General features: G+C 40.0%; 3 protein-coding genes across 4 annotated transcripts; 2 read left to right on the forward strand and 1 right to left on the reverse strand.

Moving 5' to 3' along the window:
* Window positions 1–84,174: 84,174 nt before the first annotated feature.
* GPR149 (G protein-coupled receptor 149) lies at window positions 84,175–112,497 on the forward strand. Its single transcript, XM_075098312.1, has 4 exons — window positions 84,175–85,143; window positions 86,162–86,354; window positions 89,194–89,651; window positions 111,924–112,497. The coding sequence occupies exons 1-4, from the start codon at window positions 84,175–84,177 to the stop codon at window positions 112,494–112,496; spliced, it is 2,193 nt and encodes a 730-aa protein (XP_074954413.1). The 3' UTR covers window position 112,497.
* A 6,471-nt stretch (window positions 112,498–118,968) lies between these two features.
* On the forward strand, window positions 118,969–140,111 carry DHX36 (DEAH-box helicase 36). The gene is made up of 25 exons (XM_075098641.1): window positions 118,969–119,217; window positions 119,641–119,762; window positions 120,561–120,762; window positions 121,459–121,497; window positions 122,732–122,902; window positions 123,828–123,907; window positions 124,890–124,964; window positions 125,112–125,278; window positions 125,847–125,928; window positions 126,417–126,557; window positions 127,900–128,002; window positions 129,548–129,635; window positions 130,517–130,572; window positions 130,674–130,738; window positions 131,217–131,360; window positions 132,023–132,140; window positions 132,806–132,904; window positions 133,594–133,767; window positions 134,069–134,155; window positions 134,820–134,903; window positions 135,006–135,105; window positions 135,192–135,282; window positions 137,299–137,419; window positions 138,031–138,183; window positions 139,181–140,111. The coding sequence occupies exons 1-25, from the start codon at window positions 118,978–118,980 to the stop codon at window positions 139,364–139,366; spliced, it is 2,988 nt and encodes a 995-aa protein (XP_074954742.1). The 5' UTR covers window positions 118,969–118,977; the 3' UTR covers window positions 139,367–140,111.
* A 5,338-nt stretch (window positions 140,112–145,449) lies between these two features.
* ARHGEF26 (Rho guanine nucleotide exchange factor 26) lies at window positions 145,450–211,363 on the reverse strand. 2 transcript variants are annotated; one of them, XM_075098642.1, is made up of 15 exons: window positions 211,289–211,363; window positions 209,887–211,036; window positions 208,321–208,360; window positions 206,190–206,335; window positions 195,540–195,596; window positions 190,960–191,120; window positions 174,584–174,736; window positions 173,960–174,089; window positions 171,887–171,961; window positions 170,000–170,089; window positions 162,578–162,732; window positions 154,793–155,002; window positions 149,222–149,289; window positions 148,633–148,737; window positions 145,450–147,716 (listed from the first exon to the last, which is right to left on the reverse strand). In XM_075098642.1, exons 1-15 carry the CDS (start codon window positions 211,291–211,293, stop codon window positions 147,574–147,576), a joined length of 2,688 nt encoding a protein of 895 aa, XP_074954743.1. In that variant the 5' UTR covers window positions 211,294–211,363; the 3' UTR covers window positions 145,450–147,573. The 2 variants fall into 2 exon arrangements, with proteins under 2 accessions (XP_074954743.1, XP_074954744.1); XM_075098643.1 differs by lacking the exons at window positions 145,450–147,716; window positions 148,633–148,737; window positions 149,222–149,289; window positions 154,793–155,002 and adding an exon at window positions 157,939–159,642.
* Between the last annotated feature and the right edge of the window lie 76,995 nt (window positions 211,364–288,358).

Genomic DNA, 288,358 nt, shown 5'->3' on the forward strand with positions numbered 1-288,358 from the left:
TCCCTTGCCTAGTGAAGTATCCTGTGTACATCCAAAGTAATTTAGGTACCATAAGAGACCTGTTCTTAAGAAGAAGAGACCTTACAGGCCCCACAACTCTGAAGTCTCCACAGAATGTGGGGATATGGTGGTTCTAAGTCATGACCATCTGTGGCATGAAGAAATGGGTGTAGAAAGATAACCTTTTATGCAAAAACAAAAGAAAGAAAAGAAGAAAAGAGAAGAAAATAGAAAAAATAAAATAAAATAAAATAAAATAAAAATAAAATAAAAAAGAAAAGAAAAGAAAAGAAAAGAAAAGAAAAGAAAAGAAAAGAAAAGAAAAGAAAAGAAAAGAAAAGAAAAGAAAAGAAAAGAAAAGAAAAGAAAAGAAAAGAAAAGAAAAGAAAAGAAAAGAAAAGAAAAGAAAAGAAAAGGAAAAGAAAAGAGAAAAGAAAAGAAAAGAAAAGAAAAGAAAAGAAAAGAAAAGAAAAGAAAAGAAAAGAAAAGAAAAGAAAAGAAAAGAAAAGAAAAGAAAAGAAAAGAAAAGAAAAGAAAAGAAAAGAAAAGAAAAGAGAAAAGAAAAGAAAAAAGAAAAGAAAAGAAAAGAAAAGAAAAGAAAAGAAAAGAAAAGAAAAGAAAAGAAAAAAGAAAAGAAAAGAAAAGAAAAGAAAAGAAAAGAAAAGAAAAGAAAAGAAAAGAAAAGAAAAGAAAAGAAAAGAAAAGAAAAGAAAAGAAAAGAAAAGAAAAGAAAAGAAAAGAAAAGAAAAGAAAAGAAAAGAAAAATGTTAAAGGATGCTGGAACAGTTTTTCTCACCTCTCAGCATTCATAGTACTACATAAGATGGTAACAGAAATGTCCAGCTGATAAAGTAATGGAGTAAGAGTAAGAGTAAGAGTAACTGGAAACTGTTTATGTGAGAACATTGTGGACATTGTTAGGTAAGCTTCCACATTATGACTGTTCAAATTCAGAAATTGAAAAGTTTTCTTCAAAGCTGAATGTAACGATTGTCATTTGAATTATGATGACACATGTTCTGGTACTACTAGAGCTGTAGTTTGCATTGGTTTTGTATGTCAGGAGGAGAACTATCAGTTTTATTACACTGTGTCATTCAGTTCCGAATATGAGTTTTAGCTGTGTACTGACTTTGTTGTTGTTGTTGTTGTTTGTGATATAAGTGTGTGTGTGTTTGTGTGTGTTCTAAGTGCGTGTGTGCAGGAAGGCAGGACTTGGCCAGAAATCCTCTGAAGGGATTTAAAATCTAGGCACTGCAGCCTCTGTCCTTGTGAGACGGGGGGAGTGACAGAGGAATTAAAGAACTTGGGGAAGGAGAAAATACAGCTAGTGTCTGATTGGAGGAGGGATGCTGACAGTGTTCTATGTGAGATTGGGTAGAAAAAGGAAAGTTAATTCACAGATTATCTGGAGAGGTTTGTGGGGAAAAGGAGGACCAAATGTTCTAACACTGTGAAGCTTAATTTATTAAGTGGACCAAGGAAGGTCTGAGCTGTGTTGGGATAAGCTTTGTGCTCACTCTTTCACACTCTTTCTTACACACATACATGCATGCACACACATGCACACACACGCATAGAGTTACCTGGGACCTGTCCCAGTTGCTGCTCCAATGAGTCACATATAGACACACAGTCCGGAGCGGTGCCTGTTTATCACTCTAACATCGTGGCCAGTACGTCATCTTTGTACTGGCAAAAGTGTTCCATTATTATGGAACATTATTATCCTAAACACTCAATTCCTGGTGAAGGTATGCAAATAAAACTTCCCACTTTTTTCTTTTAATCTCTGTCCTCTTTTTTTGTAGCTTGGTGAGGAGCTTGGAAGGTAGGTTAGTTTGAGTGGGAATTCAGAGAGTACTGATTAGTAATGGAAACAAAACCAAGCTAGACTAACGCAACAACTCAGGTAAAAGTGGTTGATGACAGGAACTTTGTTTTAGGGTGTTTCTGCTTGGAAATTTGGGGTTGTGGAGGCTACAAGCAGGAACACTGATATATTTTCTTTTTTACTATCGAGGGTCATAAATAGAGATGGACAATAATATCTTTCAGTTCTAATTTATTTATAATTTTGTCTTAAATAATGACCCCAAATAATAAATCCCTATGTTATGCAGTAAAGGAATCTGAAGTGCAATGAAGATTGTTTGAGCAAAGTCCTGCAATGTGGGCAAACACTTCTGAACTTTTTAATCGCAGGCTAATGCCTTAGGCCCAGGCCATTCTTCACCTTTCTCATTGTGAGGAGAAAGAGCTGGACTTAATAATGTCATACCTTCCTGGGCAAAAGAGTTGTTAGACCATATTAATGTCAGTCTTAGCATGAGAAATGCTTTCAGAGCAGCTTGCCAGGAGGCAAACTGAGTCTGATTAGAGTTGTCTTTGGACAAGGCAGCTGAGATCACCTTATTAGAGTAAGACATCTGAGACATACCAGGCTTAGGCAAAGACTAAAAGATGAACTAGAGCAGAAGGAGACAACACATCAAACCAGATGAGTACCGATGAGGTGGGGAAGCCTACATAGCTGTCCTAATGAACCAGTCAGGCCCTTTCTCTGCTATAGCGGAAGGAGAGTCTAAGTTTCATTTGGCAAACTCTGTGAGAAGGTGTTGTTGTAATTGGTACTGTCATTGATAAAAATAAATATTGTACTGTTTGTGGAGTATGAATGGGGGGCATGTCAGGCCTATTCGGGTTCTTTTTCTCTGCCTCTTCCCACTCCTCAAGAAATTGGCATGATTATAGAAAGATGCTGGAATTACACTGGGCTCCATCATATTTTGGCAATCCTTCTAGAACATGTGACTTTTTCCCTACATTTCTTTTTCCATAATCATTACACTCTGCCTGTGTATTCCTGACAGAGTTTTTGGGTAATGTTTGGTGTCATAGTTTAAAACCGCTGAAGTCACTGAAATGGTATTCTTCCTTATGCCCAGGTTCTGTGGTCAAACTCAAAATCCCTTTGCACATCCCTTAAATGCAATGCTGTTGGCAGACTAAGTTACAACACAGTTGCCTCCCAATTAATTCGAAATACAGTTGCAATTTGTAGTGAAGGAAAATAGGCAGACAGATCTGTATTGAAAGAGTGGGACATGAAACGTCATTTTGAGAAGTTTTTGGAAAGGAATGGGGGTCTTAGATGTCTGAAAATATTACATGATCCTTTAAACATGTTTTGACCTTAAGAAAACACTTCAGTGAGACTGGTAAAGCATTACTTTGTTATCTTTGTGTACCAGATACGAAATCCATGTGACCTTGTACTCTTAGGTGAAGACAGGCAATTTATCACTGAAGAAGATCACAATTTGAGTTTTTCTTCTAGGTTGTACTTCTCTGCTTGTCACTGGGGGCCTAAAAACACAGGGATTGAAAATGGTGCCACTGATTTTTATCATTGATGTAAACAAATACTCTGTCCAAACTGCTTTTCAAGGCGGTATTGATTTCTTTAACAAAACCTTGCTACATTATCTGCACTTCCGTATTGATTTCTTTAACAAAACCTTGCTACATTATCTGCACTTCCATGACTTCAGTCATTAGAAAGTGATGTTTCAAGAGCAAAGCCACCTCTAACAATATCTGCTTGCATATATTGACAATTGCATATTGAAATGAAAGGCCCTCTGAATAGGCTTACATCTATTCTGACACCCTGGATGGGATTCACAGTTTACTGTCTCAGTGATCCATAGTTAAAAATAAACTCAGAACTGGCTGACTAAAATTTAAATGAAAAGTTACTGCAACATAGCTAAATTAGTCCAATTCAGTTTAGCATAAGCTAAAAAGTTTAATATAAACTAAGAAGACAACAGCCCAGCTTGCCTTGGAGCAACTTGTGTTGCCATAGGCAGAGCGCCCCCCGTACCTCATTTCTTTAGTTTGTGGAGTTGCCCTGCCCTTGGTGAGACTGAGAGGGCACAGCCTGGCAAGAAATGTCCAAATATCATCAACTCTGACATAAGGCAAATGCAAATAAAAAGGTGGAAGAGTGTTGTGATTTTCATTATGCCATGGCATAATAAAGGCAGCAAAATAGTTTTCAGTTGCTCCTGTGAATCATTGGAAACTCTTCCTTTGCTGCTAATGGATCTGGGTAGGGTAGCTTCATCTTGAGGGCCACATATGCAACACGAATTCAGAAGTCTTGTGTTAGTGCCTGACAAGGCAATTATGTTGTCAGGGCATCAGGAAATACCACAGCAGAGTGCCAGATTCCTAGTAATGCTCATCTCCTATGCAGCACGTGGTTACCTCTGAGATGTCTTTTAGTTCAAGTTTATAGCTGGGTAGAAAGAGGCATAAACAGGTAGTGATTTAGATGTTGTAGGCTGGATCCTCAGTCAGGGTCCTTCTCTAATGCTTTCAGAAATCAGGAGGACAAAAAGTTATTTTTCCTATAGTCTTTCCTTGCACCCTACAATGAAAATAGGGAAAAAAGGAAAAAGATTGTGTACAAATTAAGTGTAAAGGAAGTGTGAAAATGAAACAAATGCATTTTCCATGGCTTCTCCAGTGTGATTTTGCAGGAAATGCAGAAATGTTTTCCCAGTTAATTAGCATTTTATGTACTTCATCTTTCTACATAACAAAATGTTAAAAAAATAGAAGCTTTAAATAATAAAAGAGAAAGACATTTCTACTGGGATGAGCAGAGTAGTCCCTGATTTAACTAATGTAACTGTACATTCATTCTGGACCTTTGTCAATGCATATTAAAAATACTTCATCAGTTTAACCCATTTACTTTTCTAAGAGACTCCTGGGAGATCATTGCTGCTAAATGAATTAAGAGACACAGTCAGTCTAGAAAAGGAACCTTTGAATGTTTAATTTTTCTGTTGCATAATGCACTATGTGACACACGTCTCTGAAGACATCTTACAAAGCAATAGCACACTGACGGTTGAAATGGAGTGTTTTGTATGCTTACGTCGTTTTTGTTGTGAACATATAGATTTGGACAGTGTCTTGCAAATGCTATTATTTGTACAGGGACTACTCCGTGCAGAAAGTATTTATAGCACCTGTGCATGCCTTATTCTTCTGCTGTTTGTTGTTTGGTTTATTTGTTTGTTGCAGGGTGTGGGGGTGGGATGGGGGGTGGCATCTGATCTGAACTCCATTAAAGTCTGGAAAGAGAGTTTCAGGCAGCTTTGAATCAGCCCTTTCATAAGGGCAGTGTGGATGAAGAGTCAAATTTTGTTCCTAATCCTCTGGTAGTTACACATATTATAGACTTAACAGCTTATGAAGGAACTGGACTTCAGCTCTTTTGTGTTGCAGACGGAAAGCTCTTACGAACTCCTGAAAACAAAATAAGGCAAAGACCATAATTTTGTTACCGACAGACTCTATTTTAAAATGCTTAAATAAATGTTTCATATACCAGTAAAGCAAAATTATTTTTATACCCAAGGACTTAAAGGGAATATATGCACTTCCATGAACTGGGCATTTAAGAATTTTCTTCATACATACTTGAAACTTGACAAACAGCAATGTTTCACTGTGGGTTTTAAGGATAATTTTACTAAAAAATCTTGCACCTAGAAAGGAAAGAAAAAAATTTGTCAGGCAATTTTTGCAGTTTATAGTTCTTGGCCATTTTCAAAGGGCAGAAGTGGTTAGCTGCATCACACTGCACTTAAAAACCATTGTAGAGGTGAACACAATTATCTTAAAATATTGTTTTCCTTGGTTTCTTCATTTGGATGTTGTTCTGTACAGAGCTGCACACTGTACAGGAAAAAGGTACGAGGTGTTCAGCTTAAGAAGGAACGGGAGATTTTCTGAGTAATAAACAGTGCCTTTGCCATTTCTGTCAGCTACTATGTAAGACCTACTTCAAAAACTTTCTGAGAGTGCTGCAGGCTGTTTTATTTTGACCAACAGTTTTCTGCACTTCTGTTAGTTCTGGTACAAAGAAATACCCTCTTGAGGCCATTTGGGGTGTGAAGGAGAAAAATTAAACTGCGGACTGATGGACGATCTACCCAGCTGTTTTGGGTAATTGTTGATGTCATTGGCAGGCAGTTCAGGAGGCATCACATTATGCTTGCTTCTACTTTATTTGAACTATAAATAGAGAACTTAAGCCCTTATGAGTGAAATACTCCCCTTCACTGCCATTAAATAACAGGTTTGCAGCTTCCCAGTGCCACACAGGTCTATCATAAGCAATGTGTTAGTTCTCATGGATGTCTGTACCTATTGCAGACCTTTTTCCAAAAGCTGAAGGAGATTGCTCAGCAGATATTACATTGTTGTTCTTCTTAAAGTTAATCCAATGCTTTCTTCTTTCTTTTGTTCCCCCTTTTTAAAAAATTCTAACTTTGAGCTACCACTAGCCCTCTTCTACTGAAATCAGTAGTAGTTTTGTATGCAGAAAAGGAGAAAGACCAGATCCTGAATTTTCTTGAGGAAAAAATCCCCAAATGAATTTGCCACAGAAGCCACAATATATGACATTCCTTCCTTTATTTTCCTGCAAAACATTTTTGAGTCTTATAGTCAGTACCCAGACACAGTGACCTAAGAAGACACTTTCAGTCATTCTTGATATTTTACTCCAGTTGACTGCTTAAGTAGAAAGGGGAGAGAAAATAGTTTTCTGTTTGATTCTTCAGCGCAATGCTGCTAAATTCACCACGGCATTTGAGGTTAGGATCAATAGATGTGGGAGGAACGTTCTTGGTCCTGTCCCTTACTTCCATCATAATGTTTTCTTGCACCTTCTATCTGTAGGTATAAAACTATCTTTTGATTCTTCCAAATAAAAACTGCACCATAAATATTTATTTTGCATTAGGATTATTTTTATAAGGTTTACCTTTTAGGTGTCAAAAAGGAACAGGTGACATGAATTCCCTGTATAGAATAACAGGGTGAGTTACAAGTGTGGGAGGGAAATGTCCCTTTATAGAGAGACTAATATGAAATGTCCTTAATTACTCTGGGCATTTGCGTTGTTTGGCCAATCGGTTCACATCCAAACTTCACTTGTGTTGGGAGTTCAGGGCCTAAAGCTGGGCCCTGCTTAGTGTTAAATCTTCTCCACGAATCCAATAAGAATTGAATGTTGAAGGATCCTTCCTACACCGTTATTAAAAATGAGAATAATTTAATAATGGTTTTCACTTTCACTTTTTATTGTTTTTTTTTTAACTGGATGTCCTTGGCTCCTAATAGAAATAGCTAATTGCAATATAGAGAGCTCTGTAAAAGCTTTCTCAGAAAATTCTGGTAATGCATTCAAATCCTGGAGATCTGAGTAGTGTCTGACTTTCTACATTCCATTATGTGAAATAATAGCTCAGACTTTCCAGAAAGCACACAATAGGACTTGAAGTCATATTCCACACACTTATTTTCAAACTTTATCAAAAACACAATATTTAGCTCACGCTCGATGAAAGTTTTGTGAAGCTTCATAAATCTTTTCTGTTCTTGAGCTCAACCTTAAGTGGGCTTCAGTGCAGGGTTTTATATATCAGTATTACTGTGCAACCAAATGGAGACCTTTCACAGAAGTGATGTGATTTTTAGATTGAGTAATTGACTGAATATAGCTGTCAGCATTTAGCTGAATTTGTATCTAAAGCTCAGAGTGAATGAAATAAGATGCATCTTTGCATTCCTCCACCAAAAAAAGCCTCTGAAGTGTTCTACAGACTAATGACAGAACACTCTTCTTGGTCCTGTAATGCAGTTACCCAGTTAGAAACATTTGGTTTAGAAATTTTGGGAGGTTTATATTTGCTGAATGAGAATCATTCATGTCAAAAAGCATTAAATCTCTATCAAAACCTAATAGATGTTGCATGACAACAAGAAATGTCTTTTTTTTTTTTTTACTTTGGTAGCAGTTTAGATTTCCCTCAAATGCCATCTCCAAATTTTATATCTACACCTGCATAAGCAGAAAGTATAGTTAAATCTGGGCAGGTTTTCTTTTTGGATTGTTTGCTAAATATATGATGGAATTCTTTCAGATTAAATTGTTCCCTGGCAGTGTGCTTTGGGAGGTTCCCCCTCCACTTCAGAAAAGTGATCTTTCTCTACTCCAAAATTGTATTTATTAAGCCAGATGTTTTATGTATATTAGAATGATGCACAGCATACAACATAGAAGTAGATTCTGGAATACGATCTCATGGCAATTGGATGACAATAAATGGTATATAAATTATTATTGCATACTTACGGAAGTCCAGACAGGACATTTGCTCCTCTGCCGTTGCCAAAAAAATTAATCTTGATTTGCATAATTCTTCCAACTTCCATTTTATTGAATTGTGGATGATGAAGCTGGTGCATTTGATGTTCCCCTAAACAAAGGAAAAATAAAACAAAAACAATTTTAAGAATATTTTTCTATCAGACCACGTTTCCACTATTTTATATCGCTGCAATGGGAAATTTTAAGGGAATAAATTGGTTTAATGGGCCTTAGTTATCTCATATATTTTTTATTATGAAGAATGGATTTTGATGAAATAATTTTTCATTTTTAGAAATCAAGCATTGTAGCAGTGGTCGTGTAATGCAACACTGTCCCATATACTTTTCTATAATTGAAAATATGAATTTAGATATGTTTTCATTGGTCTAAAATTAAGTTTGATTCCCTTGCTACCTTTATTTTACAGTTAGAAGGGTCCACTAAGGTGAATAGATTTTCTTCTTGTTTTAGGTCAAGGAGAGAGGTGTGCCCATCCACTGTGTATTGGGTAGTTTTGGAGTTGAAGCAAAGCTTTTCTTTTCTTTTTCTTTTCTTTTCTTTTCTTTTCTTTTCTTTTCTTTTCTTTTCTTTTCTTTTCTTTTCTTTTCTTTTCTTTTCTTTTCTTTTCTTTTCTTTTCTTTTCTTTTCTTTTCTTTTCTTTTCTTTTCTTTTCTTTTCTTTTCTTTTCTTTTCTTTTCTTTTCTTTTTTTTCTTTTCTTTTCTTTTTTTTCTTTTCTTTTCTTTTCTTTTATCTTATCTTATCTTATCTTATCTTATCTTATTTTATTTTATCTTATTTTATTTTATTTTATTTTATTTTATTTTATTTTATTTTATTTTATTTTATTTTATTTTATTTTATTTTATTTTATTTTATTTTATTTTTTCCAGGAAGGCTTGATTCTTAACTCACTGAAGTCTCAGAATGTCATGTCAGATGTAAACAAGTGAAGCCAGAAATCCTAGGAGAGTTGAGAATGGAACAAAGGGAAAAAGAATGGTGATTGTGGAAGCCCCAAAAGAAGCAGTTGAAAAGAAAGGTTGTGATTAATTTGAGGCACTGCTATTGTATCATGACTGACAGCCTGAAAGTACATAGGAATGATTTATTCACAGAGTTATGTATAAGATCAAGGAGAAACCTGTGCCTTCTCCCATTAATTTGGCCTCAGGTAACCTCATGTTTCTTTAAGATGTTCAGCACTTCACAGCCTGCATATTTCCTCCGCGGTGGGGTGACTGGCTGAGGTGTAGCAGCCTCAGTTGCCATGTGCCCGGTTATGCCTACCAGGGGTGGCTAGGGTGGAGTATTCTGTAAGGGCAACCTTCTGGCCAAACACCAACAGCCCTTTGCTTAGAGGTAATAAAGATCTGTTCATCGTAAACAAAGGGAATTACTTAGGGTGCCTTGAATAGTTAAGTGTGGGGAGCTTCAAATGCTTCCCACAAGGAACCAGCGAGCTAGTAGCTCTTCCCAGGAGGAAGTTCAGTCTTCTCCCAAGATAGGTAAGCTGCCCCAGACCAAATCCATGGATCCTTGGTGCAGAGGCTCCTGCTTGGAAGTGCCTCTACACAACAGTACTTTTTAAAATCAGAGATATGGTCACAAAACTGTGAAGGTGAGCTGTGTTCCTTGGAAGTGCCCACCAGCAATAGTCATGGTCGAAAGCAACACTTGTGAATGCTCCTTAATCAGAGAATTACTGGCCCTGCCAAGCACAGCAGATTCAACAAACAGCACAGTGGGCTCGAGGGTCTTGGCTGTGACACAACTGCCATGCCAGTTAGCCCATAATTGTGATTAACCACTGTCTGCATTCTTCTGCAGCACAGATGTTGCTTAAATCTTTTATTTGAGGTCTTAACTTATTTAGTGTTGGATTCCTGTGAGGCCTTGCACTTGCATTATCATGTTTTTAAGTACTGCTTTATGTAGAGGAGAGTCTGCATTTCTGCTTTCTAGACAAACAGCAACCTACACGCACACACTTAATTCTGACATTCCTTTCTCCTGATGGGTTTTCTTTGCTGCCTTCCTATTCTTGTAGTATATGTCGATAGCAGTCTTAAAGTACAAATAGTTTGGCAGAGAGATGCTAATTATGTATCACTGAAGTACAGGGATCAGTGTTACTATTTCACAATTTATTAACTGTTTTACAGACATACCCTGAAGAGAGGACTTCTTTCAGAGGGACACCAAAAAATGCAGGTGTGTCTAAAAGCAGTGGTTAAGGAGGAGAGTGAAAAAGGAAATTTTGGGGCAAGGTAAAAGATGTGAGTAAAACTGCAGGGCTATAACTCAGCTTGTATGAATGTAATTTCCCTAGTACACACATTTTTTTAGTGAGGTGTTGCACTCTTACTGAAAATAAAAAAAGATTGTGGGAAGTTTTAATTTCATGCTGCTTCTTTTAAAAGAATTTGAAACAGTGTGATTTCCATGAATTTTAGGGGAAGTTATGATACAGTTATGGTACTAACTGTTGAATTTGATAGATTGTCACACAAGGACCAAATCAAGCTTAAAGAAATTTAAGTTGTAGCTGCCATGGGGACTATGACAGCTATAACTGCAGAGAGGGATGTTCCAAATGGTTTGGTTCCGAATGCTTTTGTTTTCCTGCATACTTGAATCTGTTCAAACAATCTCAGATAATCTCTGCTTACCCTCCACAACTAGCTGTCACAGAAATTTTGGGGTGAATTTTACAGAGGTAGCAACATTCCCGCTGCCAGAATATTCCAGTGTTGTTCCAGATTATTGCAAAAGGGATGTGGAGGAATCACTGGAGAGAGTATCTATTGTCCCCTAAGTGTTTCTGTATGAAAAGTTTGAACTTGTTCATTTAAGAGATTTTAATGAAGATGTATATTTTTGCAGCATTCGTATCATAAATAAAGCAAGGATTTACACACAAAATGTCGTGATGCTGTTGTTGGTAACCATAAGGAGATGTAGTCGGTCCAATTTTGCAAAGATATTTATCTGTCTGCATAGCATTCTGCAAAATCTTTGAGGAAAAAAAAAAAAGTTTGATTTGGGTTTTAATATAATACAAATTCTTTCTAATTTTCTACAGAAAAATCTTTTGGGTAAGTAGATGCAAATATTGAAAACCTACTGTATATATGATTAAATGTTTAATATTGAGAAAAAATTCCTTGCATATATTCTCACAAAAAGCATTAAACAGGGAAGAAATCTTACTGTAACAGAAAATGTAATGAGCTGAGGTGTTGCACTGTAATTGGAACATTGTATGAAAAAAATCATTTATGAAGAGCCGAAATGCTGAAAGTTGATGATAACCATTTCGTCCAGAAGATACTACAAATCACAGAACAGACTGTAGGTCCTGTTTTAAGTGACGTACATATTTGTACACAAATTTTGTATGTGTACAATTATAGGCAAAATATCTACCAGTCTGTAATGAAAATAAACATGGCTAGCAGAAATTTGACAAAATAACTATACTATAGGTAAATTACATTTTTGCTAAATAGAAACAGATGATTCCAGAAAATAAAAATTCTGGGACATTATTTGGAAGCAATACAGATGTGAAAGGCATCAGTACTATTTCTGTGACTCAGTAACCCAATTAGGATTGATGTATATAAATGACCTATTTGTGCTGAGGGCTATTTTTCAGTTCCCTTTCTTTTGAATGCTGAATAACTGCATCCATAATATTCTATGTCTGTGGGCCCATATACAGAAGATTAACTAGAGAAGAAAACATACAGAACGTATACTGACATCCTTGTGAAATAATGATAGCAGAGATGCAGATTCTATCATCAAGCACGTAACTGAAATGGACATTTGTATGAACTTGAATCTTGAGATGCCTTGGAACAATCTTGGAAGATTTTGCTTTCTTCCAAAATCATTCAATTCTTTTGAAGGGGTCAGCTGAAGAGGACAGTGCTATGAAAGAGTGAAAAGAAGTTTTGCAGGAACCATGTACATATCTCTAATAACAGAAGAGATTGTCACAGAATGTTCAAAGGCAAATTTCTGCCTGAGTTTGATGTTATTAGTAAAACTAAAATAATTGTTCTGGTTATATTTTTAATAATCATCATAAAGAATGGGCCAGATTCCAGTTACCATGCTATTTTTATACCTCTCCAAATGGAGCTCTAAGTGGGTGCAAATTACCTCTGTAACATACATAAGTATATCCATCCCATTATTAGAAACATTTAAAAGAAGGGTTGACAGAGAAGTGCTTGCACTAGCAGAATTCATTGCAAATTTATTATTCCCAAACTTTTACTTCTTTTTTCTCCCTTCTAGAAAACAGTGGAGAGAATTTGATGCTAATGAAAGGCCGATTTCACAGCAACGGAGCCTAGAATTCTGTTTACACGGTGAACAGCTTTGGTGAGTATTTCTCTCACAATTCAGTCAAGATGCCTCTGTTTGAATTGTGAGTCTATGTGCAATCTCTGTTCACATCCCTTAAGTCCTTATTTAGCTTTTACTCAAAACTTCCTCAAATAGGCTAAGATCAAAATCAGCTGAAATTCATTTGTCTAATATTTGAGTGAAAAATTCAATAACCTCTACTTCCACACACAAGATTTTTGAGCATCCACTGCAACTGCCAGTGAGGGTCACGCCCATAACATTGGCAGTTAGAGTTGTCAGCATTGGCTAGCTTGAAATTGCCAGCTCTTTATCTGGGCTCTGAAACAGCTGTTAAGGGGCAGTGATTTCTGGCAAGTTGTGATGAACTGGAATTAAAACCAAAGTCAAGTCATCCTGTTTTCAAATCCGTGTACCTTCTCCTACACTCCAGCTCCCACATATTTGCACATTCTTGAAGAAATCTCTGTTTGAAGCAGAAATAGTTTTCAGCAGCATGGAATACTTAGTCAAAGTCTTAGTCACTTAGGCCACATATAAATGGGTCAAATTGCAGCTTGAGGTGCCTTCTCCTCACTCCGACCTTTGTGCAGAGACATTCATGGTATGGATAGCTGCTGCTAGAGCTGTCTGCACTTGTTCCTTGGCTCTCATTCCTGCAAAGCTGCCAGGTGCAGAAAGAAGTACATGGTGTAACTCTGACCTTGTCTATGTAATAGTGAGCCAGAGGGTTTCCTTTTAAGTCACTGTCTGCACAGAAAGGGAATCAGAAGGGTATGTTTGCATATATATGTAGGTGGGCTAGACCTTGGTGTACTTAGCTGGAATCCCACCAAAGAATAGCTGTGAGATCTGATCTCCCTGAAGTGTAGTCTAGGGTGCAGCTAAGGTCGTCTAGGCTCACGTCTGTCCCCATTTGAAGCTGATCAGAATATGAGAGAACAGAAAATAACACACAATTGTCATCAACATTTTCCTATCTTTGCAAACTGACAAGTCAAAATGCAGCAGCCTTGACTAGCACTGCTCTTATTCCCTATTGGAAAATTACCTTAAGTAGCCAAAACATTCATGGATGCGTAAAGATAAAAGAGGTTTCTAACAATTCTTTTTTGTCTTGCCTATCACCTGTATAGAAATGCACATTCAGCTATCCCAAATGGGACTACTCCCCCTTAGAAATTTTGGATGGTACTGGCAGTGGGGCATTACTAAATAATAGCTACAGTACTTTAGAAGTATTGCATCCAGTCCTTGCTTGTAAGCTTACAGCTTCTGTTTGCATTCTGCTGTGCTGACCTCATCATCATTCTGAGAAGCAGTTTCCCAATCTATTGATCAATATTATAAAGCTTTCTCCTTCTTACAGACAGGAATGAATTAATGTCTGGAAGTTTTGATATCCAGTAATGGGAAAGATACAGAACCACAGATCCTCATTAATGTTGTTGCAAATGGAAGTTGAATATTTGAACTTATAACATACTAATTGGTATGCCTGTAGAGTTACAGGCAAGTGGCAATCAGAGTCAATTATCTTCTATGAAAGATGACTAGAACCTGAGGACATTTTCTCAGATGAGCTGGTGTTACATATAGTCTTGAAAGACAGAGTTCTAGAAATCCAGAGATTCTCTGTAGCATGCTACCAGGGCTGCTGTTTTCAAACAGATTTTCCAAAGCTATCAAATATGAGATTAAAAGTTATGTAATTGAGAATATTCCTGTGATTCCAACTAATTTAAACATACGTGGATACAGTGTAGACCTTGGAATGGCTAGTAGAGATAATTGCAGTGAACTGGGCAGACTGTCTGGGGACTCAGGTGATTTTGCAATTCACACTGAATTTGAAGATGCTGTACTTAAAGGGCTAATAGTACTGTTTCAAAGTCAGGGGAACAGTGTCTATGTCGGCTGAAGTCACAACAGTTTTTCTAGTTTGGATACTGGAAGATGAGAAGACCTACTTGAGTGAGTCAGTCATGTGAACTTCCACTAAAAACATTAATGTTTAATTTTAGAGTTGTTTGAACTCCAGAAGTGAACTCAGGCATGCTACTTCTGCATTTTAAGCCTTCAGTGAACCGGGTCCTGAGATTTTGATTCAGTCCTTATTCATGTCTGATTCACCCAGACTCCCACAGAATTCAGTGAGAAAAAACGAGTAATAATCTGTCATAAAAATTACTCAGAATACAATATGTGCATGCACCAGAGTAAAAGATGTGGTCTGTTTAAACCAAACTACACAAGGCCATGTAACTCGAGACACTATGAAACAGTATGAAGATATTTCAGGGAATGCTGACCATTCACCTTACATTACTTTTATTCCTCACACACTAGAGCTTGAAACTCAGATGAAAGACAGGTAGAATCTGGCTTCAGAGAGATCAAAAAGAGAATTAAATCTTACTTCCTGGCTGGTACTGCAAATGTCTACAGAAAAGAGGGATTATAATTATGTCACCTAGTCATTAGGACCTCCTGCAAGTACCCATAATAGCTGTGGGAATTAATGCAACACAGTGAATTAAATGGTCCAGCTAGAGTATCAAAGAGCCCCCAGCAGCAACAGTTAACATGTTACCATCCAGTAGCAGAGGTGCATAGAACAGCAGCTGTCTCTGCTTCCTATCTCATCCCTCAACAATGGTAAAATTTCATCCTGGAGGGTACCGCAGTGTGCAACATAAGTTGTCTGTTATAACTCATGACATTTGGCAATGGGACGTTACTTTTGTTCCTTCATTCATTACATGTTGCAGCCACCTTTTACCTCCTCTCTTGCCATCCGTCTGTTAACTGGTTTTCTTCTCCTCTGTCTCCCATGATAGTCTCTCCAGCGGTGTCACTCATCTGTGTTCATCTTTCTCCCACCTCCTGACTCCCACAAGCTTGGTCCTTCTTACTCCATTCTCCATTCCATTTACATTTTGTCTTTACATGCCATTATAGATCTCTGTATAAATACAGAGGTAAATACACCTTCAATAACGTGTAACTCTGCTCTTTCTCTCTGCTTGTTTTATATCCTTTCACCTTTGGAATGTTCTAGACAATCTGAAGGGTGTGTTTGTGCAGTCCAGGAGTAACTGGGACTGTTGGAGAGAGTGAGAGGTTTGTCCTCACTCCTTTGACAGGCTAAGGGGTTTCTTCTTCTTTTTTGAGGCTGCTGGCAGCAATGATCCTTGTGTGGATGAAGTGCTGGAAAAGGTATAAGGGGTGACACTGTTCGAACTCTATTATAGTTAAAAGTCATTCTTACCAGGCTTGCTTTATGTTTAAATTTCACAGTAATGTAATTCAGATTAGCAGCTTTGAAAATTGCTTACACTTTTGCTTTCTGTTGTATTCAGCAGAGGTGAGCGTATGTATACCCGAGGAGCACCCAAGTGCACACTGAGGAAAGAGCAGGGATATATTTATTGTACACTGTGAAGTGAAGAAGGAATTAGGAAGCAGCCACTCTTCCAGACATGTCCACCTTATGTCTGAACTTATTTCCACATGGAAATTCAACCGAGATTTCTTTTTTTGCAAGAGTTCCCCTCTAGTGAAGATTCACCACAATGCTATGATCACGCTGATTATAAGCCATGTGCAACCTTTATACTATAGTCCCTCCCTAAGTGGCACTTTCCTGCTTTTTATCTTTACCCTTTTCTCGTGGCAATATGGTATTGAGTTGCAACGGGTCATGACCTTAAAGAGAAGGAGTAAAATAAGCTGGCTCCCGCCTGAAATTATGATCGTGCAGCATTCTCTCCCACACATTCTGTCTGTGCTATTTATTTCTTCCTTCGGGATCTATGCTTATTAACACTGAGTCCTCCTGTTGCTGTTTTCAGCTCCAGCTGCTCCCATCTGTACATAGTGATGCTGTTCTGTGCAATGCTACTTCTCCTGCAACAGCAAATTTTATTGTAATTAAGTTCCCAGGTAAGAAACACAAGAGAGAAGGGCTTGGAACAGACAAGCAGGGAGATCTTAAGTGTTCCAAAAGCTCCTGAAAGCTCTCAGAGATTGCATTTTTTACAGCAAACACTGACTAAAGACTGACAAATACTTGACAAGAACAACTCCACAGACCACTTGGAAGTGCCTATGAACCACTGATGGTCTGCAAAGAATTTAGATAACTTTACTGAGTTTGCAGTTGATTAGTGCCAATGAGGAAGAATTATTAAGTTAAAGTCTGGGTGAATTTTATTTATTTCTGATAGAATACAGAGTTTAAAAAAATGTTTTAGCACATTTTTAATGCGTATTATCCTTGATGCAATAAAAGCATTAGATATATTTGGCATTTAAATTAGACTAGCTTAATAACATGGTTTAGAATATCATTTGAGATCAAATATGCAGTCTTTGAAACTTTTATCATCCTTCTAAATCTCTTCAAGTCCTTGTCAGTGCTTTAGCATTCTTTTATGGCTAGTTTAAATCACATGCAGAAATTTCCAAGGTTTTATTAGAAACAATTGCTTGTTTCCATAACAAAGTGTAAAAAAAGTAACATGGTGGCCTAAAAGTAGATGAGAGACCATAAGATTCCTTGTTAAAACTAATAAACACACTGAACCATTAAGAAAGCCTATGTAAGCTCATAAAGCTGAGATTAGACAAGAAAAATGCTGACTGAATCACAGTGGCAAGTACTTCGTCTCTCCAGAGGACAGGGGATATTTTAAAAAGAAGAGTATTTTTTCCTCCTTATTAAGACCACTGTCTCTGCATTGTTGTTTTTGCTGAGTCCTTTCTGAAAGCATTCAGTTCCTTCCGTGCAATGAGAAAATGCTATATGTTATGGAACGTAAGGCCTCATAGAGGCTATCAGTCTTTACCTGCATGACTACTAAAGTGTAAGAATATCTTGATTTCCTCCCATATGAAAAAGTATTTAATTCATATTTACCCATGTCAAAAAACTTCTCTCAGTGTTGGTGGTCACATGGAAGTCTCCTCAGGTACAAAGACAACAGCCTGTTCAGACTTAGGTATGGTGTATAGCATTAACTGCAGCTGGTGTTCAGTAATGAATGTGAAGACACAAGCAGGATATCAGTAATTACCTGTGTAATTACAGAAGAGGCAGGGAAAGCTCTGCTATATTCAAGGTGGTGTGAGAGGCAAGATATTTGATCTGCCTTTAGCTTTCATGTTGCAGTTGTGTCTTTCAGCTTCTGCAATTTGCAACTGACGTTTTAGTTAGGAAGAATGTTAATGTGACAGCATATCCTCTTTTGATAAGGAAAAGGCTACATGAGGCAAACAACTGTTAAAAATACTTTGATAGAGATCATGTCAGTAGATTTAACCTGTCAGGCAAGACTTAATCTCTGAATGAAAGCTTGAGGGCATCCAAGCCAAAAACCTTCTGCTTTTAGGCAGCATTTTTCTTGCTGTTATGATTTTATGCTTAACACTTATTATCTGCTGCCATTAACAACTCGACAACCTAAAAAAAAATTAAGCTTCTAAGAGCAAGAACTGTAACCCCAGATCCAAACCAGATGCAAGCATTTTATATACCCCTGGTGTTAATCCCACCACTCAGAGAGGTTTCTTTATAGTACAGGAGGTGGGAGCAGGGATGTCCAGAGAGTTGTGTTTATTCCTCTTTGGGAGACCAAAGAGCAAAAAGGCAGCTAGAGGAAGCTCTGTGAGACATCTGAGAGCCCTAAGGCCAGGAGATATGCAAATCCAGGTTTAAAAGCTATCATTCTCTGGTCTTCCCAGTCTCACGAGAGGTTCAGCTCAGGCTTAAGGTTTATGCCTGTAGCATTTGAAGCTTCTCTAAAAAGATGAGAAAAAAACCATACTAGTGAATAGTGGATACTGTGCCAAAAGGTAGAAGAGCCTCCATCAGACAAAGATCAGTGTGCTGCTGAAAAAATGTCCCAGAAAATTACCTTTCCCATCTGCTTATTCAGAAGAATGAAAACACACCAAGAGAAATAAACAAAAAATACTGACTAAACAAAAAACTAAACTAAACAAAGAATGTTGATTTTAAACAAATTTATTGCACTGTCCAGGCTTATTTCAGTTCTTGTTTATATTTGATTTTGCCACAGAACACCCTCTGTTCTGGGTTCCCAAAAGGAGGCAGTCGATCTAGAAGTTCTGGCAGTTGTACTTTGCTTTAGGAACTGAAGACATAAGAGGTCCTGCAGACACCTCTGGCACACCTTTATTTGAGACATACATCCCCTGGGCATCTCTGATCTCCTGCTGAGCCCCAAAGGAGATGAGAAGCTGCTTTCCCTTGTCAGAGCCTTTGGGGATGGGGAGAGAAGAGAGATCCTTATTGACATTGTTCTCTTGAAACAAAGGGGAGTGCATTTAAGACAAATACTTTTTTATATTGCTAAACTCCCCCAACTGCCTTCAGAACTTGCACAATACAGGCATCTTTGATTTGGCAGAGATGATTTGTTAAGAACTGACTTCACAAATTGGTTTTGTTTTGCTCTTGCTATGGGGTGAGCAGTATGAATGCCACAATGAAACAAAAGAAAACATGCCTTCAGCCAAATACTTCTCTCACAGCCCTGTAAACCCACTCAAGCCAACACAGTAGCAACAGCAGAACTGAGAAAAAATGTTTTAACTCCACAGATCCCTGAAGTATATATATGTACCGCTGGCAGGATTAGGGAGACAGAAAGTGGTTCACAGATATAAGCACAGAGAGGCCAAGCACCAGTCTGAGTCTCGCTATGCTTCTAGAAGTTGTGTTGTGATGCAAACAAAACCTGAGTTAGTAGGTTCCCCAGTCATTTACCACCATGTCATGCAACCGCAGGCAGAGATAATCTGCTGGTCTGTGTCGTAAATAAGGTAAAAGAAAACATCATGAGACCCATTACTCAAGATAATCTGCAATCTAAGTTAATATGCCACAATAATATCACCTCTAAGATGTAGGGGACACGAAGTAACTCAGCCTCTCCTCTTGATTTCCTTGGGTGAGCTGGAACCTGAATAAATGATCTGCTTATCTGTGGATGCAGAAAACATGTTGAGTGTCAGATTTTTACTGATAAAGTAACTGAAAGGGAGGGTATAAGCACTGCATCTTCCAGTTATTCATCCTTCTTATAACAAGATGAAAAAATGGCTAGGTTTAGACTCTTCAGCATCCAAAAAAAGCATTATGTGTGGACCCTAATCTTCCCATTCCATGTTGAGTGATTTTCCCTGCTACTTAACTTTGTCTAATGAGGCTCCGAGCAATTACATCAGTTGTTCACTCTATACCAACTTTGTATAAGCTTGATTTTTGTTGCTTTGAAAATTCAAGTGCAGGAGTGAGAGTTCGGGGTAAAGTTCAGTGATAGTCTGAATGTCATCAACAAATCTGTGAAGATTCTGTATGCACACAATGTAGACTAAGCCCTATATGGTGATGACAAACGGGCTCTGACCTCAGGGGAAACCCACATCAGAAGAGCTGGAGCCAGGCCTTAGGCTACAGGTTGAGAAATAAGTATGGAAGTTCTTTCTTTTGCCACCCCTCTTAATTATGTGTTTGGAGGTCACAGAAGCATCTTACTACACCCAGTTAAAGCTTCTTTAATAAAGCAGCAGCTGACAGTCTTGCTGAATTTAACTCATGTATTTGTTTTGCTTCTTGTCCTGTGTACTTTGGTGGAAACCACCAATGTATTTCATTATTGCCTGTAGAAAAACAATGATTCACCCTTAGCTGCTTTGACTTCTTGCTGCAATAGAGATGGAGAGGGATCTGATTTTAAGCACGGGGTTTGTGTACAAGAGGGAAGAGAAAAATTTGACCCAAAAGTGCGAGCTACAGAAAATAAGGATAATTAGAAAGATGTAGTTTTATATGTTTAGCAATAAATAACTGGCCAATTCCTTTACATTTTATCATTATATGCTGTCCCCTGTGATGACTGGGCACAGCACACATAAGAGTAATCTGTAATATGTAAGGACAGACAGCCATGGTACATTGCTCACTGCTAAATTAAACAAAACAGGAAAGACATGAGAGACATGAAAAAAAACAACAAACCAAGACCAAGACCAAAAACAAAAGACCAAAAACAAAAAACCAAAAACAAACCTGCAGTTTTTACCTTCCTAAACCCTCTTTTCAAAGGCACTGAACAGAAACTTTATCCTTGGACCTGCAAGTTAACCCCAGTTCTGGTGGACAATGTGAACCAGTGTGACTTGACAGTGTGACAGTGATCTGTGCAAAGTTCAGCCAATTTTTTCTATCTTGGCTATTAGTGTATTAATATGGGAAAGTAGCTCCCTCTAGTGATAAGAAACATTCATTATTTCCATCTATCCAATGCAAATGCAGTTGAATAACAAAACGTTTGGAAGCTGTAACAATGATTCTACAAATGTACATATAGCTCATTCAAAGATACATTGACTTATGCAGGTTGCTTTCATGACGTTGCTTACATGACTTGCTGAACTGGAATCCGAGAGTTCACAGTCTTCATTATTAATTAGTACAGTACTACAATGCTTATGGAATTTTAAAAATAACTTAAAATGGAATTTTAACTGTATCAACTTCAGGACAAAAATCTTTAATGCTTTTTGTACTTTGTATTTTCTTATTTTTTTGTGAACTCGCTTCCCTAGTTTTACTCCCTTATACTCCAAAAGTAACCAGTAAAGTTTTGCTCATTTGCTCACTCAGTGTGTTGCTGAGGTTCAAATTACCTATAATTACCATTCCTCCTTTTCCACGGAGCACAGAGCCTAACCTATACTCTTAGAAGAACTGTAAAACCTCTGAGGGCTTCATGCTGAAAGGTGCTGGTTCCAACAAAGCAGCTAGATGCTGCTTGATTTTGTCGCGTGCTTGACTTTAAGCACATCAAGAATTTGGTTGTGATTAATAATAATAATTATAGTCATGGACACAGTTGGGATCTTTTTTCCAGGATCATTTTCCACTTATGTGAAAATTCTAGTTATTCTTAAAATGCCCCTTAATGTTGACATTTAGGGGCATTTATTTAAACCTTGCTGAGGCTTCAAAAATAATTTGCACAGTGAGTTTTACCCTATAACATTTTAAGCTCAAGTCAACACCACTTGTAAGGAATATGTAAGTTTATACATGAAAATTTTTGGTTTTACGGTAGCTTTTTTTTCTATTTCCTTGTGTTTTTCTGCTCTAAGTCATAGTATGAACTTTTTTTAATATAAATTATATTCACTCTACATTAAATGTTAATTTTTTTCTCTTTCACATGCATAGATTTAAATGATGGTATAATTTTGTGAGAAATACTTGTATATTCTTTCTCTGTTATGAAGATGATACTTTTTGCCTTGTTCTTATCACCAGCACAAGAAGAATTACGGCTGCTGGTGGTACATGAGAAAAAAATATTCTGCTGTCATGCCCTTTCTCTGTGTTCTGTCATGAATACTGGTGGCATTATATCTGAAAAAAATGGCTGCCTGAAACCCGCAGGAATTGATCACTACTTAGCCTAGTTTCTTCCAATTCAAAGCAGGTTTTTCATACTGTGGATATTTATTAGCAGTCCTTTAAAGCATCATTAGTCTTTGCTGTGATTGCTGATCTACTTTTGTGGCGTGCCAGTTGATTACGCACTGTTAAACAGCAGGAAAATCTGCAGTAAAAACATGATCAAACACCTGCTCTGGAAAATACACAGAGGAAATACTTAAATTGAGCGGACACTGAGAAAGCAGGCATTTTATCTCATGCTGTGCCAAAATACCTTTTTTTTTGGTTATATAAAGCCAAGCATAAGACAAGAATTATGTGGTGAAATCACTCAAACCACTTGACATTAGCCATACTGATAAACAGTACTAATTCCAGAGGAAGCACTGAAGTAGTTCCATTGAAATTAATAGGATAAAAATGAAGAGTGATTGTACTTTAGTCTGAAAATCAGGATAGCTGATTCATTAGAGTGATATTATTTGTTAAGCAATAAGAGGAGAATATAGTTGCTATATCAGTCTAATGAATTTATTTCTTAGTTACTTAGTTACTGAACTAAGATGGAAAGAGGGCATGCCTATGGTTCTACTGACATCACCTTCACCATTTCTCCAGCCCACTTTTACTAATCCATCACATGTGCTACTTTTTACACTGCTGCTGAGAGAGGGGGTTTCTATATTTTCCTGTCAACAACTTACACAGTGCAATGCAAAAGTCACTTTTATCCATATGTCTTTATTTGTTTGTGTGGAAATAGCAATGTGTTTAGGACAACCAGTTGAGCTGAGCAGCTTTTTTAGCTCGATTACTACTTGTCATTTTTCAAAGTTGTTCCTACCCTCCAGCCCTGTGAAGTAAAGTTTCTTTGTTGAGTATATGTCTAGGCTTTGTGGCATTCACATGACTTCACAGACAATTGTTCCATTTGTCTTGGCTGTGTCACATGAAACGACTTTTTAAATAGATTAAACTTCATTCAGGATGTCAGATGACCGTGGTCAACTGGAAGTCTGCACTCAGAAAATTAACATGTCTCAGTTAAGAACATTTTGTTAACATGACCATCAGCAGTGTGTGTTTTCCAGGGTAGTTACCAGCTTCAGTTCTCGTCATGACTGGAAGATTTAATTTAAGAAAAAGCTGTCTCTAACGAAGAAATGCACCTAACTCTCAGTCTTCCCTTAGTTACTCAGGCAGATCTGTTCAGCCCAGTTTTACCATTTAATCATGAAAATGAATGTGAATTCCATTATATCCAGTGGTGGTATAAGATCTTAGCTGGGTTTCTGTCACCCCTGCGAAGGGGTGACTAAGAACAGAACTTGGCTTTTTTAGCACTGGACATGTGAGCAAGATCTGTTTTGTTTTGTGAGTCACATCTATTTATTTTTCTATGTACATGCAGTTATCTAACATACTTCAGGTGCCAGGCTTCCTGCTGAAAGCAGCTAAGTTAGAACTCTGAGACATTTAGAGTGGAAACGTTGTATCAGCTGTATAAATTTATAGGTAATTAAGAGAGATTTAAAAAAAAACAGAAAAACAAGTTGGAAAATGAGCCCATATTCTGTGCCCGTAGTTCTGGTAATGTGTAAAGAAAAGGACAAATGTTGCAGTAACCTGATGCTCACCAGCTACCAAACTAGGAAAGAAACTGAAACAAATTGAAAAATGTCCTGATGTTCATCTTCTCACACCTCAGCTACTGTCCTGAATGTACACCATTCACCTGTATCCCTTCTCCCTGTGCTGGAAATGAAATAGCTCTGTAGTGCCAAAACTTGTAGCTATTACTTGTAGCAATAGCTTAATAGAAAATCCAGAGTAGTTCAAGGTTACATTTCATAAAGGAAAATCCTTCAGTATTTCAAATGATGACTTGCCAAATGCTTCTCTCCATCCTTAATTTTTGCCTCCTTTTTTTTTTTTTTATTTCCTAAGTAAATTCAGTTAATTTAAGGAGTAAGGATTTCCCTATTTTGAGAAATCGCATTGCCTCTTCTAAATTCTGCTATAATTAGTTCAAGACTATCTCAAACTGTTTCCTGAGAAGAAACCTTTCTTTGGCTTCAGGCATCTTGTCTCCACTTCTCTGAAATCTTTTAACAGCTTCATATCTCTTGACAGGATACAGGTTTCTAATTGATTGCTTCGTGCATTAGTATTGCAAGATAGCAAGTCTAAAAGCCATTTTCTGGCATTAGTGCATGTACTGAGGAGCTTTCTACAAAGATTGGGTTCCTTGATTCCAATGGCTGAACTTCGGCTACAAAAGTTGTTTTGATGTTCTCACTCTGTTTTTAGGGACATTATCATATGTTTGAGAAAACAGAAACAACAAAACTGCTTAGTATTGTCAAGAAAAACTAAACTCGATATATCATGACTGAACAAAGCAGAAGTAAAATATGCTTGTATCTCACTAACCCTCACATGATCTCCAGCTTTTTGGCAGAGAGGTAATTGTGTGTGATTAAGATTAATGTTTCTTTGATTGCTCTGTTTTAACCTTTGCTTAGAAATATACTGAGCTTTCTTTTCAGAATATGAAATCAACCTTGCTCTCTGAAGTCTGTGAAATTTTACACAAGTGAAAATTAGAAGAGAGCTATGGACTGTGCAACCCTGAACCAGTTATAATGAGCAACAAATAGGAGCATATGAGTAGAATGGAAGTCAAAATTCTTAAGCGGCATCATAAATTACATTGTAAAGCCTTGATTTTGTTCCTTTTATCATACCAGAACCTCCTCTCACACACAGTAAATTCTTCAATTCTGTCTGAAGAACCACATTTGAAATCCCAACAAAATACAGATGTTCAGACAGATTTAAGAATAAGAATGAGTAATGAAAGCTCATTCGTGTTGTCTTATTGTAGAACAGTCAGCTTATTCTGAGCACTAGTTCTGAGCTTCAGTCAGTTCTGAGGCTTTCTGAATGAGTTCTGTTATAGGAGAAGACCACAAATAGTCTTTTCATCTGCTATGTTCTTGTCATTAACAGGGGGAAGGTTTCATCCTTGTTAAGGTGCTGTGAGGTCTCTTTTGATTTCAGCAGAAAGGTGTGACTTGTCAGAGGTGAGAGAAAGTGTTTGACGTTTATCATTCAGTGAGCTGAGCCTGAAATGTTTACTTTTGATCACAGTTTCCTTTTATAAGGGATTCTTTTACAGAAACTGTGGCTTTAGTCACCCACTATTCATATGGTCTGTGTCTATGTTTTCCTTGGTAGTACTGCCTACATGTGCACATGACAGCTCTACTGTTTGTTGTCTTCATTCTGAGTGGCACTAGAACATGCCATGCACTGTCCTTGACATCCCAAGCCTTGTTTTCCCTCTGAAGCCAATGCTGTCCGTTACAAGACAGTAAGAATGGTGTACCCTCAGTTTGAGACGGCTGCTTGAGCTGCTGTGACTGTTCTGCACCCTGTTTTTGCATTCCTGAACACTGGGGGACACTGCTTGCTTGCCTCTTTCTAGCTGCACTATTGAACACACAAGGCACATTGTGTGTTCTTAAGGACCTGAATTCATGTTTTGTTCCTCCAGATGGTTCACAACTTCTAAAACTGATTTCAAGAGAGACAGAATTCTGCACAGTATGATCTTAGTTTATTCATATTAATAAGATTAATGAGTCAAAAATGGGATTAATGTTGCAGTGATGCTGATGAGAATCTAGCACTTAGTTGCCTGTAGGAAGCACTATTGGGATAACTGAATTTAGCAGCTGTATACGTAGACCAGGTACAGGGATGTGAAAGTAAGCTGCATTTGTCACCTGTTAACCAATTGTACCATACAACTTGTACCTAGTGCATAAGTCACAAGAGCTTTCTGCATATTAGAGCAGGAGACCTTGTACTTTCAGTCATTGTTGTTTCAAACCAGACCATGCAGCTGGAGATAGCATTCCTGTTTCTTTCAAAGGACGATAAGCTTCTACCTTGAAGTGCAGAGCACCTGTAAAATGCAAAGGAGAGGAAAAGACAAGGTCTTGTCATAGTCTTGAATATGTTTTGGTATGTTAATAGGATTTAGATTACTAATCAAATGCATTGGAACCAGCTGTGTCCAAAACATCAGATCTTTTGTGTGTAGATTTGACTTTTCTTTTCCCCTCTTCTCACTTAAACCATTTCTGTCACCATCAGCTTTTTACTATAGTTGAATTGTGTATCCACAATATACAAATAGGCAAAACCAAAGTTGCAGGGAAGGAGATTACATATGTGTTTATAAAATAGCATAAGTCTCACTGGCTGATGAATCTACCTAATTTGCATCAGGCTGTGGCTTGATTTTATAAGAAAAAGAAAGGACCCTTCTACTTACCCTCACATAGTCTGCATAAAAGCAATGCATGGCTGTCAGGAACAACAGGGATCTCACCCTGTGAGAAGTGGGCAGTGAATATACAGTCTCTCCCTTGTAAGACCTAACTAGGAGACAAAAGATACTCAAGAAACTGTGAGTTAAACTGAGAAATACACCTAGGACTGCAGCTAGTAATGTTGTGTTGCCAAGGCTGCAGACCTGTGTGTCCGGATGGTTACTGAAGGTCCAAGATTTAAGGGTTTGGGAAGGTTACTTTATTTCAGGTCCTACATAATTTTTTATTGTATCACTCCTGCCAGAATATCATTTTATTCAAACAGAAACTGAAAAATATGGGGTTGCATGTAAATAAGCAGCTGTATTCCTATGTTTTATTCAAGATAAAAGCTATTTTTTGATCAATGCTGAGTCATTACCCATGGCATTTGAGGGAAGCAAGGAAGTGGGTGATAGCATGGTATTGGTATTTTGTTGTATTGATACATGCTCTAATTGGTACTAAAGAGGAATGATTTCTCATTTGATCAGCAAACTGTGCAAAAACTGACAATGTATGCTTGCAGGCCGGAAAACCAGCAGTATCCTGGGCTGCATCAAAAGCAGCATGGCCACAAGGTCAAGGGAGGTGATTCTCCCCCTCTACTCCACTCTCATAAGACCCCACCCAGAGTACTGCATTCAGTTCTAGGGCCCTCAACATGCGAAGGACATGGAACTGTTTGAGTGAGTCCAGAGGAGGGCCATGAAGATGATCCGAGGGCTGGAGCACCTCTGCTATGAAGACAGGCTGAGAGAGTTGGGGATGTTCAGCCTGGAGAAGAGGAGGCTGCAGGGAGACCTTATTGTGGCCTTCCAGTACCTGAAGGGAGCCTGCAAGAAAGCTGAGAGGGACTTTTTACAAGGGCGTGTAGTGATAGGACAAGGGGTAATGGCTTTAATCTGAAAGAGGATAGATTTAGATTAGATATTAGGAAGAAATTCTTCACTGTGAGGGTGGTGAGGTGCTGGAACAGGTTGCCCAGAGAAGTTCTGGATGCCCCATCCCTGGAAGTGTTCAGGGCCGGATTGGATGGGGCTTTGAGCAGCCTGGTCTAGTGGAAGATGTCCCTGCCCATGGGAGGGGTGATGGAACTAGATGATCTTTAAGGTCCCTTTCAACCCAAACCATTCTAAGATTCTATAATATAAGTTATATTCCTTAGATTTCTTCTCTGGAATAAATGGTGGATTGTGGGAGAAATGTAAAAAATTAATACTTGGTAACTTTTATCTCTGTGGTATATATAGGTCCACATTGACTTCTATTTTCAAACATCATGGTGGGTAAAAACTCAAATTGGACAAAGGCATAAATAGGAAACCATGGGGGATGCTACTGACTATTCACCATAAAAAAACCAGACATCTCTCTTGTCAGTTGTTACCCTTGCTGACAACTCTCAGCCACTGAATAAAGCAAGCAGTAGATTTGTGGATTCTATAACCACTTTTTTTGGAAGCTTCTGAAATTGTTATGTTTCATTCCGGAATGAAGAAACTGAGACATAAAATTGACTAATAAGAATTCTGTAGAGGAGCAGCTGTTAATACTCAGCTGATGTAGGAAGTTGTATCTTTTGTCTCCTTGTCAAAAAATTAATACCAACTCTGCAACTGTGTTTTGCCCACCCTGCAGAAAAAGAGAACTGTGATGCTAACACAGACTGGCATCACTTGTGTTTTCTAGTAGGAGGTCATACTCCTGCAGCCTTAAGTGTAAATCCAGTTTAAGCCTTTGCAGCTGTGTTTTCCTAAATGAGGATAAGAATTGCCTGCTTTCAACAGATGTCTTTTGCGAATGACAAACTGGATTTTTCCTTAATTCTTTTAAAGATTATGTTCAGAATAAGCTGTTGAACTTCACATAATTTTATCAAACTCTGCCAGTTGAAAACTAAGTTATTATTAATAGATGGAGGCTGCTGAGCTTATTTTCGGTTGCAGATGATCTGAAGAGCATGCTTCTCAAAGAAAAGTGCTATGATTCTTTGAAGACTAGCCTCTCAGAACAGTTCTAAGGACCAGCTACTCACCACTGCAGTAAAACACCTTCTGGGAAGTACATTTCTGACTGAAGACATGATATTCTAAGTGCTCCCTACACTGAAAGCAGTGAAGATGTCTTACAGCATGTAGAGCAAAGCATAACTCAGGACTGCCTGCAGATAAGATGCAAGACATGAAGGAGTCTCTTAGCATTTCAGCCTCTCCCTGTCAGATGATCTGGAATATACATCACATTTAGCAGTAGTTAGAAGCTACCAGACTGGTCTTCTCTGCAGTTCTCTCTCCTCTCACACAGGTTATTTGCAGAAAAGTTCCAGGACAGGCGCCCTTTGGCAGAAAGGTGACAGTGTAAGTAGCCTTCTTACAGTAAAACCACAAAATACCTATAGTAGTTTTTTCTCCTAGCAATGCAAAGTCAAAACAGTGGTGTGGTGTTTTGTTGTTTTTTTTTTTGGGGGGGGTGGGGGTGTTGATTGTATTTTTTTTTTCTGCACATTAAGGAATTTAATTAAAATAAATGTTTATTAGTGTAAATAATGGTTAGTGTCAACCCGTAACCAGCACTATGCAAAGCCAGGCACTGCAAAATCCCAGAGACATCTTTCTAGTTGTACTTTTCTGAATGGAATTACTGTGTTAGTAAGTGGGAGTATTTGTGCTCAGGAGCGCACTAAAACAAATAAAGGAGATCAGGAGGCCTTATACCTGCTTTTCTCTTAGATACAAAAAGTGTATGTGTGTTGAGCTCCTTTTAAGAGTCATGCTTTACTAAGCATTATGATAATTTGACTTTTGCAAATATTTGTATTCCAAGTGGGTGGAAGCTGTCTGGAATTCAGGAATATCTTAGTGGCCTATTACTTACAAAAAGGTAAGCAAAAATGAGACTGTATGGGAAAATCAGTGGGGACAAAGTTAAGCAGAAGTGAAAATGTCCCCCCATATTATGCTTACACTAGTATAAGCACTACTTAGTGTGTGTGTGGTGATTTAGGGAGAGACTATGCAATTTGCTCCCATACAGCTTGTGAAGAGATGAGGAAAGGAAAAAACATCCATTATAGTTACTCCAGTGTTTTCTATCCACCATATAAGGATAGTAAGTTTATTCTTGCATTTGGAGAATGCCATTTTATAATGCAGTTGGGTTTTTTTTGTTGCTGTTTTGTTTGTTTTGTTTTTCTAGGAAGACAGTAAATAAGTGAAGCATCTTTCAATTTTTCTTAGTATGTTGGGGAAAATTTAATTCTCCTGATATACTTTTTCCTGAGTGGTGAGATGGAATGGTACAGGCTGTAAGGACAGGAAGCGTGACTGTGCAGCAGTTTCCTCACAATATGCAGATCTTAAGACAGCTGCTATCAAGGGAATAGTGTGAATTTCTCATTGATGTAATCCTTTATGTATGTACATCGTGCTGATGCATATGCCTTTCATTAAATAGACAAAATGAATCATTATTCTTCTAGCAGGCAAAGAGTTTTCTTTAAGCCTTGAGGTTCATTCATTTTGTTTGTTCATTTTCACTGTAGATGTTCCTTCTGTTGTTTTAACTGTAACTTGCTTTGCAAATTCCAGTTGCTTTGGGAAAACATCTGCCATTTTCTCTGACTTTGAAAGGACACTGGCTTTTATTCTTTCAGGTTATAATAGGTACTGGAATCTATCTTAGTTCTTTTGTTTCTTTTTTTGCTACTTGGATGTCTTGTTTCTCTTAAACATCTTTATAACATTTATATGGACCAATATTTACTCTCTGCTTGTGACTGTATTACTGCACTTGTATTAAATAGCTGACATACACCACAGTAAGCTGCTGCTCTGGTCATACAATTAAGCCAAATCGTTCACCAATACTGCAGTAAAACTTGCCCTTTTTTCATGTTGACAGACTTGGTTTAGGGTAGTACAAGCTTATTATCAAAGTTTTCTTTTACCCATAGAGCTTCTGAAATGACAACAGGTAAATCTGTTTGGCTATTTCTTCCCACTGTAGTCAGGGAAAGAAGGAGGGCATGGGATGATCTTACCCCAAAACTCCTAGCTGGGAAAAACTTGCAGTAATTGGACAACATAAAGGATCTCATCCCAACATATTTTTTTCTGACCTTCATATTCTTTCCTATTTTCTCTGCAAAACAATGACAAATAATTACTTTCAAGGAAAGTTTCTGGTTTTGGAGTTAATTTGCTGTCTTTGAAATACCAAAAATTCATTTGAATCAACCATTTTCAGTACATCTGCATAGAGCCAAATTTCAAGTCTTTTCACACTTTCTTGATGACACATTTTTGTTGCATGTAAAATGGGAGAATTTCCTTGTGTGTTTGGACAGAATCTCTGTACATGTAGATTGTATGAGAATGTACCTCTGAAACTGCCTCATCTTTCCTGGCACCCCATTCGTTTTAACTGCCTGTTAAATCTTACTCTTACTTTAGGCTGTCTTTCTCTGTCTGCACAGCATTTATTCCATACAAATGAAAATAATAATCTTCCCTATTATTATTATTCTCTTCTAGAAGGTTTATTACTGACTCAGATCTTCTCAAGAATGGTTTTTAAAGAAAAGCCACTTTGACCTGCTTAAAACTGTATAGTAATTCTGTTCGTACTATGTAAGACGATTAAGAACGATATAAATACAGAGTTACCATGGGACTGACTGCATGGCATCTGTACCTCAAAAAAAGAAGAGAACAACTTTGTAAATTATACCAGAAGAGTTTCAAATGTGCCTGTGGTTTCTTTAGGATTTATTTTGTGTATATGAAAAGAACAAATGAACTGGAACAGTATCTCCTCTGATGTGTTTTTCTCAGCAGATAACTTTGCAGCACAGTACACTTACCAAAAATATTGAAGAATTGCATTATTGACAGACTGCCTTATATGGTGACACAGAATGAGCCCTAATTATCTCTTGTTTCTCCTGTAGTAAGAGATACACTGTCTTACCCTAAGATCTTTGACCTGCTCATATACTTTTTCTATATATTTAGGCATCACATCACTTGTACCAATACTATGCGTGAATGGCCTATATTTTTGAAGGCTTTATTTCAGTGTTTAAATCCCTCACCTCTCACACAGCGCCACAGCCCATCTCCATTATTTCTTCACCAAGTTCACTGAAAGGATTAGGAAAATCTTTGAGCAGCTCTCAAGCATATAAAGCTGTTAGGTCATCTTATTGCCAAGTAACACTTGGCTTAGTGTTAGACCTGAAAGGTACTGAGGAGTATCTGTGAAGTGCTAAGTGTTCGGTGGGGATGAAGGGCAGAACATCTGGAGAGTACTCTCCAAAGGGGTTCTTAATACTTTCCTGATGCTGGCAAATCACACTTCAGGTACAGTATTGTATGTTGGTTTGTAGGAATGGAATGCAAGTAGCTAATTCCCAGGAATATTGCTACAGTTACTAATAACTAGTGATAAAGTATTTTCTATCAATGAACGTTGAAGCCCAAAATCCAGCCCAGCACTTTCACTTGACTGACTGTACTAATGCAGCACACAGCACAACTTTCTTTTGACCTGTTTGACCTTGAATTGCTACCTAAATGCAAGTATTAACTAATAAAAGTGGAGTACCTGTTAAAACAAAATGTATGATTTTGATACCAGGAATGTGTTTGATGACTCAGAATAATTTCAGGCAAACATGAGTGAGAAAATAATGCATGGATTGGCACTAAGCTGAGCCTTGCTCAGGCTTGAATAGTACACAGCTTCTCAGCACTAAGATCAAAAGGAAGTTACAGAAGAATGTCAATTAATTTAGATTGGGAAAAGCCCTTCATCACCCCATCAGATGCTATCAGCATCTACTTCAGGACTGCTTCACTCTTCTATGAATACATTTACTGTGAATTTTTACATCAGAAATGAAACTGTGATTCTTAGAGATATAATTAAATTGAGTAACCTTTGGGCAGCATAAACTCCAGTGGCCGGACTTGAGCAACCGTCATCCATTAATTTTGTACTTCATTAGATTGTTCTGCCAAGGAAGGAACCAGACATTTTACGTAGATGGCTGAATTTATACTCCAACGCACTGCAGATAGGCCAGAATGTAGCTGTATTTTGCCATGGTGTAATTCTGAAATAATTCCAACAGGTTCTCTGTAGTTACTCTGGGTATGTGCTTAAGGTAGAATCTAACCCTGTATTTCTGCTTGATTCTGAGAAGGCCTCTCAGAGGCTGTTCTCAGAAGGCTGTAGAAGTCATTGAGCCATTGCTGAAAATTTAATTTAATCCTGAGTTCTTTTGAGGTCTTCAGTCTGACTAAAGACCCCCGAATTAGTCCCAGCTTGCAGACTTGCAACACTGCACGAACTGTGTTCTCTCTCTGTTCTTTTATTAAAGAACTGTTTTTGTGGAAAAAAAAAAGGTAGTAGATGAAACAAAGCAGATACTTGTGGGTATTGTGTGATGTTATATCCTTCTTCTGTCCTGCAGCTTTCTTAGCTCATAGATTTGAAAATAATACTGGTACACCCTAAAAACAATTTTAACCACCATTCTGTGTTTCCACCTCTTCATCTTTCATATGGATGCCTTCCTTGCTAAAACACAGCTTGCTGTGCAATGAAGAGCATAAAATCTTTTTGGCAGGCATGTAAGCAAACATTCAAATGCCTGCACCAAACCACACATACACACTGGGACAGATCCTTTGCTGATTTTAATCACTGCAACTCTGCTGACTCCTGTGGATCTGTACAGATTGGTCAGACAGTTTCTTACTTCAGTTTAAATAAACATAGCACACTCTCTTTTAAGTAAAAATCTGTCACTTGGTATGTCTTTCTTATACTGGTGTAAGAGCTAAGTAGCATTATTCTAGTGTCTGTTCTATTCTTAGTTCAACACTTCTGTAAGATATTAAATTCCTTGGATTTTTTAATGCTAAATGGAACATAGTTCTTCCTTTTGATTGAAAATTTTTATGTTTCTGTAATAGAGCTCCTCCTGAAGTTCTGTTGAAAAGCTACTCAGCAATTTTTAAGTTGACTGAAAAAATTATATGGAAGATGTTCATAAAAAATGGAGAATATTTGTTTGGAAAGCCTGTTTCTAAAGTCCACTGTAATGATAGAAAAGATTTATGTTAGCTTTAAGAAGATTTATGTTGTAAGGTGAACTTACGATGTAGGGGAGTATGCATTTGAGAGAAGGCAGGAAATTCAGAATGAAAGTCACAGCCAGAGGGAATATTATCTTCAGCAGAGTTACCACAAGAGCCATGGTACACATTTGGTGTTGCCTGTAAAAGTTTCCAATATTGTCCACCTTTGAATAAATTCACTCCAAAATTAGCGTTGAAGTGTGATTTACTGGAATGTTCTTTGCATTTGTAGCCTTAGTCTGACACAGATCTAGGGGACTTATTGCCTGTTCTAAGGATGCATGGGGGGCCACCTTCTGTCGTCATTCCCAGCTGAGCTATTTTCACTGAAAATGTCACCATAATTGACTGGCATTTTCTTACTGGACACACTTAGTCCTATTGCTGATGTCAGTGAACAAATCTCTTCAATTCAGCTCAGCACTACCCTATCTTCCATTTTTCTCTACACTGTGAGAAGATTTGGTGATTAATTTCTCTTGACATTAATTGTGTTGGCCCCACCACCATTGCTTCCACGTGACTCATTTTTCCAGACATCTTTTTGCCTAGGAGGGCCAGGGAGACTGCATGTGTAACTGGACTTTCAAAATGCTGAGCACATAGTAATGCCCAGATATTGCACGTTCTTTTTTTCCTGTAAGTTACTGCTGGAGAAATAGAAAAGCTGAATTGAGCCAGGAATGTTTCAGGATTGCATTTACTTTCTCATTTTTATTTAATCATGATTTATGTTCCCAAATAATGGAGCTGTCTTGCTTTTTGCTTCAGCTGTTTTAATCTTTAAATTAAAAGTTCATGGCATCATTTTTCACAGTTAGGTTCCATCCAGGCTAGGTTGTATAAGAAAGGTCAGAAACAAGCTTGGTTTAGTAGACAGGTAAATAACTTCAAAAATTATGTCTGGTTGGAAATTGATTTGTAAGACTTCTTTTCTTGCTGGCACTGAATCTGGATCAGTGCTTTTCAGATAATAATCCATTTGACTCAAAAGTAATTTCCAAATTACATACCCTTTTTATTAAACAATGAGTTTCTAGAAAAGCTTTCTCTGGGGAAAAAGAGGGCCAAGCATATCTTTGTAATCAGATTATTTTTACAGTTTGCTTGTAAAATGAACATAAACCATTTCAAGCTATCAATATTTCCTTTGATTTTCCCCCAAAAACCCCCACACAGAAAATTTTCTGTCCTGTGTACATCAGAGTTGAAAGTCTAATGTTAGTTCTTCCAGTCTTCTATTAATCATTTATTTCTGATCATCTGATGAACTCACATGGGAGGCATCTTGAGCCTAACGATATTATTAATATCTCTGCTAGAATACTTCTTTTATGACTTCAGATGCTGTGGACTTTCATTGTGTTACTCCACCTCCTCCAACGTCACACATTAATGTAGTGTCTCCGGGGGCAGGAAGTAGAAGTTACTGTGACGGTGACCTATCAAGAAGGGCTGTTTGTCTTTCTTGATGACTATATTAGCTGTAGCAAATAGTCTTCTGTTTGCATGCTGTTAATACAGTGGGAAGTTTTGAATGTGCTTTTGCTTATTAGAATAAACATGGCTATAATTTGGAAATCACAACAGATCTAGTGTAATACTTGTTAAGTTCATAGTTCTAAGAGCATCCATTACAGCTAAAAATTGTTTTGTTTTGTTTTGCAATGCTCAGTGCTATGTATGCAAATACATGCAACTCCAGACCACATTTAATATGAGTTTTTAATGAATAAATATAATTAACCAGAATTGCTCAGTGAATAGGATTATATTATTAATAAACTCAGAAAATTATATCTGATATTGTCCTACTGGACCTGCTATTTGTATAAGCGTATCTGCTTTACCTACTGCCTCCTGAACTTTCAGGCAGATGTGCATTCTCTCTAAGCTGTTATGCACGATAAGGCAGAAGAATTAATAAGGTTTTCTGTCATTTGTTTTTCATTGTAATAAAATTCATGTTTTTTTAAAAGAAATAATTACATTTAATAGCAAAAGGAGAATAAAAACAAGATGAAAAACAACCACCTGGTTCTTCTGATACTGAAATCAGTGAGAAAAGGAACACTGAATATTGTGGTAGTTAAGTAGTAGGCTTTCAAAATTATCTGATTTGTGATCAGACAGAAGAAAAGTAACTTTTCCCACATGAAATCAGGATTTTTCCATCAAGGCTTTTTTTTAAGATATCGGAAAGCTAACTGAGGACTTGGTATTCTGCCAGGTAAGAGAACTGGAACTGCCTTGAAGCCCCTTAGATGAATAAAAGATGCAAGATCAGGCCAGCTGATGGCTTTAGCATACAAAGCACAGTCCTGCTTTTCCACTGTCTGCTCACATGCATAGTATGATGTTTTCTTAATGCCTTTTTCATAGGGTTCTGATGGAATTAAGAGAGCAGTGCCACCTAGTCCTTGCAGTTCATGGGTATTGTAATGAATTGAGAACATGCAGTGTCTACAGGTTACGTGGCAATGCCTCACAGGAGCTCAGATGTGGGTCAGTACTCTGCTTTTACAGGCACCCTGTCATATCTTTCACAAACGTACCCAGCCTTGTCTCAAAATCTGCAAAGCTTTTTTGATTCCTGTATTTGCTCACAGTGAATGGAGGACTGTTGTAGAGCTTTCAAGAACCAAAGGCTGTCCAGTTGCTGTAATAGTTACAGCCCTTCTTCTAACTTCTGACATAAATTTATACAGTTCAATTCACTCTGTGTGCTTCCATCTTTTTTATCTTATGTAGAAGTATTCAGCACCATGTTCCTCTAACGTACATTTTAGCAACCATACCACCTTTCAGCCTTAATCTTGGTAGGCTTAGTAAGCAAGCTTCTCTAGTTGTCATTCATAAAGTAGGCTTCCCATGCACCTGACCAACCTATTGGCCCTTCGGCGTGTTTTTCCATGGGAGTTAATCATTATTGAATGTGGGTGATCAGAGCACTGCAGAGACACAATTGCCGTATTGCAGAAAAACCTCTTTTCCTGTCCATCCTCCAAGTTACTTTGATTTAACCTGACTCTGGTGATCATTTGTCATTTCCTGACAGTATATCATGTCGTTAATGTGGAGAGTAGCTCTATCACCTCTCACCTGTCTTTGTCTCTTCTGAAGGATCCATATCCCTCTGTGTCTTTGCTGAATTACCACTGTAGTTCATGTTCTTTCTATTACCCCTGCAGTGCTCGTTTCAGAACTTAACACAAATCCAATTTTTATTTGTTCAGTTCTTAGCATTCCCTGTATCATTGCTGATGCTCTATGGATATTGAATACCTGGCTAGATATGTTTTTGCATTCTCTGACAGAGGAATTCAGTCAACTTTTTTGCACATTCTCAGAGCTGAATCATAGATTTGTTATTTGCTCAGAGTTCTCATTAGTCTCAAAGTGACATTTGTTCAGGATGGAGTCTTTAGAGCAAGGTGTTGCTAAATTTCTCATATGCGGTGTCTGCATCAGTGTCTGAAGTACATGCTCAACTGTAGTACCCCAGTCAGCGAGTGGGACAGTTCCCCATGAAGAGTCAGCACTCAAAATTTTTTAAACACTGGAGCCTAAATGTGTTCTGTTTTTGGAAACTCAATCAATGACAGCTGGACAAAAAGACCCTTTTTCCTTGGTTTTTTTTGTCTCAAGATGATCTCTGCTCATCTGATGAAATATGTTTTATTTATGAAGCATTAATTAGGCTCTCTTCCTAATGAGACTCAAATATGCTGACAAATAAGACATGTTAATGTGCATATACAGTGTCACAGTGCAAGAATTACAAAATTAGTAGCTTTCCATTTTTGTCACTAATAACCCTATTATTATACATAACTCAGCCTGATTAAAAGGATACCTTGCTGCTCATTCTAGACAATAAACTGTTGTTCATTTATTTTTAATATCAAATTAATAGTAAATTTGAATAAAGTTAAAACAGTTTTTCTAAATAGTTTCTCTGCAATACCCAAAATATTGACAGGGTGATATTTTCCTGAACAATTCAGGTCACTTGCAAGATCCTAGAATACTCTTGAAAACTACAGAAAACCCTATATAAATCAAAGTGGTCTTTCCTAATTTCCATTTACAAAGGAAAGCTTGTTCTGAGCTGTCAAGTAATCAGTTGATGATTTCAGGTGTTTGCAGGGTACCAAAGTACTTCTTACTGATAAATTACCTCATTGGTAAGGGATGATACTTCTGTATCATTCTGCTTCTTTCTGGTTTTTAAATCAAATGTTGATGGATATAAGTTTACTTATGTTGTACTGTAAACACTTTGGGGAATTATGTTTACATTAGGTTAAAGGATTTGTAGTTTCTTTGTACAAAGCCGAGGAGCAGGATGGGGCAGAATTACCAGCTTTCGATGAGCAGCTGCATTCAATTATGGGCTCAGTTATCAGCTCAAGTTGCGTTACCTGCATGTGCAACATTCGGTTCACAGGTAAGTGCCTGCATGGTTGCAGTGCTTAGAGGTGTACTTTTGCTGACCTCCCCCTACCAAATAGGAGTGTTAAATAGTTCTTGCTGCTTTTTTGCTCCCAAAAGACTGATATCTAAAGGTTTGTTTAGGGTATTTTACAGAGATCGTGACTAATGTTTTTAATTGTGCACACATCATGCTTTAGCATAGATGAAGTACATTTGCTGATGGCATCTCACACAAGCTATCAGTGTGAACTGGATTATTGTTGTAGCTGAAGCTTGTCCACACTTACGTTTGAAAATCTCCCAACAGCACTAATACTATTAACTACAGAACATGAGGAGGCTGCAAATTTTCTTGTAGATGTGCTCTGGTTTTGGCCGGTGTCAGCTGATGGTGTTGTAGGGGGAGGTGGCTTTAGTCCCTCGTCCTTTTGAATCTTTAGTGACTTTACAGCATGCTCAAAAGAATAACTTGGAGGCAGTTGTGCAAATTCTGCTTGGCATCTGCTATGTGGAGGAAACTGGCTGCATTCCTTGCCTACTCTTGCCTATTGCAGTACTTCATGTGGCACTTTGCCAGCTGGATTGGCTATCTGAAGAGACCTTTTATGTAGAAAGAACAGCCAAAATTTGCATTACTTTATATTTATGTGTATATATGTGTATGCCCCCTTCTCTCCATCTCATTTATAGACTTTTCAAGCCCATGTGCACTGCATACAAACCCAAGAATAAGCAGTTCAGTTGTATTAGCTGTTTGGAAAAACTTCAGTAAAATTTTTTTATAATTGCAAGTTTTCATTTCATTGACATTTAAACATTTCATGGAACTGTACAAATTCTGGTGAAAGATCACTCAGATGCAAAAAGATTTCACTGAAATCCTGTGTTCCAGGCACACTTCCATTGAAACTTGTTTCCTGGTATGTATCCCATCTGTTAGTGTCCTGTCTGGACTGCTGATAAAGAACCAAAATTTAGGAGATCTGGCAGCAGCATTTCCTCAGCGCTTGAGTCTTGCTGATACTGAGCAGACCAGCGAAGTTTCCCTGACTAGAGAACAGGCACTCTGTTTTGTGAAGAATTTCAAAATACTTTTATCCTATATGAATTAAATACACACACACACTCTGGAAATTTTAAAACCCTCTATGAAATCCTCTTCCCATTTTAACACAGCTGTAATCAAACATATTGTGCACACAAGACCCTTCCATAAGAGATTTCTCTTGCTCAGGGCTTGATGGTAGACTTCATAGCCATTAACAAAGCCTTTACTTTGAGGGGTCTTAGACCTTAAAATAGGAACCTCTCCCATTTTGCTATCAATTAAAATAGCTCAGTGTTGGCTGTATTATACAAGGTGATAGATAAGGATTTATAGTGATGGAGACCATTACAAATTTTTTAGTTTTGTTATTAAATGTAAAATTCAAGTGTCCTGAAAATACCCCACAAAATCTCCCTTTTCTTCTGATGCATGATTAGCAGAGTAAGTGTCCCTTAGACAGCCTAATGGTTATCATTGTATTCCGTTTTTTAAAACAATTTTTCAAAAAAGTTTCAAATTATAAATAATAAAATTTATGTCCTGTTTTTTTCATACCTATCTTTTTTTTTAACTCTCTCCAAATATGGGATTGTCTTTCTTAGCCCAGATACCTCAGTATGCTCTGTGTTGTTGACCACAGCCAGAGGATTATTTTTTTCACAGAAGTTTCAAGATATAGGTAGCAAACAATGGACTGAATAATTCTCTACTACTGTGAGCAGACATCTGATCTTCCTAAAATACTTTCTGAATATTTTTGCTAATCTTGAAAAGAAAAGATTGAATTTCATGTGCATACACAGTTCTGATTAAACTATTGTCAAAATTCCTAACTTTCCTAGTCGGTAGTCTTTGAAAGGTGGGGAGCTAGGCATGGTTCCCCAACACAGATCGGTGTTGGCATGCAGCAAACCGACCTACACATTTCATTGAATAAACCGGACATGTGTTTCATCTGTACTCCCAAGCTGGCTTTGCTGTGATGGAAGGGCTTTGTATTTTATATTATGGTATAAAAATCTAGACATTTCATTAAAAATCTGCATGATAGGCATGCTAAATGTCCATGAGGCAATTTTATAGCTGTTCTACTGCAGACTCACCAGCATTTTTACATTTTGCTTGTCAAATTGCCTCATTGTGTGGAGTATGCACCCAGTCACCAGGATTGGGTTCTACACTCTTAACGATATGAAACAGGAAAATATTTCCAGTGTAAGCTGTTTTTCTGTGTAAAATTGTTGTTAAGTAAGTGCTTGGGAAGTACCTGATTTCCATTATGAGAATCAACGTTGCTTTTAAGGAACACAAGGTTGGTAAATCCCAAAAGTGTAAGCTGTAATACTACTGTGTTCCTCATGGGTGTTGCACATTGACGTGTCCTGTTGTTACTGTCTTCTGTAAGTGGAACTCCTCAGACAGACTGTATCACACATGAGGTGTTAAGATCTTAGGAACCCTATTTTTGACTGATTTTGCCAATAAGATGATTTGGGGATTTAGATGCCATAAGCTTTTTGTTTCTTTAAATTTTCTTGTGAAAAGTCAGTAACTGACTTTTCAGTTTTAATAAAATGGTTTTCATTGATAAAATATTTATATAGTAGAGTTGCCTTGGGTACATGTCCATGTGTTTTTAAATAACAGTACTGTAGTAGGTACCTAAAGTGCTTTTCACAAAGCCATTTTGGTTCTTACAGAGGAAGGCTCAAATTCGTATGTACTAAAACATTGCTTTACCCAGCTATTCACCTGCTAATGCCTCTATCACAGTTCTGTACCTGCTAACCAGTCTCCTGGAAACCCAAAGGCTTGTATCCCATATTTTCCTCTTTTTTCTCCTCTCCTCTCCCTCTCCCTCTCCTACCCTCTCCCTCTCTTATCCTCCTCTCCTCTCCTCTCAAGGGTTACAGTGCAGACAGAAGCAAACTCTTCATGCAGGATGATTTGTGTAGTTAATGTAATAATAAGACATTTTCTTAGGACCTTTGATTCCAGAGAACTTCTTTTCTCCTTCATCCTTAAACCTGCCTCTATAAGAGTGATAACAAACTCACCTTTTTGCAGAGAGTAGTGTGGAAATCTACTGTATAACCTTGTTTTCCTGCTTCTATAACAGTGATGTAAAACTCATTTTTCTGTAGGGAGTAGCATGGAAAACTACTGTGTAACCTTCAGAACATGTTATTATTTCCAAGTGACTCACTTTTCTGTGCCCTTCCTTTGTTATGTTTTCCTAATGCTTCCCTTAATCCACACCTGTCCTAAAAACTTCTGTGGTAATTTCAGTAGGTTGGAGACATAGTAAATTTTCTGTGACTGTTAGCTTTGTGTAACGATCTGTATAGTGAAGATCTGTTATATTTTACCCCCTCTACAAGTTCCCGTACTTTTTTCTGTAGAACCCATACATTATTGTTCCAGATCTCATCCATAGGCCTGGATTCAGCCCACTTAACTCTAGGTACCTAATTAAGTGCCTAAATTAAGACTTGGGATCGCCTCGTATTTTGAGTGGAAAGAGACAGGAGCAGAATGGAAAACAAGTTATTTGGATAAATGCATTCTGACCTCTGAAGTTACATAGGATTAATTTTAGTCCTTTATTTGAGGATTTTCATGGTTTAAAATTTTGTTGAAAAAATAAAGTGAAAATAATTTGCCATTTTCAGATTATTATTGTGCTGTTCATGTTTTCCAGTTACTGATAATTTTGAACTGCAGTGGGGCTATGTTATATCATTTAGAACTTTGGTGTTACTCATTCAGAGTATTGCATTATTGCTTTTTTCTCCAAGCTGGACACTGACAGATCTCTCAGACCCTCCTGCCATGTGAGATGCTCCAGTCTTTTAATTGTGTTTGCGGCTCTGGGCTGCACCTACTCCAGTAAATCCATAACTCTTTTGCACTGGGGAGCCCAGCACTGGACCCAGAACTCCAGACATGTCTCACTAGTGCTGGAGTAGAGGGGAAGGATCACCTCCCTTGACCTGCTGGCAATGCTTTTCATAATGCAGCCCAGGACACTGTTGGCTGCATTTACCATGAAGGGTACATTGCTGGCTCATGGTCAGCTTGTCCTCCACCAGAACCCCAACATCCTCTGCAGAACTGCTTTCCAGCTGGTTAGCTGCCGGTGTGGCCCTGTTCCTGGGCTTATTCCTTCCCAGATGCAGGACTTTGCATTTTCCTGTGTTGAACTTCATGAGGTTGCTCTCTGCCCAGCACCTCAGCCTGTCAAGGTCTGTCTGAATGGTGGGACAACCAGCTGGTTTATCAAGCACTCATCCCAGTTTTGTGTCAGCTGTGAACTTGCTGAGGGTGCAGTCTGTCCCAGGGTCTAGGCCATTAATGAAGATATTAAACAGAATTTGCCCCAGTATTGACAGCTGGAGTATGTCACTAATGATGTACTTCTGACTGGACTTCGTGCCACTGATCACGACCCTCTTGGTCCAGCCGTTCAGCCAGTTTTCAATCCACCTTGCTGGTCACATATCTAACGTACTTTGTCAGGTTGCTTATGAGGATGTTATGGGAGACAGTGTCAAGAGCCTCATGGAAGCTGAGGTAAGCAATATCCATGGCTCTCCCCTCATCCTCCAAGCCAGCCACCTCATTGTAGAAGTCTATGGTTTGTCAGACATGATTTCCTCTCTGAAAATCCATGCTGCCTGCTCCCAGTCACCTTCTCGTCCTTCACATGGCTCAAAATGGGTTTTAGGAAGATTTTATCTGTCACCTTCCAAGGGGTTGAGGCGAGGGACTAGACTCAATATTGCCTTCTCTGAAGATAAAGAAAATTTTGTTTACTGCACAGCAACAAAAATTCCTAATGGACATATTTCCTGTTTATAGATTTCAGAATGGTTGTTTTGTTGTTTGGTTTTCTTTTCCTTCCATAAAAATAATTAGGTATAAATGATCTAAAATATTTTAAAGCAGCAATTTGCAAGGAAGACTAATTGCTAAATGTTGAATTTTAACATTTTCTTTCTGCATTTTCAAGTGGTTTGGAAAGATTAAGAATTCATGAAGTGAAACCAAAAAGAGTGAAAATGTAGTATGATATATTGCTTTGAATAGCAGAGCTCTAAGAAAGCTGTGTTATTAATACAGCTATTCTGTCTTCACTCCGTGAAATCCTAATGAAGCTTGAATGATGTGATTGAGTGTTATTAGTTACTTATAGAAGCAACATTTCATTCAGATCAATAAGCTTAGACTATTCTCCAGTATGACAGAAACAAAAGCAATCATTGCTCATATTCACTTTCATGTTCAAATTAATGAATGTCCAGGATGCTGTTCACAACATCTTAGCTTTTTGCAAACTGTAACAAATGTTTAGAAATTCAATGCATGCACCTACTGTTAGAATTAGATAGTGAGATGGTATCGAAACATCCAGCTGGACTCTCAAAACTGGCTTAGATTACTGTAAATCTTGCTTTAATGTGTCTCATTTTCTATTTTTATAAAGATAGTCTTTGTTTATTCAGAGTTATTTTCTTACAGACATTTATTTGCAGAAAATGCATGTCATAAAAATAAGTAGTTTATAAATCCATCTCTCTTGCCAAAAATGTGTTTTGGAACATTTTAAAAAGGAAAGTTCTTAAAACCCACTATGTAAGGGCTCTCCTGCTCTCCTGGTTAGTGTCCACAATTTGCTTTTCCTAAGAACTTTCCTTTATATAAAAAAAAGGTTAAAAAGGGAATTTCCGTCACTTCCCTCACCTGACCTTTCATCCATGTCTTTTCGTTTGCTTTTTCAAGAAAAGAATAAAAGAGATCCAAGATACTGGTTTCTTGCTTAACCCATACAATTCAGTTCTCCTTCTCTAGCTGTGATTTTTATGCTGGAATAGGATTCTGTGCACTGCAGTGCTTTACTGCTTTGTTCAAGATGGCCACCAGCTACTGCTGGAGTAGTACCCTCCCAATATAAAAGGAACAATTGGAAAACAACATTTTTCTTGCACGAGCACTGCAACATCTCATATTTTTGTGTAAGTCTCTAGCAGTATTCTGATTAATTTCCTTTTTTTTTTTTTTAGTTTCTAGATTTTCTGATCATTTGCCTTCATGACATAAAACACGCAGGCAAATAAAAAGAAATGCCAAACTCATTACTGAATTTAAAATCTGATTTTGCAAGGCCTTCCCCACTGCTCCTTAATACCTACTGAAATTGGCCTAGTGTATTTTTAGACAGAATCAAATAACTCACTATTATTCTTCTGTTGTTTTTTTGTTGTTGTTGTTCTTTAGGGATAAGATACATTTGATTTTTTTGAATTATCTGTTGCTCTTCTGCAGCTTTTATCTTTTATAGGTTCACACTACAGTTTCAGATTAAGTTTAATAAGTAGCATATCTGAACAACCTATCTTCTTTCTTTTCTCTTTTTTAAGCACACATTTGGAAAAAGGAAAACAATGAAACTACTCACTGATGCACAGAGCTTATGATCAATTTTTGTTTGGCAACTGGATGAACAGCACAGCTGCTGCTGAAATACACTTTTTCAGATAAACTTCTATAGGAGTTTGCCATTATACATTACTAAAAACATTTCAAATTTCTTTGTGGAGTTTCTGTATACATTCAACTTATTATAATTTTCTGTAATATAATGAGGAATTTCATTTTGATTTTTAAATCTGTGATAATTTTGAGCAAGATAGAAGCAGATGCCCATTCCTGTAAAGTAGCTATTGTAATTTTTTTCTTGATTTTATAGTATACTGGACTAAAAATGAATAAATGAAGTAGGATCCACCTTGTAGTATCATATTGTGGAATCCCAATAAATGAAACATTCTTTTTGTTCTCTTTTTTCTCCTGTTGATCCGGTCAGTGCACTTGGTTTGTCATAGTTGTTTTATTAAAATTGAGAAATTTTTGGGGCTTTGGATTTGTTTAGTTATCCTATCTGAGATTATGGATTGTCCATCAGATAAGTGAGTGTATCAAGGAACTGTTTATCAGGTACTCTGCCAAGAGTACATGCAATTCTTAAGTACTCCAGACAGTTTTGTTTTTCAGTGATGAGGTCGTAATTATGTGTTGCTGAATGTTGATACAAAAAGGTCAAATGCTGTGGCTCCTACCAGCACGTGTAGGTAATACACAAAGGATAGCTGTGGAAGATAGAGTTACAGGGATAAAGTAAGACCTGGTATAAATGTGCAGCACAGATGGTCTTTCAGGACAAGATACTACTAAACAGTATGTCTGCTAAAGACCGCTGTCTCAGGTATTCTCTTGATGCTAAATCATTTTACTATACTGTCTGCGTCTCGGTTATATATTCAAGAGCTGGGCAATTTCATTTGCAGCCATAAATTTTAGAAATGCCACTTTTCTTTTAGTAGAGAATTAGACTGGAGGACAGCCACCATAGATTTTCTACTGCCTGTCATTTGGGCTCCATCAGACAGTTTCTACCACTGTGTCTTGCTCCTGTGAATGAACACCCAAATGGGATGTGCACACAGACTCCACGGGATGAATGGGCCAGTCAAGGTGCATTTGGGGATGTGGTGGTTTCAGGATGTTTACATGATCCCTGTATTCCTAACACTGATACTCAACGAAAGGTTAAGGTGTCCATTTCACTGAAGAATCCCTACGTCTTTCCACAGGTGGAGGTAAATCCCTTGGTGGTGGTGAACAGTACTCCACAGATAACTATAAAGCTTCAGAGAGTAGTTGCAAATTACACTAGACGTGCAAGGGGGAGCAAAATGCTGGAGGTCTCTGAAGAGGTTGTTGTAGATTAATAAATTAGACATCTTTTTCTTCTTTGGAGCCCAGGTCTCATCAGGATTGCAGCACAATTAGCTTCTTTTTTAGTGTAAGAAAATAAGTCATGAAGTTATTCTGTGCCTGATAGAGCAGTTCTTGCCACTATGTTTTGAATTTGATGTGTATCTTATATTCAGGTACAGGCACTCCAAGAAAAATAATAGGATCCTTAAAAATGTGAGTATGTAAAAAGTACAGAGCAAATGCATTTACTTTTGGCCAAAATTCTGGACAGCACAGTAATAGATCCAAGGCAATGAGAAGGCTATTATCATCCATTATCTTTTTGTGCTTAAAGGCACATTTTTTTAAAGTGCTTTTCCCTTGAGTGAATGCTGATACTTTCAGCATAAACATGGATTTGATGTTCCTTTACAGTGGTTGTACTGCATCACCTCATGTTGTTAAAGGTAGGAGAGGCTACAAATTACTTGCAGACAGTGACTTTTGTCAGGCAGAGCAATTTCAAGATGAGAGGTTGTTAGGAGTAAACAGAGTTTAGGAGGAATGGAAAAAGGGATTATTTACAAGCGAGTACTAGGTCTTGGAGTTCAGGAAGTTTAGGGGTAAAAGATAATAGCAAAAGCCAAACTGAGATGGATCTGGCAAAGGAAATGAAGAGAACTGCTATGAGAGTCATATAAACGAGAAGAGCATAATGGAAGAAGTGAGGCTATGACCCCAGTAGATACTCAAGATAACTAACTAAATGCTTTCAGTGATGTTGAATATAGGGACAGAACAGTGGTAGAACAGGAATGAAATGTAGTAATACAATGTTGGAGAGCACACTTTGATTTGGATAGTAGGCTATAATCTGTTATGAATCTAATCCTAGGGGATTTGTCCAGAACCTGTGCCATCAACTTCAAGAATAATGTAGCATACAAAGCCACGGATTATTTGCTCTGTCACTACTAGTATCAATCATACAATAGGGTGTCAAGGGTGACAGAGCAGTGGCACAGGCTGCCCAGAGAGGCTGAGTCATCCCTTCCCTGGAGACATTCAAACCCCGCCTGGACGCGGTCCTGTGCCCCCTGCTCTGGGTGTCCCTGCTCACGCAGGGGGTGGGACAAGATGATCTCCAGAGGTCCCTTCCAACCCCCACCATTCTGGGATTCTGTGATAGTTCTATAGAGATTTAGAAGTGTTCATGAATACTGAGCACTAAGCACCTACCACTTAATGCTGCCTCTGATGGACTTGGGCAGCCATACCTTGTTTTCCTATTAGAGAAGGTAAACTTTCGGCAACTTATGTGAAAATGGCAGTGTTTTTAAAATTAAGGATGGAAGATACCTCTTTAAAGCCAGATACAAGGGACATGTCAGAGTCCTCCTCATCTTCATCCTGTGTCATTGGCACATACCGTTAATGCCGTAGCACTAATGCCATTTCATTCCATCCAGGACACTTTGGCTCCTTGCTGAGGCCCATTTTTTTTAGCCAAAGCTTTACAAAATAATACTTCTCTGACATGCAGTTAGCATTCCACATTGATTGAATCTTTGTTAAAATCAGTACAGTATAGCAACTATTACAGTGTGATGTATTGAATTATATTGCCTACTGCTGAATATTAACAGTGTAATATTGCTTATAATGCACAGCAATGATCAGCAATGATGTGTCACAGCTGCTCCAGTATATTCAGCTTCAGGTCTAGCTTTTAATGTTTTCTTCTTTAATGCCACATTGTTGTGTAATTCAGAATTTACAGAAATCAGCATTACAAACAATCTCAAATTTGTTTTAAAAAAGCTATTCAGTAGCATATTCTTACTACTGTTTTATTAGTTTATGCATATTTAAGTGAGATTAAATGTATGATTACTTTGTGATTTTGTCAGAATATTTTTGTAAATTTGACCTTCCTGGCACAAAAAATGCAGGGTGATGGTAATGGAAATGAATCAGTTATTATTATTGTTTCATAGTGAAGATTGCGTATGAATCACAAAAGACTTCTTCTGGTACCACTATTTCTGTAGAAAGAGTATTTTATGAGGAGCACGAATACAATAAATAGTTTCCTATGCTAATGTATTAATTACTTTGATAAAGCAGTGCATTTGATAAATTCATAATGAATAGATTCCCTGCTGGTGAAGTGCATAGAAATGGAAATAAATAATAAATTGCCAATGGAAATTTAGTTTATACACTGCAGTGATCTTCATACATAACCTTATCCATGGGTCTTCACTGTGTACTTAGGTTAGAATATGTAATGGTGTCCCGGAGCTCGCAAGTCTCACAACTGTCAATAATGCTTTCCCCTTTCCCTCTCCCTCATACCTGGCAGCTCCTCCATTTGCATGGTAGCACACTTCTTGTGTTATTTATGAGTTTTGAAATGGGGAATGATGTTCTGCAAAATTAATATTTGTAAATACTGTGTGGTAGAACTGGCAATGTGTATCTTTGCTCTGGTTTTGTGGACGAAGTACCCTCCATAGTGAATGGAAAGCTTTGCAGGTTTAGAATGGAAAACAAGGACTGAGACTGTGTTTTGCCAGAGATGAGTCTTTGTGTACTCTGACAAGTGTTCAGACCACATTATCATCCTCGATGTATGACTAACACAGTAGCTTTGGGACTTTGCAGAGCTAATTATGCTGAGAAGTTGCTGTCCTCATATGTATTCCTGCCAAAAGATAAAGGTATAGCCGTGAATGTTTAGCATATAGACTGCTTTCATTAACAGATGTGGTATAAAGAGCAGTGTAACATGAAGGAGCTTGGCTTAGTGCTTAGCCTGACTACTGCTGCACCCCTCCTATGCCACCGGAGGGTTGGATCACTGCTCTCTTTGTGCTGTAGTTTACTTAAGCCAGTGTCTCACAGCTGGGCTGGGGAGAGAGTCCTCATCTGCTGAGAGACTGTGTGGAGCTTAACTTTGGTTGTATTTCTGGAGTTCATTTTCATTAGGGAATATAAAGATTTCTTGGCATAATTCCTTGGCCTGAATGTCTTCCAACAATCATTACCCCTACCTGAAATGAACTCAGGGGCCCTGAGCCACAAAGTACACATGCAGTTTTACACAGATGTGTAGTACTCGCTGACGTTATTTGTTGTTGAAAGTTACATGATAAATATTGTTGTGCTGGGGTGAATCTGTAGTCTCACGTTATGTGAGTGTGAATATATACACACACATAATCTGTCACCGTGAGCTAACTTGCCACTGTAATCACTAATGGGGTGTAATAACCCTCTGGAGCTGCATAGTGGATCATGGGGGCAGGGGGAGGCACAGAGAGAAGAGGAAAGGGGCTTTTTTTTTTTTTACTGTTTAGTGTCATATCTGTAGGCTGACACAGGCTTAAAGATCAACTGTAAATGTATGGTTTTTCATAACATTTGTTACTCAGATTAGAACAGCAAATTGTTAAAACAGCCACCTTGTCATATTCACTTGCAAACTCTTTAAGAGCTAACTCATATGCTTTTTCATTCATGAATTACTGCTAATTGTTTTTGCATCGGCATAGTCATGAGCTCCATGCATCCCCAAGGATCACTCTGGCCACTGGAGTAAAGCTCTTGCTTTAATATTCACTTAAATATCATTTGCTTTGGAAAGGCTTGCTCTGTGTTCAGCCAGATGTCCAAGATAATTATAATTTATGGATGTTCTCTTCTCTACACACATGCAGCCCAAATTCAACACATCTGCCTCTGGCATTTATATTTTAACAGATGTGATTTCCACTTTGATGGTGATGTCAACACCATGCTACAATACATGTTAACATTACAGGCTAACATTAATTTTCTTAAGATAAATGACATGCAAAGTGTCTTCTCTTCATCATTCATTAGAAACATCACAAAATTTTCATGTTGACAGATATATTCATGTGGCACAAAGGAGGTTGCTATTCATTATTGTTTTGTGATTATTAGCCCTTCAAAGCGGGTATCAATGTAAAACAAGTGATTGTCTTTACATTAAAGTGTAGAAAATTCTACCTGGAATTTGATTACTTCCAGGAGATAACGTAATATGTTTTGTACTGCAGCTATCCCCTAAGAAAGACTCTTGATTTATTCTTTGATGCTTGATTCTGCAAATTAAATTCTCAGCAGCAAATTTGGCTTCAATCCTTCAATGCTTTGCAAAACACTATAACCAAATGCTCTGTTTCAGTGAGCTGAAAGTGAAGTATTTATTTTCACATGGACTAGGAGAATTTGGGAAAATCCATCTACCAAGGCAAGACCTCTGTTTTAAAATTAAAAACAAAAAAAAAAGGCAAAACCAAAACCAACTCACTAGATTCCCAAGGCCAACAATTGGAGTTAATATTGAAATTAAAGGTATGGAACTATTTTTGATACAAAGCACATCTTCTCATTTTCTTCTGTGGATTTTCTGTCAGTTGATTATCTCTATGCAGGGACCAAGTGAGAGAACCATACACCAAATATATCCCATGTTCAGAATCTATGATTCCCAGTTCACTTCTGAACCTTTCCTGTCAGGGCCAATGGGAGAAACCTCGTACCGCTCCCCCCCAGCTGACAAACATATGAACCTGACACAAACCTTACAATTTCAGCTACGTTAATTTACATAGTTGGTTTTTTTTGTTTTGTTTTGGGTTTTGTTTCAATTGCCAGTGTTCCTGATTCCAAGGTGCTTGGATCCAGCTGTGAAGTTAGTGGGTGAGGGAATAACCATGACTACATGAGAAAAATGATGGGGCAGTTGTTGGCTTGCATGCTGTATTTTAAACAGACAACAAACCTTTGGGTACTTCAATATTAGCCTTTTAAATGTTGCAGTTCTCTCTTCAGATGTTTCCTTGCACATGGAATAACTTGGCACCTTGTTTTAAGTTTTTGACACTTATATCATGGTTTCTGAAGAGCTCAAGAACAAACTGAGAACAGCATGTCTTCATTAGATTGTGATGTGGCAGCTGTTAATCCAGATCATCTGTGGCTTAACTGAGGAATAGGTGTACTGAAAGAGGATGGCTCAGGTCCTTTATCCCTTCACTAGCACTAACCTGCATATGCCAATACCTGTGTGCTGTCATCATTTAAACTGGACCGCATCCACCTGTGTGGGTTACGTTCCTTTGCTGGACTGCGATGTAAGTGGTACATCAGGCTGACCTAGTGGTTATGATATAAGTACACAAAATGTATTTTTTACCTGCTGGATGGTAAGCAACTAACTTTCTGAAGAGAAAGCTTTAGTGTCCATAAAATTATTTATTGTTAGCCATATGGAGCAGAAGAGTGGTGACACAGGGAAACATAGCTGACAGTGCCCCAGAGCATATGTCTGTGTGAGTTTAATTGTACAGTTTATGTGTGTATTTTTGTTGGGTTATTTTTAGGACATATCAGGCCACTTCATATTTGTGTACAAATATTTTAAAACAGTTTATGCAAGATCAAGTATGATTTAGTTACTAGTAAGGTATGCAGCATTTTTTAATTAAAAATTATTGATATTTAGCATCAATATTTTTAATTGAGAGGTAGACAGACAGATATTTAGGATTCATATTACATCTGTAAGTGAACTTGACAATGCTCAATGCTAAAATACATTCTGTGATTAAACAGTTTGCAGTTACCATTGTCATGGTGTCCTTTGCTGTCTTCCTTATTCAAAACTAGTAGATAAAGGGTGTAACAATTCTAAGAATCTGAGAAGAATTAGAAAAGCTCATAAATATTTAACTGAAGAGTGGTGAAATGAAAACACATACTTACTGTCATGAATTATCTTATCGGTGGGCAAAATAGAAGTGCCAGCGACCACTGGATTCTTAAAGGGGCATGTTCATCTTTTCATTGCTTGTGCCATAAAAATTACTGCACTAATCCATTTTAATAATGTGGAAACAACAGCCATTTTACTTTATATGCACAATTAGAGAGATGCATTAAAAGCTTGGTCCCAGTGGAAGCAAAACTTAAAGTAATCATTGGCAGAGCTTTGCTACACTGTGTCTGCACGATCAAGTACTTAACAGCAAAGCAGAATTCTTACAATATTTTTAAAGAATACAATAACTGACTTTGCACTTATTTGAGAAAGCTGGAAGGAGCTTTTTTGTTGCCAGGTAGCTGGAAACCCAGTGGCCTCATCTCCAAACACAGGCATGCAGTACTGCCTTCAAGCTACAAGCGCATAAGTGCAGTAATTGGGGTTATTTTGTGAAAATCTTGTACTGTTGACAGAAATAACAGAAAGATTAGAAAAAGCTAAGGAAAGAAGGGCTTTGAGGGGGCACTATTCAGTGTAAGAAAAGCTCAGGGGGATCTTGTCAGTATGTATAAATACTTGATGGGAGGGAGGAAAGAAGGACCCTGGCCCTTCTTAGTGGTGACCAGTGAAAGAACAAGAGGCAATGGTTGCAAGTTTATTCCAGACCTGACCAGACAAGGTCTTCCTCTAGGTCACCTTGCTTACATGTGAGTGAAAAGTAATTGATTGAGAAAAAGGGGTTTTGGGATGGATCCTGAAATTGGCAGACATTTTCTTATAGAAAAGGATTAGATAATAATTTCTGTTTGAACAGATTTTTTAAAAAAAACAACTTGTTTTAATTGAACAAGGAAACATGCCAAATTTGACCAGCTATGAGTTTTCCCAGGTGCCTTTTGCTAAAGGCTAGAGATACTCAGTGAGCAATACCAAAGATTTTTGTTCTATTTCAAAGAAAATAGAGGACTGAAGGGAAGATGGACATTGCCAAGGAAATATGAACTTGAATACTACCTCCTCGAAATACTTATAGCAGGGAGTACACTATTAGGGGCTCTAAGACAAGTGGTATCTTTACTGTTAAAAAGGCTTGTGACAGGTCTTTCAGAGGCATTGATATATGATGCATTAAAATAATAACAGAAACTGATTCAGAAGGCAGCTCAATTTAAGAACACTGTGCTGACTGAATGTTTGTCAGTTACCGGGTTGAGTGCAGCCACAGGAGTGAATAATACAAAATCTATAATAAAAGTACTGGTAAAACTGCCAGGAAAACAAAATCATCACTCCCTTTCCTAGAAAAAAAAATCTGTTTTCTGCCCTCTAAGGCTTTTTTTAATGTCATTTATGAAAAAGAAAGGCCCATTTTGCCATGTGGTGCAGCTTGCACCACAGAAGTTTTAATTTTCTCTACACTATGAATTTTTTTTGCAGATCTATCAACTTCAGAAATTCTAGTAGAACAGGCTTTTGACAGGATACTGAAAATGGTGTCATCTAATTTAGGCTGTGAATGAAGGACCATATAATAGTGATGGTGATATTTTTTTCCAGAATTTTCCAAGCAGTGATGAAGCTTGTGCTTTAGCAAGGGCTAACAAAACAGAGCTCAAGGAAAGAAGGGGAAGAGCACACTAAAATCAAAGCATGCTCTGATTTTTTAAATTATTTGAATCTACCTGCCAGAATTATCTTTACATAATTATGTTCATCCAATAACTGACATTTAAGTAAAAGCTCTAGCTATTTATTCTAGTAGGAAGGATCCAGATTAGTTAAGATTTTTCCCCAAAGCACATTTTCCAAGGATTTCCCAGGATATATTGTGTCTTGCTCTAATGGGAATCTGAGAGACACAGGGTGCGTACTTCTGCTAACAGCAGCCCTCAGGCCACCTGTGAGACTGTGTCTGGAGGGTTGCAATGTGTGTGGGGATGAATGTGACCTTGGGCGCCCTCCGGGGCGCAGAGGCCTCCTGGGCAGCTCCTCGCCTGGCGTGCTGGTGTAGAGAGGAGAGAGCACATACTGTTTGTACAAGTGCCATAGAGGCCCTCTTGGAGTGCTGTACAGGCAAAACCCACTGTCTGCAGACTGGTGGATCTCCTCATATTTGAGGTGGAAAACAATTTTTCCTAATTCCTTAGATTTTAAAGAGCCCTGTTTCCCTCCGGGTGCCACTCTGGTGGTGTTCAGCTCTTCTGGTATAGCTAGGCTTCCTGTGTACCCAAGAAGCACAAATCTGAGTTTCTATCTTATGCTGATATTTACTTTCACTTAACCCACTGTCATGGATTAACCCCAGCCGGCAACTAAGCCCCACACATCCGCTTGCTCACTCCCCCACTGGTGGAATGAGGGAGAGAATTGGAAAAGTGAGAAAACTCATGGGTTGAGATAAATACAATATAATAAGTAAAGCAAAAGCCACATGTACAAGCAAAGCAAACCAAGGAATTTATTCCCTGCTTCCCATCAGCAGGCAGATGTTCAGCCATCTCCAGGAAAGCAGGGCTCCATCACATGTAACAGTGTCTTAGGAAGACAAACATAATCACTCCAAACATTCCCCTCTTCCTACTTCTTCCCCCAGCTCTATATGCTGGGCATGACACCATATGGTGTGGGACATCCCTTTGGTCAGTTGGGGTCAGCTGTCCCAGCTGTGTCCCCTCCCAGCTCCTTGTGCACCCCCAGCATCTCACTGGTGAGAGGTGGGGTGGGATGAGAGGCAGAAAAGGCCTTGACTCTGTGTAAGCCCTGCTCAGCAGGAATGAAAACATCCCCGGGTTATCAATGCTGTTTCCAGCACAAATCCAAAACAGAGCCCCATACCAGCTACTGTGAAGAAAATTAACTCTATCCAAGTCAAAACCAGCACACCCAGCTGAATGCAGCAGAACTCCTTGGCTTTATACATGACTCAAGCTCCCTAAAAACATTGCATTAAGTTAATGATGCAGTTATAACTAAATCCTAAAGGAGCTCTTCACAAGTTATGGTTAACTGATTTATTGATCAGTTCATTATTTTGGAGTGTGTTATATCATTTGGCTAAGTAGTTCTTACCAAGGGCTTATAAGCCATTGAAATGCTTTTTGAAAAGGCTCTAATCGAAGCTAAGCTTTTGGGATGAAATGAGGATTTTGAGGAAAGGGAGCAGTATTTTGCTTGTTCATCTACCTAATTTTTTCTTAATGTATTTTGGATATATTCTGAGGTATTTTTTACATTTCCATTTTTCGTCTTAATTTAATAGTTTCACATCAGAGGAGACTTTGTTTAGGAGGGAGGTGAATGTGAGGAATCAGTGGGGTTTTCTGGATACTGCAGCTATGTGTTGCTCATATTTTTGGAACGAAGCAGGGCTGAGCATATACCAGGTATGTCAAGTGCTGTACAAGTTATTCCTTGAAGTTATGTCTGCCTTGACTGGTTTAAAATATTTAGTTTGAACATCAATCATAGATTGTATAAGGGGGCCTTTTCTTTTATATTTGCAGAATCCATAAGGTGTACCACGCTTTGTACAGCCCTCAGCAAAGGTGAGGGCTTGTATTGCCGTAACAGCACATCCATACCTTGTTCAGGGATCTGTGGGGAGACGTACAGCCCTCCCTGCAATGGGATAAGTGTAGGTCACAAGATTCACTCCCTACATGGATGCTACCTCTTCAGCTGTATTTCCAGGTAATTTTTTTTTCTATTAACTATAAAAGTTCCCATTAGTTCTCTTTTTCGTAATGTAGATTGCATTTTTGTAGGTATCAATTTCCTTTACTTTTTAAATAAATCGTCTAAAATCACTTCAGCTCTATATCTTTGTATAAGCTCTGGCCAGAAGAAAGGGGGTGCTGCCATTACTGATGAAGCGAAGGGAAATTGTCTGACATCCACAGATCCAGGGCTAAGAGATGGCAGTGAGAGAAGAGTCTTAAAAAGACAGCTTGGGCTCCAGAGTCTCCTTTGCAGTCTCCTTATTTGAACTCTGACCTCACCTGAAAGTCTTTGGGTCAGGGGCTGAGGGGATATTTATCAACAGTGTTACAGTGTCATTCCCTTGGAACTGGTCTGGAGCTGGTGAGCAGAGATCTCCTCCTGCCTAATAGGTCTGTGCAGATCTGGGTTTGTGCATAAATAGAAGAAAACGTAACATTCTTTCTGTGTCTGCTGAATATCACATGAACTAGACCTGACCCTTAACATTAAAGCAAGAATCGAATATTCATGTGCTATTATTTTGCATCAGTGAAGTTAGTAATAAATACGGACAAGTAAAAGCAATGTCTCTGGTATGTTTTGTAAGGAGGGTACTTTACTTGATGTGACAGTGGGGCTGCTCTTTTGGGCCCAGCCTGATGAAGCCCTGGTAGAGCTGCAAAGATAGTTCAAGGATGTTATGTCTGCTTTGACATTTGGCTCCCTATCTTCCACCACCTTTCCTTTCCTTCCAGCATGCCACACACCCACAGAATTGCTTTGTAAATGTACAGTGAGAAGACACTAAAATTAAGACTCTACATCCAGCTAGATCTGATAGTAAACTAATTTTCCAGGACCAATGCATCTGGCAGCACCTGTGCATGCAGTTCTGGGCAAAGAAAGTTCCAAGTGATTAAAAATAATATCAGCTCCCCTCATCATCCCCCAAAAAAGTCTAGTCCTGTTTCCACAGTAGAAAGTCAAGGCTTCATTGATTAATGGAGCTTCACTTACTTGGTATGAGAATTGAAATAATGTTTCCTTAGTTTCTCTCATTCTTCACCTGGCCTAGTTGGCTTGATACTCTCTGGGGAAGTGGAGTGTCTCTCATGATGTGTTTGTTCAGCGCTCACTGCAGTGGGTCCCAGACCTCATTTCAGGCTTCTGGAATTCCTGTTATTAGAAGCAGTCATCATCTTGGGCTTTGAGTTAATACTTTTCTAGTTTATCTCTCAGGTTAATAATTGTCAGCTAAAGAAAGTTTCGTATTTGCATTCATTTTTGCACACATAGCAGTGAAGTTAAATTTAGTCCTGCTTTTAAAAAGAAAAAAAAAGACAGAATACTATAGAAGCATACAAATCAGGCTGTTTTCTGAAGCTCAGTAAATATAAAGGAAGCAACATCTTAATCAAAATTAAGAACTGCATCCTAATCACATCTCAGCACGTGTATATTTCATCAGTACATTTTCTGCAAAGCAAATAACGCGTAAGGGGTTGGCATTAGACAGTTTCTGATCTCCTTAGCTTTTTCATCACAAACTAGACTGTCACTGCATAAAATAATGATAATGCAATCCATATTTTTTAATTTATGTGGAAAATAGTCTAGTAAAATAAGAAATTTTGCATTTTTTGTATTATTTTCCCTTGTCATTTTTCACTAGATTAATCAACTCTCTTCTGTTCAGTTTAGTGGTGTGCCTTTGAAACAAGTCCTTGTTTGTACCTTTAGCTACTAATAACATGCTGATTTCTGAGGATAAGATGATAGCACTATGTGACAGGTAGAAGGAGAAATGAGAGCAAACAAAGCTTTGTATCTCCTGTGTTACACAGAGTAATTAGGGAAGACAAGTCTTGCTTTGACATAGACTCTCTATTGTAGTAGCTGTGTGTGAGTAGAGGGCAGAATTGATCTAAAGGTAACATTTGACATGCTGTAGTGGGAACCTTTAAAAATGCAGAGAGGGATAATTGTCAGAGATGTTCTAAAAAACTCTTGGAAGGCAATGAATGTATTCAAACTATGGAATATGGTCTGTCCTGCCTTACACTGTGTGCTGACCAAGTGCAGATAAGCTATGACACCTCTTCCTACAGCTTCTGATCTTTTAGAAATGGGTATCAGTCTTGATATCCGTTCTTCCAAATTTTCCTAGCATCCTGAAAAGAAATGAGAATAGGTGGTAATGTGCGTTTTAAAGGCATGTCTTTGAGAAAATGCACAATTCTCATCATGCACAGGCTTGTTTGAAATATACACACATCAGGTGATTTTACTTCCAAGTAACGCCTTACAGGCAAAGTGCAGCAATCAATTTTCTTAGCAGCACTAAGAAATGGATGCTCTTGCTACCAGTCTCTTAACATTTCTGTCATTTGTCTGCTCTTTACAACTGAAACTTAGCCATCAGTATTTGTTTCTGCCTGAAGCCGTCTTAAAACTTTTGCTGTGAGAAGGTGCTTACTTAGTATTTAAAAGAAGAGAAATTAGATGTTCTTCATCTATTTTGTTGCTAGACCAGAACACACCAGATACAGGGCTACTAATCCTGAGATCCTGAGGAGAGACAGTGTATATTTGCTTGAGGTCTAATGCTCATTACTTAACAGCTAGTTAGATTTATTATTGAGAGAATAATAAATTTTCTAAAAATTAGGCTAGGCCAGCTCAGATTATTGAAGTCAGGTCAGATTCACTGGGCAGTTTAGATTTGAAATAATTTGCAAGCTAGGAAATGGAGGTTAAAGAGTAGCAAAGTTATTGGAAAGGTGAGATGCGTTTCCCTGGAGCCTGGCAGTTGGAGCACTGAGCAGGTGGCAGAGGTGTTCATGTACTCTTCTGTATCTGCTTGAGTGGATCTGAGGCCGCATCTTTCAGCACTAGGCTGTGGAGCATCCAAGTCTGCTGGCAGCTCCAAACCTCTCCAGCTAAGCCAGCCTGAGGATGGATGTGACCCTGCCTTACCATCTTCCACACTGAAGGACTGCCTAACCCATGCTGCTGCTGGGTGAGCCTTCAGCTGTGAGTTGCCTTCCTGGACGTTTCATTGGAGTGGTTCTACTTTGTATGGGACAGATAGAAACTGAGATAAAGAAAAAGGATGGCTTTACAGCCTGATGATTTGGACATTCACCTGGAAAAGGAACGTGTATTCCACTGCTCCCTAAAATACCTTTCAGTATTTGAGGATAAGGACTCTTGTAAAATCAGTTTTGGGAGAACCTGTGGTTTACCATTATAATCTGTGCTGTGGCTTTACTGGCTGGACCCATGGAAGATACCAGACCATTGCTTGAGTAATAAAAGAGTTATGGCTGGACCTAAAAATGGAAAAGTAAAAAGTTATTAATGATGTGTGTAGAAAGTCAATATTCATTTACATAAATCCCTGTTGGTATAACAATTATTTTCTGGTAAAAGAACAAACCCCATGATACCCAGTGTAGCCAAATTTTATCCTTTAAATTAAATATATGAGAAAACTTTGTCAAACAGGTTTAGAATAGCTGAAAAATTTGAGCTGATTCTGATTGAGTTGTCATTTTCCCAAGTGAGTTATTTTTAAAACTCCGTTTCTTTTTCACTGCACATCTGATAACATTTCTTTGCATACAAAAGGCAGCACTGTACACTGTTCTTGGTGTCCTGAAATTTGCAGTTACAAGTTCAATTACCTTGCAAAGTTATTTCATTCTAAATCAGCTATCAGAGCTGAGAAGATGCCCATTTTGCAACCACTCAGTAAGACTAGCTGAGTGGGCTACAAAACACAGTAAAAACAACAGTAATCTTGCATGTATTGACTCTTTCCTACATTAGTTTTGTGGGATTTAATAAGTGGCTGTTAAATTGATCAGCCTTCTGTATTCTATGGAGTCTGAAATAGTATGTGATGAATGAGGGCAACTTGAAATGGGGCAAATCAAATAACTTCTATAATTGAATTGACACAAGGCCAAATCCCACAATATATTATAGTAGAAAAAACCCTTGGTTTTCTACCAGGCTACTAGGAGGAGCTTTGTCTACCCTTTTTTTATTGCCGAACAGAGAAGATGAGATAGAAATAAGCAGTACTGCAGTGTGTGGCTGGCAATCACACATCAGCCCAATCCTTGTGTGGGCTTTGACTAGCCCTCAGAATACCTGACTTTGTATTTTGACTCCAACAAATTTAAACACCTTAATATGTTTCTGTCACTTGCTATGAACAAAAGACCAAAACAAAAAACCCCAAAACCTTTCAGGAACTACGTCCTTGAAATTGAAAGCTCTGAAACTCAAGCACTTTAGAGTTATCAGAAGGCTGAGTATGGATTGGAATGTGAAATACTATGCTCTGAGAGATCCGTTAAACTTTATTAGCGTGCTGCAGAGTCTTACATTAGCAAGATGATCTAGTGCTTTCTTAATCTCTTAAGTCTCACCAGCTTGTATTATAATAAATAAATAAATAAATACATAAATAAAGTAAAATGAGTCTGACCAAAACACTAAAGTGAAACCAGTAGAAGTTATAGTGATCAATGGTTTTTCCCTATTGTAATGCAGTTGTGCGTTTCTTTGCTCATGTTGTGTTGCGCTCTGGCTGAGGTTCTTGTTGTCTTTGTTATGTGAATGGATTTGTTTACAAAATGGATTTCTTTACAAACTTTTACTTTACAGACTTTCTTCACCTGTAGGTAAGGTGCTGTTTCATTCTTAAAACAGACCAAGGCATCATCCCATTACTGCATGAAGAAAGAAATTTCATGCATAGGGCCTGACATACCAGTGAAGGTACCTGCTTACAGAACATGTCAAGTACCTGAAATATGCCATACATGTCTTAGAAAGTAGGTACTCACTGTGGGTTCTTTAATCTTTCTCTCCTTGTTCAAAGCCTTAAGCCTTGGTTCTTGCTTCGGCAGTGAATGGGTGATTGCAGTTGTATTCCTCTCATCTGCCCCCAAAGGTTTTCCTTGAAAGTATTCATTCAGTTGTCACTCAAAATACTGAGATACTTTTTTTTTCCTCTTTAGGCAATTCATGGATGAAAAAATGTTTTCAGTCTGATAAAAATTGAAAGCTCTAAATTCCAGCTAACACTCTTCTTGTTGCTTCACATTCCTTTGATTTTATAGTGATGTCGTGTTGACTGCAATTAAAAAGGACTTCCCCCTCATTAATTTACCTTTCTCACAAAAAAATTAGTGACTGATGTAGATGAGAGGACTATAATATTTCAAAGCTTGCTGCTGGTACACCTAGTTCCTCATGTGAAGTACAGTGCAGCTCGCAGAGGCTGGGAGCTATGTATGGCTCTGGCATTTGCCCAGTGGAAAGATGAATTTAGAAAAGGCACTTAGGTCTTGGGGTTCACTGCATTGCATATCAGGACTCTCCAGTTATTGGTGAGCTTTTAAAGAGAACTCTTGTAATTTTGTTTCAAGTTCTGCATTAAAGCACTGTAATTAAATGAGACTACAAAAATTTTCTTGAGTTTAACTAATGATGTATTCATGTCCTTTTGCCAATTTGGCATCATAATGACACTCTAAATCAGAGAAATGTCTGAATAAGCTTCAAATCTGCAGTCATAAGGGTCTGCAATAAGCTCGAATTCTTCTGGTTTTATCACAGAATCACAGAATCACAGAATGGTGGGGGTTGGAAGGGACCTCTGGAGATCATCTTGGCCAACCCCGCTGCTTGAGCAGGGACACCCAGAGCAGGGGGCACAGGACCGCGTCCAGGTGGGTTTTGAATGTTTCCAGGGAAGGCACGACTCAGCCTCTCTGGGCAGCCTGTGCCACTGCTCTGGCACCCGTGCAGGGAAGGGGTTTTTCCTCATATTGAGGTGGAACGTCCTGTGTTCCAACTTGTGCCCATTGGCCCTTGGCCTGTCGTTGGGCACCACAGCAAAGACTCTGCCCCATGCTCTTGACACCCACCCCTTAGACATTTATAGGCATTGATAAGATCCCCTCTCAGTCTTCTCCAGGCTGAACAAACCCAGGTCTCTCAGCTTTTCCTCATAAGGGAGATGCTCCAGCCCCCTGACCATCTTGGTATCTCTCGGCTGGACTTGCTCCAGCAGTTCCCTGTCTTTCTTAAACTGAGGGGCCCCAAACTGGACACAGTACTCCAGATGTCGTCTCTCTAGGGCAGAGTAGAGAGGGAGGATATCATCTCTCAACCTGCTGGCCACATTCCTTTTAAACTTCTTAACTCAATCATGCTTTTATGAAACCTGACTATCTTGAATATTTTTCTTTTTTATCCCAATTAGAAAATCATGTTTACTAATATAAATCCTGTACCTTTTCTTACAGTTTCTTTAAACAAGTATGAGGATTAGGAAAATCCTATTTGTGGAATGGTTAATTTTTTGTACGGTGCCATATGGTTTAATTTCATCAGTAGGAGAGAACTGTATTCTTCCTCCCTGATGCACGTATGCAAAAGATAGTGTCAACTGTGTGATCTGTACTAAAATTAGTAACCTTGTTTATTAAAGAAAAAAAAAGAATTCATTCATCAGTAGGGATGACAGCATGGTCCCTGAATCCAGGGTTGCAGAATGAGGCTATAAATCATTTTACCCAATTTCCCTTTTTAGTATTGTATATGGTGCATAACATTGGACTGCAGTATTGTAATATTTTGTTGTAAGTTGATCTAATTGAAGCGGAATATTACTGTTGCTGACAAAAGGTGACTGCAAGGTCTTTTTCTGCAGATGAGTGTGTTTAAATTATAAGGTTATTCAGTGCCATGAAATATAGGTTGTGGTGAATTGGAATGTGAAAAACAGGGAAAGAGAAGAAAAGGAAAACAGAATACAGAGAAGGAGAGAAAGAATAAAAAAGAAAAGGTAAAAAGGTAAAAAGGTAACAGGAAATTAAAAAAAGAAAACAAAAAAACAAAAGAAGAGAAATAGATGTGTGGGAAAATGAAATGGAGGCATGAGACCAAAAGTCATTCAGAAGCGAGTAATGGAAAGTCTATGAGACAACTACCGTAAAAAGATGAAAGATGAAAGTAAGCAAGTGAAAAGAAAAAAAGTCTGTTGGTATATATGGCTGAGAATAGGATTTTTTTTCTTCTTCCCGTTTCCTTTCCTGTTATCATCCCCATCTTCTAAAAGTTCCTCTTACTATGTTGTGCTGTCTTCTGTTTCTTTTTTCTCTATCTTCCTCGTAGTGCCTTCTAGGAACACTCGAAGCTGTGTTTGATCAAGGCACATAGCTGACAGCAGTTTTTTCACTGCACAGCTGAGCTGAGAAAACAGCTGATTTTTAAACATTTTTTATTCCAGTTCAAAGACTGTTTATATTCATAACAGAAATAGAAAAGCTAGTGTTGTCTGTCAGTGAAATCATGAAGAAATAGAATCCTCAGTCTTTTCACCGGAAAAAAATGTTAATGTGTATTTTACTCTTTATGTTGCCAACTTTGACTTAAAATAGAAAAGGTTTTAACTGAAAATACTTTTAAGGGGAATCAATACTTCCTGGTCTGTTTCCTTAGGAAATGTAGTGCTTGCATTAAGTTCTTACCGCTCCCAGTGACTACCTATGTGACGTTATAAATGCTACTTTAGAAGCCAGATCTGGTCCAATGCCTTCCAGACCAGAACAATCATGTGAATGTAGGGAATGAGCTATCTGACTGAAGCGAAGACCTGAGGAATTTGTAAGACTGCTCTAGTTTTGAGGCTTGAAGGAAAAGAAAAATCCCCTTAAGGGCATCTTTGTTTTCTACCATCACATTTTCCTGGGCTGCATGAGGAGTGTCACAACAGGTCAAGTGAGGGGATCCTTCCCCTCTGCTGAGCACTGCTGAGGCCACACGTGGAGGGCTGTGACCAGTGATGGGCTCCCCAGTACAAGAGAGGCATGGGCATACTGGAGACAGTCCAGGGAAGGGCTGCTGAAGAGAGCTAGGGCTGTTTAGCCTGCAGATGAGAAGGCTCGATGGGATCTCATCAATGGATATAAACACCTGCAGGGAGGGTGCAAAGAGGACGGGGCCAGGCTCTTCCTAGTGGTGCCCAGTGACAGGGCCGGAGGCAATGGGCACAGACTGACACACACGCTGTAGGAGGTTCCCTCTGAACATCAGGAAACACTTTGTCGCTGTGAGGGTGACCGAGCACCGGCACAGGCTGCCCAGGGAGGTGGTGGAGTCTCCATCCTTGGAGATGTTCAGAAGCCATCAGGACACGGTCTGGGGCACCCAGCTCTGGGTGGCCCTGCTTGAGCAGGGGGGTTGGACCAGATGACCTCCAGAGGTCCCTTTCAACCTCAGCCAGTCTGTCTTTCCTGGGGATGAATATGTCATCTGCTGTGGCTTTAAGTAAAAGGTGTTAAATGTTTCCAGTAAAAAAATGTTTTCAGATCAAAACTTAATTAAGAAACAGATGATGAGCCTGACCTTGAGTCAGTTCTTATGGTAATTACAGTGTATTTTGTTTGTTTCAATCCGGAAAACCCTGTTGTGTACTTACTGAAGAGATGCACGACAAGCAGGCAGTGAAAGTCATTGTTTTTCCTCATTAGATCTGAATGAGTATTTGCACATATATAACTGAATTGGAGGAATTTTTTAGTATTCCCTCAGAATTATTTTAGCAACCTGAAATTAACAGTAAAATGCATACACATTTTGCAAAAGCAAAGTGCTGTCAATATATAAGAGGAGCCCTTAAGCAATTTCTTGCTTACCACTAACCCTCAGAGTGGAATATTTATAATATATCAACCAAACCTCAACATATTCATATCAACATTCAAGGTGTAGTCGAAAATCAATCTGTGGGAAACAGCATGGCACAAGGGATATTTTAGATGGATATACCCCTTTTAAATTCCATGTATTTGCAGGAGAGTTTTCCCAGGTTGCTACTGCCTTACAGTCTCTATTATGACTTTATGTAGAATGTTTTCTTACTTAAAAGAAATTAATTAGGGTAACCTAAATTTAATGCATTCTGAATAAATGATTGCATAAAAGTGACTACGGTTTTGAACAAATAGACCTTTTTTTCCCTATTATTACTGTTTCTAAATATCTGTATTGATCACTGTTTCTAAATATACATACTGATCTAATTCACAGCCTTTTGGTAAATTATTAGACCACACATGGTTTATGTAAAATAAGACTTGAAAAAAGTCTTGGTATTCATTAAGCATTGGAGTGTTAGGATAATGCTTTGCTGAATTTATGATGGTGTGATACTCTGCTGTGTATTTGCAAAAAGTTAGAAAAAATACACTCTTTAATTTATTGCTTCTCAAAATTTGAGTTATCCTGTAAAGTAGGCTAACTGCTACAAAGCCACAAGCTACACAGCCATAGGAACTTGACTGCTTAGAGCTTATTAAATGATACTAGATTTTCAGTAGTGTCAAATAAGTGCCTGCTGGTGTAGAAAAGAATAATCTTCCCGCCTACAGACTGAAAAAAATATGTGATCAAAATTATACTTCCTTCTAAGCAAAATGTAGTAGTCAAACAGTTAAAAATTATGGATTTGTGCATTGGTGTTTAATCAGGTACTGTTTCCATGGTTGTTGAAACGGTTTTTAAAATTACTAGTGAGCATGATGAAAGGAGGCTTTCTGATTGTCTTGGCTGGATTTTTTGTCTTAATACCTTCATGGAAAAGAATAGCAAACATCCAGTGGTGAGAAATAAAGAACCATTCCATTCCATTCCCAGAATGACTGTTGGTTGATGCCTTTCTCATATTTGCAGAGTACAAGCACTTGGGTCCATCTTTGTCAACTATATAATGCTCACATGAGACCACACTGGGCATTGAGCTTCCTTGGAGGAATAGGGGCTCTCTCTCTCGCACCTGGAGATAATATACAAGAACCTTACTGCATTTTGTGTCAGATATGAAAGGAAGCAGCAGAATCTTCAGGTACGCACATAATACATACATTCCAGAAACATACTTACTGAAGTGAAGACATCTGCTGTAAATTGGGATGTTAATCTGAGAATTTGTGACATGAATCAGAGGACATGAGTGAACAAGGGATAAAAAACACTTTAAAAAGAAACAGACAATTTGCCAGAGATTAGATTTGACATCTGAAAACTCTTGATGATTGTTAAACACAAGGAAGAAATGAGAGACCGTAAGAGTTTAGGTCGCTGAATGTATAAAAAAGCCTATTTCTGTAATATCAGGTAATGTAAGTGTGTATGGCATGATTGAGTGAAAATCAGGCTTGTGAGTCTAGATGGTTCAAGGGTCTTTTAGACTGAAAGTGATACTGATGAGTCCTGATGATACAGATGGTCACACTATTATCTTCTGCTGCATGTTCATTTATTAGTTATATAAAATGTAGTAGGAAATGAAAGACCTGATATAATACCTGGTAGGTAGCTTAATATTGCTGTTATGAAAAGCACTGTCATTGATGGCGGCTTCAGGAGAAAAAACCAAAGATATAAATAAATGTTAATGATAGCTACCTCTGCACCTGCTCTTAGGTGCTGACGCTTCAACAGTCCCCTCTACTTATCTCATGAGAAATGAGATCTCCCATCACTGTATAGGGTCAGGAAAGTGAAACTTAAAAGTCAAGGTTTCTTTTGCTGTTGGCAGAATAGCAGACTATGATAGTTTCCATAGCACACTAATTGTCTGAGTCGTGAACTACAGAAAATAGTGTGCTGTTATTGCAGGCTACGATCACTCTTTGACACACTGAATGCGAAAAGAGCCTAAGGTCAGAAGAGCCGGTCTGGTGTCCTTAGGGTCACAGTGCCTGTTTAACAGGAGATGAACCTTGGGTTCAAGTATTTTGGACAGGTGGAGCTTAGCAGCAGCTGGACTGTAAATGACGGTTGCTGGCCTGCTGCATTCTTGTAGTCTTGAATTATCAATCTTATGTTAATGACTCTGCTCTTATTTTTAGTGATCACATACACTCAGCAATGTGTAGATGCTTATGTGACAGCTTCTCTAGTACCTCAGAAGGAGGATATGGTTTTCTGTAAGGTGCCAGGAATGGACCCAAATCATTGAATGATTCTGGGATGAAACGTAGTATTCACCAGAAAAAGTTCTACTGCACACCTTGAAGTGCTTTGCTTTGTTATTCATTTCCTATTTTCTTTCATATTTATAGGAAGGGTTGTAGTGCTTTTTCTCCTCAGAACATAGCTAGACATTCTCACAGAAATTTAATTTCATGGAGTTACCAGAACCTAAGAACCTGATCCATGCTTTCTGTGGTATGGTTCTTACTAGATAGTGATAAATACAATCAGTTATGGACTTCAGGGACGTGTAAATCTGAAACAACACAGGAATGTAGAGCATAGCAGGGAGAAGTACTTTTAGCTTGTGATTACAATCATGAATATATGTAATTTTTCCATTAAAATTACTCACTGATAGTTTTAAAACTGCTGAGAGTGCAAGATGGAATGTGGAGGGAATCAAGGCAATTTATTAATATGTTATTAAATAAGTCAACCAGAAATCTGCTCACTTTACACCTGATTAATATGCCACACACTTATACACTGTGTTCAAATCTAAACTGTCACACACTGTGACTAAGTGTGCTTATTTAACCATACCTGTTTTCACTAGGAGGGGATGACTCATTTATACTGAGATTTGACTTTTCCAAGCTAATCACAATTGTATGTTCACCAGAAAAATACATGGGCTATATACATTTCTAGTATGTGTTTCCTGGATCTTTTGAGTGTCACATGGTAGAAAAAGTATTGATGATAGCTTAAAGCTCCAAATATGATTTACATACTTCTTCTGTGCCTGGGTACCATGGCAAAGCGATTGGGATTTGGAGCATCTAAGTGAGAGGCCTGCATTTAAATTCCTGTGGTGGCAGTTGCATGAGTAGGTACACAGGCATTTTGAGAATTTTCTCACTTTTCATGTATAAATGCAGACTTCAGATTTTTCAGCCCTTTGTGCCTGATGCTTCCCCAGTGAGCCAGGGAACAGAACACAGTGGCCAGGTTTTGCAGTAACTTAATGGGAGACATTTTAGACTTCTGGGCTTGGTTTAAGTCTGTCCTCTCCAGCATCTCTGTGCGTAATTTGGGGGAATCAAGCTGGCATCAGCTCAGCCTGCTGCAGTGTTTTCCCTTGTATTGCCAGATCAGCCGCACTGAAATACACTGTACAGACCACAAGCCAGTGCAGGGGGAGCGTCGCGTTCCCAGTGACGGTTGTTATACCAATAGCAACATTAATGAAATCTCAGCCTTGCCCTATGAATATGTAGTTATGTTTTTCATCAGTCCCAGGGGGTAAGATAAACATATGAATTGAAAAGATTCAGTGTTTGAAAATAATCTAATATTCTTCTCCAGCACCTTTCCTTTTCTCTTTCTCTGAAGCCTTAATGTCTGAGAGGAGCGATGCATGGTTTCCATCTAGCCTGATAAAGTAAGATTTTTATGGCAAGGCTTTCCATAGTATCTTAGTATCTTGCTGACACACTATGTCCACTAGGCCTGGATTCTGCAGTCTCTCTGCCACAATTTGAGTCTCAGAAATTGCAGATCAGAGAGGCTGGACCTGTCACTGCATTTGAAAGGCTGCGTTCTAAGTGTAATTTTATCTTGTTCGGGAGGTTTTTGTTCACAGTCTCATTAAAATATTCATGAGTTCTTTCTCTTGACTAGAATCACTAAGAAAATGCTTGATACCCAGTGGCATAGCTCTGCACTTCCCTTCTTGCTGGAGCTTTTATTATTCTACATATTCCTAATCTGATAATTGTTTTACTTCTCTAAATTAGCAGTTTTAAATACCATTACTGGGAAAGATCAAATTGCAGTACCAAAGAAGAAAACTTCATTTTAAGTGTGCTGAAAATTCTAGGAAATATTTATACCTTTGTTGTCTTGTTTTTCTTGGAATTACAATATCTGTAATTTGGTAGTAAACACTGAGTTTTAAAAGCCTGCTGGGCTTCCCTGGCTCATATTTCACTGAAGCTGATAAACAAAACCTCCCCGCTTCAGCTTGTGCAGAACTGAGCCAAAAAAGAAATTAAGGCAAAGAAGGTGGAATTTACAAACATAAGATTTAATTTCTTTACTTTTATTAGCTTTCTAACTTGTATAAACAAAAGTATTTTGCTTTGAGCAAGGCAGAGAAATAAAAGCCACTCCTCAGCAATGCCATCTTCTGGAGGACTCCATAGACTATGCTATTTTGTATCCTGTGTGTGTTTTGGCTATGCAAGAAAGTTGCAACATTCAAGTGAGGAGGTGATTTCTTACCTGAGACCAGCACTGAAAATCCTCACAATAGACCTTCCAAGATTTGTGTGCAGATATGCTACAGCATGGAATAGAACTGGAACTTTTTCAGATTTCTTATATGTGAGACGTAACATGTCCTTACGGTAAATGGAGCTGAGCTTAGTACAGTACTGAAACATTTGTGAGGAAAATTCTTTAATTACTTCCAGTTTACCCTTAGAAAAACAGTTTGCAGAATCAGCCTTTAACTTGGAACATGCATTTGGAAATACCTGCTCCTCCTTTTACAATGCAAAAGAATTTATTTAATTAGTAAGTGTATGGATTTAGGGTATAGTTTTATTGCCTGTATGGTGTCTTGTCTTTGTCCTTGCCAAACCGAATTCTACATAGACTGTTACAATTTGTTTCAATTGCTGAAAATTTAGAATATTAAAATAGATTTCAAGGCTGAATTAAAACATCTATGCAACCTATAGTTTGTGAACTGGTGGTATAATTATCCTGTTGGTTTAGTTGGACTGTTCTGAAGCTCCTTTAGTATTCTTTACCTTGTAGCCATTATTCAATAGTTATATCCAGGACTCCATGGTTTGTTTACAGTTCTATCATTCATTATTTGTGTTTATTGCTGTGCTATGAATTCTAATATAAGGTGTACTATTTTCAAAAGTAAGTGATGTAGGATCCTGTTGACTATTTTCCCTGTATTTTTTATAGAACTTTTTTTTAAAGTCACTCAGATACTGCTTAAAATACTACATCAGTTATAAAACCTACACAATAAAGCAGTCAGTTCTTCAGTGTCATCTCCTATTAAGTTAATTTTCTTGTGGAAGTAGGCTGAGTAGATGAGCTTCATTCCATGTTTATACTGTTTCAGCTAATGCTGTCTGATGAAGACAGCACACAGGATTACTGTGCTAATGTAAACAAATTGCTTGTGTCCTTACAAATGAAGGGGATCTCAAGAAATATAGATATATTTGTGCCTCAGTGATATGAATGTGAATTTTTGCAGATCTGAAAACTAGTCTGAACTGTTGGCAGTTCTCCATGCTTCGTTCATTGCAAGTAATGTAAGCAACAAGACTAACAAGACCTGACTGGTAATGGCTACTGTCAGTGCCTTTTGCAAAAGAAGGAGGATCTGCTGTGATTTTATGTCCTCCTTTACTCTAATGAATTTTTACTAGGATTCTTGAATGGCATTTAGCATATTCTGACATGGCCCACACTTTCTGCAGGTACTGTAGGATTAAAAAAGGTCCCTTTGTTGCATAAATTTTTAGGGTGCTTTATATATGATATAAATTGACTTGGTGAATTCACTGGTGGCCTTAATTTCCTATTTCACTAGGATTATGAGCTTCCAGGGAAGCAAGGATACTGGCTGCTTGTCTTGTATTCTGTACTTTCATTTCCAATGGGACGTAGCCGTGCTTGCCACCTAGAAAGGAGCTCTGAGAGTAGAGCCCCGTGTTGATGCCAATGTGTCAGTGTTGCAACAGGAAAGCTACTTAGAGCTGGGCCAAATGAGGTTTGGAAGTGTCAGAGCAGGTAGCTCTCTTGTCCCTCATAGCTGCAGGGTCCCTGTGCATGACTGACTTAAACATCTTAAAACATTATCAAGCCCACTGAAGTACTTGCTGTAGCTATTAATTGCCCTGATGCATTAGACAGAAAGTCTCTCAACCCCATGGGAGCTGTCACGTTTTTAAAATCCCTGTAGAAACCAGAAATATCAAAACAAGGGGGTCTGCATTCTCACTTGGATGGGCACTTTTAGGAACCCAGGTGTCACAATGAGTTTGGTTTGATTTTGTTCTGCATTAAGGAGCCGAGGAGCCTGTCTTTGCTCCTCATGACTGACCTAGTAGGAATACTTGAAATTACTTACATGAGCAGCAAGAACAGGTTTTTCTTTATGGTTTTGTGTTCACACTCTAAGAATCCTGTCACATTCATTAACGTTCATTCATACCCTATGGTTTTTGTGCCTTCACCTCACAGTACAAACAGGTCCTAAGAGCTTTTTCCCCATGTTTTATTAATAAAGGGAAGAAAACAAATAGTAAAAGAGAAAACTAAAACCTAACAAAGGCTTACTTTTACTGACTGTTAGAGAAAATTAGGTATTATAGTTTGGTAAAATGTGGCATATCTGGCAAATAATATGTCGCAACAAGCAACAAGCATAGGTATTTGTCACCTACCCTGTCAGGTTAATGTATACATATATAGCATTCTGTGTTAGAACATACGAGCCTGAGCTTGTTGATGACAGTGTTTCTTAAAAGTCTTTGAACAAATACATGCAGTAAGCTAGACCTTTCCTTCCTTGCTGGCTGAGGTAGGAAATAGTCACTTTGTGCATGATGGGCAGGGCCTAGCAAAACTGGACCCTTGCCCTAGGAGCTACAGCAATTCAAATTAATAAAAAGAAGAAATTAATGACATCATGGCTCCATGTGCTATGACTTTGTTGCAGTTCAAAACTTTGCCTTAAATAATTATCAGAAATGGAGGAGGAAGAGGTGGCAAAGAGGACAGAAAAGGAAGAGGTGGAACAGGGAGTGTTCCAGGCTAGTCCAGATAGTGACGGTTAGAGCACTTTTCTGAGAGGTGGATAGCCCAGGCTCTGCTTTTTCATCCATTTTATTATTATGTAGCAGAACAGTATATAAAGCAACTTGCAGGATAGATATTAACAGGTATCCAGTGAATAGTTCAGTAATAATACAGACATAAATAAGTTTATGTTACTAAAGAAACACATTTTGTATATAGGTGAAAAATACCTCAACTTCTTGCTTTTATTATAATGTGCTAGATGCCTGTCGTGGTTTAGCCCCAGTCAGCAACCAAGCACCACGCAGGCACTTGCTCACTCTCCCCTGGTGGGACGGGGGAGAGAATCAGAAGAGTAAAAGTGAGGCACCTCATGGTTTGAGATAAAGACAGTTCAAAGGGTAAAGCAAAAGCTGTGCGCAGAAGCAAAGCAAAACAAGGAATTCATTCACTCCTTCCCATGGGCAGGCAGGTGTTCAGCCGTCACCAGGAAAGCAGGGCTCCATCACACGTAACAGTTACTTGGGAAGACAAACGCCATCACTCCAAACGTCCCCCCCTTCCTCCTCCTTCCCCCAGCTCTATATACTGAGCATGATGCCAAATGGTATGGAATATCCCTTTGGTCAGTTGGGGTCAGCTGTCCCGCTGTGTCCCCTCCCAGTTTCTTGTGCACCCGGCAGACCACAGGGAGCTGAAAAAGTCCTTGACCAGTGTAAGTGCTACTTAGCAACAACTAAAACATCTCCACATAATCACTGCTGTTTCCAGCAAGAATCCAAAACATAGCCCCATACTAGCTACTATGAAGAAATTTAACCTCTATCCCAGCTGAAACCAGGACAATGCCACATCTTCCATGTTAGTTACCTAACCACAAAAGTTAACAAGTAAATGTGTAAACTGTGAATAAGACTTTGCAAGTGTGTGACAAATTTTGAAAATTAGCCCATATTTATTTAGATACACAAGCAAGGACAGATGAGTATTTAATCTTCTATTAATCATGGCATTTTACCCAGCTAAGTAAAGATAATGAAACTTCTTATCCTTGATCCCTCTTCCTTAAATCTCTCCTTAAAGAAAAACATATATTAGCAAGTTTATGCAAGCTGGAAGGACTTTAACTGTGCTGTTAATTGAAGAGGTAAAGGTGATGATGTAGGAGAAAATCTAGGGTGATGTGATTTTGTGAAGGATTTAATTCTCAGGGAAACATTGGCCCTTTTAAAATGTCTATCATACAGCTGAGCGAGTAAGGCTGACAAACTGAAAAGGTTAGTAATCTAATGACCTAGTGTTTTTCCAACATCAAGAAAAATTATCAGCCGAGAAGTTCAAAAGACTAACCCTGAACTCCTTTGCTGATGTTGTCAAAAGAAAATTGAAAACCCTTCAGTTCTTTGCATCCACAGACACTTTAATGGAGGCTGCATTCATTCATTCATTGTGACTACTTTCACTTCTAGGTAGCTGTCCAAAGTAACAGAGCTCATCGACGATCACACTTTTATAGAGTTTTCTCAGTTGGGATATTTTGCCTTTTTAGACATCCCTATAAACTTATTTTTTCATAAGCAGATCCATTGTTGAAAACTTCGTATGAAAGGCTGGCTTGAAGAGTGGACACCATTATTAGAGCTGAAAGAATAGTTTTCAAATAGATTATGAAAAGTGATATAATAGCTTTGAAAAATTTATATGAGAGAAAGTTCTCTGTCTTTCTACAAACTCTAGCTGCAGGAAGATTTCTGATAGACCTTAATCCAAAGCTTACTGAAATCAATGGGCATCTAACTGTGAATGGCTGTAACTGCGGCTTTGGCCACATTCTTCTTTAGCTATAAATTGGTACACAAGTCCAAATTAACTTCTGACTTGACTACAACATTTACAGACCAGAGCTATCATAGGTGACTATTTAAGTCTCTATTTTAGTATTGTTGGTTAAAACACTCTGCAAGCTATTCCTTGCAAGAAAGAAAAGGTAAATATTTGTGATATATTGAGCTAGGTTTTTAAAATCATGCTACATAAATAACATCACAAAATATAAACCCAGAAACAGTAAGAGGAAGAAATGCAAGTTATATCCATAGCAATAGAAATAGCTTTCAGTGGAACTTATGAGTTCTCAATGAAGAGAAATCATCTCTGAATACAAGGACATGCACAACTTGCACTGGCTCCAGTGGGGCAAGGAACAAGCTTTGAACCTGTCTCCATTTGTCACTTACAACTTCTGTCAGACTGATTAAATATTTCCATGAGCTCAGGTCTGCTGCTGACTCACTCTGCTGTAACTGTTACATGTCACTGGAAGCTGCACAGATCATCTGGGAATCCACACTGACAATGCTCTTGTTTTGAAAGTTGCATCTGGTTTGCATAATATATTTAGTTCCTTTGGTGGCGATCAGTTTATTTAAATTACTCAGTATTACTGCTTTTAACAAGAAAGATGAGTTTCTGTGTCAAAAAAGTATTGGAAATACTCTGTGCCTGCTTCTACCTAAATCACAACCTCAGCCAGAATATTCTTTTAGAAGGTTGAGCAAACAGTTTAGGTGACTTAAAGTTCAGCTCAGTGGGGTACAACACACAAGGGTTGAGAGTTTTGTCTTACCCTTGTAGGTGCCTGCAAATCAGAAAGCCAACAAACAGCCTAGTGCATTTTTTTCATACCATTTCATAGAAAACACGGGGGAGTTAGACTTCATTGTGGAGAGTGGTGACACTGACCATGCCAGGGTGTTTCATCAAGGCGTAGAATCCCAGAAGAGTTGCTGCTGGCAGGCAGCCCTGGAGCACCCCCATCCCACCCCTGCTCAGGCAGGGTCAGTCAGTAACAGCAGGCTGTCTAGAGCCATGTCTGGTCAGGAGGTGTCTCTGCAAGAATGGAGAACCACAGCCTTTCTGCACAACCTATGCCACTGGTTCACCCCCCTCACAGTAAAAAAGCTTTTTCTTCTTGAAGCAAGAATGGGAAGACAGATATATATTGACTAACCCTGTTAGTTTCCACCCAGAATTGGAAAAAATAACAAATTCAAGTTGTTTTAACTGTTCAATTTTGTGCCATCTCAGGTCATCACTTTTCATAGGTGCACTTTTCTCTCACCAAGTGTCAAGAGAGTTTATACCAAGCAGCTCTTCCTGTTGGGAGGATGGAGGACACAGCATGACAGATTGATTAAAGAGAATAAAATAATTCGTGTGAGGGCCCATTGTTGAAATACAACTCAAGTCCTTTCAGGCTTTGTTGATGCAAGTGAAACTGTAACTCTGTATTACATGACTGTCCACATGTTTCACAGGGACAAGGCTGCCAGTGGATTAGCAGCACCTTGCCTCAGAGAAGACTTGACTCCCAGGGATTGCTCAGTTTGCAGGAACATTCATAATCTCCATTCCATAATGCAAAACACAAGGAGACACACTGCCTGTGCAAGGGTTCTAGTACCTGTTTGACATCTCTTGTGCTGCATCTGTCTGCTTTTGTTACAGCTACCTTCCCTCCCTAGGTGCCAGTGACAGGAAGCATTGCCTCAGTAACTCCTGCTCCATAGCATTGTTCTAGCTTATTTTATGGAATTTACAGTGCATTTGCTGGAGATCCATGGTGAGACACCTTGCCAGCCCTTTTGACAGCAGGCATGAAGTCCGTTCCATAATATGAAGTCTTGGCAGCACCAATCAGGAGTAATTTTCGATAGTCTTCAGCAACTCCCACAGTGGGGTTGAAGGTTACCCATCAAAGCCATGTGATTGAGAGTCGCTGAAGTCAGTTATAGTTCCTGGATTTTGCTTTATAGGCCTGCAGAAAGCTGACTGTATGAAGGACATGAGCCTATATCCGTCCTTTGTCAGTACTGTGTTAAATTTGTCATGATCTTTGAAATTATTTAGAGACTCACCAAGATTTGATTTCTTTTGTTCTTTTCTTCTAAAATGCAATATTCATATAGGGGGTAAAAAAAGATGAACATTTTTCTTACTCTCTTCCAAGACTGAACACAGAAAATATTAGATGTCTCACAAGAGAGATGGATTTCGTGGTAAATCTGGCATTATTTTTCAGCTCCCATATATACATATAACTCGGACTGTCTTTAGGTAACTAATGGATTTATGGGCTAAGTCCAGACAAACTCTGAAAATTTTGAGGTTCAGTAATCATTGTGCATAGGGTGAAACAGTTCTGAATCACCTTCCTCTTTTCATTCTGTCTTTATTCAGAGGGCATCTCTGAAGTTGGTGGGGAAATGCCCCACTGTCTCAAAACTGGGCGTCTCATCCTTTTCTATACATTTATTTTTCTCTGATTTCTCCTCAATGCCAAACTATGTTCTTCACAGATTTTACAAAACAACATCAGGTCTTCTAGGTCATGACACAGAAGCTTTCTGCCCCTGCTTTGGAAACCCATCCTCTAGTTACAAACAGCCTCAGAATGTGGTGAGCAGTTGACAAAAATAAGTGTTTGTTATGAAAACTAAGTAATGATGAATGCATTTACAGGAGACCAATGTGTTCATTTTACTTCTTGCCAGTGTAACACAGGCTGTTAGACTACTAATTCAGCCCTTACTTGTGTGAATATAACCTTATTGTGTGAAGAATAACCTTATTGAGAACCACTGGGTCCCTGTTATGTAAATTTTCACAAATTATGTTAACTGACTGGAGAGAGAAATGGGTTTTGGAAGGAAGGTATGTTTTTTTCTTAAATGATGCATTTTATTAAGCTCAGCTAGTACAGGTTTGTTATCAGTGCCCATCTTAGTTTACTTAGTCTGTGCAAATATATGAGATAATACCAAATATCAGATTATACTGCACAGTTTAAAAGGGAAGGTCTTCTATGTGACCTGAATTTTGAGCTGATAGTTACAGATAAAGGCACTCAGGCAATTCCCAGGATCTCCAAAGCAAACTGTTGATGCTGTTGCTGCTCTGGGGGCAGGATCAGCCCAACATTGGAATATTAAAACTGGTGGTAGTATTGATAGGCTTAGGGGGATATTCCTGAGGAGTGAAAGTAACACAAGATAGCTTTGGGGTTTAACTGTTTGTATTTTAGCAAAGGTTTTGTGGAACTCATGAGGAAGAATGATAGTGTCCGCTGCCCAGAATATTAATGCTGTACAGAAACACCAGCGCTAGAGATGCAGAACCAGCAGAGCAGGATGTAACTGTCCTGGTAGAGTGCAAAATGGTGTAGCTGCCTTGCTTCATGTACCTGAGGGAGCTGACAGAGAGAAAGCCTAAATGTCTCTTCACATTGCATTGCTTCATGAACTGGTGACATTTGGCCTTGCACAATTGTTTTTGTAAATACTTGCAGACAAAAATCCACCTACTGAAAAGTGAATTTTGTTTAGAAGAATCTGAAACTAAAAAAAATCATAATCTGAAGCGAGCATTTTCTTTCTTAAACGTTCCACCTAGTGAGAGATAGTTGGAAAGCACAACTGATTTCTTTTGTCGTCTGCAATATTCCTTCCTTGCCATGCTTCAGATTTCATTAAAACTCTGTCCTTTTGATGAGTTCATACTTCAGTTAAACCTTTCCATTAAAAGAAAAAATACTCCATAAGAGGAAAGATTTCATTTTGTATTCCAGTATCCTCTTTTACTACCTCTCTCACCCTTTCCAATACAAACTCAGTCATCCTTTACATCAGCAAAGCTAATAGACCTTTTTACTGTCACTCAAAATTAATTAGCAGCCCTTTCTTCATTCAGTACTCTACAGGCACATGCACATTTGCTTAGAGGATATGTCTATGTTATGCAATGCAATTTTCAGGGACTCCAGAACACAGCTACCACAGAAAGCAGTGGCTAGAGCCAGCAAATGCATTCTCAGCCCATATGACTTTTCATATCTTTTCAAATTTATTAAAGCTATGGAAAAGAAACACTTATTGTTTTTTTTTCCAATGGTCTTACAGAATATCTGAAATCCACTGAATTTGCTCTATCTCCTGTATTTCTTTTACAGTATCAGTTGTGGGTTTTTTCAGCTTTACCCCAGACTCTCCTTTTCTGCTATTTTTCCAAAATTTTCCAAAGTTTCAATTCAAAATAAAAGTATTTCTAAGGAAGCCTTAGAAAAATCTCTACAGTCTGAGCAGCCTTCTGAAATGGGTGAGCTTAAGAAATTTCCCTGTAGCCTTTTCTCACTCAGGCTGGCGAAACGCTGCCATCTTCCTGTAGAGCTGCTCCTCTCCTTGGGGCTCCTCATCGATGAAAGAGCAGCATGTTTCTGTACTCTGCTTATTTAGAGAAGGAGTACTAGCCTGCTGCACAAAAATCATCTCTTCCCTTAAAGCTCCTTGAAGTCTCTGTAATATATGTGCAGAATAGAGAGGATTCCCTTTTTATTTAAGAAAGAGATGTTTTCTTTGTTTTTACACACAGTAAGCTGTGTCCTATGCTTTGTCCACATTCTCTGGGTATCATTTATGACAGCACTTATATTTGTGGTTTCAGGGTAAAGCAACACTTAAAATACTGGTTTCCTTGCAAAAATATTTGGTGAATAATAGTATCTTTTCAGGAAACAGGTCAGTGCTAGAAAGGTAATAGTGTTATTGGTGTAAGTAAAAGCAGTGATAACCAGCAAATACAAGTTCTCAGGCCTCTAGAGGCAGAATTTGGTTCCAGAGCTTTCAATCTTCACTCATTAAAACTCAGTTTCATCCTAAGTCCTGGGGCTGAATTTCCTGGTCTGCTCATTCAGCCTTCCTTGAAGGTGAGTGGGAGAGAAGATGATGAGGAAGTGACAATGGAAAGAGAAATGAAGGGCTAAGACAACCCACTGCAGAGCTCTTGAGACTACACAGCAGGCAGTGAAATGTGCAAACAGTATTACGAATGGCTCTTGCGTCCATTAATTTTATTACTATTGGAGAAAGTTCTACATATACAGCTGATTTTCCTGCTGCTTCCAGATGGGGTCATAGCTGGGTCACTCAAAGGCATGTGCATTTTCCTTTTTTTTTCTTCCCTTCAGAAAGGGATAATTATTTCTTTCCAGCTGTTTGGATTCTTCAGTTAACTCTCTCAGTGCAGTTTTCCACAGTAGTGTGGTATTACTGCTGCCCAGCTCCTGCTAGATTTAATGACATTTGCTTTTTCTCCAATATGCTACATACATTTTGCAGTGTCTAAAATAAGAGTGATTACTGAGCACAATGTTACATTTACTGGATTTGTTTCATGATTAGGTATGATCGTGCTAATACAACTGCATTACGGGTGTTCTTCTGCTAGTAGAGCTGTGCAGCAAAATTAAAAGCATTCATATCATGCTGTTCCATGAATTATATTCATAGCCTGCTGTGCTCTCTATTAGAAAGCAAACAGTAACTGTGAGGAGGTGTACTGAAGAATTGCTTCCCTGCTAGCTGTCTGTCTCCTCTTATCAATTCGCTGAACTAACGGCTGCTCAATAAAAGTGACATTTTCAAGTGTCTTGTCTCAAGAGAGCAATTATGCCACACCTAACAGAATGTCCTACTCTTCATACTATCTAGAATTGAGCTTTTCTGCAGATTTTGCTACCATCACTCTGTCTTGCCATCCACTAGAACAATAACACCTTCCTGACTAGAACTGCCCCTTTCTCATCCTTATATACATGGCATACTTAATATCTCTTCTATTTCAGCATTGCTGTCCTGGTATTACTACTTTATAATTGCTTCTTTCTCTTCTAGTTGGTCCCACTTTGGACATTTCCTGGATAACAGCACATAAACATCTCTGGTAGTGTGCACACAGTGCAACCCGGATGGATTCATTCTCATCTCTCAGCCATCTTGTTTATTGCCAACCTCACTGAAGTGCTGGCACTATTTTTGTTTTTTGTTGGCATGCTGTTTATAGACTTCTGAAAGTCTTGGGGAAAGACACACACCACGATTATGCCTCACCCAGTGGACGCTTTAGGGCTTACTCACTTTCAGCTCCATTTGTCTCTTATTAATTCTGTAATTCTCAAAAAAACCATTCTGTTCATTGCAGTATCAATCTACTGTCTATATTTACAGCACAGAAGCAAAAACTAAAGTTAGGGAGCTCTGACAATGGGAATTGCTTAATACTGGCCCATCTGCTCAGAGAGGCGCTACCTCACAGAGGGACAGGCTGTGACGTGCTGCTGCCAGTAACCGTTGGTTTCAAAAGGAGCATCTGCACAGCAAGGTTCTGTTTTGCTTGAATTAAAGCTGGTGCAGTCCTGCCCACAATGAGCACATAAGTTAAATAATATTTTCAGGTTTGATGGGATTATTCGTGATTTACATTGCTCTAATTGCTCCTAATCAGTAAGCACCCTTTTCCTACAGCACAGCAATACAGCTGCAGCGGAAATGGATTGAGTATAAGAGTATCTGCCTTTTATTAGAAGCCACCATTGATTTAATTCATCTGGGGCAAATAACTAGATGAAATAATTAGCTGCAGTTTAACCATCTAGTATCTGATGGTCATTTCTGAATCTGACAGACCAAAAATGATCATTTAGTTTAACATCTTTTTAAAAGTCTGTTTAAAAAATTCTGGAAAAAAAAATAAAACATTTTCTTTCAGATGCTATTGAGGAATAAATTACAAAGACATTTATGGAATTATATATATATATATATATATGTGTGTGTTTATTCCTGGCACAGAGATAATATCACCTTCTGAGATGAAATATTTGTACAGCTGCTATAATAACCTTGTCTCTCTTGAGTGACAAAAGGAAGCAAAACCACCATAAGTCAAAGCTTAGCTTAGTGCAAGGTATGAAAATAAAATGTGACTCATGCACTAAATAGGATAAATTTTTAATACCCTATTTGTTGATTGCATTTTATGAATTGTGAATATTTGATTCTCTTTACAAGCATTTCTGAATTGTTACGTGCAGTGTGTCTCTTAGAAACCCCTTCTTAGACTGAGTAGGGCTGACTCTTCCTTTAATGAGATGTTGTGCAGTGCTGTTTGAAATGAGGCCAGAGAGGAGATTTCCATTACTAATGTATTTTCTCTTTGTGATCATTTCTTAGCAGAGAATTCACACCAGGATAAAGGATATATACCTGTATTGGAAAGGCGAGTATTTGTATTAGGAACCTCCCATAATTCAGGAGCTCAATGTAGAGGAGAAAGGGAATAGGTTATAAGGATCTTAATCTACAAATTCATGCCTGCCTTGACACAATCCAAACCAAGGACACAGCAGCAGGCAAAGGTGTCTTTTTCTTTCTCTTGGTTTCTGCAAGATCATTTCCCATTGCTTTTTGGCAGTGCCATATTATTCCATTCTAACCCTGTTTCTTTAGAAAATTTGGGAGACTTGGGGGTTGTCATGACCTGTCTACCTCTCCGCTCACTTACCTGTCCTTGCCACCCCCAGCCCAAGCTGAGTCTGTTTGCAAATATCAGGGAAATTTGGGAGTGAAATTACAACCACAAAGATAGTGTTCCTGTAAGTTTTGAATGATTGCAATATGAACTCATCCTTTAGAAGAGATCAGAGAATCTAGTTCAGATCCATTTGCTCCAGCCACAAGAGAAGTTTCAGAGCTTAGACCTTACTTGGTGTGCAAGTCAACAACCTGGAGGCACAGCTGTGTGGAAAATCATACTCCTATTTTATAGAGTTGCTCGTTTCTTACTACAACCAAATTCTCTCTTTAGTTTTATGATAAAACTGATCTTTCTGTACATGTTTTATCAGAATTTATCAGTCATGTTGAATAAAGATAAATAAGAGGGTAAGCTGCTTGAATTCATCACTCCTAAGACCTTTGGTTTATAACTATGAAATGACCAGAGGAAAGAACATTTCACCATATTGTAAGTTCTGGTAAAAGCTTCCACCGAGAATTGCAAGGTGCAGTTCATTTAACAAAATACATTCTGTGGGAAGAGAAACTGAATTGAGTAATACGTCATCAGCCTTGAATGGGTATGGTGATAAATAAAAGTGACTTTCTTCTTAAAAACTCTGGGGAACGTTTCATTCCAAATTCAAAGGGAAGGCACAGAACGGACTGCTCTTACCAAGTCTCCAAAATCTACAGAGAGACACAGAGGCTATATATGCACAGCCAATAAAGCAAGGTCAATACAGCATGTGAAGAGGATGGTACTGAGGGAACTTTCAGAAAATTTGTGGTTGATATCTGCCATCAGGGCTATTGGACATCCAGTGTGGGTATAATGACTAAGGATACAGGAGAAAAAATTCCCAAAGTAGGGAAAATGAATTTCCCAAGCATCATTCAAATTGATTCTAAACACCCAGCAGTAACGTGGCAGATCAAATGAAGTTGACACAGGCAATGGAAACAGGGAATTTAAGAATGAAAGTAACCGATCACATATGAGGAAGCTCTAGGACATGCCAGAGTGAATGAAGCTGGTTTCCCACAGTTTAGCATGCAGGTTAATTGAAATTTCAGCTGAAGCTTTCTTTATGGTTGGAGTATTTATAAAGCCTCTGCTTTGTGTTCATTAGTTTCTAGTGAAGAGGGAACTCTGCTGCAGCCTGTCTCTTGTCTAGGGAGCCTGCTGTGATTTGTCTCCTCTGATCAGCTCCTCATTTTCATAAATCTTGCGGGAACTTAATAGCTTCAACACCCCCAGATTGAGATGAAAATGATCATTTTGTCAAAAGGAATTGAGGGATGGGGAGTGGAAGAGACACATGTGCATCCACACCCAGGTGGCATGGTCATGTGTTTCCTGGGGAAGCCAGGCTATAAACTAACAGTCCAAACAAGGGTGAATGATGCTTCTTTCTCATCTTATCTTCTGACTGTACTTCTGACCAGGCTCACACTGATAATCTTAAGATTTAGAACACTGTCCTTAATTTAAAGTTGACTTGCGGGGCAAAGGTGACTGTGATTTGTAAATAGAAGGAAATAAGCCCTGGCCTTTAGCTGGCACAGCACAGATTAACAATCAATAGTCCAGCAGGACAGATAAATCACCAAAGCCAAGGCAAATCCTGTACAGTTAAAGGCCAGATGGATGGTCCAGATGCAGGACTGTACCTCATGTGGAAGGCAGGATGGATGCTTCTCTCTTGCAAATTTCTGATGTGAAGGGTTGACAGTTGGTCCTGATAAATAATGCAGAATCCTCAAAACAGAGGTAGCTGCGATGTGAACGGGAGAATGGAGAGGCAAAGGTTCCTGGTCAGGTCAGGCTGCGTAGAAGGGGTGTGGCTTTATGAGAGGTCCTGCAATGAGGACAGTTCTATGGAAGCATAGGGCACATGGAGTTCCACCAGCCTGGCCTGTTTTGGGGCATAGCTGTCCCACTTCTATAGCAGGGCAGCTTGGAAATCAGAAATGAAGGCAGGGTTATTCAGATAAGTTGTCATTGCCCTTACATCTGATCCTTGTGTTGTGGGCTCTTGTCAGACGAAACAGCTGCAGCCTTGCGTTCTCTTCCACTGCCTGTCCCATTTGGGTCTTCAGCACCTGGGAATCACTGCCTCCAACTCTGCCCTGCCCTGGCAGCAGGAGAAACACGCAAGCAATCCAGCTGTTGGCTTGACACAGCCAATGCATTTCAAAGTAAGTAGAAATGCACAAGGATCAGGCTGTTAATAACACAGATTTCTAACTGAGTGGATCTATAACGTTACCCAGACCCAGCAAGTAATTGCAGCACCCTTACAATATTACCTTTAATCAGAACGTATTTGTCCTGCATCCCCACTGCATATTTGAACTCAAAGTTATGCCAAAAAGAAAAGACAGGCAGAGTCCTCCGAGAAGATTGCATTGAACCTATCTGTCTGCTTCACAACTGAGTGTTGGAAATTTTTTCAGCTTATAAGTTTCACCAATATTGCACTTTCTCAAGAGCAAACATTGGTAATGTGCCAAAATGCACTTGGCTGTGATTCTATCTGTGTATTTAGCTAGAGCAGTCAGCATTTGATGCAGCTCAGATTTGAATCATGCAGGGAATAAAAGTTTTATAAACCCCAAACTGAGTTGAGATACCATGTAGCAAGGCAACACCTGGCTAACACGCATGGCAGTTACTTGTAGGAAACGAAAGGTTGTCACTCAGTAACTATTGGGTTAGCATCCATGTGCAGTGCATGCACATACACACGCACACTTGCAGTGGGAGTAGGAATACAGAAAGGCAGAGCAGACACACCCCTTTTGTTTCATCCTTATGAAAGGCTCCAGCAGCTTTTCCCCTTGCTAAGCATGGAGTACAGAAGCGTGAAAGAATAAAAGCAGCACTCTAGCTCGTGATGCAGAGCCCTGGATCAGCCATGGGCTTTACAGGAATGACATTTACGGCTGACATCAGATCTGAGTATTTGCATTGGATTCCAGTGTCAGCATTGGAGGTGTGGCTTAGCAGGGACACTGTTTCAGTCTTCTGATCCAGCTAAGAGGCAGCTCCATCTGAGAAGATACTCACTCCCCTCGGCTCTGCTATCCTGCTTGCATCTGACTCCTCCCTCCTGCAGCTTGGAACAGCACAGGGTGAATCCAACAGCCTCTCATTTCTACTATGTTTCTCCCTGAGCTACTAGAGCTTGAACATACCTGATATTCTGCCTTCATTTCAACTGAACTCGTGAGTAAGGCACATTGCCTGATATCTGACAAAAGTGAATGGCATTTTATTACCAGAAGAGCTTACATTAACTATCTTCCAGTACTGAAAGAATTATGAAGAATTGCATTTTTTTTCAGCGCTTTTGATACTTCATTGTTGCCTGATTTTTCAAGAGCATGAGTTGTTCTGGTTATCAAGGGTGCTTTCACCTGAATATTTCTTCATCAGATGCCGCAAAAGAGAGTCTTAGAAAACAAAGAAACTTGTGATGTGGAGCTAACAGTTCTGGTTTCAGCTAGTGAAAACTTGCAGAGTCAGTGAGAAGGGAAAGAAAAAAATTTTCCAAGGACAATGTCGGTAACACCTAGTAATTTGTCACTCAATGGGACAAGCTTCTTCACTGAAAATCATAGCATTATGGATAAGCCTAGAGAGCAGAGAACTTTCAATGTCTTTCTATTCTGCTTGACTTTTATCATTGCATTCACAGCACTTCTGGGCAGCATTTATTCACTAGTTGCCCTGCTGAAAATGAGAAACAAAACCACAGTTTCAATGATTGTGACCTCTTTGTCAATAGATGATTTGATCAGCATTGTGCCAGTGATTATTTTCATGCTCACCCAGTGGTCAAGTGATGTCCTCCCCCAGCCTCTGTGCACCACCTCGGCGCTTATATATTTATTCCAGGGCATTTCTAGCAACCTGAAAGGGTCTCTTATAGTTTCTTACAACTTCTACACCATCAACAAAATTAAGACAATGAGCTGCAGCACTTCCAAGCGACAAGTGAGCATGATATGGGCCATTCTTACCATTTGGATTGTCAGTTTGCTGATCTGCATTTTGCCTCTCTGTGGCTGGGGCAAATACATCCCCACCTCCTGGGGTTGCTTCACCGACTGTACCAGTTCCTACATCTTGTTTTTATTTATTGTCTACTCACTGTGCTTTTGCCTCCTCACAGTGCTGTCTGTTCCTCTAACTTACCAGCTGTTGTGCTCAGATGAGCAACAGCTATTACATATTGATTACCAGGAAATCTCTCGAGGCTACATCACCCCTGGGACACCTGCAGGCTGCAGTACCGCTACCCCATCTCTGTCACCGGTGGACCCTGTGGATAAAACCCCGAAGCATTTCCAAAACACATGTCCAAGCTCGGAGGCAGTTTTTAGGAAAGATGTGGCTGAGAGTGGTGCACTTGAGCCCCGTTACGTGAACAGCATACAGAGCAGAAGCTTCACAGTGGGCTTCGCCCAGAAACGATTCTCACTGATTCTTGCATTGACAAAAATAATTCTCTGGCTTCCAATGATGGTAAATCATCAGATTGCTTTACTTTCTAATGCTTATGTACATTTAAAAGGCATGTGAGCTGGTGTGCCATTAATTGAAACAGATGAACAGTAGCCATTGCAATTGTTCTTTATAGTATAGTTTGTGCCAGCAAAAGTCCTTTTAAGCAGGTCTGTGTCACTACATGAGTTTAACTCATGTTCAGCAGGTTTGGCAGAGCATGATTCATCAGTATGTTACTCTCTCATCACATCATTTGTATCACCTGAATACAGGGATGAATAAGGTCCACCCTTTTGTATTGCCAGCTGTCTGACATGCATTTGTTCAGCATTATGGGGTCTGTGAATTGTACTAAGCTAGCTCTTCTGCCTCTCCTCACAGCTGTGAGTCATGTCCTTTGCCAGGCTGGTTAAAAAATAGGAGTTTGTTAGAAAAATGAGGTTTGCTTACTTCTTTGTAATCTCTGTAGCATTGGAGGGGGGAAGGGTGGGTCCATGTGCATGCACTGGTACGTTTGGGAACAGGTACATTCCTGTATAATTACAAAGGAGTCTGCTGAGAACATGGAACGTGGGTCTGGGGCTGTGTTATCCCTGTCCATGGGATGTGTATAGACTCAACACCTGAGCTTCTGTCAATGGAAAGAGGGCATTAGAGAGCATCTGCAGCGCAGCCCTGTGTAGTGCTAAGTTCTCTCTCCTGTTCCCCATCAGGAGTTGGGGTTCCTCAGTACCATGCAGGAGAGACTGAGCTAGCAATGTGTTCTAAGTTACTTGCATTGTGAGTTGTTTGTTTTAATAGCGCTCAGGCATCTATATTTAGCTTAAGCAAGGATTTTTCTGAGAAATGCAGAATGAGGAGGAGAGCCTCTGTGTTTTCTCCACTCTGTTAGAAACAAAACTGTTAGGCTCAGCAAACACTAATGACATCCTGTGTCTTTTAGTTGTGTCATGTTCATTGTGAGATGTTCTGTTTGCTCCTGGAAGTCTCTCATGTGCCTGAAGCGATTCAAACATCAAAATCCTCTGCCTTTCAGATTCAAATGGTTGTCCAGCACATCACTGGTTTTCAAAGTCTTTCATTTGAGACGCTTAGCTTCCTGCTGACTTTGCTGGCTGCCACAGTCACCCCAGTATTTGTCCTGTCAGAACACTGGATCCACCTGCCCTGTGGCTGCATCATTAATTGCAGGAGGAATTCATATGCAGTGTCTTCAGAAGAACTCAAAAGTAAGTACGGAAGGGTGACATGCAGCTGGAATGTATCTTGTAGTAAAAAAGATAGGAAGTTAGTGTCAGTAACAGTACTTTGTACTCCTTGAAATCATTTACCTGAATTATATAGACATTATTCGGAACAATGAATGAGACAACATTCATGCAAGCACCTGGATGGAAATAGTGGATATGGAGGCACAGAAGCTTGGCTGATTTTCCCAGGTCACTGTCAGATCTTTTAGCAGAGTCTGATGGACTTTGAATCCTAGATTTGCTCTCCTCTCCTACCTGGGAAAAATGTATCTGCCACAATCTGACTTTTACTAATCAAATACATGGTCCATGCTAAACAAGTTTAATGTCGTGGGTAAAAAAACTTGCTAATTATAAGCAAATTCTAAGAAGGGCAGGAGCTATTGTTTGTACACCTGAGCTGTAGCTACTAACCAGAAATCACAGCGACACCAATAAGTGAATAGTGAAGGACATGATTTATGGGAAGGGCCTGTACATCAGTGCACTCATGCTGCTTGTTGAAAGCTGAGGAACACAGTTTTTACCTAAAATATTTCCCTGCATGCTTATAAAGTTTACCTTGGTGTAACAGAGGATGCCACGCCTCCACTGGTAACCTTCTTGGAATCTTCTGAAGCCCTGTTGTACTCTGGGACTCCATGTAAAACCAGCTGGAGGAATCCCTGCACATGCTGACTGCCACAGCCTGTCTCCTGCAGTTACATGACTTTTGTTCTTTTCATAAAGAACTTGATCATGTGGTAATACTCAGTCAGAGAAGCAGAAGACAAAGGAATACAACTATCACTCCATGAACTTACATCTAGTAAAAAACACATTTAGCCTTCTGCAAACATGAATAACATTGTCATCTTTGTGGCTAAAAGACTGCATAATGCTTTCCTGTAAATTTCCTGGCCACAGTTACTTATGAAGTACCTCAACCTCCAGTGTTCATGTAGCGTCACAGAGGGATTGCATTCTGAATTACACATTAAAATATATTTCCAGCATTCTTCTGAGAGAAGTGTTTGTTATTAAAATGTCTCGTTGAAGCTTATTATACCTTCTAATATAAGTTCAGTATCTCTATTAGTGATTAATTTACATTCATCACACACAAATGTATGCATATATGTTCATACATGTTTGCTTTCTGGGACAACCAAAAATGTACATCCTTTAAAAAATTAAGCTGTTCAACAATATGTAATTATGGAAAGTTTGAAGGATAGAAATCTGCCACAGGATATTAAATGCATCTGTATTTGTTAGATCTCTGTTAACATATAATAAATATGTTCTGGTAAAAATATCAATAAGGAAGCCTGCAAGGAAGGAAGATAGAGCAATAGCTGATTTTTTTATTTATGATCATAACTATTATCAAGAATAACTTTAACAGAAAAAATCAATTTGCTATTTATAATGCTGCAATTATATTTGTATATAAAAATGACAGATTTATGCATTAATCTTTCAGAAGTGAGAGTTACAGTGCTAGAGTTTGATACAGTTGTCCCTTGAGGCCTGGTCCAAGGGCAATTGAAAGTGCTGGGAAGTTTTATTTAGAAACTTAGAATAAGAAATAGAATAGAATAGAATAGAATAGAATAGAATAGAATAGAATAGAATAGAATAGAATAGAATAGAATAAATTCAGTTGGAAGTGACCTACAAGAATCATCTAGTCCAACTGTAAAAGTTAAGAGCTAAATACTTCTGAGGATCTGGGTGGTGTTTCCCATTCTCTGGAGTGAAAGTCTGCTGACATCAGTGCATGAATTCCTGACATTCATTGCATGTTTAGGGAGAAAGCAAGCTCCTAAATCCTAGAGAAAAGCCATTCTCATTCATGGCTTTCATTGACTTTGAACACCTTCTCCAAGTGCAGAATGGCTTGTGCTACGACTGATGTAATTTTAACTGCTTTCGCAGAGAGGATGACTGCAGCCCATCAAGATGGCGGTTTATTTCAGTTGTGTTTAATAATGCTTTTTAGAGAGATAAATGTACAAGAGATGGAAAATTAGCAATTATAACATCATTTTAAATAAATCATTGACTTTTAGATATTTGTACTAAAGACTATTCTCAAGTTTTAATGAATGACTGCTAAGGACAGAATTTCACCCATAATTATATATGATCTAGTTAGCACACAAACAGTTGAGTAGAAATAGAGGTTGTATAAATGTGTCCTCATACCTTTTATTTTATAATTTAGCATGAAAGGTTTAGTGGGAAGATTATTTAATTCTTCAGTTACTCTGTAAGATTAGTTGGAGCACTGAATTTAGAATGGAGAATATACAAAAAAATTCATTGTAAAACTCTTCAAGTATTTTTTTTAATTGTAAAATTCTGTTTTTCTTGCTCAACTATTGGTATTGAAGGTTAGTACTAGATTCTTAGAAATGTTCTACCATTTTGTACAATTTTTTACCTCTAGGAATATAGATGAAAGAGGTTGTGGGGGGGAAAAAGAAAAAGGAGTATTACGAAATTTAAATATTTTCTTCTGTGTGTATCCCATAAAACATCTTATATTGTGTATTCTTGAAAATGGCTGATAATCTACCAGTTTCTGGGAATCCATTACCTTTGGAATATATAATTTCTGAATTTATTAAGAAGGCAGTATAATAACATACTATCTGAGAAGTCTTTCTTCTCAGCAATTCATTCTTTTTATGGATAGAAAATTGTCTGTTTCTAGCAGTAGTTAAATAATTTATTCCATGTTTTAGAATGTCATTTTCATTGTGTGTGTAATCTCACTTTTCTTCTTGGTTTTGACTCTTTTTAATATCACATTTCTTCCCTTTCTGTTTAGCCAAGCGTAGGGCTTTTGAATTCAACCTGTCATTCCAGCAAGGTTATGGAATCTACAAAATATCCCGTGAAAACCACCACCACCACGATGGTGATGGTAAATCTACGTCCTACCACAGCCTGGTGAGCTACGACCGCGATAACTCCAAAGAAGCTGTGAGGGGCAGCGGCGACGGCCCCCGCTGCGGGAAGGCGGGGTTCAGCACCACGGCGCTGGCGGACAGCTCCCGGGCCTCCCCGCAGGGACCCGCGCCCCGGCCGGAGCCCGGCCAGGAGCGGAGCAGCGACCGCCTCCGCCCTGACGGACTGGGAGCCTTTCAAAGAGAAGAGGTCAGAAATTTTGATAAGTCCGCTTTTTCTGAAGGTCCGGAAAGGAGGTTGTCTCATGAGGAAAGCCATAAACCTGAACTCACAGATTGGGAATGGTGCAGGAGTAAATCAGAGAGGACACCTCGGCAGGTAACAAATGAATTTGCCCTTACTGTTTTCTGATCATAAGAATTACGTTATGAAAAATTAGGAATAATTTTTGCTTACATTGAAATTACTATTAGTCCTATTGGTAGTGTACTCACTTTTAATAAAAATCATACTTAGCATTGTATATTTTAGTAGCCGCACACCTATTTGCAGATTCTGATCCTGCAATAATTTCTCACTTGTATTCTTAATCATGGGGCTTTAATCATTATTATTTTGTGTGCACCTGCATGACCTGTATATGGTAAGAATTCAGTATGAATTACGTTATTTCATCTTAATGAATAGGTACTTTCTCTCCAAAAGACTCCAAAAGATTAAATTTTCAAGAGTATTTCCAAGCATCTGGTGACTTTTTTTTGTCATGCTTACATTTTGGGTAGGGGAAAAAAGAGAACTCCAAAACCAAACATGAATGATGGGTCCACAGATAGATGCAGATTTCAATCTGGGCACAAAGATTCCTATTACATTCAAAGAAAAGGATTCCAAATATTATATTTTTCATCCCTTTCCTTTAGATTGTGGACAGTTATTGGGAAGAAGAAATTCTGAGAAATGTATTAGTTTTCAGGAGCCCTGAGAGAAAAGTGAAGGTAGAGTCTTAATACATTAGCACTTGAAATTGAAAGACTTGTTAAAGGTGACTGTAACCTCAGCTTGTGTAGTTCTTTGAACAGAGGTTCCGATTCTGCTCTCTCACATTTGCTGTGCACATATTGAATTCACCAGAGCTTTTCACAGCTTGAGAGAAGAGAAATATCAAAAAACCCCAAGGTGTTTAAGGACATATTGACTAAAATTAATAAAGTGAGCTCCAATCTTGCTACGTGACTCTTTCGCCTAAAGCTGTGTCTTGTTGAACATACCATCATTGCCACAAAAGTTGGGGTTTGCTTTCAGTCATCAGATTGCAAGATTATGTTCTGTTCCAAGTGCAGAGTCTTAATTTGCCTCTTCCTTGCCATGCTGATAGTGGCACTGCTTTCCTCAGCTTGGAGCCGTTTGGTTCTGCCATGACAAACCTTGTTAGTGCCCATACTGGGAGGGTCTGCACTGACTTCTGACTAGAGTTGGGTTCAACACTAAAGAAGAGCCATGAGAGAGAATTGCCCAAAACTGCCATTTGTAGAATAGCAGACTGAAATTAGATCCAGCAAAAGGATAGCTATTCTCTCTTGTAAGAACATGGGCTTAAAGGAGAACTGCCAATCTTTACTTTTATTTTCTATAATCAGTGTTTGTTTAAGGGCCAAAATGTCACAACAACTACTGCAGGTTTAATGTTTTCAGTGAACGAAGGGAAGAACTGTTAGCCATTCTTTGTCAACTGTCTGTTAAGCAGGCAGTGAGTATGAGGATTTTCTGTCTCCTAAAAAGTCATTATTATGAACCAAAGGCCAAACACTGGCATAAGGCACCAGGCAAGCCTGCAGTGTGGTATCTGTAGTGGAAATTGAAATAAGCAACAGCTTTTATCCCTGTGGAATTTACATCCTTTTGTCACATACTGGACTCTAAAAAGTGTCTCAGAATGGCCTAAGGAGTGAAAACAGGTAATACTGTATTGTGCAGTTATCTGCTCCTTCTGTGTGCACCTTTCCCATGCCATGGCTTTTATGCTCCAGTCACAATTTTGGTCTGCATAAATTGTGAATATAATGGTCTTCTGGCAGCACAGATATATACCAATTTTCAAGATAAACCAGGGCAGTTCTGTGTACATATAAGTACAGTTTTCATGTTTTATATGTGACACAGTCCAGCTTCATATTGCTGCTGTAAATTAACTCGGAGACAACTTAAACTGTCAATTCTGCCTGCTCACTTTTGGAAGTTTCCCTGGGTGGAACCCAAAAGAAGCCAATATCAGCTGTTCAATTTATCATGCATGAGAAACTAGGAAAAACATGCAAAAGGACTAAACCAAAGAACATTGAAGTATTTTTAAAAATATTTTATTAGTATTTGAGTAATAAATAGTAATACTATTTGAGGTTGAGTTTTCATTTTATTTGATTAAATGTCAGGAGCTTTTGTAGTATGTGGCAAGAGTACTGCTTTTTTCCTGCTGTATTTGCACAGTGAGAAGTTCATATTGGCCATAGTTTTTCTCTAGGATTGTGACATTGAGAGAAAACAAGAGTGTGTATCTTTCTTCTGAGGAATGAACATGGTCTTAACTGAAAACTTAAATGCTCAGGAGGATGATTTTGTATTTTGGGAAAGCTGTTTCCTGTATCATATGGAAGCAATTATTCTCCCACTTTCCTTCAGTGGTCACAGAAACTAAAGTATCGGTTCCCTGTCAAAGGGGTTTAAGTTTCTCCACTGAAATAAGCAGAAGTGTCTGTAAGTCTGAGACATACATTTCTAAGTGATGTAGTTGCATATTTACACCCTATTCAAGGACAATGGAAGATGGTCAATAATTTTCCTGGAAGGCTTAGTTTTTCCTAAGCTATCCTGCCAATGTTTAGAATGGGAAACTTGCATTAAGAAAGTTGAATTTTAAGGTCCAAATGGGAGGGAAGGACTTGACTTTGCCTGGGTTATAAGAACCCTGTCTTCTGGAGCACATGCTGACTGGGCTAGGTGAGACTGTCATGCTTTTTTAGCATTTCCTGCACAACTGTGGCTACCGTTAACCTTTCCAATGTGTCACTTCAGTGAACTCCACAGTCGGTACAGTCTGATACCTGCTCATGCCTAGAACCCCAGTCCTTCCTCCTGTCTCAATGCCAAAGTGATGCAGGAGCCAGGAACCTGAGGCACGATGAAGTCAGAAGCTGAAGCCAGTCTGCCAGTTAACTAAACTGAGGGTTTGAGTGTGCACTGTGGAATTCAGTAGACAGTTGGCATTACAATCAGTGGGAGTGGGGTAAGAGCCTATGTGAAGTCCACAAAACAGGAGCTGCAGAAGGCTTTAGGTAGGAAAGGACCACTGGAAGTCACCTAATCCAACCCCCTGCTCCAAGCAGGGCTGACTTCAAAGTTAGATCACCTTGCTCTGGAACTTTGACATATAGATAGGTAAGATGTATGAGATGTATTTTGCATCTAAATAAAGGAATCCCCTCTCCCTCTGATAAACACAATTCTATAAATTGAGTCAAAGTAGGGATTTGTATGATATTTCAGATTTGATTGATCATCCCTTTCATTAAAAAGCAAATGTTCACCCTGTTGCAGTGTGCAGTGACAAACTACTGTGTTTGTGGGCAAAAGTAAATGATGACTCAACCTGGTTTTAATCTACTCGTTCTTGCTAACCCCTTGTGTGCCATGTATAGTTTGGTTAATAAAGTCAGTATATCACTATGTTCATCATTAACTGTTGCTCTCCTTGCAGTAGTTTCCAGACAGAGTTTAAAATATTTTTTTTAAATTCCTTTTCCCATCTCCTGTGGCTGCCATTTCAAATTGCTAGAGCTATGACTTCCATTACAGCAGATATGAGCATCTCTTTGTGAAGCAGCTGGCAATGACTTCATGTGGATGGCTTTATTTGCCCTGGGGCTTTATATGTCACTTTTGGACATAGTTCCTCACTACTTGCATTACAAGGAATCCCAATTCATCCTTTTCTGACATTTTCCAAGTTATAACCCAGTGTGCAGCTGCCAGGCATTAAGGCTCCTATGGTCTAAAAGTTCAAGGCTTCTAAGTTACAGATGTCAGTGTTTCTGACATTCAGCATGAGCTTCCAGAGCTTCACAGCACTGACATTTGCTTTGCTGCTGAAAAAGGGCAGGATACGAAACTCCAGCAAGCATTGTAAAAATAACTTTAATGCATTTCTCAGATGTATGTTGAATGAAAGATCAATTTGGGCCAAACATTAAATAAGTTGAAAGCCACCCCTGTTATTTATCCTGTCTGGAAGTCTCTAAGTCTCTAAGAAAAATAACTTTCTCCTCATCAGTCTTCATTTTCCACCTTTGTTATAAAAGGAGGCTTTCCCTAGCATTTATTAGCCATGTACTTCTGCTTAATTTGTCAATTAACCTATCCAGCTGGGGAGAAGATACCAAACCTTACAACAAAATGGATGATTCTCCAAATAGGATGAAAGTTCTGCATCTTCAGTGCTTTCAGACTTTCAGACTCTAAATGCTGATCACAGAAATAAATATAGGTGTTCTTATTAGAGTACTTCCAGATTTCTTTTCAATAAGCAGAACTTGTAATGACTTACAGTAGGAGGAAGAATAGCAATTACACATGGATTTTCAGCTTAGCTGTTAAAGTCATGTGGTAAACGCATCCTTACATGCTGGATTTCCCCATAGCAAAGAGCACAGATGCTCAGCATAAGAACTTGAGAAAAACATAATCTCAGTCCTTCTGCACATACTTGTTGAAAAATGGACAGTGAGTCGTCTTATAGAAAATTAGAATGCATTTTCTCACATTAAAACTCTTTATAATTTCTGTTGTACTACCTGCTTTGAAAGCTTTTGAAATTAATAGCTTACATGATAGCCCTGAGAGCAGCTGGGTTGGGGTGCTCCATTTCCCTGATGCTGTTATTGGGGTTCCCCTTCTTGTCATGCCTCTGTTCTCCTTTATGTTCAAGAAGAGAATCTTTTACTCACACAACCAAATAGTTTGCTGTTCTGCAGCAAAATGGAGAGCATTGCAGTAATCAAATTTAGAAAATACCATGCCGATTGAAGTTACAGTTGGGAGAACAACAGTCAGCTTCAGCCAGATATTGAAGAAATCATTGTGAGAGTTGCTGCTGCTGAATGAGTAATATGATGTGCATTGCTGTAGCTGACAGGTGTCCCATTTGAAATAAAAACTATTTTGCCAATAAACCAGAACATTTTGGTCAGGGCCAAATAGGTGCAATAGTCTCATCCTGATCTCCAAACAGCAGCTGGCCTGGCACGCAGATTTTTCACAGAGGCCAAGTATTTCTTACCAGCAGGACAAGAAAACCTTCTACAGTATAGTCCTATTGCTTCCACCAGTGCATCAGCACTGGTTTTGCTATGCAGATGAAGCACCAAGTAACTGCCCTAGTCTTTGCCTGGTGCTGGCCACAGCATTTTCCTGTACTGCACAGGTCAGCAGGAATGAGCTGGGTGTCACCAGCTCTCTAAGGGCCTGTTGTCATGCCTTTTTATTCATCCTTCTCATAGCCACTTTGCAGATTGAACAGGAAAGGAGAGAGAAAAGGGAGATTAAATGTAGTGTGCAAATAAAAGCAGGCTTGAACAAGCATCGTTTCATGAAAGAAAAATTGCCTACAGTTTCTCTGAGAAAGCTCAGGAGGAAAAGAGACATCATATTGGAGGACAGTCCAGTCTGAGCGTGCTGGGGCCCAGAAACAAACCCAGTGCACATCCTGCTCAGGGTGCCTGTGGCAGCAGTTTTATCCTTCGCAAGGTCACCTACTACTCCAGCCCTTCAAATGGCGCAAGTTACCTGGGTCACAGCCTGGCTTGAGGAAGCTGCTGGCACAAGTGGCAGTGACAAGAATCAGAGCAGGCTGTGCAGAATGGTCTGATCACCATTTCATTAGAGGGATGGGGATGAGGGGAAAGGAAAGGCAAGGAGGCGTTCTCCTATGAAGGAGAGCACATCCATGCTTGTGTTTGTTTGAGGGACCTGTCTGAAAACCACAGACATGTCACTGTCTGTTATTTAAAAAAGCCATGACATCATTGAAAGGTAATTCAATCATTGAAAGAAATAAATTCTGCTTTCCCTATAGGCCCTGTTATTTAGTGTTGCTTATGTAAGGAAATGTAATTAGGATGCGTACTTCTCCCGCAGATCACCTTAAGCCATGTCAAATTCCAGAGTTCATAGCAGTGAGTGAGTTTTTTACTGGCACTGATTTATAAAATTTACATTGTTTTAAGAAATTTCTCTGTGTGTGCATGCATGTTGATTTATATTAAGCTGGTTAATTAGTTATGATATTTTTCTAGGTATCCGGAATGATCTGGAGGTAGAAATACATTAATCTGATAACATTAAAATGATGATGCTACTCAGGAGATGCAGTGCAGCTGCATTCCATGTGGTGCGCTTCGTCGGCACATTGCTTCTGTGTATTGAACCAACTCCCCATTGCCGTGCAAGTTGTGTTACCAGAGAACTGGTGACGAGACCTTGCAGCTGTCAGTTTTGTGCTTCTGTTCAGTCAAAACTGGGGTGAAAAGAGAGAAAAGCAGGACAGGAAAAAGAAAGTTCAGTCACATGCATGAATGTAGTTTAGAGTGAAAGGGCTTTATGTCTGCTGTGACAGAAACCAATCTCCAAAGCCACTGAAACAGTGCTGGTCAAATGCAATACAATTCAAGAAACATCCATCTTCCTTTTTAAGCCTTCTTTTCGAGGAGTGTCTAATTTACTATCATCTACTTCATTTCTTTTTTAGAATTCACTAATTTATTCCAGTTCCTCACCCAGTCTTGTGCTATTAGCCAGTTCTAGTGACTGTAGAGCGGCTGCTCCTCAAGCTTTTAACAGACCACAGAAAAAAATTACTGCAAGAGCAGGGTATGAAGCATTCTGTTTTTCATTTCCAGAAACATCCATACATGCAGGCTGTGTTTTCCCTTCTGCTTACCAACAAAACCTCTGATTATTTTGCATTACATCTTTTATAAGCTCTGCCTATACTGGCAGTATGTTAAAGTTCTCTGCAGTTTTTTGCAGGCTGACATAAAAAAGAATTGACCTAATCTCATGGAAATTAGTTAGTCCCTTGCTTGATCATAGACACTGTTGCTCACTGAGAGTTGACCCTAGTTCTGGTCTTAAAAAACATTTGGGTTACATTAGGAGTTGGTGTAGTGGGTTGCATGCCACAGGCAGCTCCTCTACCCCTGTGGCTTTATGCTGCTGACAATCTACTGGTCTCTTGTGAAACCCAGATACATGTAACAAACACTGCGAGGTACTAAACCTGGAGGTCTGGGCTCATGGAACTGCAGTGTCTCTAATACATTCCCCCTGTCAGGGAGGAAAACGATGTGTGAAGTAGCAGGCACTCTGCACTGCTCAGCTCTCCTCTGCTCATTAATCAGCTGGCTCCCATGCTGGGAGGGCCCGTGGAAGGAACCCTGGGTCTGAGCTGGAGATGGGAGTCTGCTTGCTCTGCCAGTACTGAATCCTCTTGAGAGTATAAAGGGAAAGTGGAATTTAGCTCTGTCTTGCACATAATCTGGATAAACTCTGCTGAGGTTCCCACAAGTCAAGTTGGGGCAAAATACACATATAGCCCAGTGGTACTATGAGCTGCTGCTGGTTGCATTCTCTGGTCACAGCACAGTATCCAGCAAAACTAAAGTTTGGTATGGCTCTGAATGACAGCAGATCCTTTGCCTGCCAGTTGCCTGGTTAGGGACAGTTTTGTCTTCACTTTCTGGAAGGAGCCCAACAACAATGCCACAAAAAGCCAGTAGAGATGCAGTGTTTGCTTGTTACTTTTTTTGTCATATCAGCTGGCAGTCCATTGGGTGGAGTAGGAAGAAATGTCTGATCAGATGAGGCTGAGCCTGAGGCAGTCTTTGGGAGTTTCCCTGCCAGGATATCAGTGCTGGTGCTGAAGGGCACCCAGAGCTGGGATGGAGATGGGGATGGCATGGAGGGCAGAGGGGGATGGTAGAGCCTTCCTGCACAATAGGAGTGAGGGCAAGAGGAGGTGCTAGGAAGGAAAGAAAAGATGCAGCTGCTCTCTAGGCTACTGCAGTAAATCCATCCTTGAACATGTCTTATGAAGCTTTTATCTGTACTGTATCACAGTTCTAAAGAATTGCAACCATTTCCTTGGCTTATGTTTGGCCTTTCTTCTAGTTTTCTTCTATTTTCATCGCCAGAGCCTGATGCATTACTCCACTGTAGAAGTACTGCAAGTGACAGTACATTCGTTTCAGCAAAGTAAAACCTGATGGCAGCTGAAAGGGGACATCACAACATGGCTCCCTGTGACTGAGAAGCAAGTGGAAGGAGCAACATGGCATAATAAGTGCAAAGCACATTAATGAGGACATATATTTCTTTTACATATTCTAAGACTTCAGATTGACGTACCTTCCTGCATGTCTGTATTTGAAGAGGTGAAAAATGTCACCCATTCCACCCCTCTCCTCAAGATACTTCCTACCATGTCACATCCACTTTTTTCTTTCTTTAGCACTTTCCAGTAAATTTACTCAGTCCTTTCACCTAAAAGCTGTGGTTTTGCCCCTGTTTCAACCTGGGGAAAATGAGTGCAAAAATAAAGCTTCCATAAATCTTGTCTTGCTGCAAAGTTAGCACATGGCAGTGGCTGTGCTGATGAAATGAAGGCAGAGGTGGGAATACTGCATGCGATGATGTGTACTAAATCACAGTGTTTACAGGCAAAAATATCCTCTTGGGCTGCATCCTGAGGGTAGGGACATAGCTGTGTTTTTCCCATTAACACTAATGGAAGTCAAGAGGCTGAACCACACGCCGTACCCTGGAAATGTGTCCCCTTATGTTTCTGTCCTACGAAGCCATCTTGTACATTTTCTCCCAGTTCTGCTTCTATAGCAGGAGGTGTTCAGAAGTGTTAAATAGCTACAGTCATCATTATGCTGATGGTCATATGTGCTATTCTCTCAGTTACAAAGAAATGTTAGGTTTCCTATTTTGCTGCCCTAAAACTTACAGTGTATGTTGGGAAGAACGGACCAGTGTGCATATAACTTCTTAACAGTAAAACAAAACCTCCGAGGCAAAGTACTTGTTGAAATCTTGCTGAATTTTGTGTGATGATTGCCATCTCATTTGAAGGCGGTTTGCACTGCTCAGTAAGGGTAAGAATCCAGGGAAAGGCTTTGCAACTCTGATGCAAAATTAATGGAGTAAGGAGCTAGGACTGCTGGTCTCCTCTCAGTGTTAGGTCAGGTATAGCTGGAAATAGTGTCTGGTGTTCTGGTATGGCCAAATCACTCAGACTAAGAATTAAAATGTGAAAACCACAGTGCTTGGCTAAAACGTGGTCAACCACCTTGACAAAAGATAATTAGTTTCAGCTGAATGGAATTGAGGACTCTGCAGCTTGAAATTTAAACCCTGCCAATAACACATGCAACTGGATCCTTGTGAATATGACTTTGTCTTTGCTGATTTTAAAGTTATCAGATTTGCATAGTGAGATAGAAGCATAAGGATGTCATAGTTAAACACACAATCCTGCAATTACTGTAGAGGTGGTCCTCAGTGACAGCCTCTTCATACACTGTACGAGGGGTGAGAGTTGCTGACTGCATGTCAGCAAGCAGAGGTGTGATATTGGAATAGTGTTAAAAAGTACAGCTCTCCCCAGTAAACTAACCTCTTACCTCAGGTAATAAACTGGGGTTGGCTTTGGAAGGTCAGAAGCAGGTGTGGGTAGGTTACCTTTGAAACTCAAACTTCATCAAAATGGGGGGAAAAAATCCAAGCACATTTTAGTAAAGTTTGTAGATAGCAAGGTTAGTCAACAGTGGGTCTGATCCAAAGCACCCCAAGTCCAAACATCCCAGCTTTTAGTCAGGTAAATATTCCATTATATTTAGTGGGGCTTTGTAAAAGTCTGTATAAAGCTTTTATTTGAAAACCTGCTGGTGTTTTGTATGTCTGATGCCAACAACCACTCCAGTACTTCAGAGGAAGGTAACTCTTAGCAGGACTGAATATTTTTCAGTGCTGCCTGCTGGGAGGAGGGATAGCGCATGCCAGCTGGCCTGCACTGCTCACTTGCCTGAAGTGATTCAGGGAAACAAGGCATAAGAAGTCTCTCCCTACCTTACTTTTTCTTCACCCCCTGAGCAACAAGTGATACTTGCAGAAGGCTGCCCATTTTAATTTGTATTGTGAAAGCAGTATTTTTTATTCTGTTATTTTCAGACCTTAAAGAAGCAGTGAGAAAGGTATCAATCACTTTGATTTAGCTATTTTGAGAGTAGGGTGCCAGACAATATATGTGACTTCTTTGATTTTCTGTAGAAGCTATGTACTACCTGGTAAATGGCATTACCTTGGAGTGGCGGTAATGATGCCATAGCTGGTTGTCTCCTCATTGTCTGTTCTGTGAGTAAAGAGTTACTCCATCAAAGTGATTTCTCTGGAATAAAAGTGGCATGAAAGGAGAATGAGGCAGAGGGCTTTATTTAATACCTCTCTAGGCTAGCTATAATTGAGAGGGAGAGAAAAAATGGTACTTGTTGTTCCTATCTCTTGCTCAGCTGCATTTTTGAAAGATGCCTTTAACATCTCATAAAATACCAGTGTATCTCCCTTTCCTAAAGAGATTGGGTGTAAATATGTCATGTATTTTTTTTTTGCCTATAGTTATGTGCCTTCAGGCAACAGAAGTCTCCCAGGCTTGCAATATGTTGTAGGCTTTCTGATTTTTTTTTTTACTTGATACCTCATCTATGGGTTGCCTCAAGCAAACTCTTTCAAGACACTCTCTGTATAGAACCTATTCATGTGCCCTGCAAAGAGAAAGGGGGGGTGGCTGTGTAAATTATTTCACTTAGGAGGAGTCAATGCTGTAGCTCTGTATGTCTGCAGTTTGAAGGTTTTTTAGCAGAGATAAATACACAGTATCTTTCTCACTCCAGGAAAGTTGTAAACATTCCAGTAAACACCATGCACAGCATAGAAGCTGAGTTATGAATGGACTCAAAGATTATATTTGCTTTCCACTGGCCTATACAACAGTACCCATGCTAACCTGCTGTGATGTTCTCATCTGGTCTCTTCCTGCAGGTGGTGTTTCCTTGCTTGGAAAATCAATGTAGCATTTCACCATCAACTTCTAACTTTGCTCCAAGTGGGACAAAGTGGTGTGGTCCTTGAGATGCTTGCTGACTCTCTGTTTGCGGTTAAACTTCAATTGGCACTCTGCTGAATTGCACAAACAGGAGGAATATTGAGAGTAGAAACATTTGCCTGGGAGGGCAAGGCTGAATATAGGCAAGCTCCTATAGTGCTTCCCTCATGCTCATACCCCAGTGTGAAGCAGCTAGCTTCCTATGGCTGCTGTTTATTCTGTCTGGTTCAGATAAATAAGTAACAGCTTTCAGCTTTGTTGCTTAAGCAGGTTTTTATGAATGCTAGATACAAGTATACATGCACACACGGAACTAGAGAAAAGAAATAAAAACCTAGGCTGTGGAAAAGTGATGAGGATAAATAAGTCTTGTGGAGCTGACCAATGACACTGTATGTCAGAGATTCTTACAGGAATCAATCCTGCAAAGAGCTGCCACTGATTGATATCAATGTTCTTTCTCTGAGAGAACAGACAATGCTACAAACAAAATCAGTATCATGCTGAGCAAGGGATCCTTGTACATTGTCCTTAATGTCACTTAATGGAATAGGAGTTACAAAAGCAGTGCAATTTAGACACCTTCCAATAAATCCATTACATTGTAGTCTGATACGGTCTCCATTTTTTAAAGGTTTGTGCTGTTCTTCAACATATTTTTCTTCATTTTATTTACCTAGTAAGCAAAAATACAATTTCAGTTTAACTTTACAATACCTGCATCTCAGCAGAAAGCCTGTTGGTATGATGCTTGCAAATGAACTCAGAATTTTTTCCAGGACTGGCAGTACACGTCAGATAAACTTCACCAAGTCTGGTGAAAAGTGTAAGGTCCAGTTTTGCAACTGTTACAAAAAAGAGAATGAATGTCAGCAGATTATCTCCTGTGCAGAGTGACCACTTCCTGGTAGCAATGTGATGAAGAGAGCTGGACCAGACATCCCAAGCTCTGATTTTGGTACCCACCACATGCTGCCCAAAAGACCTCTTCTCTCTTCTGCAATACTGACTTGCTCCACACAGGAGCTAATAATGTAATTAGCCCTGTCAGTCAAGACCACAAGAAGTAATTTTCAAATGTTCGTGGCTGGAAAGCTTTGGCAGATCTATATAACTATGTAAAAGCCATGTTCTTTAGAATGTGGTGTATAGATTGCAGAGTTGCACCTTTCTAAAGCAGGAAATGTCAGTTCTGTGGACACCAACACTGCTTTAGTTGTGGTGCAGTTGACAAAACCCTTATTACTTGAGAGTCATTGATACTGTGCAATGGAGATGCAGGGATGGAGCTCTCTCGACAGCTAGGAGCAAGGTGGTTCCTCAGTGCAGTGCTAGCCTCATTGTTCTGCTTTTAAAACCTTCTGTAGCTTCTCCACCTACCTTTCTGTATGAACATAGGCACATAGGCCATGTCCTTAGCCTTCATTTGCATGGTCAGTTGTTGCCTACATTCACTGTACCATGTGAGGAAATGACACAAGATAGAAATATAAGAACCAGAATTAATTTACCCAGGTAGCCACAGTGCTGGAGTTTTTATACTGAAAGGTGCAGCTGAAAGGTGCATGACTTCACAATTTAAATGATCCTCTAGTGTAGACTTTGAATAATATCTCTGTTTCTTGCACACACCCCAAATATTTATCTTCATGCAAATAATTAAAACACTGAAATTTTCATTCTGTGCACTCTTTTCTACCTGGAAGTGCAAATAAATTGTTAGAAATTGTCATAAATATCTCACACTGTGTTGTGAGAACCAATGCACAGAATTACATAAGGACCAAGTCTGTACTTGTGCTAAAAATCTTATTAAAAATAACAAATGTACAAATCAAAACAGGCACTCCCATTTTCCCAGTTATTTTTGAAAGCTCAGTGTAGGATGTGAGACAGGAGTCCAGAAGGCAAGAAGTTTGGTGAAACCCAGGCATTTCAGCAAATCCCGTAGGGCAAGCCTGTTTCCATATTGAAGAGAGCTGTTTCTTGTAAAAACAGCTATTCTGTCTGTGAGGAAGACTATTTAAATGTAATAGATTTGAAACAGCAAATCTCTACAAGAAAATATAGATCGTTTATTAAAATTTTAGCATAAGTAGGTGCAGAGCATCTAGACTTCTCTAGGACAACAGTGATTACAGACCACAGAGAAACTGAAGCTCATGGCGGATGACTTTGATGAAGCCCAGCAGTACAGAGAGCCATGGAGTCATCTGAATGGCCTTAAAACCAGCCACCTTCTGAGCTGCTTCTGTCCGTGCTGCACTCATACTGCAGAGTCACTAAGGGTGCCATATGCATTATTTGTAGAATATTAAGGGACTTTCTGTTGAGCTCATTCACTTCAGCCCCAGACAACTGAGTACAGAAGCTCTGGTATGTAGATGCAAGTATGCTTACCTTGGATGCCACCACTGCACTTTCTGTTAATAATTTGCTCCAAATAAAGGTCTGTCCACATCAGGCAGGCCAATGGCAAATACCGATTCTCAGGTCATCTGAGGTGAGCTTGTCTATTCTTGTCATACCCTACTAGCTCTACATTTACTGCAGTCAGCTTCTCAAAGGGCAAATCATTGCAGTAATTAATTTTGCTGCAGCTAATTTTTATTTTTAGGGAAGTCTAGAAGACTAGGAAGACTAAGCGTCTATTTTAAAATAAACAGAATACACATTGTCTCCAGAAAGAAGCGTTGCGATCCTTACTGGAAACATTCTAAAATCGGAACTTTTCAGCTAGAGCTGTATTCCACCAAAGTAATTAGGAATGCAAACTCGCTAGAGCTTTATTTAGATTGATGATATTTCTGTTTGGGAAGGCAGCATGGCCCAATTGGAGTGGCATCGGACTGGGATACATCAAAACTTGCCATCTGTTTTTGGCTCTACCACTGCCATTCAGCAGGCTTGGGAGAGTTGCTCTCCATTCTGGGGCTTCACATCAGAGCTTTCTTACCTTTTCCAGAGACAAGATATACACTCTAATATAATCTCTACTTTGCTGTAACACTAGTGATGGCTGGACTTGATGATCCTAGAGGTCTTTTCCAACCTTAATGATTCCATGATTCTATTAATGTTATACCTATATTATTATTCCAGGGCCTGCGATTCACAGCATTTGAAAATTAGGAATCATGAGGGAGAGTCTGCAAGCTACCTTGTGCTTGAGCCCATTGCCCAGACACAGGTGTGTAGAACCAGTTGATATGCCTTAGGGTGTCCCTCTTGGCCTCCAGCTGCTGCTTCAGGAGGCTGTAGGTCTCCCATTAGTCCACTGTTATATTTGAAAGTTTTTTGAGGATAACTTGAATCCTCTGTGGCTTCTCTGATGGCACTAGGCAGCCACGTCTGGGCAACTAGTTCAAATTTTAAATGTCTGAGTACGCAGCCTGCTTGCATAATCAGGGAGGGTAATTCCTAATTTAGGTGCTCTGGAGTCTACACCAAACAGATTTTCTTCTTCCCTTTGATCATGTAGGAATTCCAGGCCCTTAGGCATTTCCTTTCTTCCCCCAGTTAACCTTTTTTTTCTCCACTGGCCTTTACCATATTGCAACAGCAATTTATAGTCTTTAAAATCAAACTGAGCTGTGAGCTACGTGAGGCACCATTCATGTCACGTGGCTCTGAACAGTTTATCTTTGATTTCAGTTGCTAACAAGCGTTACCTAGCTAAGGATCCACTTCTAGAACAGAGTCAGCTTTGTTCTCAGATGAAGTATTAATTGATAACTGTGTCTGGAGAATGGAGCCGTTCATGCTTTCCTTTCCCTGCTGTGCAGTCACCCACTCCCTGACATTAAAAAATTACCAGGAAATCCTGGCAAGTGTGTGCTTATCCAGACTGGATGATGGTTTCTGCAGGTGCTAAGCACTGGAGAACTGGGGCCGCTGAGTTTAAGATCCTTGTAACAGGATGAATTCAGTTACACTTAATATAAAATGTTAAAAGTATGTAGAAATGTTTGGTACTTGAAATATGCATATGTTAGCCTTAAAAAATTTTCTAGGCTTCTTCTAGCAGAATAAATTCTTGATCACTTATAAACTAGAGTTTTAAATAATTTTGAACATCACATGTAAATGTAAATACATCATAAAGTATTTAAAGTTGACTGCAGTCGTACATTCCTGACTTTTCTCTAAGTGCCCAGCTCTGCAAATTGCTGATCAACTCCTGCAGACACTAAAGGGAAGCAGAGGGAATGCCATACACCCTTGGGAGGCTATGCTTTGGCAAGTGATGCAATTAAAATTTTCTTTGAATGTACTTGCAGCTTAATACCCCTTTATTAATATTTCACATAAGTATAAATATTTAATGGCAAACCAGATAGAAAAGGGTGTTTTTCTTCGGTTTCTGCCAGTTTGCAAGGAGAAATACAATAACAGATTCTGTAAAAGTTACCTTCCCCTTTCCTTCCCTTCCCCCTCGAAAAAGCCATAGCGATTAAAAACTTATTTTCCATTCAGGGAAGGCTGCGGAGTTTCAAGGTTCCACAAATAGCCTTAGTAGGATCATTTAAAAAATGGAGGTCAAATGGCTCCTGGTGGGCCCTTTGTCACCACTTTGAGCATTTCCAGATTGAAACCTTTCTGCCAGGGCCCATTGCCCAGCTGCTGTGGGGCTTGGTTACGTCCTCTGCAGAGGCTGAAACCTCCCCTGTGTGACAATATCCTCTCCTGATGAATCCAGCTCAAACTCTGCTCAGGCAGCCAGAACAGGACAGGGGAGCCCGGTCTTAAACTGCAGTGATGATGGGGAAGGTTTGCCTCATAGCAACAACAACTACTTTCTGTCTTCTGTGAAATCTGGAAGGTGGATAATTTAATTTAATCATGAAAGGGTTTGCTTTATCAATTATGCAGAGATTTCTCTGTTCAGAATGCACCAGCACTCCTTAAGGAACAAGTACATTTGTGATGTATTTCATTGTAATTTTTTGTCTTTGCTTGTTAAAAATGCATGTGCTGGTACATGTAGTTCTCCAGTGAAATCCCTGTCCCAGATTCTAACAGACAGAACAGCCTCCAGCCATCTCGGGCAGGAGCTGCACAGGGGGTATGCCCTGTGGAAGGTCGTGATGGAAATAAACACTCTCCACAAAAAGTAAAACTAAGCAAGGAAAGGGCCAGCTCCCGTTGGCAGGAGCTCATGGTGAACATCACAGCGTTACACATCCTGCAGAGCTCCTGCAGCGTTCCCAAGTGATGAAATGCATATGGATATATATTAACCAACTTTGAAAATTACAGAATTGCTGTTTCTCTGATGCAAACCTGCAGAAAACAGTCCTCCAGAGGGATAGCTCAGATTCAGTGCTAGACTGCAACTTTTACGAGACCTGGCAGATATTTTTTGGTATAGATTTAAAGCTGGCCTCAGCATAAAGGTAGCAATTTTGGTTTATGGAATGTTTTGACTGGGGAATGCTGTGATTTTTGTTAATTGAAACATCTGAGCATTTCCAAATTTAAACCTTTCAACCCTACCAGAAATCTAAAAATTAATTTTAGAAAGGTAAACATTTTAGATACATATATGTATGCATACAATTAAGAAATAACTACTTGTATGTATATATGTATGTGTGTACATAGAGAAAAAGTTCCTTTAGGAACTGGTTCCTTTAGGAACCAGAACAGGTTTAATTTTAAACCTCTGTGTTCAAGCAGATAAGCGTCTGATCCTTCCTTCACCTCTCCTAGTTGAGAGTGAGTAAGGTCTCACAAAGACAAGTCTTCACTTCACAGGATCAGAATCACAGGTAGCAAGGCTTCCTTGTCCTGTGTAGTTGCCATGGATGCTGAACTGGTATGGGATGCGTAAGAGTTAGAAAGAATGCACTTCAGCTGTGGGGCGTCTTTGTGATAGTACTACAAATCCTGGTATAACTAATTCTGATGAACACAGTACTGGTGTTGTAGAAAAATGTCTACATTTTATTCAGGAATAATGGTAATTACGTATGTGTATCTAATATGCTGCAAAACTGCTGAGACACAAAACCTGCAAAATGGCACTTGGTTGAAAAGCTAGGCTTTCATTTTATTTCACAAAACTCTTTACCTTTATGCTAGTGCCTGATTCCTGCATGCATTGTCAAGACAGCATCATAACATTGTCTTTCTGAAGACGATCCAAGAAACAAGTGGCTGTAAGTTTTCTGTACCTTCTTAAAAACACCTGTGTAGAAGTGCTTTAAAAAGACAATGCAGAGCATAAATTGTGTGGGAGGAGTTAATACGTGTATTGCTTTTAGAAACGACATTTTCTTTCAAATACAGGAATACAAAGCGTGTGGGCAAAACAGTGTGGAAAGAGGTCAGTGGAGCATTTTGGGCCCAGGCTGTGAGAGTGAGATGGCAGACATTCAGAAACAGCACAGAGGATCTCCTCTTATTTTCACTGAAATAAAAATGAATCATAACCCTCTACAACTGTGGATGTTCTTGTTCATGCTTAAAAAATGCAGAGATGAGATACAGGAACCTGGCTGGATGAACTGAAGGCTACTGTTAAGTGTTACTCAAATTGCTTCCCCTTCCTACTGCTTTAGAATTAAATTGCATTGTAAGGCTTAAAATCAGAAAGCTGAACTGTAGGTAACGATGGGAGTGGAAGATAAAATACTTCTTCACAGGATGTACCAGCACAGTCTGGTTTGCTAGTAGATTCCTATTTATTGCCATGAATGTGTCGTAAGAACCAAAACCAGATATTTAATAATGATATCAAGGACAAGATAAGGGTCACATTCTGTTCTCATTAATAGTAATTTATACTGAAAGTAGTTCCAGTAATAATCAATTTTACCTGGCTATACAAAAAACCAGAAATGCATTCTTCCCTCTTTTGGGCTAACGGTGTTTTTATTCATAGAATTTTTCTGTTGGGCAGCTTGACTCTAGGGCGAAGCTTGCAAAGCAAGCACAAGGTAGGTGACATCTCTGAACCCAGGAGGGAGCCTGGCTGTGGTGTTCAGTGCCCTGTGCATTTCTGAGGAGCTGAGGGGCCAGATCAGGTTCTCGGTTGCCAGCCCCTTTCTGGCTCTGGTGCAGAGTCCTTTCAGGTACTCTGGCCGCAGAGGGATGGTCACCATCTGTGGCCGCAGCGGCTATCCTCCAGCATGGAGCACAGAAGTCTTCCTGGGGCTGTGGCACTTTCAGGCCAGCCAAGGTAGTGCTAGTTCCCCTCAGCACTTGGCAGTGAATTTTCAGTTCAGTGGCTCAGATCTCTCCTCAGGCTTTATTCTTGCCTTCCCCTATCATGTAATTCCAGGGTTTGATTAAATTTTTAATAAACTCTGCTTAGTAAGTTCTATAGTATCATGCAAATGCTGCTTACTTTTTTCAGTAATTTTCTGGATTTTTTTAAACTTTGAACTTTTTGCATTGGTGACGAATGGGGTTGTTTCACACGCATGTACTTCATCAAAGCTTGCAGTTAACAGTCTAGTTTCCTTGCAAGTCAGTTGCTGCACTGAGGGAGTTTAAGCTGTGATTTGAAAGCTGCTCCCTGCAAGGGCAGTGGTTTCTAGGCAGGCGCCTGTCACAGTCACGAGTGCATGGCATTATGATGCACAGTTTGCAAAGAGACAAATGGATTCTTTACTTGTAGAAACAGGTGAAGATATCTATAATTGAACAATATTTCTACTGGAATTGTTCTAGTGGAAAATGACGTAGTTTACTGGCTTCCTGGTTAGTGACTGGGAAGTGGCATAGAAGACTTGGTATATCCTGTTCACTTCTAAAAGTAAGTACTAATTTCTTAATAGAAAACAGACTTTCTGAAAGAGCCACTAAATCTGTGGTAATTAGAAAATTTCCTTTTCTCCAGTACTGGAGTATTCATTCCAGAGAGTGAGGATTGCTCATTCTCCCTGCAGGTGCCTCAGACATATCCTCCATCTTCTTGACGTTCAGTCTGACAAATCCACAATATTTCATTAAGTAGAATATAACCTTGCACTGAAGTAATCAGCTCTTTTTTTTTCCCATACTCTTTAGATGTCTTTCTGTATAATCTAAGTGCTGTTTTAGACTGTTCTTCAGGCTCTAAGCTTGACTAACAGCCAGAAATGCAGACACTTTCAGCTGCCCCTGCGAAGGACTTTCAGTGTTGATTGCAGAAACTAGACAGGGGGCTGGAAACAGAGCTACAGGGCTTGTATGCAATGGAAACACCATTCTAAATGCATGTTAACAAAATCATAAAGTATCCAGGCTCTCCAGGCTCTATCTATTGCAATGTCCAAGACACTAACCTTGTGCCTCTGACTGTGCTGCTTAGAACAGCGGGCTTTGCCACCTGATCTTACCCAGAGGTGGATTTGTTGCTCTGTCCTCTGGTGGCCTTAGTAAGCACCTGGGATGGAAGATAAGAGGACAAGAGCTTCCTCAAGCTGAGAAAACAGTTATTCACACATCACTCCTTTCCTGGAGGAGTGATCCTATTACTAATTACTACAGAAAATATAAGTGCCAACACCTAACTATGCTTTAAAAAAAAGCCTCTTCGTCATTGCTTTGAAACAAAGGCTGCTGGTGCTTTCCCTTAGGAGAGCTAAGCTTGAGGGAGCCCCTGTACCTGCCACGGCTCTGTACTGGAAGAGCAGCCAGGAGCTGGCAGTGAGCTGCTGTCATCTAACATTCACCAGTCTAGGACCTTTGCCGGCTCGATGCCACCGCACAATGGCCGCCTCTGTAACTTCACATTGGAAGAATGCTTGAGGACCATTTTTCTCTGACGAATCTATTAAGGAGACTAATACAACTTTGATCTCCTTCCAGGAGGGCAAGCCAGCTCCGAGGGTTTTGTAAGGCAAATTCCTTTTTCGAAGGACCACATTAAGTCACAGTCTGGCAAGATTTTTCTACAAATGAAACATAATTTAATTTTCATGCTTTTCAGTGAGCCACTTGATTTAGCTGTGTAGTTGTAAAGTTGTGCCTAATCTGATAAAAGCCTCATCACAACAGCTTCCTTGAGTAATCAACAAATAGTCGCCCTTCCCAGCTCCCTGTGAACAATTTCACCTTTCCAATCAGTATCCTAAACCTTTCTGGTTTTACTCACTTTCTCAGTTTTACCTGAAAGGAAGCATTAAACAGAGCTGGTCCAAGTGGGAAGGGGTCCTTTCAGTGCTGAAATAATGCTAGCACTTCTCCATACTGCCAATTATTAGACCTGGTCTTTCTGTCACTCCTTTTCTTCCTCTCTCTCTATTCATGCAGTTTGCACAAGACAAATCAGTTACCCAGGAGGACAATAGTGGAGCTTCTGCTTCCAAGGGTGAGCTCAGGGCACCCCCCTGTAACTTGCATGGGAAAGACTGGTCCTTCCCAAAGTCCAGAGTTTCTGCAGTTAGTCTCTTGGTTGCAGGTAGGTTAATAACAACACTCACAAATGAAAAGGTATATCCTGCTCTCCTAGACAGCTGTCTCCCTCTCTCATCTTAGCCCTCCCTTGCATGGACAGGAAGAAACGTGAGTGCTAGCCAAACTTTTTTAATGCCTCAGACTTACACATCCTGATAAATTGACTGTCTGCCATTTTTTCACCTCATGCATTAATTGCTGTAATAATGTTGCTTATTCCCTAACCATCCAGAAAGTTACACGCTACTAAAGAGGGTCTCTGCACATGTGTCTGTGTATAGAGGAAGGACAGGGGAGGATGAGGTTTGGGCTGGTGATTTGCCCTGTCAGGCAGCAGTAGCAGGAGGTAGGGAGGCACCTTAGCTGGAGAGGGAACTGCAGTGCAATAGGAGTAAGGGTGCAGTTCACATAACAACGTGATCTGGAGATATTTGAGGTAGATTTAAAAGGTCATCAACAGGTCCTGAAAGCAGTATAGCAACAGCAACACAGAGACTGTACAAGGTGATTCACCTTGCTGCCTGGCAGCTTTTCAATACCCTCAGTCCACACTTCTCCCTAATGTCTGTGTGGGTGCAGAGCTGGATTCTGCAGCTTCCCCTGTTTTCAGTAGTCTTCTGTGTCATGCCTTTCCCCCGAAACCAGAGCAGCCCTTCCTTGTGAACTGCCCTGTCAAAGTCAGCAATTCACAGCCTGCCAAGGAGTCTGCTTTTGGCAAAGTTGTGGTTCATTTTTAGAGTATTTTTTAGACAGTAAGAGCAAGTTTTCAAATGGTAATCCCTGCCCTTCTCAGTAACCAGTCAAAGCCCAAGTGTAGCAGAGCAGATGAGGATGGAGCAATAGATGAGCCCTCAGATTCTCCAGAACCTGACTCTGGGGTTTCTTTGCTGTGTGTGTCTACTTATGCCATCATTTTTGTTCTGTCCAACATAGGTCACTGAGTGGGCAACCTCCATAGTTAAAAATGACAGTCTTTATAGCGTGACAGAGAGAGTCAGGATCTATCCTGCAGCACTATGGAACGGAACATATAACAACCTACCACTAAGTCAGCTACCACAGTCCACATAGGAGCAGGCTGTGTCCTCTGTTCTCCACGCAGGCACTCGCAGTGATTTCTTTTGTAATGCCTTTATTTATTTACAGCCTCTGAAACAATATTTTCATTGCAACTGCTAAAAACCCTTGGTTTGAGCATGACCTTTAGTACTGCAGAGCTGTAACTGAATTTTCTTTCTCTCCCTTCAAGTGTGTGAAAATTTCTTTACTGATAAATTCAGCTTTGCTGTAGAAAAGAGATCCCGTCCTGGCTTCTAGAATCACATGAAATGTGTTTGGCAGCGAGGTTCTGGATGGGCCCTCTGGCTGTCAGGGTAGTGGTGCTGTAAATCCTTGTTATAGATTTCCAACTGATACTGTTGAATGAACAATATTTCCACTATAAAAATAAAATTGATTTAAAAGTTCCTTGAAAAATATCTGACAAGTTGTTTTGGGAAGTTCAGCTTGGTTGTTAAGCCGCCTAACTCAGGCACCTAATTTAGTCAAGACTAATTAAGACAGGGTGCCCAAGGGAGACAGGTGTCATCAGCGTAAGGTCCTGGTTTCGAACAGTTCTCTGGTGTCATTTCTCTCCTTTTGGTGACTGTATGAGAAGCATTAGGAGATCGGTATCTTGATCTGATTTAAGCAGAGTAAAAACACTTTCAGAGGTCCCAGTGAGTACTAGCTAGAGAGGTGCCTGCTAGTGCTGGCTGTCTCGTTGTGGACTGGCTGCAATGAAACATTAAGGCTATCCTAATAACGTCTGTGTGTCCATAAGCTGTAGCCGAGGCACAGTCATTTGGGACTTCACTTTTTAAACTAAAGTGTATAATTCTAAAACACTTCTTTCTACTCTTTAAAGTCATAAATGCCAGGTTTTAAAAATACTTCAAGGAAAAGTCTGCAAGAGTAAAATAAGTTAACAAACTAAGCATAATTGGCTTATTAATAATGGATACTAACTTTAAAAAAAAGCATTAGGTAATGGTCATTCTTTCTCTTTTCAGCGATCAGGTGGGGCGTTAGCTATCCCTCTGTGTGCATTTCAGGGAACTGTATCTCTTCAGGCACCCACAGGAAAAACGCTCTCTTTATCTACATATGAGGTAAGCACTGAAGGGCAAAAAATAACACCCACGTCAAAGAAAATTGAAGTATACCGATCTAAAAGTGTTGGTCACGAGCCAAACCCAGAGGAGTCTCCTCATACGTTTGCTGACACAAGCGTTAAAATTCATTTAGAGGTACTTGAAATTTGTGACAATGAAGAGGCCCTGGATACTGTGTCAATCATCAGTAACATCAGCCAGTCCTCCACACAAGTAAGGTCTCCATCCTTACGTTATTCACGGAAAGAAAACAGGTTTGTCTCATGTGATTTAGGGGAAACTGCCTCCTACTCCCTCTTCATACCATCAAACAATCCTGACAGCGATATTAACATATCAATTCCAGACACTGTTGAAGCTCATCGGCAGAATAGTAAAAAGCAGCATATGGAAAGAGGTGGTTATCAGGAAGAAATACAAATGTTGAATAAAGCATACAGAAAACGGGAAGAAGATGGCAACAGCAATTAAAAGGCATTTAATTTAGACATTTAAACTGATTTGACAGACATTGCTCCTCTTGACTCAAGTTACACTAGCAAATACATTGTCAACTGTTTTTTCCTAACATATAAATTAATTTTATTTGGGTACACAGTTAAAGAGATTAAAACTTTTAATCATATATGGATGGGATAACAAATACTTAAGTGCTTTACAGCTTTGCACAGTGAATTTCAAGTTATTTATATATATATTTATTTGAGGAACATGTGTGTCTAAAAGGAATCCTAAATAAAGTCTTAAAAAACGGCTTTGGTTGCTTGTTGGCAGTGCGTGTCTGTCTGCAGGAACCTGCGGAAAATGAGGGAGCAGCTCCGCAGGTGGGAAGTTATAACAGTTTTGGCTGACTTGCGATTCTGCTCTTACTGATGTGCCAGACTTTAAACGTTTCTCTGAAAAAATGTAGCCCAAACCTGAGACTAGCTCATTTAGTTGACTAAGTAGAGGACTAAAAGATATATAAATGGTTTAATTTTCTATTGCTCTATACATGATTCATATGTAATACCTATGTAAGTGGCCATTGTATAGACCTTTGAATATGGGTGGCTGAAACGTAAGCATGCACATTTTGTAAATATGACATTTTGAAACTTCTGAGTGTTCTCATGGTTGACATTTCTCTGATGAAATGTGACAAATGTTGGTTAAATTTACAGAAGTTACTCTGAAGAGTCCTTTTTTTTTGCCTCCCTGATCTCTTACCAAGTTAAGAAGTTTCCCAACCTTACGGAATATTTGCAACTCAATCCAGATAAAGGCAGCATTTGAAATGTTTGAAGAGCTAGGATGTCAAAATTAATTTGAATAATTCTTCATGTCTGGGTTGTCCCTAAGCAAGGAATAGTTTTCAATGCCATGTTCCTCCTCAAGGCCCATGTGAAGCTAATACTTTTCTCAACACAACTAGCTAGCAGATAGTTGCAGGAGTCCCACTGGCTCACTGCAAGAACACTACTGTTTTTTCTGCCGTATATATTCTGTCAGTAAACTTGTCATCACTCCTCTCTGGATGGACTCTCATGCTTTAGATCTGAGTCAGGAGCTGGGGATTACAACTGCTTTGTGGCTCCTCAGGAGCGGGGAAAGGAGCTATTCAAGGTGGCCAAACTTAGAGACTGAGCTTAGCCAGGAACCTCAAGAGAGTGGCCTAGTTACCTAAATCAGGTCCCAACCTGGATCACCATCAGGAGAAGCCCATCTCTCTAATGATTTATGCGGAACCTAGAACTAAGTCTAAAGCCAAGCTAAAACCAGTGACTACTCTAATCTGTGTCAAATTCAGACAAGCCAAGGTGAAAACGGTGAATGGAGTCCTCAAGTCATACATTAAATACAGTGCATATACTTGAAATGCTAATGCATTTTGACTGAGATCTCTTTTTCTGAGGGTTTGTCACTCATATCAGTTAAAAAGAGGTAAATATGCTCTCAGACTTTCAGCAGTTTGATTGAAAATGACACTGCTTCTTTAAGGAATAGATTTAATTTCCAGTGACATGTGTGACGACATAATCATCTAGGTATCTGCAGTCACCGTGTTTTACACTGAGTGGGAACATGCAAGTGAAAATAAGCACAACCCTGTTCAGGATTCCTTTATGGGTTATGAACAGACAGAGCAAAAGGGCCAAGTACTATGTCTCTTTGCGTTCAGCATTCAATATGGAGGTATGAAAACAAGCAGATGACTTGCCTTCTCACTTCACCAACATAAATCAGGCCTGCCATTGCAATCAGTGGGGCTGTGCTGGTGTGACAGTGATGTAGCACTGAAGAAAATCAGGGTCAAAGACTGCAGGTTGCTGTGATAGAGATGGATCACTCTGCAAGTTGTGCTTCCAGTGTGCTGCCTTTCCGATGTGAAAACAAGGGCTCTCGTGAGATTGCCTCAAGGCTCTTAGTTCCACTAAGATGCTATGTTATATCTCAGATTTAACAAGAAACTACAGTAGAAGAAACAATCAGTGGTAAGTCTGTTGAATAAATCTATACCCATACATGTAGAGAAGAGAGACACATTCTGCTGTCTCTGAATATCTTGCTTTTCTTTGTGTTCTGTAGAAGGAATACAGGAAGTATCTTCATAGCAACAGACACCCTCGATCCAGATAAAGGTAGCAAAGTTGTGACGGATGATACAGTCCATCACAACTTCAGTTTGGTCAGGTGCTGTGTTTTCCCTGGAAATTATTTGGACTATGTTAACAAGATTATGTGCTGATGTGTTAATCTCTGATGGATATATTTACAAAGGGTTAAAATTTGGAAGCATTAAAATTATGCACGGCTGACCCAGAGCTTGACCTAATTGTAGAGTATTGTCCTGATGCTGTACTAAAACACAGATTTTATTTAATGAATCTGTAAACTTGATAATGTACAGAAGTCTGATTATTTTTTGCTCTAAATGACTCACCTCATTAAACAATTTAAAGTGTCTGAAAACCCAGCCTGTAATTATTGAGTAGATATCCGCTCCTTGCACAACGCACCAGAAAACTTGCTGTTTGAGAAAATTTGCTGCTAGTTTGTTTATTCACATAAATGTTACGGTGTCTTCATTTATCATTTGGGCTTAATTTTTAAAACAATTCTTTTATAAGAGTTTTTAAGGAAAATTGTTTTCTTCCTCCTGTGTTGTTTTTCCCATCTGACCTTTAATATATTTCAGTGACAGCTTTTGACATTTGAGGGCAAAGTGTTTGTCAATGCCCATTTGAAGTTGGCTTGAAAGAGACCTCATCTCCGTTCAGACACCACAGCAACTGACCGAAAAAAATCCCTTGGAAAATGTGACTTGAATCAGCAGTGCCTGGGCTTCCCCTGCTCTTAGGATGTGGGTTGTTGAATAATGCAAAGGATAGAAAACCAGAAACTGGGAAATAAGCTTTGAGATAATCTTCAGTATATCCAGTGGGTCAGAGTTTCCTTTCAGTGGCACTCATGTACACTGAGAGTAACATTACATTAACAGAGCTACAAGAAAGATAAATCTGTAATGTACAGGGCCAGGCCCAAGAGTCCCAAATGCCTCAAAGGATTGTGCTTCTTGAAATAAAACATATAGCCAGGTGCTGAAATGTACATTTTCTGTACTAATCTTGATAGAAAATATATCTTACAGCATCATACGATTTCAAAATACAGTAATTTCATAAAAAATAATAAATGTTACTTATATGTTATTTTACCTTTATAGATTTGAGGTTGATGCATAGATTCTGGAACACAGTTTCACTTCCAGGTATGTATCACTATGATAATTTCCAAGATGAGTGTTTGAGTGTTATGTTCCTCACTCTTAATGAATTTCGCAGATTTAGATGTCTCAGAGCAGAATAAAATCTGCTTTTCTATACTCCAGCAACAGCTCCTATAAAAATTACAATACCCATAGCTGTACACTCTTGTATGTTGCACACTCTGTTTCATAAAACAAACTAATTTTAAAGACCTTCAGACCTTGCACAAACAATCTTTTCTCACAGAGACAGCCCTGCTGACTGCAGCACTGCTAGTGTCCAGTAGCAAGATTTACTCACTGGATGAGAGCTGTAACACGGGATCATCTTTTATTGGGTCTCCCCCTTCCGAGCGTTTACCTCATGGGTTTCATGTTTCCTCATTAGAATTTGACTTCAAGGAATCTCACTTCAAAGTACTGAAAGGAGAACACTCTCTTCTGTCCTCTTTGAGAGTGTGCTGCCACGTAGAGACCATTATGTACACTTGAATTATTTTACATCATGATAAAGTGCTACTGAAGTGGATGAAAGCTGAATGTGAACAGTGGTTAAAAGGAGTTTAAAAGGCCCAGTAATATGTAATCCACTGAGATAATTTCAAGAAATATATCTTTCCATGCATAGAAGAAAATGATCTTTACATTAATAGATCATGCACATTTGCTATCTTTCCAACATCTAAATCTATGAATCTACTAAAAATATTTTAGTTCGTAATATTTTCTTTAGAATGTGTGTTTTTTCGCAGTCTTAAAAAGACATGGCTGAAATGCAGTAGCTGCATGCTATGGAAATTTTATCTCGCACTAAAATCCCATTTATTTCAAATGTGTGCGTGGCTTAAGTGTCAAAATACACTATCATGGAGAGACAGTGGATCAAACAGAATTAATCTGTTGAGGTCACCCGAGTGATTCAAGGTAACCCTAGAATATTTTTCTTCAATAATTTTAAGGAGATAAAACAGACAAAACCAACTTTCTGACAGCTTGCTTAGGCATGCAGAACCTAACATGAGGTGCAACGGCGTATTTAGGTCAGGCGGTGTCTGAGAGTGTGGCCACACACATTGCTGAGGGGATACACGCCGTAAGCCCTGGCTGGTGGTATGTGTTACAGATGGTCACTGGGGGCCCTTCCACTCCAGGCTTCGCTAGTTCCAGATTAGCATCAGCCACGTCTCCTGTCCTGGTATATCTAAGTAACAGAACTAGAGATAATAATTGCCCCAATTTATATTCACCTACAGGCTAAAGAAGGCCCAGAAGGCAAGCTCATTTGTGTGTGGGTAATGTCGTGTCACGGACATGAAAGTTCATACCTGAGCAGCAGGGTGTGTTTTCCCATCTAGTATCCTACCCCCTCCATCCTTTCAGAAGGACTTGTGCCATCCTCTCTTGTTTGGCCTGTATAGGTATGACAGCAACATACTTCAACAGGGGATCTTTTAACATTTCTTAGGTTTCAGAGAATTTATTTTGTGCTAATTTCCTTCGGCTCTGTTTTACTCCCTAGCTGGTTGTCACTGTGAGACTTTTGAAGAATGCTATGAAATTACTGTTAGCTTATGCAGGATGACAAATGCAAGAAGTCAATGAGTGTGCTTCCTAGTCTGCATTAAGCCACACATGCAGAATGAGAAGAGGAGAAGTAAGGAAGGAGTATATTTCTGCCTAGATTTCTCATTTCTCTCCCACGCTCCTTCCTGTAATTTGCCTTTCGAATGATCCTCCTCAGTACCCTTCAGTCCTTGTACTCTCTGTTCTTGGTCCCCTCCTTCTCCCTCTTTTCTCTGGGTAACCTCACCCAAAGTTCAGCTACTTGCTATGCTGATGACTCAGAGATCTTGCTCTCTGTTCCTTACTTGTCTCTTTATTCAAATTAAAATCTGAGCTTCCTTGTACCTGAAGTGGGCATAGCTATAGAGACCGCAGGATGTTTCTTGCACAAATGCTCCTGTGCAAGACCGTAGCATGACACTGCGCCATTTTGTAGATGTACAGATAAGCTCTGGGTGAATTGGTAGGTCTGCGCAGGACACTGTGGTGCACCACGGGTCTCATCCCCAGCGCGGTGCGGTGTCGTCCTTGGAGGAACGGGCCCCAACAGCCATCTGCTGCCTACTGCCATGATCACTAAGAAGAGCTCCAGTGACTGCCTTGTCACTCACCTCCATAACCTGAGATGTCATTGAGTAAAAGGCTACAGACGTGTGCTACAACAAGGCGTTGTGATTTGGGTCTGCATGTTTTAAGGCCATGGAAATAATCATTTCCTTAAGCATAGAAAAGGATAAGCCTTGCAGCAAGCCAAGTGGCTACTTGGATGCATAAAGCTTTTTTTGAGGGGAAAGGAAAAAAGAAAATACGGATCTTTAACTCAAGCACCTAGTTCTTATTTCTTTACATAGCCAACTGCTGGGAGTTGCTGGACTAACTGCAGGTAAACTGTAGGCAGATTAAAAAAGAGAAAATGGTTTCCTTTGAAAGAAGCAGTCCTTTACCTGAAAGAAGTTTGAAAATCAGTGCGTAACATTGTGTTTCAGAGATCTGAATGCCAGTAATTTTTAAACAAATGTAAATCATACCAACAAAGAAGAAAAGGCAAAATAATATGTAAAGAAATAGGATTGAAGAAAGCATTTATAGTTGCACAATGGCATTCAAGGAAACAAAATGAAGATTAATTAGCTGTTGAAAGAGTAATAATTCTGTGAATGATTTTACCTAATTTAAAAGTTTTCATTTAACACTCCAGAGAACTTGGACGAAGCATACCACACACAGCAGCACTCAGCCAACACACCCAGACCTCGTAGCTAATTGGCTATGTATACTACATTCAAAAAAGAAAAAATAAGAACACCCATGTGGTACGGAGAAAGGTTGTAACCCCATATGTAATGATGGAGACCAACATTTAAAGCTTCCTTACAACCTTATCTGCCGCCTCAGGAAGGGAAATCAAAACTAATATCTGTAAATTGAAGCGAGAAGAGGTAATTTATGCAAGACGAACTCCAGTGATATATCGCCTCATTCCGTCGCTATGACGTGTCATTCCTACGGGAGCGCGGCTGGCCTCACACCGGTGACGTCACGCCGCCGGCGGCGGGGCGGGGCGGGGGCGGGGCGGGGGCGGGACTCGAACCCACGACTCCGGCGGCGGGGGCGGGGCGGCGGGCGGAAGTGAGGTGCCGGATGCGGCGGGCGGCGGCGGTGGGAGCCGGGTGCCGGGCGGCCATGAGCTACGAGCACCGCCGGGACTGGGGTCGGGGCCGCGGCGGCGATGGCGGGTCCGCCGCCGCCTCCTCCTCCGCGGGGGGACAGGGCGGCCGCGGCGGCCGGGGGCGCCACCCTAGCCACCTGAAGGGCCGCGAGATCGGGCTGTGGTACGCGCGGAAGCAGGGCCAGAAGAGCAAGGAGACGGACCGGCAGCAGGTGGGGGGCGGCCGCGGGCCCGGGCTCCCCTCGGCGGGGCCTTTCGTGCCGGGAGAGCGGGGCGGACGGGGGAGGCTTCCGGCCTCGGTGGTGCCTTTAACTGAGGTGAGGGGGGCGACGAAGCCCCTGGTTCGGGCCGGGCAGGCCCCATCTGCCCCCGCCCCCCGCCCTTCGTGCGAGGCCGCCGGTGCGGGGCTGCCTGTACCTCAGACGTGGGGGCGCTTATTGAGTGTCCGGCCTGACGGGATGGGAGAGGCGTCCTTGTCCCTGCGCGTTGAGATTCCTCGGGAGGAGAGGCTTACCAAGAAGTTTCTGATCAAGCAAAGAGTCTCGCTAGTTGGAGAATGACGTTTAAGTGTTAATCATGTAATATTTGTAGATATCCTGATTACGCGTTGATGACAACTGTACTTTTTCTACTAGAGAGCTGTCGTGCGTATGGATGAACGCAGGGAAGAGCAAATTGTGCAGCTGTTGAATACTGTCCAAACTAAAAATGAAAAGGAGCAAGAAGCCATGTCCTGGTGGTCTGGGGATGAAGAAGGGTAAAGAGAAACAGTTACTAATGCCTTTATTTACTTTGAGTTGAACCAACTTCCTACAAACTGGTAGGAAGATATATCAGAAAGTATTTACATTTAGTGAGTGAATTAGCTTAACAAGTATACTCAGTTTTCTCTCCATGGATTGCCATGCTGATCAGTTGGTTGTAACCATTGCTGTAAAACTCTTTTCCAGATTCTTGTTGAGTTTTGGGGGGTTAAACTTTTACTTAAAACCCTGTAATTGCTCTCCAGGCCTGCTAGAGTAGATACATGAAATTTTTGGACTCCCCTGGCCTCAGGAATTACTGTTCCAGAGTGGCATTTGACTTCATTTTTCGGTTATTGTACAGTCTTGGAACGTTTTCTTGGCCCCTGTGAAAGAGGGTCCGTTCTTAACACTTAAAGGATTTTAAATAATAGCAGTGATGTGAGCAGTCAGGTGTGTTACTCTGAGTCCGTGGAGATGAGGTGTTTGGGTCTCTCTTTGGCTGAATGGTGCTGTTACAGGGCAGTGGTTCTGACAGCAGGTGAAGCAGTAATTCTCTGGAGTTATGATACAAAAGAACATGTTGCATTTCTACATACCGATGTAAAATTTTTGATGGTTGGTGATTTTCAGACTTCAGTTGTTTTAAGGGCATACGTCATATTCTCGTTAGCTGATGGTCAAGTAACTCATGGATGTAATGTCTCAAAACCAGACTTAAGGTTTGCCTTGAATGGTCCGGTGTGCTTTTCACAGTGGCCACGCGCATCTTGGATAATCTTTGAAGTTTCTGTTTCCTGCGCTTATTTCAGACCTACTCCAGAACAGCCTGCAAAAGTGAAACCAGAAGCTGAAAAAGCTCCTGTAAGACAGAGACCAGTCTTAGAAAAAACATTTCTTGATCGGGATGTGGAATATCTCTTTGAAAAGAATGAGCAGGATACTGATTTAGATGAGCAACTTAAAGAAGACTTAAGAAAGAAGAAATCTGATCCTAGATATATCGAAATGCAGGTACTTTTCCTTGTGTTAAGTAGAAAGCTTTTGATTGGATTTTTTTTTTTAAATTAAACTAACCAGAAGACATAACTTCTTGAAATTTATTTACTACAAAGTTGTCATGATGTTACTTTGGCTAAAAATTACCTTCAGCATTTGCAAAATGCGTACCTATCAATAGGACAGTGATTAAAAAACAAGCTTTCAGTGACAATTTCTGATTGCATAAAATCTGACATTTTAAGCTTGCACATTGTTTAGTTGGGTAGGTTTTTCCATTTGTATTTTAAGGGATTGTATCCCTGCATTTACATTTAAAACTGAAAGCACAAAAATGGGCTTTGAAGGAATTGCCTCTTAAAAATGTAGTTTATGTTGTTCTAATAGCTGTATATAAAATTGTCAAATAAAACAGTCTTGCCATGAGCAGACGGCTGTCCCCTTCATACAAGGCCCTAGTCTTGCAGCTGTACATACATACCTCTTCACGTACTGAACTGTTGGTTTTAAATAATTCTGCAAAATTTGATGCAACTGAAAACATGCATGGAGTTAAACTTATTCCAGTGGGCCTGTGTCTATGTAAGTATTAGCCGAACTGTTTGTCATGCTGTTTCGCAGTTTAGCCTAGATCATAGACATAATCTGTTCTGTTACTTCAGTTTTGAAAATGTGTTTAAAGATACATACTGTTATTTTCTTTTTCCCCAGAGATTCCGAGAGAAACTCCCTTCATATGGGATGAGACAGGTAAATGTGTATTTAATTCGAAAGAATATGTGGTTTTGTTGCTCTGTTGTAGAACAGGAGAAAAAGTTGTGTAACTGGGACTAACAGGAAACCTTTGCCTTTTATGAAGGTGCTGAAGCCTCCCAAATTCTGACACTGGGTTTGACTTCTTTCCAGAAAGTAGCTTGGGCTCACTTCTTATGTGTGAGGTTACTCTGAGGCTGTATACAGTTTTATCAGTAGGGGCAGCATTATTCATGGGAATGGTATTGAATGCTGGATACATTTAACTACTTTTGGTTTTAAGTATAGGCCTTTTCTTCTTTCTCTGCCAGCTAAACTTCTAAAATGTTCCTAGCAACTTGGATTTTGTATAGAGTGATTGACCACTACATAAATTGTCATGCTTTCTTTTTCTTAAAAATGTAAAAACTTGAGGCCATATGTTGAACATTTGCCCAATTTAGAATTTAATATAATGCCAATTAAACCTTTTTCTGTCTTAATCACAGACTTAATGCTGTACTGCTGGCTCTTACTGCCATTAGTTTCCCAAAGTATAATGTCAGTGATAGTATGGGTTATTAATCAGTGTTAATCCTTCATTTGATGTCAGCTGTATGAAATAGGAATTGAGTGTTCTGTTATGTTTTCTTTTGAAGATTCAACGAATGATTAGTGAGCTTCCTTTCTAAAGTTAATGTATTCGTCATAATGTGGTCCTTCCTGTTAATGTTTGTTTCTTAAAATAGTTATACCTCCACTTTGCAGTCCTTTGGATTGGGAGGTAGAGGCTGAGAGTGTAAGAGAGCTGTTCCTGTCGGTATAAGAAATATTAAAATATTGTGCCGAAAATCATCAGTTAGTACAGTCCTGGAGGCCAACAGGGAAAGCGCTTATTTTCAGTCACCAAAGATATACAGAAGGCAAGTAAGAGGGAGAAAAGTCTAAATATATATTTCAGGCTTTATTTTAGTTATTTTATATTGTTTTCATACAGGATCTTAAGTATTTAAAACTAGTATTCAGAACGGATATGCTTTAAACCTTACACGTGAAGTGCAAATGTGCAGAAATTACTTCTGTGTGTTAAACTAAACTTTTCTTAGTATTGTGAGAAACAGATGAGTATCTGTTTCTTTAGTTGCTATGACACTTAGAAGTTCACTGCACAGTCGCAGAGAATTGACAAAAACCTTCTAAAATCTGTTTTGAACAATAATACAATAAATGTTTTCTCTTTGTTTGGAAACAGGAACTTGTAAACCTTATAAACAATAATCGAGTAACTGTGATAAGTGGTGAAACTGGTTGTGGAAAGACAACCCAAGTTACGCAGTTCATCTTGGATGATTACATAGAGCGAGGGAAAGGGTCTATGTGCAGGATTGTTTGTACTCAGCCTAGGAGGATCAGTGCCATCTCGGTGAGTGCCATTTTGACAAACTGAGTAACTTCTTGAGATTATTTTTTTTCCCTGGTAAATCTGAGGATGAATTACTGCCTTACTCACAATCATTGAATGAAAGTATATTTCTTACTGGGCCTAAGGTCCGTGGGCAAGCTTATGAACTGAGTGTACGATATGCTAGATTATTGGTAGGTAAGATCTGAAAAAATTCCAAACGGCCAGACGGGTGCTGTGCACCTCTCAAGCTGCTCTGCTGTCACATGTACTCATACTAAGTTTAAAGCTTAAGATAAGCCTTCAGCCTGTTGTGGACAGTGAAGATGCTTTTTGTGTGTCAGTTTTCAGGCATCTTAGATTCTACTGCAAATAACAATTGTGTTAGTATATACTAATTTTATATTTCATAAGTTTTGGTCATTAATGGAGTACTGACACTGCAAGCCTCATTCTTTCCTGAATTTAATCAAGGTTTATACCTGTGACTTTAATGGATTTGGGCAGTGCAAACATGAATTCAGGTAAACACTAATGCTGTGTCAGGCCCTCTAGAGGTATATTAATGAGTAAGAAATAATTTGGCTTTTAAGTACACAGCAATTACTCTTCTTGATTGTTAAGTGTCAAACGATTATAGAACCTTACCTCCTATGAGGAAAAGCTTGCCCTGCAGAAAGAGCGAGTGTATTGCTGATGCCTAAATGGTTGTATTCCTTTAAAATATGTCATGGGTTAGAAACCTGGGTTTTAGTTGCTGACAGGAAACACTATCCTCAGTGGAGGAGAAAAAGTGATTTTTCAGGGTGTTTCTTTGTTGTTTACGTAACATCTTGGTTTGGGGTATTTCCTGCTGATGGGTAGCTAAATCATAGATCAGCCACGTGGGATTATTTTTTTTTTATTTTCTTTAATGCACTATTTTTTTTTAATTTATTTTTCTAAGGTGGCTGAGAGAGTTGCTGCTGAAAGGGCAGAAGCATGCGGTAATGGCAAGAGTACAGGCTACCAAATTCGTCTACAGAGGTAAGAGATGCTCCCTTGGCAGTTTTTGTGCATTCATGTAAAGTAGTACCTATTGTTATTCATGTAAGAGAATTTGTAAAGTAGTTCTTATCAGTATGAAAGCAGTCATCTATGTTGTTTTCTCCGAAAGGAATTCCTGTGAATAGCTGGTGAAGGGAATAAGGTTTCTTGAAATTTAGCAAAAAGTTTGAGTACAGTTATTGTGTTTTTATGCGGGGTGTAACAATGGCTAGCACCAAGTTTTACTTTGTCTAGTAAGTTGTTTTTTCAGCTCTTCTATAAAGGCTCTGCTATAGGTAGAGACAAAACTGATGTCCCTAATCCATGAGGTTCAAGAAAAAATGGAAATGCTGAAGGAGACAGTGCTGTAAGCCATATTTCTGTGGAAAACTATGTATTTTCTATCTATTGAGTAATCCCACTGGGATCGGGTAATAAAGTTAGGGGCATTGACAAGAGTTTGTAAACCTAGTGCCATAGAGCAAAAGCTATTACATTTGGAGTCATCTGTAATTAAAAAATCTGAAATGTTACCAGCAAAAAATGGAATCTCAGTTATTGTTGAAGAAAGACTGCTGGCGAGAGATGACAGCTTAGTCCGTTCAGCATTTTAATTTGAGTTTATAGAATCTCATTTATATTTTTCTTTAATCAAGAATGATATACTGCTGTATATTTAGCTGTCATCTGTGCTGAGCTTAGCTGCAAGAACTTGGGGTCAGCAGATCAATGTGCAAATGATGAAAAATGATGTCTGGGAAGTCAGGGCTGCTGTCAGATTATGAGTAGTTCATTCCTCATCAACAAAAATGCTGCAAGTGTGGCCTAATTCCTTGTTCCACCAATTGAACTGTAAGTGAGCAAGTTACAGGATGAGGCCTACTTCATAATGTCTTATAATGACTGCATTTTGATTTAAGCTTTTAAAGTACTTTGTAAAATACAGAAGAGAACTGAGAAATTCTTAATGTATCTCTTTCAGTCGGTTACCAAGGAAACAAGGGTCAATTTTATACTGTACCACAGGAATTGTCCTACAGTGGCTCCAGTCAGATAAGTAAGTTTTTCTATTTAATAAGAAACTCAATACAATTACAAAACGACTTGACTACTGAGCTGTTTCCAACAGCCTCGGCTCTGTTTTGTTTCTTTTTTTTTAATTTTTCTAAAAACAAATGTGTAACTTCCTGCTTTTGTATTTTAGGCACTTGTCCAGTATTAGTCATGTAGTCCTTGATGAAATTCATGAAAGAAATCTTCAGTCAGATGTTTTAATGAGCATTATTAAAGATCTTTTGAATATTCGTTTGGATCTGAAAGTAATACTAATGAGTGCTACTTTAAACGCAGAGAAGTTTTCGGAGTATTTTGGTAGGTGAAATACTTTCTATGAATGTCCCCCTTAAGTAATTTAGGCTCCTACAGTATAATGCAGTTCTCAAATTTTAGGATGGATTTTTATCAAGTGGTAATGGCGTCAGTTTTACAAATAGTTACCAGCTGCTGGAGATGCTGATTTCCTTAGTTTTATCTCATCGTGAGCTTTTGTATTTGCTTTTCAGACATATTGTGGAAACAGTATCTCCAGAATGTTTTCCTATTAAATATTTGCTAATTTTACTGTATTTTAGAAGTCTTGGTGTGAGTGGGCAACCAGATTGAAGCCTTTAGTTGTTCAGTCTTCCAGTACAGTTTATCCTGTAGCTGGAACCAGATGAACATGCTGGAGAGCAATAGACGGCTTACTACCTATGCTTTCTTTATTCAGCAGCTTTATTTGGAGTTCAGTTTGGCCTCTTCTGTGAGAATTTAAAAATAAGCAGGAAAAACCCTATAAACTTGGCAACTGTATTGCAAAAATAATGAAGAAAGTGTATTGCCTCTATTATTTCTGTATTTTATTTCCTGTTTAAAAACTGAGTTACGCCTTCCTCGACAGATAATTGCCCAATGATTCACATACCTGGGTTCACTTTCCCTGTGGTGGAATATCTTCTTGAAGATGTAATTGAGAAGTTGAGGTAAGTGTGTTTTCTGAACATCGTTATAGGTAGTGTTTTGGGGTTTTTTGGTTAGTATGTCTTTTCAAGGACTATCTTTGGTATAACTAGCCTGTGGAAGAATTAGCTGTGTTTTTCAACAGAAAAACTTTCAAAAGAAGTTTAGTAGCTTTTACAGTAACTAAAAATGACACACAGCTACCTAGAAATGCTGACTTCAGGAGGGAAAAAAACCCTTGTCTGTTTTTCAATGTGGTGAATTTTCAGGCTAGTAAATCAAGCTAGTCTTTCTGTTTGTTCAGGGTTTTTATTCTACACGTTTTCATGCTTACTAGAGATAGTACCTGTTTTTATAAATAAGATTTCTTTCAGAAAAGAAGTGTAAGAATCTTATTTATATGGCATAGCTAAAGTGCAGCATACTGACCATAGTTTGGAAAACTACTATGCAGCTGGCTTTAAATTACTTTCATTGCAAAATTTAATTATATTTGTTATTTAATTATAAGGTATACTCCAGAGAACACAGACCGTCGGCCACGGTGGAAGAAAGGCTTTATGCAAGGACATGTAAGCAGACCAGAAAAAGAAGAAAAAGAGGAAATCTACAGGGAGCGATGGCCAGACTACTTAAGGCAGCTGCGGGGCAGGTTGTTCTCAAGTTACTCTTTTGCGTTAAGATTTTAGACACTTCTTAACTGAGGCACGTAAATTGGTGCTGTATTCTATTCCTGTGCTTTTATAAATGATGTGATAGGAAAACAATAATGATGGAGTTGCCAGTACAGTTGGCTGGCAACCATTGAAGTGCTTTAGAGTTACCACAGAAAAACTCGCTTCCTTTGCATGTGCAAGCTGTAAGAGAACTTAGAGCTGTTGAGTCGCTTGCTGTTGATGTTGGTATTGTCCATTACAGTCTTCAGCATAATGTTAGGCTTCTTGAGCTTTGGTTGTCAGTCCTCTTCTTATGAATTCTCTCTGTCTTCAGTCTTTTTCTTTGGGAGACACCTCACAGTATTTTAGTCTCATAATCAACATAATACAAAATGTGCTGGTTAAAAAAAAAAAACAACCAAACAGAAAACCAAAAACCAAACCCAAACAAACAAAAAAAAACCCACAAAAAAACCAACCAACCAACAAAAAAAGCCCCACAAACCCAAAAGCAAACCCAACAAAACAACAAACCTCCACCACCTTTTCCTCAGAATATTTTAATATTCCTCTGGAGTGGTTTAAAGCCAAGCTAAATAATTTTGCCTCGTGAGCACCTGCTAGAGATTGTCCACTTGAAACATTCTTTTGCTTGCCAGCGTTTGACCTCTTTGGTAATCTGGATGAAATGAGTAATTGAATAGTCTGGCTGATTTATTTCAGGAACAGCATCTTTTTGTTTTTCCTCCTGTCTTATTTGTCCTGTGCATTTTGGGACTTTGTATATATCCAGCTCAGTAACAGTAGTGAATATAGGTGGCTCAGTTCTGTCCCCCTTTTCTAAGGGAAAAGTCCTCAATGCTGCATTTCTGTCCGGCCTATCCCGTGCTCTGCTTGTCCCACTTGTACTCCTCCTTCACTTTCCCTCCATGTCCTCTGAGCCAATTGGCAATTCTGTACATAGTGTTAGCTTTCATGAAATCAAAGGGCTGAACAGATGACTTGCTTCATGGTGAGTTAGAGATAAATTGAAGGGGGTAAACTCATATTGTTTAGGTCCTAGGTAATCCATGAGGAGGAGAGAGATCATGTAAATGCTTCAAATGCAGTTCAGTCATAATATTATAATTCTTAAACTTACCGTTCTAAACTGACGATAATAGCACTAAGCTAAATCTGAAGAGTGTATTGTCTGTTCAATTACTGTACCTCCAAAGAAATAAACTGAACAGTAGTGGGTTACATAGGTGTGTGCTTGCAGAGCCTTATAACAGAAACATGAGCGTATGACTTTGTATGTTAATGAGTTACCAACATGTACGCTTTCAATGCCTATAGGTATTCAGCAAGTACTATAGATGCCTTGGAAATGATGGATGATGACAAGGTCGACCTTGACCTTATAGCAGCACTTATCAGACACATTGTTTTGGAAGAAGAGGTACATCTGTCTCCTATCATCACATTTTAATGATGTGACTGAATTGTTGTGAGTGGCTGTTGGGAATGTCAGAGCTGGTAGTTAGTTTCACTTATCTTACAGATTTAAAGAAGAATTTTTTTGTTTTGCTCCTCGGAGAAGTAATCTAACAGGTTTAAGTATCTAATTACTACTTAAGCCCTGAATTTAGCATGTGGTTACTTACAGTGTTTATTGAAATGATGGGATAGGATCCATGTTTAAAGGAGAGCATTTTCTTGAATAGGGGTTGTGGGCATTAATAAGAGCTGTCTACATAAGAAACTTGGAAAGCTTACAGATACATTTGATATGCTCATTTATGGTCCCTTCTGAGCAAGGGATAAAACAAGAGCCTGAATCCTTTCGGTGACGCTAGGGATTGTCTCGTAAATAAGACAGGATAGACAATCTGAAGGTTTGGGTGCCATTTTGATTTAGGTTGCTGCGTTTTTGTCTTTCAGATAAGCTTTTAAATAAGCCTTCAAATTACTTACACACTTATTTGATGGTAAATAAGATAATTACAAATTTAACTTTTAGTTCTTGCTGTATGTTTGTCAAAGGTGTTATTCTTTGTAGCCTGTAGTAAAAGTTATGTTTTGTGAAATAGTTGGCAAAAACTGTCTGAAAACCTAAGTCTCTATTCTTAATTCCTCAGCAATGTGAGGGAGAAGGCAAGAGCAATACATTGAGTTGATGTTTGCTGCCTCATGTCTACCCTGTGAAGTTGGCTTTAATGGTTTTTCTGCCTGAGTAATATAAATACGACTTAGATGCTGTGAAGACTGAATTTTTCTAGAGCCTAGCAAAAGTCTGGTCACACTTACCCAACACACAGCCAGGAGACTCTTCCAACTTCCAGTTCATCAAGATTAGTAGTTAATACAGCTGCATTAAGTTATCCCCAAATGTGCCTTACCTTGTTATTTAGTAATAATATCATCAGAAGGATCTCTGTGCCTGGAGCAGTGACAAACATGAAGTAAGAATAGCTTCTGTTACCATAGGTATAGTGTATGTAGATTGTAATAACCTGAAGCTTATATTTGTTTCTGTGTTCAGAAACATCTGTGGATGAGCTGATACCTTGGCTGATTCCTTAAAGAGAATTTTGATTATTTAAAATATTAAATAATTTAATATTTCAGTTGATAGATCACTTAAGCTGTGGTTAATGAGGATGAGTTGCTGTTTCATATTTTGTTCTTCCTGTGCTGAAAATTATACGTTAGTTTCTGTTTTATTTACAGCTCAAATTCTTCTAGTGTTGACATGGTTGTGTTTAGAACATTGCAGGGGAAAAATGTTTAAAATCAAATTTTTATGTATTATGCTGAGAGAAGCATATGTAGCTAACTCTTTTATAGAAAACAATCTTACAAACTTTGTTCCAAATTTGAGCCAATGAGGTTTCAAATATCACCTGTCTAACATACATGTGTCAGTGTGCAAGTAGCTGGTTCTTTGCATAGCATATGATTTATTCTAACCTCTTTTCCCCTTCACTACTTCTTTTATACATAGGATGGTGCAATTCTAGTGTTTCTTCCAGGCTGGGACAACATCAGCACTTTGCATGATCTCTTGATGTCACAAGTCATGTTTAAGTCAGGTAAAACCGAACCTTTAAATGGGAATTCTAGCAGTAGCATTAGTGGCAAACTCTCAGTTTTCGCATGTGATTGCTGGCATTACACTGGATTTTTTTCCCTCGTGTCTCCTCTCAAAATGTTTTCAGTGTGTTCAGCATTTTTTGCATTTGTGTGGTATCTTTCATCTGCTAATGATAACTCATTTTCCTCAGTGTAGGAGTGAACAGTCTGAAAAAGAATCTGACTTGTGTCTTTTTCCTTTTGTCCTTTCTTGTAGCTATGATAACTTCCATCCAAAACTAAACCCTCTTTCTTCATTCTATGTTCATTTCCTCTTTTCTTGATTCTTCAGCAGCTTGTTTATTGCTTTGCTGATAGTTCTTTTAACTCGTACTTATTCCTCAAAGCTTTTTTAACAGGACACGAAAATATCCTACGCCTGTCTGATACACTTTAATTTGTCCTGTTTGTCTAACTCATATTTTCATCTAACTTGTCTAACTATGCCCTTGAACTTTAAGACAACTAACTGAATAGTCATGTTGGGTACATTGCATAGATGAAGAATTTCAATTCATGGAAAGATTGAGGAAAGTGTCAGTTTAATAAACTTGGGCAATTATTAAAACATTTAAGAATTTAGAAATTAAATATACGTTACTATACATAACTTAATATTTTTTCTTAAACTTGTCAAGTCATTGTAGTGTAATAAAAAAAATTCCTTTTTACCTTTTTGCTTTAGAATTTACCATTATGATATATATATATATCTGTGAATTCAGATAAGAAACAGTAGGCTTACTTGCAGCATATTTTCTCTAGTCTGCATAGTTGATTTTCCTGTAAATTTAAAGTTTCTGTGCTTACGCCATATCTTTTACTGATTTTTAATTTTCAGATAGGTTTATTATCATACCTTTACATTCATTGATGCCTACTGTTAACCAGACTCAGGTATGCTTTTCTTTTATTGTAATATTTTATAATTACAAAAAGATTAGTTAAGTATATGTTTGGGTTTGGCAAATATATAAATGGGTCATGGATAATTACAGGTTTTTAAGAAGACCCCGCCAGGAGTAAGGAAGATCGTGATTGCTACCAACATTGCTGAGACTAGGTAAATAGCTAGCTATACAGACCAAAAAAAGCTGTATGTTTAACAAAATAGTGTTAAGTATAAACCTGTTTGATGTTTCCAAAATACGTTTTGTATTGTACCATTCATTTATAACACTTGATCTTTAGAAATGTTTATAGGCTAAACAGGAGTTTTCCTTTAATTGTTTTAAACAATTAAAACGTGGATGTTACTATAAAGACATGCCTTTGTTGTATGTGATAAATCTGAGCTTCCTGTCCTCTCTGCAGACTTCATAACCCCATGTGGTGACTTCTGCCAGACCTAGGAGAATAAAGCGAGCTGTTTCTTGAACTGCGTAGTAATGTAATTTTTAATGAAAATCCAAACACAAATTTTCTGATTGTTGGCTCACAGTTTAACAGTGGGTAAAGAGAGGCTAATCCCCTTTCAAATCCTAGGTCAAGCTTGCAAAGATGAAGAGTTACATGTTTTTTATCTCTCTTTTATTAAACAGCATTACAATAGATGACGTCGTGTTTGTTATAGATGGTGGAAAAATAAAGGAAACTCATTTTGACACACAGAACAACATTAGCACAATGGCGGCAGAGTGGGTTAGTAAAGCTAATGCCAAGCAGAGGAAAGGTCGAGCAGGAAGGTAAGAATAACGGGGATAGTTAGAAAAGTTGTGTGATGTTAATTCTGTGTCAGTCTTGGAGCCCGTGCTGCTGAAGATACAACTTCGCTTCTGAACGTATGAGTAACAGATGCTAGCACAACTGTCTGCTGTTCTTATGGAAGGAATGGTTTCTTTGTCCTTCTAGGAAACTGACTTGTGCTGCATTTAACTCCACGAGTTTCCCTCCTTTTTATAAAAGAATAAGTCAGCATTTTTAAAAAATTTTTGTCGGTAGTGTTTGCCTTCGCACCTGATTTATGAGGCTGTGATACATTAAAGTGAAAATTGCCTACAAATTAAATTCACTTAGCTATATACCAAATTCCTTTTTTTTTTTTTTAAACTTCTGTCCCTCTCAAAATACCTCGTGGAATATTTTCTCTCTTGTTCAGACTTCCAGTTCTTCTCTGGTCTCTTCATTACTCCGTTTGACCAGCTGATAGGAGGTTTCTGTGTTCTCCATGCCTTTTTTTCCTGTTGATGGGTCTGCGTTTCAGAAAGCTGAAATGGCTTCTAGAATTGAATACACTTCAGTTCTAATTCTTTGAGGTGCTTTGGAAAGCTTTTTAGAAACACACAAAATCATAATATTGCAGTGTCATAGGAGAAAAAATTACCTTTGTTTATTTAAATAATTCCAGAGTTCAGCCAGGCCACTGTTATCATCTATATAATGGACTACGTGCTAGCCTTCTAGATGATTATCAGTTACCAGAGATCTTGAGGACACCTTTGGAAGAACTCTGTTTACAAATCAAGGTAAATATCTGAATCTTCAAACATATTTTTTACTTTTCCATTGGAATAAGAGGTTGAGAGATTAAGTTAATGCAACTGTTAGCCTATGGTTGTCTTCAGGTTGAAGTTCTGTTACACCTGAAGTACTATATATTTAGCTAATCATTGCAGCAATTTTTGCAAAAGGTATATTTGTATTTAGATACATCAAACCCAGGAAAAAAGAGGATTGTCTAGTATAAATAAAAGCTGAAGTGTATCAACAAAAATTTAGACTATGCTTAGCCCTCATTTCCCGCCAAATATCATTCAATCAGAGGAGCTTCAGTGAGAATGCCAATGAGTCAAGGGATATGATATCTTAAAAGAATTTTACTAAAAAGTAGTTTTAGAACTGACTTGAGTTTCTGTTTTGGCAGTTTGTATTGAATTCCATACGCATGCATAAGGATTACCATGTGTATGCATACTGAATGAAGGATAGATCCTTATGTTTCAGATTGCATCACTAAAACCTCTTATTTTTCTCCATAATTCTTAATTAGTGAAATCCTAACTCAAGCTCTGAATTATTCACACTTTTTTAAATTAGTGTGGTCACTGCTTACTAATTTTAGATAACTGTCTTTCTCCAGTTGCTGCAGGTTTATGTTTTGGGTTTTGTTTTTTTTTTTCCCCCCTTGCAGATTCTAAAGCTTGGTGGAATTGCTTATTTTCTGAGTAAACTAATGGACCCACCATCTCGTGATGCTGTAATGTTGGCCATAAATCATCTAATGGAGCTGGTAAAGTATTGCTTAATGTACATGCAAGGAAAAATCTGTTTAGAACCATGTTACTGCATTGTGTGTTATCCAACAGTTGTGATTCTACAGGTCTGGAGACTTGAAACTCCTTACCATATTGTGTAGACCCTTCATATATCTTCACTGAACAGAGGAAATAAAGATCATGTATTACATGAAATTATGGGCTGCATAGAGTAGTTCCTGAGGAACTTTCTAAATTACTCAAAACATATACATGCCCTTTGCATTTAAGTTCCCTGCAGATATTTAACTCACTGCTTCTGAACTACCCTGCTCATGGCTGCATCCACCAAGCCTTCCTATCTCAGTCAAATTAGTGAAGAGTTTGATACTCTTTCTGTGGGCAAATAAGGCCTGTAGGAGAAAGATCTTGTATGTCATTGCTCCTTTGGGTGCTGGGGAAGGAGAGATTAATGACACTATTAACTACTTGAAACATGATTAAAAATGACTGCTGTTTTCTTGGATCTAATTGAATGCTTCAATTTCTCCATAACTTGCTTGATCACTTTCCTACCATACCTCATTACAGCTAGCTGTGTGCTCCAGCCATTAGGCATTCCTTTGTTCTCTAGGTAGCCTAGTGGCTATCTTGGGGAAATCCTCCCCATTTCAGATACCGTGCTTATTCTCTTTTCCTTTTCTTTTTTTCCTTCTTCTGACAGAACGCTTTGGACAGACAAGAAGAACTGACTCCACTAGGTGTCCATTTAGCTCGATTACCAGTTGAACCACATATTGGAAAAATGATCCTCTTTGGAGCTTTATTCTGCTGCTTGGATCCAGTACTTACAATTGCAGCTAGCCTCAGCTTCAAGGACCCTTTTGTCATTCCCCTGGTAAAGTTTCTAAGAAGAGAATTACACATAAGAATTTAAGAATCTCAGAAGGATATTGGGACTTACTGAGATGTTATAGTTTAAAAGCACTTTAATCTTATTTTCATGTTGTTTACATTTTTATTGGTAAAAGTTTGCCTTCATATACCATGAAGTGTGTGTTGTCTTTGCCTACAGAATATTGGAAGTAGCTTTAATTTTCCTGTGTATAGCATACAAAGTATTGCTGTATATATGTACCTTAATTAGGAAAAGAACGGGTGTCAGTCACGAATACTTTATGGGTTCTAATTATTCTTAGGGCAAAGAGAAAGTAGCAGATGCAAGAAGAAAGGAACTGTCAAAGAACACTAAAAGTGATCATCTAACCGTGGTGAATGCTTTCACGGTAGGCATGCTTTAATGTTGTTGTTTGGTTTTTTCCTCTTCTAGAATTTTAGTTTGAGTAATATGGATTATTCTAAGGAAAATCTGATCAGTTTATGCTCTGAAGTATTTCTTTCTCAGCTTCTAAGAAACATAAAACCAAACTAATTTTCACCCTTCTAGTGTTGAGGAATCTTGTTTTCAGGCTCAAAAACCTATTTTTTTTTTTTTTATAAGTCTATGAAAGAGACAAAGGAAACGTAATGTTGTAGTTACCTTGCTGAAGTCATTAAGTCTTGTCCTTTTGGCCCTCTACAAGAGGCTGAAGCTGACTTCAAAAGTCTTGGAGACTTAGTTGTATAGTGTTGGGGTGAGAAGAAGAGGAAATAAATGGCCTGGAATGCCATTTCTGCCCAGGACTTTTAATAGCAACAATTGAAGTTCTGGCAAACATAGCTAGATTTCAGTCCTCACCATGGAAAAATGAAGTTTTTGATTCAAAATGTTATATAGTTGTACTTTTCTACTTGGGCTGCATATATATCAACAGAGAGATCAAAGGATTTACTTTCTCTCTTGTAGAGAAAAATGTAACTATATTGTTTGTTGACTTCCAGTTTTTGCAGTCCTTACTTCTGTAGTATATGTTCACTTCCAAATGCCTTAAGTATGGTTTTGTCTTTTAGGGCTGGGAAGAGACTCGGCGTCGTGGTTTCAGAACTGAGAAAGACTATTGCTGGGAATATTTCCTGTCTTCAAATACACTCCAGGTAACATCCTGACAGTTTAAAAAAGAGGATCATGTCTGTGGGGAAAAGGGGAGAGGCCTTTTGGCACAGCAATATCCTGGGACATTTTTGGATGTTTCCTAGATGCTGCATAACATGAAGGGACAGTTTGCTGAGCATCTCCTTGCAGCTGGATTTGTGAATAGCAGAGACCCCAAGGATCCCAAATCTAATATCAACTCAGGTAAACAGCAAAAGGAAATGGAAAATTTCTGATAGCTGAAATCTCAATTTGCAGAACTGCATCATTTACTTTGCTGTCCTCTACAGATAATGAAAAGCTGCTCAAAGCGGTCATCTGTGCTGGTTTATATCCAAAAGTTGCAAAGATCCGGCCAAGCTTCAGCAAAAAGAGAAAAATGTAAGGGTTTGGTTTAATGTTGGTTTGTATTTGAGGTGTTTTCTACGTTAGGTAGTTTGGCAAGGTGAAGCATGGGCTTGAGTGCGTGAATGGATCTCCATATAGCTTAATCGTGGGTGTGCGTTACTTCATTTGAAACAGGTAGATGAGAGCATGGATTGTTGATTTTACTTTAACATTTGGATACCTGCTAGTCTGTGAAATAATTTGTCACCTTATCATGATAATGCTACAACATATCTATAACGCTGCTGCTAAAGGAGTCCTACCATCATCTTCGATCCACAGCAGCAGTTGAAACACTATCCTTTCTTATTATGTGGCTACATAGAGCTGAGAAATTCCAGTCTGTTGATTTATTGCTACTTATTATCAGACTATTTATCCTTATAAACTGTTACTCAAACTAACAGTATACTCTTCAGAACATAGAAATCCTTCTTTGTGGACCCGATTTAAGACAGAATGAAGGGTTGAACATTTGTAGAGATTTTTTGGGTGTGTAATGTAGAAACAGCAAGCTAGGATCAATCATTAGGCCTATAATCAAAAACTAACAAAAAAAGGCAAAAAAAAACCTCAAGTGGTTATTTCCGTGAAAGGAGTAAGAATAGGTAGTCAAAATTCTACCTTAGACTGTGTAATTTAGACCCGTCCATAGTTGATGCTGCTAGTCTGTTGATACTCTGTTTTAAACTGAGTTGGGTGCACTGGAGTCTCCTAAACGCAGTAAGTTTGCAAACATGAATCAAATTACTGTGTCACTGTATCTTTGCCGCATGGTGGAGCTGCCCAGGAAAGTTCCGTTTTACAATCCACTAAACAAGATGCTTGTTATGCTAACTACTTTCCTGGAGAAGCTCTCCCACTGCTGTTTCTGTTTCAAAACACTGAACTTAATGTTTTGCAAAATACTTCTGCACACAGGGGGTAGACAGCTCAGTGATCCACACCCAAAGAATTAGGTCGCTGAAATGTAGGAAGGAAGAGAACAGTTGTGTTTCATACATATTGTGCGTGCTTTCTGCTTTTTATTGTCTGATGGCATTATTGCATAAGAAGGGAAGTGTGATTTTGGGTAGTAAGTATGGCCAAAGCAGTTGAACATTAACCTGTGAGTCAAATTTGTTCAAAGGTACATGGTACAAAGAGAGGTGCACCACTCCAGACTGGTTGACAGTGGTACAGCTAGTCCTTCATTTGCAAAAAGAATGTCACTTGGTTTTTCTGCTTCAGAGGATGACAGGGTTTATTAAGGGGTAAATTTGGCAAAGAATTCAAGCTTAAGTGCAGAGAGATGTCTAAAAACTCATACTGTAGATTCAGTTTTAATCTTTTGGGAAATAAGTTAAAGTTTCCTCGAATGTCCCTGTACTCACAGAATCACAGAATGTCCTGAGTTGGAAGGGACCCACACGGACCATCCAGTCCAACGCCCATCCCTGCACAGGACAACCCCAAATTCACACCATGTCTCTGAGGGCCTTGTCCAAGTGCCTCTTGAATATCGCCAGGCTTGGTGCCGTGATGCCTCCCTGAGGAGCCTGTTCCAGGGCTTTACCACCCTCTGGGGGAAGAGCCTTTTCTGAATATCCAACCTAACCCTCCCCTGGCACATCTCCCTGCCATTCCCTCGGGTCCTGTCATTGGTAACCAGAGAGGAGATCAGCGGCCTGCCCCTCCTCCTCCCCTTGTGAGGAAGCTGCAGACCACCATGAGGTCTCCCTCAGCCTCCTCTTCTCCAGGCTGAACAAACCAAGTGACTTTAGCTGCTCCTCATACGGCTTCCTCTCTAACCTTTCTTCAACTTCGGGGCCCTCCTATGGACACTCTCTAGTCGCTTTGTATCCTTAATGTACTGCGGCACCCATAACTGCACACAGCCCTCGAGGTGAGGGACTTCCACAGTTTAGAACACTAGTGGATAATCGGAGGATTTTTAACTTGGGACATGATTGTGTTAAACTTTCAAGATCTTATTTCAATCCTAAAATAAAAACTTTTTTTTCTTTTAAGGGTGAAAGTTTGCACCAAGACAGATGGAACAGTTAATATTCATCCTAAATCGGTTAATGTGGAAGAAACAGAGTTCCATTATAACTGGCTGGTGTACCATTTGAAGATGAGAACTAGCAGTGTATGTGAAGGTTTATATTTGTGTAATTTATTTTTGTAGCTCTTTAGTAAGGTTGGATTAAGGTTCAGAGTGGGTGTGAACACTGCCTTTGTTTGAAACCTTCCTGTCTTGGGTCATTTCTTTTACATGCCGTTAGATTATGGTCTTTGTGATACTGGTGCTGTTGTTCCACAAATGACTAATATACTGACTTCTGGTTTTTTGGTTGAGTGGGGGGGAGGTTGTGTTGTGTGTTTGGTTTTGTTGTTGTGTTGTTGTTGTTCTTTTAAAGGTTCTGGCAATGACAGGTATAGTTACTATTATTATTTTAATTTTCAATCCAGTGTAGCACTTTTGAAAATGCCAGAAAAGAAAAATTCCTCTGATTGTTATGGAATAGTTGATTTGGTTTTCACCACTTTGCGTGAAGGGCTGTATCTGGGACCATTTTTACTCCTGTTTAATCTGATTTCATGTAACTTTTCCAACTGAGTTGCTTCAGATATGTCTTGCAAATTTATGAATGACTCTGAATAATGGTCTTCTGGAATTCTGTTATGAGTTTCATTAAGGCTTACTCATGTTGCTTAAGATGTTTGGAAGGGTGATTGGACAACTTTGTCTTCTTGCAGATCTACTTGTATGACTGTACAGAGGTCTCTCCATACTGTCTCTTGTTCTTTGGAGGAGATATATCCATTCAGAAGGATAAGGATCAGGATACCATTGCTGTGGATGAATGGATTGTTTTCCAGTCTCCAGCGAGAATAGCTCACTTAGTTAAGGTGACTATATTTAATAATAATGTATATGGAAGACTTAGTGCAACACCGATTCTTCTTGGAGATTTCTATATTTGATATTACTGTGTATCTACTGACTTATCACTACAGTGAGATGATGTTTTAAATGTATTCCCAGTAAGCAGTTCAAGTACACAAAGTAAACAGAGATCTACTGAAGGTGTGTAGATGAATGCAAGTTAAAATGCAGAAGTAAAAATAACATTCTGAACAGTCTGTTTCTCAGGGTAAACTGGGCACAAGTAAACAGTGAAGCACCCCCTTATGTTTGTCCTTAGGAGAAGGCAGTCAGGTGTGTGTTTATTTGTTTCCAATTTAATAACTTGACTAATGAGAATGAGGCTGGGTGTCTGTTGAGGCATCAGGAATCTGGCAGTGATGTTCTTGTTCAGCTGGTGCAGCCTCTGCTGAAAAATTCATAAGCATATTGAAAAACTGTAGAAGCTCCAGAGGAGAGTCATAAGGTGAATTTAAAGCATTTATAAACATGTCTTACAGTGATAGATTTGAAGAGTTTAATCTCTCTAGTTTTCTGTAGCGAAAGCTGTAGGATGACTTGAGCAGTCCATGAAATGGCCACATTGGATATGGAAACATGAGGATGGGGTCTTCAGCTAGCAGTAGTAAGTTCCAGTGGAAGGAGGAGCTGAAAGGAGCTCTGTTTAATATTAGATCCTAGAAATGATGTTTGACGCTTTTTTTTTAACACAAATATTTTTAATCCTGAAATGGTCAGCTAGTGTATGTATAGGCTATTAAAGGCTATCATATCCAGAGATGGTCATCTGTCACAAAAGGTAAAAGTGCTAATTTCTGAGAAGCAGCTTTTGATCCTGAAGATAGTAATGTTAAAGTGATTTGATAGGAGAGCAGGTGTAAAGAATAGGACAACAGAGGGCCCAAGGGATTTGAACCTACTGTAGTTATGTTGTGTGTAGCTCTGACTTTTCTTTTTTCTTTATTTCAACACTCTTTCCAGAATTTAAGACAAGAGCTCGATGATCTTCTACAAGAAAAAATAGAAAATCCACATCCCGTGGACTGGAATGCTATTAAATCCAGGGATACAGCAGTACTGACAGCTATTATAGACTTAATCACAACACAGGAGAATGAAAGTGCCAGAAACTATGCTCCACGATTCCAGAGTGAACGCTATAGTTGACACACTTTCATCTGTATTGATAAAGCCAACATACTCCCCTTTTGGTTTTGTTTTGTATAGCATTTATTTAGCTAGAGGAAGAACTTTTTTTAGGGTAAGCTGGTAATTCCCTCATGCTGAAGAGCAGTTATTTCAACATAGTTGGTAATATCTGTATATGCATGGTATTCTGTGTTCAGTGTTAGCTTTTTAAATAAGAAAAATGCAATGCTAGCAATGTTAGTTGATGTATGGTTTTTGTCCTGCTGTAGCTTTTTTTTTTTTAAACACCTATCAGGTAACAGATATTCAAAAAACCTGCTAAAATACTGCTTAATAATACTTAAACTGTTCTTGCTATTGGTAGAAACATCTCAAAATATTTTTTTTTATTGGGGGTGGTGAGTAATTATACTTACTGTGTTATTCCAGCTGTGCAGCAGTCTCCTCACCAACACTTCCACAGAATGTAACTAGCTTAATTAAAGTAAACTTGAAAAACACTTGTTAAATTTGTACTATGGGAGGAAACAATCTTCAGAAATATTCTCCTGCCTTTCATCCCATTCAGTTAATCTTTATTCACTTTCTGTGCCTATCCATCATCACTACCGACTAAAATTTCAGACTACAGGACATGGTTAAATAAAAGCCATGTTGGAATACTTGTCTTCAAGGTTTCATTGCATTCTAATTTTTCTTTTTTTAAAACAGTCCATGTATGGATTATAGTATTACATTAAAAGCTTTTTTCTTTAAAGTGCTATTTCATCTGTGCTTAGTTCAAAATGTTTTGAATGTCATTCTGTTTTGAATGCTTCCAACTATGTAAGAACATTTGAATAACAAGGCTTGTTTAGGATTTCAAGCATGGTGACTTGTTTGAGAAACACTGTTCTGATCAAACTTGTGTAAGGGTGGCAGACCTGCAGTTTCCTTTAAACCCTGGGGGCTGGATTTGGGGTTGGGCAGTGTTCCCCCACTGCTGTGGGCAAGCCAAGACTGAGGCTGCGTGTTTCTAGGCTCTGAAAAGTGCTGGCAGTGTATTTGGCAGCCCTCTGGTACCTGCACTTTGCAGCCATAGCTGTGGTTATTTCTAGACTTAGCCTTGAGGAGGAAAAGCTCGTGTCTTGTTGTTGTTGTTGCCTGGAAATGTAATCCCTCTCCTTTCTTGAGGTTTGTTTTTGTTTCTTGTGCTTTGCAAAAATGACCTTGACCACCACCCTCGGGAGGATTTTTAAGCCTTATCGTGAAGAAAACAGAACTGGTCAGATGAAACTTATTTCTGTATGAAGAAGTCTAACTTAGTGACTAGACCGTGCTTTCCTTTGGGTTAACAAGGAGGGGAGGATGCCAAGCTCATTATTTCTACAACACAGGTGCAAAAAAAGCGTACGGTTCGACCTCTCCCTCCCCCCAATCACTTTATTCTTTCACACCCAGCTGCTAAGACTGGTGCTGCAATCAGTGAGGGAGGAGGAGGAGGAACACCGCGCCCTGGCCTGGCGGTGGGGGAAGCAGGAGGCAGTTTAAGGGGAAAAGCAAACCCCCGGAGCCGGCTGTGCTTGTGTGTGGAAGGGCGGTGCTGTGAGGGCCGCGGGACCCGCCGAGGGCGGCCGGGAGCCGCCAGGAGCTCGGGGCGCAAGTATGGGCGGGAAGCGGCCGGTGACTCCGCCTAAGGGCGGTGGGGGAGCGGTGAGGGGCCTTGCGCGGGCTGCGCCACACGGCTGAGGGGGCCGGAGCCCAGGGCGCCGCGGCACCGCTGAAGGTGAGCCCTGGAATCAACGGGGAAAAGGGAGATTAATGATAACGTGTGTGGAAATGAAAATTAAATAACTTGACTGTAGCGCTATACCTTGGTCTTGGAAACAAAACGGTGTCGGGCTGGGACAGGTGCAACCAATATAAGGGGAAGCAAGATGGCGCCGAGAGAAGAGCTGTGTTCTGGGGCCTGTTGTACCTGGCTGCGCAGTGTTAAGGCAGAGGGGTGTGCGATGGCACGGGCAGTTACCACAGCAAAGTATGGTGCGCTGCTCTACGTTACAAATTTCTAGTTTCTTGAGGGAGAATTGGCAGTAGTGCTGTTACTGGCGGGGCTGGATTAAGTCATGGAAAAAAAAGGCTGGCAGGTGATACCAGTTTTACTCTCCTAGTTCTTAGTTTTTGCAATACTTAAATGATAGCTAATTTTCTACCTAAAAACACAAAGGGTAAAAAGAAATGGTAGTGATAGCAGAATCTGGGGGAGAATAGCAATGTTGGTTGAAGAAATGAAAGACAGGTGGCAGTTCTCTCAGCCCCCCCCTGCCCCAACTGTGGAGGGTCAGACTGGTATTATGGGGGTGGTGCTAAGAAATATGGACACTGGGGTGGTCATGGATTGGTATGGTCAGCTCTTTATTTAAAAGGTAACATGGTTGTTGTGTAAATAATGGTATTAGCTATGCTTTCCCAACTGTGCTTAAAGCATGTAGCTTAATATACTACTTTCAGCAGAAAAGCATCAGACCCCTCTGTTCTTCAGTTTGAAAAAATGAGCCTTTTGCCAATGTCAGATGTACTGGTTCTGGCTGAGATAATTTTCTTCATAGTGTGTATGGGGCTGTGTTTTGGATTTATGATGTAAACAGCGTTGGTCAGTAGGAAAAAAACATCCCTGCTTAGCAGGGCTTACGCAGAGGCCTTTTCTGCCTCTCACCCCGCCCCACCAGTGAGGGGCTGGGGGTGCACAAGGCATTGGGAGGGGACATGGCTGGGACAGCTGACCCCAACTTACCCAAGGGATGTCCTGCACCATATGATGTCATACCCAGCATCTAGAGCTGGGGGAAGAGGGAGAAAGGGGTTGATATTGGTGTTTGTCTTCCCAAGTAACTGTTATGTGTGATGGAGCCCTGCTTTCCTGGAGATGGCTGGACACCTGCCTGCTGGTGTGAAGCAGCAAACAAATTCCTTGTTTTGCTTTGCTTGCGTGTGCAGCTTCTGTGTTACTTATTAAACTGTCTTGAAATCTGTTGAAATCTCAGCCCACAAGTTTTCTCCTTCTACCTTCCTGATTCTTTTCCTGATCCCACTGGGGAGGAGTGAGCGAGTGGCTGTGTGGGATTTAGCTGCATACCAGGATTAAACCATGACATCAGGTCACTATGTAATCTCTAAGGTAATGCTGATGTAAGGGTTTTAGCTTTCTTTTTTATATGGCTAGCCAGAGATGATGAATGTTTCTCTTTCCATTTCACAGTGCAGTTAATGAAGGGCATTTCTGCCTGTGTGCTAGAGTTTCTAGCATCTTTTGGAACTCCAGGTTATGAAATGAAACAGAATTCAGTGATGGTAATTAATTCTTCCTGACCTTTGTCTTATGTTCAGCTTTTATAAATTATGTAGTGTTACGATAAAGCTGTTGAAAAGCATTAGCAGACTACAGTAGAGCTAAGAATATATTCTGTCGACACAGTTCAAGGTATGTGCATCTATGATGCTGCACAAAGGCTCCATTTCATGAGGTTGTGTAGGTTCAATAAAGTGGCGCTACTTTTACCTTTTTATTTTCAGCTAACTAGCTCTGCCTAATAGAGAACAAATTTATCCTTTGACGTGAAAGTCAGGATAATACTGTATTATAGCATTACTTTTTTTCAAATTCAGCAGATAAAAATGTTCTATTTGTTACATTGCGGGAGTGATATAAAGAAGCAGAGGAGACAGTATTAGTAACTGTTCTTTAGTTGTGTCATATGAGTATTTGGGAATGCTGAGACAGGTTGGTGTGAGGTGGGTGCCGCTTTCCTGAAGGGCTGCGTGGTGACCCCCAGGAGCCCACAGACCTGATGTAGGCATCTGGGCTGAGCGGGTTCCTTCCCCTGGCAGCACTGGCCTTCAGTTCAGTCTTGGCTTCAGTGAGGGCTCAGTGTAAACCTGAGATTTCCTTCTCATCCACACAGGTATCTGATCGCTTCGTCAGTCATACTTGTAGAATTTTGCATGATTTCTGCCCACCTCACATCATGTGTAATCAATTGCATCTTGTAAAATGAAATGTTGAGTTAGGGAACTGAGCGCCTTTTAGTTTTGGTCAACTTGCTTTAAGCCTGATTAGAGAAGTCATGTAAAGGAATGGGTACAAATTCCAGGCCTTGCAAAAATGAAATTAGAGTTAATTTTACAGTAATAAGCGCCAAGCTGTAGTCTCACTGCTGGGCTGTTTAATTAAAAAGGAGGTGCTAGTGTCATGTCCTCATCCTTAGGCAGGAGAGACGGAAAGAGAGAGCATGTGTGTGAACGCTGGTTAGTGAAATCAGTGAATGAGTTTTAGATAACTCCCTCTGAAGTACAAGTGCTCATCTTAAAGCAAGTCAGAGTTAAAACATGCCTTTGTTTTGCTGATGAAAATATTGTGGAGCTGCTAGAAAGGAAAAAACAAAAAACCCTTAGCTTTTGAAAACTTGTTTATACAAATTTTGATAAATTGCTTGTCATGCTGGCTTCAATTTCTAAGACCCTCTAGAGCTATGAGGGAGTTTAGACTAGAGCAAGAGAGTTGGGCATTTTAAGAGGTCACACCAGTCATCAGTGTTGGGCCTGCTAGACGCCTAGTGTTGGCACATGCTGATGCTACGCTAAACCAACTGGGGTGTGGAGGCTTTTATTTCCGTGTGTGTGGGAACTATGTAGTGCGGAATGGAGCTGTGGGCGTAGGTAACACTGATGGTATCACCTGCTTCCCTAGAAAATGTAGGGAAACTGCCTTCTTTAGGAAGTGCTGCTTCAGTGGCTCACCAAAAGGCCACTGCTTTTTTTTGTTGTTCTTTTTTTGATCCTTTGTTCAGGTGTCTTGCAGGTGAGTGTGGACAACCAGTTGGGACAAACATATAGATGAATGAATTTGTATGTGCCCCTCCTGTGCCAGAGAGGCTGTAAGCTCCTAGGCTAAGGGCAAGGTGGTCACTGCTCTGGAGAAGGTTCTGGGACCACTGTTGTGGCCAGCAGGCATCAATGCTCAACTGAGGAAGCACCTAGCACACTGTGGCAAATGTCTGCGGTGGAGAAGCTGCTAAAGTAAGACTGTATAGGAGGTGCCTGCAGGTGTTTGGGAGCTGGAGCCTTACCCCTTCTCAAGAATATGGACATGACCCTGGCTCACAAAGTAAGGTGTAGTTTTTAGTACAAGCAATCATCTTCCTCTGTATACTAACCCACAGATAAATTACAATACAGTTCCAGCATTTATTGGAACTATTTAATAGTAACTAATGCAGTCATCTTTAGCACAAGACCTGGATCCAACGTTTCTACTTCTTCAGTGCTCTACCCTGCTTCAGCCTTCTCTCCTGATAAATTTTGAATTATTTTCTGCACAGTGACTTCTAGAAGTCAGCTGTACAAAATGTTATCAGGATTGGGATCTTTGAGGCTCACAGAGGGCAACACAGCTGGTGAAGGGGCTGGAAGACATGTCCTGTGAGGAGTAGCTGAGGATTCTGGGATTGTCTAGTTTGCAAAGGAGGTAGCTGAGGGGTGACCTCATTGCTCCCTGCAGCTTCCTGAGAGGGGATGTGGAGAGGGAGGTGCTGATCTCTTCTCCCTGGGATCCAGGAACAGGGTGCCTGGGAACAGTTCAAAGCTACATCCATCAGGGGAGGATCAGACTGGACATGAGGAAGCATTTCTTTACCAGGAAGGTGGCCAAACATGGGAACAGGCTTCCTAGAAAGGTGGCTGAGGCCCCAAGCCTGTCAGTGTTTAAGAGGCATTTGGACAATGCCCATAATAACATGCTTTAAGCTTCGGTCAGCCCTGGAGTGTCGTAGCTCCCTTCAAACTCTACTACAGAAGCAGGTAGTTGAAGAACCTTGTATTCTGGACTTTTTCCCATTTCCCTCTCCTGCTACAATCTCTGAGAGATGAGATGCTCTCCTGGGCCTGCATTTTATGTCATTGCTCCAACTTCATGGGCATACATGTAAATTATATCTATGGCAGATGAAGTAGGACACATGTTGGTGCTATTTATCGTTACAGCACAGAAAATTTTAAAATGCCACAGATTTAGTTTCTTTGACAAGAATGACACTAACAGCTTGCACTTTTCTTACTAAAAAAGCTTCTTTTTTTTTAAAGGATTTAAAAGCATTTTATTGATTGTTGTCCTATAAAATAATGGAGTTCTAATTCCCGAAGAACTGTCTCTGACAACAGGAAAAATTACAAACGTCTTTAAAAAACACTACAGCATTTTTTGAAAAACTAAGTCTGAAAAATATATACAATGTATTAAAAAAATCTGAATAACATTAATCTCTGGCTTTATACATTCAGTTATGTTAAACATCTGCCTGTTTACAATAAAATTTCTTAAAATATTACCAGTATTTTTACTATGTTAAATAAGTCTTTGTTCAATTTACAGCTTTTCTCATTACTTCTTTATCAGTCTACTTATAAATTAATTTACAAGGCTGTATAACCACATCAGACTGTCAAGGTAAGTATTTTTGTACAAAATCATTGCCTTCCTAATATATTTTAAATTGTTAGATACATATTTATAAACAACCAATTCATTCACAAATTGAATCAACATATTACAGGATATAAAAGAATATACAGCCCCTTTAAAAAAGGTAGGGAATGCAACAAGAAGAAAGCCTTTGAACTAGACATTTTTACCTCAGTTTTACTGACTCTGTATTCAACCCTGCTGAGTTATCAGCTGGTCCTTAAAAAGGTGAAGACTTTTATACACAAACTGTCACACCTATATACAGAAAAGATGCACTGAAATTTATTTCATTTTTGAGTGCATTTTGTTCACACAACATTAAGTGGTTGGGTTTTTTTTTTCTGTAAAATTCCAAAGCTAAACTACAGATGCAAAAATTTAGCAGGTGGTGTGTGTAGTGCAATTGTGAGAAGTCTTCTCTAAGCCAGAGAAGAGCATGTGTGAAGCAGCACAAATGCAAGCCCTCTGAAAGCAAGGTCAGAGTACTATTTTACCACTCACTCTCCCTCTTCCCGAAGCATCCAATGACATCACATCACACTGCAGTAGGAGAAGGCAAAGATAACAAAATACTAAGTTAATCAAGGTCCTGAGCTGTCTACTTCCAACTCTTTCCTCAGTGGTGGTCTCACCATTTATATGCACTGGAGATGAGAACTTAACAAAACTCTGCAGATCTTTCTTCTCCCTCACTTTTTTGCTTGTAGATTCAACATGATGCTAACAAATGCTAAAGATGTAGGTAAACTGAAGTTTTTTGCCTCCACAGAAGGAAATAAGTTCTAGTACAGAAGAGCAGAAAGACTAAAAGACAAACCCAAAACAACCCCCTAATGGACACATTTCCAACAGTTATACTCCTCTAAAATACCTCTGCTAAAATGAGCTGAGAACAAGCTCATCAACATTATATATTTTGCAGAAGTTTGGTACCTCTTTCTTGCTTTCAGAAAGCCTTTCACCACTGCAGCACTAGAGGGAGAAAAAGCCTGAGCTGCCCGCATGGGTAACAGGTTGTATTAGAGACCACCACCACCACTGGAGGCACTTCCCTGGACTCTTCTCTGGAGCTTTCTCTGGAGCTTTTGTCAGCTTTGCCAATATTGCTAATTACTACTTACAAAGCCTGGGACGTCCCTGGATTTGTGCTGGGGAGGTAGTCCTTTATGCATTATAGGGTTGGTTAGTGTAGTTCAGGTGACATGCAGATTTTGACACAACTGGGAAGTATTCCATTAACATTCTCGGAAGCAGAGCATGTAACACGGCAGTTTCTTAGGAGCAGAAAACCCCCAATATTGCTACTCACCTCCAGCTCAATGGATTGGGTGAGTTGCTGGTTTTCAGTCTTCTAGGCAGACTGCATCTGCTTCTGAAAGAAAGTCAAAAATGCTCAAAAACAGATGGAGAAAGAATACATGAAGAGGCAGGGATGGAGGAACTGAAGATGAAAATGAAATGTGAGTCAGAGATGCACAGCAGCTCTCCAGAGCCTAAGAAACAACTTTGAGTTGAAATTTGCCACTGGTCAAGCCCAGGTTTCAGTTCAGAGCTTTCAAAACACAAAACAAAAAGGGATGAGTATCTGAAACATCAGTGCTGTTACTAGATTTTTTGCATTGGTGACCCACATCTTCCATGTCAGAGCTGTAGGGCATGCAACCGTACCCCCACTGACAGCAGTTAGTGCAAATCCTGTAGTATAGTATGGTGAAGCAAAAACGCTCTACACGTTGGTTTCAAGTCCAAGTAAACGTCCCATCCGTTCCATGTTCTTGTCAATCGTGGCACGACACGTGATTTCTTTAGCACACTCCGTGGGAAACCAACCTCTTTCACCATCCCGCAGTCGTTCCCCTTCATACCAACCTGCAAAAGGGTCAACAGACAAGGCGTAACAAACCTTTTCAAGTAATGTTAAAGATACTTTGTCAGAACTGGAAGTGTTGCACTTGACACAGTTATCACATACGTTATATGTTTACCTTTGTAGTGACTAAAGTACCAGCTTAAGATACGCTTGTTGGTTGGTTGGTTTTTGTTTGGATTTTGTTTTGGTTTTTTAATGTAATTTTAAAGACTAGGGAAAAAAGCGTGTAAAAAAATGAAACAAGTGTAATACTTTTTTTTATATTGTAATTCGAATGTATTGTTTGAAATAATATAAAGAATATAATTGCAATCTAAAGAAAGCAGTGCTGCAAAAGTGATAGGATCTTTGATTTCATATGTAATATTGAATGACATCATTAAGTTAGGACTTAGCACTAAAGCATCACCGAGTCAGTCACCATGAGGAATTAGTAGCAACACTTGCATGTCCAGGCAAGGATCAGTTTTGATCTCAGGGTACTTGATGCTATGGAAAACTTGGGCAAAATCACAGTGCTAGACCCCTAAATGTAACAGGCAGTGAAGCACAATGCATGACATGACTAATAATGCGTATGGTTCTCTTACTCAAACCAACCTGGTGCTCACTCATTAGAATACCTGAGCTCCATGTTTTTAGGCAGAATTCAATTTCTGATCTGTGGACATCTCACATGTCAAAATCAACCAGCACATACTTTCCACAGCTATTTACCTATGTAAAGTATGATGGGCCACAAGTTACTTTGAATATCTGCTGCCTAAACAGAGGCTGTCCCTTAGAAACCAGAACTGAAATGCTTACATTTTTCTTTGTTCCTTGTATAGCCAATGCTATTAGGAAACAAATTTTTTTAGCTGGGCTCACCTGCAGCAGTGACAGATGGTTACTAACAGCAAAATTCTCACTCACCGTCATTTACTTTTTGATAAACCAAAACAACATCAGCAACTTGAAGAGACAGTTCATCTGGCTGCTTTGCTGTGTAAGTTCTGATGATCTCTACCTGAGTCAAAGCTGTGGAAGAAGTAAGCCAGGCTGAATTAAACAATTCACATAATAGTATCTTTTATTAAAATATATATACAATTTATTTTTGAAATTTCCACCTTAGAGTATACTCCCAAAAAAAAAGAAAACCCAAAGAGGGCTGCAAATTAAGCAGATGGCTTCCTACCCGAGCAACTACACACAAACACACTTGGGATAAACACAAACAGGAAGGGGCTGTGCACTTTTGCTAACAGACTGAAACAGCTGACCAAACCAGCGTTAATGAATGCAAATGGAAATTACTGTGTGAAACAGAACTCCTCAAAGCATGCCCTGGGCACAGGAAGAGATGGCAAGTTCACATGTACTAAAGCTACAGAACACAGGGAAAGAAAGGGACAGTGTTTCCGAGTATTTACAGTCTACACTTGCTCAAACCTCCACTAAGGGGCAGTGCATTTCCATTCCTGTGGCAAAGCTCTCAGAAATCTTGTTAGCCGTAACTTACTTGTCCTGTCCGTTTTCTGCCCGTCTCGGTCCTGTCCAAGCGCTGTAATCCAGCGAGCTCTGTCACTCCTGCAAGTGGCAAAGACAAAACTCAGTTTCCCAACTCGTGCTCTTTATAATGGTTGAGACTACTCCCCTTTTCAAGATCCTCTGGTTAATTTTTCCCTCTTTTGGGGGAAGCAAATGAAACAAAACCTCCTCTCGCCTCAAAATATGGCCAGGTGTGATACTACTTCTAGTAATATATTATTCAAACATATTTAACTATTCTACGCATGTTGGGTTAGAAAAAAACAAGCTTATATATGTGGGACCTACTGGTGTGATGTCTCATGTACCTTTATTTTCATTATTTTTAAGTAATATACGTACACTTCTCTGCTAGTGTCTGTGACTAACACTTACTAGTAATCTTAGTAAAAAAAAAATCCATCTAATATACAAAGCATCTGATAAATGCAATACAGCAATCTTAATATTCAAATGCCAACAGGTCTCCCGTAAGAATGGCTCTGCAACATGCGCTTAGAATGAAAAGCAAGAATGAGAGATGAAAAGAGAAAAAAAAGAAACCAGAGTTTCTCTGGGCTCTCAGAAGGACACATTTATGTGTTCGAGATGTGTCGATTTGGGGAATCTGAGAGCCAGCACAAATAAGCAGGGACCCAATGGAGGCCTGAACGAGTCATTTGAAGCTCACCTTGTATAACCTAGTAAAAAATTAATCAAACACAGATTACATGTCTCAGTATTTCTGAGGAGAGCAGAAAGAATTACCCAGCTTTTAAGTGTTATACAATAAATCACAGAAGTGCAAATTACTGACAACTGACTTTGGAAGGGAGCGGATCAAGCTAAAGTGGTATCAGACGGTAAGGGGAAAAGAAAGCTAATCCTAAATCGCCCCTGTTAACAGCTGAGCTATAACAACTTAATCATGTTAACTTTGAATTTTGGCAAATCAAAATTTGTACTGATTCCCAAACCAAACATTTCAGTTAAATTAGGTTTTTATCTCATGGTTGAAGGGCTTTGCTATCAGTACAGATTAGAATAACACAAGGGATTTACAGGGTTGAATTTTCCCCTTCCCCTAAAAAATTTTTTTTTGCTATCTTTGGATAACTTCAGTTTTTAACTAAAAATAATGAAAGCCATCTGCCTTCTGCTGAGAACCTGATTCGGTCAAATATCTGAAACATCTGAAAACAGAATAAAGTTCTGTTTGGAGATAGCACTATGGTGTCTTCAGAAGTGTCTGAAAATGGGACATTTACACAAGTTATGAGGGGCTTCTCTAGAGTACATCTTCCAAGATGTACCATCGCTCAACAACTGAGGAGACGATTCAGCAAGGGGTTGTAGTTAGTCTGTGAACTCCAGCCTGAAGACCAGAGGGAGGGCAGGAATTAACTTGAACATCCCACTGTGCATCATTCCACGATAAAGTTTATCAGTCACTCCCGAGAACACCGACACCTTTCAAACCCTTTCTTCCAGCTAGCTCTAGAAAACTCTTTTCTGTTCACAGACTATCAACACTTGATTTGGATTCAGAATTCAGGGGATTCAGAATGGGAGTCTTTCTGAGCATGTTTCTTTTAGAATGCAAAAAATATCCCACTGATTATTTTGAATATAAGTATTTGTACTGGGGTTTTGGCATTTAATAAGAAACTGATCTTTTTTTTAAATCCCAACACACATTCTTCCTCAAAGATGAAACTACTGCACATGCCCTACTAAGATTTGACACCTCTCAATCTCATACAGATGGCTAAAACTACAATGTGTGCTACTTTAGACATTTCAGTCATTAAAAGTAGGTGACATTTTCCTGTTAAGAATGGTTACAGGGAAACTACATTTCTTTTCAGAAAAATGGGATAATGCCAGACTGTCTCCCAGTTTAAGTGTATATTTCGTCATAATCTGTGTACGCTGTGTATTTTGTGCCTTATTCACAGGGCAGTAGAACGTTCCTGACCTAATGGTGGTACTTCCATACTTGGGAATCACACACCACATAAAGTGACAAAACATGATCAAACCGTGCTAGAAATCCTTGCGTCTGCAAAAATATTTAAGATTTACATGTGCAAAACTCTACTCAGTAAGCACTCTCAACTATCCAGCTTGGCCTCTCAACCATCCAGCTTGGCCTTCCTCCTGTAGACTCCCTTCCCATCCTTCTCAACGTTAAGAGAAAGTTAAGTTTTTCTGTACTTTTTGTATACATCATAATACTCTATGAAAATAGGTAGTTTTCAAATGAAGTACTTCTTTTCAGAATCTTTTCCTCTGAATGACAATCTGCTAACTGCTATTTATATTACAAACAGTATTTAGCAAATCAATAATAAATCTGCGGAACAAAATGCCTTTTCATAACAAGCCCAGACAACTAAAAATATACTGCATTTTTTCCCAATAAAAATGCATTGCTAAACAAGTCTGAATCATCTGCTTACTTTATAATGAGATCTTTAATAGAAATCATTAATGATCTATAGTTCCTTTCAGGGTTATTCTAAACTTTGAAAGCAAACCCAAAACTGTAAATTTTTCCAGGCTGGGATACGTCTGGAGCACTCTGTTTCATGTCTTCTGTCCCGCCTCCAGCTTCCACTAAAACAGATAAAATCTTTCACTTTTGTGAAGGGTTGTGTGGAAGTTAATGGCACCACAGAGAAACGGTGGCCTCTCGGGTATCTGTACCCGACAGAACAAGACACTTCTTGTTGCTCGTTTCTAAAGCAGAACACTTTTCAAAACTGCATCAGGAGAACAAGGACCACGTCTATCCCGGCACAGCTCCACAGCTTCCCCAAGGCAGGGCCAAACTCCTCCTCCCATTTAATCCAGTACTGTTTCCACTTCTGCACCATCCAACCGTTACCATAAATAATTAACAAATCACTGCTCCAGGACAAGAGCATTCTGCATTCATACTCTAACAGTGTTTGCCTGCGACCACCTTAGGATGCACCTGTACCTATTTCCTGCTGCTAATCCTGTGCTCTATATATAGACAACTGGTATAAATGCCACATTGCTGAAAGAACTGACAATTAGGATAAGATACTTTAAGACAAGAAGGAACAAACCAGTGCAGGAAAGTATCAGAGGCAGAGCAAGCTTAAATGAATCTCTGCAGTCAGATTATTCAAGGTCTTCTTGTCAAGAACACCTCCCTTAACTACAACAGTAAAAGCAACATTTTCCTCATAGTAACCTGTGTTACACTCATATTTGCACCCTCAGTTACTCAGTGGGCGCAGCAGCACGCTGTGCCACAGGTTGAGGCGGGACCATTGTTAAGCAGAGCCAGAAAGTAACTGTCACCACCTCGATGGTGCAATGGACCCTTCATTTGAAATTTAAGAACCTGCAGCGCTTCAGCACTGAGTTCTGTTCTTTGAGGTCTATAATGGTCTGAACTATTTGCAGGAGAGCTATATATTTAAGCAAGCTGTAGAATGCATGCATATACAGCACCTTCAGCTACAGTATAATGTTTGCTGTTCTGGTTTGCTTTAGGCATTTACACTCTGGACATAATGATTATTAGATAAAAGTGCTATGTTGGCACATAAGCTAGGCAGGAAACCTGTGTCTTGACTTCCAGTTTTCAGAACATGTGTTAAGAGAAGTATTTAAACACATTGTACTCCTACTACAACAAAACCCAACGATGACTTGGATACTTTAAGTGACATTTGTAGTTCAAATTAAACAATAAAAACCTTCTATACTGCAATATGTAATCAATAGATTGTGTAGTTTACTTCACAGTTGCATTATGTGGCAAAACTCTGATTTTTTTTTTTTTGTTACTGTGACATCACTTAAGTTGAAAAAACCCTTAAAATTTAATGGAAATTCCTTCCACAACCCCCACAAGTCCCAAGAAATACAAACTGCTTAAATCTCTGTCCTGCAGCCCTTGCTTGTTTGCCTCACCAGTACAACTAGAAGGGATTCAGTAATGCAGCATTATTATTGCACGAACTGTGGAAAAGATAGACTGAATCTTGTCTGAACTTCACAGTGTAACATTATACAGAAACTTGGCCTTTTATATATATAAATCTGCACTGATGAAGTTTGAAGAGCTCTATCTCTACTAGGCTAATTGCTCACCTTCCAGAGTGCAAAATCAAACCAAGGACTACATCTGCCCAGTACGTCACTCACACATACAGCACAAACCGATGCCCTGTATGCCACAAATGTACATCTTCCTCTCTGCAGACCTCTTTTTTAGGTCAGATCTTCAGCCTGCATTACACTTTGAATCCCTGCTGACTTCAGTGTCATTACACTCACTTTCTGTCTATATTCTATACTTTCCCTCTGACCAAAAACCCCCTTGATCCAGAAAGTGGCAGAACTCTGCACTGTTTATGAATAGTCATATGTCAATTCTCAACTATTTTTTGCAAAAATATGTTCAACACAAGATCTCCAGTTCCTGCTTATTTTATAAGCATTTTTATGCAAAGCTATCACAGATAATCCTTTAACACCTTGAAGCAATCAATGTATGACCAGAATTTACTGTACCTTCCATCAACATGACTCCCTTTGCATTACCTCGACGTAGCCTTTGCTCCTTTGTTCCTCACTGAACTACCTGGGGAAAACACACCACCAGCAACTTTGTATTTCTCCGTTCAGCTGCAGATCTAGAAGAGACACTCAGTTGCTTACAGAGTGTCAGAATGGTGCCTCAGTGGAGAACTCCATTTCAGACCATACCGGTTCCACATACATGTCAAGCTTTGCTTGTCATTTCTCCCTTCTGTCCTACCCTCTAATGGATTCTTAAGTTACTTCTTTCAGTAATGGTATTTAACACTCTGCAAAGCACAGCCACACCATTATTCACTGGCTAGGCAGCTGGCAGAGGCATAGTTAATTCTTGGCCTGAACACCCAAAACGGTAGCATGTAATAATGGATACTTCCATTACAGAATATCAATGTATGCATTCAATTTTCCATTATTCCTACACTGTAACCTCAGGGAAAGAGAATGACACTAACAGGACATGGACTTAGAACCACTGAGTCCTCTCATGACAAGATTACATTAGAGAAACTGAACTATGTTTCAGAGGCTTTATTTTATTCCACTAAATACTTATTCCAGTATCTAGGGGGATATTACAGAAGCTGCACATTCTCCTGCTCTGCCACTCATTAAAAACCAGGCTTGTCGAGGTTACCTTGCTGCACTCTGAAAGTATCCACTTCTCATACCACCAGTGCAAACCAGTTCGCAGGTGTCCCAAGGACAGCTTCAGTGCTACTGAGCAGGGCACCAACACAGTCCATGACAGAGGATCATTTCTGCAGTAGCACTCCTTTGGTCACTGCTCATCAGACATCACAAAGACTGCTTGCTTGGGAACTTGTTCCGTTCCCTTTTGATTTAAACTTGCCAAACAGAAGCTGGGCATTTCCTACTACCTTGACCGGGGGGAGGGGGGGGGGGGGGGCAGTGGGGAAGGGGGTGGCAGCCTGGTGAGACAATCAGGTGAAAGATTACAGAAATGGTAACTACTTACTGAGTCTCTGTTCCCAGGAGCATCTCTACCTTCTCTCCTGCGTGGTTACTGAGGACCGCTAGTCTGAAGAGGTGAGCTGCGGAACTCTGCCGCAAGTAGAGCATAGTTGAAGTGTTCTTTACAGGAGAAGAAGTCAGGTCCTCACTGTCACATTGTTGTACCACCAGCTGGTCCCTTAGAGAATAATCTGTAACATTGTAGCTCTCTTCACTGCAGAACAAAGAAGGGGAAAAAAAAACCCACAAGTTTAATCTTCAGTTTTCCATTAAGTATGGAAGCGAACTCAGTCATAGAATCCACTTTTAACTACGCAGTATGGCACAATTCTTCTGACACCTCAGATCTTAATCTTTTCTGTTTGTTTTTGAAATGACCAATTTTCTAAGATATAAAGGAGATCAGTTTTAAAACCCTGTGGAATTTAATTTAGTGGCACAGTGAAGTGACTTTGGTGTTCTTGAGATGGTGTAAACTCAACTCCACTAAATTTGAAAACAAGCACGGCAACGATACAGAATTGCACTTTTTTTCTTCTGTAGTGTCACATGAACAACAGGCTGTAGTTGTAGAACAACACAGGAAAAAAGTAACATTTCCCTTTTCTTGTGCCTGTACGGCTACGGCTATGTATACTGCTTCCCGATAAACACTATTGATCTTCATTTTAAATACAGGATAATCATCTGTACTCCTGTCCATCTGCATGTAGAAGGTCTAGTCCAAAAACTGTTTTACAATATTCTGAAACATAACCTTAGTCAATTTTGAGTTTTAAAAATGGGCAAAGGCTTGTTGCACACTATCCATCTTGCAAAACGCACTGTGCAACTTACCATTTAGAAAGCGCTTTGTAGGTAAACACACCAACCCTAAGTGATATGAATAAAGATTGCTGCATGTACTTAGCAACTTCCTGGCAGCAACTAGAAAGAATTCTAAGAAATTAAGCAAGTTAGCAGCTTTGCTTTGCTTATGGTTGAAATGCAGGGGGAGAGGTGGAAAAAACTTATTTTCACTGACACAATACCACGTTTGCACAGAAAACAGAAGACTTCAGAACTACTTCTTATGTCAAAGTCATCGAATGTTGAATTATACCAAAATGACATTATGGTAGTTTTCCCAGGTAGGTGAAAACATGCAAACATCAGCCATCACAAACGAGAACATAAAAGCATTACTAATTTTAACAACAGAAGGGCTTAAATAAAACCATGGATTCTTCCCTGAACAGCAGGTTTTTATTTCTAGATGTGAGAATCACTTCAGCTAATCAAGATTTTCTTGAGAGGTGAAGACGTGGCAAAGACAGGAAGCAGCACGTCTGGACAGGGCACACTTAACATACAACAATGCTAGTGATAGCAGTGAACAGTTCCTTCAACCCCCCTATTCTTCAATCCATTACGATGTATTTATGACATGTGCTTCAACTTCAGAATATCCAGGCATCTTAAGCAGCATTCTTCAGCACTCTTAGGTGAGGTCAATCAGTTTTTGTATCTATTGGTTTTGATATTTATTCATCTCCAAGCAATACTGGAAATATATTTTTTTTCAAGTGGAAAACAACTCCACTTCCAAATTCTAAAGTAATGAAACACAGCTAAAGAAACAGTTAAAAGAATCTACATCACTCACTCAAGAAATAGCAACTGATGACAAGAAAAGAGAAGCCAGCTGAAAAGGCCTTTTTGTTCCACTGAAGCTCATGAGCATATTTCCCTGAATTGTCTTACATGCATTTGCAAGTTTAACCAGGACAGATCATAAATCCAGGACACTGATAAACTAATTATCTCATGATTTCACATAAGCTTGTAAACTTTTTTCAAATTTATTGTCATACACTGGTGCAACATGAAAACATAGAAGAAACCTGCTTACATAGGCATGAAGCCACTTCTCCCTCCTAGCCCATACGTTGTTGTGTTTGTCAAATTTTGCAGGAAATCAAATACATCAAGTTTTAAAGTGCAATTATATATAGTCCACCTTAAAGTAAAATCTATTTAGACCTCAGTCTTGAGTGATTAAAAGCTATGTTACAGCCTCATATTACTATGGTTCATTGAAATAATTTAACCTGAAAAAATACTTGAGAAGATTAATTTTGCTGCCAGAGATATACAGAAACCTAAGCACTGAGCTGATAGAAATCAAATTGCAAACACCTGGAACTGAAGCAGTCTGAAATGCTGATGGTGACATACCCCTTTCTGGCAGGTGTAAATGAAGCGTATTCTGCCTTTATGGTTGCTCAGCTTTTACAGGAAAATGGAGAGAAGCTGACTGAGGGCATGTCTGTTGGGATATATTCTACCCAGTTTGTGAACTGTCAGAAAAATAGCTGTGACTACCTTGGTGGTTAATATGGTTTTTATAATAGTCTTTATAATTCTTTCTGAAGGACTAAAAAAGAATTGCTAAAACACAACTGAGCAACACTGTGACTCAAATCATAAGTTATTGCTGATTTCTGTGACTCATGCAGCATTAGAAGATTTTCTCTATTCTTCAAGTGATGACAGGTTTACACATCATATTGTATTTGTGGATTTTTGTGGATTAATAGTCTCTGCCAGTGCATCTAGTCTAAAAACAAAGTTCTTATTGCAGCTACATGGGGTACATTTTTTACTTTTGTTCTGTGAATTAAATACTTGCATTTTTTTTTCCAATACAGCTTTGTACATTCTCAAACAATTGACATAGTTTCATTAGTTTCATGTTCTAATCCGTCTCGTCTTTTATTGAGGAGTTTGGGGGCTTTGCAAAGGGAAGAGAAGCCATGACAGACAATGCTTAGTTAAGATTTGTCACACAGAGGGACTGAAATCACTGTAGCTCATAAGATAAATGGTACTAACAATTCCCCGCAAGCCGTTGGAGTTTTCTACTCTGAGGGCTGGAATCGCAGCTCCCCAGTCAGGTACCATTGACAAGGGCACAAAACATACCAAAACTTCCACAATCACTGTTGCAAGAACTTAAAATGGCTTTAAAAATTCTCCACCCAGTTTCAATTAACCTAGCTTTTGATCAGACTGTTGTCCGTGCTCCTTAGAGTAAAAAAAAAAAAAAAACAAAAAAAACTTAAAAATAAGTCACATTGGAAATGAGATGGACACAGCAAACTTTCAGATCTCTGTAAAAATGAAGCCAGTTTAATTACAGTATTACACATGACTTCTTGGATGCCTAAGTAGAAATAATACAGATCACAAATAGGTTTTGGTCTAATTAAAGGAATTTAACATGAGCGCACTGAGAAGCTGGGAGATTCTTCAATATTGCAGCATGTGAAAAGCTAAGTTTTAGTTTCTGCACATATAACCCAAGGACACTAAAAGGAATCTTAATTCAAATGTATTCTCTATGTCCTTATCTTTTGGGAAAGGTATGCACACAGCTCCTACCTGAAACATAATAAATTTAAATTTACTGTGATTGTTCTGCTTAGAAAAGCGTTAAGTGTTTGAGAGACTATGAGAGGGGAGAGAGTAGAGACTGTGCATTTAGGTTTCCCATTCCCCTAAATCCAGATCTAGATTGAAATTAATTCATTTATCCACAAAAAGATGCTACTTATCACTTAAGGACAACTGTTTCAAGTGCCATCCATAGTAGCTGAGGGTTCCTACTGAAGAAGAAAAAACCCCGTTTTATATCTAATTTACCAGTCTCTCTCTCCTTCCCTCTTTCTTTTTTCTTAAAATACACACTCTAAACCAGGGAAAGGTTGGTTTGGTGTGGGTTTTTGGTTTTTTTGTTTGTTTGGGGTTTTTTTTTGTGGGGGTGTGTGTGGGGTGTGTGTATGTGTTCTGTGTGGTTTTTTGTTTTTGTTTTGTTGGTTTTGTTTGTTTAAACAAGTCCGTTAGGTATTTTAGTCTAGGCAATCCCTGGTTAGCCAAGGGCAGAACTAGCAGAAGGTAAGGATGCTGCTGTAGCTATTTGGGAATCTTGAATCTGAAAAAATAATGCAGTCTAGACATTTTCATAACGAATAATAAATGCATTCCTTACTAATTAATCAGCTAGCATATGCATTTGCATAACTAATAATAAATGCATTCCTTACCAATTAGTCAACAGAGATAAACCTCTATAAATCGCTCCTGTTTATCTCCATTCAGCAAAACTGTGTGTTTTGAAGCTAGTAGGCAGTCCTCATCTTTTTACTTCCTGTGCCCTCTGTGAGGCCCACAAACTCTCCTCCTTTCAAACGGATAATGAAATATGCTGATAATACCGGCAGTGCTGGAGTGAGCCCATGTACATAAACAGAAACTTAATCCTCTCAGCCAGGCAGCAGAGGAACCAGAACGACATTTAACAGAGTCTAAAATCACTGTAACCGGATAATACAATGATGCCAACATTCATTTTCAGTTTAAATCTGAATGTTTTTGCTAAACTTTTATTTAGATTCAGAACACGAAACAACAGGATTATTTTATATCCCTTCACAGGAAATGCACGCAAATTTTAGAGGCACTTTTATGAAGACCAAATATCTATCGATGTACCACCATCTGTCCTAGGCCACCTGTACTTTAGCGAAAGCAAAAAGCACGTGGTCAGTCTCCTGATTCCCTTTACTCTTTCCAGCCGCGCTACTCTGAAATCCTTGGTGTTCCGTAGCAGTTACTTTGCATTTGTGCTTGCCTTCAGTTACAAAATCACCCCTGGCATCTTGAGAAAATCCATGGTTTCACAAGCAGGTAGCATTCCCAAGTAGCAGTGAACCTTTGGGTGATTTCCAGTGTAGGAAGTCCAGCTGCATTCCACTGTCAAGGTGTCTCAGGAGCTGACAAGCCACAGAGCGATTAAGAGAGACAGGTGGTATCCTTAGGGGATTATGGAAAACAGACTATTCAATAAACGTACATTCATTCAATAACACAAGCCCCTCTGGAGTTCACCTGAAATCTTCCAAAAGCACTGAGGATGTAACTGGTGCATTTTCAGAATAGCTGGATAAGGCAGCTCTTTAGCTGTATATAACAAAACTGTATTTAATTCTGGAGTTCTCCTGACCTCTGCAGAACAAAGAGCTAGCTCATTGGCAGCTTTGAGCATTAATAACTAAAATATGTAACCAAATCTCCATGGTCCCAGAAGGGCATGTGGAATAAAAGGAGGCATTTGACTTTACGTAGAATTCAAAGCTAGCTGTATCCTGGTTTTAGCAGAGTATTGTTACAGTGCACACTTCTGAGCCTGCAAAAGGTATCGGAGAAATCGCCTTCTCTGTGGCCTGGTCCTCTCCTCTCCTCAGGCAGCTGTAAAGTGCCCACTACAGAAACTCTAGACAAACACCTATCTAAATCCAGCAGTTAACGCTCATCAGCTGCGCAGGGGAGGTATGGATGATACAAAAATGGGCTGTCTGGTAGCTGACATGGAAAGCATAAGCCTCTGAAAGATTTCACAGTGGCATGAGATATAACCACACAGCGTGCATTAAAAGGGAAGATATTTTGGTAGCTAAATTCCATTTAACCTACTTAATGGATGAGAGAAGACAGTTAAACCTTGTGGTTTCAATCAGGAGGTGAACTTGTAGCTGAGGAAGATTATGATGAATAAAGTATCATTATGATGAATAAAGTATCATTATAACATAAGAACTCTGGAGCATGCCTGAGTATACACCAACACAAGACCTCTCTATCTTTTTTATAGCTAAAATGTAACAGTTCCCATTATAAACAGGTCTCTAGAACACTTGCTCACTCAGTATTTAAAATGCAGTTCTTCAACGATGGCATTTGGAAAGCGTCCCTGAAATGAGGATGCGAGCAGTGACGTACACCGTATCTGGCTGGACTAGCATTACTTAACCATTACTAGCATGACTTCTCTGACAGGTGCCATCAAGCCTGGCCTTGAAGTCAGGACCGAGCCATTCTGGGCTGCGTGCGCGAAGTTCTACATATATGGCAAACAGCTCAGATGGGATAGCTGGAGATTAACTGTTGGGTAAACATTAGACAGCATGATTGGAGCGCTAAGTAATTAGTATTTTTAGCACAGTAGTGAGGAGTGATTTTTTTGTGCAATGTTAAGAATCTTCTGAAATGCAACTGCTCAAGTAAAAATACAAACATTTATACTCAGCTAGAAACAAATGTTTCTGTCCACTGCTGTGGTGTCCATGGTAACACTGTTGGTGAGAGAACAGATCACCAAAACCTCAGATATTAATAAACTTATTCACTTGGGCGAAGTACATGCCTCATGCTCAGAATATCTGGGAGACTCACAGAAATCGGTCCTTTTCAATTACATCCATTTGTTTAGAGGGTCTTGGGAGAGTGACTGTGTGAGTCTGATCATTAACACGAAGTGTTCTTGAATTTTGGCTTCTGGGCCCATTTAGGACATTTCAATTCCAGCAGCTAGGAGCTGTTATAAATCAAAAGCCCCAAAGTCTGGGTAAGATGTGTTGTTATAAAAATCTGTCTTATAATCTGGACAACAAGCCATCACATAGGAAACCGATAAACAATGTAACAAAACAGATAATAGATTTTTCACTGTTTTCCCAACTCAATCATTTACTTCGCTACCAGCACAATAATACGTTACCACTACTCCCATGAGAAAAGAAATGCACTCTCTAAAAAAGTGCAGTACAACTCCCATGTGCTGCCAGTGATTTAACAAGAGGCTGTCGCAGAAACATTTCAGCGTAAGCTTTGATAAACACTAAATCTTAGAAACATGTTCACATCAGTAAGATAGCTGGGGAGAAATCTGCTCACTTTTCTTCCCACCTTTTAAGAAAAAACCCTTTCTCTTAGATATTTTTTCCCCTCCATTTTCATTTTGCCTTCTCTTTGCTTCAGTATTAGCATTTTCTTCCCAGATTTTGTATCATACCTTATCCCCAAAATTTCTTACTTGAATTATGGATGTGAAGTTTCACAAAAGGGTTTCTTTTAAAAATATCCCGTATTTGGCTTAACTAGCCAACCCAGATGCAAAACAATTGTTCTGCAGAACAGTTTTCAGCCTTGGGAATAAGGTTTATCTATCAAGTATTACCTAACGGCATCAGCAGAGAATGTAAATTCTATTCCATTCAGTTCAATTATTCTAAACCTCTCCTTGAATCTAGTGATAATTTAAATGGAGACTGCTGGAAGTGGTCGCCCACACACCATTCTCAAAAACAGCCCAACTGTGGAAAGTGGGGAGGGGAATGAAAATTTACATTTCTTTATTCTTCCAAAACTTCTCCCTTTGCTAAGGCATCAAGGATGAACTTTTTAATTTGGCTGACAATTCAGAATTTCAATTGCATTTGCCAAAAATATACCTGTTTAACTGTTAAACCACTGTTTAACAAGTGGTTACTTGTCATTTTGAAACACTGTCTGGTCAAGCAATATTAGAAACTCCGATATCTACAGAATTCATTTACTCTCTCAGACATGGCGTATCAAAACATGCAAATAGCTTCACAAATGTTTACTGGACTTAAATCGCATTTAGTCTGTATTTCCTCCTGGTTTATGCTGCAACTGTACCTGGTCCACTTCTCTTTGAATCTCCTTCATTCTTTCAAACAAACAAGTGTCTAGAAAATATGTAAAAATGCTGGGGATGCAATCAAGTTTGCCATTCCAAAGCCGGAAAGCTTTGGTTTTCATTTCCCCTAGGGTGAGGCACACGCAGCAGTCATAATAACTTTAAAAGAAAATGGTAACTCAGCTGTGCTCTTTGCGATTCAAGGAGTTGAAAAGAAAGTTGATTTTATATTTGGGAAGCTCTTACCTCTTCTTCTTGGTGATAATGAGGACATCATTAAAAAGGAAGAAGTACACCTGCTGTTTAGAAGTTCTTTTAGAAAAAAGTCCAGTGTCTTCTACATATGCTGTTAATTCACCCCTTTTTACCAACCATCGTGAAGAAGAAACCAATGGAAATGGCTACAAAGGAAGAAGACAACATTTTAATCCTTCCAAAGTAGAGATTTTTTTTTTTTAAAAAAAAGTAACAGAGTTGTTGCTTATTTGGGAAAAAAAAAAATGCTTGAACAAACTCAAAGCTCAGAGATCATGAGTTCAAGCACAAAACAGAGGTTATCAAGGTTTAAGGTATCTTCATCGTTCACATAACACACAAGTGACAGCCTGCAAATACTTGAAAACTACTCATGCACATGACCTGATTGCTCATCTCACATAAAAATGGATAGACTTGACTGGTCATACTTGGGACGGAACAGACTATGCGTGATCTTCTAAGGAGATTAAAAGAGTGTCTTCCAGGAATATGTAAGTTCTTGCAGAGTAAGCAGTCATTCTTTAAGCACGTATGAACACTGGATTTTCCTCTAGGTACCTCACAGCTTTTCTACCTAAACAGCTGGAAAGAAGAGCTTCAGCTTCTCATCTCAGACACGAGGACTGCTGGACGCTGCGCTTCATTTGCCTAAGGCCAGTTAAAGTGACGCTGTTCCTTCTTCCTGATGGTGGGTTCTGTACCACGCACAGAATTAAAAAATGTTAAATCCTGTAACAGAAATACACTTGTACACTTTGCAATAGTCTGTAAGTACAAAAACACGCATAGATGATGGAGACAGCACCGCTGGAGATGGGATTGGTCCTAATGCAGTACTGAACATCGCTATTGAGTTCAGAGTATGCAGACCTTTTTTTCCACAGAAAAGCAAAGTAGGTGAGGAAAGCCAGAAGGCTTACCCACAAATGTGGTCAAATCCATTTTCTACTCTAAGTAAACTGAAGTTCCAACACAGCTCTGTGAAAGAATGTGCAAAGCAGTATGTGATATGTAGTGTTCGAATTAGCTGTCTGTTTTAATGCCAAAACAATATAGCTTGCTCATGACAGCATAAATTCACCAGTGGTTTGAAAGACACGTCTGAAAGTTTTTAGGAGGCATCTCTTTAGATACCCACTTATGAAAGGCCATGTTAGTAATTAACTGCCCTTCCCCAGTATGAACTTCAGCCTTATTTTTCTCTCCTGTCTTCCATTTTGTCAGAAAAGGTGACTGTTATTTTTTACTACAATTGTTTTGCTGTTTGCTACTGCAGCTGAAGGGGATGGGCAAGTCAGGCTGCTCCAGGCACGCTGCTATACCGAGTCATAGACTCGAGCTCGTCAGAGCACCCTCTCAGACCAGACAAGACAACTCACTGTGGATATGTCACTGGCTCCAGGAAAAGTCAGTCAGGTTTGCATAAACCTTCATCCCTCAATTTATGAGGTATAGGTAGAATCACGCTTCCAAGGTAATTACCATACCAGACCACTTATATTTTTTTCCCTTGATAGCAAGAAGGGAAGTTTCCCAAGTACTTGCTATTCTCATTAGAACCTCTTGAAATATCATAGAGTTACCTGTCCACTCATAGCTTTATCTAAGATGGATATTTAAGGATACTATAGCTCCTCTTACTCTTTATCTAGGTGATGTAGTTGAACTCTAAGTGTTCTGTGGAGCAGGATCTCCATTTCTCTCTAGGGCGAGGACCAACACCTGCGACAGCTGAAGCAAGCCAAAGAGGATCATAGCTGCCTAATGTCAAGACCAGGCTTTATTAATCCAAACTATTCCCAACTGCGGGAGGAATAGACAGCTTCTGTTTCTCTGGGCCATGGACACCAAGGGAGATGTGAGACTGCACGTCCTGGTCATACAGAGAACAGATTGTCCCTGAAGCTGTACCGTGACATACGATGCCGGAGGACAAAGGTCCATTGCAGTGCCGGCAGCTGTCCCACCGACCAGGATTCCTCAGTCAATGATCTCACCGACTGCTGCTAGCACTGAACCAAGGAGAGCTGCTATGTGGGAATGCCTCTTCAATGACACAGGGAGGACAGGGTATTCCTGCTAGACTGTGCTGTCACCAGGCAATATTCAAAGCAAAGATACTGACCTCCTCCATAGGTTTCACCCCTCATCGCTGGAATGACCTGTTTGGGTCCTAACTTCAATACCGAAGATGCTGGTACTTTTGTCTCTGAGCTCCTTTGGGTACCGTCCACGTGCTGGATAGAGCATCTGAGGACACCTGGTACCAGTCCCCCACTGGTACCAAAAAGGATGGGGCTGAGCAACTTCTGCAAGTGAAGCCTGAGCTGCGCAACCTGTACCTTACAGGTTCTCCAGCAGCAGGTACATGGTACCACTGGAAAAGAAGAGGCATCCACTTTGCCCATGCTTACTTATATTTGTACCTAAGACGTTCCACAGTAAATAGGCGCTTACTGTTAAGTTTTATGGAGCACATATTTTTCTTCATCCCAAGTGAAATAATTAAATTTTTGTTTTACTTTGAATGTAACTTTCTGCTTATCAAACTTCCCTACTTGCTTTGCTGCTGTTCAAATTAATTATCAGTCTTGCATGATTAGACTAATGAAGACAACTGCTTTCTTTCCCTCATTTAAAGCACCTTTCACATGCTTGTAAAAAACACTTCTTCATTCAGCTTGTCAGCTGTCTTTTCGTTCTGCGTGGGTTGTCTTTTTATATCTTTTAATCGCTTTAGCTGCTCTTTACTGAACTGATGTCAACTTGTCAATACTTGCCCCATAGTATTATGCCAAAACCAAAATCCAGTGCTTTGACTGTGATCTCGCTGTTGGAAGCACAAAATGTTAACTCCCTCATTTTACATGCAGCCACCCGCGTGCTTTTGAATTCTGAGGTATGATTTTACAGTGACTCTGAAGTGGAATAGCAAAACAATTATTCCAAAGATGCTTTTTCTGCCACCACGCAGTACCACAGAACTCTCTTCCCTATGCCTTCCATTAGGTGTACTAACAGCAGGTGAAAGTTGCTTAAATTGCAAAACATAGCAGCCCTCTGGAACTGTTGCACATTGATACAAATTAAAGCCTTAAACTTTTTACCTTGCTTCAGGCTGATTTATCTCCCAAAATAACCAGAACAAGCGGTAGGGAATATCCACCCTCACCTGGCACTTGAACACAGACGTTCACTGAACAAAACCTTTGCTATACTGCAGGGACCTTTCAAAACCTGTATTCTTTCAGTGACTTCTGATAAATACCAACATATTTCATTTATCTGCTACATTTCCTAGTACTTTTGCATTCATGCTACCAAGATGGTATTACTGTATTGAATCTTGACAAAATTCCCTTCAGACACTTCCTCCCAATTAGTCTAAGCTCACATATTCTGTTTTGACTTACATGATTTTTTTTGCGGGTTTCTAGCTTTGTAGTACCCCTTAGTTTATTAAATGCCTTTTTTACTCTATTCTCCAATTTGGAAATGCAGAATTGTGTTTCAAATCCATATTTCATAAACAGATTTTTACCCAAGTCTCTGTTAGTAAATCAGAGTAAATCAGACTGGCTACAAATCACTGTAACATCATTAATTGATATTGTCACTCGCCTCAAATCAATGGCTAACTTAGACTCCTATCAAGCCAACTTTATTACTTTCTCCTAGGACTGTATCATATCATTTTTCTTATGGACAGTCATTTTATTAAAGACGCATCATTCAGCCTCAGAGGTTAGGTATGAAAGCCCAGTTTAGCCCAGTATTCAGATATGACACTCCCAGAGGAGCTCCCAAGCTCCATCACTGAAATCACAGGAAGTTTTATATCGACATTCACGTTTTAAAAATTTGGCTTACTTTCAATCAAAACTCTGCCGGTGCAGTACCTTCAAGTAACATGAAAATAATTTTTGTAAACAAACAGCTTGTATGTTTCCTGAAATGCAGTACTGGTTCCATGTGACAATACAGGAGCGTGAAATGTCAGACCGTATCCTAACAGCGACACCATCGCACCTTTCTGACTGCAAAGTTGAAAGACTCTGGGCTAGATGGGCCTTCAGTGCAGAGGTCAAACAGGTTTGTTTCATGAACACAAAAGTGTGTATGCAGAAAAAAAAACCCACAACCTTTCTGGTGCTACAGATGAAAAATTTAAAGTCTTCTGAATGTTAATTAAAAACTAAATTCTAAAGATAAGCCATGTACAAAAGTGATGTATTTGAGTAGCTTCTGTTGTACTCCCATGCAGTGCTCTACAGTTACATCTAACAGAGTTAAACAGAAATCCCAAAACAATCTATGAGGTTGAGCAAGAACAGAAATATTTTACCTAATTTATAATGGTTATAAAACAGAATTATGGCACCACAATGATTGTTTTACAGACAGAGCACTTTAGAGGAATTTTTAGTTTCTTCTCGCATAGAAATTTTTAATCTGCGCTCCAAGTGAATTCGTTACATTTTCCTAATTGACTGTATTCCAGAGGCTGCTTTTCACTTTCATATTAATTTTTCCTTAATTGCCAGAAGGGTACATCATGTATGCTGTCGCCTTTCTATATAAAACAAGCTGTCAGAACTTAGAAAGTATTGAAATTTGGCCAAAGCAGCCTTTTACACGCCAGCTGGCAAGCTCTCAAACCACAGATAAGGTCTGAACCACTAAGCAGTTATATTTAAGATGCACAAAGGAAAAAAACCACTTGCACAAAAATTACAGAAAAATGAAATACACGGAGTTGCTGTTACCCCATGAACCTAGTGAGAGCTGCGAGTTACAGCACGTACAGGGAGGAATTACACAGGGCCTCTCGCATCTGCAAAGTTGGGATCAAGAGCAATCCCAGGAGGTCCCATGGGGAGCGTTAGAGCCTATAAAACATTTAAGCACTTAGACACTGTTAGGTACTTCTGCAGATTTGAAAACTGCAAATAAAACTGCAAAGCAGATTGCTCGAGGACTTCAGACTATCCAAAATCCTATTTTAGACTGTCCAAAGACTTGAGACTATTATCGACCATTGTTAGCAAATGTAGTGATGTCACTTTTTAAGATATGGTTTGTTTATTGTTGTTGTTGTATTTTTGGTTTTCTCAGTTTTTAGTCAAAGTTTGAAAATGAAAATACTTCGGACAGGTTGATAAACACCTTTTTGGAGACAGCATTTCCTCAAAGACTGACCAAGTTCCTTTAAAGAACTGTGCTTTTAAAAACATGAACCTCCACTTACTACATCTATGGTAATAAAAAAAAGAAAAGATCTTCACCAAACAACACTCATTATGTAACAGAATGAGACATTACTTACAGAAACAGTATTTTAACAAACATTGAAAAACACAGGAAATAGTAAATATACTTGAAATATCTTGAAATCACACTAAAACCCCTACTAATGATGACTGTCTGCTATTTTTCCTACCAAAAAGACTGATTGTAGAGGATTAAAAAAAAAAAAAACAACTGAAACTGTATTTTCACTACTAGAAGGAAAAATATTTGGAATACCTCAGTACCCCAAGACAACTCAAAATTATTTGAGGGTTAACAGCACCTGTACTAGCAAAACAAAAACTCAGGATTAATAAAGTGAACTGTATTAATAAAGGTGTAGTTTAGCTTAAGTAATTTCACCTACACCAAAGCCTGCTGTTGCACAGCCTGCTGCTCCACACCATTTTGGTTGCACGCCCGGTGCTGCCACATGTGCTGGCGTAGGCAAAGCTGGGTAACTCCTGCCTGCAGGCACGACCCAAGGGCCTGGGAAAGCCAGCTGCTGGGAGAGCCAGCTGGGCTCAGGCATTGCGCACCACAGCCTCCTTGAATTCTGCAGCGTGCAGCACTCTAACGCTATCCTGCTCTCAATCACGTCCCACAGAAAGGACTCCTCCTCAAACAAACAGATTTTAAAGCAGACTGAGAATCTTGTAGAAATAGACCATAATTCCAAGAAACTGGAAATAGGCCTGGTTCATTTGGTGGGGTTTTTTTGTTTGGGGGGGGGGGGGGGGGGGTTTGGTTTTTTTTTGTTGTTTTCGTTTGGTTGGCTGGGGTTTTTTGCAGGGGGTTGGGTTTTTCTGTTGTTTGTTCATTTGTTTTGTTTTAAATTTTGTGCTGCTGTAAATCAGGATAATCAAATACTATTAGGATCCTTCCCTGGCCTAAAAATATTTACTCAGGGATGGTATTCCTACCATGTACATGAGAACATCAAGCAGCAGCAGTCGGCCTCCCTCCAGGTGGCAAAATCTTCACAGCAGCTTACTTTGTCCGTACAACAAAGAATCCTTAATTCAATAGATATTAAAAAACCATTTTGCTATAATATAACCCTTCTACTTAAAATGAAAATACGTGACAAAAGTTTTAGTTTTTTATCCTGTCACAACAGGCCTTTCCTTTGCAAGAATTAGTGTGTGATATGAGCATGTCACTAAAGTTCCACTGTTTACATATCGAACAAATACTAACACACTCTTTAAAGGAACACAGGATTTTGCTTAGAAATCTAAGCAAAACTTCAGAACTATCTACAGAGCACAGAAAAGTGACAATTCGCATGGGATCAGGTTTATCAGAACTTGTTTACACACTGACAGACGTGCTGAAGTGAGAAACAGAGCTGCTCTGCAATGCAACACCTCCCCAAAAAAACCATTTCTTTAATCCATCCAACAAGTTCCACTCTACAAGAGACTTCACCAGACTTGTCAATTAATGTACCAGGGCACTGCACAACAACGTGGCCTCCATTTGCAGCAGAGAACTGCAACAATTCTCGTACAAATAAGAAATTATGCTGTGCACTCTTCTGCTTTTGTTTTATGTAGGAGGAAAGAGGGGAGAAAAAAGCAATTCAAAATCTGACGAGCCTGGAGGAAATGAATGATGAGAGGGATGGACACTGAGGCAGAGCAACGTGTGATTCTGTGTGAACTGTGACAAGACCATCACACACATTGTTATGAATTACATACAGCAGCATGAAATTGTGCCATGACTGATATTATTAGGTATCGTCACTCCAACAGGGACAGGGTTTCATCCACAAAGGCAAACCTAGAGTCCAGACATACCTCATTCTTCAGGAATTAATGCTAATTTATCCTTTTTTAAAAATATATATATATATCCTGATACTCTCTTTCCCTGAAAAGTCCCCACCCGAAGCTTAATCCCCTTGGTTAGATGCAACATTCCTCGGTTACTCTGAGTTTCCAGGGCTTCAGCTACCCCAGAGCATGAACCCGTCCTCCTTGACTGAGAAGTCATGTCAATATTACAGCCTATGCTAATTTACTTTGTGCTGGCAACGAGCCTGTCAAACCTTAACATGTACTCAAAGCTATTCACATGCTAAGTGATTTATGGTCAGAAATAGCATCATCGTACCTTGATTTTAAATTCCAGTTGGGAGTTAATTGTGTACATCATTTCTGTCCTTTCCATTGTCCGAGCACCTTCGTTGCATAAACGCACCAGCTAGAAGTGAGACATTTATTGAACAGGTTTAATGTACTCAAGACTTGTAATAAACTCTCATTACTTTATTAAATGCACTTCTGAGGAAGCTTAAAATTTACAAAGGAACTAACATTTTCAGGCTGGGTCAGAGACATAGTGCTTTCAAGACCAGACTGCATGCAGCCCTGAGCGACCTGGTCTGCCTCAACAGCCAATTCTGCTTTGAGGCTCTGGATGACCCCCAGAGATCGCCCTCAACCTGAATTATCCTATTGTAGTATGGTAATTATTTATTCTTCAGGGGAGTCCAGATGGCACGAAGGTTCATCCAGAAGTTCTGACTGAGAAGGGTCACAGCTCTCTGATCCGAGTTACTCATCAGCTGCAAAACGAACAGCCTTCCAGAGCGACACATCAGTGCGACCTGCTGCTGCATCTACCGCGCACACCCAGCTCATTCGCAGAACGTCCCCACACAAACGTTACAGCACCATCTTGATAAACTAAGGCAAACACTACCCTAGAAAAAGTTTCATTGCAGCTGACCATTAGAATGCCATTTTAAAGCACACTACAGTTTGATTGAAGCCTGCACAGGGGGGCGGGGAGAACATAAAAATAGGGGGCAAAGATAAAGACATGAAGATGCATCCCCTGAGCCCTGCAACATCATGCATGGATCTCCCAGCTGCCAGCGGGCCTTTTCTCCTTTTGTAATCGCACACTTCACACACCATATACCGCTCCTACAGAAAAACCTGAATGCGTTGGCAGCAGCGCAGTGTTGCCAAATTTAGGATATTTTCCTAAGTAATAAACAGACAGTAATTTAGGCATTAAAACGATCCCTTGTGGCTTTTCTTAAATAAAACAGTTTGGAGTTTTTATCCTTCAGTACTCTTCCCATTTGCATTATTCATGCATGGAAAATACCAATTTTTGCCTTAAAGTAGACAAGAATTTCAAGGCCCAAGGTAATGTCCAGCCCCGATGTGTGGAGAAAGATTTTTTTCTTTTTTCCCCCTAAATAAAAATGCACAGTACTTCACATTTCACAACACTCTATGATGCACTATAGTTTCTGAAATTCTGAGCTTTTGGAGGCAAAAGATAGCCAGTCCTCAGATCCTTAGATTTTCTTTTCATACCATAACATTCTGTTTTAAAAAGTTTTCCATATATAAATATATATATTTAAAGAGTTGTTTATACATAAATATAAATGTATTAACAGATGGATTGGAATTTCCTACCAATTTAAAAAAAATGGTAATATGACTGCTCAGGTTCAAATGGAAGGAACTAGAATTTATTACACAAGTAAGCAATGTTGAGATTCCAATCCGTGCACGGAAATGGACTTGTGCTCTTCATCCATCGTTGATTCTTGGAAAAAAAGCATGAATACAGGAGAAGAGAACAACCTTGAACAAGTGACAGAAGGTGATGTGGTTAACTTCCAGTACAGTAGAAAGAATGCTGAAGTTTGCCTAGAAGATTCAGACTCTTTTCTCTACTGTCAGGACAGCGTTTTGGCTTTCTTTATACATATGGCGCACCATATGGCTTTCTGTTGGAATGACTGGCAGCAAACAGTGAACACAATGAAACAGGTGAACAAAGTGTTCATTGGTGAAGCTTCATGTTCATGAGTAACGAACATGAAAATTAATTCCCAAGTGACTTACAAAAACCAACAGCAGCCACTTCTCACGGTGGATTTTTGACATGACAGAAGCACGCAGTGCAATTCAGGAAGGAAAATAGTCAAAGCGAGAAAAATTCTGCATCCATATTAAACTGCTAAGAACGTACCTTGCTTACTTCTTTCAGGGCTTGCTTGCAGTTCTCATACCTTGGTGAATCCTTTGGAGTTTTCTGACAAATAGTCTGAAATAAAACATCAGTTACTTCAGAGGACCGAGAAGCACAGATTGTAACAAATACACAATTTTAGGTACGTATTTATTGTAATCAAAGAGGTGAAGTCACAGCTGTGGCCTGGGATAAATGAGAGGACACTAGATCACTTCTTCACAGTGCTTCATGACACTAAGGAACGCCTGCCTTGAAAGCTTTCTGGAGTAAAGTGATGTTTTGCACATCTTGGCCAACCTCCATCCCTGGCAACACGGTGGGGGAGGCAGGCTGGCCATATCCTTCCAGGAAAGGGAGGGCTTCTGCTGTCTTGCCTCTAACTTTTTGCAAGCCACAATGAAACACCACTACAGCCGTACGTAATCAGGTACTTCCTGTTTCAAGTATCATGTTAAGCTTGTCCTGGAAGCTGAAACACCCATTTATGTAGACCAGTACTTGCAATAAGGGAACTCCACCAGATTACTCTGTCTTGACCTCTTTGTGGAAAGGAACTATTCCAAATGACTAACAGAGAAGGTTCCTAAGGCTGCACTGTCGTGTGTATCATGATAAAATACACGTAACAGTATTATTTTATTAAAACAAGAAAGCACATGAAAGACAGCTGCAGCACCCAAACAGAGGAAGCACTGGAAAGTAATGAGAAGTAAAACCAACCTATAAGCTACACATGAGAGTTTTATCTATTGACAGAGTTTATTCTCGGGAGTTAGAGGTAAAGACAAAGTCCTATCAGAAACAGGCAGTTTGAATCAGTGACAGATCAGTTAAGTCACTTTTTTGATTGAGAAATGGGAACATCGTAAGGTATTTTATATTAAGTTAGTCTTTGGCTTAATTATGTTCCCTCCTCTCTGAAGGTAGCTGGAGCCAGGTAGTACTGAAACCTTAAAAAATGAATTCACTCTGAATTCTCAATATAAGGTTTACACAACCACCTCCAAGAAAAACAAATACACAAAACTGAAACAGAGGAAAATAAAATGCTTGGTTTGCTTGTTTAGATTCTTTCAGCTGAAGAGGGGAAAGAGGCAAAGGAGGAAAAAACCAACCACCAAGAAGGTGACAGCACACCTAGTGACACACCAGTGTGATACTGGATTATTATTCCTTTTTTTAGACCTAGAAATGTAATGCAGAGGGGAGAGTATTCAACGTCCATGAATGAACTAAGTAACTATCCAGATGATTAATCGAATTAATCAGTACTCAATTTGCAAATAGATAGAAGAAAAAAATTATTAATCCTCTTTCTGGATCCTACCGATGCTAGAGTCTGAGTCTGCATTTTAATCTGCACTATTGCTGGTGGTCCATCTCATAAAATTACTTCTAGCATCTTAATTGAAACACCATGAATCTGGGTGTGAACTTTGCTCCACAAATACTCAGCTGCACTTCATCACACTTCATGAGTCACCCAGTTCCTGCGCAGGAAGAGAACACCACACCATGTATCACACCAGTAGGAAAATGAACGTATCAATACTGCTCCACTCACGAGCAGCTCCCGTGCCCTCGAGAAGGGAGTTCGTGCTTCAGGGTTACACTGTGACCCTCTTAACTGAGGGTCTTAATGGCTCTGTTCCTGAAAGTAAGTCTTTACTGCAAAAGGGCCCATATCTCATCTATACGACAGGAAGTCTTGTTCTTTCTGTAACTTCTGTGAAATTAAACTGTAGGGTTTAATTTTAATCCTAACACTAAATACAATTTCTGCGCTAGGTTCCTTGGTTTCAGAATCATTTTGACCCTTTACAGTTTTTCCATTAGAATATCTAAATATTTAATTTTTGAAGGGGGACTCAGGAGCAGGAGGTACCGGTCACAGTAAGTGAACAAATGCTACAGGACTTCATAATCAATAGACCAGTATCTACAGCCCTGTACCTCATGTAAGAAAGAACATATGGAAAGACTTTAGCGAACTAGGACTTGAATATGAAAGAATGCGAGCATGGAAAGGACGTGCGTCAAGGTAAAATAGAAAAATAACTCTGTTCTCACATCCATCAGTAAGGGAAGCCGCGTAACTCTCTGCATGGGAAGAATGAGGAAAGAGATCATTGGTAAATTCCGACAGTCTTCATGGGACTCGATCCGTGATAACACCTCTTTAAATGCTGGATTTGTGGCTCTGGTGGGAAAAAGGGGGAGAGAATTAAATGGTTTGTTTTACCAGAGAATTGTGAAAGTTGCTAAATTTTAAATATATTATTTTATTAATAGGGAAGCATGGTTTGAAGGAGTCACATCAACTATGCCTTCAGCTTTATTTATTTAGACATGAGAGACCAGTATTGACATTTAGAAACCTCAAGTTCTCTGACACATGAACATGAGTGCCAGACTCCGATGTAACACGCCATGTGAAGGCACCTTTGACATTGATTAAGCTGTACTTATCAGCAGAAAGGGAATGTGACACAAGACCACAAATCAGACTGGACTATGCGGCCAGGCATGTTTTCACTCTCAATTACTTCAGAGGAACCTGCACATTAAGGAAAGCTAAGCATGTTAGTGCCTGTTTAGTTGGAAGCCGTATTTTACACCAGATACCATGGCCTACGACTCACTCCTACTACAAAGGGGGTGATTTCGCAATCGTATTTTACTATTAGTTCTTACAGTAATTTCTGCAGTGTTCGCTGCTGATAGACTTCATTGGTGCAGTACTTTACGTATGGATCAAATGTTGACGAAGTGTGCTTTTCAACTATATCACTAATATCATCAATAAAGATGTTGTTCTGATGTCTTGCTTCAAGTTCTTTAAAGAACCTGTGAAAAAAAGAAATTAATCATTTTTACAAAACAACAGCAGATACTCTCTTGCAACATTTTACACTTCACCTGACACAACCCATGACTTCTATGCCCTAATGACGATGTGAACGGTTTGTGAAAGGGTGAGATCGTTCTCTCCTTCGGCAGAACAGTGAGAGAAATCTTTACACGATACAAGTCAAAGGGTGGCGGTGGCACCTGGCAGGGCTCAGCATAAGCAATGCTGGCAAAGTTACTTCCTATTCTCTGGCTGCCAAAACCGAAACGGCATTACTGATCTGGTTCGACTAGAATTTCCAGAAACAGGGCTGCAAAAGAACTGAAACAACTTCAAGCACAACATTTACACATTTCCGCTTGTAATAAAGGAAGTACAATACAGAAATGTTCAATGAAGTAAAGCTGCATGTGAACTGCTAAACTAAGAACAAAAAAACCAATCTGCTGAGCACCTCGTCCAGCTGACTTCTTCCCCTAAAAGTGCCTGTTCCAAGAACTTCTCAGTTCTTCATCCCCTGTTCCATATCTAGGTTCCTTTGGCCTCTGAAAGCTTTCCACTCCTCCTTGCACTTCTGATTTTACCAGAAAACAAAAGCTTTTATTTTCACAATGCTCATTAGAAATATTTCACTGTGTGCGGCGTAAGAACTCACACAACACAGATTGGCATTAGATCTGTTGCAGGTCATTAGAATTCCCGACGCTGACACTCTGACACCACTGCAACCCGCAGAAACCTAGAAGCTACTGAAAGTCGCTCCAATACTAGACTTGCCTGCAGCCTTCAAAGATGATTCAGTAGAACAATCCTGAACTCTGTAGAATAAACCAGCTAATAAAACAACTCTCATATAGCACAGGGGGAAAAAAAAAAAAAGAAAAAACTTGGAACACATGATCTCCCATCAAGCTAAAACATTCTGAAACATGTTTTATTTTGTCCCTTTATTCCATTTCTTATTACTAACACTGGCTCTTTAAAAACCTGTCACCTTGCAGCATTTCATTTTACCTGCACCACCAATGTTCTCCAGAGTTTGCTTTATAAGCAAACCTCAAACACATAAGAGACGGAGAACAGGATGAACAGGAGCTTATCATACAAGTGTTTAACAACATGGGTTAACTAAAATTAAGGCTTTTTTTCACGTGTGCGTGGAAGAAGCTGCCTGAATTTAGCGGTTGCCAGACTCACTCGGTCAATCACACCATCAGAGGAATCAAGCGTGGGAAGTTTTGGTTTGGATTTTTTGTTTGGTTTTGGTTTTTTTTACAGTTCTGACATATTAACTGCAGACTGAACTGAGCGATGTTTATCAGTGCTGTCATTTAATGAAAAACAGGACACCGCCTACAGATAGATACAATGCTGTCTGCTACAGTGCACAATTTTCTTCTCTCTCTTCCCGTTTAAGTGGTGCAGCAGTACTTTTTGGAAGCCTTGCCGCTTTTGGAAGGCAGAGTCCTCCAGCACCCTTCCATCCTCCACCCATCTTATGTCAACGCACAAAACATTTCGAGTTGTCACTGACTTGCATTATGCGCTGTACTCGGGGTTTTAGTATCAAGGACAGCACTAGCTGGCAAAGCACACCAAGCTGCAGTGAGGCCTCGCACAACACATGGACAAATGCTGAAGTTAACAGTTGCCTGAAATTTCACTGGGGTCCAAGAAGGGGCAGGGGGGTGCGTCCAAGTCACACAGCCTACAATTTCTCATGAACCACAACAGTCAGATTTCAACCGCTGACCACCATGAACTGCAGACAACTGGAATTCGTTTCTACTCTACTCAGACATGTTTATAGTTGGGAAAGCTTCTCAGCACACTGCCAATTTACTTTGCTCGGGAAATTAGGAAATATAACATTTCTTCCTGCTCTATGTTATGGCACGCTGACAAGGCTTTTGACCATGCTGGGCTAGAACACCCACTTTTTGAATTTATCTGGTGCTTCACCAATGACATCATCAGTCACAGTCATTGTAAGGAACAGTAAAATTCTTGGATCATAGAAGATTAAACAAAAAAAAAAAAAAAAAAAGAGGAGCAGAAAGCAGCAGCATACCCAAGTCCCACCCCCCACAACACACACTACAAGAATTATTACCTCTGGAAACCATGCATCAGATTCTGAATCAAAGTTTGTCTTTTTTTGCATCCAATCTGCTAATTACTAGATTCAATAAGTGAACCAGACACATCATAAAACCCTTTTAACATAAAATTTTAGGGAGATTCTGTCCTAAAAATACCAGTATGAGTGGTTGAGTGATTACACTCAATTTAACCAACTACAAATTAGTTGTGCTGTGTGACTGGCTGCTTTTTTTTTTTTTTAAATACCAGAAAGGTTTCTTTAAAGCATTTGTTTCTGTCAAATCCAGAACCTTTCTGGTTAAAGTTAGATCCAATTAAGTGAAAGTCAAACAGCATCACAAAACAGCATTTGACTTCCCGCATCTTGCCCTGATCGTGTTTAAAAGAGACGTCCAATTTGCAGTACTCCAAAACTCCCTTCTCACAAAGGCTACGTGCCAAATTTAGAAATACAGGTTTAATTCATTTCCTGTTTGTTTCTTTTTACAGGACAAGATCTAGAAATACTGGAGATCTCACCTACAGTGGAGTTTGCCCTGTCTTTGTGATAAGGGTTTCCTCCTTAAAGTTGGTGGCTCCTGTGAAGGGTCTTCCCATGTCTTTCGGCAGCTCATTAACAAGCCGGCAGTCACCAACAGGAGCGATGTCCCGATACTTGCTCCGGCAATTTTCTTAAGCTGTTTTTTCCTACTTGTCGGCACTGCTTTAGTCAATGACTTATATGCACAACTTTCAAAAACTCCAGTTAATTCAGCTCTATAAACACAAATGTGCAGCGGTACAAGCACAACGTTACAAACTACTCCATACAATTCACCTTTATGAGGCCTAAACTGCCTCATTTACAATTGCGAAACTCCCGTAAACATGAACAGAAGTTCTGCTTTAACTGATGCCATGAAAAAATACACAAAATAAATGCCCTGAGAGCAACCATTTCGGTCGACATTTCTTCTCAACATTTACTCTCCCTTCACCCCTAGATAAAGATATTAATTGAGCAAGACTTACATCCTTATGAATACTGCACCTTGCTATCTGGATATTCCAAAACTAGACTGCACTGAATTAAAAACATTCAAATTAGGCAGGTAAAATAGATTTTAACTAGGCAGGCTACATTATAGTTAGAAAAACAATTATCTTATGGAATCAGTTATTATCCAGGAGCAAAAGACATGTAGAATCAAACGACAGCACATAAAAAGAATATACAGAAAGGTTGAACGTACTGCAAAAAGTCTAGATTATTTGCCTCAAGGGTCACTATAGAAGAAAACCGATACCAAAGCCTTTCTGGTGTGTGAGACCAGGGAAGCGCAGACTTGGTGGAAGATCTGAAACTGAAGTAGACGTGGAACAGCAGAAGTCACCAGAACCAGGTGATCAGCACCCGAGAGCCAAGAGGGAGAAAAAAAAATTCTGATAACATTACTAAAAGATCATTTTATTCTGTCTGCAAAATGGCAGAATACACATGGTAGCATTACCAGGTTGGTGAGAGGGACAGACAGTATAATATCGTTACTGTTTTGTATGTGGGTTACGCAGCAGTCACAGAATCAAGGTTCTGAAACATTTATCTGACTTTTTTCCTACTGCTTACGGTACTGATTTTTTTATCTCCTCGCAGGTTCATGCGATTCTCCATTGCTAACCATTCTGGTCAGCACCATTGCTCCCCTCTGTCAGACGCCCGTCGCTGAAAATATCAGCCTGTTACCATCAAAGCCATCCTGTGTGTGGAAAGGAACTGCGGCCTGGCTTGTAGATCGCTTATTTCAAAGTTCATTATTATTATTATTATTATTCTCGCTTAATGTTTTCAAAGTTATAATGACCTATATGTCTGCATAAAGAAGAGTATAATGCAAATTTAGCTTCACAGAGACGGTGCTGCTGACACATTACTACCCCGTAACAGAAAAAAGCCACTGGAGTGGAAGTAAGTACAATTTAGCTTCTTCCTCTTAGAGATAAGAGAACCGGAAAAACAATTACCAATTTCAGACAACTTCATATAAAAGTAATAAAAAATTCTGATCAGCCTCTCCAAATCTGCATCTTCTCATCAGGAACAGCAGCTTAGTATCTGCGTCAAATTTTTTTTTTTTTTGAGGGGTGGGGGGTGGAATTTAGAATAGTAAAAATGGGGAAAGTTAGAGCCTTATTTCCATCGCACTTTTATGCTGCATCAGAATCGGAGCTTTTAGCAAAAGAATGGCTGAGAAGAGGGTGATCAAAGAGAGGGACAGAAATTAATCAGTTTGTTACAGGAGTTACCACAATCTAAATAATGGAAAACAACGCATACATACACATATATTTAAAATGGCAAACACTGCAAAGTTAACAGCCCATAAAAGTACCTTTTATTAGGTAATTTCCACTGAGAAACTACAAAACCAACCAAACAAACAAAAGAAGAGCCCCTGACAGCCTATTTGTTCATTCTGCAACAAACTGGAGCAACTTTCACATGCCTAACCACAACTAACTGTCCTAATGGTAAGCCGCCTGCCTTTTCAACTATTTATAGCATTCTGGCACAAATCCAGAACAATAAAAAGGCCACGGCAACCCTGGCAATATATTCTGTTACAGCCAGATTCCCGAGATAGCGAATAAATGCTCATGGCATCTAGCTCAATGATATGCATTTCAGAAAAACAAATCTTGATTCAACCAATTAATACTCACTGACAAATGAACGCAGAAAGAACACTCTGTGGCACTAGAAATGTAAATCTTTTTGATAAATTATAAAGACATCACAACAGGAGTCTTCATTTTAAAATCCTCTCCCATGCTGAACCAAGTAATGCTTTTTATAGTACTGAGGAGGAGGGTTCTTCTGCCTCTGTTCTCGAGACTGAAAAGTTACTTACATACTCATGTGTCACAGAACAAAGGGATCTCTTGCATGTCACAAACAATGACTTTATAAATCATTTTGTGAAGCTTTCTAGCAACAGGGATGAGGCTACTCCCACGTAACAGACTTGCTAGAACGGCCAAACTAACAAACACAACAAGCAGAGACCTTGGAGAACGGAGCAGAACAACTGGATGCATAACTTGCCTCCTGCTCTACAAACCCGAGCTGTCACCTGCAACCCCTACGTTCACAATGACCAAGTGCTAGTACTAGCAAATACTGATGTGTTTACTATATGTAAGGGAACTAATCAATCTTGTTATCTGGGAAATATTTTCTGCTAACATAAAAAAAAGAACCATACAAAAACATAAATTAAGCATTGCTTAGTCTTGAGGGAAGTGTATCAGCCAAAGAACTCTCCACCACAGTCTAGAAATAGCAGTGATTTAGAGAGTGCCCAGGAAATTCTCCAGATGAAGTCTGGAATTTGTCATTTCATTTCAAATTCCCCCATCAGGCTCCTGCCCCCCTTCCCTTTCAGAGCCCAGCAGGTACCCCTGTGAGTAGCACCACAGCCACTCACCTCCCGGCCACCCTGCGCCAGAGGGAGACTGCAAACACTCCCAGGTTAATCTTCCTCACAAGGGCACCTGTGCCAAGTTGGCAACCGCCTAAATCCCATAACTGAAGGAAAACAAGTTCAAAGTGCAAGTGTACTAGTCACCATGTTACGCTGTTTTACAGCCCTGTGTAGGTGCTGTTCAGAAGGCAAAGCAGCAATGCCTGTCACGGGAAGGGCAGAGGGGCAGGAGGACACCACAGCACAGATCCGAGTGCTGTCAGGCTTCTCTCTGTGCCATTGCAGGCACTTCAGCCTCTTTCCTACACAACTGTAGAAGTTAACCAGGGCAGCAAACTATCACACGTGCTTAAAGGTAGGCAGAAAGTTGCAGGTTTTGATACTGCTGCACAGGAAGCTGCTTTTCCTATGAAATGTACAGATAAACACCACTATACGTGACCATCATAGGGATGCAGCCATATCCACAGTAGAAGTTACAGTATGACATGCAGGTTAGCAGATGCCACACTTTGGCAGGGAAGTTTTCCTAGGTATGACCACTGCACAGACCAACCTCTCTGTTGTCCAGAGTAACATGGAACAATGCAATGTAACTCATCCATCTGCCTTGAAAGCTTTTGCCTCATGAATTTGAGGTTTAAAATCTCATTTAAACAAAGCATATTGACCCAGTGATACATGAGAGGAGCCAAGGGAACAAACACATATCCTCCCACTATAGCACCATTGCCGAACACAGATATTTCCAGACATACTAACAACTTGGTGCCTTTTCAAAGCTACACATTATTTTTATCCAAGAAGGGCAATGGCAGTTCTCCGAAGCCAGACTGACTTCTTGAAGACTTATCGCCCACTCTCAACTAAGAAAGGCTGTTTCTTCATTCCTCATCAGTCCCTGTACAAGGAAAGCAGAGATGCAAGTTCGAGTAACTGTTGACCATCCATCCACTTTACTACCAAAGAAACGCACAGATAAATACAGTGTTCCTCTTTTGCGCTTCCTGCAGCAACAGTAAATGTGAAAACCGGTGAAAGATTCATAAGCTACTACTAGAACAAACCCTGCAAGTCCTAACAGCAAAGCACAATTGCTTGAGAGGATCTGTGTGGGCACTAAGTTTCAGACGATCGTGACAGTGATGCTCTGCAGGAAAGGACACAGAAACACCTAATGGATAAATAGTTCTTGGGTTACAGATGGAAGGCTTTAAATTTTTTAAGTACTTTTGTTCTACTGTCCTTAAACACAAATATTCACATAACTCTCTATACAGAGGTTAGGCCACAGAAGAGGAGCCAGACACTCCAGGAAGACAGCTACGAATCCTGCTGTCGGATTTCTGGTTTTTTAATTTATTTTTTAATTTATTTTTTTAAAAAATATTTTTACATAATATGTGGATAGATTTCAGTACAATTAAGTATGGCAGCTGGCAGCTTCATGCCATAGTTCTGGTGACGCCAGCTTTCACAGCTCTTGTCCAACTTGTTAACTCCTTTTCCTACCATGCTCTTTCAGGTACGTCACCGCAACTGCCTGTGGGCTGACACTTGATGAGATCTGGGAACTGCTCCAACGGGGTTGCAAGGGAGGCAAGACAAGGAAAACTCTGACCAGGTTTGTTTTGTGGGTTATTTTTCAGCTACATCTCGCCTGTTTGGCAGCTGGCTGAACTAAGGGAGTAATGGGGAAGGGGAAACCTCCAGGCACCACTAGCACCAAAACTGGACCTTGTACACTAGTGTGCAAAAAACCCAAAGGATACAAATCAACAAACTCCACTGTGCTGGTACTACAACAGCCCTCTACAACAGTTCGGGTCATTATGGTTCTTTTGGATAAACTCACAATTTTAAGGCCATTCATCTAGAATATGGTTTCAATCGTCCTTGTTTCAAACAATATTTCATCTCAAAATGAGTTATTTTTATTTGATGCCAAAACTATTTGTTCCTGGGTAACAGAAACCATCTTAAGTCACTGGTGAGGGAAGATTTGGGGTTTGGGTGGCGTTTTTTTTTCTTTTAAGGAAAGTAGCTATACTGTTAGCATTAAAAACGGTCATTAGGAGACAATTAGGTAAAGAAGCAGGAATTCTTCGGCTGAGGACTTCAGCTAGAGAAAGAAGAAAAAAGCATCTCCAGAAGTACTTAATGGCAGAAATAAAGGAAAAACTGAACACAAAGTCCTAGACCAAGGACCAGCAGAAGAGTTTTGAAAAGTAATCTAATTACAAGAGGAGAAGTTCCAAGGGGACTTGACAGTGAGTCCTCATAGGAATCTGGGACACTGAGTTACACACCATCTGTGCTGCATTTCCACAGAAAGATAAATTGACAGTACAGAGTTTCAGAGTAATAAATTTTTCACAAAGAGACACAAAGACAATTAATTTGTCAAAATAATTTTGGCAGTAATACAACACACAAAGAATACTGTGAAGACAGTGTGCAGATGAGGTTTTGAATACAAGCATAGACAGGCAAGACAAAATTGCTAGAATTGTCTACGGAGTGAGAGGTAAAACAAAGTAAGAGTCTAATGGCCACTATTCAAGAATACTGTTTTTGTAAATTTAAAATAGAAATTGAATTATCTTTCATCTGACAAACACTGTGAGTACTGTCAAGCTTCAGCAACCACAATAAAAAAAAAAACAAACCAGTAAAAATGCACACCTAAATCATGCAGTTAAGGTGACACAGCAATTTTAACTGATATCTCACAGCCACAGGGGCGTTGCAATTTCTTCTGCTGAACCTTTTCCCAAGAAATACACACATTATTGCTCACTATTCCCTGACATTTGCTGTCACTTCAGTTCAAGTGAGACAAGGAAGTAGAATCATGTTTTGTGGGGAAGAAAAAAGAACAACCAGAGACAGTATTACTTGGGAGAGATTGTGAAGGCCTTAAGAGAAGACCAGAGTAGCACAGAAAACAGCCAAGTGGTTAAAGGTGCAGACTGTACCCTGTGTCTTTTCAGGTTGACTCAGCCCTACTGCAGAAGTTTAAATCAGCCCTACCACAGAGGAGCGTTGAGCAGGCCTGATCTTCAATTCTTTCCTCCCCTGGCATGCAATCACTTGAGAGTTTTGCAATCATATTATTTCAGGGAAGTTAGGGGGAAAAAAAGAATGTATTGAAAACCACCCTGATTTACTCCAGACAACTCTTGAGTAATACTCATCAAAAGCATGGGTTCCCTCTATTCTTCAATCAGTATTGCAGTTTGTAATGAGGGGACCTTCATCTGTTACTCTTCATCTTGGCAAACTGCAGTCATTTAGGTTTCTATTAGGTGGTAAAAAGAGCTGACATATACAGGGTACATCTACACTGCCAAATAAAAAACCCTAAAACCCCAACAAGATACTTAATGTACTACTTCATCATGTAATCTTTCAGAACCAATACCCTGAAGGGTCTACTCTGAGCAAAGCATGAGATGGCAGCTCCAGTCACCTTGAGTTTTTTTAAAAAACAAAATCCAGCTACATAGTGTCTATTTTAATTAGCGAAATAAGTAAACACAATCATTAACATGATCCAAAGGTCATTAGCACCAGCTAATACTATTTTAAAGGGATTATGCTGTGTCTATGCAAAGCTTGACAAGCATTTCAAGATCTGCTGGGTAAAACACCAGGAAAGCAGGATGCTAGAGAGAAAGAACATGGTTACACGGTCAGCATTTAAATAACGCCGCAAATGACCCTTGGGATATAGAAGATTTTCTGAAGAAATACAAGTTTTATGCAACTAATATTTAAATTTCATATATCCAGCATTGCGGGGGGGGGGGGGGAACTAATCATGAAGACAGTTGAAGTTTTATGTTTATGTTGGTGTTTCTTGAAGATACAGTACAATCCATTAGAGTGACAAAGTAAGGCAAATTTATTCTGGCTTCTGCTCCCATCTGGTTTTAATAACTGACTTCAGGCTCACACTAAATTCATTGGTAACAGATACACAACTGCAAATGCCCTCCACCAACACTTTCTGTGCCATTCACAGTGTTACTGAAGGTTCTCAGACAGCCTCTCCAGAAGTCGTATTTTATAACACCTCTGAGCAGGCCTGAAGGCAAAGATAAGGATGCCTGAGCAGAGACTGTGAAATCTAACACAAGAGCTATATTTATTTTCAAAGGATCGTGCAAGTCAGAGACAAGCAAATCATGAACAGATTCCGTTTTCTCTACTGTTACTGTCTCTATTAGCTGGCATTCCTTCAGAGGGGCATCTGAAATGGAGAACGCAACAGACAGCTTGAGCGTGACTTTACACAGAACAGAAGGGAATGTACTGAAAAACACTGTGCTTCACTTTTCTACTCTAAACCAATATTATATTAAAATACTGACTGTTCACAGAAAATATTTTAAGAGTTCAAACCCACCCCCACTGGCAAACCCAATAGTAAATATCTTAGGCTAAGAAACTTTTCCACAGGTACCAGCCAAAACAGCACTTCCCTGCTTTGGTTGCCACTGTGACTGCGGGTGACATGTCAGAGCCACAGAAAGGAAAGCTCTGGGATCCATGTCCGGATCACCAAGGAGGGCAGTGCAGCAGCTGCGGGAAGAACAGGCTCACCCACAGTCAAGCAGTGTCATCATTCTCCAGTCGCTGTGGCAGAGTCACTGTCCAAATACCTTCCTATCGTGTCCTTCTGCACTTAGCAACAGCTGGCCAGAGTTTACTCTGCTTACATAGCATGAAAATACACCACGAAGGTGATGGATAGAAATCTGTGAATTTGGGATATTCTTTTCAATATGTTTAAGTGAATAATTTGAAGCTAAAGGCTTATTGTATTTTCTGGAAAACTAGGCATTTTCTTCAAGGGCATTTTTTGTATAGGTAATTTCCAGGCATTTGCTAAATTAAGTAGTAGGCAATGCGTATATTTGTATAAAAATTTCTAAACTTGTTTAAAAAAAAAAAAGCATGCTTCCTCTTAACTTCTGTTCACCCAAGAAAATGAGCTGAGGGAAGTATGATTCTGTTCAGATTTGTTGTTCCCAAGTACTGAAGTCATACATCTCATCTTGTCTCCAATAAGGAAGCTAAATTACAAAAAAACAATCACTGGGTCAGGAATGCAAGTACCAACTGCATATTATTTTACAGTTACTGCTTACCAATGCTGCTAGTCATTTGCAAAGAAACAGTGCGGGTCAACCCAGAGAGTTATTTCAGCTGCCTGAAGAACCCTCTAAACAAGTAATTCCTGGATATTAAAGCCAAAGAGTTCAGCCACGAGCGCCGATGTTGGAACAAACCATGAAGGAAGCAATCTGAGGAAACTCAAGGACAAATGCGCTGTCCCAAGTGATCAATATGATGCAAACCCATAAATGTGTTCTGTGGGCACATACAATTTAAAGAAAAACAAATGGTATTTTGGACTTGCTGCTCTACAATACGTCCTCCAGAATCCCTGGAATCTCCTGACAATCAAAACAGGCCCCACTGGCAGTAAAAGCAGATTCTGCAGCAAGGCTGGGAGAAAGGCAAAAACCACAAGTGGTAAGTTTAGCAGTGCTCTGCAACACCTCAAAAACCCAAGTGCCATGTACTGCCTGAGTGCTCACCAGCACCTGCCGCGGGTCAGGGCAAGGCACCAGCTCCTGCACAGAGCCACCGGGTGCCTCACATCCTGCTTCCAGACCACTTGGGAGGATTTTCCTCCCTCTTGTTCCCATTACTCATTCCACCATATCCAAGATAATCACTCGGCCTTACTGATAAGGAAGCCACTTAATCTGCTTCAAAGCACCCAGTATGAACAGCTTGCTTTGAAAGAGCACAGAAATTCTCCCCCAGATGACACCTCAGCATCACTTACCCAACAGGGTAACCACGCACAGCTGGATGCCCTCAAGACATTACTCAGCTTTCTTCAAAAATTGCTAACAGCAATAACTGTGATACAATACAAAACACCAACTAAGACCATCAGTCTAGACCAAATAGGACATTAATGACTTATATCACTGTCTTACCTGGAAGTCAAATCGGTAATCTGTAACTTATGAATAATTCTCTTCATTATAGTTCACCTGAATCACCCAGGGTCTACTCACAGTATTTAGATTTTTATTTTTACTTTATTATATGTGGGCTTGGGGTTTGTTTTTGGTTTTTTGGGGGTGGTTTTGTTTTTTGGGGTTTTTTTTTTTGCAATCTTCTAAAGGAACCGAGCAACAGAACTTCACATTCTCCAAAAGTAATGTTTTTAATGCCTAGTTAACTGATTGAATTACACACTTTCTAAATGAACACTAGGACTGTATTTTCCCACGGAAAAAGATTAAGCTGCATAATTTAGAGTATGTTGGAAAGAGGTGAAATTTTAACCTAATTTACAAAAAAGTGCTATGAGATAGCTTACCCGGTTCCTAACATACTCACACATGTAGAATTAATGACTAGATTGTGACTTAGGTTAACCTACCTCACAAATGCACACAGGCTTCTCTACCTGAAGGAAGACACAGTTTAAAAACAGTCAGAACCCAGCAAAATATTTTTTGTTCATGTCTTTTTCTGCTCATCTTCTGATATTCTATCAGCTTTCTGCTTTTCACTGGCCTAATGGCAGAGGGAGATACAAAATGCTAAAACTTTCCTTCCTCCTATAAATTTGGTGATTTGACCTGTCAGAGCAATTGTTCTTCAAGACATTTAACTAACTTCCCTGTAAGCCCTCTTTCCCAAGACAGGCTCTTGGGAAACTGACCTCTTTTGCACCATGTACTAAGACTGGAGAGGGTTTTTCTTACTAGAGAGATTGATTGCGCTGTATTCTCATACTGCACAAGCTTTTATTTCTGAATAAGCTGGCCTATGGCATCCCCATCAGCTTTCTTCTCAATGTAACAGCTCTCACTGACTCAGGTTGCAATTTGTCTGTCTGTGTTCTCTCAGTTATGAACTCCCATGTTGCACAGACAGGCAAGTACAAAATAAAAGACTTAAGATTTCTGAAGCCACCTTACAAGATGTTTTCACAAACAAACAAATTGTATGCTGCACAAATTATTCAGATCAACTCTTCTTTGTTAGAGACGTTCCAATGAGCTCTCAAAAGCAGAGACAGTCCTTGCTGTCTGTATGCTGCTTCTAACAAAGGCAGCTTTGTTCCATCAGAAATGGCCTTGTCAGGCATTAGAAGCCTATCCTAGCGTTTCTGAAGAGTTTCCATTGAACATATTCTAAGTTAAAGTTCCTCGATATAAGCTTTAAGCAATTTTGACTAAAGATAAGTGGTTTTATGAGCTCACATTCTTTAGCTCACTAAACTTTTGTCTCAGCAACCAAAACCACTGATAAGTACACTCATACTCAGATTTTGTTTCTTTTGTAAAGGAAGGGCTGCTTAAGATGCAGCATAATGGGACAGATGCTCAATTTTATTACAATTTAATAACAAAAGGATGGATTTTGCTACCTTGAAAGACCTTGAAAATGGGAAGTAAGTTTGGACATACCGAGAACGAGCTTCTGTTTTAAAATCACTGTCGTTATTTACACAAATGAGGTTGTAGAAAGCCAGCACAAAGTTTTGCTATAGTTTAACAGTATTGCATAACTCAGGAAACAAAATATGTTTTCATTTAAGTTTAAAAAGGAGTTACATACTCCAAGTTATAAAAAAAAGAAACCAAAACCACCAAGTTCTTAAACCATTAGACTTTCCAGACAAGAAAGAATAAGATTATAATTTTACATTAGTGTGGTATTTTTCCATTCTTTCTTTTTTCCCCCCCCTCCCACTTCCTTTGAAGACCATTAATCAAAAGGGTTGTAAGAATTCCCCTAAAACCACTGCTCTCCCCACCCCCATCTCTGCTTTAAATATTTTAAGCGAGAAATTTAAAAGAGGATTTAATGATTTGGAAGGCTTATTTAACACAGGGATAAAACCAAACACGCACCTATTCACATAGCTGTATGACCGTGGTCAGCTGTGTCTTGCAGAAACAATCCAAAAGAGAGGCAAAGTCTGCAGGCTAATTAAATCTTTGATTTCTATTAAGCTATCTTAAAAAGATGGCAATTACCTCAATACATGGTGGTCCTGTGACATCAACATCTGTCCAGCAAAACACAAGCTCATGATACTTACTTTTACAATTCACATTTTATGTAAGGAGAAGCCTTTAAAAAGTACTATTCCTTGAAAATGAGGACACTGATAACCTGCACTCCCTGACAACACTGCTGCCGTACAACTCTCATTCCTGTGGTGGCTGTGGATTCAGAAAATACCAGCCTCTGGAGAAAGACCTCAAACAAAAGGGAACAGGCTGATGGAGAAGTGACAGTATACCAAGTAAGTCCAAATGTACACCTATTATATAGCTCCTAAATTAGGTTTGCACTTGATGCAATGCATTAGACTCTCTCACACGTATGCTCCATGGAACAAAATCATATTACCGCATAAACTTCAGAAGATACGAAAATCAAGCTGCTGCACAACAGATGTAAAATTCCACAGACTTTGTGGGACTTCAGAGAAATAGGAGCCAAGAAAGGCCATTACCATGACTGGGAACATGAAAGTTGAAAAGTTCCATAAAGGTAAATACAGGTTTAATGCTAAAGAATTCAGAACATCACAACTTCCACAAGAAAGAAGCAAAGGGGACAAAAGAAAAGGGAACAAAAAAAAATAACAGCTGAAAAGGTAGGAAGGACTGACTCCAGAAATGGTCCTAGTCTGACACATTCCTTATCCAACTGTTAGCCCTGTTTCTGAAATGTGGAACAGGAAAATATTAGCCTCAGGTAGAGGGAGATACATTTGAAGTTGTACAGTGCTACGGCTAAGATCAGTTGGTATCTTATCTTATCTAGGCCATGTGCATCCTTTAGCCATTGTGCTTGATTTCAAACTGGAAATAAGATATAAGAAAAGAAGTACAGATGTTTTTATTGTTTAGTTACGTAGACCACAGAAATTCACCTGCTGATACTGCTATTAACCAGGCCAGGGTAACGAACAGATTATAACAAAGAAAACCCTCATTACACAACTTTTTGAAATAGAGTTTGAAGTACCCATAACCCTACAGTACACTGCGAGTGCACATGCATATGCGTGTCCCATACTAATTATCAGTAATTATCAGCAATCATAAAACAGACTTTTCAGCATTTGTATCAAGGAAGATCTCCCAACTTTTCCTTTTCATTTGGCACTATTTGTGGCATGTCCATTTTTCTTGTTCTTGACTTTGTACTGGAAAATCTTACAAAAAAAAAAAGCACAGCAGAGCAGATCTTTTTAAAAGAAATACAAGTCTGCTGTCAGATGCTATGGCATGCACAACACTGTTCATAAACAGTAAAATGCCTGTACTGTTTACATAAAAGATACCACAGTCACACAGTATGCTGCACATTGAGTACTCAATAGAAAGTAAACAGTGATTCAACTGATTAAGGAAAACACTGGCAAGAGTCAGTTCGTTCTTAAGGGCAAGTATGAAACTCTTGCTCAATTTTTAGCAGTTTAATAAGGGCAGACTAAGCTTAATTTGACAGGCTGCAAAGACTAGGTATGACTGCTTAATGTATCAACAGTTAGCTTAGGGGCTGTTTAGATTTGAAGGATGCTTATTTCTACTAAATTACACTATGTTCTTTCCTTCCCTACCAATTTTCAGAGAAACTAAAATGATGGCTCTCATTAAATATGAGCTTAAACATAGTGGCAAGGTAAGTCTGTCAAACTCGTGCACATTCAGTGTTATCTGCATTTTCCATCTTCAAACTAGCATGACAGTTTTGGAAGAAATAGTTACCACTCCAAAATGGTTACCTGAGATTCCAGTAAGAAACTTGCTTTTATGTGTTCCAACAGGTATTAAAATAATAACCCGACATCTCCAGTTCAGCCTACATGTAAGCTCTCCTTACTAAATCAGTATAGCCAGAAAAGTAAACAACTGTTCAACTTTAGAAACAGAGAGTATTCTGGTAAGAAAAGCTACTATTTTTCCAGATAAGAGCCAGAAGTCTCAGAGAACAAGAGTGCAGGTAAGGCATAGCCTCAGTCTGCAAATACTACCATATCTCGTAGACGGTTACTGACCAAACCTCTGCTATTCAAGGAGCTGCCTGTGAGGTATATAAGGATAATATAAACCAAATAATCAGGGGCTTACTCATATTACAAAAACGGAATCTATGGATAGCAAATTAAAACCTTAGCTTAGTATTACATGAAACGATTCTTCAGCATTGCAGAGCACATGTACTTTGGTGCTCGGAAAGAAAACAGAATCAAATTCCATTCTAATTTACTTACAGCTTATTAAAAACTAAGACTCTGCATATTAATACGTGCAACATCTGACTTCTCATTCTTAAACTGTCAGGCCTGAATTTTTGTTGAATTTGCTACCTTGTAGCTGTTCCTTTATTTTGTGGTAACAGTAAAGACACTATTTTGTATACTACATTTCTTTACTTGCTTAAAAGATATTTTGACCATTCGTAATCATCCTCAGGTATAATTATAAAATGTATTGTAAATAATTTAAATTTATAATTACTAAATTTTAAATTTAAATTTTTAATTTTAAAAACATATTTTAAAAAATCTAAAAATTTATTGGTACACTTACTTTTTGCTTGCTTCATAAACATCCGTGATATTGGAGAAAAGGTGATGGCTCTCTGTTTTGGTCATCGTGAGACTCAGTTCCCTGGAATTTTTAAACATGCGGATCAGAATCTCCAAGCTCAGCAAATAAGAATGCTCAGAAGATATCACTTCAAATATTGCCTGCAAACAGAGTGGAGGGGAGAAAGAAAAGGCTTACTATTGACTAGGCTTTTTATCTTTTAAAAAAAAAAAAAGAAAACATGGAGGCAGGGTGCAAAGAAAAGTTATTGGATGTAAGCTAGAGATTATAACGTAAATATTCATTTCCATGATAGCTGCATCATTTACTTAGAAAGAGGTGATTTCATACTACAAAAAAAGACTTTTTAAGAAAATCTATATTCAGAATTTTCAATGCAACTGCAGAGAGTTTGGAGACAAAAGCTTAACTCCAACTATGATCACTCCCCACTCATGCTCCTAAGAGGTGGGGGTTTTGTGGTTTTTTTTCTTTTTTTGTTTAATTTAAAAAAAAACCACATCTGTTTCTGCGGTCCAGTTGGAAGCTTCACACCAGTCATACTACTGTTGACGAGCCAGTATTTGCTTTGCTTTTTTTAAACAGAAGTTGGGAAGTTATTTACTTGAAAGCATCCTTGGGTAACAGAGCTCTGCTTACCGAAGCATCTGCAGAAAAGCAAAACCCTTGGGAAAATTCAGGTTTTAGTCATATCTCAGCAGTAATACCTTGGTTACTTTTAAAAGATCAAGCTAGGAGCACGCACACACACGAGAAGCTGAGCTATCTGCATATCTGCAGCGGGGAGAGAAACCTGGAGGCAGAGCAGACAGGAGGGGGTGGCAGCCACTATCCCCAGTTGCAATTAGTGACCAGACACGCCGACCTCCAGTACATTCCCTCACCTCCCACAGACAACTTCTGTTTTATCACCCTACCACTTAAAGAGTAGCCACTGCAACTGCCAGCAGCTGCCTGACATACAAAGCAAACTTTTAATGGACTCTCAGACTTTGAAATCCACATACTTGTTGCACTGGAAATTTTCACCTCCGATGTAGAAACCTATCAGCTTAGACATCTTTTACCTCTCCAGGTTTTATTTGCTGTTACTCTACCAGAGTTCTTGTATGTATACACATGGAAAAAAAATTAAATAATTTTCATGCACCCTTTTGTCACAAGCTCCACAAAGTCACATTTGTCGTCAGCACCACCTTCCAGGCATTACTAACACAGTAGCATAATACCCATCAGCAAAGCAAATACAACTTTGTTATTGATATAGCTAATGTTAATACTTGCATGTATGATTTCATTAGTTATGTGCAACTGACTTTTCCAAGCATTCTCAAACCAGATGAGAAATATTTATTTTGATGTGACAGTACAGATCTGAGTATTTAGAAAGGATAATGCCCATCACTCTACAAACACAGACAGACAGAGGGTCATGCAGCTGACAGTCTACAGGAGGCGTTCACTTAGATGGTCCAACACGTGTGCTCTAGAGAAACCCTGCTCTTCCGGGTGTAAAGGCGAGGGAGACTATTGGCATGTTGAAGGCAGTCTTCCTGAATATTCCCAACTGCCAATTGAGACAAACCACACTGGGAAAAAAGCAAACCATTCTGCTGGGGACAGCTGTTCCTAAGATTTCTTTAAGAGTTCAAGTCTAGTTGAGTTCTGCTGGTGTTACTAAGGTAAGCTTTTGATCAAATACAGTGTCTCTTGGGTATCCTGAGTCTCAGTGTTCCCAGACTGTCCTTTCTTGCCCTTCTAAAAAGTCTTCTTCAAAGAACTGAGATTTTAATAATGAAATAACAAGTTTTGGATTTGTTAGAACAGAACAAAATCTGTTTTAGCTGAAGCCTTAAAAATCTATGCAGTACAAAGATCAACAACTCCACAGGAAACCTACAGGGCCATTACATGTACAAGGAAAGGAAGTCTAATGTGCATATAGGTAGTCTCTCCATCTTACGACCTACCTAAAAAGCTGAAGGGATCTGGTGAGAGACACAGCAGCAGCCAGGTAACAGCTACAACATGCTACATGTTATTTGCAGGAGCGAATACTGCTGTGCAAGGAGATATGCAAGGTGACGCTTAATATTAAACTGTCTGCCTGCCAACTTCCTCAGCCTCAAGAATCTAGAGAACATATACATACATCAGCCAAACTCGGGCAGCAAACCTACCTACTGCTTGGCTAACAGTGTGCAGAAAGGTGCCCAAGAAGGACGTTTTGGCCTTTGCCCAGCAATTACATCTCCCATCTTCAGTCTCACTGTACTTCTCCCAGAAAATCCACGAAGGATTTACCTAAGGATTGCTGTAGAGTTCCATGGCTAGCTAACTGGTTTCTAGCCATACATTTTTCAACACAGAAAAATATACAAGCTCTCCTATTGTTTTGGAGGGGTTTTATTTATGATTTTACTGAGGACCCTCACGGACCCTCTTCCAGTTTGGTGACAGGAAGTCATTAGCATAGTCAGAAATAAATGGGACAAAGAAAGGAACTTTGCTTCTAATATGCAAGGAAGTGAGAGAATATCATCTTACCATGACCCAAACACATTTCAGAAAATGAAAAATAAAAAAAGGATGAAGAAACAACCTTGATTTTGACTTACAGTAACTACACCACATTCAGAGGCTGGGGTGGCATTTACTAGGTGCTTGCTAACAGTGTTTCTGAACAACATTTGAAACCATATTGTGGTTAATTTGCATTACATCAAGGTAAACAGATGTTTGAATCCTGATGGACAGCAAACATCCTTAAGTGGCCAGATGCATACTGTAGTTTGTACACACATACACACTTAGAATTTCCAGCTTGCAAGAAAAGGTTTATCAAAAATTTTTTAGTTCAAATCAGCCTGTCTGTTTGACATTGTCTTTAGACAGAAGATGCACACAGTTCCATCTCAAGAATGTGTTCTGAAAGATGGGATGCATATGAATGCATGACATTGACATTTCAAGAAGGTATAAATCAAACTATTTTTGTGCAGTGACAATATACTACGACAGCAAATATAATCTAAAAGGCTCCAAAAAGCAATTTAAAGAATAGATAAAGCATAATTGATAAAAGGCAATTTAAAAGACATACAGCAAAAGCAGGACTTGGTAGTACAACTACATCTTAAGAATATTTATTTAGGCTCCCTCTGAAAGAACAGGCCTCTAATATTCAAATAAAAAACATCTCAGGCTTGAAAACATTTTTGATAACATTAAAGACTTTACATTTAAAAGGCATCTAAAGAACTGGTTCTCTTTGAAGGGATGTAAATATGACTTCAGGAAACATAGACTAAAGGCTCCTAAAGGATATGACCGAAATAAATGCCTTGTGCCTCAAAGCTTCCCAGGAGGAGGCAGAAAAGCAAAACACACGGCCTGAACTGCTACACTGGCTATTCCCCCGAAAAATGAAAAGAAGATAGCTAAAGAAACGTAACGTTGTTTAAAAAAAAAAAAACCAAACTAAGGTATAAATCTAATGTATGCAATGCAAGATGTTTCTGTATTTTATGTATGAACACAACAGCTGTAGGTCACACAGCTAAATTAACATTTGAGGCTTGCTATACGCATCTGAACTTCACAGAAAACCCCAGTCAGGTCTCACTTGGCTACATTCACTGAGGTATGTCCTGAAGTGAAATAAAGATATTGGAACTAATTTTCATGGCAGATACTGCTACAGTGTTTCTACTTAAAAAAATTTAAAAAAAAAAACAAGCAAACCCACACCAAACAAAAAACAACCTTGGGGTTTTTCCCTATTGAAGGACATACCTCAAGAACTGCAGGTATATGGTTGGCTAGGTCAGGCTATTCTTTTCAACACCTCTCATTCATTTTGATATAGCCCTGTAAGTAAGGAACGAGGGTAAAGCAGAAGAAGTGAACAAAAGGAGCAAAGAGGAAGAGGAAAGTGAATAAAGAGGACAAAAGGAGCAAAGGGGAAAGAGACACAGAGAGAAAAGATAACTACATCAGTAATTGCTGCTGTTGTCTGTACTGTTGACAGCATGGATGCACCTACTCCATTTCAGTGTGAAAGGAAAAAGGTTAGTTACACCAGAAACACAGCACTTGTGTGTTCAGAACTGTTCACAGGATTAGTTTGAGCTAAGAGGCACTGTAAAAAGCTGTTCTTTGCTTGTCACTGCCTTTAAAAACTTAGGCACCACCTCTTACCCTCTGTGAACACAAGGTTAATTTTGCACCTTCCCCAGTACCACCGGCAGCAGTGGCTGGCTGCTGCTACTGAGTAGCCACTGACCAGGCTACATCTGCTGGAGCGCGCATACCTAGGAACCATGCCTCCAACAAGACCTGCAGGGTGTTGGCAGGAGACCCGTGGCAGGGACATAGGCACATCAGCAATAGAAACATTTTGTTTATTTATTCTCCCTAGGGAGAGAAGACACTTCACTCTAAGACAGGAAGCAGTGTGATGAGCTTGTCTCCTTATCAACAAATACAGAGTATTAAATCAGGCATGCGGTGCATCCCTAAACAATCAACAAAAAAGAATGTGTTACTTTAAAGAGTACCTCTTGCCTTTTTCTTTCTTCCTGGCTGATCGCTGCCGATAATCCATTTTTCTTTACCTAAGGAGGCCAAAAAAAAAAATTTATTTTTAACAGCTTTTGTAGAAAAATACAATTAAAAAAACCTAAACCACAGAATTATCAAAACATTGGACTAAGAATTCAGCCAAAGAATCTGTGCACTTCAAAGAGACAGCAATGAACCAGCAGAAATAAAAAAACTGAAAGTCGATAACATCTGTCATTTGACTTCTTGAAAGAACCAAGTAATTTCGTTAAAAACTATCCCAGGACATACACATAGAACTACTGCAGCAAAAGCACACACAGCTGAATCACAGTCACCCTGCGCAACCTCCCTGGGTATTACACATACACAGAAGCACGAAAACTGCTTCCTCCTTTTAAGTTAGATTTCCTGGACTGACACATGTACATCGCAAGGTTCATCTTCTGAGTTGGCCTGAAAAATCCTAGCACCTTCTTTTGTTACACACACCTAAAGACCTAGACAAACTACCTAGACAGGTAGTCTGTTGGCCTAGGGTAACTTTACCCTAGACAGATATTGCAAAGTCCTGAGTAAATACCCCGGTAATTCTATCCTCAACCCTATCATAGAATCATAGAATCGTTAAGGTTGGAAAAGACCCTTAAGATCATCGAGTCCAACCACTAATCTATCACTGCCAAGTCCACCACTAAACCATATCCTCAAGCACCACATCTACCCTTCTTTTAAATACCTCCAGGGATGGAGACTCAACCGCCTCCCTGGGCAGCCTGTTCCAATGTTTGACAACCCTGTCGGTGAAATAGGTTTCCTAAACTTCCCCTGACACAGCTTGAGGCCATTTCCTCTCGTCCTATTGCTTGTTACTAGGACGAAGAGTCCAACCCCCGCCTCGCTACAACCTCCTTTGAGGCAGTTGTAGAGCGCGATATGGTCTCCCCTCAGCCTCCTCTTCTCCAGGCTAAACACCCCCAGCTCCCTCAGCCACTCCTCATCACACTTGTTCTCCAGACCCTTCACCAACTTTGTTGCCCTTCTCTGGACACGCTCCAGCACCTCGATGTCCTTCTTGTACTGAGGGGCCCAAAACTGAACACAGCATTCGAGGTGGGGCCTCACCAGTGCCGAGCACAGGGGCACCGTCACTGCCCTGCTCCTGCTGGCCACACTATTCCCGATACAAGCCAGGATGCCATTGGCTGCCTTGGCCGCCTGGGCACTGCTGGCTCATGCTCAGCTGGCTGTCAGCCAGCACCCCCAGGTCCTTCTCTGCCGGGCAGCTCTCCAGCCACTCCTCCCCAAGGCTGTAGCGTTGCATGGGGTTGTTGTGACCCAGGTGCAGGACCCTGCACTTGGCCTTGTTGAATCTCATACCATTGGCTCCAGCCCAACGATCCAGCCTGTCCAGGTCCCTCTATAGGGCCTTCCTGCCCTCCAGCAGATCAACACTTCCACCCAGCTTGGTGTCATCTGCAAACTTCCTGAGGGTGCACTCATCCAGACCATCAATGAAGATATTGAACAGGACCAGCCCCAGCAGTGAGCCCTGGGGAACACCACTCATGACCGGCCACCAGCTGGATTTGACTCCATTCACCACCGCTCTCCGGGCTCGGCCGTCCAGCCAGTTTTTAACCCAGCACAGAGTGCACTTGCCCAAGCCGTGAGCAGCCAGCTTCTCCAGGAGAATGCTGTGGGGGGAGAGTGTCAAAGGCCTTAATAAAGTCCAAGCAAACAACATCTGCAGCCTTCCCCTCATCCACTAAGCAGGTCACCTTATCATAGAAGGAGACCAGGTTAGTGAGGCAGGACCTCCCCTTCATAAACCCATGCTGGCTGAGCCTGATCCCCTGGGTGTCCCGCATGTGCCGTGTAATGGCATTCAAGATGATCTGCTCCATGACCTTTCCAGCACCAAGGTCGAGCTGACAGGCCTGTAGTTCCCTGGATACTGCCTCCGACCCTTCTTGTACAGGGGTGTCACATTCACTAGCTTCCAGTCATCTGGGACCTCCCCAGTTGACCAGGACTGCTGGTAAATGATGGAGAGTGGCTTGGTGAGCTCCTCTGCCAGTTCCCTCAGTATCCTCGGGTGGATCCCATCCGGCCCCATGGACTTGTGAACATCCAGGTGAAGGAGCCAGGCAGTGACTGCCACCTCTTCAACAACTGGGACCTCATTCTGCTCTCTATCTCCCAGCACAGGGTCCTTACAACCCCGAGGATGACCAGTCTGACTATTAAAGACTGAGGCAAAGAAAGCATTAAGTACCTCAGCCTTCTCCTCATCTTTCGTGGCAAGGTTACCTTCCGCATCCAGCAAAGGAGGGAGATTCTCCTTGGTCCTCCTTTTGTCACTGATATATTTATAAAAACATTTTTTTGTTATCTTTAACAGCGGCAGCCAGTTTAAGTTCCAACTGGGCCTTTGCCTTCCTAATCTTTTCCCTGCATAGCCTCACAACATCCTTGTAGTCCTCCTGAGTCACCTGCCCCTTCTTCCAAAGGCAGTAAGCTCTCTTTTTTTTCTTGAGTTCCAGCCAAAGCCCACTATTCAGCCAAGCTGGTCTTCTCCCCCGCCTGCTCGACTTACGGCACATGGGGACGGCCTGCTCCTGCGCCTTTGAGACTTCCTTCTTTAATAACATCCAGCCTTCCTGGACTCCTTTGCCCTTCAGGACTCCCTCCCAAGGGACTCTGTTAACCAGACTCCTTAACAATCCAAAGTCTGCCCTTCTGAAGTTCAGGGTAGTGGTTTTGCTGACCCCCTTCCTTACTTCTCCAAGAACTGAAAGCTCTATCATGTCATGGTCGCTGAGCCCAAGACAGCCTGCGACCACCACATCACCCACCAGGCCTTCTCTGTTCGTAAACAGCAGGTCCAGCGGTGCACCTCCCCTGGTTGGCTCGCTTACCGGCTGCGTCAGGAAGTTCTCCCCCACACACTCCAGGAACCTACGAGACTGCTTGCTCTCTGCTGTGATGTATTTCCAGCAGATATCTGGTAAGTTGAAGTTTCCCATGAGAACAAGGGCTAGAGATTGTGAGACTTCAGCCAACTGCTTGTAGAGTACTTCACCTGTCTCCTCATCCTGGTTGGGTGGTCTATAACAGATTCCCACCTGGATATCTGCCTTCTTGGCCTTCCCCTGACCCTTACCCACAAGCACTCAACCTTATCATTACCGTCGTTGAGTTCTAGATGGTCAAACACTCTCTAACATACAAGGCTACCCCTCCACCTCTCCTTCCTTGCCTGTCCCTTCTGAAGAGCTTGTAGCCATCCATTGCAGCGCTCCAGTTGTGCGAGTCATCCCACCATGTTTCCGTGATGGCAAACACATCATAGTTTCCCTGGCGCGCGATGGCTTCCAGCTCCTCCTGTTTATTGCCCATGCTGCGTGCACTGGTGTAAATGCACTTCAGCTGATCTATTGATCTCTTTTCCAACACAGGCATGCCACCCCCAGGCTCGTTCCTAGCAAGCCTGGTTTTACCCCCTTCCCCCTTCATATCTAGTTTAAAGCTCTCTCAATGAGGCCTGCTATCTCCTGAGCAAGAATCCCTTTCCCCCTTTGCAACAGGTGAACCCCATCTCTCTCCAGCAGGCCTGGTGCTATGTAAACTGCCCCATGATCAAAAAACCCAAAATTCCACCGCTGGCACCAGCCTCTGAGCCACGTGTTAATGAGATGGGACTTGCTGTTCCTTTCCGTATGTCTCCCAGCTATCAATGGGATGGAGGAAAACACTACCTGCGCTCCTGATCCTTCAAGTAATCACCCCAGTTCTCTAAAGTCCCTTTTGATTCTCTTTGCACCTCTCTCAGCTATCTCATCGCTGCCAACCTGAACATCCACTAGTGGATAATAATCGGACGTCTCTCCCCACTCAGCATCCTACAGCCAAATCAGCCAAGGCAAGTTTGCCCCAGCTCTCCATATACAACCATCGCCACATTTTGCAGAGCCTGAAGCCACATGCTCAGCTACCAGATTCCACAGCAGAGACCCCTGAAGTTTACTCCTTCCCAGTGCAAGCCACATGCATTATGTCATTTAAAAGGAGAACATAAAAAAACAAACCCAAAAACAAAACACCCAACCAAAAACACCACACACCACCCCCAAAAAAATAAAACAAAGCGAAGCACCAAGGAGGGACTGACTCTATGCATTTCCTAGGAGTGTTAAACACAGAACCTCAAATCAGGACAGTCACCTGTGGATGGCATGCTGGACCAGGGAAGGGAAAGACGGCACTGCACAGCACTACACATGTGAAAGATACTGTTCTCTTTGTGAAGCAGCAGCATGCCGTGGGACATTAGACCTAACAGATGCACTTCCATTCTCCCATTTCTGTTTTGGTCCCCAAAAGTTCCTAACATACTATCATCAACAGCTTACTCTTCTTACTCCACTTGTTCCCTGAAATTTTAAAGGATATATCATTCCTCATTTTATTCCTGCATACCAGGCACCACAAACCTGGACAGCAGGCTCAAGAGTAAAGATGGTACAACATCAAGAAGTGCCACACTTTGATTTGCATGCACGCCAAAGTATATACACATGCATTTATATACTTATAAAAATAACAAATATTCCAGTGTTTGAGCAATTGTTCTTTGAACACAATTTACAGATTCCTATGTCACCACAAGCATACACTTCTGAATACCAAGCAGGAACTAATTAGATGCTTTTCTATTACTGGGACCTGATGAGATGCACCCCAGAGTCCCAAGAGAATTGGCTGATGTAGTTGCCAAGCCACTCTCCGTGATATTTGAAAAGACATGGCAGTCAGGTGAAGTGCCTGGTGACTGGAGAAAGGGAAACACTGCACCCCATTTTTAGAAAGGGTAGAAAGGAGAACCCTGGGAACTACCGACCTGTCAGCCTCACCTCTGTGCCTGGGAAGATCATGGAACAGATGCTCCTAGAAGCTGTGCTAAGGCACATGGAGGACAGGGGTGTGATCTGAGGCAGCCAGCATGGCTTCACCAAGGGCAAGTCCTGCCTGACCAAGCCAGTGGCCTTATATGATGGAGTGACTGCATCAGTTCCCAAGGGGAGAACTACAGATGTTGTCCATCTGGACTCCTGTAAGGCCTTTGTCATGGTTCCCCACAGCATCCTGCTCTCTAAACTGGGGAGAGTCAGATTTGATGGGTGAACCATTTGGTGGATGAGGAATTGGTTGGATGGTTGCATCCAGAGGGTAGTGGTCAACGGCTCAACGTTCAGATGGAGATCAGTGACAAGTGGTGTCCCTCAGGGGTCTGTAGTGGAACCAGTGCTGTTTCGTATCTTCATCAATGACACAGGCAGTGGGATCGAGTGCACCCTCAGCAAGTTTGCAAACAACACCGAGTTGAGTGGTGCGGTTGACACACCTGATGGATGGGATGCCATCCAGAGGGACCTGGACAAGCTTGAGAAGTGGGCCTGTGTGAACCTCATGAGGTTCAACAAGAACAAGTGCAAGGTTCTGCATCTGGGTCAGGGCAACCCCAGGTATCAATACAGGCTGGGGGATGAAGGGATTGAGAGCAGCCCTGTGGAGAAGGACTTGGGGGCACTGGTGGATGAAAAGCTGGACATGAGCTGATAATATGCGCTCACAGCCCAGAAGGCCAACTGTATCCTGGGCCACATCAAAAGAAGTGTGGCCAGCAGAGCGAGGGAGGGGATTCTGCCCCTCTACTCTGCTCTCACGAGACCTCATGTGGAGTACTATGTCCAGCTCTGGAGTCCTCAGCACAGGAAGGATGTGGACCTTTTGGAGTGGGTCCAGAGGAGGCCACAGAAGAGATCAGAGAGATGGAACACCTTTCCTGTGAAGAAAGGCTGAAAGAGTTGGGGCTGTCCTGCCTGGAGAAGAGAAGGCTGCGGGGAGACCTTACTGCAACCTTCCAGTGCTTGAACAGGGCACATGAGAAAGACAGGGACAAACTTTTTAACAGGGCCTGTTGCAATACAACAGAGAGTAATGGTTTTAAACTCAGAGGGTAGATTCAGACTAGATATAAGGAAAAAATGCTTTACAATGAGGGTGGTGACACACTGGCCCAGGTTGCCCAGAGAGGTGGTAGATGCCCCATCGCTGGAAACATTCAAGGTCAGGCTGGACGGGGCTCTGAGCAGCCTGACCCAGTTGATGATGTTCCTGTTCACTGCAGGGGGGTTGGACTAGATGACCTTGAAAGACCCCTTCCAACACAAACTATTCTACAATTCTATGAAACTATTAAAGTACCTTCAATCAACAACCTGAAAGCTTAAAATCACTCATTAGGAAGTAAAATGTCACTTTTTTGTTTGGATGCAGCAGAGGACATTTCTAAAAATATGCCAACACAGGAAATACCTGTGAACACATCCAAGAGATTTCAGCACTTCCTGTTAATAACAGCAACTGTAAATTTCCAGTGACGTCAATTTGGCAACCGCTGTATTCATCTTCAAAGAACTGTAGCTGTATTTTGTGATCATTATTTTGTCATATATGGGTGCGTACATACAAAGTACACAGATAAATTCATCACATAAGCAAATGGTTCAACCTTATATTTTTAATCAACAGCAACACTTCCAAAGAGAAACAGGCCCAAATATGGAGACTATTTTTTGCATATTCTGTCAAAGAAAATTCAATTTCTCTTTTTTGAGATGTTCAAAATGTTTTAGCTGAAAGAGCCTAAAAGTCACATCTGTGCACTATGCAAACAACTCAATGTAAGCTACGAACATGACCAGAAGGAGTGGAAGAGGCCCAACACTACAGCTACTGTATGTTGTCTTACTGTCACATTGGACTGCTTTTTTCCAGCAACTCAGTTATGGCTGATTCAACCATGGAGACAAGGAGGAATGGATGACAGAACAACATGTTAACACTGTGGTTATGTACGAGAAGTTCCTCCAAAATAAGGAAGTGCTGCAGGGGATAAATGCACCAGATATATTTATTTGAGAAATATTATAAGTGGCTGCACCATAAACCAAATTGAAGATAAGCCTTTTCATACTGGGAGAGAAATGAGAGTTAATGCAGAGATTAGCCCTGAAGATCCTTGACAGTTAAAGCAGGTAGTCTTTTTTTTGATACCACAGAGAAGAGGCAGCCACGGAAAGGTGACCCTGTGAGTGGTTCAGTAAAGCAACTTGTGGCAGCTTTTTAAATTAATAAGAAAAATCACAACTGCACGTGTCCTAAACCAGAGAAAGGGATGATCAGAAAAATGAAATGCAAGATGACCAAAGCTTGGAAAGAGTTTCAGGTTAGAGAGACAGCAGTTCAGAGAACATGCAAAATCTTAATGCAGCGCTACATAAACATATTGAACCTACTGAGCATGAAATGGAGGACTTGATACTAAAACACTCATTAAATACTTCAATAATTATGAACATTACCTATGCTATAGGACATCTCTTTCCCATGCTAGATCTCAAAAGTATTTAGAAGAATCACAGCAATACTGACAGTAGTAATGAAAAGTGAATGTGCACCATATTCTCCAGGCTGCACCAGTAACAACCTGGGAAAACAGACATTTAAGTTCAAAGTCCTCCAGTCAGATGCAGTGGTCAAACTCTGCAGCAGGTTGCCCAGGGAGGTGGTGAAATCTCCACCTGTGGAGATATTAAAAACCTGACTGAACACAGTCCCAGACAACCTGCTCTACCTGACCCTCCTCAAGCAGGGGGATTGGACAAGATGATTTCAAGAGGTCCCTTCTAATCTAACTGACACTGTGATTCTTTGCATGCACAATAATACACAGTCATTAACCATACCAACTGAACGCTGCATTTGTTAGAAAGTAAATACATTTAATATAGCGCAAATGTTATCATCAGTGCCTATGATCTGCTGGAAATTCTTAAATAATACCAAAATATACTTTTGGAATATATTTTGGAAATATTGGTTATTCTCCTTTAATTAAACTTTTACATTAACAGATGAAGATTGGAAGGAACAAAGTTAGTAGATAAACTAGCTCTTCACCTAGTCATCTGCTTAATTACTGCTAGCTGTCTAACCTGTAACAGGAATCTGAAGAGGAAGAGAGTTCAAGAGAGGAATTTGAAAGGAACTGGATTTAAATAGCACCCCATCTCAGGATCTTTAAATGTTCTCCAAAAAGCTCACTCTTAGTTTCTTATGAGTTCATACACTGCAGGCAGATAGAAAAGCCCTTTTTATTATTGTTATCATACAGGATTTGACAACTCCACACATGAAGGTTCTCAAATAGAAAGTCTAGTTCAGTACTGCATCAGGTGCCATGCCTGTATGGCCAAAAAAACATCCTGCAGAAAGAGCGGATTCATTCTGCTGTCTCCCCTCCTAGCATAGTCGCTGCTAACAAATGCCATGAACATAGGATTCTCATTCTTTCTTAACGTATGTCGAAACCCAATACTTTGACATTTTCCAGCTGACTTCCTGTTACAATTCCACACTCACTTTGTAATGCACATTGACAGCAGGTAACTTTTCCAGAGCGTTATAAACACACAGACTGAGATTCAGATTCCCATAGTTCACTTCCACAATGCACTACCGTTTCCCATATACTCCCCCTTCCAACCTTGTAAATCAAGCAAACTGAACAAGTGTGCTGTGCTAGAAATCATAAAGAATAGGTTGGTTTATATAACTGTAAGCATGGCACAGTAATGGTTCTCTTACTGAGATGACCTTTAGACTGTTTTGGTCTCACGACAAATTAGTGTTTTTTAAATTATTATTATTATGGAATAGCATTCCTTCCAAAATACCTCAGCTATTCACCATTTAACTGCTAGTTTGCCTAGAAGGCAGAAAAAAAAACAATTTGACTTCATTATAAACAAACTTTTTTGCAATAATGAGCAAATTAACCACATCTAAGCTACGTGATTTGTTGAAAGAAAATTTAAAGCAAATCTTTTCAAAACCACATTGCCTTGCCTTATTATTGAATTAAAGAGGGAATCATATTTCAGTCCTTAAACTGCAAAAGGTCATCAACATCTGTAAGACAGGTCTTCTAAAGGGACAATCTAAATAGCCTTAGAAGATCTTTCTGAGGCTTAGTAATGAATTTACACACAGCCAATGGCCCCAACTGTCAAATATGCAAGGCAACCATGTCATGTAATAATAATCCTTTCCTGTGCCATATATAAAGATGAGGTTCTACAACAGTCTACAAGTTACATAAACAAAAACCAAAAAACCCCAAAGCCTTCATTTTAGGGATATTCCTCCAGAAACCACAGAAATGATCAAAGAATAAAAGTAACCACAGAAATACAGAATTTTTACAGTTTCTTTAGTCTCAAAATCATGCATACTAGGAAAGTCTGTAGAAATACCAACTAGTATAATTCACTTGCCAGCTTATTAGCAGGGATGCTAGCAAGATTACAGTACTTATTAAAACAGATGAATTCTACTTTGTTTAACAATGCTACTAAGAAAAAGCCACTGCACAGGCTTCATAGACTGTGCTAAGGATAGCAGAATACCACCATGTGAATACGTGGCTTTTTTAAAATGGTTTCAATTAAGTATATGCAGTCAAATCAACTTAGAGCTGCCTTGCAGCAATTTAGAACAATTCAGCAGAAACTTGTTTGTAATCGAAGCTTTTCTTTAGTATATTCACTCTTTTAGTGAATTCAAAACACTTTTTTTTAACGAATCAGTAAAGTTGTGGCTTTGCCAAATATGGGACCCTAAAATGAACTTTCTCAATTGCACTGTTTTTTGTGTAAAACAAAGGCTAGTAATTGATCAGGACCTCCATGTATTTGTTTGGTCCACACCACTCCAATTTACTGAGGAACTACGAAGCACAGATTTAACTCTGAGTTTACATGCTGCTTGGATTTAAACCTGTCTTTTCAGGCTTTCCGACAGTACTTCATTCCAAACAGCCAGATACAGAAACATATGTTAGCGTAACCCATAACGCTGCTGCGGACCTGCATCGGTATGGCTGCAAACACCCTGTGCGGGCAAGGCCTAAGCAGCCATGTCTAGTGACTGTAGGAAAATTCAATGTGCAAACAGAAGAGGCATGCTTGATTTTTTTTTTGTCTAGCATAGTTGAAAAAGAAAAAATATAAATATAACTTAAAGCGTAAAATTATGAAATATTAATCCCTATGCAAAGTTGTATTTAATTTCATCTTAAACTACACTGAATTTTCTTTTTCTTGGTAATTTCAAATCACATACTCTAACCAGTCTGTTGTGTGGCCACATGAGCCTACAAACACATGCTATAAAAAGGGAGGTGTCAGGTAACCAGGGAAACTGATTCTGGCAGGAACATCAGTCTATACCTACTAAAACTGACTGAGAAAACATGAGTTATGCTTTCTTTAAGCTGTTGGAGTTAGCCTTACATAAAGCCTAAACATAAGCTAAATTGAGGCCTCTGGGTCTGGATTAGTAACATATGAATAGCTGCAAACTTGTTGATTTAAAAAAAATATTTGGAGACACCTTATATTTTGAAAGGGAAAAGAAGGTGACAAACTTCAGCCAAAAACTCCACCAGCAAGCAAAAAGACTTGCTTCAATACATTCTTAGATACTCTTTGTCTGGCTATACAATGATCAATACTCACAAAAGACAGCTGACTCCATGTTGATCTCAGGGGCTTATAGTGAAAAACAACCTTTTCATCCGATTTCTGCTCTTGGGGCTCAGACTCGTCATCAGAATCTATGTCCAGAGCTTTTTCTTTATAGTTCTGATATAATACAGCATTTTCTATAAAACAACAACAGTATGTCATTAATTGCTAGCAAGTTAGCTTACCTGCTTTCATAAAAATAAGTAACATTTAAACAATGAAAGAAACCAAAATGTCAATGTGCCGTTCACAAACTCCACAAGACAAAGATAGTATCTTATTTAGGATGGACAATGGTGCAGTACAGTAACAATGGATCACTGTACCACTACCAAAAAATCCACACTGACTGAATTAAAGAACAGATGTGTCCTTTGTCAAGAAAAAACAGAAAACTATTTTTCCTTCCTTGGTTTGCTGTACAATGTTTCATAATTAGCCAGCAATTTAAAAACGGAACAAGCATATCAGTAGAACAGAGTCACTGATCATGAGGTCTAGCTATTTTAATCTACAAGATCATTATAAATCCCACTATCCATGCCAATTTTTATTCTGTCAGCTTTAAATATCGTTTTCACACTTCACTAAGAGAAGGAAATGATCCAAATGTCAGAAATTTGAGGTCAGAACTATTCCAAATAGAAACTTCAAAGCTTGCTTAAATAAGCACGAGGCCTATGAACCTTAAGACAAAATACACTCATTATATATTTCGGTACTGCTAGTATTAATTCAGTAATATCAGTGGCAAAGAAACACAGGTGTGGAGCAGAGCCTTTCCATTTCCCAACCTCCTGGACCACACACCCTTTCCAAAAGCAGAGAGAAAAGGACAGAGAAATTCAAGACCAGAATAACCTACAGATGATTAAGCTGTTAAGAAAGCAAGCTCTGAAAGGTGGAGACAAGGCAGGCTTTGGACAATATCCAATCTTCCCCTACAAGAGAAATGGGAAAGAAGTGAAAGGTCTGGCTGCTCCACGCACAGCTGCAACTCCTGAGGTCTTACACTGGGCCGGGTGGATCCGTTCCACCTGTTCAGACCATACAGCCCTGGCTGAGTATTTTACAAGGTTTTGTGTTTGTTCTCTGGAATGCATCTATATAGTTTATACACTTTTAAGACAGGAAATTGTGTACAGCAACTGAATTGTGAGAGGCATTACAGAGACAGTTATTAGTTGGGATCAGTCCAAGACAAAAGGGAGCCATTGGAAGAGAATCTAGAAAAAGTCATCAGAAGATCATGTGAGAAAAGATGAAAATACAAATAAGATAGGGGATGATGCAAATAGCAAAGTGAAAAGTTTTTAAAATAGAAACACAAACAAAAGGTAACACATCAGCTGAGACAACTTTAAGGAGGCATTAAGCAGAAAAAAGCCAAGATGGTAGCAGTTGTTATAATAAAACTTCCATAGACTCATAGCCAGGAAAGAATTTTTGTCTTGTTGAAATAGTGCAAAAAGCACTAAACTTGGCAAAGCCCAGAATTAATGAGTAACATAAAAAAGCAGATACATGGAAAGCGTTTGGACAGTGTTTTTCTGACACTTAAGCTTGAAGCCTAGGTAGCAAGCAAAGAAAAGGATTACAAAGTCAAAGAATTCACCCCAGCACCCTTGCCTTATGAGGAAAAGAGAAATAGCTGCATAAACCATAAACTCAGAGAATAACAATCCAGGCGTCTGCTGCAAGTGATGATCCCAAACCCATACGCTGATCCACAAAAGCTACCTGTTGCACTTGGGAAGAGTCACTGGGAATAGGCAGGAAGGCAGTCCTAACTGGAGGAACAAGCCTCAACTATGTAATTCCACAGAACTGTTACACCTGAGATAGACACGTCAACCAGTCCATCTTTTAGGAGGGACAGGAGTTTAAGCTGAAAAGAAGCCCTTCAAACAAAAACCCATTTTTAGCCTGCCATTCTATATTCCTTAAAATATTCCCTGCAGTATGTCTAGTGCCAAAATCATGATTCCATATTTCAGTCAGCTTACTGAAAAACAAGGTACTTAGTCTTTGGCTACATACAGAAGAAGTGTGCAAAATGATCCTGAAGTTAATTTATCTTGTGATTGATCGTATTGTCAAATCTGTACAGAAAAGGGCTTACCTTCCCCATCAAATGTCCCTTGTCCTTTCAGCATTTTCTTCTGATAATTTTAACAGGAAAGAGATATACACACATTAAAAGAAGAATGCAAAATAACCAACAGTAACAAGAACTATCTGTTTTATTTGATACTTAGGCACCAAGTTAACAGGCCCTAATGTATATACTTCTGATGTTGGACAATTATTCATTAAAACAATTGTTTCATCACAAAAAGTGAAAAGCAACTCTAGTTTTCCTTTTCTCATGCATTGGTTATACATATTTGTCCCAAATGCTAATTTTTTTCCTATGTTTCAAAGCATAGTATACTAGCTTTACAAGAGTTCAGTGAATTTGCAACTCCTTCCACTGTCATTGGGCTTTTCTACAAGGATATAAGGTACACGACTGCGCAGCTGCCTCTTTCCACACTCACTGCAAAGAACCACCACATTATTTTTTAAACTAACTTTTGGAGACCAAAACAAACCTTTGAAATAAAACAGCTGTTTTAATGCAACAAGTAGTATGGTCTAAGAAGTCTATTTAAAAAAACAAAATGCTACTACCAAACAGCATTTTGTGTGTAAAGACAGGACAATGTCATGTCCTCCTATTTTAAATATAACTTAGTCTACTACCAAAACCAAACAAAGCCACCTCCCTACTCAGTAGCAATTCACAATTTGATTATTATTTTGCCACTTGAAGCATTTTCACAAAAGCTTCCATAGCCATAATTTTTTATTTGGCTGAAAATTTTCATAAAGCTGGTAATTATTTTAATAGCTACAGCATTGGCCCTTAGCCTGGAGTACTTTTTTTTTTTTTTTTTTTTTTTTTTTACACAGTTCAAAACACTCTGCAGAAATCTACCAATATATTTTTTAAAAAGTAACAAATTATATTAAAAAAAGAAGGAAATACAAGATTATGTTCAAGTAAAATAATATTTTCAGTAAGTTTTTATAATTGAATACATTAACATTCGATATAAGTCTACTATTCCTAAGTGATTACAACCAAGAATCAAAAACAGGCACTCTGCTTCTACTTGCAAGCATTAAGTTACAAAAAGATACCTGAAGTGGTCTCTATCAATGTAAAAAAAAAAAAAAAAGTCCCACTCCAACTTTAAAAATACTGTAAAAGTAATGTCTCAGAGGAGTAAGGGAAGTTCATTTTTCTGTCTGTCTACTCCAGCAGGCAGACTTTATTAAGTCAATGTCTCTTTTTTTCCTGTTTACTACTTTTTGGGAAACAGGTTTTAAAACATCAGTTTGATTGCGAAAGAAAACCTCGATGTGCCGGGGAATCCAGCAGGAAATGCAAGCATGAGGCGCCATCAACACATTTTTGAGCTGCCCAGATTTCAACAGAATCATGTCCCTGAAGCCTCCGCCACTTTGAAAACAACACTCGCAAGTGATCTGTGAGACTCATCAGTAACTACGAAAAGTTTCGTGATAGCAAAAAGCAAACTGAGAAAAACCCAGCATTTACGGGAAACACAGAGATTGCAAATCACGCTCCTGTGTAGTCTAGACCATTCAAATGAACGTGCCCCTGATCAGCACAGCTTACCTTTATCCTCCCCAGGCTTGAAAATTTCTCTTTATCTTCAACAACTGCTTTAAGTATGGGCTGGGACATTCTGTTTTTTTTCTTAGAAGAGCTGTCAAAGTCCACGCCGCTCACCACCGCTCTGCGGTAGGATGTCGACCTCAGGCCACGTCTCAGGGTCCCTGGGCTGTCCAGGTCGCCCTCTTCCTCACCATCGGCTACCAAAGGCACGCTCAGGCTCTCGACCATGCTCCGGACCTTCAGCACCCTCTTGCTCGTCTCCGCCTTCTGGCTGCTGGCTTTGCTGGTCACCTTTATTTCGGAAGCCAGACTCTTGGGAATGATCTGCTGCGTGCCCACTTTGAGAGCGGCGGGGCTGTTGGTGCTCAGGACCACGGGCTGCTGCTCCACGGGCTGGCCCTGAGGGGACGCCGGCCTCTGGGGAGTCACGCCTTGCTCTGGGGACGTCGCCCGGGAAATCGCGGGCGGCCCCAGCGGCACTTTCTGTGGTATTTTGGAAACCCGGTTGCATTGCAAGGGCAACGCTGCCGCGGTGTTGTTACCGGGGGAAGGTGCGTTTCCAGTAGGTGAAAGCTGAGGGCTGGCTGTAAAAACAATCTGCTCTTGCTGCGGTTTAAGTGCTGACTGACTGGAAATCCTCAGGGGATGACCCAGCTGGCTTCCTGGTGAGGTAATGGTGCCGTTGGCAGTAAAACCCACAGAACTGTTCGAAACCAGAGCGAGCACCTGGGGGGGCCGCTCAGGAGACAGCTCGGGGGAGACCGCCGTGCAGGCTGGAGGCGGTACCTTCCCGTTAGACACCGATCCCATGCTGGAATTGAAAAACGAGGGGCCGCGGGGCACCCCGCTGCCCGGACAGGTGCTGACGGTGCTGGCGGGCTGAGTCACGGTGAAGGTGCACCTGTCCTCCACGGGAAAGTCGGTGAAAAGCACCCCGTTGGGGCTCTGGTACGACTGGGGCCGGGGTTTGCTCCAGGCGTGGGGCTGCGGCCGGGGGGTCGAACTCGCCTTCCACCGCGGCGCCGCCTTGTCGTCGGAGAGATCCGCCTCGCCCTCCCCATCCATCGCCCGCTCCTCGGGGCCGCCGCCACCTCGGGGCGGCGGCAGCCGCAGCACCTCCCGCCCGGCGCCGCTCCCCGCCGCCTGCTCCCTGCAGTTCGGCAAAGGGGGAAGCGGACGGCACCGCTTGTCAGGCCGCGGGGGTGGGGAGAGGCAGGAACACCCACGGCTCGCACCCACCCCGCGCTTCCCGCCGGCGGGCGGGGGCCGCCGCTGGGCGCTGCTCCCACCTGCCCGGAGCCGGCCCTGAGCCGCCCGGCCCCGGCGGCAGGGAGGGGAGGCCCCGTTCCCGGCCGCGCTCCGCCCGCCGCCCCGGTCCCACCCGCAGCGCCCAGGGCCTCACCTCATCCCAGCGTCCCCCGAGGACGGGGGACGGCCGCCTCCCCGCCCCACCTGCGGCTTAGGCTGAGGCGCAGGGCGTCGCAGAGCGCTGCCACCAGCCCCTGCGGCCGCAGCCACCGCGGTTCTGCGCCGGGCTGCCCCGCCGCGGCCCGGCCCCGCCGCCGGGCCCCTCCCCTGCCCTCCGCCCCCGCCCCGCCGCCCTCAGAGCGCGGGCCGGCGCCTGGCCGGGCAGGTAGCGGGCGGCGGGAGAGGCCGGCGGGGGGGCGGGCGCTGGCCTGGCAGGGACGGGCCGGCTGCTGGTCCACCTGCTCGCCTGTCTTCAGAGGAACGTAGCCCAGGCAAAGCGCCGCGGCCGGCGATGTAGCTCTGGCTTCGGGGAGCCCGGGACTCGACAGGAGTCACGGGAGTCACACCTCGCCAAAAGCTGATGTAATTTACCTCTGTGTTACCACAAACTCATGTGCCGCCATGGGCAGGAACGACATCTAGACCAGTTGTGGTGGATGGAGAAGCAGACCAGGTGCTCAGGGCCTTTTTCCAACCCGTGCAATTCCTAATAACGACATCCCTGGCCTTTTTGCTGGAGGAATGCACAAGTACCCTCCACACAGAGAATTTTATTTGATTTTATACCTGACACGCACCCATGACAGGAGTCATGTGTGGCAACACCATCCTCGTGTGCTGCCTCAGCTGTGCCAGCCCAGGCAGGGGCTCACGCAGGCCCCTCTGCCCACGTACCTGCTCCTTCGTTAAAGAGAGCGTTGGGCTTGGCTGGCTAAGGTTGGCTTACTGGCCACTGAAGTGCTAGGAGAAATCGGGGAGAAGGAGCAGCTTTTTGGTAAGAAAACAGGACATAAACCATGAATCTGCTGGGAATTTTGACAAATTATATCACCCTGAAAAACCTGTGTCTGTAAAAATGTTGAAACTTAACTGTGACTTTGGTACATCATACGACTTAAACATAGGTAAAAGGAGAACAGAGTAGGTTTTAAAAAGCAAAACAAAATGCATGCTTTGCGTTGTCCGTGCAGGGTGCTGCCTTTCCTTCGCCCCAGCGGGGTGCAAGCTCTGCCCCGCTCCTCCAGGCGCTGCCTGCACCACAGGTCCCTGCACTGCCAGGAGCGGAGAGCGTCAGCAGCACAGTCCCTGAAATAAGTAGCACAGACACTTTTTCCGTTCTATTACATTTAATAATATTTGCAGTGTGCCCGTAATTCACTATCTGCTTCTCCGTAGTTAAAATTTGTCTTGCGTTGGAAAAAAATAACAATTCTTATATTGTAGAAGCCGTCTTGTCACAGTATGTGGAGCATTTAGTGTGAGTAATTATTTAGCTCCACTATTAAACATCACATTGGATATGAACGTAAAATATAATTTAGAATGCTTTCCTAGTATTGAATCGCGAAACTGAATGATCAGGCTTCCCTCGAATGTGTGAAAGGTCAAATCTAGGTGTGATTACTGTTCCTGTGTAATGCATCCGATGGCAGAACAGAAATACCTCAAACGCCTGAAGACGCTCGAGCCCAGGCCCTGAGCCGGGGCCTATTCCTGTTAATCTTGGCTGTCGCTCTCAGGTTTTCTGCCACCTAATTTAGTGGTGGAACATTCAGGTCATTTACATCTAACCGAGCTTCAGGAAACGGCTAAGTGGCTGAGGGCAGCGAAGGCTTTGTTAGGCTGAAGGAGCTTCCTCCCACCTGGCTGAGAGGGTACTTTGCTTTCATTACCTAGAATATGCAAACTTGATTTCTCCACAGTTTTTAACTGAAAAAGAGTGATACAAAAAGCTTTGATGTGGAGACTGGGCCTGCAACATGCACCAGCAATACGATATGGCAGATGCCTCGCTAGTGGAGCCCTGCCACCTAGCAACCGCTCGGAGGGCTTGCTTTAGGGACGGAGACCAGCTGTGGGGGTTTGTAGTGGGGGTTTGTAGGAGAGAGTTTCGGGGTGTACGGAGCTGGACCTGTGCTACACATCTGTGACACTGGCTGCTCCTGAAAGAGCATGAGAGCTCTGTCTGCAGAGTAGAAGACGCACACAGATTTAGAAAACTGTTGAGGTCGCTATATTTGGCAGGAGCAAAGGGGGTGGTTCATTTCCCTGAGAGTATGTGTAACCAAAAACCCCCACGAGGTTTCTGTTTGGCAGATGCCAAATCTTGAAGTGATACTCAGGAAGTTTGAAAGCTGAAGTGATGATCCTGTTTGTTACAAGAAAGGAATTTAACTAGAAAAAAGGAGAGAACTGTAACAAAGAGAAGGGCCATCATCAGACTTAATGGCAAACTGTATTGCTAAGGCTATCTAACCAATCCCCCCCTAAACATATGCATGAGTACAAATCAGAGGAGAAAGGGCCAGGGGTAACCTCACACAGGCTATAATTCATTCTGGTGCATCAATACATGCCTAACTTCGAGAGTGCAAATTTTCCAACTTAAGTTCAACAAAATAACTTGCTTATTAAAAGGTGTGCACCTGCCTAAGCGCCTGGCTAAATGAGAAGGGACAGAAAAAAAATTGTTAAGATTTTTAATTGTTCTCTCCAGACTTGCAAGAGTTCATATATCACTGAATCAGAAAGAGATAGATCTAAAGTGTTCTACTATCTTTTTAAAGATATTAACAATTTTTATTTATACTAAGCCTGTTACTAGGCAGTAAACAATTAGAAAAAATATGGAAGAAAACATAAGAAACAGTCAATCACATGTAAATGCACATAAACTTAAGATGTATTAATTGTTCTGCCAAAAGAATACAGGAAAAACAAAAATCTTGCTCAGAATGAAGTTAAGCAAAGCACAATGAAATTAATTGACAATTTGTCTGTCTCACAAATGAGACAAAACTTCAGATTGCCACACCAACTTCAAACAGCCAAAGCACACAAGAAAGTCACAAGTGTCACCTAAAATGCTAGTTCTGTTGTCACTTAGGATTTCACAGCCTTGTGTATTAATTATAAAGCAAATTTACACACAGGATTATTTCTAAAATTATCTCTCAACTTTCCCCATGAAATTGCCAAGGAATTGGATATAGTTGCAGCATATTACTTAACTCGTAAATCCCAATTATTAACAACTGAGGTAATCAGCTTTTACAAGATTATTCTCTTACACGTACTTATTAACTATGATGCAATTACAAGAATAATTTTTGTTTCTGAACAGCCACCTCGGTGTCTGATTTTATGCACAGTAAAAAAGAAATAAAACCCTTACAATACAATTGCCATCATGAGTAAAATAAACTGGATAATTTAAGACAAGAAAGAAATTTAAACATAGTTATTAACACCTTGTACAAAGCAAGGTCTTGGTATGAAATCACTGAGGTACTTTACTGAAGTGAAAGCAACTAAAATGAACTAAGTACCAGCAGAGAGAGCGTGAGCTTCTATAGGGCCCGCTACAGACAAAGCACAGTCGCTTGCCAAGTGTAAAGCCTGAAACACCGTATGCCCCGTGATGTAGAGGGAAGAAATCTGCCAGTAAAGCTTTCAGCCATGTCTTCCCAGCAGTTGGGTTAATCCAGTTAATGACCTTGAACATTTACTAGTGAAAATTTTAAGTCAATCCACCATCTCCTGGCTAGTGCAAAAGACCTAAAGGCTAGTGTTATGCATTTGCACCAACCCAGAAAGAATTTCTATACCTGCTTCCACTAAACGTTCCTTGATATCTGGAAGGTTATGTTTATCATAGCCACTATGAGACAGAGATTAGAAGACATGCACAGATGTTTTCAGTGGCGAATGTGGCTATTCTCTGAAAATCTACCAAGGAAAATGGAGGATTATTAATCTTTTCCCCACATCCAAATCAAGAGCATACTTTTCCTCTCTGTCAAATCAAAGAGAGAAAGCATTAGTGAGACTCTGGCTTTATTTGTGAATTGAACGTCTGTGCTTTGCAGTCCCAGGTGCAGTGCTCATTGTGTGCATCCTGTAGGATAATTTTTAATAGATGCCAGTGTAATCACTATCATACTCTACATATTTTAGGTATATTAAATACACTAGTGTCTTCTCTCTAGCTCAGTACAGCAGAATTATATCTTGTCACTTAGATACAAATGAGAGAATCTCTCAAGATAACAAGCCAACAATAGTCAGTAAATTTAAGCATAGCTTTGGAAAGGGTACAGGTTTTGATATATATATTTTTGTAAGATCTTCATGTAAAAATAAAATTAAAATATTGATGCAGTAACTTACAGGAGATGTGTAAAACTCAGAGTTGGGACTGTGCATTCTGGCAAACAACAGAAGAGGAAGAAAAACACTTGGACACTTCATGTGCTCAATTTCAGAAAGATGTAGAATCTATCAAGCTCAGGGCGCTCTCTCTGGTGTGTGCCAGGCTATAGCTCTTCAACCTTGCAAATACCTTGAGATGTTCAGGAAGCACCTGTAATTCAATGTTTTTAAGTAAACTGACTTAGTCTGATTGCTGTATCAGTGCTTCTTAATCCATACTTTTATCAGTCCTCTCTATCTCCCCGTCAGTTTAGAGTGTAAGGAGATGCGAAGCAAGAACCTGTGCCAGTGCAAACTGACTGCAGCAGAAATAATTCCTGTGCACGTGCTGTGAGTTGCATTACTTTGGAAACTGTCCGTTCCTCAAACCAGGTCCCAAACTAGCCATGCCCCTAAAACTTCAGAACTGTGCAGATGAGCTTCGCTGCTGTTTGGGGTCTGCAACTCATTCACGGCAGCCAGCCTCCTGCAGCTGGCATTTGCAGCAACATCTGTCCCCTTCTGTGCCTGCAAGCAGAGGTGAAGGGGATGAAATGGTTCTAAAGGAAGTGCTTACTGCTTTCTAATCTGCAATGAAATCGACTGTGTGTCCCATCTGTATTAACTGGCAGCTATGAAATATTAATATAAATAACATTCTTTTTAAACTCTTCTCTTTTCATGACTTTGGGCAGTCTGTTTACAGTCAGCTGCAAAAGAGCCAAACTGTTCTCAGAAGATTAGTGCAAGTCTCTATGTCATAATTAGCATGCAAGAAGGAATAAGACTCTTACTGTCTCACAAAAACCCTACCACAACAACAGGAGTGACAGAGGTCACTACAAACTGAAGAAAAGACTAGATGTAAGTGTGACGGAGCCAGGCCATTGGTGAAATACTTCTGTTACTGTTTTCTCCGCTCTGGCAGGGACATGAACTGCAAGGGAGTGGAGCTTCTTGCCAGTGAGAGTAGCAAAATTTTACTGAAGAGGACACTTGTTACTCCAGCAACACAGACAATCTCAGTCCGCTTACAGCCATGCTACACAGAAAGGGTAGAGCCTTCCTAGGTTCTCCCTGCCTCTTTGTTTTCTATACAACCGTAGACTGTGAGAGATTTTACTCTGAATAATGTTCAGCTAAATTTTAACTATAAATCAGTCAAAGAGAGCAGAAGATAGGTTCTTTAGTTATTTCTGTTCTCCTCTTAATTGTTTTTGCTGTTGTTAAAATAATCAGCAATGGTAGAAAGCTTTGCAGCATTACCTAAAAGCTTTTAGGAGAAAACCAAATCACACTGTACTGTAGTAGTAAAGAACCTGTTAATGCTCATGGAGTACCAAAGTTGAAACAAGGTGCTATTTTTTACTGTTAAGCTGAGATGTGGCTTGGAACAGGACAGCAGAAAAAGAGCAAGAATGACTGAGTACCCAGAGAAACATGACTGATGACTGAAGTACTGCTACCTCTTTGATTCTTGTAATGGAAATTACAAATTTCTTGTCCACACAATCATAAAAATAATGTTTACTAGCACTTAAGCTGATATTACTAATTACCCAGATGCTTTAACAGCAGTCTCTCCTCATAATGTCTCTTCACTTACCATATCAGAAGTAAGTCCAGAGATCATCTCCTACTGTGAGAGAGGGAAGCTACCTGGCAAATCCATAATTTGTAGAGGTGCTTGGGAATTTTCCAACAGGAAGTATTTGCGATTTCAATATCTCAGCCAAATTTTGTGTGTGTGTATGTGGGATTTCAAATTTTGATGTGAAAAGCATTTCCTGCCATGCTTGAATTATATGTCCTTCTTTGCTGTTACTTTATATTTTCCAACAGAGTTTATATCTACACTCCTTTTGCTAGTAAAACTCCTGTGGACTTCAATGGAGATAATTAGGTCCAGTAGGGTTAGGCCTGTCTATTGTTAAAATAGGTAATTTCTGTAAAAGGTTATCAAACTTTCCAAAAGTAACATCTGCTTCTGATTTTTGTTTGGCGAGCGTGTAATGAATCTGAATTTTAAAGGAGAATTGTGAAACTGAAAACTGGGTCCCTTCGTCTCCAGTTTATTTGTATTCTTTGTTTTTCCAGTTTTAGGATTCCATTTACATGTTCGAAATTCTGAAAGCGAATTCCATCTCAATAATTCTAAGAACACAATTTCTGTAGGAGAACAGTTAGAAAATATCTCTGAAAAATGTAGACATAAACTCTTTAACTGATTACTATAGTTCATAAGCTGTTGCTGTTTGAACAGTTTAGCAGGAAGATAAGGTACTTCAAACATTTCCTAACAAAAGGATTGAAGCATTGCTTGCCATAGCTGAAGACATTTTGTGGTTGCTATTAGAAACTAAAGAAAGCTTGGGAGCCAGCTAAATCACATCTTTGCAGCTAAAGGATGCTATTTTCTATGTCTGCTCTTTCTTTATTCTTTCTTGTCTGCATGTTGCACAGAAAATGCCTGAACAAGTGACAGGAGGAAGAGAGGATCATTACTGTGGGTATGTCTCCAACGAGCTGGTTCTTATTCTTGAAGTCTGGGGGATTGGGGTTTTCTTTTTTTTTTTTTTTTTAAGGAATGAACATTCAGCTCCTACAGAAATTTTAAAAAAATCTGGAGAACCACTATGTTTTGATCTGCTTCCTCTAATGATAGGTAGTAATTTATGGGTTTGATTCACCACTGTCATTCGGAGCAGGAGAGTCACCTACTCAGTAGCCCCTCTCAGGCTAACTGTCCTGCCTCTCTGTGTCGCTGGGCTTGGCCAGACTGCCCTGCAGTTTCAAGTAAGGCATGGTTCCACTTGACCACTGCTGACTGCTGACCCTACGTACCAGGTAATTCCACAGGACCACCCTGAACTCAGTGCTACAGCCTCTACAGATGGGGTAGCTGTTGTAAACAGAGGCTGAGATTTTCAAGTCTGAATCTCCCAGGTTAAATACCTAAGCCCTATTTAATGACTTGCCTAAATTGGGCTGATTTTCAGAAACACTGAACCTGGTTTAGTTTCAAACAACCGGACAACTGATTAACCCATAGTTATGCACCAGATTTGCCCTTTGCTGCATTAAAATGCTGGAATTTTATGAATGCCATAGCAACAGAATCAGAAAATGAGGAAATCTGGAGTGTGAGGCATGGAAGCTTGTATCTGTTCTTCTCTAATGAGCTGAAACTCTGAAGTATGCCTTTCCCCCTTAAATTCAAGTTTCCCATTTGTACTCTCTACATTCAGATTCCACGCTTCGCTTAGCTTCTTGGCTGAAGTTCCTTCAGTGGAAACTATGCATCAACGCGTGCATAACGGGTGAGATCCTGGTTCTGCGAAAGGCTGTGGGAGTTTTATTATTAACTTCAACAAGACCATGATTTTGGCTGCAATAGGACTAATTGGACCTGAATAACCATGAGTTTAATAGAATTCCCTGATCTACTTAGTGAGAGGCCATTCTCACTTTTCACCAGTCTTTCAACATGGCAGCGCTCTATGCACAATATATTGTCCAAATAATGCTCAGACTTCTAGTCTTTCTGTCATAATTTTTTTTCTGGTCGATAGCAGTATATGTAAGATTGTTCCTTTCCTAAACATTTTGAAAAATTGGCACGTCTTTTATTATCTTTCCTCTTCAAGCTATTAGAAGTGTTCCTAAACTCAACTCCACACCCACTAATTAGCTCAAATACATTTTAATTAGTGGGATTTAGTCTGTTGTTGTGTGCGCCAAAATTCAGCTATATGGTTTCTCTAAGCTCAAGCTTTCTAAAGTTGTCTGCTTTCCAGTGAAATTCAAGCTCATTTTTCCAGCAGTCACTTAAGTGTTGTTCTTATTTGGAAATACTTTCTATCATATTATCTAAGTCCTTTTTTCATCCTTCATCTTGACTGTGACTTATTTTCTAACCTACCATAGGGAAATTCAAGGTTCAGTTATATCTCTGCTTCTCAGAAGATCCTTAAGGATGAAAAGACAGATCCCAGACTGAACATTCCATTTTCTCATCCCATACACCACCATTTTCAGAATGGATTATCTTTCTTCTTCAGACAGTAAGCCCTTCTGCGGCTTATTCTAAGTGAATTTTCATCATTCACTCTCTCAAATACCTTTCTGTTAATTGAGAAAGGAGACTATTAATAGTGAACAAAATTAGATACGCAATCCACAAGAGCCTGTATAGCTCTACCAAAAAAAATCTGATATTTAAATTATACATGGGTTTATGTGTGTGTGTATATATCTACATATGTGTATATAAAACAAGTACACAAAACCCCAAAGCACATCTCAGACTTACATGTGGCACTTCTGTGTTGAAGGCACAAGCATTAACCAAGCAACTCGGGCATCTTTTAAAAGTAGTTGCCTTAGTACCTGGTCAGCTTGAGTGCTGTTATTGCACTTTGCTCTGCTGGTAAGGACCATTCTCCCCAGCTTATTGTCAAGTCATGAAGACAGAAATGCCACGCCCATGACCAGCCAGAAGTCATTATGTAAAGAAAGACTTGTCAGGGAGTCATACACTTCAGCCCCACCTCTGCTGCATCACTGCTGCAATAGAAATACAAAACTGGCAACGCTAGAGCTTTCTGTAGCTTAGTATTTCTCCTATACAAAGGAAGAATACTCCAGCTGTCCTTCCAGATCTTCTTTCCAACAGCCTGTGCTCAGTGCAGATTAGTAAAAACAATAGCAGAGAATTTGGGTGTGTTTTCAAGCACAGCTTCGCTAGCACTACATCTCCCAGTGTAACAGATACCAGGAAGTACTTTCTCCCGCAGTAGCAAAGCATGGGTGAATGTCCAACAGACTGGGACAACAATGTGCTTGCACAGGTCTCAGTACCCCAAAGTGTTACAGAAGCACAATTTACGAGGCACATTTATGGCATGGTTTGTAAATAGTAGTTCTGGCAACTGAAATTCTAGAACTGATGGGGCAGTCATGAGGAAGACAAAAAGCGGAGGGGGTGTATAAAGCAGAATATTGCTGGAAAGAAAAGAAAGACCTTCAGCTGAAACAACAGAAAGTCAGAAGTAGAGTGAGAATTCAAACAACACTTCTATCAAGACTAAAAAGAGACAGAGAAAATGGGGGTAGAGGCACTTGCTGAGCCAAGAACAGAACAGAATCCCAAAAGAGAACTCTGGATTCAAAAGGAAGGAAGGAAAAAAAAAGTGGATGGACAAAGTGTCGTTTTGCCAAAGGCCTCTGTCTGAAGGAGAACAGCTAGTGCATTCTGCCTAAGCAGTAAATTTGGCTGAGATTACTAATTTTATCTGTGAAACAAGTCCCCTTAGACAAAACATTTTTATTGTTTTTCAGTTGGTTTCAAAATTAAGTCACAGGCTAATTTTATCCCTTAAATCAAATTGAAGGTGATCAAGACCTTGAAAAAGGCATTCTTCCAGAGACGGAATATGGGACCCAAAATAAGCAGAAACCTTGCCTAGCATAGCTGCCGTGAAGAATAAGCTGTTTTATAAATGTTAATAAAGAGTTTAAATACTTTTCAAGTTACTCTGAAAAGGCTGAGCATGAGAGTCATGCGAACTTACTTATTCCAGCAGGTCAGCTGGCCAGCACATATAAGCATGGGCCTAACGAAGAGCAGGCTGCTCAGACAGTTTCAAGTCCACATACTTTACCTAGTTGGGAAGAGCTTTAATAGGCAAGAGCCTTTCTCAAAGGACGAGGGCTTACTCAGCTGAGTTCCACTGACTTTGTAAAGGCCTTACAAGTACCTGAAACTGGAATCAAACAAGGCACTTGATGGCCATGGAATCAAAACATGAGCTGCCCTGAATGTGCTGGGACACCACCTCAAACGTTTTCATGATCCATTAACTGAGCAGCAAATATTTGCAGTGCTGGTTTTCTGCCAGCTTTACAGAGCTGAAAAAAGTCATTTGAGCTAGTACCTGGACCGAGACTTCTCAGTGGTTTTACAGCATAGGTGACAATGCTCTGTGGTCTTCTGAATCATTAGCAGGAACTCCGTGGATTGTGGTTCCTGTTATAATACTGCTCATATTTGTACATGGTCTTACTTACTGTGCTTTGGGGTTTTATTTTTACAGGCTGATATTATGCATTTTGTATGGAGTTTTTTTTTAATGTTGAATTATGTTCCTTTGGGGTACAGAAGAAAAGAAGGTAAGAGTAGATTAAGGTATGCACACATACAGCAAGAATGTTTCATCGCAGCTCTCAGAAAATTTTGCCTGGCTTCTTCCTAGCGAGCTCCGTGCTGTTAAATACACGTGTGGATTCATGTGTGGTGTCAAAGCGCTTATGTTTCATTTACAGTTTCATTCTAAGTTTCTCATGAGATGAAAGACAAATAAAATGGCTGAAAATATTTTAAAATGCAGTCTGAAAGCAAGAGAAAAGAATTTTAACGTCTGTGTCATTACTTGAAAAACCTAAAAAGAGAATGGCAAGCAGCAGTTTGTCTATGATATTGTAAAGTGCTTCCTGTTCTTGTTCCTGCATGTTCTTGCTCTCTTAAAAAATTAGACAAATAAGAAAAGAGATACTAAATTGCTGGCATCCTCTGTCATATAGAAATGAATTAAGCTGGCACTTGTCAAGCCAACATTTAGAACTACCCCACTGCAGTGTCAGTGCATTGACTGGCTGAACAGGAGGTTACTGAAGCAATGGATAACATTCCTAGGCAGTGTTATGATGTGGTTTATGTTCTTGGCGTTTTCAGTGATAAAAGCCAGAAGCTAAAAGGAAACAGAGAACACGTTTTTCTCATTAAGACAAAAGAGAATAATATGTGTTACAAGCCAGTTTATTCAGCTTAATACCTACTTGCTCTGTAGCATAATTAACAATTCTTCAAGTAGCAAAATAACCAAAATAAATTATCTTAGTCACCTCACTTTGAGTTACATAGGCTTTTTGATAAGAGCAATTGTTTATAAGACCTAACTCAGAGATGTTAAATATCAGATACAAATGCTTGCAAGAGGCGAACTCTCCTGTGCTGAATGGGAGAGAGTATCTGTCCAGATACTTTCTATGAATTTTACTGTATGCTAGTTCGTGTGTGCCTTTATGGACCCTTGTGACTTGGCAACAACCGCACAGTAAAGCTCACAGGAAAGGAATTTGGTTTTACATTACAGTTAGAGCCATGGCACAATCCACACCTATTGAGTTGTGTAACTAATAATTCTTTATGATGCATTCAGTTAAGCCTGTCCAAACTCCATTGTAAATATTCCTAAATGAGTTTACTGATTTAGAATTAATTTTTAAGCTCAACTTATACATGCCAGGTTTAAACAGATTTAAGTGCATCCAGTGGGGATACAATAAAAATTATAGTTCACCATGTTCAGCTGGGATGTGGAGTGCAGTCCTGCAGTACTGACTGCAATCAGACCCTGAATTTAGGCCATCTAAAGAAACAGCAAAGTACAAATCAACTATCACCCACTATAAACAGCATGACAGCTTTTAGTGAGATAAAAATAAATAACTTCTTAGAGGAACTAACGATCCAAAGAACAAATTAAAACACTAAATGAATGTATGAAAGTTTTCTGCAGAACATAAAGACATGCATACGGCTTAATGAAACAGACAGATGATCCTTCCTTTTGTGTCCTGGTTCTCTCTTCTTTGCTGTTGATGTTTAACTTTATTTCTATTAATGATAACATTCACTGTAGTACCTCAGAGCATGAGGAAACTGATTCTGAAAGAGCCGCCTTTTGCATTACTCTAAGCCCTCAGCACCAGAAAGTCACAAGAACTGGAAATACTCAGATCCTCTCCAAAAACGAGGCAGAAACATTTGACTTGATACACGATACTAATCACTGCTGAGAAGGTTATTAACCACTGCTCTGTATCATGAACGCACCAGTCACCAGCAGCAGGCGCCTGGCTCCTGCCAGGGGCAGAATCCAGCCATGCTTTAAGAGACCTTTGGCAAACATCAGCCGTATTCACAATAGCTGCCATCAACGGTCCATGGCAACCTACCGGGAAAAAGTCTAGATGGCCCTTTCTGACTTGGTCACAATGTTAATGGTAAGCAAAATCTTTTGCAAGGAGTTTGAAATAAATTGGGTTTTGCCATCCGTGAGCTGGGTGGATCACTTAGATGACAGTTTAGTCAAGGCATCAGAAGCCTTGTCACTCTTTTTAACAGGCTTTTCAATGGAGTCTTTTTGCACAGTATCAGTCAGAATAGCCTGCTAGGTGTCAAGCTACAACTAATCAGTAACTTTAAACTCCATTTTAAAAGCCATTCCCAAATCTCCTAAGAATTCCAAGAGAAATATTTAAGCCAGAAGTAAGAGACATTAGAAAGGACAGCCAGCTGCAGATGTTCTTATCCTTGTGAGTGAAAACCTAGAAATGCTTGAAATACTCCAGATAGTTATGACTGGCCAGCAAAGTCCACAGCAAATATATATCTTTGTTTTAAGTAAACCATTAACAGAACAGCCCAATCACAATGATAAGAACCACACTAATATTCTTGGACTAAACTACCTAACTGTAACTAGCCATCCAAAACTAAAGCTACAAAAACTGAGATGCTTCCAACAGGGGAAAAAACATTTAAAGAGCAAGCTTCTATGACACAAAAGTTTTGAAAGCTAATCTTTGAAACACAGAAGATTTATTAGAAGTACATTGTATTAAAACAAAAGAGGTCTGCTCTAAAGTTTAAGTCTAAAAATAGCCTTTCTCACAGAGTCCTAATCTGAGTGAAAGATTTATTTAAAATACAATATAATTAGAAACCCTTCTTTGCCCTTTGCAGAGTCAAATTCTGATTCTTAATTACCCAACTGATTTAATTCATGGTTATGATTTCAGAAAGAAAACTGTATTTTAACAACAGTCCATACCTGTTTTAATAAACTCATTGCATTATTGCACTGGAGGGATTTTAAGTACAAATATATTTGGCATGATATACACTGTTTTTTCTTTGAACCAAACAGTTTTGTGGAGGAAAAAAAGTAAAAAAGGGCTTCTCAGTTCTCCTCTATTTTATGTTACCATGTACACAGCTCAAACACAGCAGGGAAGTCGTATCTTCAGTTTAAAAAATCTGCATTTGTTATGTGAAGTTCTATACAAATAGGAAATTGATATGGAAAGGGAGAAGGCAATGATAAGGCAAATCTGTCTAGTTTCATGCTTCTTAATGCTGCAAGACCTTGCTCTTATAAAGCCCATGCAAATTATTTTTTTCCACCATGTTTCAATTAATTGCCCAGTCTTCAAAAAGTTAGAGCAACAGGTTGCAGCTACTCTGCTCCTTACACTAGATGATGTCTGTTTAAAAAGATCAGCCCGAACTATCTCAAATCTTATCAATCACCTTTTTTTTCATGAAGTACAATTCTAGTCCTTTTTTTTTCCTTGGAGAAAAGCACAATGGAAGTATGGCCTTAATCCATTAAAAACACTGAATCAGATTTTAAATTGTGAACCTTTGGCTCTGTCCTTGTAATGGAAATCTCATTCACGTGATAATACATGTCTCTGAGATCTTGTTGGCAGCCTCACCATACTTAAGAGAGGCAACAGGGTAAACTCCCTATCCTTATTTGATCAGTGTGTAATTGAAACATGGCCACAGCCCATACCCAGGGCACTATACATGGCATTCATCACAGAAACAGGGAAGAGGGATGCGTTGTTTTGGAATGAACATTTAAACACTGCTTTTATTCTACATGCTTCCATTAATGAATTACTTGGGCACTTTAGACACATTATTAGATAGAGATGTTTATATGTTTTAAATGCACATATTTTTTCCCTAGTGATCTATTTTCCTTCTGTCCCCAGTCACCAAACGCATTCACAGCTGCCTGGCCTTCCCAGACTTGCTTTCACATGAAGGCCTTTCTGCTCAGAAATAACAGAGACCCGGGCTCACAGAAAGGTAGACAGACAGGGATAGGGACAAGGCCAGGTGTGACTGCACCACTCCTGGCACACACACAAATGCACCCAGAGCTCAAAGAGCAGACTAAATGGCCACATCCCATTTACCAAGGATGGGACTGGTGGAGAAGCTGTGAGCCAGTTGTACAGAAAGGATTCAAGAGGCCCTTGGCAGGGCTGTAAAATCACGTGAAAAGTCCCGTCGAATGATACAGCAGTTCCAAAGGGAAATACAGCTGAAAGGGGAGCTCTGGCTTTTTGCCCATTCAGCTCTTGAGTTCTTTACTCAGACTGTGAAGAGAGGTACAAAACAATGCCAAGCATGTTGCTCAGCAAGTTAAAGTTAAAGCAAGTTCTTTTCTTCTTTTAGCATGTTTATTTTCATTAGTCTTGTACCTGTGTGCATTCATATACTTACACATACGTTACTTTAAAAAAGTTAGCTTAGAAATTGCTTTGTCATAGATTCTTTTTCTCAACCCACTGTCGCTAGTAGCTGCCAGAAGAGTACCCTGCATGCCTTGCATGCTTCCAGGCCTGCTGGATAGAGAAGCTGAGGCTAAGGATGTTTAATAGCCTATCAGCATATATGTACAGTACATGTTTGTTTGGGGAAATACAAATATTCACAGCTGACTTGTCACTGACAAAGAGCCTGAGGTCTCTTTATCAAGAAGGGTACTATTTTCCATTGTCCCTATCCCTCCCAAAGGGAAGAGATATTTCTCTCGTTTATGAACAGGGAGCACAGGCAAATAATGAATCAAAAAATGGGTTGCTCCTTCCAGAAGTTCCCAGTGACCAGAGGTGGTGCCAGGATGGCAGGGCTGTCTACTTTTAAAACATACAGAACTTTGCCCAGGACTAAAGAACAAGATAGCAAATGGAAGGCAGCCACTGCACACATATAAAAGCTCTTGTCAGGGCAAAAGAAAAGCTCAGCATGGTTTTAGTTCTGTATTTAAAAAATACAGTATGAAAAGCTCTTCACAAAGCTAAACAGAGGCGGCTGAGCTAGCAGTTATAATAGACCCACATTAACAAGCAAGGAAGCAGGCAACTTCTGAATCCATTAAGAGAAAGATTTCAAGTTATTTTTTTTTAGAAAGGTCCACTTTCTTCACCAGGCTGTGCAACATCATTTCACTTACACATGCTTCACATTTTGTCCATTCTTGTTTTCTCTGGGGAAGGAGAAGTGAAAAGACTGTTCTGAAAAACCAGAATGGAACAGAATTGATTTAAATGTCCATTTGTGATAAATGCTATTAAAGAGTGTTCACTTGATAAAGAATAATATTAGTAAAGGAGTCCTTTTAAAAATTAATAACATGTAAAGTAGTGATGGTTTCTATGATTCTTAAAAACCTTAGGAATTATTTCATATATTTCAACACCTGTTAAAGGTAAGACAAAAAGCACAAGTGCCCTGCCTTAGAGATTAATTTCTTTTATAAAGCTGCTGCTCAGCAGACACTGTGTTCTTACGGGGAAAAGGATGTAGATGGAACAAAACATGACCGGAGTGAGAATGTCTGAGACATGGAAAACAAGTGAAGAACAGGCAGTTCCAAATTCTGTATTCACAGGCCAAAAACCCAGTCAGTGAAAATGGATACATGACTTAATCATTTTAATAAATAAGGCCTCTGTTTTGATTTCCATGGTTTGAGAGGAAGTTTCTGTCAGGCTTCTTCATTTGCCTTCTGCTGTGCCTAGCTGCAGTGCTGGACCTCGGCAGGGCAGCGGTTACAAGGTCCACCAGCAGTTACAGGGCACGGTCAGGGTCCATCACCTCCCCAACACAGCTGGCTTTTGGCTCCCTCTGTTGTGAGTCATGTGGGCCTTGTGGTGGTCCCAGAGCCATGCAGTGTTGTCTCCAGTCTACAATAGGTACTGTTCATGCATCAGTCAAATCTAAGCTGTTTAGAGCAAGTCATCTGAGTCCCATCCAGAACCTGAGGTAGAATACCAGACTTTTTTCCAAGAACCATTAGGATACAAACACCCTCTTATCTGCTTTTTCTTGGTGGATGATGGCTCACCAGCCTCCAAGCGAAGATGTAACTGAACACTGCCAACAGTACTTTTCACTGGGGCGATGTGGGCAAGCCATACACCACGTCTGCTCTGCAGAGAGCTGGTTTGTTCTGTAAATGTGTGGATGGACAGCAGAAGAGTTGAGCACAGGCTAATAATGTACCTGGTATCTCCTTTACCTGATGGAAGGATTAGGAGATGCAGAAAAGCTTATGAAACTACATCAGAAATCATAAGAAGGAGCTTCAGAGAATGGTTTCACCATTGCCCTTTCCTTGCTAGAAAGGAAAAAGGGAAGATATTCTCTCGTTAGCTCCAGAACATTCACTCGCCCAGTGTCCAACCAGCAGCACCCGTCCCTTGTCAGCATCCAGCTCGTTAGTGGCTAATCATATCCAACTCCAGTGTAGTTTTTATGTATAAAGAAATTATAGGCTTGTAGTTAGCTGGCTGCTCAAGGATCAGTTATGCTGTATGCTACAGCAATAGACATCATAGCATCTATGACATAAAAATCCAAAGCCTATTAATCCTTTGTTTCTTCTGCATTCAAATTCTCATGTTAGATAAAGAGCTAAAGAAGTTCACGACTTACATTCTTAGACTGATAAGCTTGTTTCCAACTAACCTTTACAAGCCTCCAGCTGTTAAAAAGTAGCATGACTAAAACTTTGAAGGTGGAAGAAGTGTGAAAGTGTTTGACCTTAGCTATTGCTTCACCTAGTAGCAACAGAAGTAGATTCACTCTTTGTTCACCTTATTTTAGTCCAAAAAAAGGAGCCTAGCAGCAGTAGGAATGTGAAGAGCGAATGAAGAAGAAAAAGCTAGGTTTCCCTGTCCTTGAGGAGATAAAGTTCAGCAAAAAAAAGTTACCCTGGTTACACTATTGGATTATATATGGATGAACCTTTCTCCCCAAGTCTCCCTTGAAACTTAAGACTCATTCCTACAGCATTTTTCATCTGCTTCCAAAAACTGCCTAAACTGAATTGACAGAGGTTTTTCTACAACTGACTGATCTCACCTGGAGACAGATGGTAAAGTACAAGATTAAAGGTACAGGAAAACTTGAAAGAAATTTACTGCTTTTCTTTGCCAGTTTGTTAGAGAAGCATAATCCCCATCTTAACTTATTCCCAGCTCCCAAGTATTATAGTCTGATGTAAACCTAGAAGAGACTGAGCCTGAGCCGAGGTAGGTCACTGCCTTGTGAGGCTTTCCCAGACATGGGTCTCCATACAGGGGCAGATGTGTCCGTTCCACTTCTCCAGGCTGGCTTGGCAGAATGCTGTGAAGGCCTGTGTGTTGCAGTAAATAAGGAAAAGACCTCAAGATAGCACCAAGGCGAACCTGCATCTGATGCCATTTGGCAACTCAGGCAAAGTGCCAGGATATGGTGCGTTCTACTGTAGGCAGAATGACCTCCACAATTGCTTTTACGAAAGGAAGACAACTTTTATCCTTTTATGTTATGCAAAATATGTACTAGGTGCAGAACTTTCTAAAATTGTCATCATTAGCCTAACTTTGTCCTCATTAGGTGAGTGGCAAGGTTTGTATCTTTGCCTGACAACTGAGCTAAGCCAGAAATCTGAGTTTTTGAGAAAGTCCTCCCCTTTAAAAATTAAGGCATAGTATTATGAAATTTGTCCACATAGCAACTTATCTAGTACACATGTCTATTCATTTCTCTCCATAGGGTAAGATTATAAATCTATCAATGCAATTAATTCACAGATCACACAATCATACGTTTATGTTTTCTTAGCTGTCCCTTTCCCTTGCACATGTAAAAGAGAAAGCAGATGCTTAGAGAAAAGTTATGGATTAAGTTTTGGTCTCATTTACATCTAAACAAGTTCCCTGTGTTCTTTTCAAATCTGCATACAGCTCAGCAACAAGACTCTGTCAGAGTCCAAAAACCACATTCTTAATCAGGCTAAATTACTGCTGACCCAATCCCATTTAAATTCTACCCACATAAAACAGAGCTGCAGCTAAGACATCTAGTGTGATAATCACTGATGGACAGTAATTATTGTTATTTTCATTTGCAGATCAGAATAATATGTACATCTTAGCTTGCCAATCATATTGCTACAGAATTAATGCTCGATATTTCAGGGAGAAAAATGCAAGCAATGCTTTAAACAGTGATTGATATGCAGTTACAAGCGTTTGCCCAACCAGCAGTTAAATCACTTGCACAAATTGGTTTGCAAGAGATTAACTAGTTTAAACAGAACCAATGAGCAACACATATTATTTGCAAATATATCAACTGACCCTGAGCTCTAGACACTGTTTTTTCTCACATTGCCTTTGACTCCCGCGATGCCTCCACTGCACACTGTCCTTATCTATTACAGCCTTCCATCTTGCATTCCTGCCCGATATTCTCTGGGTTAATCCAGACATGAAGGAACGGTCTTTTTTCTGATCTGCACTTTGCATACTGCAGTAATTATCAGCCTTTCACTACTTGTTCTGGTGCCCTGTTACTGACTTTTGAAAAATGTACACAGGCGAACCCTCATACAAAATCTACTGCGCCTTCAAAGTTCTCCTTCAGCAAAATTCAGTGTTTGGTTCTAGGACATTTCTGCTTGCTCCATTTACTATAGCTGCTGCAAAGAACACAGAGTGCTTTAAATACAAGCATTGTTAAGTGACAGTTATACTTACAGATTAGGGTGACTTTGATACAATAATTTAAGGAGCAAACAAATAAAAGGCTGTTTACATGAATCACTGAAGTACAGTACCCTGAGATTTACATTTCAGGCTCCACTTAAGGCATAATTCCTTTGGTATTCACTGCAGTATTTTAGCTGTGATGAACACATCTGGCATTAATAAGAAACATAGCATACTTTAACAGGAGTCCCACTGCTGTCAACTGCAACTCATGAAAGTAAATAGAAAACAGTTATTTATAAAACCACTCAATCATAAAGAGAGTATTCAAGAGTCTGTAACAGAGAAATCTGCACAGTTTATCACTGTAGTTCTAGTTTATATGAATCCTAAGGTGAAGGTAAATAAATCTCCTGGCTGATATTAGCTGGTAAGTGTTGATCAGCCTGTGTGAATTGTGGCACATCACACACGTGCGCACAGGTCACTGCCACAGAAAGCTGGTTGCACAGCCAGTGCCCTGGGCTTGTGCTGCGGGCAGAGCTTACTGGGCCATCATTTGCCCGGCACGAACTTGAACTAATGGTCAGGCTTCAGCTCAGCAAAGGACACCGACCGCTGTGTGAAAGACGTCTGCTCCAGCGAGAATAGATGAAGGGTTGTTTAAAATGCGCTGTGCATTAGCTGTTGGAGGAACTAACCACCAGACTACTTCTGCCCGTTCCAGAAACAGCTCTGGGAGCAATATCTGTGAATGGTATTTTTCTGCTTACACAGAAACCATGTACATAGAATGGAATTTGTGGTTTTAAATATACACATACACACATGTATGTGTGTATATGTATGTAGAAATCCTTACCCAGGCAATTTGTTGAGGGTAATGTTACTACAGAAAAGGCTATAAATAGCTAATCAAATTTAAAAAATAGCATCTGACTTACATGACCAAAATTATTATGCAAAAAATACATAGGCAGAAAGATCTGATGATAAATCTATCTATTTTGTATATGAATACAACTTAGTTCAACTTAGTGGAAAGGCTTATAGCTTCTTATTGACTTCAACAATTTTTTAGTCCAGCATATAAGTTCATTACAATTGTACAAATACTTTGCAGAAGTCCAGACTGACTTATTGCATGGAGAAAGAAGGGGTTAAATTTGCAAAGAACATTCATTAATGAATGTCCATATGGCCTATTTATACAAATGTATAAATAGATTAATGAATAACAGAATATTCTGGCCTGAGGATGAGATGACAGTTTCCCTCTCTATTTGTATGTCAGTATGTGATTATGTTAGCTATAACTGGCAAATACGACATGAGAAATTACGACCTTAGTGTTACAGGTTAAAAGCATTTGTTACAAGCCTGCAACAAATGTTCATCCAACTAATAAGCCTGATATAGACTTCCACGCAGATTGGAGCACTTCACGCATAAAGTGGCAAGTTCTTCTGCAAGCATGTATGCATTTCTAGATCCACAGACTTAACCTCTTTCTGTGCCCCTGTTTCTCATGGAGATAAAATAAAGACAAAGAAGAATATGAGAGAGTGACTGTGACCATTTAATGTTAAAATATGCAAGTTTGGTTTATATGTTATCGACATACAAAAAAAAGCAGGCAAAACCGCCATTTGATATGAACTGGAACCACAAGAACAGCAACAGAATTTTAAAACAGCAGTAAGCTTAAAGGAAGGCTTAGAAATGTGTTTGTAAAGAGAATAGAAGAGCCATTAGTAAAAAGGCACAGATGTGAACATTTTAATTGACATACTTGTTTCAAATTTACAGTACTTATCAAAGTGTTGGCATGGAAAAAAATCCCAGAATTTATTCTTCCCTGTAAATTAGCTAGTTTCTCTCATTCAGTCGTACATGAGTGTTTGTGGGAAACGCCCTTTATAGCAAATAGAAAGAACAAAATAAAACTGCCAGAATAGTGCTGCCTGTCATCTCTTTCCTTCCCAAAGTTTGTCAACAAACATTAGTGTTTAGCATATATCAATCTTTGGAGCATATTAAAACTTTGAATTTTGGCTTATTTACAGACCTTACTCTTTGAAGAAGCAGCTGAGAGACCCTTGCACTTTGAATAAAGCCTCCAGGAGCATATTTAAACAAATCTCCATATCACCCTTCTGAATCCAATATGCTCCAAGTCAGGTTGCAAAAAAAATCATTCTATTTTTCTTGTGCCTAGAGAGAGTTTAGTACAGGGCCAAAGGAGAAATTATTAGAAATATTTAAAAAGGAGAGGAAATAAAAAAGGAAAAAAAAATCTCAAGAGAGCAGAACCTAGAAATACTGAAGTTTAAAGTCTGAGAATTGGCAGGCGGCCAAGAAACATACTGAGTGCAGAAGACGACATGGGGATTGCAAGGAATTGGCAGGCAGACATCATGGGAGATGCCAAATGAGAGCACACAAAGAGAGTGAAATGAGTCAGAACTTATAAAAGGAGATATAAGAAAGAAAACCCAGCACAAGGGGAGAATGAGAAAAGGGAGACGTGATCCAGGACTTGCAGCTTTAAAATGTTGGACAAAAATAACTGAAAAACCTAATTCGCCAAATTCAATCTGGTATATGACAGAGAAAGGCAGCAACCCGAAGTGATGGGGCACACAGTGAAAAGCACTTGCAGAGAACTGGGGTAAAGCAATAGTCCAGAGAAAGCAATTGAATCAAAGTCCGGAATTCTTTCTGGGCAGGGCAATTTGCAAACTGCAGGTTTCTATTATCGTTTCTCTTTCCTTATCTTCAGCCTTTGCTTATGCAAAAAGCGAGTCAAGGCTGCAGGCTATGTTGCTGAGTGGATGTGTTGCAAGGGAGGGGACAGATTTAACAAGAATGTATTCCTTTTATAAAATTCAGTTGGCTCCATTGGAGATTTCAGACAAATGTACAAGTTCAGACTTCACGTTAATGTTCTGCTGTACATGACTCTCTCAGCTAGTCACAGCTTTATTTCTGTCTCTACCTGCTTGCCATGATTAAGAAATAAAGCTGTGCCTGCCTAGAAAAAGCAAAGTCCTTGTTTCAAGAGTTTTAAATATCAAAGGATTGTGCCACTTGTTTTTCAATCTATGCAGCATCTGCTCTTTAGCTCTAACCTCCTACTGCAGCACAGACATGCTGTCTGTGCCGTTGTTGGGTATGCAGTTCATCTGAAATCTTGAGCAACTTCTAGTGAGCTCATCTTCCATCTTTTAGGCTCTGACCTTTGATCCTCCTGTAAACTGAAGACATTAGACAAGGATATCATGCTGAATCTTTACCCTGAAATGCTTTATGCAATCTCTTTATTATTCGTGCTTACTTATTTTGATTTACCACAATTAATACAGGCAGTTCTAGTCTCAGATCTAGGCAGCTCTATGCACAGGTGCATGTGCACATATACAACACAAATCTGCATATCAATTAAAATTCCAGCAACTTCACTAACTTCTCAGCTTCACGCCCATTTTCCCTTCTGATAGAAAGGTATTTTTTTACCATCAACATCTTAAGCTGAATACTTTGAATCATTCTCTGAGAATCAATTAAAGTAGATAAGAACAAGCGGGTGGGTGTGGAGGAGGGCAGGTGGGCTGGCTCAGGGTTTCAGAAGCCTCTCATCATGATGAGCTTACAGCTCAGTATCACAGAGCAAGAAAAGCAAGACGAGTAGGTGGATGTCAGGCTGCTAAAACTTTACAAACCAGAGATAACACCTTAGCACCTAGGAACTGCTGAGGACCAAGGGCAAGGAGTATCTGCCCAATATGCTCTGCTCCAGAGGTAGTACTTACACTGACTGCTAAACGCCACATCCAGTCATTAGATGGATTTTAACTGACTGGTGGGCGCAGCACATTTCTTTAGCTGTACCTCAAGATATGGAGCTAATACCATTTGCATCCAGAAACTTGGGATATCCAGGTCATCTGCAAATGAAGTAAGCATTTTCTGTCCCCTTTCATCTTTTGGCATCTAGCATCTTCCAGCCACTTGCCTTTGTGCCAACCTGAACAAAACCCAAGGTGCAAACGCTGAATGGAAGGGGTGGGTTATCACCATCACCCTGCCTGGCAGCTGACTGTCACCTAGGTATTATCTGTGCTGGAATTAGCCTGGTTATTAACAGGTCACCAGACAAGATGACCACACATCCTAACACCTCAGGTAAAGCCCTCGACACAGAAAGCCAGAGGCACAAAGTAGAAGAGGCTGCCTTTCAGATGCAGCTCTTTGCTTTGCCCACACTCAAAGGTTTCTCTGCTTTGACTATATTGGACTATTTCATGCAGAATAAAGCTCAGGGAAAATTTCTACAACCTAATGGCATGAAAGTGCTTGTATCGTATCAGTAGAATTACTTACAACTGAGGTATAAATTCTGTTTGTCTAGTCCCATTTATACCAGTATAATTTTATCCATGGGAAGGAATGGATCACTAGAAGAAGAAAAAAAATCACCTGTCACATTTTAATTATGGTGGAACAGAGATGGTTTGTTTAAAGGCTGATCTTACTATACAAGATCATTGTTTTCCTAACTTGTATGTAAGAATTTATTCATGAAAATATATTTTATCTAAAGCTTGCAGAGCTCTGAAAGTCTTTTATTACAATGTACCAATGTGAAAAATGAGACACAGTCTAAATCTATTGAAAATTGAGACACAGGCACAATCTAAATCAGCACTGTAGAAGAGGTGGCTTTGGACACCACAGAAAACCTGAGACTATTCTGTGAGCACACTGTAGGAAAAGAATTTTTGCTTTTCTTGATATTTGAAGTTGCCACAGGCATGATCTTAGTTCTCTGGCAGCCTCACATGTCTCTGCAAAGGTTCACCTGAACTAGCTTGCACTTGGCTTTTTCCCCACTGGACCCATGTTCTTAAACAGAACAGTGATTTAGCACAGGTGACAAGCAGTATTACCTATGGATGTGTCTCATTAGCCTGTTACAAATTTATGGAAGCTTCCTTTGAGATAGAAGAAACAAAATTGTTAACAAAATAGCCATCAGCTGATTTGTGTGGTTTTGTTCCTACTGCATATATCATACAATGCATTTTACAGTACCAAAATCATGAGGTTAAGTGAAGTTTTTTGAAGAACAATTCTATAAATCATTTTGATAGTTCAGGAATTGTCACCTTTCTGTGACATTTTGGAGAAGATTTGAAGTAACTTAGATTTTTTTACAGTGTTTTAGAATTTCCTTCTGATTGTAGCAAGCTATCCAAAGGGCTACTGTGAAGAATACACAATACCATTAGATACATATATTACTCACTGTATAAAAGAAACAGCCTGGAAATTTAACCTTTGGCCACAATCTATTATAAACTTTGAACCTATGTACCCTTAGCTAAGATCTCTCCACAGAGAGGGGCATATCAATGTCCTATTTGTAACTGGGTTTTTTCGCCCCCAATATCTGCAGGCAGCTGAAGGCAGCCCTCTCCCCATCACACTCTCGCATCCACTCGGTGCCAGTCACACTGAGTCTGCAGCTGAGGTAGGAGAAGATGGGACCAGGTGAAGATGGACCAGTGTCCAGCAGAGCGCTCCCACCCGCTGGGCATTACCTCCTATCCCAATGGCAGAACCACCTCAACTCCTGACCTTATGGCACACAGAAGATGGGGTGATGGTATTAAAATCACTAAAAACTACTTACGCTTTCTGCATCAGCTGAGTGCACGGGCAGCCCAAAATGGGGAATTCTCCAGTGGCAGCTGAAACAGGACCTTTCCAGGCTTAAAACTGTTTCTGCCAGTTTCTGGCAGGGTCCAGAATAATTTACCCATTTATGTGGTTTTATTAAGAACTACACAGGGAAGCATCATGGAACTTGCACAAAACCCAAACCAAAATGACATCTGTTCTTGCAAGGCTTCCAGCACAGTACGACAGGCTTGTGAGCATGAGATGGATTTTGAACATCCAGCAAGGGGTTTAGGGGGGAGGGAAAGCACATGGCCTTACGATTACAACCACAGCTTTAGGAATGGCAAAGCCTCAGGGATTTTTATTCCTTTTGGTGAAGATTAAATAAAGGCAGCAAATCTCTTAGAAGAACTAGGAGAAAACTCATGGCAGAATATGGCCTCACATGTTTATCCAGTATCTCTCCAGAAGTACTTGGAGCATTTGCCATGTGTAAAAGCAAGCCAACCAGCTATTTTTAAACTCACTTGATTCAACACATATGGGCTGAATTCTGTTAGAAATAATGACCTTCTGATGTAGTTATTGAAATTGCCACTAGACAGAGCTGTTCATCTTATTTTTAACCTCAGAAATATTTATAAGCCCAGTGATGTGCTAGAAATCCAACAGGAGTTTGTATTATAGATTCCTTCAGGAAAATGGCACATGACTGTAACAACTGCATGGCATTTGCAGCCGGGGTGTAGTTTTTGCACTACACTATATATAATCTTGTCACTGGAGCTGAGGGCTGCATCTGCATCTCATAAATTCTCTAGTCATTCACAAAGACCTAGTGATAAAGAGATGACAGAAGAAAAAAACCCTAATTTTCCTTGATTAAGCTACAGTATATGTGTTGGACTTGAAAATAAGCAAAACATCTGGAGATCTAAAAGCACTGTGACAAGTCCCTGACTGGACAGTTTACCATCAAATACATTTTGCCAGAATTTTGGAAAGGCACAGACAACGGTACCTTGGAAAAGAGGGAAGTTTTAATTCCAGGTAGGTAACATACATTCAAGTCATTAAGTGTGAGTGCCAGCAGACTGTATTCAATGATTAAGACAATGCAAACTTGTTAAAATACAATATTGCAGTTTAATCACTAGGTAACGATATGTCTTACTGCATATGCTTTAGTATCCAGGGCCCTACTGCCCATCACAAAGCAGCAGTTCCTCCCAGCAAGCAATGCAGAAATTATCCCAGAAATTAAATGCTTGTTGACAACTATGGAGCTATGCCCATTTATATCATCCTATTTTCTGGTCTATTCTGATGAAGTTAGGGTAAGCCACATTTTCTTTTAAAGGAAAGAAAGCACTAATTTTGGGAGGAAGCAGAGAGAGAGATCAGCATTACCACTGGTTCTCCTGGGCTCACGCCCCAATTTGCCTTGCAGGCAACCCAGAGCAGGAATTTCTGGAATTTCTGCAGCTGTAGCTACAGCATTGATTTCATCTTGTGATTGCGATTCAAACAGCTGTGAAGCCACAGCCAGCTCTTGCAGGCCAGCGTTCCTGTACAGCCCACGTATAGAATAGGGTTGGTGTAAACATTATCAAGAGTTTTAATTCATTTCCCTGCTGGTATCGGATGTGGGTTTTTCGGTCCCATTTCAGTGTCAGGCACAGGAAGTGTGAGGCAGGTAACTACCTCTGCTAGGCCAGGGACTCTCTCTAAGGACATGTAAAAGCTATAACAGGACTTAAACAGTTTACACATCGCGTTTCAGGATCTTAGGTAATGCCTCTGTTGCTTAAGAACATACCTGTAAAACCTTTGGCTCTTTCTTTTCACTTACTTCTTACTGCCACACTTATTCTCTGTCAGTCCTTGCCTTGGTCCCAGACCAGTGTTTCCTCCCAGCAAGCTGCACACACCTCTGGCACCGTTGCACAGGGCAGCTGCACAGCAGCCCACATGAATAAACATCTCGTTTTTCCCCCAAACACCCCAAACCACCACTTGCCAATACCGGCAGCCTAGTGACTTAACAAGAGTGATGCAAGAGAAAGTTGGAGAACAGCAAGTTCTGGTGTGTGAAAACAAGCCCGTGGTGGCAGAGCTTCCCCAGTGCCTGGTGTAACTGTGCCGCTTTTTGGAAGGCTGCCTGTAATCATGGGAGATACACCGTGCTGCCCGGACTATGGCAGCCCCTGCCTCTAGCATTGTCCCTGCAACTTAGAGGGCTCCTCTCAGCATTAATCACTGCCATTTTGACAGTAACTTTGTCTGACAAAGCATGGCAATTAGAGATAGCTTTGGGATTTTTAGGACTCCAAAATATCACTGTATTTTTAAGCCACTACTGAATATTACATCAAGTAAACTTTTCTATGAAGCTTTAGTGTAAAGTTGTGTGGATTTTTTAAAGGATACTTTTTAGAAGTTTGCAGTTGCACTTGCATTTCAAATGCCAGTCAAACCCAGGCTTTTTCCCCATTTATCCTCCTATCACACTAAAGTCACGCTCAGCAATAACTTGAGGTGAGATAAAAGTACCAAGTGTGACTTGGGGTTCCTTATTCACCTTGAACAATAAACCAGATACTGAATACAGTTTGGTTTTGCTCCATCATCAGTATTTCTCCCTTCAAACACCACTGAGACCTGAGGCCAACACATACATGCCCTGTGCTGGTATTGATGCACACAGGACATAGCGGGGTTACGGTGGAGCAGCGTTTACTGCCAGCAGGGAGGAGCGGGCTACGAGGGAGACGGCAGGTTCCTGCCCTCTGCCCACTCAGGACAGAAGAGCTGAACTCCACCTTCTGCCCCGGGCAAAGTACAGGTAAACAGCCTAGCTATTAGCACATTAAACAAGGTTAATGTAGTATTTGCAATTTCCAGCGCTAATTATTTCTGTAAAGCTTCTAAACTCAGTGGGCATTTCTTGCACCATTACCTTCTTACCTTTTGCAGAATTTTTAGCTGAAAGCAGTGAAGGACCAGTCATATCCAGGTGAAGGTTAAACAAAAGGAAATTATGATCCTTTTGTCAGTTCCTCTGAAGACCTTTGGACATTGGCAAAGGAGCAGTCAGATTTTGAAGATGTGTAAGGCAGAAAAGTGTCAGCAGGTGTGTAAGAGAAACACTGCAAAGAAGATGCAGACATGGGTACACAGCCCATAGGATCAGAAGGCAGAACTGTCAACATGCCCAAATACCTGCGGCATTCTGGGTGGACAGACTGAATGAGGCAGGATGAGGTACAAAAGAAAATTCGTTCTGCATTACTAGTAGAACTTCAAAAACCTTAGAAAAGGCTTCATAGAGCAATATGTACTTGTTTCTTAATTGATAGCTTTTACTCCTTAGCAAGAATTTGAAGACTATAAATTAACTGTCTCTTCTGTTCCCTTACCTCCTTTCCCCCAAATTCCAGCAGAACTTTGTGGTATTGACTTGGAGTTTATTCATGTTAAACTCTAACATGATTCAGAAACTGTGTTTTCACTTCAGCTGGCTTTGGTTCTCATATTGCCAAAGTTGGCACAGCCAAACTCGTATGCAAGCCTTGGGATCTTCTTTGAATGCAGGTGATCCAAACAATTTTGCTCCTTTTGCAATTCAAGTGTGATCTTTTTTTAAAAGCCTTCAAATACCTACCTTTTTAAAGAGATCCATTACTTGGAATGAAATTAGAGGCACTATCATATTCAGTAAAACTCTACATTTCATACTGGGTCAGGGTTTTCTGAGAGTATGATGTAGCACAAAACAGTGGCAAAGAATGAACTAAATCTCTGACGGAAGCCTGTCAGTTAATTGCACAAATGGTCTTTGTGATACAGGATTCAGAAAACACTGAAGAATGAGAATTTTCCAGCACATTTGCCAGAGTCAAGGATTAAGCACATTTCTGTATGTGGTATGTGGGCTATCCTGAAATTCTGTGCTCTTCTGTCTGCTAAATTATAGGACAAAGGTCCAACAAGGCACTTCTACACTGTAAAAGAGTTGGGTAATTCTTAAAGATAAAATGTTAATTGGGTCAATACAAAATTCAGTTACAATTCCATCCAACTAAGAGTGTCCTGCATTTGCTCTGGTGTGTGCTACTGCCCCCTGTGTTCTTCCCCTTCCCCAGACATATTTGTACCTGTCTATCTACTGTGACATCTAGTTGATGACTAGACCTTAGAGACATTGAGACCAGATCAATATTTGATACTCGTAATGACCAATATGGGAAAGCAGCATCTCTAGATTTTTCCATAGCCTCTAGCAAGCAATAAAATGCAATGTTCACTTTGAGCAGCCTCAGCAACTATGGTTAGGAATTATTATCCTTTGACAATTAATCTTTAGCATTTTGTTCCAGATTTGCCAGCAATCAAAGCTTGATTTAGGCCACTTCTCTTTGGCCATCAGGCTGTAAAGTATCTTCCTGTTGGCTTCCTATCACCTATCATTTAGCATGACAGAGGATAAAAAAGCTCAGAGAAGATTCAGTTTTCTCACAAGGTTTAAGCATGAAAACAGGGCAATGCACTGAACTTTTCTTACTAATGCCTTGGAACCTACACAAAACAACATAAAAATCCCTTTGAAGAAGAGAATGTAATAAAACAAAGAACAATACATATGGTATCCTCTCTGTAAAACGGATTTCATTTGAATGGAAACCAAACCATTCAAAGCAGACTAATGCCATGACAACATAAAAATCCCACCTTTTATTGTTTTAGAAGCCACCTGAGATTGTTCAGTGGCCCAGCTAGATCCCACTCTGCTGCTGTACATGAAAGCATGGCTCATCAGTGGGGCAACAATATTTATACTTAGAGAAAATGAGGGGATTTGATCCTCTTAAGAGATGCAGAAGACACACTTTCTAGTTTAAAAGCTACAAGGGAGAAGGCAGTACAACAGGTGATCTGCTGGTACCTATCTCAGCAAAGTCCTCCACGGCATACTTCCACTATCACTTTATAGCAATGGGAGGCCTTGAACACGACAAAGCTTGTGCTGTTCCCTGGAAAAGGGACAAGAAATGAAAGTCAGGACTTGTCTACAGAGGGTACAAAAGGAAAAACTTGATAAAAGGTAGGAAAGAAGATCAACAAGTAGAGCAGCGGAGGAGAAGGGAGGCCAGCAGCATGGATCCCCAGACATCCAGGAGCTCCTTGCCAGTGGGGTAGCTCAGCAATGATACCACTGGAGATCCGCAGCTGCAGTTAATGGCCATGGTCTTAAAACCTAGGGCTGTGAGACAAGGATTCTTTGTGAATATTCTGGTTTCTGTAGGATGCAGCTTTCATTTCACTGAGGCTGGCTTGTGGAACTGCATGCTACAGCTGGAAAGACACAGCCTGGGATTTATAGCTGCCAAAGGGAAAGGCTCAGCTTTTCAAAAATGAATCAACATTATCAAGTAGTGAAGAATCAGGGTGTGATGAAGATATAGCCAATGAGGGACCTGACCACGATACTGTGCGTGCTCTGGTAGGGCAGCTCATACCCCAGGCTGACATTGGAAAAGATGGCACAAACATAACACAGCAAGGAGGAGGATGCTGCCTCAATGGCAACCATTTCTTCCAGCTTGCAGTCTACGACTTCAGTTCTTGCACTCAAGTTGAATGTTGATGATATATTTCTTTTACTCTTTATAGAACCATCCAGTGCCTGCACCCCCATGTGGCCCTTTCTCCTTTCTCAAAAAAAAGCCAAACAATAAAAAAGCCAAACAATAAAAAAAACTCAGCAAATACAACTAGTGTTACCTCATTACTTTTTGGCCTGAAATAGAAGATCCTTTAACCTGTGGCTGTTACGGTCCTTTGTCTGTGAGTCTTGGAAAAATTTAGTAGTCCATGAACTGAAAAGGAGTTCCTGTAAAATCAGTCTTAGCTTTTTACTATGCAAATGTGTTTCTCCAGCAAACACAGCATTTCTTGGGCAAGAAATGATATCAATATTGGCTGGCAGTGTCATAGCAGCAAAGCTGTGCAGATACTAGCCTGCACTTAGAATTCTGATGTATCTGTGCTAATAAAAGCAGTATAGTGTTCCTTTTTCTGCCCCCATGCAAGGTGGCATACTTCAGAAGTAACGCTCCATTTCAGTCAGGGAAATGGCATCAGTAAGTTGGACAGGGTAGGAACAGCATTGTGTGCATGCAGCATGCATGGAGTGTAAATTGTTTTAATGTTGATGTCATGATAGCTGATATGATAATGTTCCCTGACACTTGAACGTGAAGCTCAGTCTGAGAAATAGATCCAAGAATATGCATTCAGTTTTAGTAAAGTGACACCTCTGACTTTAAAAATAGAAGTTCATGGAGTTTTGAGTTGATCTTGTCTTGTAGATATATCATGATTTTTTAGAGTATATTTTTGCCAATGCCAGAAAAAGGAGAATAAAGACTTGCCAATCTTTTTGTTTTCAAGTAGCCTTCATGAATTCAATAACTTGAAAACCAAAATGAAAGTAAATAACCTATTTGGGGCCCAAAGACCAAATGCCATGCCTTTGCTGTGTGCCGTTATCGCTCCTGATAGCTGTGTCACCAAAAAGAGATGCAACCCAGCATTGCCACATTGCCCACAGATGCATCCAGAGGAGCTGCTGTGATGGCTCCATTCAGCTCAGGCCCCAGTGCCCCAGTCAGGATGCAAGTGCCTGGACTGAGATTTTACTAGGTGCAGGCAGTTTAGAATTTAGAACATAGTACAGCCTAAAAAATATTTGGTACAGCATAAAAGATCTTTCGATCAAAGTCGAGTTTAGATTAATGAAGCCAATGAAGTGCTCAAGCTCTAAAGGCTGGAAGTGCCCTCACTCTTGAAAGGCTGAAGGGTGGTACTCTGGTGAAGCCAGCAGTGCTTTGAGAACATCCACAGTCTTTGGCCAAAGTGCCTGGAGATCATTCACCTTCAGGTCAAAACTGTGACCCTTCTTGATGCAGAGCTGACACCGGGGAGGTCACTAGGCTCAGAGATCAGGGGCACCAGGACGCCTGAGTTGAGCAGAGTTAAACCACTGGTCAGAATCTCAGCTCTGTCACTTCGGTAGCTGTTTATGTGTAGTTTTATGTGTATCTGTTTCCCAGTTTCACCACAAAGTGGCACTATAGCAATTGTCATTCATTTCAGTCAGAGGATGATGAAGAACTTGCGACATCCAGGTTTGGGTTTTTTTCTTCCTGCACTGAGTCACCACTAATTACCCTCTGTTCATACCATAATAACCCCTACAGAGGGTTCACGCTGCTAAATTTGCATGAACCATTTAGATGGGAGTTTACTGCCTCGTTTACATGGCAAAAATATCTTGCAGTACTTTCTGCTTAGTCCATCTTCCAACTTTTGGCTAACCTGAACTAATGAAATGTGATTATGTATTTGCTTCAGCAGAACTATAAAGTATCAAAGTTACTAGTTACTGAGCAGGGAAACACAACTCCAGGAGAAAAACAAGAACAGAAAAAGTAGTCCCTCAAAATCTAGTACACTTTCCTCCCCTGAAGACTTAATGGTTTGGGCCCATTGAAACTCTTGCCAAGATCTCCATTGATGCTAGCATCAGATAAAGCTTTATGTAGTTACACTTGCTGTTTTCTAATGGATAGTACATAGCATTTGCGCTGTATACTAAGGGCAACACACGCTTTTTCCTTCAGTCCAACTATCAGAAGTTTTACCCACTTACAAAACAATGTGAAGGACAGGTAAAGTATCTGGTTTTTTAACTCTCTCCCCCACTCTCTATGCACGTGCACATATATATGCACCTACATAAACACACAAACTTACTTAATGGCTTAGCTCCATTACTGTTGTACCTGAATGTGCCATCAGGTGTGACATTTGCTTGCTGGCAGTAAGGAAGACCATCCAGCCCGGCGCTGTGAGGAAGGAACATTACTGCAACCCGCTGGCCAAGGACTGATGCCTGGGAGCTTACCACAAAGAAGGGAAAATCAAAAAAACTTTCTCTTTACTTCCTAAGGAAAGGAGGTACCTAAACTTATATCCACACCATACGTGTGCCAACATGTGGATACAGCGGCTCAGGCCTGAAAGCTGTACGGCAATACTGAGAGGTCATCAGGGATCAGACTGGTGGCACTGTCAGCAGTGCTGTGGTGATGGAGGTCTGCTGTCTCAGGCACTGCAGGACTATGCTCTGCTGACCTGCTGCACATGAGGACACGCATATGCGGGGCTACAATGTGTGGCCACACAGACATACCTGAACTAGCACTGGTAACACTATAGCTGTGGAAATGGGGAGTTCAAGAAGGGCTCTGTCCTACAGGTACTGCACTACTGACATACTTTATGTCTACTGGCAGTCTAAAACTTTTCCTGGACCCCCTACATAAAACCCAAGGATCACAAGATTTGGTTACGAAACACTGTTACCAGGGGCTTTCTATCTTTCTACCAGAACAAACCCTGTGCTGGTAGGGCTGTCAGAAGTTGTGCAAGTGTCCAACTGGGAAAGACTGTCAGTTGGAATCACCCCAAAACTGGAAAAAAAAAAAAGCAATTTCTGAAATAGTCAAACCCATCATACCTTTGTCCTTATTAATCTCCAGTTTCAAGGCTGTGATCAAGCAGTATCCCTAGGAGCGCTTGCCAGCAATCCCAGATTTATTGGCAGTTTTGAGCTCTCTGGTACGTCCATTGAGAATTTACCCTCTTCCAGCTGTCCTCATACAGGCCAGCTCCCCTGACCTGCATCCAAGCACGCTATATTGCCATAGCCAGGATTATCTTTTTGGCTTGGCCCAGCCACTCCTCTGTTGCCTTCCTTACTACCGATAGCTGAGACACAACTGGCTCTAGCAATCCTGCTCACCCAGGCCAGCTGGCAAATATCCTCCCCTACCAGCCTGCAGTTATCTTCTCCCTCTCATCCAAGAACTGGTTTTGGATGATTTGTTGCCACTGAAATGCTGCTGCTCTCAGCATCTGCCTGCCCTGTCTGTCAGCTGGAGTCAGCCTCACCTTGCAGTGCAATGTGGTCAGGGCTTGGCTAGGGGACCCCAGCAACACAGAAGTCATGATCCCAGTCCTAATCTCACTGCAGTCACTAGAAAATAGCCCCCAGCTGCAGGGGGGGAAACAGTGGAGTGACAACTAAAGGAAGTAAAAAGGGAATGGAGAAAAGGGACAGAAAGGAGAAGCCAGACGCTCTCAGGAAAAGTTCACAATAAAAGGAAGAGTTTATATAAAGAAGAATGGAGAAATATGCCAGGTTTTTCAATTGCATGAAATGGCCCACGGGAGAGCTGCAGGGCTTGAAATGCCTCCCAACCCCAAACAACACTGCTGTTTGTTTACATCTAATTATTTTCCCTAAGTCATTGGCAGCCCCATTGGAAGCTGTCCACTGGAGGGTGATTTTGCACATGGACCCCAAAGCAGCTGTTCAGCTGCAGTGTGCCCTGTTGGGCAGAAACCCCACGCACAGTGCTACACCGAGAGCTGGGCAGCCCCTCCGGCTGGTGGAGTGGGAGGAGGAAGAAAGTCACCCAGCATCTTTACACAGTCATGACACTAATGAGTTATTCTTTAAGGAACTAAGCGATGCCTCTAAGTCATCTGCCCTTGTCCTTAGGGGGGACTTCAACTTGCCAGATGTCAACTGAGAATACCACAGAGCTGGTACAAACAGGTCCAGAAGATTCCTAAACCATGCAGATGATAAATTCTTGGTACAGGTACTAAGGGAACCGGCCAGGAAAGGTGCCTTCCTCGATTTGTTTCTTATTAACAGAGAGGGTCTTGTGGGTGAAGTGGCAATTGGTGGCTGCCTTGGCCACAGCGACCATGAAGCAGTCAAGTTTAAAATCTATTTTAACAGCAGGAAAACTGCCAGCAAGACCTTAACTCTGGATATGAGGAGAGCAGAATTTGGGTTGCTCAGGGAACTACTTATTAACGTCCCCTGGGGAAAAGCTTTTGAATGTGCCAGGGTCCATCAGTGCTGGTCACTTTTTAAGTACCACCTCCTAAGAGCACAGAGGCAGGCAATTCCAAAGTGTAGGAAGTCAAGCAGGTGAGGCAAAAGGCTGGCTTGGCTGAGCAGCGATCTTCTTCTAGAAATACGACAAAAAACTGAAAGTATATGGCCAGTGGACACAAGGTCAGGCAAGATGGGAGGACTACAGAGATGCTGGTCACCACTGTAGGGAGGAAATTTGCACAGCCAGAGTCAATTAGAGTTGAAGCTGGCCAGGAGCAATAAAAAGGGCTTTTAAAAACACGTTAATGGCAAAAGGCAGTCCAGAAATAACATTGGCCCATTACCTGGTGAACATGGTCACCTCTCACACAGGGACATAGACAAAGCAGAGATATTTAATGCTTTCTTCGCCTTGGTCTTCAACACTGATGATGGGCTCTGGGGTCCCCAGAGCCCTGGGCTAGAGAACTATGACTGTGGGAATGATAAACTCCCAATGAACCATGAGCTTGTGTGGGACTTGCTGCTCCAGCTGGAACCATATACGTCAATGGGGCCTGATGAGACTCAGCCAAGGGTACTTAAGGAGCTGGCTGATGTCAGAGCAAGACCTCTCTCAATGATTTTTCAATGCTCTTGGGAATCTGGAGAGGTCACAGTTGACCGGAACGTGGCAAATGTTGTCCCAGTCTTCAAGAAGGGCAACAGGCATGACCCCTCAGGCCTGTCAGTCTCACCTCTGTGACTGGCAAAATTATAGAGAAGATTATTCTGGGAGTTATTGAAAAACACCTAAAAGACAATGCAGTCATTGGTCCCAGTCAGCACAGGTTCATGAGGGGAAGGTCCTGTCTAACAAACCTGATTTTTTTCGATGACAAGGTTACCCACGTAGTTCACCAAGGGAAGCCAGTTGTTGTAATCTTTTTGGATTTTAGTAATACTTTCAATACTATCTCTGGCAGTATCCTCCTGGACAAAATGTCCATCATACAGCTGGATAAACACGTAATGCAGTGGGTGAGCAATTGGCTGATGGGTTGGGCTCAAAGTGTCATAGTAAATGGGGTTACATCGGGCTGGCGGCTGGTCACTAGCAGGGTTCTGCAGGGATCCATCTTAGGGCCGGTACTCTTTAATGTCTTCATAAATGACTTGGATGCAGGACTGGAATGAATACTAATTAAGTTTGCTGATGACACAAAATTGGGAGGAGCTGTTGACACTTTCAAGGGCAGAGAGGCCCTGCAGAGAGATCTAGACAGGCTGGAGAGCTGGACAATCACCAACCATATGAAGTTTAACAATGGCAGGTGCTGGATTTTGCATCTGGGGCACGGTAACCCTGGATGTACATACAGACTAGGGAATGAGAGGCTGGAGAGCAGCTCTGTGGAGACAGATCTGGGGTTCTGGTCGATGGCAAGCTGAACATCAGCTAACAGTGTGCCCTGGCAGCCAAGAGGGCCAGCCATACCCTGGGGTGCATCAAGCACTGCATTGCAGCTGGTCAAGGGAGGTGATTGTCCCACTCTGCTCTGTGCTGGTGCAGCCTCACCTCAAGTGCTGTGTGCAGTTATGGGTGCCACAGTACATTAAGGATACAAAGTGACTAGAGAGTGTCCAGAGGAGGGCCATGAAGTTGGTGAAGGGTTTAGAGGGGAAACCATATGAGGAGCAGCTAAAGACACTTGGTTTGTTCAGCCTGGAGAAGAGGAGGCTGAGGGAGACCTCATGGTGGTCTGCAGCCTCCTCACAAGGGGAGGAGGAGGGACAGGCGCTGACCTCTCTTCTCTCTGGTTACTGATGACAGGACTCAAGGGAATGGCAGGGACATGTGCCAGGGGAGGGTTAGGTTGGATATTCAGAAAAGGCTCTTCCCCCAGAGGGTGGTGAAGCCCTGGAACAGGCTCCTCAGGGAGGCATCACGGCACCAAGCCTGGTGATATTCAAGAGGCACTTGGACAAGGCCCTCAGAGATATGGTGTGAATTTGGGGTTGTCCTGTGCAAGGACGGGAGTTGGACTGGATGGTCCGTGTGGGTCCCTTCCAACTCAGGACATTCTGTGATTCTATGTTTTACTGCAGAGTTCAATGGGGAAAACCAAAGCAAAAGCAAAAGCAAATGCTGCCCAGGAAGGCACAGCAAGGATCTCACCTGATAGCCTTATTTCTATACACTTCCCTTTGGGAAAGTTTTCCTTTAATGAATCTTGGAACAATTAGCAGAGTTCAGAGATATGTAATGCATTGGATGTGTGAAATCCATAACCATGCAACTGGCTATCAACTTTTCTTTCTCTGGAGGAGATGGACTATTCACATAGTAACAACACAGCAATATGCATATGTTATGTTTTTGAGGAGGTAAGAAAGTGCTGTACAAAAGAGGACCACAGATGCTGTTCAAAGCTGGTTCTTTATTGATTTGTAAATAGGTAGAGGGCTTAATCAGTTTTATGGTATTAATCATCTTATTATAGTAAAGAATCCATTTTTGCTATGTATGAGTAAAGAGAGTACAAGCTGGCCCTTGCTACTTAGGACGACAGAGTCTGAAATAAAATCAAATTGCTTTTGATGCTCAGGGAACTAACTGCTAGCTCACACTCCCTCTTTCTAGAGCTCACTGCTTTAATAGTTGCTGTTACACTAGTGGCGATTTATCCTCAACCAGTCATCTTCTAATTGCATTTGATTAAGATCCATGGTTAGAGACACATTATGATGATAGTGTTATGACAAATTGATATAAAATAATTCCATGAAAATGAAAGCTTACCTCTAAATAAGGAAAAAAAGACCACTATTAGAAGAAATGCATTAAATGTATGTATTTAAATAGAAACCATTTTTTGATAAATCAGAAAATATAAGAATTTGAAAAATAAGGCAGCTATGAGAAAAGATTAATATAAGGGCTACAGAGACTATGAAGAGCATCTAAAACTCTGTTGTTATATAGAATTAATGTGAAAACAGTCATAGGAAATAATAATTGCCAGAAAAATCTGAAGGGGCAGGTATTTATACCAAATCTGTGCTGGAAAAAATATGCCAATGCAATTTCTAACACTGCCAATAAAAGATAACACAGTGCCTTTCCAAAGTGAAACAGGAATCGAGATCTCATTTAGGTGACTGATCTTTTGATCAGACTGTTCTGGTTTGTGAAACACAGACCAATACACTAACAGATACTTAAGTATCTTGTATTTGATACGTACAGGAGAAACAATATATGTTCAGTTGAGCAGGGAAAAAAGCCCTTTGACAAGTTCTGAGAAGGCAGTAGCCGGAAAGACAGTGAGACTTTTGGGCTGGTGGTCATTCCTCTGTTCAACTTCTATACAGCACCTCACAAGCTAGCTACCTTGTCCATTACTGAGTCTTCCTGGATCTTGTCTGACACAAATAATGAGAGTAATAAACATTACAGGTTAAAATACTGTTATTAACTAAGGAAAAGCACTGCATCTAACTAATATACCTGTTTACTGTCCTCTGAGCTAAAGCAACTGCACTGCAGAGTTTGGAAATACTATAAAAATTTCTGACTAAGCAATATATAAGAACATGTCTGAACACACTACATTCTTACTACTGAAAATGCTCTAAAATTAGTCTGAGATAGAGTGAAGGAACTAACAGAGTTCATCAACAAAACGTGATATACTTCATGCCACATCACATTCTTCTAATGCTTTAGCTTGGTCTGAAAAATATGAGCTCATCCTTTAATTCATCTGGGGTGCAGCACTTTGAAATGACTTTAAAACAGAAGATGCATTGTGGGGCTCATTCTCCCATGGTGCAGTTAGAATAAAGAAACACAAACGGAGTGATCTCGTTATGAATGAATCCTAAGTCTGAAACCAAAAGGCCAAAAAACAAGTAGAGCAAGAGAGGGAAACAAACTGTTATTTCTGAGGTATATCAAGCATGAGCAAAGTACAACTGCTTATTCAACCTTATTATTTAATTATTTCATATGCATCTGTGACATACACATGACTTCAAAAGTAAGCAACGCATTGCACTGTACATATAATAAATGTGACAAATACTCTGTACTGCACAATTCTCGGTAGGAAAACTTGTCTTCCTTGGGATGCAGCCTTCACCAAAAGTCACCCCTCACTCCACTGCCCAGCTGTAGGCATTAACAGGACAGAGATCTGCAGTGTTGACTTCAGGAACAGAAAGACTGATAGAATCTCTTGTTGAGATTTATCCTGGGCACCATTTTACTGGATCTTAATGAATCCAAGCAATGGGGTGAAATTCTGCACATACAGCTGAGGTGGGAATCTGTCCCTTGATGTCTGCTGCAGGGTACACCCCAATGCTGTGGAGACATGGGCCTCCTGGTTGGGAGTCCTAGGAAATGTTTTTCAACTGAAAACAGAAAGCAGTAAGTTTCGACAAACTGTTTAGAGAAAAGCTTTGTATTGCAACAACCTGCCTACGCGCTACAAGAGAAACCTTAAGTCTGAGCTAATTTGGTTTTTTTGGTTTCAGATGCCAGATGTTATTTTTATACTTTTGTAAATTTGGATGTGATATGGATATGTGTGTCATGTAACTGTGGCCTTGCTTGGGTAATTATTTGAACTAAATCATAATTACCACAGAAAACCCAAGTAACCAATGTGCCCGTTAGACCTGTCTTTTGGCAGACTTTCTGCCAATTCTGTTCTTTCATGTGAAATTCACAGTCTGTGGGGCCAAGCAAACCTTCTGCTCTTTACAAACCTGCATCCTTCTACACTGGCCTTCTTTTTGTTAGAAAAGCGGACAGACATTAGTGACTGACTGAGGTGCTCTCTCCATTCAGAAAGCACACACTCACTTTTGAAATATTAAATCAATGGAAATTGCTGTAAACCTAAATGGCGTCATGCCAACTTTTCCTTTTAGATGCAACTAGCTGGCCTCCCAAAGCAGATTTTTATATTGCAGTTACATGAGAGTATCACCAGCTAAAATGCTAAATGCATTTTAATACACATAAGACTTGATTTTTCCCACTTTCTGGCAACAAGCTGCAGTTGCATCAAAGTGTAAAGCTGTAGCTGTACAACATGATAGCAGATTCCTCACACCTATACCAAATTGTTTTATTTATTATCTTTTTAATGAAAGTGGTATCTTTATAATCACATTATCCTTCATTAAATGCTACTCTGCTGGAAAAGGTATTTCAATTTTTCTTTAATTTGTACATGCACAGTGAAAATAATGGAAAATCTGACTAAAAATAAGTAATTCCTGTTACCTTTAACAAACAAGTTCTTTCAAAATGAATCCCAAATTTACTTTCCAGGTTTTCCTTGAGTCAGAACACATCTGACCGCACTTAGGAATTCCTAGCATGTGGTAAAGGCAACGGTAAAATAAAATAGTGCGACTAACCTGGCACAAGATTTCTAATAGGTCTCTGACCTCTCAATCTGTCAAGCTAATTAGGAAGATCAGACAACCATTAATACTGCCGTCCCCCCGGGGTACAGGACATGTTATTAACACAGTATGACATGGGAGTGTGCAGTGGTGTGAAACTCTAGAGGGTGTCTCTGTACCAAACTGCAGCGAGTGTGAAAGCAGCCATACAGCTCATGCATCACAGGCTGTCAGCTGCACCTCCACTGTCAAATGGGATGCCATACAGAATTAATTATTCAGAATCAGCAGCCCAAGAAAAGTAGCCATCAACATCCATTCACATTTCATTTATAACTACTAACCTTATCCTCCTAAACAGGGAAGATATGTCCTCTGAAATTCTTGCAATTGCAAATGGGATAAAAAGCTAAGAGCTTCAGGAACTGAACATGATCTCCCTGGTGCTGGGGAAGGGGAGGTGGAAACAGCACCTACATGCCTTCTCCACTGTCAGCTAGTTCTCACACTGACCTGCTTCAAGGGTGGGTATTCTGCAGGGCAAGCACTGGAAAAGATGATCTCTGTTCCACCTTCTCTTGCCAACCCAGGGGACCGTCTCATTAAAACTTAATACAGGCCATCTCAGATTCATCTGGAGTGGGCTCTTCCATTGCTTGGTAACAGAAGTGAAATGGGACCAAACATTGAAAGGACAAAAGAAGAGGTGCCAGAGCAGACACATATATTAACGAATAGTCCCTAAACCCAAGTGCTACATACTCAGAGGTTTGGACACTGGAACGGCTGAAAGCTTGATATATTCCATTTATGGGGGCTTTTGGTGATGAAGTAAAGAACAAAGGATGTTGGGGTGATTCTCTTGGGGTACCTACATGGCAATTCTGCATGTGACAGTAACTACGCAGCAGCCAAGATGCTGTCACACCAACTCGGCAGGAAGAAACTTCCAAGCAATCAGTGCAAGCGCAGGCAGTGGCACAGAGCCACTGGGAGGTCAGGACAGAATATGGGGAAGTGAAGAGGAGCTTCGGGTGAGCTCTTAGCTGGTATCAAAAGCTGCTGTCACTCAATACACTTTGAAGCTATTGGTCTTCACTTAGTTTTTAATAGGAATGAGAACAGCAATATTATTTTTACTTGCTATTGCTTTGTTACACTTGCCATCTAACTTGATTCATGGTAATCCTTTTACTCTAGCCATCTGCCAATTTGCAGTAAATTACTCAGACATGCTGAGCCTCTTTGGTTGCACTAGAATGTTAATCTGAACCATCTAGGCCTGCTTTTCATCAGTCAGAGCAGTGTGTGCCCTTTCATTGTCACTGCTGAACACGTTTCCCAAAATGGACCAAAATGAAGGACCTACTGTACAAGGCTTTTTTTTTGATGTCTCAAGAATGCTTTATCCTTCCATTCTCAATGATTAAGCAGACCATGGGATATGCTATTCTGATTTTTAGCTGTATTTTTAGCTACAACTTATTGTACGTTTCTGTAAATAAGCATCTTTTTGCTTTAGTTATTTTCCCCATATCATTACAAAGCAAGATGGATTTCCAGTGCTTTGAAGACAAAACTGAATAGCGTTCTGGATATTTAAACTCATTTACTGTTCAGGCAGTTAATGAAAGTGCAGATCCTCTCCTTAAGTTGCAGCTGTTCAGGGCCTGCTGTGGCTTTGCCTTCTCCCTCATTTGGAGAGACAGGTTATGACTTACATCCCTAGAGAAGTAGAAGAGATTTTTTTGTCATATTTTTGTCATCAGCAGTTGAAGACAGTTGGGAATTTCATGAACCTTCTAAAGAAAACAAAGAGTTTCCTCATGTCAAAACATGGCCAAAACTTTGCTGCTGATTAAGCAGATGTCTTCCACATGAAGGGGGTCTTCAGAGATGAAGTGGTAAGTGAAGATTGTCTTGTGTAGCAGTCATGCCAAAACCAGGGCTGACATCTGGAGTTGAGCTGTGAGGAGCCAGCTTTGTTCTGTCAGCAAAATTATATTGAAACATATATCTGCATTCCTGCAGAATCAGAAAGCAAGGACAGCTATTATTCAATAAATAGGGGCCTTTGGAGCACACATCCACCTATCTTATTTTAGCTTTCTGATTTAAACTGTTTCGGTATAGGGTGGTGTAAAATGGACTGGCTTCATTTAATCTTCAGGCAGCACTGAAACTCCATTGAATGAATTAATCCTCAGCGAAGTTCCCACCCTGCTCAAACGAAGGCTTTGGGCATGCAAAAGGAGAAAAGCAGCTCTGGCCAAACACATAAACTGGATTCACCAGTTATGTCTTAGTGCGTGCTTCTAATAGTGAGTGATTTCTGTTCCAAGCAGTAACCAGAGATGCTGTCTGAGACTGGAGGGTGGGATTAATCCTTAGCAGCCTTCCACCAGCTTTGGTCAGGAGGTTAGAGTCACAAAACCATTTCACTTCCTAATAAAGCCATTGCTAACCCTAAACAAATTGAACTGAGTGGGCAAGAGTGCCCGAGAGGCTGAGCAGGAGAGATGCTGCTCAGCTTTAATTCATGGGAGGGATTATTGACACATCAAGGTTGTCTAAATGGCTTAGTACGCCCTAATGCCACACAAATCTCCCACTACTTGGAACACTATGAGACCTACACAGATGCACATTATGGGATTTCAGTGTTAGAGGGGGAATAAAAGGAAACAGCAAATGCTTTCCAGCTGGCATATTTAAATGCTCTTCATCTTCCTCTGAGACATGTGCAGGTTAATTTCAGCTGATGACAGATCTCTCATCCAAATGTTGCTCCAGATAACATGAAGTCGTTATACTTACCCTGCAATGAACCTAAACAAGGGAACATTCTTAAAATCATATGACTGTAGGACTGCAGTGACAACTTACTTAAACATATTAACTTTAAATACAGAAATAAGGCACAAGGTTTGAACCCTCTGCATTAAACTAATGACACACTTTCATACAGAAAGCCTCACAAGTTAAGTACAGATGGAGTTAACACCTTAGAGACAAGCTGGTTTAGGTCATACTGTCTACGGCCTGCTGCTTACAATAATAATAAGAAATAGGCTGGCTGCTAAAGCTAAGTGCCAGAAACAGACCATATGGCAACAATGCAATGTACAATTAAGAATAATACATACGCAGAAAATTAATGTCCTACAATTGCCTGAGGCCCCACACACATTGAAGAGGAAACAGAACAAACCCCACAGCCATTCAGTCCCTTACGTTCGCTTTCACATTTTTGGTAGGTGCCAAGCCCTTTACGTACAGCCATGGTGCGGACATGTTTGTTACCTTGTGCACAGAGGAATAGCCAGTGCTTCGATAACCTGGTCTGGATTCCTCAGGCTCACAAAACTCTTCTTCAGCAATGAAGCAACACTGACACCTGTGTGGCATCTCAGAGGCCCCATGTCAGGAAAGAGGTCCCATATCACACCGCATTCACTGAACACTCACAGCCCTGCAACCAGTGATGGGGACTTCAGTGCACATATAGTGGACACTAGGCTGGTAAGTCCCTAGGGACCAAAGGTACTGGCAACTGAAGTACATAAATATTAACCTAAGAAAACAAAGAAAATAAAACCAACTCTTGCATTAATGGTAGGGGTCTGAGGAGTGGCTAGGGAGATACCCTACCGTTGAGTCACGAGGTTCAGACAGAACCCCCCTTGCTTTCTAAACTCCTTCTCCGAGAGGAGTCTAGGTGCAGCTAAGTCCAGTCTTAGTCTCAGACTTGATCAACGGTTTGTTTTCTAAGGGTTGTAGAAGTAAACACTCATCAGGGTATTTGTTGTTAGTAACTAGTTTGGCAGTTGCCCCAGCTGGTCGCGTTCGATGAGACGATCACGGCTGGGTTCATGAATAGTACAATTTATTAAAGCAACAAATACACAGGTTCTTTGGATTACCGGTGATAAGATTGCTGGTTACAAGACACACGCAAATACCAAGAAAATGAGTAACACTGCTGGGCTGCAAGTGCATTAAGCAAATATGAAGCATTGGAGATTTAAAGTGAAACTATAGAGAGGTTTCTAATTTTTCCCGGGGAAACACTTGGTATAACCAGATGTTTTGATCTTACCCAAAGGCATCCCAGTGCGGGGGAAGGAGGCTCAGCCCATCGACTGGTCCCAGAAGTCAGAGTGGTATGCGATGGTATCTTCCCCAGCACCCTCTTTCTCTTCACACAGTTTATACTATTTTTATCTTTCAGGTGGAGCTTGAGTGACTCTAGTCATACATACCTTTATTATGATTGGTGTAAAATTTCCTCGCTTTACTTTTAAAAGCCTAGACTAGACGAAATTCAAAGCGCATGCCCAGTGAGGGGTGGTCGCACCTTAGAGGTGGGTAACTTTTGGGATGGAGGTGTGTTTTGGTATTATAATGATATTATAATAAGCAAAGTTCACCAAAAGGGCAGCATTTTGTCAAAAGTATGATGGACTGTTGGCCCAGGGTAGCAAATATGCAGCGTACCAGCTCCATGGTACCTCGAGGTCCCATTTATCACAGAGCCTGGCTGCAATGCCTCCACACCGCTCCACCCTCCAGATAACTCCTCTTAGTGTCAGTACGCCAAGTTCTCCTGGCGTTGCCGACATCTGTGGTTACTAGGGAACTTCTGTGGAATAGATTTCTCACATATCAGCTGCATTTCACCCTGACAGCTTCTTCAATGCTGTACCTTCTCTAAAAACATAAGTTTAATTTCTAAGTCACCTCCAGTGATTATTCCACATTTATTTATCAGCATTATTTTAAAAAGCTGTAAACTTTTCATAAGCATTTAAAATGAAAATTTCATAAACCACAAAGGCTGCCGAGACAATCCCACTGGGATAAAACGTACAGGGTAGAAATAAAGTTGGTTTAATCACCGTTTTTTCTAGTCAGTGAAAAAGAGGTATTTTATTCATTTTTTGTTTTGTTCAGCAGTTTCTACCCTTACACAGTGGTAAAATCCTGAACATGAAAAATTTTTCAGCTGTCAAGGTGAAAGAAAGTTACAATTTATTAAATATGGCATTAGATAAATATGTTCCTATAACAAAATGAGAAGAATAAGATGCCTTGAAAGCTAATGCTACATGACGAAAAGTTGCCAGGCATTATTTTATGTGTGGTCTACGCTGGGACACATCTGTACCACGAGTTACAAGACCTGTTGACCACTGTACCTACTGTGCAGGCCAGCTCTGGCCTCAGGGCTGTGCAGGCAAGGCTTGTCAGCACAGCTGGCCGTGGGACCAGGGCCAGCCTCTGCTCCTCTGACTCAGGGCACAGCCGGGGCTGGACTGAGGCTGCCTCTATCTGTTTGCATCAAAAGGACTTTCTGTTTTCACTAGAGGCTTTCTGTGCTGTCAGCACTACAGCCAATGAATCAGATTGATGAGAGTTGGTCCATTTGGCTTCTCTTTCTCCTGCACTAGTCTGACATACAGCTTCAGTTGTGTCAGAAGCAGCATTTTTCCAAGTTTGAAATGGATAGAATCATAGAATCATAGAATTATTAAGGTTGGAAAAGACCTCTAAGATCATCAAGTCCAACTGTCAACCCAACACCACCATGCTTCCTAAACCATGCCCTGAAGTGCCACATCTACACATTTTTTGAACACCCCCAGGGATGGTGACTCCACCACCTCTCTGGGCAGCCTGTTCCAGTGCCTGACCACTCTTTCAGTAAAGAAATTTTTCCTAATATCCAATCTAAACCTCCCCTGATGCAGCTTGAAGCCATTTCCTCTCATCCTATCACTAGTAACTTTGGAGAAGAGACCAACACCCACCTCACTACAACCCCCTTTCAGGTAGTTGTAGAAAGCAATAAGGTCTCTCCTCAGCCTCCTCTTCTCCAGGTTAAACAACCCCAGTTCCCTCAACCTCTCCTCATCACACTTGTTCTCCAGACCCTTCCCCAGCTCCGTTGCCCTTCTCTGGACACGCTCCAGCACCTCGATGTTCTTCTTGTACTGAGGGGCCCAAAACTGAACCCAGCATTCGAGGTGCGGCCTCACCAGTGCCGAGACAAGGGAACCGTCACTGCCCTGCCCCTGCTGGCCACACTATTCCTGACACAAGCCAGGATGCTGTTGGCCACCTGGGCACACTGCTGGCTCATGCTCAGCGGGCTGTCAGCCAGCACCCCCAGGTCCTTCTCTGCCGGGCAGCTCTCCAGCCACTCCTCCCCAAGGCTGTAGCGTTGCATGGAGTTGTTGTGACCCAAGTGCAGGACCCAGCACTTGGCCTTTTTAAACCTCATACAGTTGACGCCAGCCCATCAATCCAGCCTGTCCAGATCCCTCTGCAGAGCCTTCCTACCCTTGAGCAGATTGATAGCAGGGTCTGACTTAGATTCACAATTTAAATTTCAGTCATAAGTCAGAGTCTACAAACTGTTATTGCACATAATCTTTTAAAACAAACACAAACTAGTGCAAATGAATGTCTTAGACTCTAATAGAAATGAGTGTTTGCTATAGCCTTCATCTAACACACCTGAAGTATAAATTAAAGAACTCTTGCCAAAATATTTTGTCCTGAGCTCTATGATTGCCTTGGGGAAACTAAGCAAAGACTCTGTGTTTTACATATGTACTTGCATTTGCCTAGTAGTAGTCATCGTAGTCCAAGAAATCAGGAAAGGTGATTTAGTCAACAGACAGGGCACCACAGCGGCAGCATGTTAGTCTTGTGTAGGCACAACAATTTTTAGGAAACCTCTGCCTTTGTTTCACTGTCATCCTCTCTTCTATGAGCCAGTTTAGACAAGAAGCTCTTTGACACAGAAACCTCCAATGCATTATCTCAGTCGCTGGGACATAATAACATTTGGGGCTTATGGGCATTTCTGTAACACAAATCAGTGAAAATAACAATTCCTCCCAGGAAAAACTAATTCCTGTTTGCTTCCATCTACAAAAAGACTGCTGCACCATGTTGTGTATACTGATTGTATGTGTAACTGCTGGTACGTATCTCCTCTTTCAGTCTTTTTCTAACGGAAATTTTTCTAGGTATGATGATATTAACCTTTCCAGCCTCTAACTGGCAGAATCAAGATTTATTCCTTAGATAAAAATGAAAGGTCAGTGTTCTTCTGAACCAACTGTCTAAATAATAAATATTAATAAATTAATCTTGGCCTACAAAGGTAAAACCTCTAGGATGAAATTAGTCAAAATAATATGAGAACTATAAGTAACACACAACAAAATGCAAAACCCTTTTTACCAGTCAGTGCTAGACTTTTCAGTAATGCAGTGAACAACGACAACATGCCAAACCAAAGAGCTAATGTAAGTAATTAAGGTGAGGTATCCCACCAGAAAACTGTGGAAAAAAACTAAAAATAAGAAACCTGAAAAATGCTATTATTTCCAAAATTAAGCAGCTCACATGTAATTCAAAAAACAAGGTCAAGTGGATTGTAATGAAACTCCATAGACAAAACCAGAAAAAGCTACAGCACACAGACAATTTTATGTCTAGCAGGATAGCTGGGATTCGCTAGCTGAAAAGGAACGTACTCCTCGGGAAGGAGCAGCTTTTACAATTACCACTTTGTCATGCTCTTCATTAAATAATTCAGGAATGTATAACACCATTTGCTTAGTTTAAGATTAAATTGTAAAATAAATCCCCTGAGGCCAAAGCAATATTGCAGTATCACCCATGTACCCCTATAGTTCCTTTTATAATTCCAGGGCATCAAATTTCTTTATAAACAGCCACATATTTTTAAATGCCCCATAAAAGCTATTGTTTTATTAAGCCTGACTGATGACTCCATGGTAATAAGTGATGTGCTCCAAAGAATCTGGTGTCTGCATAAAGGAAGCAGGATGAGACGCTTTCCTGGCTGTCCGGGTGAAGACGGTACCGGACATCCTGAAGAAAGCTGGGGAATTCCCCTCCTTGTAGTCACACAGTAGAAAAAAATGACATCATCAAAAGAAATGCAGATGTATCCCTGAATGGCTCAGGGGCTTGAGACATGAGGAGAATAACTAGGGTGATGTTCCCTGTGCTTCACCCACTGCCAAGCACTAATGATAAGGTGAAAGGGTTGGGGCTATAGTCCAGCTAGAGAGAGGTGAAAAGAGACGGGTAAACTAAGTTCCTGGGAGATCAGTGGACAAACTGTTGAGGCTGGTATCGCTGGCAGTAATGGCAAGAGCCAGCAACCCAGGACACTGCTAGATTTGAGACAAAAAAAAATGGCAAAGGCACAGCTGACAAGGGGAGGAGGTATTCAAAAGCCACCCTGTTGCTGCTGTGGCATGGGGAGCAGTTCAGCCCATGAGTATAGTACCCTCCTAATGGCAGCCTGCTCGCTTTGCCCATTGCCTGTGCTGGGTGCTCCAGGACACAGTCAAAAGGACACTCTTGCCTTTTGTCGTGCTCCTGCATCCTCCCCATCAATCACTGCAGTGGGTGCACGTCTATCTTCTCACTTCTCAGAGAAGAGTGCTAACATGGAGGTCTTGCTGCCACTTCTCCCCCGACTGCTCCTCATTTCCCACAGCCTCACATTCGTATGAAACTCAAATCTCAGCCTCTCTGCTTCCTGGAAGGCATCCAAGAAAGACCACTGCTGCACAGGCCAGGAGACACTGGCCTGGCACACAGGCTGTGCCCAGGAGGACTCTGCCATGTTTCCACAACATTTGGCTCCTGTGGAAGACACACAGGATGCTGCCACCATGATTAGGTCCATCAGCTTTGACAATGTTACTTTGAGAAGGATGAATACTTGGTAAAGGTTGAGATTTCATTCCACGCTACATGGGTTAAAACGCTCCTTTGTATGTTCCAGTAGGTCTTAGTTTACAGAGGCATCATGGAATTACTAATGAAACAAGTGTTAATGCTACCGGAGCCTGATGGAGGAGACTTTTGAAGTCCAAAGACTTTCCCTGGTGATTCAGGCTGTGCAGATCCAGCCTGTCAGGTCTGAATCCCACAAAGCCTGCTGCACTGCTCTATTTCTGAAAGGACAGACAACTGTCACACACTGCTTGTAAAGCAACCTCGACACTCTCACTCGTACACTCTCACTCTCACTCTTCTGCTTGACTGTCCAGCCCACTGTCTGAGCTCCAAGATTTTTGAATCCTCCATGATGAGGCTACAGGCAAGCATGCCAATATGAAAAGGGTTAATCATCCTTATGGAAAAGGGTAGAAAACAACTATGTACCCTGAAGTCATTTGCCATAAAATGCTGCTAATAACAGAATGGCTCATGACATCAATCTGCATGCAATGTCTAGTACTATTTCTCTGACAACCCAAAATTAAACAGGAACAGTAAAAGATGATGTAGAAAAATAGCTTTACAATATGTGACTAACTACAGTAAAGCATATGTGCTGCACCCTGTATGAAAACATATAGTCCGTCTTCATCATACTGAATATGGGCCAAGCAATAGAAAATTTGGATTGTGTGGCTGTTTTTCTGAGACAAACCCAGAAAATATGAGATACGCAGAAGTGTTTGTCATGTGCTGTCTCTGCTAGTAAAGATCATGTGAGTTTTTGGTCTGTGCTCTCTCCCAGAGGACTAATGGTCATGAGATCACACAAACAAAGCTGAAAAGCAGATGTAGCACTTCATTTCTTGTAGAAATGCAAAGCAATGGGAAACTGGGGGAGAGGCACTGCAGGTCTTTGTAACTTCATGGGACATGTACTCCAATTTACAGAAAGGCAATAATTAAAACACAGATATCTCTCTCTATCAGTTATGCTAAGTGTGGAGACTTTTCAAAAGCAAGGGGAGTGGTAACATGGAGGTATAATGTACCCCTGTGGCAGAAAAAGTGTTATAGCTGTACGTCTATAAACACATAAAAAAGGAAAGGAGATGGTTCTTTCAGAATAGGAAAGGGAAAGGAAAAAACTGTATTTGTCATCAAATTAACATGAATCCCTAGACCCAAACTGCCAACAAAATATTTTGAAATTACTCTTAGTGGGGATTGAATGTCCCAGGGGAATACGCAATGGGATTTGTAGATTGCAGAGCAACATGGTTAGACTCCAGCCCAGGGGGTAGGAATAGAAAGTCATTTCACAGCTGTGCAGCAATCTATTTGAAATATTAGTGATTGCAGATGATGGAACTGGTTTAAAATGAATAAACAAATGGGCTCATACAGGGGTGTGATGCATCTCTTAAGATGTGAGGGCTGCTGGGAGGATGATTAAACTAAACATCATGATGAAATGCACCACCAACAGCTCTACTCTCCAATATTTTTATTACATTGCATTTGGACAGAACTTCGTGTTTTCAGTTTGCTCAATGATACATGAGGCTTTATCATAACAGTATCTGGAATAATGATTGCTGTCATGTTGGTCATAAAGAAAAGCTAAACAGAGTAGAAAGAGAAGCCCACTGAATTTTCTGAAGACTGACTTTTCATTTTTCTACCTATAACATTATGTACCTAGGAAACAAAGATTCTGCAAGTAGATCATTTTAATAGAGAAACAGACAAATACTACTTAAATGCACTGTTTAGTAAATGTCTTTATCAGTGCTCAGTGAAATCAAAGATTCCCACTGAGTTCAGCAGACAGGATCATGCTTGCACAGCCTGATCCAAAGACAACAAAAGACAACAGAAGTTGCTCATTGATTTCAGCAGCCTTTAGATCAGATCAGGATCTCAACAATTCACTGTCACATATAAGGGAGTTTTGTCATCAAAATGGAAATGAAATATTTTTCCGTCCATATCATCACGGGAAATTCACAGCATAATTGACGAAAAGGCAAGATTCAGTCAGAAAAATTATGTTTTCTTTCAGTGAGGAAGAATAGTATCTTTGAAACAAAAGTTCTAACAAGAAGCATCCATAAACAAAGCACTTGAAAAGAAACTTGGTACTAATCATATGCTAAAGAAAAAAAGTAATAAAGACTAAAACCCTCTTGTCTATGTGCTTACTGTCTCATATAGGAAGCTACTGTAAGGACACTACAGTATTATGTACTGCATACCAAACTGTAATGTACAGACTCATCACTTAAATAAGCATATTCTAAGTCAAAGACTATCTTCACACTTGCCTGGTTTGTTGGAGGAACAGCTGGATAATTAATACCAGAACCAGATGTATTAAAACTGTTAAACCAGTGTGAACAGAACTACATTAGGGAGAATGAAAACCAAGGGAATGATCAGCAAAATGGAGCTACATCTGGGCACTTAACTTCTTATACTGTATTTTAAATCATATTTTATCAAATAATAATTTGATCAACAAATATAACATAAATCATAATTTATCTTACCAGCTTTACATAAAAAGACCAACATAATGTAATATGGATTATCTCTAACTTAATCACAAAGGGTAGAGATTCACAAATCTGTAGCATTTGCATCCTGACAATATTGTTGCGTTTGTACCTCTATCATCTCCAGCATTCCCAAGTCACTGGTACTTGACTGGGGCAGCAAATCACAGCAATCTTAAAAGTAACCAGTCCAGAAAACAAATTTGTCACCAAAATTATTTGGTGATATTTACACACAAAAGATTATACTGTAAACTCTCTGTTGCTCTGCTTGCTATGAGTTAAAACATTTTGTCAACGTGTTGTCAAATATGGGATAGGATTGTGAGAGGTAAACCTGGCACTACCGTCATCAATGGTGCTAGGCTCCAGGCCCCATCTCATTTTGTGGTATTTGTATTCTAACTGTGTCAAAGTGCACAAGCAGATCTCCCACATTTAAAAGCCCATGTCGTGATCTATGGCCACAGGACACAGGTCTCCATAAAAAGGCACGCTCCTGCCTTCTTCACATGGGGATGCATTGACAAAGCCATCAGAGAAAGAGGTAACAAAACTGTTGCTGAAGCTACTCTCTGCCTGACCCATACAGACTAGAGAAAAGAGCTAGCAGCTAATGAAGAAGTTCATTAGGAGGAGGAACTGGATCTGATTAATTTCTTCATAACACTGATTGACTTGGACAGCACATTTCACTAACATTTATGCTGCAGTGAAACCTAATTATGATTCTACTGAGTGACAGGATAAGATGACACAGAGCATACAACCAAATTTTGAAAGGGCATATTAGGTCACTGTAATTGCTTGGTAATTACTTTTCGGTGTTACTTGAGCAGTTCAATATATATACAATCAAATGAAGACTTGAAACTGTGTCAATAAACACCATTCAGAGGACGTTCTTGCACCTGATGTGTCACGGATCCACTGCTTGCAAATAATAACAACCTGGAGCTGTAGATGGCTCATTCCCATTGTCCCCCACGTGAACTCGGCCTGCCGTGTAATAGTCACCTGCTAAACATTGTCTTTGATGCCCCAGGGCAGCATTCTAATGTATTCCATGCTACCAAAGCTTTTACTCCACTAATGCTTCTGTGTATTTGTCTATGACATTGATTTAGGGATTAAAGGCACAACTCTGTCAATCCATTAGGCTACCAGAAGAGAATCCTGCTTCTTAGAACTGAAGATATTTTCTACCGAGTGGTTCGAAGGAGAATGTGAATGAGTGGAAGAGGTTCAGACATATGTGTCATCTTACAGTGCAGACATATGTGTCATCTTCCTGTTTTGATTTCAGTTTTAACAAAAGCATTTGTGAATATAGCAGAGGGGTGAAGAGAAACATAAATGTAGGCAGGATTTAATAATCTTTGAGAGCACAAAACAGCACACAGTTCTCACACTGCACCAGAGGAAAGGATGGCTGCAGAAAACAGCTTTTAACCAAAATTCTTGTCCTACACACATTAAACACTGTATCATCATCAAAAAGATGAGAGATAAGCAATGCAAAACTACATGAACTTTCATTATGGACTGAGCTGTAACAGAACACAACAGTTATCTTTTACATTAGCTGATAAGAAAATATTATCTTATAGACAAACTGTTTTCATGGAAACAACAAACAGGATTATGTTATAAGACAACATCCAACTTTAATGCAGAATGAGAATTTATTAAAGGGAACTACAAGAATAATTGGTTGCGTTAACGTCTACAAGGGCAATTTATGCCAGATCTCAGATGTCACGCTCAGACTCTTGGCCCCAGCTGAGGCAGAACAAAGCAATCAGAAAGGTGCCTTAAGGAGGCAGCAGTGGCTGTGGATTCCCTTTGTGCGGACACTCTCCACCTGCTCCCTTCTCCATGTGGTGCACATGCCGGGGCCCCGTGAAGCCAGCACGTGAAAGCTGGGCAGGGGCAGGCAGGAGGTGGCAGGCAGCCTCCACCCGCTTCCCAGCTGGGGCAACAGTCCATGTGGGCTCAGCAATATTGTTTCCTGGCTGCTCTCTTCTGCTCCAGCATTGCAGCCTCAGTGCCAACACATTCCAGGATCTTTACAGTTCTGCACCCACCTGCAAAGTTCTGCTAAACTCCATGTTTCAATGAGTGTTTAAACACTGCTGTTAAAAATGGTCAATATTGTTTTTTTTTTGTTTTACATTTAAAAAGTGAAACATAAAATGCATGTGAATTTAGCATCCAGCATTAGAGCAGTATATATCTGATGGTGTTTGAAAAACTGTCCATATCTCAAGTTCAGAACAAAGTCTGAATCCAAGGGGGTTTTGTGCAGGTAATCAGCAAGAGCACTGGCTAGGAGTAGGTGGGTCCTGTAAAAATAATTCTTGGCAAACCTTACCCTGTGAATCCATTTATGTTAGAAGGTACAGCTTAGTACTTCTTTGAGTATCACATCAACAACTGTACCATTTCAAGTAGAAGTCATGCACATCCTGTAAAATCCATATGCACCATGAGCTGGATTCATAATAAGTATTTCAAATGTTGCATTTTGGGCAAGCATCTTTTCTGTTTCTTACAAAAATGCCTCTGAAAGGCTTGCTTCTCCATCAGAACTCTGGCGTTTTCAGTGCTGTCAGCTACCTGGACTGAGGTGAGGCCACAGCCCCCAGACTGCCAGGTAAGATGACACTCTCAGCTCCTTGACAAGCTATCCCAGCAGCCAGGATGCCTGCTGGCCTCTGACTCTGGAACAGTCTGAGCTCTGAACTGTGAGTTTGCGAAACCTTTGGATACTGACTCAAAACTGTGTCTTGCAGCCTGTGCCTTAATCTTGACTTGTCTCTTTTCAGGGTCACTGCCTCTCTGCAGCGATAGGGCAGTGAAACTACTGCATGCCATCTTGAAGATCTCATGCCATCTCAAAGTACTCTTCACTAGCAGCAGGACATGCTTTCAAATATTTTCTATGTGTACGTTTACTATGATGTACTAATCACAGAATCACAGAATCACAGGTTGGAAGGGACCTCAGGGATCATTTAGTCCAACCTTTCTAGGAAGAGCACAGTCTAAATAAGATGGCCCAGCACCCTGTCCAGATGACTCTTGAAGGTGCCCAACGTGACCAAGTCAACCACTTCCCTGGGGAGATTATTCCAATGGTTGACTGTCCTCACTGTGAAAAATTTCCCTTGGGTGTCCAATTGGAATCTCCCCAAGAGCAATTTGTGTCCATTCCCCCTTGTCCTCTCCATGTGACTCTGTGGAAAAAGGGAGTCTCGATCTTCTTTGTAACTACCCCTTAAGTACTGGTACATGGTGATGAGATCCCCTCTGAGCCTCCTTTTCTCAAGGCTGAACAAACCCAGTTCTCCCAGCCTATCCTCATATGGCATTGAAGTGTGTGGATACCTTTTGCAAAACTCTTCTCTTGGAATAGATTGGTCCCAAGTTACTCTTGGTTCAAAGAAAGAAAACTGTATTAGCTTAAAAGGAATTCCTGCAGTGTGTCTGCATTTAGAGTTTGTCTGAGTTAACTGTAGCACTAGAGGAGCATCAGGCCACACTCCTACAGAAAGTGACCTGTATCAATGCACCCCACCCTTTGCTTCAAGCAGAGCAATCTACACACGGGGTTTTACCTGTCTCTGTACCACATGCATGCGCAGCTACATCAGGGACTGGCTGCTGTTAACAGCAATAGGAAATACTGCACGGTTCTAGACAGGTTTCATTCTGGGCATTCATGCATTGTCTTCCCATCCTTCTTAACATGAATCCTCAGCCTTTTTGCATTTATGCAAAGAAAATGAATACTCAGGAACCATCTACCAATGACAGAAGTACCCAGCTATTTGTAAGATATCTTGGAACCAACAGAGTTAATGTGCATTTCAAATAAAACAGTAATAAAAAAAATCCCTTCAATTTTATGCTGCATTGTCGCTATGGATCCCACTCACTCCCTCACCTCAGCCTGCTTAGTATCAGTTGTCTCTAAAACTCCAGCAAGCTTTAAAACTCCAACAAGAAATTATTGGAAAAGACAGGGGAACTGCTTCTTAGGGCCGAAATCCACTCTTTCTTGACTAAAGCTGTACAATCAGCAATAACGAGAGAAAGGAAAGCTCTTTTGGGACAGCCTTCCCATGTCTAGTTGCTGTTATTTGAATGCAGTTTTCCAGCAACATTTCAGAACACGTGGCAGAAACTTTAGCTGCTTGCCTTCGCATCAGTGCAAAGCCGTGCGACAGCACTGATATAGCTTAACATACATAAATACACCTATATTTTAAATACACACATGGAAATATAAATGTATGTAATGTAATACTAATTTAACCTAATATAGTACAATATATTTAATTAACAACACTGTAACAGCAGTTATATAATAATAACAATGTATAATAATGTATTTTTAAAAAACGTATTTAATATGTAGTAGATTGTTCTTTGGATGAAAACAGTATCAAATTCACAGAGTCTAGTAAAAAGAAAAATGTATAATACCATAATACTGCAACACCTGTTTAATTGCTTTGCAAAAGGGAAAAAACTTCTCATACGGAACGTGATCCAGACTCCTCTCCGAATCTCGTTATGTCTTCTACTATGACATTGCTCAAGAATATTAGAAATGTTTAAGTTTTCTTTTTGGGTACTTTTGACCTGGAAAAATTAAATTTTCAGTTGAATTCATTTTGAAGAGATCTTTCTAGATCAAACTGAATTTTTAAATGAACATAATGAGTTACAAACTTCCAAGTACAAATATATCTTTATCCTTGAGGCTGACCTTATCATTATTGTGGATTGCAGGTGTTTAATATGCAAGCTTCCTAATTCTTCTTTGAAAAGCTATCAGAGGAATAGTGTTCCACAGAATATATAATGATTTATTTAGTCCCTCAAGTCCTTCATGTATGTGAGCCAACAGAAAATGGAATAGAAGATTCCAGATGGTGAATGGACTAAATAAAATTAAAATTAACTTTACTAGATATTTTTTAATAAGCAAAAATTTAATTTTAATCAAAATCCTTATCATTTCCTAAATAGAATGTTTGGAAGCCTGTGTTTAAATGCTGCCTAGCTCTGCTGTCTTGTAAGAGCTTCCACTGCTTTATGGAGTGTCCACTTAAGAACAGCATTAGCTTAGTTTTGTAACCAACAGAATTTGAATTTTCACATTCACATCAGTGAAAACAAATATTTCAGAGAGCTACTGCTCTGAAACCAAACCAAAGGCTTATGATTTTGTTGTTACTTACTCCAGGCCTCCAGGCTGCTTGTCAATGTGTTCCTGCAACCTGTTAAGAAAGCCAGATTTGCTCAGAAAAGCTTCCTGTGTGTGCAATGACATCAGGAAATAAAGGGTAGATTCCCACTTTAGTTTGGGTTTGATCAGAGGGAACATAAGCACTGCGTGAGAGTTTAGCTTTGCTGCTTTCCATTGCTTCTTTGGCAGACAGTATGTGCAAGTGCTTTGAAAAGCATATACAGGTAACTAGCAAAGAATATTCCAAATTCTGATTTATACTGCCTTTATGTTAAAAGACTCTGGAAACATAATAAAAATAGCAACATACTTTTTTTTTCAATCCACTTAGTGCTTTATTTACAAATACTACAATCTGCAATTCAGCCCAGATCTCTTGTCTTTCTCAGAAAGTGTTTCATGTATACGGTTCATGGTAAAAACACTGATATTTTAAGAGAGATGTGCTCTCTCTGATTCTGTTACAGACTGGGGTTATATCAGTAGTAAAGAGTTTTCATCTAGAATCAGGAAACAAATTGTATAATTCTCTTACTGCTTCAAAAGGGGTAAAAAAGTCAAGGAGAATGGAGTGGATATTAGATTGTAATGGCATGGTATTTACAATACTATAAAGAATTTGGAGGAATATGAACTTACCTCTTCTCGTAGCGGACAGAGAAAAAGAATGATTACAGATATAGATGCCCACCTTGCAAAGGGATCAGTGATTTTAAAGGCTTCATTTAAGGCCCAATGCAAAGACATCAGCAGACTTGACTTAGCATATCATCACAAATATCTGTTCTTGAAAATATAGGTCAATATCTGAAGTGGTGTGATTTTAGAATGAATGTGTGGTTCTCATTAATGTTGCTATATTAATAAATTAAATTCAGGCAGAGTTAGACAATGGCTGGAAAGGACGATTCTGCGTGTCAAGGCTGGGGTGGAGCTCAGAAGCCCTTCCCCTAGGTAGCCATCTTTGGAAGTACATTCTTTTAAGATCTGAAAATGCAGATTATACAGGTTCACCCAAAGATTTCTGGCTTCTGAACGGAGACTGTTTTCCCTAATCCACAGATTCTCTCCCACTGAAGACTTATTTTTCTGGCAGATGTTGAACAGATGCTTTTTATTATAAACAGATGGGAAAGATTTTTCAATTACCCATTATTCAAAGTGACAAAAAGGCCTGTTGCATAACTTAGAGACAATATTGAAATAATAGTTATGCACATTCAGAAAAGAGCATTAAAATAATACTATTAATCTGGATTATATTAAAATTATCACTCTATCATGTTTGAAATTTTATCCTATTCCAAGTCTAATCCAAGTGGAGCACTGTGAAGAATGATGGTACTCCCCACTGTGGCACTAGAGCCCCGCAGTGCAGTGGGGTCCTTCATCTGCTCCTCTCCAGTGTCAGCCAGGAACGAAAATTACTCTTGGCTCTTTCACAAACTCCTGGCAGTACTAGAAAGTCAGAGAGCTTCAGTTTTGAAGCAGCGTTGCTGAACACCAGGGCAGTATGTACTGACTAAAACTGAGGTTCCTAAGTACAAATTGAATTTCTTACATCCCAACACCCAACACTAGTTGTTCTGAGAACAAAACCCTGACTTATCATGAAGACAAAGAAGACAATGCATTGCTCTCTTCCTTTTATGGCAAACAATGTAAAGCAGCAGGCAGCGTGCCATATTTGTAAACTGAACCTATCTGGAGTAGACTGGAGGTGCAGATCCCAAAGGAGAACCCACCATTCTGATCTGCAAAGCCAGGTTTTTGCAGGAGGGTCTGTGAAGTAGCACAGCCAATAAATACAGTCATTTTCAGCACTGTTGCCTACAGTAATCAGTATGAATGATATAAAAATGATTGAATTTATTTTAAAAAGCACTGGCTTGAGTATGAAGAAAAGGGAGAGAGACAGAGGAGAAAAGGTCATCAAACAATTACAAAATGTCAGTCAATAGGGAACTCCCAGAACCTTGGCAAGCATACCCAAAATACTCAAGGTAATAGTGAAGGAAGCCAGAAATATCGAGTTAGAAAAATTCAAATGTTCTAAGTTTCCTTAACATTGTCTCTTTTGAACATTTTAAATCTCGTGATCATGTTGGTATAACATTAAACAAAGCGTTGTTTACTGATTAACCTTGGTGATGGAATGGAGAAGGAAAATGCAAGGTAACAAAGGCATCAACAGGGCCTGAAACTAACTTGACTGGCTGCTCCTCCTGCACTGCACCAATTCTATGGCAGTGTAAGGAATATGGGAACTGGACTAGACAGAGCAAAAAACAGTCATTCCCAGCAAGAAAATAAAATCTGCGTTTGGACAAAAGAGCAGAGCGGAGTTGCTGTGAGAGGACTCACCCACAGAATGAACTGCCGATAACTGAGAATGTCCTTCAGGCTGTGAACTTGTTTAGGAGGGAAGTTTCTCTTTGGCACTCTATTTAAACAGATGTGCTGCAGCATGTTTTTTTCTAACAGTGGTGGTACTTTTATTTTAACTACCGAATTCCCATATAGATCAGTGATTTTATAAAGCTTATCTTTTTTCAAGCTTCTCCAGAAAAAATCTTCCATCTTACAAAATAACCCTCCAACCTTGATAACACTTAGAGAAGGATGAAGAACTAAAGCTTGTTCAGAAGCTAAATCAGTAACAGGGAGTTGTCTCTGCTACAGTTTGGAGTATTTTGAAGAGGAAGAAAAGAGGTGATACATTTCCCCATAACCTCTTCATCAACACTCCTGTTAACCTAATTCAAATGTTTTGAATTTAGTACTGTTGAATTTAGTACTGAATTTAGTACTGTTGAAGCCCTGTAAGATTTTCACAGGCATTGAAAATTCAGTGTATGCCCCCTCATCCTAATCACTAGTGGGAGCAAACTTAGAAAAGCTTCATGTAGCAGCAAAGGAAAATCACAGAAAGGGACATTTGGTTCCCAACCATTTTCATCAATGCCTCTGGCAACTGTAATTGTTTGATTTTCAGCAGATTTCTTTTTCAAATGTTAAAAGAAGAACAGATTTTCCTCTTAATTCCTGTTTGATTGCAGAGGGAATTCATGCGAAAGGATATATTCCTGGATATTCAAATGAGCTGTTAGAAATTATGTCTCATGAAGTGTTTAGAAAACATATAAACAATGTGCATTCTTTGGGATTCTTTGTCAGGGCAGATGCAACAATAGACCTTAGGAAACATGAGCAGATGTTATTCTGCACACTCTTCATTTCAGAGTCTTTAGAAATTCATGAGGTCTTTTGTAGGTTTTATGAATCTTCTAATAACACTGCAGCTGTTCAATTCAGAACTGCAAAGATGTCCTCAGACGTTTACTTGAATCTGCAAATGTCAAAGGCAGCACTGGAATGGCCATGTTTCACAGGTTTGCAAAGGCCAGCCAGGTGGTGTCTGTGAATGCTGCGTCTCTCTTTCCACCCATGACCTGGACAACTGCCATTGTATGGCTAGCAATCCTTTGGTAATTCAAAGTGTTGCATTACCTCCATCCCTTTTAAATAGCGATCTTAAAGACAGTTCAACTTACTCTGAATAATCCCACTTTCTACATGGGCAGCACTATGATTATTTTCTGATTTTATGAAAAGAATCACTTAAGTTGTCAACAATAGCACAGAAACTCATTTACTGCAACACACTAGTGCATTCTCATTATATTCTGGTCAGGCGAGACGCAAATCACATTGCAGATGGTTTCACTGGAAAATGTGTATTTGATCAACAACAATTGCACTGTGCTGAACTTGATTTGATTTCTAAGAGTCAAGCTGTTTTACACTAACCCTCTTCTGACAGAGCTGCAATCCCTTCTGGATTGTGAAAGTCCAGATGGAATATTTAGGTCTTTGCTCATTCTCCATTTTTGTTGGCTCACCTTGCATTTACTTTAAATTCACTGACGGTTTTATTTAGCTCTTTATATCTTCTGCTAATCTTGAAAAATGCTGCTTAATCTTACTCATGTAGTAACTGATGTAGTAATTGGATGATCCCCAGAAGAAAAAGATGTTTTAAATGTTATGCTTGGCTACTGTCCAAAAGGTAGGACGGTGCATCACAAGGTTCTATCCTTGGCCTACTGTCTAAAAAATGCACTTCAACTGCCTTTAGTGTTCCCTTAATGTGGCACATCACCTCTGTAAATGCAAAGCATCAGAGTGGTAATTGATCATATATAGTAACCACTTAACAGAATTCCTTCAGTATGTGGTAATATAAGTTTACTTTAACAACAGTAACATTTATTTTATCAAGAACAATTACAGTCTGCATTCAATATATTTGTTGCTCAAATTAGAACTAATCTGCTTTATGTATTAAGTATTGGCAGTGGTCATGTTCAGACAAATACTTACTAATAAGTGTTAGCTGAATTCAATATTCCTGAGCACAGAAGAGAGAGACATGAGAGAATATATGTAATTTAGTTAATAGGAAGAGGTGCTTCATAAAAAAAATTGCTGTGAGGTGAAGCAGACTTGAAATCACAAAGGCAGTTAGTGCTTCAGAAAATAAAAATGCAGAAAATCAGAATTTCTTAAAGGAAACACTTTTACATCAGCCTGTGATTCAGAAACTCACTGCCAAAGGGAGTCACTGAAGCCAAGAATGGATGATCCCAAAGGATGCTTCTTATAAAGAAAATGTTTCTTTAATTACTGGTATCTTGGTATTCTTCTTAACAATAACTAACTTTAGGAAATAGCAACCCACTATTTCATGGATTAAATAATTTTTAAATCAATAGTTCCCCAGCTGCAGACAGTTAACTCCTCTTGACCAATGGAGCTATGGTAACTGCCCTGCAGCTATTTTAAGTACCATTATTAAACAAAAAGTTGTATGAACTTCCCAGTTCCATGTGGCTGTGCTGTTACTTCACCAAAACTGTAGCACCATTAGGCCAAAACTCTACAACCGCTGGTTCACAAATGAGATGAGATGAGTACGGAAGGCACGCTGCCTTCAAACTGCCTCCCAAGTGTTTCTTACTCTTACATGTTTGGTGCCAGCCGCCACCAGTTATAGCTTCTGGGAAGGAAGGCTGTAAGCCCCATTGTCTGCTTACATTTACCTTTTCAGTCACACAGAGGAATATGCATTGCATACAGTCTAGGCATGCACATGAAGTGCAGATAGCGCCGTATGAAAAGTTATCCTGCTTCTCTAATTTGGCTTCAAATACATCCAATGCAATGAGACAAAATTCAACCAGCTGTGCATGTGTATTATTCTAACAAAGCAAATAGAAGTTCTTGTAAAATGCAGAAGTCCTACAGACGTACAACAGACAGAATTCAGACACAGGATGCTTGGCATCTGCTTTTCAGATACTATAATTAAAGAAATGTAGGTTTTCCACAAGTAACAAGCAAACAAACAGAACCAAAATAGCAATAAAAACCATTAGAAAGATACAAAGATTTTATGGTTTTAAGAAAAAATAAGGCTTTTCTTGTAAGCCCAGAAGTTCAGACAATAAATACAAAGATGTTGCTATACCCAGTCCTTACACAATGCTCATCATCGCTGATAAGGGAAGTACTCTTTCAAGTTTAGTAAGTTTGTGTTGGTTTATTGCAAACCCCAAAATTAACCACATAATTCACTGAGGAAAGCTTCTATGTGGTCTTTGGCAGTGTCTTCCTGTGTCTGCAGCTGACAGGCAATGCTCCTGGATTGCCCAGTCCATGTTAGTGGCTGGAATGATGTAGTGACTTAAACTCAGTTTATTCAGGCTTCACCCGGGGAGCTTGGAGTTTCCACACATTCATATTTACTTTGCAGCAAAAATTACAATCATGACAAAATTCTATGAAGTTCATAAGGTTTACACTAGTTAAAACTTCTTTTTTGTCATGAAAGACAAAATGATAGTGATCCACTTTAAATAAGAGCAGAATTAGCACCGTAATTATTGGTCTGCAGCAGCACTGAAGTATGCAGAAAGCATCAAAGTTGGGATTGTGTTAACTCCTCCAAGGTGATCACAGTTCAATATTGAGATGGACAGAGCTTAAGTATAAAAGTCTCACAGAACAATTCAAACAGTGGTTGGGCAGATCTTGACAAAACTGTAATGTACAGACAAAAGCACTGAGTGTCAGTAAACAAGAAGTCTTGTTATGTCTTTCCCTAGCAACCTTGCTTCTTCTTGCATTAAAAAAACCAGGATGGCAGAGTGCAAAAAAGGAAGCAATGGCTCCTGTGCTTCCTGGAGAAGGAACCTTGGAGACCCTGTTTGACTATAAATAGAAGAAAAAAATAGAACAACAGAAAGAGAGAACAAGCTAGGACTTCAGCCAGATGCCAATCAAAGAGGTTAGCTGAGTTTGGGGGCTTTCAGAGGGCAAATTCACATTCTTCCTTTCTTCCCACTTCCAAGCTAATCAGAGATGATTTCCACCCAGTTACACTGCAGTTGACTGAAGTAGCACCCTCCTACCTTGCTGTCCCATGGGTAGGTAGTTTTTGTTGTAGTAACTTGTCAATTAAAAATTAAAAAGAAAGGAAAAGAAAAGGTGACCTGCAGGCAGGTCACTTATTTCAGGTCACAACTACCTGTGTCAGCTTGGTAGCACACTACCTTTGCTTTTTAGCTTTGTACTATTAAAGTTCATGGTGAAGAGCTTATTATAGAGAGCAATGTCCCAACAAACACTGTAGCTACACCAATCTACAGGACACGCGCTTAAAGGAATGAAAGGAAATCTGACAACTAATAATTCGTATTTTCTTAGATCTCAAGTCCAGCTCCCAGGTGGCATATTGGCCTCTAGTAGTGGTGCTAGTATCCAGCAGGAAATGGAATGAAATGCTACTGGTTTTTGTTTCTCTGAATCCTGATGGAGACTAGCTGAAATGGTAACTGTTCTGATTAACATTCACTTCATGATTAGAGAAAAAACGAAAACATCATTTCTTTCTCCTCTAAAGACAATGCCTGCTCATTAAAGTTTGTGATGTCCATATGTTTTCCAAACTCAGGCTGCATCACTGCATATGGAATTGCTGGTAATAGCTTTCATATCCAATTATTTGAAGGTGCTTAGGCTAATAAAGAAATTAGTTTGAAAAGACTGCCAGAGCTATCAGACTGTGTCACTGAGGTGAGAGATGAACAGCTGAGCAGCCTCGTGGCATGTCCCATGTAGAGATTAGGAATTTGAGGAATGACATTTCTGAGCTGCTTTTAAGATGATGCAGCATACACTAACCCCTATGGACAGAGAGCAATACTCATGGTATTCAAATATGGATCGAGAGCATAGCATGTGGCCTAGTGTCTGCTCCATCCCTTTTGGGATACATGTACATATACAATCCCCTGACCATAAGAAAGCACAGGTCCTCAGGCAAGCTCAGCCCAGGGCAGGACAAGGACTCTGACAGGACACCCCTCAGGGCAGCATCCCTCTCCTCTACATTGATTACTGAGGGTCCTTTCACTTGTTTTTATGAGGTGAATAGGTAGGCTATTTATGAATTTTTCATGCCTAGTATTAGTACCTGGCATACAGTATACTGTATACCATATTATTGTATATGATATTACTGTAGTGAACTGGGAAACATCTAACATTTTCCTCAAGAGCTCATATAGCATTTATGTTTAACTGAAATTTGCAAGCACACTGTGCAAATACTATTACAGTACATACTCATATGAAAGTTTAAAAAAAAGTTTGTCTCATGAGAGGAAGACATGTTGAAAGATAAATTAAAATATTGTCTTGTCCAGTACTGTTTGAAATAGCCTAGGCCAGTAAATATAAAAATCCGAAAAACCAAACAATTGATAATCAAGTGCAAAGCCATAGAAACACTGAACAACCTTGGACGACTTTTTATTATTATTCAGTATGGTTCGAATGGAAATAATATTGCCCTTGAGAATTCAGAACTAATTCACAAATAATTACTCTGGCACAGATGCTATTGGAGCATTTGTTTGTTGGTGTTAATCCTTTCCAGTGAGGGAAAAAGACAGCCTTTTTACCAGCTGACTTTATGGTTATTGCTGGCCTCACACATACAACAATTAATTTCTGCAGCTCTATACATTACTTAATGTGAACAAGACTCTAAACATATCTGTTTCTTTCCACTTCTTCCATTTGTTTTACTTATATCCTAAATAAACAACTTTTAAAAATACTTGTAGGAATACTTTTTTAAAGTAATAAATGTTTTCCAAACTTCTTTCATATTTGGGCTTTGCAGGGATACTGCTGACAATCTGTACTTATCACAAAGAAGGTAAAAATAAATTCTGCAAGGCACAGAAAATGAGGAGGAGGGAGGTACTGTGAAGAGATAAGTAATGGTTTTCAGTGCTCAGAAATTTCTAACAGCTTTTGTGCACTTCTGTGCCTCTTCCCTTTATGTGCCACCATCACAGAACACTTTGCAGCACTTGGAGAGGACAAAGTAAATATGTGAGCTTTATTTTAAATCCTACTTCTGAGGGAATGCTTCCAGAGCTCAATATGAACAGAGATGTAATTTCAGGGATGTTCCTCTCAGATTCCTTGCTATGAGAAGGAGGCAGAGTAACAGTCCTGAAAGCTACAGCTCAGGCCTGAGTTCCCAGATCTGACACCAGTTCCCAGACTGTGCTCTGGGCACAAGGGGTACAGGGCAGGCAGGGTTGGTGAGATGACAGCAAACTTGCCTGGTTTCTGTTATAAAACTCAATAACAAGTACTGCATTCCAGTTTTGCTAAATCACCCTTGTCCAGTGGAACAAATACATTAAAGAATTCAGATCACAATACCCATTCCGATTTCCAATCTCAGTATAACTTATCAGGTTACTGTTTTCCTCTGTCTTCATTCAATTCAGAAAAGATGATTTCTACATACAGAGGCGTTCCAGTTTTCTAACAAGGATATCAGATGAGATTCACTAAGTGGGGAAGATTTAACATGAATAGCAGTTACAGTGAGCAGACTCATCAGCATCCTAGTTTCATTTACTCTTACAAACTGAAGGTACATCTAAACCTTTCACTAACAGTAATATTAGACATAAAATCTAACCACAAAGAATTTTGGTAACTTTGTAATGATTAGAGAAGAAATACTAACGACCACTCTAAACTTCAGGTTAACTTGAAAGCTTATCTAGGGAGTCAGAAATAAATTCTTACCCCCTTTAAGACCATGAGACTTTTGCCATCAAGATAGAAAAGGCATTGAAAGTAAAATTTCCATAGATTTCAATGCAGTCAAGATCTCATTCCTGTAAATTACATCTTGGCACTCTGACTGCAATAAATCCAACCTGAATGGAAATAAGACAGGATTTAAAGCCTGTAGGAGTCTGAACCTGTCAGCTGTCATTTCAGCAGGTAGTCAACCTGATAGTTTTGGGCTATCCAGCAAAACTAAAGCTGACAGAGATAGATATAAGTATAAGCAATTCTAAAAGATGCTTTTCAGTCAGTGCTGATGATGGGTGTAATACCCATCTAAGCAGGCTACTTTAGGCTGCAAGAAAAGCAAGTTGCCCAGATAAAATGGAAGTAGTTAGTTTAAAAGATAGCAGAACTGTAATTACCACAGAAGTGGATCTATATCCAGATCAGGTGATCTTTCACTTAAAAGCTTTTAAATCTCTCTGTGAATTTTAACAGGTCAGCTTAAAGAGTCTAGGTCTATCTAATGCATATCAAAGATACACTGTTTCAGTTTTCCTGGCTTTGAAATTTAAGCAAACGTTTGTCAGCCATTTTTACAGTCAGTAAGATGTAAGGAACACAACCTCATGCATACACAGAAAACACAAGAATAGCACAAAGCTCTGGAACCGGCAGACTATGTTGTATGTACGCACGTAACTACCCTTTTCACAATGTGGTTAGATTATTGAGGTGTGCAAAGCATGAGGTCAGGGTCCAAAGCCAAGGAGGCAAGAGACCAAGATGCCTTTGTGAAGGCAAACTGGATATGAATTGTAATCCAGTGAAAGTGAGGACAATCTGCACTGAGGTTTTGCCTCCTTAATTCTGTGCTCTCTACTGATTCCCTGTACCTTCTGCTTTAGCTCTGCATCATATCTCAATTAAAATACTCTTTACAGGGCTTTTAGTAGATAATAATCAGAGAACCCCTCAGTAAAGGAGAAACTCTCTCATGCACCTGGCTTCAACACTGAAATTACAGCAGTTGGGAGTGCTAGAGTGGCTGCACTCCCTCTTTATCAGCTGGATTCAGGTGAGACTGAGAATGACAAGGGATGGAGGGCAGAGCAGGTGCTCTCCTGCAGACCTACACTTGCTCCCTACCTCATCCTCCTGATGTGGACACACTTCTGCCTTTAACTGCTTCTTCCAGACTCTCCAGGAAGTTATATGCTTAAAGAGAGAATGGTACTAGGGAAGCTGAGGCTCCCCTTCTCCAAACACATTGGAAGATAACTCATAGGCATTCCTCTCTAGACGTAGAATAGGAACCAGCCCATGATATTCTGTTATGTATGTGCAATCCCTTGAATCTGCAACATAATTTAAAAGCAAATCTGAATGTAAACCAGAGAGAACAGAATGCATCTCTGGGTAATAAGAGGAGACCATTCAATAAGAATTGGTGGGCAGTGTTTCAGCTCTAATATAAGCAGAGATTGATAAAACCAAGAGGTTACACATTAAGCCTCTGCACAAATTAAAAATGCTAGTAATCAATGAGAATACAACAACCAGTAAGCCATTCAGCCAATCAATTAGCAAAACAAGTGCTAATCACATTAGGCTGCTTTTAAAATTATCAGGGCCTAATAAAAACAATCTACCAATTCTCAAGCCAATGAAAATGAACCAGCCCGCTGAAAGAGTTTAATCTCCTTTAGCTAGGGAAGAAGAGCACTAGCTAAAGCCCTGGCATGCTGACTGACCTATAGTCTGTTCTTACCAAAGGCAGATGCTACCACTGCGTGCCCTAGGGAAGTGGAAGAAGAGAAAAGGGAAATTTGGAGTGCTTAAAAATGCCTTTACCTACGTTTAAAAAAAAACAGGAAACATTACTTTTATGCTTCCAATGCTATTTTTTCTTCCTAAAAATTAAACCCTCAATAAACTAATGAAAGGCCTGAAAATGTTTGTAGTTTTAAAGGGCTTTGTCCTGTCTTTATTTCTGTGTAATAAGGACTGGCAAAGCTACTCTATAATTTTGATTTAAAAAATAAATCTATAAATAGATCAGTGTGGTTGATGAAGCAAAACTACATTTCCAGCATAGGCATACACACAACCACAGAATAATAAAGAAACAAAAGATTTCATCCAGAACTTTCCAAAACATGTTGTCATTGTGCCTAGGGGCTTCAGCTGCTGGCTCACAATCCTCTTCCCTATGCATTCAGCTTCAGAGGAACACCCCTCTCCAGTGCAGGAACCCAGCAATCAAACCCAGATTGACTGGTTTTTGGAGTTAACTTATTTTTATTGTTCCCTTTCATTTCAGGCATTTCCCCCAGTCACAGACTCTACGTCTCTACAAGACAGGCCCCATAGGAAGGCCCTGTCCTTCCTGTGGTGGGCATAAAGTATCTGCCTTGGACATGGAGACACATCTGTTGTTTGACGTGCTATTTTTAGATTCAACATATCTTGAGAAAATGCCTGAAGGATTCATTAGGGCTGCTTTTCATCTCTGATCAGTGCTTCCAGATCGCATATAGTTGAAATGGGTAAGCTCAGAGAGTAGGGCTCCATCCAGTGTCTGCTAGATGAGTTACTTAAATCTCTGCATATGTTTATGAATTAAGCCTCAGAGACTTAAGCCTATGCTTCCACTCCAAAGAAGAGTCACACTCTTCAGTAATAAAACCAGCAGTAACTACTAATAACTGGAACAGAAAACAGTACAATTCTCAGCTGTTTTGTCTGGAGAGGTAAACATTCTGGGATTATTCCAGCCTTTCAGGACCTATTATCTCGTCAGACAAGGCTGGCAGAGATAGTATGATGGCTGTTGAGAGAAACAGCTGATGAGACATTTCCAAGGTAAGCCTCTGAAAAATAGACTATGGTGAAATTCTTGGTTTTGAACTGTTGTATTGTTTTGCAATAGACTCCTACTGAGCTTATCAGAACCAGGATTTCATCCTGTTGCTTTAAACAAGTGAGTTTAACAGTAAGGAAGTAAGGATGTGCCTGGTATTTTGAAGCACAGGCTCCAGATTCCCCCTTCTCATCAAAAATAATCTTTGTCATTTTGGTATCTGGAAACTTGTTCCCAGACTGAATATTAGGATGTTCTAAACTGCATTCAGATATATCAAATAAGTCGCAGGCTGTGATAACTCTGCCATCAAGAGAATAAAAATGGATAAGTGTATTTATCTACATGAAAAAAATGCCTTTTAATCTGAGTTCAAACCCATAAAATGTAGGTTATATCTTAAAACTGCTCTGTGCAGCTGAAAAAGGTTAGAGAAAACTCCTTTGTACTCTTCATTTTTCATGCATACAGCATTATCACTTACAATTAGGCATGACATTTCAGTAAACATTGCTGGTATTGAGTTAATAGACAAAGCACACAGGAGACAGCTAAAGAGGAAAAGAAGGGAAACAAAGCACTGATGAGGCAGACTTTTATGCTGGCAAAAGCAACAGAGAAATATGTGAATTATAATTTTAACCTCCACCCAGACTAAGCTTCTGATATGTTGCCCAATTGTACTTACTTTCTAAGAATATTAAGACAGCTGTAGAAAGAAGCATTAATCTGAACGTAGCCTCTTTAATCTAAATTTGTCAGACATCTTAAAAAACTTGACTACTTACTGACTTTAGTTTACTGAATTTCTTAATTTGTATGTTTAAATTATAAAAAACTTCTACACTCACATTCACCAATTTTATTTAACACTGAACAATTGAGTAAAATCTTGCTAAACATGGACTAATTAAGAAAGGTGATGTTTCTGTTAGAAGTATGCATAGTGATAAAACAAAAATGAAAAATATTACTTGTATTAAACAGATTTGCTGCTAGGTACCATATTGTTTTATAGGCTGTGAACTCTGACAAGATCATTTCATCACTAAGGGTTAGACTATAATCCCTTCATGCTGGATGGGAATTTACACCCTAGGGATTTTCTGCCATTAGTTACAGTTGGGTTACTCACAGTATAATCACGCTATGAACAAGGCTACGGGCATCAGTTGTACTCAGATCTAGGTTATTAGGTCTCAGGTTTAAGGTCTTGTCAAGAATGAAAGATACAGGTTTAATTCAATTCAGAACTGAAAACTGCTTTCGTTTATCTTTAAAAGTGACGTAAAGAAAGAATACTTTATCTGCACAATAAGAAAATGTCAAAACATTCCCCAAAGGTATCCAAATTAACATGTATGTAAATTATCTGTCATTTTGATTGCTCGTAACAGTCAGTGTGCACACAGCACGAAGCACTTCAGGAAGGGATATGACCTACTCTTTGTCAGGTTGGGAGTAAGGAAGACCATTAGAAATAAGCACCGTTTTTGAAAACAGGACCAGAGTATCCAGCATTGGAGTTATGCTTTGAATCACTCTCCCTTCCTCCTTGCTCACTTTTAGATACTGGACTAACTCAAGCTTTGAGGCTATGAAGACAAGTTTGCCTTGCAGCAAACATATTATATGACTTAATTTTAGAATAGCATCTCTTTTGGTGACTACATTAGAAGTTCTCAAGAAAATCAGTTTCAAAGTATCATTTAAGCACCATCTGGACAACCCATTTATTCAAAGAACATGCAAACCTACAGCCATTAAAAAGTAATGCAGCCAAGACAGTAGATTGATTAATTAGTTAAAGACATTATTTTCTTTGTAGCATAAACCAAATCCTATATTTTTTCAAAGCTCCTTACTGTGGAAATTCTGCAGCATTGCCATATAAATGTTTATTGCTGTAAACTCTTTCACAAGACTCTGTTCAGTAAAAATTCAGCTCTGAGTACAACACTGCTCCTAGGCACAATATAAACCTCAGCAGGAAAAGGGCCCTGCAGTGCTCTGAATAAACATCTTGGTGCATGTCCTCTGTATATACTCAGCATGCAATACATGGTTGCTACCTCATATTTCCAATATGCCTCGAAGTTATTGCTTAAACAAAATAGCTGTAGTAAGAACGTGGAGTTCCCAAGGGGGATATTCTGACATCCACAGTGCTGCTCATGAATGGAGCTATTACCATGGAAAACAAGCATCAGCTTTAAAAACAGGATACTAATTTATAGATTAGACTGTTATTATAATATACAGCAATCCAGAAAAAGCCCCTGATTTTTCTAATATTTAAGCTCCTTGAAGGAGCAACTTTCCTCCTAATCAAAACACAAATGAGTGTCCTCTCTGAGAATGCAGTTGCTTGTATATCTGTTTGATTAGGGCCCTGCCACCATCCCTTTCAGATGCATAACTGTATGCAGATTTTACACTCCAGGCTAGCCTCTGTTTATCAGAAAGAGAATGTAATCTATTATGACCAGACACCAAAGGAGTAAAAGGAACTTGTGCTTGATCTGCATAATAAGCAGTTATGACATCTGTAGTTTTGCTTTCCTTCATTTGCTGCTTTTTAAGGAAGGGTTAACTTTTCCCTGTGTTTATCTTGTAAAACTATGTGAAATTTGAGACTGAACAGTCTAAAGTGAACTGTACCAGTCGCTTCAAAGAAGAGCATTCATGTAACTGTAAAGCACTGCCATTGTGGCCAAACCCTGACGTTCACAGTGCTGAGGGTGGCCTGTCAGGGTCCAACCTTTCATTTACAATGTCTAATTTTAAAAGTTGTGCTCATCTGGACAAGAAACTGAGCTGTTTTTTTCTTCTGCAGCCTCCAGATGTTTTGGGGTAAGTTTTGAATGTTCCATTTTAGAGTCTTTTAAATAAAAACACAAAAAAGATTTTAAAATAAAACTTCTTGCTGGATGCTGGAGATGATTAATATACAGTTTGTGAACATCATGAACACACAAAACAACATATACTGCGCTATCATTTTTCATTCCAGTTAGTCAGTCTTGCTTAAACAGTGATGTTGTAATTTGGATCTTTGCTTTTAGCTTTGTTTTAATCAGTTATGAATTTGACTTTTTTTCTATCCATAAAAGTGCGCTCCAGTACCACCACCATCACCTTTATCTCCAGTTGCTGAGATTTAACACAATCATTCACATCTTACACCCAGGTGTAGTCCTTAGGTGTGAGCCCTAACCAGGATCCCTGCAAATGGCAAAGCCTGTGTGGGAATTCTGGTGCAGCCCACATCCAAACTCTGTCTGACTGCCTGGGACAACTGGCTGTGTCACCAGCACTGCCTGCTTGCACAGCCTCCCCTTCTGCTCACGGCTGCCCTCATCCCCTTGTCCTGAGAGTGTGCAAGTACAGACGCCTTCTTTTACAGCCTCCAGAAACTTTGGTAAAAACCATTTGACCAGATTAATTCCCAATTGCTACTCAGTTGCCATTTCCCCTTTGAAGTTTCAGAATATGCAACCAGGGTTGCCCAGGACCTGAGCCATCCATTTGCCTAAAATCTTCCCATTTGAATGGATTAGCAAATTTTAACACTGCACTGTACTTGTGCTCTCATGAACCAAAAACTACAGGAAAGACAACTAACTCAATTCAAAATGCAGATTTCACTCTCACCCTAATATCAACAAATATCATAATCACATATTGATTTTAATTTGTAATGGTAGGAGAAAATGACCTAAAGCAAAAATACATCTTCATAAAATTTTATTTCCTTCTATCTAATTCCCTTCCAATTAAATATAAGCACATTAGCATTAACAGAGAAGGCCTGGTATCAGAAAACATAAGCTTGATCATATATTATTGCGTTCATAAACTGTAGGGCTTCAAAAGTCACAAACCTTCCCTTTTAAACTTGGCCTTCTGAAACGTGGGGAGAAATGAATGCTACTAGCTGGTCAAACCATCATTTTATATCAGAGCTGAAGGCACTGGAGATGAAGCCCCCTCTGAAGGTGCCTGGGTTTTCCCTAATAACTGCAAAAAGGAGCAAAGACTCTAGCTTGGACATGAGCATATCATGATCAGACATCTAACATGAGGAGGCCCTGCATGTGCCGTCCCCACAGCTGGGGGTTTGGTCACTGGGACTCTTGGTGGCTCAGCTCAGAGACGGTGCAGCTGGGGGCTGCTCCCTTCCCTCTCGGATGTGGGGGCAATGCTCGGGGGCTCGTGGGCAGGGCTGACCCCTTGCCCCTGGCAGCTCCCTCCAGCTGAGGCCCTAGCGTTTGCCCCCCCCGAGCTCCATCTCCAGCTGCACTGTAGCTGCTCAGCAGCCAGACCCTGACCAGGGGCCTGGCTGCCCTGCTCACCCTTAGCCCTGCCCCATCATTGTGGCCCTGTCTGGAGAGCTTCACCGGGTCTCATCCTGGGCCCAGCCTGGAGGCTGCCATCCCAGCCTGGCCTCCACCCTGCCCCATCACCATGGCCCTGCCCATCAATCCTGGTGCTGTGCTTCCCCAGGCCTCATCCTGACCCCGACCTGTAGGCTGACTTCTCACAGCCCTGCTCTGCCACCACAAACTTGCCCACAGACATGGGCTCTGGGCTGCTCTGGCCTGCCCTCGCTGGAGATGGTGGGACAGATCCTGCCCTGCTAGTCTGGGCTCCTCTTGGCTCCCAGCTCCCTGGGCCATAGGAAGCAGCCAGTCCTCATTGCTTCCTCACAGGTGAGATGAATTCCCCCATATTATCTTAATATTGAAAGTACAAAAGGTGGTGATAAATAGCCAGCCCCAGTAAAACAATTGTAATTGAAATATGTGTGAGAAAAAATTATTATTTATTTGCCTCCTCTACTTATATAGGAGGACTAGAATTATACTAGAAAAGTACCTGCCTTTGTTAACCTCAAGATTAACTACTGATCACAGGAAGAAAAATACCTGGTTCATTAAGAGTGAAAATGGTATGGATACCACTGCTCACTGCTAACAAGAAATCTCTCATAATATATCTGCATTTTCAGTTGAACACTAACCACCTGTGCTAAAATTCCTAATGTGAGACACTGGAGTTCTGCACCAGACAAATAGATAGGATTAACAGATATAGGGATAAAATAGTTATCGGAGACATGGATCAACAAAGCTTTGGTAGAGGAAAACCACATCTCACATATCTGCTTCAGTTCTTTTATCAGTAAGGATGTAACACAGACAATAAAGTGTACATGCATTTTCGAATGCTTTTCTTGATGTCCTTCACCAAAGATTCTTAAGAGACCTAATCTATCATGCAAGAAGACAAAATGGAAAAAATTTATAACTCTTGCTTTTCACTTTAGAAAATACTGTTCTCGAAGAGTGAAAACAGAGAGTGATTTTATTTGAAAGAAGCTGTTCCTGCTAGTTTTGACAACTTAGAATCCTTAATAGCCATTTGATGGATAATACTGACTCGCAACAATGAATGAGTTTAGGATCAAGACATAATTTCTTCTGGTACTTATGGATTATTGTGGCTTTCACAGGTGCCCTGAAGTTTTTTTGAACCCTCTCACAGAGCGTAAAAGCAGTGTTTTCTGCAAACACCTGAGAGAAGTTCTTATTCAGTTCCATCAAGCAGTCACAGTTAACGTGTACTCCCATTTTCAGCTGATTTGTCTCTGTTTAGAAACTTGAATCTGCAAACCTTGTACGTGGCACAGCTCCATTACCATCTGTTCCAATATCTCCAGAGCACAGACAGCAAGGAGCTCTGACAACTGAAGCTGGAAAATACGGAGTGTTTATAACACAAGAGTCATTACATGAAAGTAGGCCTTGGAAGGAGGATGGGATGCTTTGGACTGTCCATTTACACTGATTTTGGTACCTTCTGCTGTTTTGGTTGCGTAAATTGACCGTTAAGTTTAAAATTCAGCAAAAAGAAAATAAATCCTTGAAGCTTCTCTAAAGAAACAACACACGTTTTCAAGTTTTCACTTTGTGGGGAAAAAGATGAACAGGGTAATAGAACTACAATTTTTAATTCTTGAATACATACTTTCAAATTATTTTAGCATAGGAAATTGCTTTAACAGTTACAGAACATTTGGGTTGTGTAGCATGGAGCTCTTCTGCCTTAGCTGCACATCTGCTTTTAGCAGAGGAAAGAGGTCGGACTGTATTTTTGCACTGTCATCTTGCTTTTCCACCGCTGGGATCAGATCATGGTAATCACTGCTGCACACAGAAGCAGAATAATTTAGGTCAGAAGGGACCCCTGGAGGTCATCTAACACAAGCCCTCGGTCAAAGCAAGGCCATCTGAACTGGTTATTTTCCTTTGGTAGCTACCAGTGACATAAACAACAAATACAGCACTCGCTGTACCTCATCATATGCCCAACTTGTGAGCTCAGCCCTACTCTCACAGGAGAGAGCTATGGGTTGAAAAGCATAGAAGACACATGATGAATAAAAATTCTTCCTTACAGAGAGCGTCCTGTAGACACTGCTTGGCGCTCTGTGGAAGACCATGTTTGCTCTTGAGCAACCACTCTTGAATGTTCTTTCAAATGTCAAGAGCATCAGAGTGGGGAGAATACACTTAATGTGAGAGATCTCCATTCTATCAGCTTTTTCAGAGCTTATTCCACAGTGTTTATTGACTGTAACAAAATCATTGCGTGGATCCTCCTGGAAAACATTGGACCTCCAATAGTAAAGGGATTGTTTAAAGAAAGTTATTTTTCCTTCTGCAGTGGCCACTACTATCTCAACAGTTTTCTTGGAGTTTCCTGAAGAACACTATCCCTTTTTAGTTCAATTGTTTTATAAGCTGATTTCACAGCACATAATCATGCAGGATAAGTAAGATATTAAAAAATATTATTTTCTGCCTATTTCATACTTTTCATCCTTGTTCTCTTAACTGTTTTACAAAGGTAAGCAAGTCTTGTCTGTTCTTCCCACATAAGGGCAAGGTAATAATCTTAAATTCATACAGTTAGTTGCATGCTTTGGCCCTGAAAATACATTACTTCTTTCTGTACATGCAGACAAGATGCCAGAGTGACCCCAAAGAATGCGTATGTTCTGCTGCACCCAGGAGCGCGGGCAGGGTTCCTGAGCGGCTGCTTTGGAGCCGGGCTCCCCTGAGGTTCACTATATGTCAGCTGTGGTGAAAGAGGGTAAAGTGGGGTGGAGAAGTCAGGTAGTCAGGAAAGATAGCCAGCAATTTCAGCCAGTGCAGCCATACCGAGACAAAATTTGGGACCTCCGTTACAATCTGAGGGCTTAGGGTAAGCATTCATTTTCTCCACAGAAATACTGTACTAGCACAAAGATCTGCACTCCAAACTGCATGCAGGATCCATTCTAGCATGAAATAGATATGAAAACAGGCAGAAAGGTCTGTTGTGTATGTGAACTACCTATGTAACTCACTGTTACTCTTTCGTTTGGCCAAACCTGTTTGGAACAGAGAGCAGTGAAAAACCTGTCAGTATTTACAAGCTTCTGGAACATCTCCATTTTTTAATGAATTCTAAGCTCCAAGTAAGCAAGAAAGGACAAATGAACAGTTCTGACAACATACTGACTGACAACGTGTTAACATTTTTAAAGCACTCCTAGGGTGCTTTCCAAATAGGTTTTGGAAGGTGAAAGAAATGAACAGAATGTGGTGTGTGCAGCCAGAAGTACCGTGTGATGGCAGTTTCAGTGATTCTTCTGCAGTACTGAACATTCTTTGATTTGCAGAAACTCAAACAATCTGTCTCTGAAGAAATAGCTCCAGGATGTTGCGACAGGAAGGAAATGTACTCTGTAAATGCTGGAGTGTCCCATGGAACTGAGAGATGCTGCGTCTAAAGAAAACTGCTTAGGAAATGATTACGTAATACACATGTCTAAAGAACAGGATTGATATGCCCTGAAACACAGAAAGCTGATAAAGTTGAAATTGCAACAAGACCTATGTCTCTTACCTAGTGTCCATTACAAAAGTCATCTGACTTGTCATCCAGCTTTTTTGATTGCTTTACATCACCTACATGTCAATGACAGAGCAGAAAAGACATGACAAAGATTTGATTCAAGAATGAGAAATGGGTTAAGTTTGCAGTAATGTTCAGTTATAAAGGAACGATCAGCCCCAGACAGCTCATTCCTGCAGCACGCCAGAAGCCTTGAAATGAGGTCTCACAGCTTCCAGACACCATATCAGGCAGCCACAGCAGTTTGATCTTTCAGGAAATTTAGCCATGCATTCAACTGGAGGAGTGACCAAGCAGGCTCTTCTGAGGCAGCAAGCATTCAGTCAGTCCTCTGTGTGTCACTGCAGTGGTTTTGTCAGTCACAGGGTCACAACAGGAAAAAAACAGTGAACTTAAGAGAGAACTTTCATACAGGACCTACATGCTGATCTATGCCATACTCATCCACCATTTCCTGCAGTAGTGTGAAGCTAGCTGCCTATACCTGTTACTGATATAAAAAGCTGCCTTTTTGACATAATACGTACGCC

Source organism: Phalacrocorax aristotelis, chromosome 7, assembly GCF_949628215.1.
Source record: "Phalacrocorax aristotelis chromosome 7, bGulAri2.1, whole genome shotgun sequence".
NCBI classification, from domain to species: domain Eukaryota; kingdom Metazoa; phylum Chordata; class Aves; order Suliformes; family Phalacrocoracidae; genus Phalacrocorax; species Phalacrocorax aristotelis.

Bases quoted from the DNA above. Each gene is read 5' to 3' on its own strand.
- GPR149 (XM_075098312.1), top strand. From the start codon at position 84,175: ATGTCGGTAACACCTAGTAATTTGTCACTCAATGGGACAAGCTTCTTC. The intron at 86,355-89,193 runs GTAAGTACGGAA...CTTTCTGTTTAG, and splicing joins GTCTTCAGAAGAACTCAAAA to CCAAGCGTAGGGCTTTTGAA. The intron at 89,652-111,923 runs GTAACAAATGAA...TTCTCTTTTCAG, and splicing joins CAGAGAGGACACCTCGGCAG to CGATCAGGTGGGGCGTTAGC.
- DHX36 (XM_075098641.1), top strand. From the start codon at position 118,978: ATGCGGCGGGCGGCGGCGGTGGGAGCCGGGTGCCGGGCGGCCATGAGC. The intron at 119,763-120,560 runs GTAAAGAGAAAC...CGCTTATTTCAG, and splicing joins TGGTCTGGGGATGAAGAAGG to ACCTACTCCAGAACAGCCTG. The intron at 133,768-134,068 runs GTAAAGTTTCTA...AATTATTCTTAG, and splicing joins ACCCTTTTGTCATTCCCCTG to GGCAAAGAGAAAGTAGCAGA.
- ARHGEF26 (XM_075098642.1), bottom strand. The intron at 174,737-190,959 runs GTAAGTGTACCA...TTTTTTTCACAG, and splicing joins GTTTATGAAGCAAGCAAAAA to GTTCTTTAAAGAACTTGAAG. The intron at 148,738-149,221 runs GTAAGTTACGGC...CTTCTTCCACAG, and splicing joins GCAGAAAACGGACAGGACAA to CTTTGACTCAGGTAGAGATC.